This window comes from Mobula birostris, chromosome 16 (assembly GCF_030028105.1).
Source record: "Mobula birostris isolate sMobBir1 chromosome 16, sMobBir1.hap1, whole genome shotgun sequence".
Taxonomy (NCBI): domain Eukaryota; kingdom Metazoa; phylum Chordata; class Chondrichthyes; order Myliobatiformes; family Myliobatidae; genus Mobula; species Mobula birostris.
The window spans coordinates 15,943,228-16,205,547 of NC_092385.1; the positions used below are offsets into that span (position 1 = coordinate 15,943,228).

The following is a 262,320-nucleotide window of genomic DNA, read 5'->3' on the forward strand; positions in this document are numbered from 1 at the left end:
GACCTGACAGGGTATTCCCTCGGACCTTGAAGGAGACTAGTGTTGAAATTGCAGGGGCCCTGGCAGATATATTTAAAATCTCGGTGTCTACGGGTGAGGTGCCGGAGGATTGGAGAAAGGCTCATGTTGTCCGTTGTTTAAAAAAGGATTGAAGAGTAATCCGGGAAATTATAGGCCAATAAGTTTGACGTCGGTAGTGGGTAAGTTATTGGAGGGAGTACTAAGAGACAGAATCTACAAGCATTTGGATAGACAGGAACTTATTAGGGAGAGTCAACATGACTTTGTGCGTGGTAGGTCATGTTTGACCAATCTATTGGAGTTTTTTGAGGAGGTTACCAGGAAAGTTGATGAAGGGAAGGCAGTGGATGTTCTCTACATGGACTTCAGTAAGGCCTTTGACAAGGTCCCTCATGGGAGGTTAGTTAGGAAAATTCAGTCGCTAGGTATACGTGGAGAGGTGGTAAATTGGATTAGACATTGGCTCAATGGAAGAAGCCAAAGAGTGGTAGTAGAGGATTGCTTCTCAGAGTGGAGGCCTGTAACTAGTTGTGTGCCACAGGGATCAATGTTGGGTCCATTGTTATTTGCCACCTATATCAATGATCTAGATGATAATGTGGTAAATTGGATCAGCAAATTTGCTAATGATACAAAGATTGGAGGTGTAGTGGACAGTGAAGAAGGTTTTCAAAGCTTGCAGAGGGATTTGGACCAGCTGGAAAAATGGGCTGAAAAATGGCAGATGGAGTTTAATGCAGACAAGTGTGAGGTATTGCACTTTGGAAGGACAAACCAAGGTAGAACATACAGGGTAAATGGTAAGGCACTGAGGAGTGCAGTAGAACAGAGAGATCTGGGAATACAGATACAAAATTCCCTAAAAGTGGCATCACAGGTAGATAGGGTCGTAAAGAGAGCTTTTGGTACATTGGTCTTTATTAATCAAAGTACTGAGTATAAGAGCTGGAATGTTATGATGAGGTTGTATAAGGCATTGGTGAGGCCGAATCTGGAGTATTGTGTTCAGTTTTGGTCACCAAATTACAGGAAGGATATAAATAAGGTTGAAAGAGTGCAGAGAAGGTTTACAAGGATGTTGCCGGGACTTGAAAAACTCAGTTACAGAGAAAGTTTAAATCGGTTAGGAGTTTATTCCCTGGAGCGTAGAAGAATGAGGGGAGATTTGATAGAGGTATATAAAATTATGATGGGTATAGATAGAGTGAATGCAAGCAGGCTTTTTCCACTGAGGCAAGGGGAGAAAAAAACCTGAAGACATGGGTTAAGGGTGAGGGGGGAAAAGTTTAAAGGGAAAATTAGGGAGGACTTCTTCACACAGAGAGTGGTGGGAGTATGGAATGAACTGCCAGACGAGGTGGTAAATGTGGGTTCTTTTTTAACATTTAAGAATAAATTGGACAGATACATGGATGGGAGGTGTATGGAGGGATTTGGTCCGTGTGCAGGTCAGTGGGACTAGGCAGAAAATGGTTCGGCACAGCCAAGAAGGGCCAAAAGACCTGTTTCTGTGCTGTAATTTTTCTATGGTTTCTGTACATCATCTTGTTACCATGTGATACGTTCGTGTCTCGCTTAAAATAAAGATGAAGTTACACTCGCATTCTCAGACTCGCTGTCTCCTTTGAATTAGTTGAATGTTTTGAAGTTACAAAATGTAACAATGTATAAGTCACCTTGAGATTCATCTTCTTGCAGGTACATATAGGAAAATAAAGAAATAACTATAGAATGCATGAAACATAGAAACATAGAAACATAGAAAATAGGTGCAGGAGTAGGCCATTCGGCCCTTCGAGCCTGCATCGCCATTCATTATGATCATGGCTGATCATCCAACTCAGAACCCCGCCCCAGCCTTCCCTCCATACCCCCTGACCCCCGTAGCCACAAGGGCCATATCTAACTCCCTCTTAAATATAGCCAATTAACTGGCCTCAACTGTTTCCTGTGGCAGAGAATTCCACAGATTCACCACTCTCTGTGTGAAGAAGTTTTTCTTAATCTCGGTCCTAAAAGGCTTCTCCTCTATCCTCAAACTGTGGCCCCTCGTTCTGGACTTCCCCAACATCGGGAATAATCTTCCTGCATCTAGCCTGTCCAATCCCTTTAGGATCTTAATACGTTTCAATCAGATCCCCCCTCAATCTTCTAAATTCCAACGAGTACAAGCCCAGTTCATCCAGTCTCTCTTCATATGAAAGTCCTGCCATCCCAGGAATCAATCTGGTGAACCTTCTTTGTACTCCCTCTATGGCAAGAATGTCTTTCCTCAGATTAGGGGACCAAAACTGCACACAATACTCCAGGTGTGGTCTCACCAAGGCCTTGTACAACTGCAGTAGTACCTCCCTGTTCCTGTACTCGAATCCTCTCGCTATAAATGCCAGCATACCATTCGCCTTTTTCACCACCTGCTGTACCTGCATGCCCACTTTCAATGACTGTTGTATAATGACACCCAGGTCTCATTGCACCTCCCCTTTTCCTAATCGGCCACCATTCAGATAATAATCTGTTTTCCTATTTTTGCCACCAAAGTGGATAACTTCACATTTATCCACATTAAATTGCATCTGCCATGAACTTGCCCACTCACCCAACCTATCCAAGTCACCCTGCATCCTCTTAGCATCCTCCTCACAGCTAACACTGCCACCCAGCTTCGTGTCATCCGCAAACTTGGAGATGCTGCATTTAATTCCCTCATCCAAGTCATTAATATATATTGTAAACAACTGGGGTCCCAGCACTGAGCCTTGCGGTACCCCACTAGTCACCGCCTGCCATTCTGAAAAGGTCCCGTTTATTCCCACTCTTTGCTTCCTGTCTGCTAACCAATTCTCCACCCACACCAATACCTTACCCCCAATACCGTGTGCTTTAAGTTTGCACACTAATCTCCTGTGTAGGACCTTGTCAAAAGCCTTTTGAAAATCCAAATATACCACATCCACTGGTTCTCCCCTATCCACTCTACTAGTTACATCCTCAAAAAAATTCTATGAGATTCGTCAGACATGATTTTCCTTTCACAAATCCATGCTGACTTTGTCTGATCATTTCACCGCTTTCCAAATGTGCTGTTATCACATCCTTGATAACTGACTCCAGCAGTTTCCCCACCATCGATGTTAGGCTAACCGGTCCATAATTCCCCGGTTTCTCTCTCCCTCCTTTTTTAAAAAGTGGAGTTACATTAGCCACCCTACAATCTCAGGAACTAGTCCAGAATCTAACGAGTTTTGAAAAATTATCACTAATGCATCCACTATTTCTTGGGCTACTTCCTTAAGCACTCTAGGATGCAGAGCATCTGGCCCTGGGGATTTATCTGCCTTCAATCCCTTCAATTTACCTAACACCACTTCCCTACTAACATGTATTTCGCTCAGTTCCTCCATCTCACTGGGCCCTCTGTCCCCTACTATTTCTGGAAGATTATTTATGTCCTCCTTAGTGAAGACAGAACCAAAGTAATTATTCAATTGGTCTGCCACGTCCTTGCTCCCCATAATCAATTCACCCGTTTCTGTCTGCAGGGGACCTAAATTTGTCTTTACCAGTCTTTTCCTTTTTACATATCTATAAAAGCTTTTACAGCCCGTTTTTATGTTCCCTGCCAGTTTTCTCTCATAATCTTTTTTCCCCTTCCTAATTAAGCCCTTTGTCCTCCTCTGCTGAACTCTGAATTTCTTCCAGTCCTCAGGTGAGCCACTTTCTCTGGCTAATTTGTATGCTTCTTCCTTGGAATTGATACTATCCCTAATTTCTTTTGTCAGCCACGGGTGCACTACCTTCCTTGATTTATTCTTTTGCCAAACTGGGATGAACAATTGTTGTAGTTCATCCATGCAATCTTTAAATGCTTGCCATTGCACATCCACCGTCAATCCTTTAAGTGTCATGTGCCAGTCTATCTTAGCTAATTCACGTCTCATACCTTCAAAGTTACCCCTCTTTAAGTTCAGAACCTTTGTTTCTGAATTAACTATGTCACTCTCCATCTTAATGTAGAATTCCACCATATTATGGTCACTCTTACCCAAGGGGCCTCTCACGACAAGATTGCTAATTAACCCTTCCTCATTGCTCAAAACCCAGTCCAGAATAGCCTGCTCTCTAGTTGGTTCCTCGACATGTTGGTTCAAAAAACCATCCCGCATACATTCCAAGAAATCCTCTTCCTCAGCACCTTTACCAATTTGGTTCACCCAATCTACATGTAGATTGAAGTCACCCATTATAACTGCTGTTCCTTTATTGCACACATTTCTAATTTCCTGTTTAATACCATCTCCAACCTCACTACTACTGTTAGGTGGCCTGTACACAACTCCCACCAGCGTCTTCTGCCCCTTAGTGTTACGCAGCTCTACCCATATCGATTCCACATCTTCCCGGCTTATGTCCTTCCTTTCTATTGCGTTAATATCTTCTTTAACCAGCAACGCCACCCCACCTCCCCTTCCTTCATGTCTATCCCTCCTGAATGTTGAATATCCCTGAACGTTGAGCTCCCATCCCTGGTCACCCTGGAGCCATGTCTCTCTGATCCCAACTATATCATAATCATTAATAACAATCTGCACTTTCAGTTCATCCACCTTATTACGAATGCTCCTTGCATTGACACACAAAGCCTTCAGGCGCTCTTTTACAACTCTCTTAGCCCTTATACAATTATGCTGAAAAGTGGCCCTTTTTAATGCTTGCCCTGGATTTGTCGGCCTGCCACTTTTACTTTTCTCCTTAGTACTTGTTGCTTCTACCCTCACTTTACACCCCTCTGTCTCTCTGCACTGGTTCCCATCCCCCTGTTGTGAACTAACCTCCTCACGCCTAGCCTCTTTAATTTGATTCCCACCCCCCAACCATTCTAGTTTAAAGTCACCTCAGTAGCCCCCGCTAATCTCCCTGCCAGGATATTGGTCCCCCTAGGATTCAAGTGTAACCCGTCCTTTTTGTACAGGTCACGCCTGCGCCAAAAGAGGTCCCAATGATCCAAAAACTTGAATCCCTGCCCCCTGCTCCAATTCCTCAGCCACGCATTTATCCTCCACCTCATCACATTCCTACTCTCACTGTCGCGTGGCACAGGCAGTAATCCCGAGATTACTACCTTTGCGGTCCTTTTTCTCAACTCCCTTCCTAGCTCCCTATATTCTCCTTTCAGGACCTCATCCCTTTTCCTACCTATGTCATTGGTACCTATATGTACCACGACCTCTGGCTCCTCACCCTCCCACTTCAGGATATCTTGGACACGATCAGAAATATCCCGGACCCTGGCACCAGGGAGGCAAACTACCATCCGGGTCTCTGAACTGCGTCCACAGAATCGCCTATCTGACCCCCTTACTATCAAGTCCCCTATCACAACTGCCCTCCTCTTCCTTGCCCTACCCTTCTGAGCTACAGGACCAGACTCTGTGCCGGAGGCACGGCCACTGTCGCTTCCCCCGGGTAAGCTGTCCCCCCCCAACAGTACTCAAACAGGAGTACCTGTTGTTAAGGGGCACAGCCACCGGGGTACTCCCTATTACCTGACTCTTCCCCTTCCTAACCGTGACCCACTTAAAACTACACACAACAAAGACTGACAAGTCAATATGCAGAACAAGATAAATCATGCAAAAAAATTAAAAGCAAAGTAAATAAATAATACTGAGAATGAGGCATAGAGTCCTTGAAAGTGAGTCTATGGGTTGTGAAGTCAGATTAGCATTGAGGTGAGTGTAGTTATCCATGTTGATACAGGAGCCTGACGTTTGTAGGATAATAACTGTTCTTCAGTGTGGTGATGTGAAATCTAAGACTCCTGTCCCTCCTGCCTGATGGTAGCAATGAGAAGAGAGCATGGCCTGGATGGTGGGGGTCCTCGATGGTGGATGGTGCTTTCTTGTAGCAGTGCTTCTTTGCCTCACAGGTACCAGGGTCCGGGATGTTTCTGATTGCCTCCACGATATCCTGAAATGGGGAAGTGAACAGCCAGAGATCGTGGTACATATTGGTACCAACAACATAGGTAAGAAAAGGGAGGAGGTCCTGAAAACAGGCTACAGGGAGTTAGGAAGGAAGTTGAGAAGCAGAACCTCAAAGGTTGTACTCTCAGGGTTATTGCCTCTGCCACGCCACCGTGAGTATAGGAATAGAGTGAGGTGGAGGATAAATGCGTGGCTGAGGGATTGGAGCAGGGGGCAGGGATTCAGATTTATGGATCATTGGGACCTCTTTTGGGGCAGAAGTGACCTTCACAAAAAGGACGGGTTGCACTTGAATCTGAGGGAGAACAATAACCTGGCAGAGAGGTTTGCTAAGAGCTTAAATTAGAATTGCTGTGGGGTGGGAACCGAACTGAAGAGAAGGAGGAAGGGGTGGTTGGCTCACAAATCGAGAAAGCTTGTAGACAGTGTGAAAAGGAGGATAGGCAGGTGATAGAGAAGGAACACACTCAGACTGAAGGTTTGAGTTGTGTCTATTTTAATGCAAGGGGTATCATGAACAAAGTGGATGAGCTTAGAAAGTGGATCAGTACCTGGAGCTATGATGTTGTGGCCATTACAGAGACTTGGATGGCTCAGGGGCAGGAATGGTTACTTCGGGTGCCAGGCTTTAGATGTTTCAGAAAGGACAGGGAGGGAGGCAAAAGAGGTGGGGGAGTGGCACTGTTGATCAGAGATAGTGTCACGGCTGCAGAAAAGGAGGAAGTCATGGAGGGATTGTTTACTGAGTCTGTGGGTGGAAGTTAGGAACAGGAAGAGGTCAATAATCCTACTGGGTATTTTTTATAGACCACCCAATAGTAACAGGGACATCAAGGAGTAGACAGGGAGACAGATTCTGGAAAGATGCAATAATAGCAGGGTTGTCGTAGTGGGAGATTTCAATTTCCCCTTTCTTGATTGGCATCTCCTTAGAGCGAAGAGTTTAGATGGGGTGGAGTTTGTTAGGTGTGCTCAGGAAGGTTTCCTGACTCAATATGTAGAGAAGCCTACAAGAGGAGAGGTGGTACTTGATCTGGTATTGGGAAATGAACCTGATCTCTCAGTGGGAGAGCATTTTGGAGATAGTGATAACAATTCTATCTCCTTTACCATAGCATTGGAGAGGGGTAGGAACAGACAAGTTAGGAAATATGAGTAAGGGGAAATTAGGAGGGAAAAGTTAGGAAATTGGAGTAAGGGGAAATATGAAGCTTTCAGGCAGAAACTTGGAAGCATAAATTGGGAGGGAAAAAGGCTAAGTTCACTCAACCTATTCTCATAAGGCATGCTCCCCAGTCCAGGTAATGTCCTTGTAAATTCCCTCTGCACCCTTTCTTTAGTTTCCACATCCTTCCTGTAGTAAGGCAACCAGAACTGAGCGCAGTACTCCAAGTGGGGTCTGACCAGGGTTCTATATAGCTGCAACATTACCTCTCGGCTCCTAAACTCAATCCCACGATTGATGAAGGCCAATGCACCGTATGCCTTCTTAACCACAGAGTCAACCTGCGTAGCAGCTTTGAGTGTCCTATGAACTCAGACCCCAAGATCCATCTGATCCACCACACTGTCAAGAGTCTTACCATTAATACTATATTCTGTCATCATATTTGACCTACCAAAATGAACCAGTTCACACTTATCTGGGTTGAACTCCATCTGCCACTTCTCAGCTCAGTTTTGCATCCTATCAATGTCCCACTGTAAACTCTGACAGCCCTCCACACTATCCACAACACACCCACCTTTGTGTCATCAGCAAATTTACTAACCCATCCCTCCACTTCCTCATCCAGGTCATTTATAAAAATCACGAAGAGAGGGGGTCCCAGAACAGATCCCTCAGGCACACCACTGGTGACTGACCTCCATGCAAAATATGACCCATCTACAACCACTCTTTGTCTTCTGTGGGCAAGCCAGTTCTGGATCCACAAAGCAATATCCCCTTGGATCCCATGCCTCCTTACTTTCCCAATAAGCCTTGCATGGGGTACCTTATCAAATGCCTTGCTAAAATTCATATACACTACATCTACTGCTCTACCTTCATCAATGTGTTCAGTCACATCCTCAAAAAATCCAATCAGGCTCGTAAGGCACGACCTGCCTTTGACAAAGCCATGCTGACTATTCCTAATCATAATATGCCTCTCCAAATGTTCATAAATCTGGCCTCTCAGGATCTTCTCCATCAATTTACCAACCACTGAAGTCAGACTCACTGGTCTATAATTTCCTGGGCTATCTCTACTCACTTTCTTGAATAAGGGAACAGCATCCGTAACCCTCCAATCATCCGGAACCTCTCCCATCCCCATTGATGATGCAAAGATCATCGCCAGAAGCTCAGCAATCTCCTCCCTCACCTCCCACAGTAGCCTGGGGTACATCTCATCCGGTCCCGGTGACTTATCCAACTTGACGCTTTCCAAAAGATCATGCACATCCTCTTTTTTAATATCTACATGATCAAGCTTTTCAGTCCACTGTAAGTCATCCCTACAATCGCCAAGGTCCTTTCGCGTAGTGAATACTGAAGCAAAGTACTCATTAAGTACCTCTGCTATTTCCTCTGGTTCCATACACACTTTTCCACTGTCACACGTGATTGGTCCTATTCTCTCATGTCTTATCCCCTTGCTCTTCACATACTTGTAGCATGCCTTGGGGTTTTCCTTAATCCTGTCCGCCAGGGCCTTCTCATGGCCCCTTCTGGCTCTCCTAATTTTCTTCTTAAGCTCCTTCTCACTAGCCTTATAATCTTCTAGCTCTCTATCATTACCTAGCTTTTGAACCTTTCATAAGCTCTTCTCTTCTTCTTGACTAGATTTATAGCAGCCTTTGTACACCACGGTTCCTGTACCCTACCATCCTTTCCCTGTCTCATTGGAACATACTCATGCAGAACTCCATGCAAATATCCCTTGAACATTTGCCACATTTCTTCCGTACATTTCCATGAGAACATCTGTTCCCAATTTATGCTTCCAAGTTCTTGCCTGATAGTCTCAGATTTCCCCTTACTCCAATTAAATGTTTTCCTAACTTGTCTGTTCGTATCCCTCTCCAATGCTATGGTAAAGGAGATAGAATTGTGATCACCATGTCTAAAATGCTCTTCCACTGAGATATCTGACATCTGACCAGGTTCATTTCCCAATACCAGTACAGCCTCTCCTCTTGTAGCTTATCTACATATTGTGTCAAGAAACCTTCTTGAACACACCTAACACCACCCCACCTAAACTCCTCGCTCTAGGGACATGCCAATAGATATTGGGAAATTAAAATCTCCCACCACGACAACCCTATTATTATTACACCTTTCCAGAACCTGTTTCACTATCTGCTCCTTGATGTCCCTGTTACTATTGGGTGGTCTATAAAAAACACGCAGTAGAGTTATTGACCCCTTCCTGGTCCTAACTTCCACCCACAGAGACTCTGTAGACAATCCCTCCATGCCTTCCTCCTTTTCTGCAGCTGTGACACTCTCTCTGATCAACAGTGCCACTCCCCCACCTCTTTTGTCTCCCTCCCTGTCCTTTCTGAAACATCTAAAGCCTGGCACTCAAAGCAGCAATTCCTGCCCCTGAGCCATCCAAGTCCCTGTAATGGCCACAACATTATAGCTTCAAGTACTGATTCATGCTCTAAGCTCATCCGTTTTGTTCATAATACTCCTTGCGTTAAAATAGACACATCTCAAACCATCAGTCTGAGCATGTCCCTTCTCTATCACCTATCTAGCTTCCCTCTCGCACTGTCTCCAAGCGTTCTCTATTTATGAGCCAACCACCTCTTCATTACTCTCTTCAATTCGGTTCCCAGCCTCTAGCAATCCTAATTTAAACTCTCCCCAATAGCCTTAGCAAACCTCCCCACCAGGATATTTGTACAGGTCACTCCTGCCCCAAAAGAGGTCATAATGATCCAGCAATCTGAATCCCTGCCCCCTGTTCCAATCCCGCAGCCACTCATTTATTCTCCACCTCACTCTATATAGCTATATAGGACCCTGGTCAGACCCCACTTGAAGTATTGTGCTAAGTTCTGGTCACCTCACTACAGGAAGGATGTGGAAACTATAGAAAGGGTGCAGAGGAGACTTACAAGGATGTTGCCTGGATTGGGGAGCATATCTTACAAGAATAGAATTAGTGAACTTGGCCTTTTCTCCTTGGAGCAACAGAGGAAGAGAAGTGACCTGATAGGGGTGTTTAAGATGACAAGAGTCATCGTTCATGTGGATAGTCAGGGGCTTTTTCCCAGGGCTGAAACGGCTAACACGAGACAGCACAGTTTTAAGGTGCTTGGAAGTAGGTACAGAGGGGATGTCAGGGGTAAGTTTTTTTACACAGAGAGTGGTGAGTGCGTGGAATGGGCTGCCAGCAATGGTGGTGGAGGCAGATACGATAGGGTTTTTTAAGAGACTCCTGGATAGGTACATGGAGCTTAGAAAAATAGAGGGCTATGGGTAACCCTAGGTAATTTCTAAAGTAAGTACGTGTTCAGCACAGAATTGTGGGCCGAAGGGCCTATATTGTGCTGTAGGTTTTCTATGTTTCTATGTCTCTAAATATGCTCAATGATGAGGAGGGTTTTGCCTGTGATGGATAGAGCTGTATTCATCACTTTCTGTAGACTATTATCCATTGCCAGGCACTGGTATTTCCACACTAGGCTGTGATGAAATCAGTCGAGCTGCTCGCCACTGTGCATCTATAGAAGTCATCAAATTTTTAGATGACAAGTTTTAGGATCTATGCGAACATCGAAGGAAGTAGAGGTACTGGCAGGTTCTCATTGTGATGGCTCTTAAGCTCTGGTCCCATGAAGTACCCTCTGATCAAAGTTCAAAGTAATTTTTATTATCAGAGTACATATATGTCGCCACATCCAACCCTGAGATTCATTTTCCTGTGGGCATACTCAGCAAACCTATAGAAAAGTAACTATAACAGGATCAATGAAAGATCAAGCAGAGTGCAGACGAAAACAAATTGTGCAAATGCAGATCTAAGTAAATAGCGATAAATAATGAGAACACGAAATAACAAAATTAAGAGTTCCTGAAGTGAAATCATTGGCTGTGGATGGCCAAGTGGCTGTAGTTATCCCCTTTTGTTCAAGAGCTTGATGGTTGAGGGGTAGTAACTTGGTTGTAACACCAAAGGAATTTAAAGTTGCTGTTCCTCTCCACCTCTGAACTCCAAAGCACCTCTGGCTTCTTCCTCCTGTAGTCGTAATCAGATCTTTGGTTTTGCTAACGTTGAGTGAGAGGTTGTTGTTAAGGCACCATTCAGCCAGATGTTCAGTCTCCCTTGACTTGGAGCTCAGTGCTCATCTAACCCACACAGCATCACGTTTTCATCAAGTCGGTTTAGGTTTGTTAAAGCCATGCCGGGTGAGGAATGATTTTGTTTATTACTCATTACCGGTGTCCTTGAAAGCTTGGGGTGCCTTCATTTTAAAGCTGCTCTTTATATCAATACAGCTTATGAAGGTACCACATGAGTCATTTACAGTTTTGTGTGTAAACTTGGTGCCATGCTAGAATATTTAAAAATACCAGATGTATCCTGAAGCTGACAAGGGTTGAAAGAGGTTACACAGATTGGAGTGTGAGACCAAGGCATAAAGTATCAATACAAACATTTTAAAATCAAACCCAAAATTAAAATTGGGATGGCATGGTAGCATATTGGTTAGCATAATGTCGTTAGAGCGTCAGTGACCCGGGTTCAATTCAGCCATTTTCTGTAAGGACTTTGTATGTTCTCCCCATGTCTGCGTAGGTTTCCCCGGGGTGCCCCAGTTCCCTCCCATATTCCAAAGGCGTACTGGTTAGTGGGTTAGTTGGTTACATGGGTGTAAATTGGTGGAGTGGGCTTGTTAGGCCAAGAGGGCTGTATCTCTAAATTTAAAAAAAAGTGGAAGAAATCATTGGAAGTTTTTGTCCTTCATATGCCAGCAGTATTCAGGAAAATAGATCTTAATTGGGCATTAGGCTCTTCACACAGAGAACTTTATGCAACTTTCAGTTGTGTACCCTGACACCTACCTTTTGCCTACTCTAGTGCAGAGGTTGAATATCTAAGTTATAACTGAACAGCATGAAATCAACCTTGTTAGATTCTTTGAGGAACCAAGTTCGATAAATGTTTTCTCTTTAACCTGGGTATGTGACTAGGTTAATCATTCATTGAAGTATAGAGAAGTAGATGCCCATCAAAATCGTCAATAGATGTTTAATGAAAATTTTCACCAGAGCACAGAATCAGAATCAGTTTTAATATCACTGGCATAAGTCGTGAAATTTGTTAACTTTATGGCAGCAGTATAATACATGATAATAGAAAGAAAAAATGTGAATTAACTGTAAGTATGTATATTAAATAGTTAAATTAAATAAGTAGTGCAAAAATATAGGAAATAAAAAGCACTTATTCCACATTTCCACATTTCAATATCGTGTTCACAAACATGTTCCGATTGGTTCTGAAATTAAAAAGGAAATTACTTGAAAAACTAGGATGCATGGGAAACAGAAAATGCTAGAAATTCTCAGTAGCATCAAACAGACAAAGCAGTTAATAATGGGAAAAGTTAGAAATTGAGTAAAGGTATATAGCTAGAGAGAAAGAGGCACAGAGATTAGGCAGCAATAAGTTGAGAAGTGGTGCAAGCTCAGTTTCTCTCCCCATAGTTGCTGCTTTTGGATAACCAGCCTTGCTTCTCAAATCATGAGTGTTCATGTTGCATTTTGTCCTTTTTTACTGAATCCAAAATAGAGAACTCTTATTGCCTTACTGTGAGGTTGAGTAGTAAACTTCTGATCGCAGGCAGTGTGTTCAGAAAAAAAAATCCTCAGTTTGATCATCCTGTCATCCTGTATGTATCCACTGATACAGACATTATCAGACCTGACAGTGCCAAGAAATAGATGAAGAGCATTTTAGCTATGATACTGGTTAATGCAAATCATTTATGATATTAAGTTGATTCCTATGGGAGAGACATGCAGAAAAGCTAGGTTTCTGCACAGAAAACAGTACAACACAGACAAAATACTGGAGGAACTCAGCAGGCCAGGCAGCATCTATGGAAAAGAGTACAGTTGATGTTTTAGGCTGAGAACCTTCAGCAGGACAGTTGTGTTGATACACTATAGTGGAAGGAGATGGAATTTTGCATGTTTTAATTGCAGCATAAGTGTATTAAATACTTTTGACTGACAGTTCATCTAAAGTTTAGTTGTCAATTAGTTAAATTTCCTTTATTGACTTCTTTATCTTCAAGTATTATTCCTCAGTTGAGTTCATCAAATTGAATGTATTATATGTAGTCGCCAGAGAGACAGAACTCCATTTACAGTAACAAACTCTCACAAGGATTTGATTCAGGGACTTTGACCCTGGACATTGTTATTTGGCTGAGTAGATGTATGCTTTGTAAAAACTGAAACTGCTGGAAACGGCTCCGATGTAGGGCCTTTGATCCAAAGAATTAATTCTGTTCATCTTTCAACAGATGCGGCCTGACCACCATTTTCTGTGTATATCGGATTTCCAGCATCCGTATTTCTTTTGATTTTCATTTCCTGGTGTATGGCGTGTTATTTTTCTGTCGTCTAACTAAACACAGAGCTAATGATCTACAGCATGTTAAAATTCTCAGTCATTTACTGTTTAACAGTTTTGTTTGGTAGTTTATAGTGGGTGCCAAGTGAAATCTTTATTTTACAGCCTTCCAAAATTAGGTAAGGTTATCCAAGTTCTTGTGTCACAACCATAAAACACTTAGGAGATTTCAGGTTAGTGTTCAGTTCCTTTACTAAATCTAAAATAAAATGGATTGAAACTGTTAGAAGATCTGCTAATACTGTTATGGAGCGCAAGTCTAAAGATAACAGCTAGCGATTCTCAAAGTGAATGTATACCTGGGTCAGATCTAAAAGATGTAGGGGCCGGATGAGGCCACACAGCCTATTGAAACCCTTGCCATGTCAGGGTAAAATAAACAGAGGTACAATTTTCCACAGATTTGTCCATCTGGCTTTGATACAAATTTTCATTGTTGATTTTGCTATTAAACAGATTGTGCAAATTCACTTTGTTTTAAAACAAAACACTCAGAGATAACTCCATTCCAAAATCATTTCTTTTGAAGTAAAAATATGAAAATATTCCCAACCTAATAGATGTTTGCCTCTCCCAGTGTCTACAGGAGGAGTCGGAGAGACTGAGCCCAAAAAAAACATGGAGTGAAATGCCACAAATTGAGCAACACCTTCCCAGTACAATTTCTTTGTACTCACAATGCGCCAATGCTTGAAACCACGAGAAAGCAATCTGAGCACCAAAATAGCGTTTGAAGGAGGTGGCTGTCATTCTCAAGGCTTCTAAAGGCATTCTCAAGCATTCTAAAGGCTGTCCAAGTAAGAATTGGCAGCTGATTGGATTCTGAATTGAGTCATATGAAATTCCAGGAAACCCAAATGCCAGCTCTTGGAACAAAGGTGAATAACTATCCTGTTATTTCAAAGGAAACAGCATTCTTTGAAATAAGGGTCTAGTGTAAGTGACAAGGGGAACAGAACACCTCCCAAACAATCTACACATCCAGCTAATCAGGCACATCCAGAGGCACCATCTCTGGGTCCAAATGGTCCTACCAGCCACTTCAGATGTCACAGAACTGGAGAGGAAGCACTTTATCCCAAGGCACTTCCTAAGAGTTGTTTTGGTAACCGGAAAACAAAACCGATTATACACTTTCTAAGACAAAACTCACTATTTAGAGGGGCATTAAGCTTCTGCAATATTACTTGTTCTATTGACGATCATAATACGTGTTTTAGGCCGATGAAAGAATATGGTGCATGGACTGCACTGAGAACTTGGGGTGAATTGCACTGATACACTTATTAGTATTGGTTTATCTTCACACAATAAATATAAAAATACACTGATTTAGGTGTTTTCTGTGATCATATATTCATATGAGCATTGGTAGTTGAACAATATCCATTGTTCATCTACAGCTAGACTGAAGGGTTGAAAGGGCATCAGGTCTGTTGTATGTGACTAGTGATCTAACTGAGTCCTCATTAAAGGTTTTGCTCTTTGATATTCAAAACCTTAAATAGCCCAGGAAGCTCTAGATTCATTTAGGCCTTCAGATAACTAACTTGTGTTGTCATTTAATATCACTATAGAGTACGAGTTAACTTCAGTTCCTGCCACTTAAAAGCAGGAGCTCTTGAAAGAAATACAACTAGTTCTTGCCATGTAGCGAGAGTGTGGGCAGTGGGGCTGGGCAGCATTTTGCCAATCTCTGCTCTTTGTTACTGGAGAATATTTAAAATTATCCCCAGAAAGTGTGCAACTCTGATAGGCTTAGGGTTGAAATGTCTAATACTAGAGGGCATGCATTGAAGGTGAGAGGGGTAAGTTTTTTTACTCAGAGTTGTGGATGCCTAGAATGCGCTGCCTGGTATGGTGGCAGAGGCAAATACATTAAAGGCTTTTAAGAAATATTTGGATAGGCACATGGATAGAAGGAAGATGGAGGGATATGGACATTGTGTAGGTTGGAGGGATTAGTGTTTAGGTGTTTTTGATTTGTTTTGAGCTGATTTGGCACATTGTGGGTCAAATAGCCCGTTCCTGTGCTGTTCTCTTCTACGTATCATCCAGTCCAAATGCAAGTTGTTTAGTTGAACTGCTGCGTGCGCTCCACACACCTTTGCAGAAGGAAGTTGAACATCAGCCACAAATTTGTGAGTCTTGTGTCACACTGAGTAAAGGCAGCAAATTCTTTGCATTAAAAAAAATCACTAGAGTAGCTGGAGTAATTTTTAACAACCTCAAACAAGATGATCTCTATGACTTTGGGAAATTAGAAAGAACCGATTTATTTCATCAAAAAAGGATCCCTCTTCTTCTGATTTTTTTTTAAACTGGTGGCTGCGGTATAGTGTATGAAAACTGATATTACATTTCCTTTTACATTCTGCAATCCTTGCCCAAGATAACCTGTTTTTTTCCTACTACTTTTTCTCATTCACCTCTTTCAAGTTTTATGCAAGGCTGAAGTTTCAGCCTTTTAAACCAATTTATCCCATACTTCAAATAATATTTTCCTCAAAGCTAAGAAAGCTTGGAAGGATGAAAATAAATGTGTTTGCTTACAATAGCAGCGGCAGGATACTTGTTTATCATCCCAATAAGATAGCATGCACTGGATTTAATAGGTATGGTATTTACATTAATCAACCACATATTTTTGTGTTCGCACCATTTTCCAATTTAACCGAGGGGATGGTTATTCAACAGATAATTTTTAAATGGTAAAAAAGTAGATCTTTGTGACAAAATTGAAATCATCTGGTGTAAGTCTAATGGTATATATCTTGCATTTAGAATCTGGTTACTGTATTTCAGTGAGAACAAAGTAAGAGTTAATTACTGTGGCCTTGAGCAGGATCTTCATGTCCTCTACGTTTGGGTGAGGTTCCAGAGGTCTGGTGAGTAGCTAATGTTACTTCATTATTCAAGAAAGGAAGTGGAGGTAATCCTGGAAACTATATAAATTTCAAGTCATTGGTAGGAAAGCTATTGGAAAGGATTCTCAGGGACTGGACTCATGAGCATTTGGAAAACCATGTCCTTATTTGGACCAGTCAATGTGTCATTATGCAGGGGATGTCTTAACATCAGAATTTTTCAAGGTAATGGAGGTGATTGATGGATGTAGAACTTTGGCTTTTGTCTACATGCCTTGTTCTCATTGCTACCATCAGGAAGGAGGTACAGGAGCCTGAAAGCACACACTCAATGATTCAGGAACAGCTTCTTCCCCTCGGCCTGCTGATTTCTGAATGGACATTGAACCCATGAACACTACCTCACCACTTTTTTTAATTTCTATTTTTCCATTTTAGTTTTATTCTATTTAGTTTTGCAGTGTACTGCTGCAGCAAAGTCAACAAACTTCACAGCATATGCTGATGATATTAAACCTGATTCTGATGGATTTTATCAAGCTGTTTGACAAGGTCCTTTATTGTAGGTTCTTCCAAAAGTTTTAAGATGTTCGAGATTAATGGCCCATGGTAATTTGGCCATTTGGATTCAGAGTTGGCTTGCCCATAGAAGACAAAGGGTAGTGGTCAAAGGGACTTATTCTGTCGAGAAGTCTATGCAAGTGGTAGTCTGCAGGCATCTAGTACTGGGACCTCTACTATTTTTAATGCTCATCGATGACCTGGATGAAAATGTGTATGGGTGGGTTGGCAATTTTGCAGATGTTTGTGTTCTGGATTGTGCAGGGGATTGCCAAAAGATACAGTGGGGTAGAGATCAGTTGCAGATGTGGGTGGAGGACTGGCAATGGAGTTTAACCCAACTAAATGTGAAGTGTTGGACTTTGAGAGCTCAAGTGTATACTATTAAAAGCAAGATCATTAAGTGATGTGTTAAGAGATCTGGGATCCAAGTTCATAGCTCCCTAAAAGTATGAAAGTAGCAGTACAGTTTGACAGAGCAGTAAAGAAGGTATTACAGTACATTTGACCTTGTTATTGGAGGAATTGAGTTGAGAGTCAAGATGTTAGGTTGCAGCTTCATAAAACTCTAATTAGGCTGCATCTGGAGCATTTCATTCAGTTCTTGTCACTCCATTATAGGAACGATGTCAAGGCTTTGGACAGTGTGGAGGTCTACCAGGATGCTGCCTGGATTTCAGGTCATTTGCTTCAAGGCAGAGGTTCCTAACCTGAAGTCCATGGATTCCTCAGTTAATGGTAAGGCTCCATGGCATTAAAAAAAACATAGTTGGGAACCCCAGCTTTAAGGGGACATTGTACATACATTGGTTGTTTTCACTGGAATGCCTGAAGCTTTGGAGAGAACTGAGAGGTTTGTAAGATTATGAGAGACATAGCTAGAGAGCCAGTATCTTTTTCCCAGGCTCAAAATGCCAAATACCAGAGGGCATGCATTTAATGCCAGAGGGGGCAAGTTCAAGAGAGATGATCAGGCAAATGTTTTTAAAAAGTGGTGTGTGCCTGGAATGCACTGGCAGGGGTGGGAGTGGAATTAAATAGGAGATATTTAAGAGCTCCTGGATAGGCACGTAGATGTGCAGAAAATGTAGGGATATGAATATCATGTAGACAGAAGGAATTAATTTAGTCAGATATTTAATTATTAGTTTAATTAGCTCAGTACACCATCATGGAAAGAAGAACCGGCTCCTGTCACAAACCACCTTCTGCTCCCCAACAACAGTTTTGTTCTGGAAATTATGCTTTCCTTTTTTAAAATTCCCATCCAAGTGGTACTGAAGCACTTTCTGTCCAGGCCAATAAAGAACTGACATCATATCAAGAGTTTACAGAAAAGGTTGACTGGGATACCAGAAGGATGTGAGCCAACGTCAAATGATCTCTTCGCTGATTGAGATCAAATTCTTAAGGCAGTACAAAGTTCATGTCAAAATGCAACTCATCAGAATTATCATCATCGACTTAAATTGTGAAATTTGTGCCAGCTGTACAGTGCAAAGGCATCAAATTACAATAGTGCAAAAAATGTCAAAATTAAACTGAATTCTGCAATTTAATTTTGGATTGTTATCAAAGTTTTAAATCCTTCCTTAGTATTAAATATCATGAAATAATTTCCTGATGTCATTAGTCTAGACAACCTGCATTTTGCAGAGCTGATGAGGACATTATTGGTAAAATATGAAACCATACTCACAAAATCCTTTAAATAACTTTAGGTATATTTTGCTTCCTTCTGTAGGTCAAAATTATGTTCACCCTTGTGCGTTACTGATTATCATCATTTGGTTACATTACTCATTTTTTGATTACTTTGATATGGCTATGAATCCATCTGAACAGAATGCATTTCCTTAGGTCTAAAAGGACATCAAGTTCTTTACAACAACCATTGAGTTATCAGTCAGAATAATTCAGTGGAAGAATCATTTTTGCTGTCATAACTTCAGCTGGATTATGTTCCATACACACAGATCTAAAAATAGGTAAGTAAGGACAAAGAAGTTGCAAAAATCAAATGATTTAAGAGCACTTTATTGTTCTTTGAGGCTACTTTAAGTACAAAAAGTGGCCTGTCAAAAGCTATTTTTTTTTCCATTTTGGGTGAAACAAGGCCGCAAACAAGAGGGATAGAATTCAAATTTACAAACTGAAACTAACAGCAAGTACACTGTAGACATTTCACTCTCCGTAATAATGAAAACTGTAGATAAACCTGGTCTATGCATTTCAGAACAGTTTGCAGTCTCCACAATGTTTATAATTAGTCCACAATCCCTGGATTGTTGTTTGTATTCTTGTTCAGTTGTCTCATATTTTATATAAAAAACAGCCAAGTGACCAGACGTATAGAGTTCACAGACAGCATCTACAGCCTTCTACCATTGTAATGCTCAGTAGCCTGTAGCAGTAATGAACTAGTGGCTATTAATGCTAACGCAGTGTTTCCATAGATAACTGTGTTCCTGCACTTTTACCTTATAACAGACAAATCTACACCAAACAAAAAAGATCAACTTTTTTCTCCAAACAAAAAAAAACTGCATGATTACAACAAAAAGGATAGGGAAAATTAAATAGCTACACATCATTAACAAATTAATTGTTCCTCAAAAAATACCTACGAATTTTTTTTGTACATTCTTTACGCACAGCGTAATGATGGTCTTATAGTTACCTATATAAAAAGTGTTCATTTAGTGATTAACCTACAGAGTAGGACACTGAATGCCAAAGCAGACAAGCGGTGACTACCCAGTAAGGTGGCGATGAAATGTGTATGGTTTTTTACTGGGATGACGGAATGTATGGGCATGTGTGACTTTGTCAAAGGCAAAAGCTAAATCGGGAAGCTATAAAGCATTACACAGCTTCTTTCTGTACCTCTGCCCCTAGTGGCTATTGAAACAACAAATAAAACAGCGTTACACTATCGGAGGAATGTACACCTTGGCACAGGACTAGAGTAAGCATCAAAATTAAATTGTATTCTGCAAGCAATGACAATCTGCATTACCACATTAAAGCCAAGTACTTTTGTTTCATATAAAGTAATGACTTGTTTAACTGTAAAACTGCCTGATTTCACAGACATGATGGGAGCTAGTTTATTAGTTTATTAAGCAAGTTGTATTCACTATGCAATAATTCTTCAGTCATGCACAAAGCTATTGCCACCTGTACCATGGAATTTATAATCTACTGAATATTATATGCAGGCCTTTCCTGAGGCTACCCTCCTTTGCTGGCTTCTCTACCAGTGTGAATACATGCTTAAATGTCATTGAGTAAAACTGTACCAGCAGTAAATATCTAGGACTGTTATTGATGAAAATAAACTGCAATTTTGAAGAAAGAGCTCTAGTATTAATTTTCAGTATGCCTATACAATATAGATACCAGCTATTTTTAAAAATCATGCAGCTACTTGTATAGAAGCACTATTGACCTTCATATCTCAAATCTATTTTAACAAGCTGACAAATACAGATGAAGGGTGTAGGGGAAAATGCCCGTGTTCTTTGAAAGAAAAAAAATGCAGTCCAGTCGTGAGCACCAAGCACAAGATGTAATCTGAAGACAGAGAAAGGCTTATACCTGTATGAGACTTTCCCTTCCTAAGTTGCTTTGCCTCTAAAGCACAATATACAATATACTAAGCCCTCATTGTCAGCAGTCTGCCATCTAACAAAACAAGAAAATCTGATGTAAAGTTGACAAGCAACCTCACCACTCCCCAATAGTGCAAATCAGACATACAATTCTTTTCAAGTATATAAACATATAAAATTACATAACAGAAAAGCAATGTAAGCAAACCACACAAACTCTAGTCAAAAGAAACTAGCAGAGGCCAAAGCGTTTGGGTCAACCAATCTTAACATGGCTTTTTGGGGCAGCAGAATTGCATCAGAGGTTTCTTTGGTAACTGAGGCAGGAGATTAGGACGCTACATCATACAACTCATATGTATAGCTCCTGCTATTTCCTTTTAGGGCACCCTTTTGCAAATGCTAAGCAAATACACAAAAGTGTCTGGTTTTTTAAAAAAAAAATCCCCCTCCCCACTTATTTTGCAGTGTTCAAGCTCAGTCAAAACCATGCAGTTCATTCAGCACAGAATGCAACGTGGTCCACTCTTCATGAAACAACTGAAGGGGAGTGATTGTGATTGACCATGTGGGACGAGGGTGAGGACTGTCCCCTTCTTGAACCAGAATCAGGGCTGCTAGAAACTCCGTCTTTGGCAGCCTTGATTTGAAGCCATGTTTCTCCAAGAGCTTTGGCAAAGTGATCATCCACCGATCCTGTGATGGAAACAGAATTCGTCACAGGCTCTGGCTGCTTGTATTTCTCCCCAAGGCTCCGGCGAAAGTGTTCTTCTACAACAGGATCACAAGTCGTAGCAGTAGGTACGGAGGCTGTAAAACAAGACCATTGGAAGGGGTTATCAGGGAACGAGGGGACATCCAAATCATACCAGATCTTTTTCTATTAACAGAAACAAAATTACAGCTTTTTAAATTTAAACACTATGGCCATGAGAGATGATTACATTTTAACCACTCAAGTGAGAGATACTTAATGTGTCTACTATGCATGCAACGACTTTATTCATAATAAATTACATTCATCATTATAAAATGGCAACCGCTATACAAAACATCTTACAACTGCAGGTTGTTCAGAATCTACATCAATTTTCTTAGTTATAGCCACATCTGCTTTAACTTATCTGGAAAAAGCATGAATCAAAGGATGGAATATAAAGTACAGAAAGTGCTTTGCTTCATATTGTTATCTACTTTAAAATAGCTCTTACTAAACTGCACTTAGGGTCAATGCATTTTCTGGCTCTGAACAATGAACCTCATTGGAGCGGGAAAGGATACACTGTATTTCAAATGCAGTAGGTCTTTACAAACTAGATGAGGGAATCTACTAAAATACTAAATACAATGTACACAGAATTATAAACACAAGGAAATCTGCAGATGCTGGAAATCCAGAGGAGAACACACACAAAATTCTGCAGGAACTCAGCAGGTCGGGCAGTATGTATGGAAAGGTGTTGATCTTTTGGACCAAGACTTCTTCAGGACTGAGAGGAAAGGGGGAGATATGTGAATTAAAAGGTGGGGGTGGAGGGGAGAAAAGGGGCTAACTGGAGGTGACAGATGAGGCAATGAGGCAGGTGGGTGAGAAAGGTCAAGGGCTGGAGAAGAAAGAATCTGAGAGGAGCAGAGTGGACAACAGGAGAAAAGGAAGGAGGAGGGGAGCAATAGGCAGATGAGGTAGTAAAAGGTGAGAGTTGGGAATTATGGGGGGGGGGGGGTGGAAAGAGAAGAGGAGTTTTGTTCACCAAAAGGAGAAATGGATATTCACACCATTAGGTTGGAGGGTACTCAGATGGAATATGAGGTGCTGCTCCTCCAACCTGAGAGTGGCCTCGTCTGGGGAGGCCATGGATCAATGCATCAGAATGGGAATAGGAATCGGAATAAAAATGTTTGGCCACCGGGAAGTCCTGCTTGTGGCAGGGGTGCTTGACAAGATGGTCCCCCAATTTACTACGGGTCTCACCTATGTAGAGGAGGCTGCATTGGGAGCGCACGACACAAAAGACGACCCCAGCAGATTTGCAGAAGGAGTGTCGTGTATAGATAGGAGATATACAAGATTAAGAGGGGTATAGATAGAAATGCAAGCAGGCTGAAGCTGCACAAGACTAAAACTATTTAAAGTGAACCTGAGGGGAAGAAGGGGAAACTTCTTCACTCAGTGCGCAGAGAATGTGGAACAAGCTACCAGCGAAAGTGGTGAATGAAGGCTTCATTGCAATACTTGAGAGAAATTTGGATAAGTACATGGATGAGATGGGTATGGAGGGCTCTTATTCCAGTGCGGATCGACGGGACCAGGTAGAACAACTATTCAGCGTGGTCTAGGATTGACCGAAGATTGTGTTTCTGTGCTGAAATTAAAGTGCTCTTTGACTGAATCTGAAATTAAATATAAATTGCCATTAGAAAACAAAACTCCTGTTTCAAGGACACACCTCAATACTACACCATTTTATACAACTGTAGTTCTCCCATGGCAGTATTCAATCAGCCAAAGATAATCCCCTTGTAACCATGTAATGTCACTGGAAAGCAGATCAACTTAAGATCACTATAGTCACAAACAACAGGAATTCTGCAGATGCTGGAAATTCAAGCAACACACATCAAAGTTGCTGGTAAACGCAGCAGGCCAAGCAGCATCTGTAGGAAGAGGTGCAGTCGACGTTTCAGGCAGAGACCCTTCGTCAGGACACAGCCTGAAACGTCGACTGCACCTCTTCCTACAGATGCTGCTTGGCCTGCTGCGTTCACCAGCAACTTTGATGTGTATCACTATAGTCACATTGCATTTCTTCGGCCCTCAGGAAGTACTCTGGAATTTGAGATCAAGCTCTCCAGCTATCCATTGCATATGATAAAGAGAGCATAATTGTACCCTAACACCTTAACAGCAGTGCTGGAAGGCACAGCTATCCACTGCCTTTGTAATAACAGCATGAGGGAGAGGATCGCATTGAAACCCATCAGATATTGGAAGGCCTAGATAAAGTGGATGTTTCTACAGTGGGGGAGTCCAGGACCAGAGGGCACAACCTCAGAATGAGAGGATACCCCACTTGATCAGAAATGAGGAAGAATTTCTTTAGTTAGGAGATGCTGAATCTGTGGAATTCTTTGCCACAGACAGCTGTGGAGGCCAAGTCAATGAGTATACTTAAAACGGAGGTCAACAGGTTCTCAATTAGTATGGGCGTCAAAAGTTATGGGGAGAAGGTGGATGAATGGGGTTGAGAGATAATAAATCAGCCATGATAGAACAATAGAGCAGACTTGATGGTTTGAATGGCCTAATTCTGCTCTTAGGTTTTATGGTCTTGTGCCTGAACTGTGGGGTTAATGCTCCTGGGACACAAGAGCTGCAGCAGTGGGTGGGCATATACTTGTGTTTATTCTTGGCAGTTCTTGGCGTCAGCAGCTCTCTGACCACTGGAGTCTCAGAATAAAGAATTCAAGTCCTTAATTTTTACAGCACTTGATAGAGATCCCAAGATTCCCTAGGAAAGAGTATATGGGGAGAATCACAAACAAGACAGAATTTGCCGATGCTGGAAATCCAAGCGACACACAAAATGCTGGAGGAACTCAGCTGGCCAGGCAGTATTTAAGGAAAATATCAGGACTGATGCAGAGTTTCAGCCCAAATGTCAACTGTACTCTTTTCCATAGATACTGCCTGGCCTGCTGAGTTCCTCTGGCATTTTGTGTGTGTTGTATGGGGAGAATGTTGGCAAGTGGCACTGGGGGCAGAAGGAAAACCTTCACCCAAGTACTACAAGACTGTGTCAGGATGACAAGTGTTGAACTAAGTGAACAGTGGTAAATAACAGTCAATACTCAGCTGCCCATTCTCCAGACAGAAGATATTTATTGACGTTCATGGGGAGAACTCACATGTTTTCTTACTATTATGGATACATACAAGAAAATGCAGCTACGCACCCTTTATCAGTGTCAATTAGACCCAGTGTTGGCGCGTGGTCAAATGGTTAAGGCGTTCGTCTAGTGATCTGAAGGTCGCTAGTTTGAGCCTTGTGTGTGTCCTTGAGCAAGGCACTTAACCACATTGCTCTGCGACGACACCGGTCCCAAGCTGTACAGGTCCTAATACCCTTCCCTTGGACGACATCGGTGGCGTGGAGAGGGGAGACTTGCAGCATGGGCAACTGCCGGTCTTCCATACAACCTTGTCCAGGTCTGCGCCCTGGAAACCTTCCAAGGCGCAAATCTATGGTCTCACGAGACTAACGGATGTCTATTATTAAAACCTGATACATAATTTGCTGCTTATTCACATTGATTGCCTCTTAATGGGCTGAGATATTGTACAGCAGTTCAATTGCCCCTCACGTGGCCAAGTGGTTAAGGCATTCATCTAGTTATCTCAAGGTTGTTAGTTCGAGCCTCAGCTGTGGCAGGGTGTTTGTGCCCTTGAGCAAGGCACTTAATCACACATTGCTCTAGTCTGTGCAAGGAGTGGCACCCCAGATAGACTTCCAATCTTCGCCTTGTAAGGCATGAAAATGCCCGACACAGGCCTCTCATGGTCTGAGTCGATGTCCCCTCTCTTCGTAAACAGGTTTAAAGGAGTATATTTATTCCACATCCTGTCTTTTGTATCCAGTCCTGAGCCTGGATTAAGATGGTGGAATGCTGATCAAGTGGGACCAAAGAGGAAGGTGGAAATCTCGGAGTTAGTGAGCAGGGTCACGAGCCTGTGAATCCAATAGAGCATCAAGAGTCATTTGATCTTCTTGGTTATGTCTTAATGGGAATGGGAGCTGAGTGTCATCTAGGATTAGAAAGTGGAAGGGTTGAATAAAATTGGAAACTTGAAGGTAGAAGAGAAAGTAAGGGGTGAATAAATTGAAAGTATTACAAAGATAACCTGGTCAGGATGGGACGGGACAGTCATGTCTAGCAACACCAAGAAAGAGAGGGACAGAGTGATTTGAGCTCAGAACTCCTCATCATCTCTAATTACACAACACACACACACACTACTCAAATTCACAAGATACTGATTGTAACAGGAACTACGTGGTCTTGAGTCCTTGGACACTACACAACATGAAAGATAAGCCTCTTTTTACTGTTGGTGATCCACATTTGATGGCACTGGTGGGTTTGATTTTTGATTTTTTCCCCTTTATATTATGTGTTTTTTTAAAAAAAATATTGTTAATATTTTACTTGCTACTTCACAGGAGGAAAGCAAGTTCCAATTTTATTCAACCATTCTCCTTTCTAATCCTAGACCCTCAGCGCCCATTGCCAGCAAGACATGACCCAAAATATCAAATGGCTCTTGATCCACTGCCACCCTCTGAATTCACAACCTCCTGACCCCACTCGCTAACCTTTACTGTTGTCTATCACAGTTAGCTTTTGAAATGTTAGCCACTGCTGCTCACCTGGAAGGAGAGACAAAGGGCTCATTGTCTACTGCAATTCCTTAGAAGTTGCGAAGATTTGCACGGCATCTAAAACTTTGACAAACTTCTATAGATGTGTGGTGGAGAATATACTGACTGGTTGAATCACGGCCTGGTATGGATACACCAATGCGCTTGAACGAAAAATTCAACAAAAACTAGTGAACATGGCCCAGTGCATTGTGGGTGAATCCATTCCCACCACTGACCACATCTGCACAGAGCACTGTTGCAGGAAAGCAGCATCTTTCATCAAGGACCCCCACCATCCAGACAGCCCTTGCTACTGACTGCTGCATCAGGAAGGTGGTGCAGCAGCCTCAGGACCTGCACCACTAGGTTCTCCAACAGTTATTACCCCTCTTGAACCAGAGGGGACAACTTCACTCAACCCATCACCGAACTGTTCCCGTAACCTATGGACTCACTTTCAAGGACTCTCCATCTCAAGTTCTCAATATTTATTTATTATTTTCTTTTGTATTTGCAGTTTATTGTCTTTTGCACACTGATTGCTTGTCCATCCTGCTGAGCGTGGTCTTTCACTGATTCTATTGTGTTTCTTGGAATAACTGTATGCCCGCAAGAAAATCTCAGGGTTGTATATGGTGACATATGTATTTTGACAATATATTTGTTTTGAACTATACCCAATGGTACAAATTTCCCTCAGCAGGAACTGGAAAATCTAATGCTGCTAACAATGAACGTGCTGATGCCGGAAAACTGAAATCAAAATATTCTAAATACTTGACAGGTCACGCAGAAAGGGAAAGGGTTACCATTTCATACCGATGATCATCAGAAATATTCAGATGACAAGTCATCATGTCATGCTGTCTCTCCCAAATCCAACACAATCAGAAAAAAGGATCAGCTATGATTGAATAGTGGAGCAGACTCAATGGGCCAAATGGCCTAATTCTGCTCCCATGTCTTATGGGGACAAGGATTAAACCATAGGTACAACCTGACATGCTGAGGATATCCAACATTTCCTGTTCTTAATTTAAAGTAAATGCAAAGTTGGTTTACTGCTCATCAGAAGAGTTTGATACAAAGGTCAACACTACAGGATTTTTTAAAAACAATTAATCTTTATTTTGTAAAAACTTCCCATAGAAATAAATTCACACTCCATTCCAAACCCTGTTCATTCATGAGCTTTTCCCCGCAATTCTGCTCTACTCAGAACGCTCACAGCGACCATTCTCTGTCCACTAGGCAGCTCAGTTCAGTAGCAGACTCCCTTCTGTCCTGCTTCACCAATCTATCAAAACCCAACTTGGCTTTGGATTCAACCCTCCTAAAATTGGGTTGGAGTGGTGCTCCAGGGACTCTGGGTCGATCTCATCCTCGGAGGCTACATGTGTGGATTTCTCCATGAGGGGGTTCCCTAGATCTCAAAAAGAGATCAATTGATCACTGCGATCTACTGTGTAGGTGGGCGATAACAGAACGGGAGTCATGTGGAAGTAAATAGCTTACTGGGAGATTTGGGGAAATGGGATTGACCTGAAAGTCGAACAGTCAACATGCCAAATGGCCCTTGACATTGCAGGAAAGTTTGAGAAAATAAATCTCAATCCTGACTCGGTGTCTGTTTCGATATGTTCACTTCTGCATCCTTCCCCCTGCCCCCACCCCCGCCTGTTTCACATTCATTTGCAAACACTAAATGTGGCAAGAACCAATTAACAGTTCTCGATACCATTCCTTCTTTCCACGCTACTCATGCCAACCCGTGAGGTTGGGATCAAGAGGGGGGAAAAAAAAAATCAGAAACCAGCACAGGAAAAAGACAACAAAATATACAGAGATGGAGTGAGTCAGAGAGCATGAACAAAAGCACAGAAGTTACAGAATTGTGGCAAAGGTAGAAGGCGGCAGCTGTAGACAACTGCAAAGTGTTTAGTATGTCCAATATGTCTACAATCTAACAATGCCCTCCACTTACTACAATTACTTTCTTTACTTTTACAGCCATAATGCATGTATTTTTACAGAAAAGTGGCTATTGTAAGCTTACTTTGCTGCTGTTGCACACTTCTACTAACGGAGCAACTGAAGGGCTCGCTCGGAGAGAGTACAGGAACATCCCGACAGCAAGCTCTCAGCATTGTCCATAACACTTGAGTACAACGGATTCAGGTTAACTGGGACAATATTTGGTTAACTGAGGCAAGTATATTTTGGCCCATTTAAGCGGCTGCCCCCAATTAGCCAAAGTTTTACCACTTAACTGAGTAACAAATTATAAGACATGAGCAGAATTTGGCCATTCAGCCCACTGATTCTGTTCTGCCATTCCATTGTGGCTGATCCCACTCAACCCATACACCTGCCTTCTCACATATGTTTTGATGGCCTGACCAGTCAGGAAACTATCAACTTCCGCTTTAAACATACCCACGGACTTTGTCTCCACCACAGTCTGTGGCAGAGAATTCCACAGATTCACTACTCTGGCTAAAAAAAAATCCTCCTTTCCTCTGTTCTGAAAGGTCACCCCTCAATTTTGAGGCTGTGCCCTCTAGTTCTGGATACCCCCACCACAGGAAACATCCTCTCCACATCCACCCAATATAGTCCTTTCAACATTCAGTACGTTTCAATGAGATTCACCGCATTCCTCTAAGTTCTAGTGAATATAGGCCCAAAGCTGCCAAACACTCCTCATATGTTAACCCCACATTCCCAAAATAATCCTCATGAACCTCTTCTGGACTCTCAATGACAACACATCCTTTGAGATAAGGGGCCCCAAAATTACAGACAATACTCTAAATGCGGCCTTACCAGTGTCTTATAAGGACTAAAATGTATTGAAATGAAATTAACTAGAACACACTACCACTAGATATATAAAATTACAATAGCTATGATGGAAGAATTCATCAAGTTGACACTGCGTATGTTTTTTTTTGATTGACTAAACGAGCATTTCCTAGCATGCAAAGCCAACTCTGGCAGGCTGGATGGATAAGATCTACAGAGAGATACAATGGCCAGCGAGGCAGTTCTGCAATGCTCCACGGAAACCAAAGGGCCTGACGAGACACAGGAATGGTCATGGTCATCCACTGCATGAAGATCCCAGTTGTGATGACCGCTGGTACCATTGGACCTGGGCTTCTGAGCTCAAGAATGGAGCTGGCCCAGCTTTTCCACTTTAAACAACCCTCCTGCACAGGTCTCCTGTCCTCACTGGATACCACGGACAACCACCAAATGAACAAAATCAATGCAGACACCTAGTGCAGATAATGGACTGCCTTCATTCAATGTTTTCGATGATTACATCCTCCAAATCTTCATTTTCATTGTAATATTCAAGATTGTAACTTCAAATCCTTCATAGTTCTTAACTTACTTTACTTTATTGTCGCCAAACAATTGATACTAGAGCATACTTGAAGTAGTGAAATAGTTTCATTTTCACTCCCTGCTACTTTTGGCACTCCAAGCCTGAATATTTGAACCACAGTGAGCTGAACTGTCTTACTGTTAATTTCTCGCCAACCATCAGTGATAATAATCACTGTTTTGAACACAAGCACACACGACAGACTAGGTGGAAACTGATCGGCAAATAGTCTCTCATCCCAATTAAGTGGCAAAGTATCTCAAATACACAAAGTGAATGCCAGCTACATTCTTGATTAGATTTTGTTCTTTAAAGTTGTCCCAAATGGCCCATTTAACCGGAATCCACTGTATATGAGCTTTCAGTTTTATGTTTCAAAACATGGATATTTATAAATTGTCAAAATTACAACTGCATAACCTGATTCTCTTACTACACATTTTGTCTGGAGACTACACCGGCATTCATTTGATGTACCAATGAACATCAAAATAGATTAACTATATATCTACACTTAAATATCTGCACTCTTAAAAAAATACTAAGGGTCATAATTCAGAATCTACTAACTGCATTTATATGCTGATTATTAAACAAAGTATGCAGGCAAAAGTAAATTGAAAAGAACTTTAAATCCCGTTCTACAAGAAAAGATGTACTGATACTGACACAAGCAACCTGAAACATTTAACACAGTGAAGGAAGTAACTGTAAAAGCCATTTGTTGGCTTTAATTCGCAAGGACTATCATTTAATGATATTTATGTTAAGAATAGCTGATCGATCTGGACTGTGCTGTGTGAAAGTTTAAAAACCTACACATGGGATACAATTGAGAACAAGCAAGATCGAGATTCCCTGATTGATCCAGATTTTCTGGTTGAAACTGAAATAAACTGCTGATGTAACTAGAACCAAGTTTGTTTTGGATCCAACCAACATGTTTTATTTATACGGCACTGTCAACACTGTAACATTTTCCAAGGCAGTCCATAGTAAACTTTTATTAAAAAACTATTTAATAACAAGGATATATTCATGCAGCTGATGAAAATCTCAGTCAAAAGGAGGAAGCACAAATGGTGATATCTAGGGTGGTTCACTTCCGCAGCTTAGGGCCTTAATAGCTAAAAGAAACAACAGTGACAGTGGAACAGTTATGGCTGGGGATTTTTGTGCAGCCAGAAGAAAAGGAAGTGAGATATTGGGAGTGGAAGGATCTCTGATCTGAGGACTGAAGATCCTAGGGGAGTTTGATAACCTGAACAAGGATGAGAACATGCAAAAAAAAAAAAGCTGATTAAATAAGGTCAATGCAAGTTCAAGGTGGCTAGTGAATCCGAGGCCAACTTTGGATAAGCGATTTATATTAATATTATTGTCACATATTGAATAGAAAGAAAAAATTGTCTTGTAGACTGTTCAAACAGATCAGTTCATTACAATGGTGCACCGAAATGGTACAATGCAAACTAAAAGAGTACAGAATAAAATGTTACATTTCAGGAGACAGTAAGGTGCAAGCTCACAATGAGATTAATTGTAAGGTTAAGGGTCCAGGCAAACATACAATAGTCTTCCAACAGTGGACCTTAACAAGGATAGAACGTAACAGGCATGTTGAGTTTAGGAAATTAAAGAGACATGGATGATCCTTTCAGAAGCAGATAGCCAGAGAAACAACAAGTGCAAACGGGGGGAAAAAAGGTAGTCCCAGCAAGGGTTGAGCTTTGTAGTCTGAAGCTCACAATGGGGTCAAATATTACATCAAGATTCCAACAATGTGATTCATCCTCAAACTATTGCCAGTAGAAGGATGGACCTAGTGGCTGAGCAATAAATGTCAAAGACATCAGCTTGATCATTCCACTTATAGAAACAGGGAATTTTTGCTCATCTTCTATTGGGTGCATGGTGTGGACAATGACATCCTATTAACAACTCCATCAAAATCTGCTTTGTAAAGTGATTTAAGGCCTGCTACACTTAGAATTACCCCATTTATGTTTCTGTTATGGATTAACAGACGGCTTTCTTATGTGTTCATTGTAATATAGGCAACCTCCAGATTACAGTGGGGGAAAGGGAAAGGGACGGGAGGTGGGGGTTTAGTTCATAGAAAATGGTCTACATTGTGATTTTGTTTTTGGAATACAAAGTTATGTCATCTGCGCACGAGTTGAAAACAATATTATTTATTTTTCCCACAAATTCCTGTAACCCAATTGGTTGTACCAAGGTGGGGGGGGGGGAGAGAGAGAAGAGGGGGCTTGCCTGTAAATATAGACACAAGAGGTAGTACAGATGCTGGAAATTTAGAGCAACGCACGCACACACATACACACACACACACAATGTGCTGGAGGAGTTCAGCAGGTCAGGCAGCATCGATGGTTGGCAATAAACAGTCAATGTTTCAGGTCAAGACGCTTCATCAGTGTCTCGGCCTAAAACCTCGACAGTTAATTCCTATCCAACGATGTTGCCTGACCTGCCAAGCTGCTCCAGCACATTGTGTGTGTTGCCTGTGACTATTTACTATTATTATTTCATGTTAATAATTTAATGTTCTTCTAGTAACTGATCAGAGGTCATCTTAATCAAATCTCACAAAATTGTTACTTTAATAGACAGCAAGCACTCCGCATTTTATGCTTGGACCAGAATTACCTCGTGTCACCTGACAGGTCTTACTTTTCTTGAATGCAAAAATCAGCAAGATAAATCTAAAATGTATAAACAAGCTCAGAGGAGCCCATGGTAAAAGAAGAGAACATTGATTTTCCTGTCCACATATCCGCAATTCAGACTCAGGATAGGAGAAAGACGTGACGTGAGTTAACAGCTAGTAGCCCTTACAGGTTAAAAAAAACACAATAAAGGGAGAGATTGGAGGCTCTAAAAAGTATGCAATTCCAGTTGGGAAATGAAGACACCCACAATATTCATAGAGAAATGGTGAAATGGGGGTAGGGGAGCAAGTGGTTATCATATTGGTGGTTTACGATCCATTTAATGATTGTGCAATCAGATATTGTTCCAGGTATCAATATAAGGGGTGACATAACTTTGGTTCTGTAATTAAAAGCCGTACAATTGAAGCTATCCTCTAAGCAACTTGCTGATTTGAAATACTATCTAACCTCAAAGAGTTAACTTCTTTTTCAATGCAAGGACGAAAGCACTTAGTTGGGGGAAAAAAATGGATTTCCTGCTAATGTTTTAAATTCTACTTTAATTTTGATGAGAATACCATTTTATTTCTTCAGTGGGTGTGTTGAAACAACAGTGCAAACTGAAAGCCACTGAGGAAATGTGAAAGATCTTTTCTCATGACCTATATTGGCTGCAGCTGAAGCCCAGATGCAATGGGTCTGCTTTGTTAATTCACATTCACTTGGCATTACTGGACCATATTGTTGCCAGTTTCTGGGACAATCCAAAACCAAAGATTGCCCAAGTAAAAGCTACTTTCTCTACATACAGTCACCACTATATTTTAAGAGACAGAAATGCTTTGTCAACCCCATTAAAATATTTGATAAGAAACCCATACTAACTTAATAATGCAAACTTAGTGATTTGAACCCAATATGAAACTCCTTGGAAGAGAAAGTGTTGAAATAACCAAGAGAAAGCTACACAGATGGCAAGTACTGTGTTTAAAAAACAAACAGGACCCAAAGGCAAGACTGGATTGAGTTAAATTGCTTGCATAAACATCACTCAAAATGCAACTTACAATTTGAGGGTCTCCTGTAGCTTTGGGGTATTGCTGGAACACAACCACTGTGAGCAACAGGGCAATGGGAAAGGTTGCAGTTACGATTGTTACCAGATGCACATGTAATTACTGACGGGCGATTCTGAACGGACAAAAAACAAAGCATTAGTATAGTTCGAATCAGCAATACTTAATAGCATGATTCCCCTCTCCCTGCCCCCTTCCCACTCTCAATCTGCAGAGACTCGGACCAGAATCAGATTTATCACTACGTGTCACAAAATTTGTTTTTTGTGGCAGCAGTACAGTTTTACACATAAAATTACTGCAGTACAAAAGTCTTAGGCACATATAGTTAGTAAAGAGTGGTAATCTGTGGAATTTGTTGCTACAGGCAGCCGTGGAGGCCAAGTCTTGATGTGTATTTAAGGCAGGGGCACATAGGTTCTTGACTGGTCAGGGTATGAAGGGATATGGAGAGAAGGCAGGAAATTGGGTTGAGAGGAAAATTGGATAAGCTATGATGAAATATGGAGCAGACTCGATGGGCCAAATGGCCTAATTCTGCTCCTATATCTTATAGTCTTAATGTGCCTAAGACTTTTGCCCAGTTGTGTACCAGAAATTCTGAATGCATGGCACTGTAGCCAAAGTTTATCATAAAATATTGACTATGTTTTTTTTTTAAATTAAATAAATCTATTTGCTACTTAGTGACTATTATTAGCATATCTGCTTTACACAATCCAACATTCATCCATTCCATTTTGGTGAAAGATAGGAGTGATCTTAGATGAAAATGTATATGTGTGGGTTAGTAAGATTGTAGATGATACCAAGATTGGTGGAGTTGTGGATAGTGAAGGTGACGGGCAAAGAATACAGCGCAATCTATACCAGCTGCGGATATGGGCAGAGAAATGGCAGATGGAATTTAACCCAGATAAACTTAAGGCGTTGCACCTTGGTAGGGCAAATGCAAGGAGATAGTACACTGTTAAGAGCAAGATCCTGAGTGGAGAGATCCTGGGATCCAAGTTCATAGCTCCTTGAAAGTGGCTACACAGGTCGTTAAGATGGTTAAGAATGCTTGCTTTTATTAATCGAGGCATTGATTTCAGAAGTCACAAGATTATGTTGTAACTTTATAAAACTCTGGTTAGGCCATTTCCAAAGTATTGCATACATTTCTGGTTGACCCACTATAGGGAGGATGTTGGGACTTTGGAGAGGATGCAATAGACACTGCCAGATTTAGAGGGCATGTACTATTGTGAGAGGTTGGATAAACTTGGGCTGTTTTCTCTGGAACAGCGAAGGCAAAAGGGAGATCTGGTAGAGTTTTATAAGATTATGAGAGGCACAGATGAAGTGAACAGAGAGTATCTGTTTTCCCAGGATTGAACTGTCTAATACCAGAGAGCATGCATTGAAGGTGAGACGGAGTAGGTTCAGGGGGATAAGAGGGGAAAGTTATTTATTTTTTTTTTTAAACTCTCAGAGTGGCGGATGCCTGAAATTTGCTGCCTGGTATGGTGGTAGAGGCAAATACATTGAAGGCTTTTGAGAAACGTTTGGATAGGCACATGGATACAAGGAAGATGGGGGGTGGGGGGGACATATACATAGTGTAGGTAGATGGCATTAGTCTACCGGTGTTTTTGATTTGCTCTTCAGCTGGTTCGGCACAACATTATGGGCCGAATGGCCTGTACCTGTACTGTACTGTTCTACCTTCTCATGGGACCCACAAGTAGCTCAACACTGGCTCGGCAAACAAGACCAAAGTGTTGTCAAGGTCAGAGTTATTTCTGCCTACACTGTGCATTCTCAACTGGAATGCTCTATCCTTATAACATTTTAATTTACAACTCAGCTCCTAATTATGAGTCACTGTGTATTTAAAGTATGAACTAGCTTTAAGCTATGCTGCTCTGCTGAAGGTACCATGTTTCAGATGAAACAGCAGTCCCCATTATAACAGAATCCAAAAAAAAATCCACTTTCCTAACTTTCAATTAACAGCACAGGAGTTATTTGTATGTGAATCGCTGTCATGTGCAAAATTATCCACAGTATTGACCAACCAAACAATGGCTGCACTCAAAGTAATCAGTACTTGTAAAAGTACTCTTGAACATACAGAGGATGGACATAAATGCAAGATTTTTCTTCTCAAGAAACGCCCCATATACCAAGTCCAGTTACATTCTTCCTCCCCCACTTCAGGTAAGAGACCATCTTGGAGGCTCGGAAAGAAGAAATTCAGGAAACCCCCAAACTGAACACCTTCAAGTACCTTCAAGCAGCATTTTATCAGTCTGAACTAGATCCGTGTAGATTCTTTTCTTCACAAACACTAAGCAAATGGAATTCCAGAACATAGCAAGTGATCTAATTAGCTTCATAAAATTCCCCAAATTTCCAGCTGGAGCATTTAAGGCACTTACTCTGGCCCTTCATCCCTACACTCTCTTTGTAGTTTATACATTTTGTTTTAAGTCCTTGGAAAGACAGAATGTGAACATATCAAGCTTGCATTTAAATTGCACCTTTCATGACCTCAGAATAATTCTCAGCACAAAGTATTACCACTGCTGCAATACTGGGAAGTTTACCTTGTATGCATGTAGGTGAGTGAAGTATGGCATACACCTTACGAGTGCAAAGTGTAACAATTTACAAAGGTGCATCCGGTTTATCCGGGCACTGATCCCACTGAGTGACTGAGGGGGCTTGGGCAGTTACTTGAAAAAAAGCCCCTAATGCCTGTTGAAGGATTCCAGCCCAGAAATATCAGCAAAGAGCCTACCTCACTTGGGAATCTTCAGCTCTGCTAATCACTAACATGGCAACAGTAGGTAGTAAGACTATCCTTGCATTCTTGAAAGAGCTCTCCTGTGAAGGAAGAGTAGAGGGACGGGGCAGGCATCTTCCACTTCATGACTTACGACCAATCCCTTAAAAAAAACTGAGTTACTACCTAGCATAACTAATGGCAGGATCAGAAAGTAACGTTGCTGAATCCGAGGTGAGAAGCAAGTTTCAATTGATGTTCTTGATTCAAGCAACCCCATCATAAGTTGGGCACATAGTGGAGTAGACTCCTGGTTTGGAACAACATTTCATTCGCAGCCAGTGGGATAAGTGACACTGGCCGAGATAAGTGCTAACTACCTCCTTTCTATCGACTGCCATTGGATCATTTAGGTCCTCTGGAGACCACAGGCCTATTTCGACGACAGCCCTGATCTTGCTGCATTCCCTTAATCTTCAATGCATTTTGGAAAACTAATCAAGTATTGTCCCCTAGTTCAGCTGTGCTCAGAAAATTATTTTGCTTAGGGGAGGAACTGCATTAGTGGCCAATTTAAATACAATTTGTCATGTACTTTATGTAGTTGAATATAATGGTGAATAGCGCTCAGAGCAGGCAGTGTTTATACTAGAGCTCCAATGAACTCAAATACAGCAAGTCTTTGCTTATAAACAGGTAAACACTGACATTTCCGACAGATAACAGGAATGAAAATTTGAATTGAAATGGGTGCCACTGTGAAATCCCACCTTTTGTGGTTGATGCAGCAATGGTGCTCAACAAAGCAACTCCCCCTAATCTAAGTCTATAAACCTCTCTTCCTCCTCTTTTCTATTCCCCATCCTGGTTTTCTTCTCACCCTTTCTCTTCTCCTTCCCTGCCCATCACCTCCCTCCGATGCCCATCCTTCTTCCCCTTCTTCCATGGTCCTCCAAACTCTCCAATCAGATTCCTTCACCTCTTCAGCCTATCACCTCCCAGCTTTTTACATCATCCTCTCTCCCTCACCCATCCACCTTCCCCCTCACCTGGGTTCACCCATCACCTGCCAGCTGGTATTACTTACCACCCTCCCCCCACCTTCTTATTCTGGCTTCTTCCCCCTTCTGTTCCAATCCTGATGAATTGTCTAGGCCCAAAATGTCAACTGTTCATTCCCCTTCATATATGCTGCCTGATTTAGAGAGTTCGTCCAGCATTTTGTGTGTTGTTCATAGTATTGTACTTGTCCTTGTCAGAATAAGGTTGAATAGGATAGGACAATTTCCTAGAGCTTGGGTTCCTGACCTTTTTATTGCATTGGACCAATACCATCAGGTTGGGGACCTTGCTCTAGATAATCCCATATCAAGTCAATACAAATTCCAATATACTTGTAACATTTTGCAGGTGCTGAAGCAGTGCCAAACTTATTCCACTTTTTAATATTTTAGTGCCATTTCCCTTGGTGTAAAGTATGCACTGATTGCAGAAACTAAGAATTAATCTGAATTTATCTAACTTTCACAGAATGCGATGTTACTAAAGAGCAACTTAAAGCAGTTATAGGTGATTTTAGAGGGAATTTTAAACAGCTAACAGTTCACAATGAACAGAATAAAGACACCAAGTTCCATCCAAGAGTGAATAATCAGGTTTTTAAAAATTCATATTAACAGAATTGCAGCATACCTCAGCTTAAAATCCCATTCAACCGAAGGCACCTCTGCCTACAAACACCCCCGAAAGCATCAGCTTTGCTCATGCCCTGGCAATGTGACTTGAATGCACAGTTCACTCAACAAGGAGGTGAGACTGCTGCCAACAAAACCAACACTTAGGTACTGCTGATGTCTCCAGACCTGGCAGGTTTCTTTTTGGCTGTGCTGCAACACGAGGGCCAAATGATGGAATGTACACTACTGTTGAAAAACTTTGATGGGCACAGAAGTAGTTAAAAAGGTGAGTATTATTAATACCAGTTAATTAATTTTACATCACATCACCCATGCACGTACAATGGATAGATCAGTGAACAGCAGCTCAGTTTTCAGATTCTCCCACAAAAGCCACCTTCACCAGTGGCGAAAATGTGCCAATTTTTACAAGAGGGGAAAAAAACATTCTAAAGCACAAGCTTCAAAACAGTAGTGAAAGATTTTGCTAAGTACAAAAACCAGTGTTTATACCTGCTGTCGTTCCACACCAATGCTGACTGTCCTAGTTGTATCCATGCTATTTTTGGTCAGTGCTAGAGGCTGTTCCATTGACATACTTGGTAGTCCTATGCCAGCATAGGCATGATTGCTGAGATGGTTCATGGCTGAGATTGCAACACGTTCTATAGGGCTTCGGCTTCTCTCTCTGTGTTGATCTTTACGCAAATCCCCATTGACAGGTTTGGCCCTGCAAAATGGTTTCTGTTAGTATTCACCACACACACCACCATCAGAAAACAAGCTATAACCATCTTGTTTGCATTGAGTGAACTGGCAATACTCAAAATGAAATGGAACCGTAGACTTTTCTATCATTAGCAATTTGGATCAGTGTGTTTAAAGATACAAACGATGTGGGTAAGGGGAGAAAGCAGGGGAGAGATGACTGGAAGAAACAGGAAAAACTACTTCACTATACAATTAAGGCATCAGCAGGAAAATAATAATAGAAATACACGAGTAGATTACATACAAATAATTTAACAGCCCATCCCAAAATGTTATTCAATCTAGTTCTGTAATTGCACAATTTAGAGAAACATTTATCACAATTATACCAAGGCACTTAATGGCTTGGAAAATTTGAAATCATACTTCAATTTGCCCATTCAGATTCTTAATATACATTGTTAATGGGGAAGTTCTTATAAATATCTGAAAGCAGCAATTTCTGGATCCCAATTATAATCTCGGAATGTCACAGTATTGCATACTAGCAATAATTTTTCTGAATTACTGCCAAACAAGTGATCTTACATAACATAAATGAGAACAAATATATTGATAACAACTACAATTCATGGGTCACTGTCACCTATTTAAAAACACTAGTTGGCTTACTCCAAGCTGCATCAATCAGTTTTGGCAACATGAACGCAAAGGTTGCAAAAGCAATTAGAATTGACTCCCAATCTTTTCATCTGCTGGAGTGCACTTTTATCAGTAACAAAGCACATTCCCAAATCATTCCTCCCCATTTATTACGCCCTCATATTGGACTCCAGCCACAATGCTCCTAAGCTTCACAATGAAGAGATGGACTGAACCCGTTAATGCTAAATACCAAACCCTCTGTTATAGCTTTCTCAGTGGAGGGGATGATAAAGGTGAGAGATGGAAAACAGGGGGAAAAAAATCCCTCCAACTCCACCCTCCCCCCCCCCCCCCCCGCAATTCCCCACTCTGGCCTTTAACCAGATCTCACTTGCCTTTTACTTCTCCCTGGGTCCTCTCCTTCCCTTATGGTCCATTCTCCTCTCCCATCAGATTCCTTCATCTCCAGCCCCTGGCCTTTCCCACCCACCTGGCTTCAGCCATCACTTTCCAGTTAGCCTCCTTCTCCACACACCCCCCCCACTTTTTTATCCAAGTATCTTTCCCCTTCCTTTCCAGTCCTGAAGAATGGTCGCGGCCCAAAACGCAGACTGTTTATTCATTTCCATAGATGCTGCCTGATCTGCCGAGTTCCTCCAGTATTTTGAGTATGCAGTGATTGAGAGAATCAAATATATGTGATCGCAACGTTATTAATCAGCTGGACTGCAAGTTTAATAAAAGGGGTAAACTACTATTTATTCATTACCACGTGCATTCTATCCATAAGTTACAATCATGTACTGAATTTAACATTGCAATCTCTCTTGATAAATGGGCTCTTGCTAAATAAAGCAGGCATTCATAGTGTTAAACTTGTAAAGCTGCTGGCACTGATAAACAATTATTAGAACACTAGCATTGTTTATTAAACTGAAATGTGCCATTTCAACAGCCATATGCTTTTACTTAACAGCAAACAAATCAGTTTCTTCTTTTTCTGTTGTCCAAGGTTTTTTTTTTCCACTTTTTTTTGTTACAAGTAGTCAATACAAGTATGGTACAGGAACACAAGATGTGTGGTTTACAGACAAATATGAATGCGAAGAAAGCCCAGCTCTTAACCCTTAAGCACGGCAGAAAACTACCTAACTTGCTGGGGCAATATCTACTCAATTGAATTGAGGTGCATTTAAATTGTAGTACAAATCAAACCCGTACCTTCCTACTCAATAAGATGTAGTAATGTGCTACAACTGTCTTAAACTCTATTTTCTTGGGGGAAAATTGCTGTTAACTAGAGAGCATAGAATTTAATAAGCTGAGAGAAATGACAGGCAGAAAAATGGCATATGTTATTACTGAAGGGCGTGAAGCATTGATCATGGTACTCTTCCTCGGTAAAATCCTTCCTTCCTTTTAGCGGACCTTAATATTTCCCAATGTAAAAATTACCTGCATTCAAATGATTCCTCCTCCTCTCATGCTTTTAAGAAGCCAGAGAGAAATGTTTTAACACCGCCCCCCCCCCCCCCCATATCCAGCAGTAGTGGCAAACAGTCTCCACGGTGAACCAGAAAAATCAGAAAGTACTAAAAAGGTAACAATATTAAAGAACTTAGGTGGCGGTTGAGAATCATCTTCAAAGCAGTAATAAAGAGGTTACAACTCAAATTTTCAAGCCTTACTTTTGCAATTTATGATGTAACAGAGTCTCCAAGCAGCTGTGATTTATTTTACATGTAAAAATATAGATACTAATATCTGTTAATCTGTATTTCCTGAAAATTACACCCACCAATTTTGTTCCCTTCCTGCAGGATGCCCCTCCTGCTTTAATGGTATTCCAGAGCAGAAGTTTTCCCATTTCCTTCCACTCATCATCTTAGTTCTCACAAGCAGAAGAAATAAAGAGTCAAATTGCATGTTCTACAAGGATTATTAATAGCACTAAGCCAGCTCACAAATTTATAGGGGGTTTGGCAGAATGGGAGTCATCTATTTACATACTGGACAAGCACCTTTGACCACTTTAACAATCACATTATCTCCCAAATCACACTGCCCTTCACAAATGTGAACAATACTAAGATGAAAATGCAATATAAATTACCTTGGGCAAGGTTGCTGAGAAACCAGCTTCATTTATAAGCATAAACCTAGGATACTCCATAGTATACAACGTTATTAAATCATGATCTGGCACAGATTAGATGGGCCAAAGGGCCTGTTTCTCTGCTGTACTTTTCTATGACTCTGCAATGATGCTCTTTAATACTGGAAAAGCAATAGTACTAATTGAATTTCAAATTGACTACAACAATCCTAAAACAAGCTTCCTAATGCCATTCCTTGATCTACCTCTTGCTGTTGCCTCTCTACACTGACTATCTCCATTTTATTCTCAAGTCCAGATGAAAGGTCTCAAACCAAAACATCAACTGTCCATTTTTCTCCATCGATGCTGCTTTAAATGCTGCATTCCTCCAGCAATTGGCTTTCTTTGCTTCATTCTTTCATCTTAAGGCATTAAGATGTAGGAGCAGAATTGGGCCATTTGGCCCATTGAGCCTGCTTCGCCATTTCACCGTGGTTGATCCATTTTCCCCTTTTGGCCCCGATCTCCTGCCTTCTCCCCATACCCCTTCATGTCCTAACTAATCAAAAGTCTATCAACCTCTGTTTTAATCATATTCAATGATTTGACCTCCACAAAAGCCCATGCCAATGAATTCCACAGATTCACCACTCTCCGGCTAAAGAAACTTCTTGACCTCAACGTCTCAACCTCCACCTCCTAATTTACACTTACAGCTCCTCCCTGACCGTACAAAAAAAGTCACAAAAATATTTCACAGCCAATGAATTATGGGAATATCAACCTGTACAATTCAAACTTCAAATCTTTTAATCTACAGCTTTGTGGCAGGTAGTGCAGCTGCCTCATCTTCTGTAACCCAAGTCCAGGTTCAGTTCTGGCTTCTGCTGTTGTGTGGAGAGTAGGCACCCTCTCCTTGTGACCATAGCGGTTTCCTCCCACAGTCCAAACACTTGTCATTGCTGAGTTAACTGGCAACACAGCAGGTGGGTGCAGAGAGAATTAGGAAGTCATTAACAAGTATTTGAGATAAAATAAATTGCAGTGAAATGAGTGGAGGAATGAGATAGATTGTTAAAACTGGTCCATATACTCGAGGCCAAATGACCTCCTGCAAAAATATATGGAAAAAAAAAGGAGAAAGCAGCTATACAAATACCATGGGTGGCAGGGTGGAGATATGTCTCTACTAAAGGAGGTGTAAGGCGCTTCTTTCCTCCACTAGCCTGCAGGTCCCCCTTGGGCAAGGTGTAGCACCTGGTTGGCCCTCTGATCAGGATCACTTGAAGCCATGGGAGCAGGTGGCGGATGTTCGCCTGAGCAGCTGGTGCACATCACAAGTCCTGGCTCTGCCACCACTGACGCCAGGCAGATAATCTCTGAAGAGTATTGATAATGCCTGGGGTCACCCGTCTTGTAAAGACACTGTCCAGAAGGCAACGACACTTCTGTAGGAAAATTTGCCAAGAACAATCATGGTCATAAAACGACCACGACTGCCTACATTATACAACACAGCACATAATGATATAGATGTTGATACAATATACCAATTAGAAATTTATCACGATAGTTATGGAGAGAAAAAAAATACAGGTCCATCTTAAAGCTCCTTGATTACTCTTTCACACTCAATCTGGTTGGAAACTCTCAATGTAACATTTTAATGTCCTTGGAGAGGAGAGACAAGTTTTTGTTTTGGATGTTGTCTCTACAACAACTCAAACTGACAGAATAAATTAATCTCTTGGCATAGAATATCTACGTACACCAAATTTTAATTTTTGCACATTAGTTAAGATGTACATCACAGCATATGTGCCCAAAGTTGCACTTTATGCCAATCCCATGTGGTATTGTCCAAGAAGTATGATCGTATTATCCATATAATGAAAATGTAGTGGTTTTCTCTTTAAATGAAATACTCCAATTTGCAAAAACAAACACCATTAAAATAAAACCCTGCTATTAAAGTTGTGACTCGTTTCTGAAAATGCGAGATATATAAATAGTGCTGCATCTGCTAGTTTTTGCTTTGTACAGTATTCTCTCACACAGCAGTCCGATAAATCTGCCAGACTCTAAAAGGGGCCCAGTTAGGGATCGTGCTCTGCACCATTACAGAGGCTATGCATACAAAGGAAAGAGCCTTCGTCAGCAATTTCTGTACTAGGACTTCAAAGTGTTAATTTGTTAATTACCAATTAAACTATCAGATCTAAAATGCACATTTTCTAACTGCCCACAACTTACTAAAAATGTTAACTAGGTGGTTACATATCAGATTGCTTTCTTCTTTAATGAAAGAAATAAATATATTGACTTTGCATCTGTGCATATAGTGTGCGTATACACACACACTCTTCTAAATTAGTGCACTATCCTAAGATTCTTTGATGATGCTTAATTGGTATCTTTCTACAAAAGAAAATTGTGGTTCCAGGTGAAATGCAGCTTCCAGTTAGTCAAACTTAGTGTTTTAGTATCTGAAGCCAGAACAGCATCTTCACCAATCACTAGTGCTTGTAATCTAATGATATAGCAGAGATTGGTGTTCACAGCTGAACAAATAATTTTTTTTAACTTATATAGAACACACTGACTCAAACTTCAAAATTAATTGCAGCTGAACATGGAACTACCATCTGTTTTTTTAAAAAAAAATAGAATGGAAGGTTTTGGTACTAACCTCACTTTAATCATTGTCAAAAAGTATGAAGGCAGCCAATGTCCTCCCACAAGAAAGTCCTGGGCCCCTGGATCTTGGCAGGCTGTCTTATGAAAAGCTGAGTAGGCTAAAGCCATTTCAACATAAAAGTCCCTTGCGACTGCACAGGGAATCTATGCAGAACACATTTTCCTAATTTCCTCTGAACTACACTAAATTCAAATAAAGTAATTCACAACACAATATTGTGATATCTAGTCAGAAAAGTCTATGCTAGTGAAAATGAATTTAATGAAAGAAAACCAAGACATTTTAGGGGGTCGGATGCATGTTAATAATTTTCAACATTGTCAACAATTATTGCCCGGCATTTTATAACAGGAATATGAAACAAATGATCAATAAAATGTCATGAGAGAAGATTTCTGTCAAGTTTGCCAACTCTCATATAGACTTTTAATGCAGAATGCTTGCCTGCTGGGGAAGGCTGATGTCAGTGCTTGTACTCAGTGAAAGGATAAGGGAGTCTTTGTTTTCAGCTGAACTGTGAAAATGAGAAAATGGCCCCAGCCAACAAACAAGAAATCCACACTGCATGGGTCATCTTAAACACCTTGCTAATGTTTTTAAAAAGCACAATTCAAGTCCCAGATACATCCTCATTCACCAAAGTGTTTTCCTTTTGTCAAGGGATCTGGAAAATGCGATTGAAAGCATTCTGCTAACAGCACAAAATTCTCAGAATCTGCTGGGGATGGGCAAAATGAGGAAGAGCAGGGAAACTTTCTTAAGTAAAGACCTGCCAGAAAGAGTCAAATTCTCATGTTACCCAGTTAGTTGTGACACATGGAATCTTTCATGCATGCATTGAATTAAAAGTTGGCTTACATAGAAGAGTACAGCACAGAAACTGGCCCTTTGGCCCATCTACTCTGTGCCAAACCATTTAAACTGCAAACTTCCATTGACCTGCACAGGTTTCCATGCCTCAACCATCTCTTAAACGTTAACATCGAGCTTGTTCCACACTCTCACAACCCTCTGAGTGAAGTTTCCCATGTTCCCCTTGATTTTTTAAAAATATCATTTTACTATGGCTCCAAATGTTAAAGGGAATTGAAAAGTATAACTTGGGAAGGGGTGGGGGGGGGGGTTTAAATCTCATTCGTGCTTGTGATAGGGAAGATTGTTCCAGCCCCAAATGGGTATAATGCTCGTGAGGAGTAACAACTAAACTGAACTTTTATTTGTGCAGTGCCAAGGTAGCTAGGACTTCCAGGAGAATTGTTGTGCTGCATTGTACAGTGGGGACATGTTGGCAAAATACCACCATTTGCAGATGTGAAACAAGTCTCCTCTCTCCCACGCTTCAGTAAACTAGATCATGACTTGTATTGTGTCTCTCCCCCGCCCCCCCCCCCCCACAAAAAGTATGCATGTGCATCTGCATAATGCGGTTTGAGGACTTGAGACCAGGGTGACCTTGATTCTATACTGGCAGTGGCACAGGTTGGACGGCAACACCTCCGAGTAGCTCTGCGTCCCACGAGCTACCTCTCAATGAAGGTAGAAATTCATTATTGAACAGCACACCCTTCCGTCATTTGAGGACTTCAATCCTAACACTACCACTAACTCTGCCCTGCAAAAGTGATCCCTGCCTCCCTGGACAATGGACCACGCACAGCAAGCACAAGGAGATACGACTGGCATCACCTCGGTTCAATCCTCCATGTCTCCTAGCAGGATATGTAAACAGCCGTCAACCTCTCTTCCCAGGCCAGCATGTCAGCACTAAGCACCGATTACGCATGGTCAACTACAGTGGGCCAGCCACGTTATGAGCAAGCCTGATTCCAATTCCCCAAATAGCCACTACATCATGGCAAAAAATTACCAGGTGCACAGAGGAAATAATACAGGAGCGTTTTCAAAATTTAAAAAAACATACATTCTACACCAGGTCATGGGAATCCTTAACCCTGGCCCACAGCCACTCAAAATGAAGAACAAGAATTCAGAATGTTGGGAATCTTGATATTCTTAAGTGCACTAAAGAATAGTGTAAAATGGTCCAAAAAATTTGGTCACCTTTTTAACCACCCACCTGCCCCATTGCCAGTGTAAGCTTGCAGAACCCATATTGTCTGCAGCAGCTACCCAGAAACCACAAAACTGGAATAGAACCAATTCATCCCTTGAGCCTGAAGATCTGTCCAAGTTCCTGTCCTTGACGCATTTCTTGCGGGGCAGTCTGAATGACCACTGGGTACCATTTAATAAAATATATCAACTTAAGTGACCACAAAAAAAGGGAGATAAGAGCAGATCACTAAATTAATGATTTGAAAAATTAGATCAAAGTGGTTTCCTCCCCTTTGTCCTCCTCGAATTCCCAAACAGCTCATAAGTATATGACGTGATAGTCTACCACAGAAACTCTCACCTGCAATGTGCCAACTGCTCTGTTTCAGAAGGCAGCTGCATCAGACAGGATTTGGTAGCTTCAATTACATTAGTGTGATCTGTACTCCAAAGAGAACATTTTAAACTTCAGGTGATTCGATAAGGTATGCTTTCTTTGCCTTATCTGTCACTGCCAGGATTCATGTGAAATACAGTGAATTCACATAGCTGAAGTTACTAGCAATTCAGATACTTCACTCATGAAAAGGGACAAGCAGAAAAGTGGGGGAACTGGGAAAGATCGATGTCGGGTTGTCTCTCTGCATTCTGAGAGATCGGCTTAGAAAGTTAACTCAGCCACTTGTATAATGGTAGAACAATACAGGCCATTCAGCTACAATATGGTGCTGATCTTTCAACCTACTCCACATTCAAAAACACTCCCCTCCCACAGCCTTCCATTATTCTTTCATCCAGGTGCCCTGCTAAGCATCTCTTAAATGTCCCCAGTGTATCTTATTCTATCACCACCCCTGGCAGTGTATTCCATGCATTTATCACCCTCTCTGTACTTACTTCTAACATTCCCCCTGAACGTTCCTCCAGTCACCCTAGAATTATGCTCTCTGGTATTGCCCACTACTGCGCTGGGAAAAAGGTACCGACCGCCCATTCTATCAACATCTCTCATCATTCTATATTTATCTATAGAGTCTCCGAACAGTAAGCAAAGAACTTGAGTTTCATTTGTACAAAATTGCTCAATTTTGCTGAGCTGCACTTAATGGACCATTGATATCCTTTTAGTAACCGTCTGTTTTCACTTGCAGAGTGCAACATGTTCTTCTTTGTGCCACCAACTGCAGAGAGTTGAAATCATGCCAAATTGGTAATGCAAGTCAAGTTTTCTTTCTACTGCACTTACAAAAGTTCATATAATATCAGAGAGTGTATACAGTATACAACCTGAAATTCGTACTCCTCACAGACATCCACAAAACAAGAAATCCCACAGAATGAATGATATAAACAAAGCCCCGAAGACCCCTCCCTTCGCACAAGCAGCAGAAAAAACACCAATCCCCCTCCCCACTTTTGAAATAAACTCATACCAGTAGGTATGCATTTTAAACAAAAAACATGACTTCAGAGCAGTAATGAAGCTAAATTTACAGTAATCATAAAGCCTGAAGGGACCCAAAGACTAAATTACAAATAGATTTGGCTTATCAGCAGATACTCCATTATGCAACTAAACTGCATACTCTGAAATGAAAGTAACTTGGAGTTTTTAAAAAAAGAGAAATCTTTCTAATACTTCACTTTTTTCCCACAACTATTACAAAGGAGTTCAAATCAAACAAAAAAAATGCTGCAGTTGTTATTATTATTGCCACTAGAGACTCTGCCGCCACAAGGGCAAGAATGGATGTTCCAGGGGTCTGATGTTTCAAAAGGGTCAGGAGAGGAAGGTAAAACAGGTAGGAGTGTAGCATTGCTAATCAGGGATTGTACAAGACCATAAGATACAGGAGACAAAATATGGTCCACCAGGTTTGCTCCAGCATTTCATCATGTCAGATCCATTACCCTCTCAAGCACAATCTCCTACCCTCTCCCTGTAACCCTTCATGCCCAGACTAAACAAGAATCTATCCACCCCTGCCTTAAATATACCAAATAACTTGGCCTCCAAACCTGTTGGGGACAACGGGTTTCACAGATTCACCACTCTCTGGCTAAAGTAATTCTCCTCATCTCCATTTCAAAAGGACATCTCTCTATTCCGAGGCTGTGCCCTCTGGTCCTAGATTCCCCCACAGCTACAAAGCTGAAGGATGTCATGGACAGACGGTCTACTGAGTCAAGTGTGAGTGGAAGTCAGAAAACAAGGGAGATAAATCGCTATTGGGAGCATTCTACATGCACCCCCTCCCTCCAACTCCCCCCCCCCATAGCACAAAGGCACTAAGAAGCAGATCAAAAGGGAAAGTTTAGAAAGGTGCAAAATCAAAGTATTATCGTGGGTGACATCAACTTCCCTAATATTAATTAGTACCTCGGTCTGCCAGATTTATATGGGGCAGAAATTGGTGTGTCCAGGAAGGAGTGTTGACATGTGATCAGTTTTATTGCCTATTACCAGATACAGGGTCTAGTCTGACCTCCTGGTGGGTGAACATTTTGGAGACAGTGAACAACAACACTGATCTTTACCATAGCCTTGGACAGGGATAGGAGCAGATGGTATGGGAAAGTTTAATTTAGGGATGGCAAATTATGAATGCTATTTGATAAAATATTGAGTTCGAAGAACAGCTTCTTTTCCTCCGCCAGATTTCTGAATAGTCCCCGAACACTACCTCGGTAGTCAGCTTTTGGTATTATACCTTAAAGCAATTCTCATATTTTGCACTGTCCTACTGCTGTAAAGTAACACATTTCATGACATAGGACAATGATAGAATCCTGATTCTGATTTAGTTCTCGTGATGGGTTGGAACCATCTGGTCTCAAAAGGCAGCAAAAGAAACACAACTAGGTCAAACATAAGTAATGACCAATGGAAATACACTTTTCACAACTAAAAAGAGCAACATCTCAGAGGATTTCCCATCATTGGGTAAATTATGCTGGAAAATATTGAAACAGGCATTTATAGAGCAGCAACAAGCACAGAGAAATAACCCAAATGACACAGCAGGAATTCAGGATTTAAGAGCAGCTTGGAACATCTATAATTTTCTTTAAAAGAAAGATAATGAATCTTTCTTGAAAAGAAAGCTTCCTCCCTTGGCTTTCCATTTGTAAACAAGACAATTCCGAACAGGTAACTACAGCAGTATGGAGATGGCATTCAGGAAGGGGAAGATCAAATGAACTGAAGCATCTCTTTAACCTTGTTACGTGTGTAATAAACTGAAGTGGGTCAAGTGCAACAAGGACAAAACAAGGACAATTCTTACCAGCAATTAATTGCACAAAAGCAGTGTTTTGAGAGCTACGTTTTTACTTTCTTTCCTTCATCTGAATCAAGACGACAGTATGAGCTTTCTGCAGGTTTTGGATAACATCCACAAATTTACATTTAGCTTACACAAACCAGTTTCATTACATGGCCAAGATATCTTACAAAAGCCAGAACTTTCTCTGAAAGCTGTTCTCTGCAGAAGCTTCCCAGGCCTCGAGTCATGAAAGAACTCTGGAGGTAATTATATACCATCCGTCTTACTGGCATTAAATTGCCAAGAGCTGTTCCTGCTTCCTTTTATCTTAAATACAGAAATTTGAACGTGACTGTCACCCTGATGCAAGACATCGTTTTAGCTGACACTGTGAAGAAGCATACCTCACAAACCACACTAAACAAGATTCAGCTTCCTTCTGAAATAATGATAGTTTGTTTATACTCCTTTGATAAACAAGCTCCGATTCTTCACAATGACCCAGGTTTGTGAAGAAACTTGGTTAGGTTGAATTCCAATTAGCTGATTCCACAAAATATTATCCCACAAGTCCATGTGCAATTTCTGCTGTTAAGAGTGCTTATCAAGTGATAAATAGTCAGACACAAAAGCAGCACATATTGGAAAAAAAACTTTTCATAACGTTGAAGTCTGTGGCTCATACTTTAACCAATGAATGGTAGGACCCCAGGGAGTGTAAAGGAACAAGGGACGGTTGTACAAGTTTAAGGATTCCTGAAGATGGCAGCACAGGTAAATAGGTCGCAAAAGCAGCAAAGATGTCTGCCTTCAATAGCCAGGCACAGAATCCAAAGGCAGGGAGATTACAACTATATGAAACACTGTTTAGGCTACAGCTGGCATTCTGCATGCAGTTCTAGTTGCACAGTTGAGGAAATACATGACAACACTACAAAAAGCAGAGATTCAACCAGGATGTTACCTGGAGCATTTCAACTTTGAGGAGATAATGGTTAGGAGGTGGCCAAGGTGTACGAAGGATGCAAGTTGAATACAGAGCAAGAATCATTTCCCCAAAGCTGAGATTTCTAAAACTAGAGGGTACAGGTTTAAGGGTAGCATATTGAAAAGGATACGGAAGATACTTTCCCCACCCAGTCAAATGGATTCAACTGCTCATCCCAATACTATTAAAATATTGATATCTTAATAGCTTCTGGATGAGCAACTGATATGACAAGGCCTAGAAGGCTACGGACTAAGTATTAGTTAATGGGATCAGTATTGCTGGTTGGTGTGAACATTGTGGGCCAGAGGATTTAATCATGTGCTGGATGACTACCACTCAAATGGAAATTCTGACCCTGAAGAACACTTCAAGTTGCCACAAATTCATCTTTTAAAAATCTATTTTACTTACTAACACCAACAGTCAGCCATTTCACCATGAGGTTTCTACTTATTTGGATGGTGTGGTGGGAGGAGTGGTTATGCAGCAGGGTGGGACACAAGAACGTTCTCCTTCACGCCATTATTTACCACAATTTTTTGTTGGTCAACCTTTCTAGCAAAACCATTTTGAAAGGTTGCCAGTAGCTCAGAGTTAAATGACCTAGTGGGAAAGAGTGGATTACAAACAGCTTTTGTGGCTCTGTGTACACTGGCACTGGACATTTCCAATGTTTAATATCACTCCTACCACCATGCATTTCTGGATGAAAAATGGAAATTGCAAATGCCAAAAATGAATTGGGAGAGTCAATAAATCAAGTTAGCTACTCACATACAACTAATACAGTCCTCCACAAGAGTAATCTTAGGCACGTACTGCATATATCTGTATAGCTAGGGTGCCTAAGACTTTTGCAGTCCTGTAGTAATTTTATGTATTGCATGGTACTGCTGCAAAGAAAAAATCAAATTTTCCTGACATACGTTGGTGATGATAAATCCAATTCTGATACGGGTCTTTATATTGTGGACTGAGAGTGAGAAAGAGAGTGGAAAGGAGGCAGGGAGAGGGGAATCATGTTTGGGAAAAGGGGAAGGAAGAAGGGAGGGAGTGTGAAATGCCAGAAAGATATTCTCTAATGACCAATAAACCAAGTTTGGAATCAAATGACCTTGCCTTGTGTCTCTGGCCTCTGTGTGTCTGCATCTACACCACTACCTCCCCATCCCTCTGCTCCCTGTCCCACATCCCTCGCATGACACTCTACCCTCGCCATTCCCAACATCCTTCACTTTCGCCAGATTTACAAACTCTCTCTCCACATTGACAAATATAGTACACATATTTACATAAACATACACATCCATGTTAGGGTGTCTACAACAGCTGCACAGTGCTTGCTGCATCTACCAAGTCTGTAAATTAATAATCATTCAATAGGATATTTCAGGAACTGGGCACGTGACTGACCAAAATCTTACATGTATAATCTGCATTGTTAACTACACTTTAAACAGCATGGAGTCGTCATCCTGTCTGTGAACAAGTCAATTGTGAACTTCCATTGTTGTTCTCCATTTCAGTGCCAGCAAACGTTTTGCATTATGTCACCATCCGCTTTAATGAATAAAAATTGTAGTGTTACTATACAACATGTAATGTAAAAGGAAACAAATTGCTGTGAATGGAATTTTTAAATTTACACAATTGCTATGTTGTCTACATCCTTCAAAACAATTTCAAATATACACACCTTTCTCTTTCAGTTTGCTGCTTTAATTTGGATCAAACAAATGAAAAAAAAATTGATTCCCAGACAGAAAAGTCAATCACTAACTAGCTGATTACAGACACCAACCATCATCACCCCATTCCACCAAATGCAACACCCATCTCCATTTTCCTAGTTTCCTCCTTAACATTGACCAATGTCTCTACACAGACAGACACAAATAGGCAAGTCATTGTCGCAATCACAACAGCATACAGAGCATTGGGTCATCACAAATGGTTAAGGGAAGAGGGCTGGAATATACAAGGGTTAAAGTCTGAGCATAAATGAACAAAGGTATCAGGGACCTCAGGGATCCAGATATCCTTCAGATCACATCAGAAATCATCTGGCACAGCTTCCAAAATCTCCAAGTAGCAGCAGAACCCTTGGACGGTTTAACAACACATCTTTGGAACCTGGCCAAATTATTACATCGCTAAACATTCATCAGGTCTGAAGTTCTGCTTCACCAGTTACCAACCTATTTCTTTTTTTTTTCCAAAAAAAAAAACACCAATCACGCACTGTCAATTAAGCCATTTAAACCAAAATACAGCTTGTAAACCCACAAGTTACGATCTTTTCATCCAGCCCAAGTGAACATTAGAGATCTGTATTTGCTCCGAGACTATACGCCACATTCTAACTGGAATTGGAATGCATGGAATGAACTGAGTAGAGATCAGGAATGCAAACTGCCTCTGCTGACAATGTGTTGTGATCAATTTGTCTAGTCAGGAATAAGTGAGGTCTGTTTCAGCTTTACGCTGCTCTGCATGGGAGGGGAGAAAGCAAAATGCACATATCCACTTCAATTTAATAAATTTAGAACAAAGAAAAACTGTCACAATGCCCTTAGTAACTTACTGTATATCAATGATCATCTCAAAAGATGACGGCAAATTTTGGATGCTAAAATTTTTCACTAATCAAAATTTGCGTAACACAAGTCAGGAATATTAATTCTTTAGCATTTTTGTTGCTTTTTCAAGTGTTCAATAACTAAACATTCTAACTCAATTTCCAAACCCTTCATCAACCTCTTCTGTCAAAAAATTCATATATCCTTTGTATTTTGGCCAAATACAATTTCCCATGCTCAGCAGACAGAGGAATACCACCTTCGAGAGATGGAACAACAGAAGTGCACAAATGTAATTCTAGTACTTGCAAATGCATGGTCAAAGCCCAAGAAACTAGAATCCAGAAGCAGGGACCATGGCCACAGGGGGAGGGGGGAGGTTTCAAACAAAGATCGCAAATGTTAAATTGGGGCATGGCTAAGTTTAGTGAGCAAAATGTGATTAGAGGAATTTGACATTGGTTAGAAAGTCAGCAGCAATATTTGAATATCTGGTTTTTGTAGAAGTGCAAATGTCTTAGGTGTATATATAGCTAGGGTGCTTAAGGCTTTTACTATAGGAATTTTATATACTGCATGGTACTGCTGCCGCAAAAAGAAACAAATTTCGTGATACATACGAGGTGATAAACTTGATTTTGATACGGGTCTCTATATACACACACACACACACACAGCACTATAAGAGGAGAGACATGGAATGGAAAGTACAGAAGAATCAAGCCTGGAGGAATGAAAAGTATGCATCAATATTTCAGCAGCGTAGAAAGTATGATGATGCAACATTACACATGGGATAACTATGAAGAGATTACTAGCTGTAATTTCAACAGCATTCGATTGGACATATCTTCACAACATCAGGGTCAGTCTCAGTTAACAGCCCAAAGCTGAAGGAAATTGGCAACAAGAGAACATGATTTATGTACTGATAGCTTGAAATGGCAGAGGAAACTTCTGTTCTGAAAAGATTCATAAACATCATCAGATGTTCTAGAATAAATTTATCCCACATCAGATTAATGTGTAGATTCCTAGAACTGATGTAAACTTCTTTCCTCAGTCGTTTCCCCTGTACTGGTATTGGGAAGACCTGACACTAATGCAATTGCGTTGGGTCGTCTTAACATTTTAAGAGGAAAAGCTACAGCTCTTAGAATACTTACACTTGAGAAACGAATGCACAGGAAGAGCGTACGCATATTAATTAGAATGGGGTTCCTACCAAAGAATGCTAGGCCAGACGCATTTCAGACCTACAGCCTTTGGCAATTTATAAATTGTCAAATAAGTTACCAGTTACTTGTACTGCAATGATTGCTAATGCAGAAAATACAACCCAAGGCGTAGCTTTATGGAACTTCAAATTTTACTTTTGAGCATCATTGGCCAAGTTTGAACACAGCAAGCATCTGAACAGGCAAGCTGAAAACTCGTCAACAGTCTGACACAGACCTGCTGGCACCATGATGTGGACCGAGGCGGTCCAGGAAAAAAGTGTGGTTGAAGTTTTTACCATTGATTCTCCAGCCTCCCACTTACAGATTTAATACTGCGAACCATGTTCACATGGCACACAACAGATATGGCTATTTATTAAACAAAATGGAGCATCACAAGACTCTCCAGGTCATGTACCCAATGAGGCACAAGCAAGAAATCGCATTACAAACTGGTGCTCTGAACTTATTTCATGGAGGGACTGAAGCAATCCATTCAGCTGACCCAGAAGTCAATGTTACATAACCAGATCCTGCTTGGCTTTTGCCTACCACTGTCAATGAAATACGTTGAAAAACTTGGTTATATGAACAGCGAGAGAGGGTTTGTAAAGACTGGTGAAGATCTAAGATTATCAGGAAAGTCCCAGGTTTCAAGAAAGTAAAATAAAACTAATCAACTTTCAAGAAAAGCGTTGCCAAGTCATCCTGCAGGATTACTTCTTCCCAAGGAGACGCTGTTCTGATAACATTTTCTCTATTGAAAATAAAACACACATAGTACACTGATCAGTATGAACTAAAGCAGAGATTTCACTGCATAATCTACTTCAATAAAAAGCACATGGTAATGTTCTTTAATTGGCACACCTTATAGATATTTTTATTAAGAGATATAGTGCAGAGTAGGACCTTCTGGCCTTTGAGCTGCCCCACTCATCAACCCCCAACAAACCCAATTTAATCCTAACTTAATCATGAAGCAGTTTACAATGACCCATTAACCTACCCCGTAAGCCTTTGGACCGTGGACGGCAATTGGAGGACCTGAAGAAATTCTGTTCATTCCACGGAGAGGCTGTACAAAGACTCATCACGGAGGATCTCGCAACTGAACCCAGACGCACCGAGCTGTAATAGCGTCTTGCTAACTGCTACGCCACTGTGATTGGTGTGGACTCAAAGACAAATTCAATTTCATTACAGCCACCAAGTCATTAGTGAGCTTCTCTCTCTCTCTCTAACATGCAAAGCAATACCATCGGACACTACTTCATTTTTGAGGGAAAATTCTGAATTTCAGAGTATGGCACATTTTGAAATCTTCATTGTGGAAATACTAGATAGATACTTCATTGACCCCAAAGGAAATTACAGTATCACAGTAGCATTACAAGTGCACAGATATACAAATATTAGAAGAGAAGTAAGAAAGAATTAAAAAAATAAGTTACCTCAAACAGTGTAACAGGAGGGGATCATCACTTTCCCAGCTATAGGTTGACTCATTAAATAGCCTAACAGCATAGGATAAAAATGCCCTCATATAGTGCCCTTCGGAGCAGCACAGATCTCTTAGCCCTTTACTGAAAGTGCTCCTCTGTTCGGCCAACGTGGCATGCAGAAGGTGAGAAACATTGTCCACAATGGACGGTCCCTTTGTCCTACCACAGCCTCCAGTGTCCAGTTTGACTCCCATAACAGAGCCAGCTTTTCTAAGTTTATTCAGCCTGTTGGCATCATACGTGATATCCAGATAGGATTAAGGTTATTTATAGCTAGTTAACCTCAGGTTTTATTATAATTAACAATTCATTGGTATTTAAAACCACAAACACTAGGGTTGAGAATGTTTACATCTAAAGAATGAGGTGCTTCTGTATTATATCATCTTCAGCAGGAGACTGGCCCAGATACCCACAGATGTTGACAATCCCACACACAAGAGCACACAAGTGAACTGTTCTGACTGCAATGGTCTCCCAAATCTGCTCTGGAAGAAGATACAACAGACTGCACTGTCAATGCAGTAAACACATTTCAGAATGTTAATATAATTCCATCATGAAACCAAACTGCATCATAAGAGACTGGAATGGCTCCGCATCTGTTCCCGCCACCAGTGTTGTAAAATAAAATTCCACATGCAATTACAAGAGTATCATTCTCCAGCAACTCCGCCAAGAAATGTACAGAGCAGCAGACAGAATTTGCGACATTCCCAGTTCCGAATGGCTTAGCTAATTTGTTCCGGCAAACCTCCCGAGACTGCAATTTGCATTCCATTTCCATCTCTTCCTCCGCTGACAGAAGTCCTCTGGAGGTTATGAGAGTGACACCCTCACACACTGTTTACGTTCTCTGGGAATGATGATGATTTAAGACAAAGCAAAGCCAGATAGAAGTCCACATAATTCAATCTACAAATACCTAGTTGCATCCTTACCCCCCGAATGGGGAAGTAGAACACTTACAGTACTTTTAACAAATTATGAACTCTTATTTCTTAATACTCACTTCACTAACATGTGAAGAGGCATTGGTAAAAACAAATTGACAATCCAGGAGCACCGCAAAAAAGCCCTTTCCCCAACCAACATGCACACCTGCACCTTCCAGCAACTCACTGGAAAGAACCAAATCTAATACTTGAGAATAATGAATTCCACCCCAACCCCACTCAGCTTTGGGAGCCAGAGAGTTATTCTGCTCCGAAACTGACCTTCAGCTCACTACGATCATCATATACATTGAAATGCATTAATCTGATTGAGCAGCACTCAGCGGGGCAGTAGGTTACAAAGCAAGTCCATGTCCAGATTGTTCTTAAATGTTGCGAGGGTATCTTCCTTCGCCACCTTTTCGGATGCTACTTTCCCCAACTGCAACAAATCACAGGGCGGGAAGAAAAAAAAATCTCTCAGATCCCCCACTAAACCACTAATCAAGCTCATGTTGGTAACTGCCACATACCTAGTGATACAAAATTCTCAGCGCACATTGGGAAACGAGCACAAGATTCTCCAGATCCTCAGTGCAGAGTTCTACCAACAGCCTGCGGCAGAACTTACAACAGGAGTTCTATAAACCAAACTTAAAATATTTTGGAACCTTGGTAGACACGGCAACAGCAAGCAAAGAGTAGAAGACATCTGTATTAAGTTCCATATTTATTTTGCAAATAGTATAGTGCACAGAGAGGGAGCAAGTACTTTACACAGTGTACGACATGATGCAAATCTAGATGAGCAAAGACATTCATACTACTCCATCCAGTCGAATTCTTTTCTCTTATTAAAAAAAAGTTGTTCTTTTATCAATCACAAGACAACACCACCAACAGGGCAAGGTGTCAGAAGCTTCTATCAACCACTTCTAATGCACTAGTTGTCATTTATGTGAACCATCTGCTGCCATGATCTCACCACTGGTGATACCCAGTAAAAAAAGTGCTTAATTTTTCCCTTTATTTAGCTCCTAATTGTTCAAGCTAATTACATAATGCAATCTGACTAGCATTCAACTAGCGTTGAATGCATACCACAGTATGTGCTAGCCCAATGAGCCACCAGCAGCTCTAACCAAATAATCTACATACCCTTGTCTATTTGTCTCTCCCCACTAGTCTCCTTCCTGGCACTGCAAGCTGAAGAGGTACTACATCTGCACATCCACCTCCTCCCTCACCTCCATCCAGGGGCCCAAACAGTCCTTCCAGGTGAGGCGACACTTCATCTGCACATCTGATCGGGTCATCTACTCGATCTGGCCTGCGGTACACTGGTAAAACTCAAAGTACAATAGGAGCACCTACGCAAAATCTGCAAAAAGTAGGATGTCCTGGTGGCCAACCATCTGAATTCCAACCCTTATTTCTATTACGACATACTGGTCCATTATGTCCTGTACCACCACAATGAGGCCACTTTCAGGTTAGAGAAGCAGCACCTCATATTCCATTTGGGTAGCCTCCAACCTGATGACATTGATTTCTCTACTTACGGTAATTTCCCTCCTCCCTTCAATTCCCCACTCTGCACCCCCTTACTTCTCTTCACCTGCCTATCACCTCCCCCCGTACCCCTCCTCCTTCCCTTTCTCCCATGGTCTGTTCTCCTATCAGGTTCCTTCTTTTCTACCCATCATTGATCAGCTTCTTTCTTCATTCTCCCCCACCCATCTGGCCTCGCCTATCATCTTCTAGCTTGCCCTCCTTCCACCTAATTCTGGCTTCTTCTCCCCATCCCTGACCCCTCCAGTCCTGATGTAGAGTCTCAGCCTGAATTGTCGACTATTTATTCCTTTCCAAACACCTCCAGCATTCTGCCTGTGTCACGCTGGACCTCCTGCATCTGCAGAACCTATATATATCTCTTGTCTCAATAAACCACGATGAGACTCACTGATAAAACTTCCCGATCTCCCAAAGAACCAAAAAGCTCCATATACTAACCAGATACACGAAGGAAGTTCATAAAGGAAACATCAGCAAATGACCACAAAATGTACTGAAGAATAAATGAGTGAGAGACAGCACGAGCTTAAAAATAATTAAAATTACGTTAAAAGGCTTTTATTGACAATATCACTATTTTATTTAGAGATACAGTGCAGAATAGGCCCCAACTGCCCATCAAGCCGCATCGCCCAGCAACCCACCTATTTAACCGCAGCCCATTCACAGGATAATTTACAATGACCAATTAACCTGCTAACTTTGGACTGTAGTGGGAAAACAGAGCACCCGGAGGAAACCCACACTCACGGGAAGGACGTTAAAACTTCTCACAGAGAACTCCAGTACTGAACTCCAAACTCCAACAACCCAAGCTATAATAGCGTGGCGCTAACTGCTACATTACTGTAGTGCCCTTAAGCCACAGATTCATACTCTGAGTAATTCTCTCTGCACACATATAAAACATGTAGAAGATTCTGCACAAAAAACAGGGAAGAAAAGCAACCATACTGCCTCAGTTTCCAGATTATGAGTTTTATCAAACAAATCTCAACAACGAATGTTTTGCTTTGGTTAGTGTAAAATGAAATATTTCCAGCTTTAAAAATCAGTTGCATTTTTGTTCTGAAGATACATTTGCCCCATTATTAACCACAACCCAGAAGCGATTTTCTTTTAAAAGCTAAAACTCTACCATAACCACATCTTCTAGAATTGAGGAGGGTGGGACAAACAAGGATAGGTTGCACTTGACTACTACACAAAACAACACAATGTTGTAGTGGCCACACATTTTAATTCCACGTCCCATTTCGATACGTCAATCCATGGCCTCCTCTACTGTCGAGATGAAGCCACACTTAGGTTGGAGGAATAACACCTTATATTCCGTCTGGGTAGCCTCCAACCTGATGGCATGAACATTGATTTCTCTAACTTCCATTAATGCCCCTCCTCCCCTTCTTACCTCATCCCTAATTTATTTATTTTTTCTCTTTCACAATAACTACTTGCCTGTTCTCCATCTTCCTCCAGTGCTCCCCTCCCCTTTCTTCCAAGGCCTTCCGTCCCATGATACACCCCCTTCTCCAGCCTTGTATCCCCTTTGCCAATCAACTGTCCAGCTCTTGGCTCCATCCCTCCCCTACCTGTCTTCTCCTATCATTTCAGGTCTCCTCCTCCCCCTCTCAAATCTCTTACTATCTCTTTTTTCCGTTAGTCCTGATGAAGGGTCTCGAACTGAAACATCGACTGTACTTCCTATAGATGCTGCCTGGCCTGCTGCATTCCACTAGCATTTTGTGTCTGTTGCTTGAACTTCCAGCATCTGCAGATTTTCTTATGTTTGCAATGTTGTACAGCAGGGGTTCTCTATTCCATTGATCCCAGATTGGGAATTAGGGGGAAAGCATGTGAATTTTTTTGCTTGATTTTATTTTCCTGATATAGGTAGCATCAAAAGTTCACATTTACTGCCTGACCTCCCATTTGCCCACAGAACAAAGTGACTTTCTCAGAACAGAATCAATCGTCTGGCATTGCTTCTACATGACCACAAAAGGAAAGAATAGAGCTTTGCAACTATCAAGGACAGCGAAATGGCCTTGCATATAGAAGTCCCAAAGAATATTCCGCTAATGTAATGTTCCTGCTAATTCTCTTTAGGGAGAAGTCGTAGGGCTAGGATGTGCTGTTGAACTGTGTGGGTAATCCAGCCTCCAATTATAAATAATCCAGACACAGTGGTGAAAATGTTGGATATTAAGTACAATGGGATGAATCAGAACATAGAACAGTTCAGGCCCTTCGGCCAAAATGTTGTACTTCAAGATCAATCTAACCCCTTCCTCCCACACAGCCTTCCATTTTTCTTTTATCCATGTACCCATCTTAAGAGTCTCTAAAATATCCTAAAGTCTCTGCCTTTGCCACCACCCGTCAGGGTGTTCCACTCATTCACCATTCTTCATGTAAAAAAAAACTTACATCTGGCAACCCCCCTATACTTTCCTCTCATCACCTTAAAATTGAGCTATTGTCACCCTGGGGAAGGACTCAGGCTGTCCACTTGATCTATGCCTCTTTTCATCACGTGCACCCCCACGAAGTCACCTCTCACACTCCTTCTCTGCAAAGTGAAAAGCCCTAGATCGCTCAGCCTTTCCTCATGGGACATGCTCTCCAATCCAGGCAGCATCCTGGTAAACCTCCTCTGCACCCTCTCTAAAGCTTCCACGTCCTTCCAACAGCTGTACACCAAATGGCAATCTCATGCTGTTGAGGAGGGAAAATATAAAGTTCCACAGTAAAAACTGTAAAGGGATTCAAGGACTCTCAAAGCAATGGCATCTGACAGGCTGGAAGGTCAGAGTTAAAGTAGTATATTTAACGTATCAACAAATGACAAGACGAGAAAGAAGCCAGACCACGTAAAGCCTCAATAGAAACTGGGAAAGGCGAAATATGGGCTAAGTTTCAGCAATGAACAAGCAGAAGGCTTATCAGTGAGCATACGGTGCTAGTGTTTAAACGAAATAACTAAGTTACTGGTTATGGCAGACAAACATATAAGATGCTTGCACATTTCATATTCTTAATCCCACCTCCTCCCCCGATGCCTAAAAAAAAGACTGGTTTATTTTATAGGCAGGTGAGGACTGTGACAGACTGAGAATTTGATAGTCATTTTGTTTTGAACATGACTGACAGGAGTATATGCACAGACAGTGTTTACATAGACATACTATTTAGTGAAGATTTTTCTTTGGACCCAGCAGACACTCCCGCAAATTTTTACTTCAGTAAAAACCAGTCGGCAGACCCAATTGAAAAGAAAAGTAAACTGATAGTGGAACTCAAGTACAGGCATTACAACGTGAGTAGAGCCCAGCTATCTTAGAATTTGCCCGAGGTATGGGACAGCCCAATCACTTCCACCTTTCGTAACCAATGTAGCCTAAAAGTTCAGAGTCTCCAGACAAGGCAAACTTACACTTGAACATATAACCTGCTTGTCTTGGGGAACTGTTCACTCTCATTTTCCACATCGTCGTCGGCCTGGTCTCCACTGAACTTCCTCTTGTTGGGGCTAATAGGTGGAGGTCCTGTACGATGGTTGGTGAGGGCAGAGGACACTGGGATCGACTGCATCCTACTGTCACTCCTTAATGCAGCTTCACCTGTAGATTAAATAGAAAAAAAAATTACAGGATGTAAGCACAATGTAACAGCTCAACATACTTCGTGCTAAGATATTTTTCCCTTCTAAAATTGTGTCACACCTATCATTACAATGATATGTTAAATTTATAATAGTTTATTTAATCTTTTACTAGTCTTACTCAAGTGACACAGAAGGGCAACAACTGTTTTTACTTTGGATAAAATCTGCAATTTTGGTTTAATGCAGTGAGAAATTCAACTCAGTACAAGTCACCTAGCACTGTGGGAAACTGTTTCTCTTCCCGCACAATCAGGACTGCAGCAGAGGAAAAAGCAGCTTGCCAAACTAAACTTTGCTAGCTTATTGGAGACTGTCAATGTTTTACAGTGCAACTATCGACAAGGGCACAAAAAAAAAACCCACGCAGATTCGTACACCCTGAATGGGTGGGAGAAATAAGTGCATATACCCAAGTCTGATACGAGGCCCACACCTCTTCCTCAAACTACAAAATAAAAAGGCAACGAGCTGAAATTTCAAGAGATTTATTGTTGGTCGTTTTCCCTACAGCATTCAGCCAGTGAAGGGAAACCACACTACAGTTCACCAAACAAATGTCCTATTTTGCTGGCTGGGTTGTCTCCTCCAGTCTAACCACGCACCATAGCAACCAAAAATGACATCATGATCCTGGCAAGAAACCCTATGATAAAGCAAGACTTTAAAATAAAAGCTTCAACTGCAGTTTGAATATACTTAATTTAGTTTTTGTCTAGTAGAACCAGATAATATGCATTCCACAAACACAATATTCATGTGACTTCTTTTAAAAAAAAGTCACCAGTCTCATTACCAGGCAACTTTTTGATACATTTCCATTTTTACTTTCCTGACAGCTTGTTCATTTGAGACAGCTAGAGAACATTTTGCATGTATTTTCTTGCCCAGCTAAGCTGCTATGTATAGAATTTCCACCCTCTTTCCCCATGGAATTTTAACCTGATGTTTGCCAAGTTGCTTATACTCCCCAGGAAGGAAGTTCTCAACCCGCCAACAGATGTGAAAAAGCTACAAAAAAAAAAAAAAAAGTGCCTCGGCAGGGCCCATCAAAGAGGTAAATGAAATGCAAAATAGGACTTGGTGAAAGTTTAGCAATAAATGAGGTTAAGAATTAATTGAAAATAAAATGGTTGTCAAAAGTTATGATTAACCCCCAAATTAGAAGCAAAAATTGCTTAAGGCACAAGTAACACAGAGTACATTAAACAAAATCTCAGGGCATACTGCTGAGCCTCAAAAAGCCATATACAAGCTAAAACCACACCCTCGTTAATTATAGCTGTAATTTAGGGCGGCATGGCAGTGCGGTAAGCAACCTGGGTTCAATTCCCACTGCTACCTGCAAGGACTGCATATGATCTCTCCACGACCACGTGGTTTCCTCCAGGTGCTCCAGTTTCCTCCCACAGTCCAAAGACGTACCAGTTGGGACATTAATTGGTCATTGTAAATTGTCCTATGATTAAGCTAGGGTTAAATCGGGGGGAAAATCGCTGGGCGGTGTGGCTCCAAGGGCCTATTCCACACTATATCCCAATAAATAACCCATCTCGAGCAGTACACAGTAGAAAATCTTAAACATTCCAGTTTATGAATTTTCCACCAATGGTATTAAACAGCCACCATATACGAACATCCCAGTCTACAAAGCCAAAACACAGTCAGTACAAATAGGTTTCAAAAGCAAGACCTCCACATTTGATGCTAGGGGTGCAGAAGGCATCCCTGCCTCTGCAGGTCAACTATGCTAACAAATCAAAACACCTGTACAATAAATTCTCAACCCAATACAAGTTAACCCTCAATCACCTTGCAGGGCAAAGTGTTCCGCACATCTGCATCCCCTCAGCACATAGTTGTAGCCATGTCTGCCTCTTCCACAACACCAGAAATGATGAAACCCACACCCCATTCTCAGCTGGGCCAGTAATTATGCTGCATTTGTCAGAAAATGGAAATAAAAAAGACTAAAGTTCTAAGTCAGCTCCAAACAATTGAAGTTGAGCAGATTGCAGTTCCTGTGACAGCCCTCCAATAGATACTGCAGAAAGCAATGGAAAATTGTATAGCTGCTATGCACAACAGCTGCCCTAGGAGTACATTTCATGATCAATGCAAAAGTAAGGCATGTATAAAACTCACTTAATGCCAGAATATGAAGTCCTTTAATATTTCAATTGAAACGAACATAGAATTTATGGAATAATTGGTCTCAGAACTATTTAGAAGAGCAGCTGTATCGTGACCCATTTTTTCTGTGCAAGACTTACCACATAAAGGAATTAAGGAACAAGTCTCTGAGCAGACTGAACAGAACCGAATCATTAATCTAATCTCAAAATACATTGATATTATACAGAGGATTTTGCATATTCAAAAAGGAAATTCAGAAATGACTTTCTGAAATATTTGACTTAGCATTAAAACAAGAGATACCTGAATCTTCAGATTAGAGTGCACAGATTTAAGGAATTAGAATCAGGTTTAATATATCACGGACATGTGTCGTGAAATTTGTTGTTTTGCAGCAGCGGTGCGTTGCAATGCACAGTAATAAAAACTATAAATGATAATGAAATACAAATAAAAATATATTAAGTAGGGCAAAAGGGGAGCAAAAAAAGTGAGGTAGTGCACATTGGTTCACTGTCCATTTAGAAATCTGATGGTGGAGCGAAGAAGCTGTTCCTGAATCGTCAAGTGTGCGTCTTCAGGTTTCTAACTCCTGCTTGATGGTAGCAATGGCCTAGGTGATGGGGATCCTTAATGACGACTACCACCCTCTTGAGGTATTGTCTTATTGGTGTCTTCCATGCTAGGGCGGCCATAATGGAGCCGGACAAGATTAAAACTTGCTGCAGTTTTTTTCTGATCCCACGTTATTGTGGGGGGCGGGGGGGGAAGGAATCTGGAAAATGGACCATCTCCCGATGTTCCATAAAGTCATGCCATCTATAAACACATCAAGAAATGTGAGTTAAAAGAAAATAAATGTTGTGTTTATTTACTCCCCTCCCACACACGCACAAGTTGTGGAAGAGCAAGTGTTATGCTATGTTTCGAACTTCCGGGTAGTGAATTGTTAATTCCCTCCGTGACCGTGTAGGGTTCCTCCAGGTGCTCCGGTTTCCTCCCACGGTCCAAAGTAATAGCAGTTGGTAGGTTAATTGGAACCGTAAGATTTCCCGTGATTAGACGGGGATTAAATCAGTGGTTGCTGGGCAGTGCGGTTTGAAGGGCAGGAAGGGCCTATTCCATGCTGTATCCCAACAAGTAAATAAATAAACAAACAGGAGTGAATTTTTGTTGCATGAATAGCCATAACATGGGGGGGGGGGGCCTGAAATTGGTAGAAGCATTAGAGAAGTTATTTCTCCAGCCAAAGTGGCAAAGGTCTAGCACTCACTACCTGGGAAAGGTGATGGTTACAGAGACCCTCCTGACATTTAAAGTACCTGGTTGAAACCACAAGTCTTTGTCAAGGACCTGACAGTACTCACAGCCTCTTTTCTAGATTGTAACGTTTTATGACTCAAAGCAACTCAGAGAGAAAAAAAATCCAGATTTAAGGATGTCTGCTTCAAAAGTTAATTATGAACAAATGGCAACAAAATGAAGGAAGATTGATGTTTTGAACACAAAGACATACAAACACAATTCACTGAGATATTGTTATCATCATGACCTCTTATGACACCTGCTAGGAAAATTTAAGGATTTAGAAGTAGCCAGATGGTTACCATTTCCCTGCCCGTTGCAAAAACTAGGATGCTGAATTTGGATTTAAATCCAGTTGTTAGATGAGAAAGCCCATTTAAATTATGAGTTCCAGCTTAGCTGCCAAAGAACAACGTAATATTTGCAGTTGGTTGCAAATCAAAATACAATGAGGAATTGTTTACATGGAAGACGCATGGAATTCTAGAGGCTTTATGCATATGCATGAGTAAATTTTCAGTCTTAATTTTAGTCACAATTTAACAAAGCATACCATTGTTTCCACCACTGATCTGTTCCCCCCTCCCTTCTGTTTTGCCAGTGTCTGCTCCATTTAAATCCAATCCAGCTTTGTGGAATATAAAAAACACAGCTCAGATCACAGCCGATAATACTGAAAATAACCTCCTCTTTTATCCTTCCACAAGGAGATGAAGTCATGAACATAAAAGTTGTCAAGTCAGTCAGCATAATGCTGCAGATCAGGTTTTACTGGACCGGATTCCTTAAGCTTAAATGGGGTTTGCTTCCCGCCAAAAACGATGCACCGTAAACAAAGAAAAATAAGGGTAAAAGGACAGAACAGGAAAGCAAACAGTTATACAACCAACAATGGAATTCCATACTTCAAGCAATTACAAATTTGAAAGCTCAAGTACATTTTTAAAATGAAGAAAAAACACTTGCAGATATATTTGACTAACTTATTACCAAAATACTTAACAGCTAAGCAGTTTAACCGTCGGCATTAATGCAATCCAGGAAAAGAGCCAAATCAATTTGTGCTTAGCAAGGTCCAGAAAACAGCACTGAATGAAGATCAGATAAGCTGCTTTAAGAGGCAATATGATCAGACAGTCAAAGACACCGGTTCTGTTTACATGATTTATTAATGATCCTCAAGGAAACTTTTCAAATGCAAGTTATATTATAAATTTAATGGATGGGAAGATCGCAGCAGCACATTAACAAAAATGCCAGAATAATGTCAAGAAACATTATTAACTGCTTAACCCTGACAGGGAAACAAAGTTCAGCCGTTAGCTTTTTCCCCCAAAACCAACGCAAGTACTCAAAACTTCCTCACATTTTATCTGTGTAGAACCAAGGTGTCACACCACCAAACAAAATAGTCAAATCAGTTGAATTGCTACCTACTTCGCAAATATGATTGTGTTCCCACGAAAAAGCTGGAAGTTCTGACAAAGGATTAAATGCAATTCAGTTTGCAGCTGAGGGAAAAGTGTTGCAGTACAGAACATTCAAATAAAGGTAATTTATCTCCCGTCTCCAAAAGAAAACTGTTTAAGGCCTTCCAACGTAGTTCACAACTCCACTTGCAGACTATATTTTTGGACCATCTTTAAATTGAGTTTCTCACACCCCTTTTCAGCAGTTCTTCAACTATCCAAGGTTCACCATTTCCTCAGACCCTCACTGTATACTTCTATTCAAGCCAAACTCCTTTTCCTCTCAAATCATGAAATCTTGTTATGTGAATCAAAATATAATCTAATCAACGATCATACAGTGGTGTACTTGCCAACATTCAAGTTCCAGCTTGATGGTAAAGTTAAGAAAGACCTTAAAGCCAGTTTCTGAGTTCAATCTATCCTTCTGCAAAAACATTCTAGTTATCACAGTTCAAGGCCGGGAGCCGGGGGGGGGGGGGGGGCAGGGGAGAAAAAGAGGGAGAGAGAGAGATAGAGAGAGAGAGAGAGAGAGAAAGAAAGAGAAAGAGAAAGAGAAAAAGAGAGAACTTGAGAGACAGAAGGAGCAGATGATCACAAAAAGATGCCTGCTGTAGTTTCAGCCATCTGGACACAAATAGAGAACCACTAGCTAAAGATGTTGCCCTCACCAATGGGATTACATCTCTGCATTATTTTCACAAACAGAATCAGCTGAAGAGCTAAAGAATGACAAACCTGTTACCCTACACATTATGTGTCATTTTATAAATTCTATTTCCACTGCAATGAAGGAGCTCAAAAAAACTGCTATTTCAAGGGGGGGGGGGCAGGAAGAAGAAACAAGATGCAGATGTTACTGAAAATTCACTGAGTATCAAGTGCCTGTCATTTGACACGGTGCAGCAGTACAGGCAGCTGGTACAGAACAGTTCTGGTACATAGCCTTTTCACCCCTGAGCTACTAGCTCAGCTTTGGTAATGGGCTTTTGAATGCTCGCATTCTCAACACACACACACAAAACACCGACACCTGGATACCCAAATTAAGACAGACATGACCACTGAGAAAGGCTAGAGTTTCATTAATTTGACTTGTTTTATGAGTTTATTAATCTGGGATTTAAACATCTCAAAACATTAATTAACACTAATATGTTTAGTTTAGGCCCCAAAACATGTCAAGTATTTTTCCTCGAAGTTCAATAGTAAAAACATCACCTGAATATCTCAAGTACAAAATGCCTACAGTGCCTTACTCTTAATCTCTTTTTCTATCAATATGTATATAAAACTGTACATTATCAAAATGTTTAAATAATTGACAATATATTAACTCTATTAACACATTTCAACATTGTATTTTATTTCAATTTATTTTTGGAAGAATTTTTACTTCAATGAGACAGAATGCTGGAATGATAACTTCTACAAAAGGACATGTTTATGTAAAGCTTTGAGATCAGTAAAGAAGCTTGAAAATCACAATGGATATAGCTGATTAATGAAAATCCTTTTTAAAAAAATACACACTGAAAATATGTTGTGTCCAAAACAACAATTAAATTTCTAAGTGCTGTGTAGAGAAATGATCAAGAGTTTAACCAAAAATTCTCAGCAAAGGAAACAAGCAGAAGAGACCAACATATGGAAGATCATTTGTGCCAATTATGTGGACCAAACCAAAGTGACCTCTGGCATTGGCATTAATGTTACTGAGTTAACGTTTGCTGAAAGAGATTGCTTCCAGGTCACAACAGCTGCTAAGTCAGTACTAGAAAATAATAACAAAAAAAAACGTGAACCCCAAAATGACAAGACTAAAATCTGATTATGAATGCTTTTATTCCTCCCATTAAAATTTATTTCCATATTTATTACTCAAATATGACAGCAACGATTCCCAAATAATTTCCAAAATTACCTTTTGTTTGGTACCAGTAAACTAACCACAGAATACAAGGCTCAATACGGTAAAAGGGGATGCCAGTTGTAGCAAAGGAATTAAAAATAATCATATAGGCTGCAGTGCAACTGGCTGACATCTTCTATTATGTCGAATCACACTAACATTTTAACCAATGTTCTAACTTTAGCAACCAATATGGGTTTCTAATGGAAACTGATCATGACAGATTTACAGCATACCTTTGTGTTCATAATGAATGCTGAGAGAACTATGGGTACATGATTTGTGCGTGGAAATTCGTAAAAAAAAAATTACCACGGCGTTTACAGTGAGATCAACGCTGCAAAGTTCAAAGAAAATCCTTGAGAAAGTTATTAAAAATCATTCGCTCTGCTAAAGATCACCCGACTTTACCCACAGCAAACCTGCATGTAAAGCGAATAAAATGCAGCCAAAGCAGGAATCAAACAGTGAACATTAAGTTCCGCCAGAAGTTAATCATTTAAAAACAGAAATGCTGATTTCCTTTGTTCCTCGCTCGTCTCAAGTTTTTTTTTTAAACGCGTTTAGGCCGTTATACAAGTAATTAATTAACAGGGGCAGCTTTAAAATAGGACCAGGCTTGTTCAGGATTTGCAACGCTATCTGAATCTGCAGGTCAAATGCACAGGCATGCTTTAGCAATTAAGCTTGCTTTATATTTTTAATGAATGAAGTCCAAAAATACGCAGCTTGAATTGATTTACTAACGTAAGCGTGGATAGTACGGTACCAAATGTGGTTTGTGCAAGTACAGTACTTGTGCCAAACAGCTTTAGACCGGTACTGCTTTAGACTGCAAAATCAAGCCATTACCACGACTTTAAACAGCACGTAGGGGCAGCTTAACTACACAAGTAGCCCGGCAGTTACATCTTCAATCGTAGCTGGACTCCCAGGAGAAAGGCAAAAACGCTGTGTGCAAGATCTTTTACCCCCAAACAAAAGAGAGAACTACGCTACAATCCGTCTGGGCGAACAGATTATTTTTTTGGCTCGACCATCGCTTCTTCCAGCGCAGGAGGAAAAAAAAGCAGCACATCCTTCAATGTCAGAACTTTCTCAGAACTACACAGGAAATGAGAAGCTAAACAAGTCAGACGGTGGAAGCACAACATGGCTCCTGAGACAAGCAGCAAGCCCTTTGTTACATGGCTGCAACCTCCCGGGGCCCGGGCACAGCTTTATATCACCGGTTTTCAAAACAAAAACGAACACAAACTCAAGCAACAAAAAATCACCAGCAAGCTGATACTACATCTGAAAACCAAACGTACTCGGAATAATTTATATCCTAGACCCGGGGAGCATTCAACACTCAACACAAAAAGAAACTGACAATGCGTTCGAGACAGCAAAGACTTGAAAACAAGGCGGAGTTCTTGTTTTGTTACCTTCAAAGCAAAGGATGCCAATATTGTTGCTCATCTTGTCCAAGTACTGATAGTTCAACAGGTCCATTTTCTTAAGTAGCATTTACTGGATAGCAAAAAGGCCAGCTGTTTGCTTAACCAGATAGCGCGCTTTAGGCTAGCTTCTAGCTGTCTCTCTCTTTCTCTCCAAAGCTGAAGGCCCCAGCCTTTCAGATGTATGTTTTTTAAAAAAAATAAAAAGTTGTACCCTTCTAGAATACTGAGAGGGGAGAGGTGGGTTTAAAACACACACACACACACACACAAACACTAAAAAAAAAGGACTGGTTTCTATTCCCCTCCCCTCACTGGGAAGAAACTCTTGAGTTCATGGTTAGAAGGCTCTCCAATTGTGACAGAGACAAAAACACGCCAGCTCTCCTCACAGCCCGCTGCAAGTTAACTGCACAGACATGCAGGATATGCTTGGTATGACTCGAATGCGAACCAGCTCCTTCTATGCGAGCGGGCAGCCGACCGGGCATGCTCAGTGCACCCCTCCGACACCCTCCTCCCCTCTCTGCACAAGAACAGGCTCCAAATGCACCAACTGCTGGAAGTGGGAGGGAGCCGGGGTGGGGGCAGAGAAAAGGAACAGTGTTAGCCCTGCCTTCCATCTCAAACACTGCTGGCTTTGCAAGGGGAAAAAAAATATACGCAGCAGAGATTTTTTTTTGCGAGCTCAACCTCTTTTTTTTGCATTTTGGCGCGCCTTCGTTATAGTATTAAAACTCACATTAATAAGTTCAACCCCCCCCCCTCCCGTTCAATGTGTACAATAAGAGCCGTGGCGGGACAACACCTGTTTGGAAATGTTCTCAGATGCAGACAGGCTTGATCCAGTTTTCTCCACCACACTCTGCGTTTCTTACCAAGTTATTTATTATTTTGTTCCTCCGCCCCGCTTCAGGTTTTCCCATTAAACGCACCAGTGAGTGACTAATAGGTTACACTCAATGAAAGTTGATTCCAGATTATTCAGCCATCTCCTAAAAGGCCAGGAATCGGACTCTACCAAATTTTCACCGTAAAGCGGAATTGACTGAAATGCAATTGCTGGCTGTAAGGGAAATAGTTTTTTTTAAGTGCGTCGTGTCCAATGGGCGAAGAAACATTCTCAAAACTAATCGGAGCGAGGAAAAAAATGTGGACACAAAGTAAAAAAAACACATCCAATCTAATGTGAAACATGTTAACAACTACTTCTGGTATGCTTTGTACCACTCCAAAAAAAAATTAAACGAGGAGTTCTTGTCCCAAGCAATCCATATGATTCTAATGCATTTTCTGTCTGTGCTACAAGGCAGGGCGTGCAGTACTCCTTTTGAAAAACTGCAGAGGGAGTCAAATCACATCGGAAACCCCTGATTTCACGCAGTTCCCCAATCCTGCAATTCCAATTAGCCATTCCACTCCGGCTAACCACACCAGGTTTTGTACTCTCGCTTCAGTTCCCAGCCTTGTTTGTATTAAGTTGATTTGTATGGACCATATCCTCACCAGCTCCATATCTTTCTGGTTTATATTTTTTTTTCTAAAAATAGTTTCCAAGCCAGTTCTATTACATTATCCAAAAAATTATAGTTTTGTAATGAACTTTCTCTAGCTTGTTCATTATGTGCCATGTCACATGACATGGGCGATCATAGTATTTCCATGACCATGATTGTTCTTGGCAAATTTTTCTACAAATTTGGTTTGCCACTGACAATGCCATTACAAGACAGGTGTAAGGACACTGGCAAAAATAATCTCTTCAGAGATGGTCTGCCTGACGTCAGTGATCTTTTGAGGTCAAAAACTTTGACAAACTTCTATAGATGTGTAGTGGCAAGTGCATTAGTCATAGTCATACTTTATTGATCCCGGGGGAAATTGGTTATAGTTGCACCATAATAATAAATAGTAATAACACCATAAATAGTTAAATAGTAATATGTAAATTAAGTCCAGGACCAGCCTATTGGCTCAGGGTGTCTGACCCTCCAAGGGAGGAGTTGTAAAGTTTGATGGCCACAGGCAGGAATGACTTCTTCTGACGCTGTGAGTTGCATCTCGGTGGAATGAGTCTCTGGCTGAATGTACTCCTGTGCCCACCCAGTACATTATGTAGTGGATGGGAGACATTGTCCAAGATGGCATGCAACTTGGACAGCATCCTCTTTTCAGACACCACCATCAGAGAATCCAGTTCCATCCCACAGCCAGGTATGGAAACACCAATGCCTTTGAGTGGAAAATCCCACAAAAAGTAAAGCCCTCCTGGTTGATTGAGCACATTCATATGAAATGCCGTTGTAGGAAAGCAGCATGCACCATCAGAGATCCTCACCACCCGGCTATGCTCTTTTCTTGCTGCTATCTTCAGGTAGAAGGTACAAGAGCCTCAGGACTCGCACCCCTCAACATCAGGCTCTTGAACAAAAGAGGATAACTACACTCGTCTATTAAGATGTCCCCACAACAAAAGATCTCACTTTAAGGACTCTTTATCTTGTCATTTCATGCCCTTGTTGTTTATTGCTATTTATTTACATTTGCACATTTTGTTGTTTTCTATGCTCTACTTGATCTCTCATTGATCCTGTTTATAGTTACCACTCCATAGATTTGCTGAGTATGCCTGCAAGAAAAGGAATCTCAGGTTTGTACGCGGTGACACACACGTACAGGCATAATAAAATTTACTTTGAACTTTGACTTGCACCAACTGCTCATCCGACCACCCACTCCCATGGCTTCACGTGACTCTGATCAGGGGTGGGGGTGGGGGTGGGGCGTAAGCAGGTGCTAATCCTTGCCCAAGGGTGACCTGCAGGCTAGCAGGGGGAAGGAGCGCCACACACCTCCTTTGGTAGAGACCTAACTCCACCCCGCCATCTCCCGTACAAGCATTTAATGCTATCAGTTTGTGGATTCTAGGCTAAGCACATACAGTTCTCGAAACCACTGTGGGGGTTAATCACAATGATATTTTTAAAAAAATAAATCTCTTTAACACAAAGACTTGTGAAGTCTTGAAGGGGTAGGAAAGAAACAATTTTCTGGATTTATATAAAAATTACATTGCTATACTATGATAAGGAATGTCTACTGTTCCATGCCCTGACTGCATTTTGGGAAATCTGATCACTTGGCTGTCCTTCCTGTCCTACCTGCATACAGGCAGAGGCTAAAGAGCAAGGCTCCAGGGGTTGGGATGGGTCACGGGAGGCAGAAGGGCGTCAACAGAATTGCTTCGAGTTGGTGGACTGGACCATGTTCAAAGACGCAGCTGAGGATCTGAATCAATACATTATGGTTGTCAAGGAATTAATGAAAACAATCATAGATGAGTGTCTCCCCACAAAATCATTCAGAGTCTTTCCCAACCAGAAGTCCTGGATGAATCATGAGATCCGTAATCTGCTGAGGGTCAGATCAGTGGCGTTCAGGTCTGGTGACCAAGTAAGAGACATGAGGTCCTGGTACAATCTCCAGAAAGCCATTTCACAGGCAATGTGGCAATTCCAGACCAAACCTGAATCACTGAAGGGTGCTGGACAGTTGTGGTGGGGCTTGAGTGCTATTACCTCTTACAAAGTGAAAACGAAGGAGACAACAAGGCTTCACTTCCAGATGAGCCCTATGCCGTCTATGCTTGCTTTGAGCGTGAAAACATGGGGGAAAATTCACAAGCTCCCACAGCCTCCCGATAACCCTGTGATATCATTCTCTGAAGCTGACATGACAGCATCCTTCAGGAGGGAGAACCTACCAGCCCAGATGGCTGAGTACTAAAGACCAATGCTGATCAACTAGTGTTGGGGTGCTCACCAAAATCTTCAACATCTTGCTTCAGCAATCAGAGCTACCCACCTGCTTCAAGCAAACTTCAATTATACTGATGCCTAAGAATGTGATAACCTGCCTCAATGACTATTGTCCAGTAGCACACACAGTACATCGACTGTGATGAAGTGCTTTGAGAGATTGGTGATGAACATACCAATTCCTGCTTGAGAAGTGATTTGGATCCACTCCAATTTGCCTACTAGCACATCAGGTCAACAGCAGATGGCATTTCATTGGCTCTTTACTCAATCCCGGAACATCTGGCCATGAGAGATGCATACATCAGGGTACGCTTTATCGTCTACAGCTCTGCGTGCAATACTATCATCAGTTCAAAACTAATCAATAATCTTCAAGACTTTGGCTTCAATACCTCCTTGTGCAATTGCATCCTGATTTCCTCACTTGCAGACCCTAGTCAGTTCGGATTGGCAACAACATCTCCACAATCTCCATCAGCAGAGGTGCACCACAAGACTGTGTGCTTTGCCTCCTGCTCTATGTTTTATACTAATGACCACGAGGCCAATCACAGCTCCATTGCTTTATTTAAACTTGCTGATGACACCACTGTTTCTGGCCATCTCAAAGATGGTGACAAATCAGCATCTAGGAAAGAGATTGAAAATCTGGCTGAATGGTGCCACAACAACCACCCAATGTCAGCAAAACCAAGGAGCTGATTATTGACTTCAGGAGGAAGAAACCGGAAGTCCACAAGCCAGTCCTTATTAGAGGTGGAGAGGGTCAGCGTCATGTCAGGGGATCTGTCCTGGGGCCGGCATGTAAGAGCAATTACGAAGAAAGTAAGACAGCGCCAGAAGTTTGCGAAGATTCTGCATGATATCTCAAACTTTGACATACTTCTATAGATGTATGGTGGAGAGTGTATTGGCTCACTGCATCATGGCCTGGTATGGAAATACCAATCCCCTTGAATGGAAATTCCTGCCAAAAGTAGTTGATGTGGTCCAGTCCATCATGGGTAAAGTTCTCCCCACCATTGAGCACATTGACCAGTGAGCATTGTTACAGGAAAGCAACATCCATCATCAGGGATCCCCATCACCCAGATCATGTTCTCTTCTCACTGCTGCCACCAGGAAGGTGGTACAGGAGCCGCAAGACCCGCACCACTAGGTTCAGGAACCGTTATTACTCCTCAACCATCAGGCTCCTGAACCAGAGGGGATAACTTCACTTGTCCAATCACTGGACTCTTCATCTTATTTTCTCGATATTTATTGCTTATCCATTTATAATCATTGTTTTGTTTTTTTGTATTTGCACAGATTGTTGTCTTTTGCACATTGCTTGTTTGCCCGTCCCATTGATTCTTTTATGTTTCTTGGATTTATTGTGTATGCCTGCAAGAAAATGAATCAGAGTTGTACATAGTAAAATATATGTACTTTGATAATAAATTTACTTTGAACTTTGCCATTTCCAACAGGGGCCCTTGAAAATTGTCCCTAGTAGCATAACCCAGAGGGAAGGTGGTAGAATTACAACAAACTGGATCTTTGATCTGAGAGGTAAAAAGGTAAAAACAATATATCAATAACCAGTTGAGTCAAAAGTTCTGTGATATCAAAATTGGTGTTGTTTTCAGTCTTCCTTATCCTTCAATACATTTTTATGAATTATTTCAAAATATGAACTAGTATGTGGATATCATTTAAATATCATTCCAATGCAGGCAATGCTGTCATAGTTGACAAATGTTAAAATATCAATACAAAGACTATCAAGATTCTTTTTGCAGGAAATATATTGTCCAACTTTGGAGACAAAACCATTTCCATACTTTTACTTAAGATTTAAGTTTATTTCTTGCTTAGTTGCAGGGTAGGTTGTATGTCAGATAGTAAGTTACACTATATTTCTAACAATACTGCCCTGATTAATGCTGCTCCATACAGGAAAAAAAAGCTGTTAGAATTTTAATGATGGTGTCACAGATGTCTCAATCTAACTTTCACCATAATATATCTGGCTCAGAGCAGTCCTTGTAAACTTCATGTTTCTATTCCCAAATATTAAAAATAGGCTTTCAGCTGCAGTCCAGCAGTGAATCCTGTAGAATGGAGAATTAATTGAAATATCACTGCTGTGTGATTGCAATGTGAATATGAATGTGTGAAAGAAAATGATTTTTTTTTGTTTTTCAGAAAGCTCTTTTTCCCCAATAAAGACTCTGCCACCATAATCTTCTGTACAAGAGCCCTGTATGCTTCTAATTTACATCATATCTTTGATGTTAAATGACCAGCACTACACTATTGTAGAAGTAGGTAAATCACATGCTTTCTATATCTCATTTTGCATGTGGGTAACTCATTTGACATTGAATTTCCTTAGGAGCAAAATTAAGAATTTTTAAAGAGAAGTTTGCTCCATTCATGAGCCATTTTATTGCTGCCTATTTCCTAAGCAGAAGTCATAAAGTGGCATCAAACAAGCAAATTCAGCTGAAATCGATCATGCTTTGAAGAACGAAACAAATACTTATACAAATCATACTTTTTATATATAAAAATTTCCACCCATCTAATATTAATCTTAAACATCCGGTTGAAACATCATCCAAGTTGGTGCGGTCTTTCATTGATTCTATTATAGTTATTATTCTATAGATTTATTGAGTATTGCTACAAGAAAATTAATCCCAGGGTTGTATATGGTGACATATATGTACAACGACAATAAATTTACTTGAACTTTGAACTTAAAAGTTTTTTTGTTATTTTTAAAATGTGTTATTTGGATGTTAACTAAATACATTTTAAAGAAGCCAGCTTCAGTATAGGTGCTTAAACCTACTTCGGGCCTGCGTAGGAAATGCTTCAATTCCTGGACCATGTTGAATTTATCAAGCTTGATCAAGGCCCACGGAAACGTGACCATGTGGGTGATTTGATTATTTGGTTATTTGGCCCTCGTCTAGGGATTCATACAAATGTTTGAAGGTGCTCATTGCTAAGATCCAAGTAAGTATGGTCAGTTAGGCAAGATACTAAAAGGAAAAAAAGTCACATGCTGAGAAACATATTCTAGTAAGGGTCTACTTCTTCAAAAGAAGAGGAAGATGGGTGGGGGAGGGGGGAACATTGTCTGAAAGAAAAGGAAGAATACATTTACATTGTTTTCAAATTCTTCATTTGAAACCAATGTTGGAATTCTGAGAAATCCAACAATGATCTTAATTTCACAACTCAATAGAAAATTAAAGCTATTTGTTTTGTTTATTACCGTGAAATCACCTACCACAAATGCTCAGAACTAAAGTATTGAGGTATTTTATTACTTCCTGCAGATAAGTTTTCAGAATGGGTTCAGTTTCCTCCACCACCCGCACCCATCCCCCTTCTAAACCAATAACAAATTAGTTCAGACAGACTTTGGAGTCAACTTCGGCAATTGTTAGAGAGAAAAAATAATACAGAAAGACACAAGAATCAAAATGTGACAAAAGTGTACATATAATTGACTTGCAGGAAAATAAATGACAATGACAAAAGATGTGAACTCAGAGATAGAAGCTTATGGTTGTGAGATAGTATTCTAGTTGATTGAAACATGGCCATAAATTTAAATGACTACATTTCAAAGTCCTCCAAGGCTTTTAATGTATTTAGTTGTTTTCATTTTCAAACCTTCAACTGGTCGACCAGTAGTTCATCAGACATAAACTCAGTGCCTTGTGATAAACCACAATAAACTTCCCATACCTGCAGAGACAGGAACATTGTCTGGAGCTATGGTAACAACAATAAAAAGGCTGTGGTCAGCAATGAAATTATGTTTATTCATTAGTCATGTAACCATTCCATAATTACATTTATCAACATAAAAGATTTAAATCAGAATGAACACAAAATCTTTGAAAAAGCACCTTGAGAATGTTTTTCTCTAGGATTCTTGAAATAATATGAAAATCAGTCGTTTATCTGACTAACATGTTATTGTTAGCATTGGGAAGGGGAATATACTCAATTCAGTGTAAGGGGTTTCTTCTTTTATGTTACTGCTAAGGCTAATAAAATGGCTTCTTTGTTATGTTATAATAAGATGGCTTCTCTGTAATGTTAACTGCTGAATTAACGGTAGCAGCTTGTTTGGGTTATAATTACTGATAACAAGAATTGTATTCATTTGATAACCAATTGGGAGAGATGTTATTCTTACTTGTGTGTCTGTAAGCTATTGTTTTCGCGGACTTTGGGCAGAAGGCGGATGGGGACAGAGAGAGGAGACGCGATGCTGTAAGCCGGGCGACGGAACGGACCCCAAGCGGGAGTCCGAGGCCCAGGGCTTTTCGGAAGGAAAACTGAAGAGGAAGGACGTGCTGGACACACTCTGGTCGACCACCGTAGTTGGTCCCAGGCATTGGGTCGAAAAGGTCAGAGGAGATCGAATGGTGGAACAAAGACCCTGGTAATTGAGCTCCAACGGTTGTGCACGAAGTGGTTGAACTTTGATAAGTCTGGTGCCTTTTACTTTCCTTTTATATTGTATCTCTATTAATCACATAGTTCCAGTAAGATCTATAAAGTGTAATTATTTAATCGCATATGGTGTACTGTCTGTTATTTGACGTGGTGGGGTACATCACACAGCACCTACACAACCTTGATTACCCAGTTTGGCGGGGCCGAAGGCTGCTCCCCCCTAGAAGAAAGTGAGCTGAGTGAGCCTGAGCTTACCAGGAGGCTACATCAGTTATTGGTGACATGGTTGCATTTACAACAAAGTTGATTTTTATAACTAGTAAATAATTCATGATGATTATTAACTTGACTAAGCAAGCGATTTCTATAATTTAATTCCACTAACGTTTGGGTTTGTATCTCTGCACATATAGATTGATTATTTTGTATTCTTCCAAATATTTAAATAAAATTATATTGACTGCAGCATTGACTGAAGTTAACACAGTCAAACAGCAGCACGGCACACAATGGGTTACCATTGGATTTACTGTTAATATTTTGTTATACTGGAGGATAAAATTTGCCTTTTCAATATACAGTCTGAAACAGCACAATAAAGATGCATTTTATTAAGTGGATAATGCAACACCATGTTGTGATATTGAGCAAGGTGGATCTGGAAGATCCTACAGTTAAGCAACTTCTATTGAATTACGTACTCAGCTGGGATATTGTTGAAGCCAATTCAATGTTTTTTAAAGAGGGGGAGAGAGTCTAAAGAGACAGCTTTATTTGTCACATGTACATTGAAACACAGTGGAATGTGTCAACACAGTCCAAGTATTATGCCGGGGGGCAGCTCTACTTCCCACACTAACATAGCATGCCCACAACTTACCAATCCTAAACTATACATCTTTGGAATGTGGGAGGAAACATAAGACCTTGCCCTGACCCCACTGTGTTCAGTTTTGGTCACCTCACTACAGGAAGGATGTAGATACTATAGAAAGGGTGCAGAGGAGATTTACAAGGATGTTGCCTGGATTGGAGAGCATGGTTTATGAGAATAGGTTGAGTGAACTTGGCCTTTTCTGTTTGGAGCGACGAAGGATGAGCAGTGACCTGATAGAGGTGTATAAGATGATGAGAGGCATTGGTCGTGTGGATAGCCAGAGGCTCTTCCTCTGGGCTGAAATGGTTAACATGAGCGGACATAGTTTTAAGGTGCTTGGAGGTAGGTATAGAGGGGAGGTGAGGGGCAAGTTTTCCACACAGAGGATGGTGGGTGTGTGGAATGCAGAGGTGGAGGCGGATACAACGGGGTCGTTTAAGAAACTCTTAGATAGGTTCATGGAGCTTAGAAATGTAGAGGGCTATGCGGTAGTGTAATTCTAAGCAATTTCATTGTCGGCTTAAGGGCCTGTAATCTGCTGTAGATTTCTATGTTATATGTTCTATGAAGCCAGAGCACCGGGAGCAAACCCACATTGTCACGGGGAGGATGTACAGACTCCTTACAGACAACAGTAAGAATCAATTCAATTCTTTCAACTTATTTTGTACCATATCCCCAATCAACCAATTGAAAACCAAGCAAAGCATTTTGAGATGGAACCACAATACGGATTGGCTTGATGGCCTCAACATTCTCCAGTGTAGAGCTTCACAAGCAGAATCAGAATCAGGTTTATTATCACTGGCATGTGACGTGAAATTTGTTAACTTAGCAGCGGCAGTTCAATGCAATACATAAAAGACAATAGACAATAGGTGCAGGAGTAGGCCATTTGGCCCTTCGAGCAGAGAGAGAGAAAAAAATAAATTAAATAAAACATAATAATAAACAAGTAAATCAATTACGTATATTGAACGGTGGTGGTGGTGGTGGCATCCGTTAGTCTCACGAGACCATGGATCTGCGCCTGGAAAGTCTCGCTTCAGTCTGTGTTGGTAGAGCAGTGTCTGTTGTGGCTGTAGAGTCCCACATGGGAGTGACAGTCTTGGCTGCAGCGACTACACTTGAAGGCACTGTCCTCCAGTGCTGTCTTGGTGTTGTTTTTCCCGACGAGTGTGTTTTTCTTCAGCAGCAAGCCTCAGCTTCTCCTCTTTTTAGACCTCCGCGTAGTTCCAGCCTCCAGCGAGAGCGATCGCTTGCAATATCCTCCCATATATTGAATAGATTATTTAAAAAATGTGCAAAAACAGAAATACTGTATATTAAAAAAAAAGTGAGGTAGTGTCCAAAGCTTCAAAGTCCACTTAGGAATCAGATGGCAGAGGGGAAGAAGCTGTTCCTGAATCGCTGATTGGTCACTTGGAAGTATCAGAGCCATGGGTCAATAACTGTCCATGCTTGTGTTAACCGCTATTCCTTCAAATATAGTGAGTTTGGTTAACTATGACCTGATTTTACTGATAAAGATTCTATGTAATCATCACCTATCTGTGTCACTCCATTCAACCTCCCATGCTACTGTTCCATTCTGTTACATCATTTGCTCGTTCGTTATGGGCTGTGTCGTAAGGTGCGGCGATCATGATCTTTTCATTACCATGATTGTTCGTGGCAAATTTTTCTACATTGCCTTCTTCTGGACAGTGTCTTTACAAAACAGGTGACCCCTGCCATTATCAATACTCTTCAGAGATTGTCTGCCAGTGGTCGCAGAACCAGGACTTATGATATGCACCAGATGCTCATACGACCATTCACCATCTGGTCCTTAAGACCATAAGACATAGGAGCAGATTTTAGGCCATTCAGCCCATCGAGGATGCTCCGCCATTCCATCATGTCTGATCCCGGAATCCACTCAACCCCATATACCTGCCTTCTCACCATATCCTTTGATGCCCTGACTGACCAGGAAACTATCAACTTCTGCCATAAATATACCCACGGACTTGGCCTCCACCGCAGTCTGTGGCAGAGCATTCCACAGATTCACTACTCCCTGGCTAAAAAAAATTCTTCCTTCCCCCTGTTCTAAAAGGTTGCCCCTCAATTTTGAGGTTGTGCCCTCTAGTTCTGGACACCCCCACTATGGGAAACATCCTTTTCCACATCCATCCTATCTAATCCTTTCAACATTCGGTAGGTTTCAATGAGATCTCCCCGCACTCTTTAAATTCCAGTAAGCTGCCAAACACTCCTCATATGTTAACACTTCATTCCAGAACTAAGGAGATGTCCTACTTCTTCACCGAAAGGGGCTTTCCTTCCTCCACCATCAATGCTGTCCTCAGCTGCATCTCTTCCATTTGGTGCACATCTGCCCTCACCACATTCTCCCGCCACCCCACCAGGGATAGGATTCCTCTTGTCCTCACCTACCATCCCACCAGCTTCCGCATCCAGCACATAATTTTCCATAACTTCCACCATCTCCAACAGGATCCCACCACCAAGCATATCATTCCCTTCTCCCCACTTTCCGCTTTCCGCACAGATTGCTCCCTAAGTGACTCCCTTGTCCGTTCTCCCTCCTGATACTTATCCTTGGAAGCAGAACAAGTGCCCCATCTGCCCCTATGCCTCCTCCCAAAACAGTCCTTCCAGATGAGGCGACACTTCACCTGTGAGTCTGTTGGGGTCATCTGCCATGGCCTCCTGTACATTGGTGAGACCCAACGTAGATTGGGAGAGCACTCAATCACCATCTACACTTCATCTGCCAGAAAAAGCAGGATCTCCTAGTGGTCACCCATTTCAATTCCACTTCCCATTCCCATTCCAACATGTCGGTCCATGGCCTCCTCTACTGCCACGATGAGGCAAAACTCAGGTTGGAGGAGCAACACCTCATATTCCAACTGGGTAGCCTCCAATGTGATGGCATGAACATTGATTTCTCAAACTTCTGGTAATTGCGCCCCCCCCCCCCATTCTCCTTCACCATTCCCCATTTCTGTTTTCCTCTTTTACCTGCCCATCACCTCCCTCTGGTGCTCCTCATTCTTCCCTTTCCTCCATGATCTTCAATGCTCTCCTATCAGATTCCCCCTTCTCCAGGCCCTTATCTCTTTCACCAATCAACTTCCCAGCTCTTCACTTCATCCCATCTCCTGCTCCCGGTTTCACCTAACATCTACCACCTACAACTTTGTACTTCTTCCTCCCTTCCCCTCACCTTCTTCGTCTGACTTATCGTCTTTTGTTTTCCAGTCCTGATGAAGGGTCTCAGCCTGAAATATCAACTGTTTACACTTTTCCATAGATGCTGCCTGGTCTGCTGAGATCCCTTAGCATTTTGTGTGTATTACTTTGATTTCCAGCATCTGCAGATGTTCTCTTGTTTTTGTCCTTCCTGTTGACACTGCTTTGACAAAACTGGGTCCTATATTGATTTTATTAGTTTAAGAAATCAGAATCCAAAACCCCAAATCAGGAAGTCAAACAGCAGAGTACATGGAAGATTAGTCAATCTGGTGCAAAGTGTAATTTTTCAAATAACACCTACTCCTAGTGTACTGATTTTAACTAATATCGTCCTTCACAAACTGTTCAAGGGAGAAACTTTATCTCTGCTGTCTAGATGCAAGAGACCAAAGGATCAAAGTGGAGCAAACATGGTGGTAATTTTGCATTATAAACACCTACACAATGTGAAACTGAAAGTAAATTAGGTTGTAACTCGCAAAGGTTTCAAGTCCAAAACTGTCAAATAATCAATTCTTGTATCATTTGTCTCTGCCATGCGATTTCTGAATGGACATTGATCCTATGAACTCTGCCTCACTACTTTTTATTTCTATTTTTGCAGTACTTATTTAATTTAAGTATTTAACACATACGTACTAACTTAAATTCACCGTTTTGGTTTCTATTATCATGTATCGCAATGTACCACTGCCTCAAAGACAACAAATTTCACAACATCTGCCAGTGATATTAAACCTGATTCATGACCCTTGCTGAGAACAAGGCGCCCAGATAATGTAAATACAGGAATGTTCCTCCCTCCTTCTGCAAAAATCCATTGGGGGGGGAAAGTCCACCAGCTGTCATATTACATGAGATTGAATGTTAGTTTTCAACAGAGTTAATCTGAGACAAAGAGAGAAGCAGCGGCTGTGGCATTCACACTTAAATAACAGCACCTGAGGGATAGTGAAATTTCAACTGGAGCAGAAAATAAAGTTCAGGTGGACTTTTCAAAAGATAGGTACTTTCATGCATGGCAAACAATCGTAAAGGGTTGATGTCACTGGCTTTCTGTGCTGTAGGTTAACTTTGTCAAAAACAACCCAAAATTACCATACAGATTTGGTGTGGAAAAAGTACTTTCCACTTGGTGAAAATCTATTCTCAATTGACTCCTCACGTCCCTGGAGGCTCAGCCTGTTCCCAGAACAGAAGGCATTGGATGAATAAGAGTTTCCTGCAAATTAACAATTCTTCCAACAAAAGCCCATTGTTATAATGCCATAAAAAAAGAAATTGTACAGTTTGAGAAGAATAACAGCTCCAGATGTGGTATAGAGCGAGCCAGTACTGAACATCTGTTCTCCAACTCTTAGTGGCTCACGAATATTTATTTCTTCGAAGATCATGTATGGGGAAAGTGGATGAAAATTTTAGACCTGGGACAAAGAACGGTATAATTACATTGACAGTGGGTCACACAAATCTCTCATATTTTGGATTACATTTTAAAGCAAATACATCTGTCCATAAAATTATGTCACGATAGGCTGATCCTGCAGGTGTTGAAGAATAATATGAAAGAAAAATGTTGTCTTCATTTAAATAGACAATAGACAATAGGTGCAGGGGTAGGCCATTCGGCCCTTCGAGCCAGCACCGCCATTCACTGTGATCATGGCTGATCATCCACAATCAGTATCCAGTTCCTGCCTTATCCCCATAACCTTTGATTCGGCTATCTTTAAGAGCTCTATCCATCTCTTTCTTGAAAGCATCCAGAGACTTGGCCTCCACAGCCTTCTGGGGCACAGCATTCCATACATCCACCACTCTCTGGGTGAAAAAGTTTTTCCTCAACTCGGTTCTAAATGGCCTACCCCTAATTCCTAAACTGTGGCCTCTGGTTCTGGACTCACCCTTCAACGGGAACATGCTTCCTGCCTCCAGTGTGTCCAATCCCTTAATATTCTTAAATGTTTCAATCAGATCCCCTCTCATCCTTCTGAATTCCAGAGTATACAACCCCAGTCGCTCCAATCTTTCAACATATGACAGTCCTGCCATCCTGGGAATTAACCTTGTGAACCTACGCTGCACTCCCTCAATAGCAAGAATGTCCTTTCTCAAATTTGGAGACCAAAACTGCACACAGTACTCCAGGTGCGGTCTCACCAGGGCCCTGTACAGCTGCAGAAGGGCCTCTTTGCTCCTATACTCAATTCCCCTTGTTATGAAGGCTATTACATGACACCTATCCATTTTCTTATCCAGTTTAAACATAATACATCAGAGCATCATATAACTGGATTTGAATTCTAAATCATTTCAGCAGAACTTGAGTCGGATACCTAGTTCACTGGAGCAGCAGCCAGGGGCAGAAAGAACTCAGCAGCTCAGGCTACGTCTATGGAGAGGAATTAAAAAGCTGACATGTCAGGCCGAGATGTGCCCTAATGAAAAAGTCTCAACCTGAAACATTGACAGTTTATTCCTCTCCAGCCTGGCCAGTTAAACAGCACAATGTAATTTTATACTTGCATTTAAAAAATTATTGTGGTATTTGGGGGGGGGGGGGTGGAGTTGGTGAATGGAAGCAGCATCCTTGGTCAAAAATGTGATCTAATTTGACATTTCCTTTTCTCTATTTTGAAGGACTTTGAGTTGAATATAAACCGTTATGAGACAGAGTGTTATGATTTGTGTTTGGATTTCATCATCGTTCTGCACTGGAGAGGACAATGTGTTCAAGGCCACCTACTACTGACCAACTTTACACTACTAAGCAGATGAACACAAACACAGTGTGATTTCCCCACTGTCTCAACCCCAGCCCTAGCAAGCCACGGCTACAAAGATAAAAATGCAAATACACAAGTTAAAAATCTACAACAAATGGATCTTTCTTGCAAATGGGATTGGTTGAACCTTTAGACACACTGATGTGCACTAACTGCCTGAAATAATCAAAATTAAAATCATTTGCCAACTTCCTCTTCTCGAGATACAAGGAATTTGTGTTCCACTGATCAGGAGTTCGCCCTCTTGTGGTGTGAAGTAAAAATGTTCCTATTAATGAGCACAGCTCTGAGCAAATATATAATAAAACAACAGATTACTATTTCAGGGACAGTGAAAAACAATGATCTGGGGGCACGGAGGAAATGATAAAGATTATTTCAATGATATGAAATTCATCTGCTCAATGCTAAACTTTGAAATTTTGATTCAGGACAAACAAAAACTTCTTTACCATTATGTTATCCAATATTTTAATTTTTTGCCCAAGTAACCACTAGTTATTCATGGACAGCTGGGTGAACCTGTAAGAATCTTATGTTGCCTTTCTGGTATCTAAGTACTGTGGGCAGTTTTGATCTCCTTATTTAAGAAAGGATGTGCTGACGTTGGAGAGGGTACAGAGAAGATTCACTAGAATGATTCCGGGAATGAGAGGGTTAACATATGAGGAACGTTTGTCCGCTCTTGGACTGTATTCCTTGGAGTTTAGAAGAATGAGGGGAGACCTCATAGAAACATTTCGAATTTTGAAAGGCATGGACAGAGTGGATGTGGCAAAGTTGTTTCCCATGATGGGGGAGTCTAGTACGAGAGGGCACGATTTAAGGATTGAAGGGCGCCCTTTCAGAACGGAAATGCGAATAAGTTTGTTTAGTCAGAGGGTGGTGAATCTATGGAATTTGTTGCCACGGACAGCAGTGGAGGCCAAGTCATTGGGTGTATTTAAGGCAGAGATTGATAGGTATCTGAGTAGCCAGGGCATCAAAGGTTATGGTGAGAAGGCGGGGGAGTGGGACTAAATGGGAGAATGGATCAGCTCATGATAGAATGGCGGAGCAGACTTGATAGGCCGAATGGCTGACTTTTGCTCCTTTGTCTTGGTCTTATTGTGATGCTGTGGGGAATAGACCCTTCTGGCTCTTTGAGCCACGTCACCCAGCAATCCCCCAATTTAATCCTAGCTCAATCACAGGATAATTTATAAAGACTAATTAATCTACCAACTGGTACGTCTTTGGACTGTGGGAGGAAACCATAACACCCATAGGAAACTTGCGCGGTCACGGGGAGAACGTACAAACTCCTTAAAGGCAGTGGTGGGAAACGCCCCCGGGTTGCTTGTACTGTAAGGCGTTATGCTAACCACTACGCTACCGTGCCTTAACTAGACCAAGTTGTTGAGTGGCGGGGTGGAGATACGCTTCCACCAAAGGAGGTGTAAGACTCTCTGTCCCTCCGGTAGCCCGCAGGTCACCCTTGGGCAAGGTGTAGCACCTGCTCAGAACATTCCCCCAACCCCTGCTCAGGGTCACGTGAAGCCACAGGAGCAGGCAGTGGATGGTCTTATGGGCAGCTGGTGCGTATCACAAGCCCTGGTTTTGTGACCAGCGATGCCAGGCAGCCAGTCTCTGAAGAATACTAATAATGGCTGGGGTCACCTGTCTTGTAAAGCCACTGCTCAGAAGAAAGCAATGGAAAATCACTGCTGTAGAATAATTTGTCCCGAACATGAGACCATGATTGCCTACATCACATGACACCACACATAATGATGATGAGACCACGTTGGAATCCCAGCCACTACAACTCCCAGTGAGCTTCAACAGGTTCCCTTCAAAATTCAGTGGCCGGGACAATACCTGTAACTGGAGAAGGGACTCAATGTTCATCATATGAGAAACAGGTAAAATCTTGAGGGAAGGATGTGACACTTAGAACAGATGGCCATCAGGGTGTTTGCACTGTAGCCAAATGGTCCTTCAGGATATGAATGGAAAAGGTGTATTTACAGTACATAGTACGTCATCACATTTTCCCAGTAGTTATTCTTAACTTCTGGATCACTGCAGTGAGAAACAGTGTCATAAACGACACAGTCTGCAGACAGCGACAGCCTGCAATGGTCCACAGTGCAAGGTAACCTTGACTGCGAGAGAGCAGGTAAATGCATTCATTTGCTGGACAAACCTCTTGCATTGGGGTTCTCAGCCTGGGGTTCACAGACCCCTCAGGAATTTGGTCTGTGAACATGGATAGGAACAAAATTTACATCCTTATTTTCACTAACATTTAACTGAAATTTAGCATTGGCTTCAATTCTGAATGTAGGCACCAAACCACAGTAGTATTAGCAATACCTGTGACTTTGTCACCAATAGAAATCACAAATATTTTCATGTCACATTACAGATGTTACAAATATCTAAAAATATCATTTTACAACATGCTCATCACTACTTAGAAATTACGGTAGTTAGTTAATGCATTAATAAGGAAGCACATAGATTACTATATGATAAATTTGTTTTTTAAATATTTTGATAACTGTATTTCAATATAATTGGTTTCTTTTGTAATCCTATGTATTTGATTTGATGGCCAAGTGGTTAAGGCAGTCGCCTAGTGATCTGAAGGTTGCTAGTTTGAGCCTTGGCTGAGGCAGCGTGTTGTGTCCTTGAGCAAGGCACTTAACCACACGTTGCTCTGCGACGACACCGGTGCCAAGCTGTACGGGTCCTAATGCCCTTCCCTTGGACAACATCGGTGGCATGGAGAGGGGAGACTTGCAGCATGCTGCTGGTCTTCCATACAACCTTGCCCAGGCCTGCGTCCTGGAAACCTTCCAAGGCGCAAATCCATGGTCTCATGAGATTAACGGATGCCTATATATTTAAATACATGATACACGAGGGGTCCATAGGCTTCACTAGACTGTCATGGCATAAAGGTTTGTCTGTGCTCCTGGGAGGATGCAGCCACCAACCCTACTGTCTCCCGAATCATAGCAGCTGGTACACACTCTCTGCTAAGATTGCATAGTAACCAATATGGAGCAGGATGCATTTTGGTGTCATGGAGTAGAGAAGTACAGCACAGAAACAGGCTCTTCAGGACATCTAGCCTATGCTGAACTTTTACTCTGTCTACTCCCACCGACCTGCACCAGGACCATACCCCTACCATCCATATACCGATCCACATTCCTTTTAAGTGTTGAATCAAACCCACATCCACCGCTGGCAGCTCGTTCCACACTCTCATCACCCTCTGAGTGAAAAAGTTCCTCCTCATGTTCCCTTAAACATTTTGCCTTTCACCCTTAACCCACGACCTCTAGATGCAGTATCACACAACCTCAGTGGAAAAAGCCTGCTTGCATCTACCCTATCAATATTTCACATAATTTTGCATACATCGATCAAATCTCCCCTTATTCTCCTGCGCTCTTGTCGAAAAAGTCATAACCTATTCAAACTTTGCCTATCACTCAGGTCCTCAAATCTTGATAACATCCTTGTTAACTGTTATTTATCTACAAACGTTTGTATTTATTGAGATACCACATGGAATAGGCCCTTCTGGCCCTTCAAGCCACGCTGCCCAACAATCCCCCAACTTTAATCCTAGCCTATCTATGAGAAACTTACAATGGCCAATTAACCTACCAGCTGTATGTCTTTGGAATGTGGGAGGAAACCAGAGCACCCGGAGGAAACCCACGCAGGCATGGGGAGACCGTACAAACCCCTTACAGGCTGCAGTGGGAATTGAAACAGATCACCTGCCTGTACTGTAAAACGTTGTGCTAACCACTACATTACAGTGCTTTCTCTATCCTTCATGGACTACTTGTGAGGTCCAAACTGTTAAGCAAGGTGCTGCTAACATAGGAAAATTAATCCCTTTTTATCTGTTGTTTCTAAAGAAGTAGAAGTTGGATTCAAAAATTTCACTCAAAAGAAGTTTCTTTCTTTCTTTTGAAAGGTCTTTGAAACAGCATTACCAAGATTATCAATGCCATCTTAATGCTGGAAAAAGTAGTGTAGTTAAATCTTGTTTCGAATATTTTAATTGCAACTGCTGCTCGACTATCTTTAGCCAGAAAATTAATCAAAGGTTTTAGATTTAAATCTATTTTTATCTGGCAGGAATTGTTAATCCATTGTTTCAACCAACCACAAGCACATTGTGAGCTCTTCACTGATGGGCCATTAAATAACCTTTCTACACTCACCACAGCAAAATGTGCAAGAAAAGCAACCTTATCACTCTGAAAATGAGGGTCTAAAGCAGTGGTTCCCAACCTTTTCTATGCCATGAACCCCAACCATTAACCGAGGAGGTCTGCAGCCCACAGGTTGGGAATGCCTCTCCTGGGGACAGGGTTTTTAACAGCTTATTTTGCAAACAAAGCAGAGCTAGCATTAATACAAAACCAAAGTACTGCATTCTGATGGAACTTTAAAATGTGGACAAAAAATTGCTGGAAATATTCAATGGGTCAGGTGACATGTGAAAAGGGAAAAGCTCAAAAGCCTTCCAATCACACAGAGTGATAGTACTGTTCCTTGCTCGATGTTCACTTTATAGAGCCATAAAAAGCTCTAATGGCCCTTCAGCTCATCTAGTCTGTGCCAAACCATTTAAACTGCCTACTCCCATTGACCTGCACAGGGAGCATTGCCCTCAATGTACCTCTCCAAACTTCACATAGAGCTTGGATCCACTTTGTAAATGGATCCCCCCACCCCAAGAGCTCTACTACTTCTTCCATGCATAATTTCCATCAGTAGAATAAAGAAAAATTGCCATTTTTTTTCCTGTTGAGCTTCTTCACTTTCAGAAAATATGCACAGAAATATAGGCCATCCCCGGGCATGAATGGGTTCGAGTTTTACGGACATCCTTAAGTCTATATTGACCACAAGTCAGAAAATACACCAAAATTACTTGCTTTAGTGATCATACTTCTGCAATATTGTGATGAATTGCATCAAAAATGACATCTGACTGATAAGAAAGAATGGGTATTAAAAGTGGAGAGAGAGGAGAAACTAGTTTTGCTGTTCATTCAGGTATATATATCCGAACTTTGGTATTTAATAACATTGTGGAAGTTCATGTGTACATAGCAGAGTTAATATGTTAGGTGCTTGTTACCCATGAGCCCATGTATTCTGCAGGTGCTTCAAAATGCATCAGAACTCTTTGGGATGCATGAGCGAATAAATATTACCCTAATTATCCTAAAATGTCCCAGGTATGTACTGGTGATATGTATTACCTACTGTAGATTGTGGACAAACTCAATGCGTAACCTCACACTGCACTTCAGAGTAGACAACCATGTGTTGCTACTGATACATTCATCAGAGTGCCGTTTAGTGATTGCAGCCCAGTGTTCAACACCAACATCCCTCACTACTAACCAACAAGCTTCAAAATCTGTATCACTGTTCCTCCCTCTGCAAATGGATCCTTGACTTCCCAGAGAGCACAGTCAGTGTGGATCTTGATAACATCTTCAGATTGACCATCCAGACAGGTGGACCTCAAGAATCCATACTTAGCCCACTGCTCAACTCTTTCTACGTTCATGACTGTGTGGCCAAGCACAGCTCAAACTCCCATCTATAGTTTGCCGATGACCCCGTCGTTGTTGGCAGAGAATGAGCAAGTTCAAGTTCTTGGCTGCCAAAATCTCAAAGGATCTATCCTGGGCTCTTCATCAAGAAGGCATGGCAGTGGCTTCACCTTCATTAGGCATTGAAGGAGATTTGGTACGTCACCAAAGACTGACAAATTCCACAGATGTATATTTGGGGAGCATTCTGACAGGTTACATCACCGCCCGGTGAGGTGGCTCTAATATTCAAGATCAAGAGAGGTTGCAGACGGTTGTAGACTCAGTCTGTTCCATCACGGGCACAAACCTGCCCACCAGAGGACATCTCAGAAAGGCCATGCCTCATGATGTCATCATTAAGAACCCTCAGCATCCAGCACACGCACTCCTCTCAGACAGTACAGGAGCTTGAAGCAGGGGTGGCGCTAAGGTGGTGCTAACTGGTGCTATAGCCCCAGCAAAAATTACAATAGCACCACCACAGCACCACCAAGAAATTAACTGAAATTTCACATACAAATTGCAGCTGCTTTGCTTTCTCTGTATAGTTTTGAATACAGCTTGTTTCTCCAGTTGATCTAGTGAAACAGCGCCCCCAATTACCATAGCACCCACGCAGCAATAAGGTTATAAACTCTGTGCTGGTCTAAGGTCAGATCCACTCTACACTTCTGCTTATTCTTTCATTGTCAATGTCTTGCCGTTGCTGTCCTCAGATCAGTTAAGCTGATCTAAGATCACTTAAGGTGGTGATGTCACTTACTCTCACTCACGCGAGAGGTTGATAGTATACATCCAGGTGCAGATCCATGGTCACGGATGCTCCACACACACCCACACACATATTGTGCTTTTACAAGCCAGCATGGGCCTGGCACATGCATTATTTTGGCCGGCGTGAAAAATGGACCGATTTTTCGTGAGAAAATGACCTCATCCAGAGTAATCAGTGGTGTTTCAGCCTGAGCCTATCTTAATTGAAAGTGACATGCAGAAAGAAGTAAGTGGGGATGAGGACGACAGCAGTTTATCGAAGGAGTGTGAGGGCGAAGTCGAGGAACAAGAAATGGAATGAGATTCGAAACAGAACGGGGGTGAAGCTGCTCTTAGTGTTAGTGGGAATACTGCTAGCGATGTTAGCCAGCAGCCTGAGGAAGGACCCCATCGGCCAGCATTGAAAAAGTACCCTTTGCTGCTCGCAACAGTTTGGCAATCAGCAAAGGAGTTTTATTCGTGGCTGGTTTGACCTGTACTCCTGAATGGAATATTCAATCACGAAAAATACTACATTCTGCTTCACATGCGGGCATTTCCTGTGTGGAGGACATGGGTTCCATTCTGAGTCGACCTTCACTGTCACCGGTTACCGCAACTGGCGGAAAGCTACAACAGCTTTCAAAACCCACCATGTAAGTGCAGCTCATAAGTTTGCGCTGGAGGCATGGGCCGAATTCAGATTGAGAAAACAAGATGGTTCAAGATTGGGAAATATGCTTGACAAAGGACATGCAAAGATTGTCCAAGAAAATCGTGAGCATATGAGAGCAGTGGTTGAGTCTCTAGCAAGGACGGACAGTGAATGACACAGTGGGATTTCTAGCTCTAATGAGACCCTACCGTGATGCATTTATAGATTTATACAAACTAATCTGCATATCACTGACTCTACCTGTGGCATCTGCCTCATGCAAACGGAGTTTCTCTTGCCTCAGACGCCTCAAAAATTACCTAAGGAATAGCAGTGGCGATGTTCGGAACAGCAACTTGGCCTTGTTGGCCATAAACAGCTGGAGGACCAAAGCACTTGGCATCCAGAGAATCATTGGTACTTTCGCCACCAATCACAACAACAGACGGATTGGGCTTCTCTGAAAACATCAATGGTCAGTGCAGTTGATTCTTTTAAAAATTTGGGCCAAGATTAATGCTGATTTTTACTATTGTTTTGTGACAGATACCCCATAGTCCTTATGTTTCCTGCAAATCCTAAAATATTACATTTACTGCTATTAAGCCTACTGGTTTTGCTTAGACTTCCAGTGGTGATTCTGTTGATTTTTGTTTTAAATTCAGTAGCCAAATAAATTGTGGTATTGCATGGTCAGAGTACGATTTGTCCAACTCCTGGTAAAGCCTTGCATCTGTTGTTTGCCTTATTTGACTTTAATAATGGTGTATCTTTTGGCATTGTCTGTCTATGTAATGCGAATAGCAGTGGACATTGTGGGTTAGTGTTGTGTTTTTCAGTTGAAAAGCACGCATTTGACACTGATTGCGGGATTGGTGCGTGATTCATGTTGTGCGCTGTGGGTCGGATGCTCTGTTGGTATGTTTGTTTGGCAGAGATTGATAGGTATCTGAGTAGCCAGGGCATCAAAGGTTATGGTGAGAAGGCGGAGGAGTGGGACTAAATGGAAGAATGGATCAGTTCATGATAAAATGGCGGAGCAGACTTGATGGGCCCAATGGCCAACTTCTGCTCCTTTGTCTTATGGTCTTTATGCTCTATGTAGCCCGGGTTGTTTCCAATGCTGTTGACACTGTCACAGTTCACTTCTATATTCTATCTATCAATTGCTGTTGCTTGTGAATCAACAGAGGCATTTATAGTAGGTACATAATGCTTGAAACTGACTTTTGAACGTCACGCGTCTGGCCTTGCGAATACATATTACCATACAGTACATTCCTCAGCACCATCACTGAATAATTCAGCCCTACTGTAGCACCAGCAAGAAAAAATCTCTGGCACTGCCACCGGCCTGAAGAACTATAACGTTTTAGGAACAGCTTCTCCCCATCCACCATAGGATTTCTGAATGGTCCATGAAGCCATGAACACCACCTCACAGTTCCTCTTTTGCGCTCAGCTGGAGTCTGGAGCCCCCACTGTGGCCAAGGTTGAGATTGGAAGTAAAAAAACCTAGAATGATTTTACTAACATCATGATCTTAATAACAGGAAAGAAAAATTAACTCCAATAACAAAACAAAAATATCCTCTAGATGACAGACGTTCCAAATAGTTCCAGTAAAGTCCATAGTGTATTTGTGGTCACATTATTTGCAATTGCCTGACCTTTCAGTTGTTTTCAATCAACATTCAATTCACCACCACAAATCTGCTTCGATGGAACTAAAGTGAAATTCTAAAGAGAGGAACATATAAAATATAAATCCATTTGCAATTGATCCCAACTATCTCAAAAAAAAAAGGAATTGTGGAACAAGGGAGAAGGTCATTAATCTTCACATCCCACTAAATCTCACATCCTTAGTGTCTGCTGTAAACTCCCAGCATTGAGCACTCTTCTGTGGATGAATACTTAACGCTTGAATCTGCTAAACAACCATCGCTTTCACGGCATTCTTGCCCAAGTTTGAATTGCTATACATGTGTAGCAACACACACAAAATGCTGGAGGAACTCAGCAGGTCAGGCAGCACGTATGGAAATGAATAGATAGTCGATGATTTGTACCGGGACCATTCCTCAGGACTGAGAAGGAAGGCGGAAGATGCCGGATTGAAATGGAGGGGGTGGGGGGGGAGGGCAATGTGGCTAGCTGGAAGATGATAGGTGAAGCCAGGTGGATCGGAAAGGTCAAAGGCTGGAGAAGAAGGAACCTGATAGGAGAAGAGTGGGGAATAAAGGAAAGGTGTGGGGGCGGGGGGGTTGGAAATCTGTTTACCAGAAGGAGAAATCAATATTCATGCCATTAGGTATATCACCAAAGTAGAGGAGGCTGCACTGGGAGCACCAGACACAATAGACAACCCCAGCAGATTCACAGGGAGGTGTTGCCTCACCTGGAAGGACTGTGTGGGATGAGATGCAAGCTACATTTGGGGCTCTAAATGGTTAATTTTGCATAACGTTCTACTGTAAACAGGGGACTTCTCCCAATAAATTAATCACTATTAGTTCTGCTGCAGATAAAACCCACAGACTTTGTTGAAGGCAACCTGGACTCATGCAACGAATATACAAAGATAGTGGGCTGCAGATGGCCCCAGTAAACAGGAAAAACAATTGCGGATATCTTTCTAAAAGATGGGAAAGGAACTAGTACAATCAGAAGCAGGAAGCATTTAGAACTGGAGCTTTCCCTCTTGTATTACTTTAATAAATTGCTTTAATAGGGATTTAGACACACAATTTGATTTAAAAAAAATAAAAGCCTCTTATGCAAATTATAGCAAGTAGAAACAAACACCACTGAGAGGTGACATTGATAAGTCATCAAGACTGCAGGTAGAAGCCAGGTGAGTTTCTTGCAGGTGGGAACAGTGTGCTACAGAATGCATTTCAGGTTTCCTCAGTCGGCCTTATTAGCCTTTGGGAATATTTAGCTTAAGAAAGCGCTGAAGATAGCAACAGAAATGGGTAGAGAAGCATGATACCGAAGAGGGATGAATTCGAATAGCTTTATCATGCAAAGGTTTAAGGTGAAATTCTGACCAACGCATCTGTAAACAAGCTTCAGTGGCTTTTAAACAGAACTGTATCTAACACCCATGTTTTGCAACCATGGGTTAATATTTTTTTCAAATTCCATGCAATGACTTCTCTAGAAATCTGGCTGATCATATCTGAAAGGGTTTTTGAAAACAGTGATTACAAATAGAATGGGATTTTTTTTTTTGTTTGGAAAATTTTCCCCACTGGGTATGGAGGAAAATTTCCACTGAAAGTTTTTCAGTTAGATGTTTACCATAACAGCACAAAATCCTGTCACAAAACATACACACACACACACACACACACACAAGTTTGGGTGAAAATGTTCATTTCCTTATTAAACTCCAGAAAACATCAGTTGTTCTTAAGAATTTATTTTCTTTCTGCAAGAGTTGGATGTAATAAAACCAAATCCTTTGGGCTGTGAGAAGAACCTAACATTTCCTAACTCTTACTGTTGCAGTGAACATAGGTATTAAGTACAGTAGTAGCCTCTCAATTATTTTATAACTTGCATCTGAAGGCATTACAAGTGCCTGTTGAAATTCAGAAACACTAGAATGTTATTCCCATCAAAACAAAAGTTTCAAAAGTAGTTGATATGGAACCAAATAAAAACAGGATCAGCCATGATTTAATGGCTAACCAGACTCAATGGGCCAAGTGGCCTAATTACACTCCTATGCCTTATGGTCTACAAAATAGTATAGATGGACCCATCCTAAGAAGATTGAGTATGTATGTACTATATTCATTTATTGAGGTCCAACACAAAATGAGGAGAAAAATCGGGAGGAGAGGAGAAGCAGCGCGCCGTGCGTGCGCAGCCCTCCGGTGAAAATGATATCATATCTGATAAATAGGGGCCGTGGACAATTTCTGATTTGATGGAGATGGACGTGAAAGCACAGAGGAACAACTGGAAAAAATTCTGAAACGCTCGTTCGCTGCTGTCGTTACCGCGCGGTCGGGAATCTTTCGGAGGGTAGGCCTCAAAATCCCCGGCTTTGCCTGTGTTGGCGACCGAGATGGAGGTCGAATCGCTCAGATAGAGATGGCGCTCAGTACTTGGTGTCGGAGAGCTGATCAGAGCTCGAAGTTTCCGGATGACTCAGAGTCAGACCGTGGTTAGGTATGGTAGGGAGAGTTTTTCTTCCTTCTCCTGTCTGCGTGAGATGTGGGACATTTGAGAGACTTTGAACTTTTACTGTGCTCATGGACTTCTTCATCAAGTTATGGTATTGTTGCACTGTTGTAACTATATGTTGTAATTATGTGGTTTTGTTAGTTTTTTTCAGTCTTGGTCTGTCCTGTGTTTTGTGATATCACACTGGAGGAAATATTGTATCATTTCTTAATGCATGCATTACTAAATGACAATAAAAGAGGACTGCAGGTCTTCATAATCTAATCTAAAAAAAATGCAAAATGGGCTCTTCCAGCCCTTCAAGCCACGTCGATCAGCAATCTCCCAATTTAATCCAAGTCTAGTCATGGAAAATCTTACAATGACCAATTAACTTACTAACCAGGAAGGTCTTTGGACTGTGGGAGGAAACCAGAGTACCCGGAGGAGAATGTACAAACTCTTTACAGGCAGTAGCGGTGGGAATTGAACGTGGGTCGCCAGAACTGTAAAGAATTGTGCTCACCACTATCCTACCCTGTTGCCCCAACCTTGGGAATAAAAAAAAGAGAAAGAAACGAAACAGAAATGCAATTCATATCTGCATGAACAAATACTATCAACACCTCTGAACCATCACCCTAAACATTATGGTCATATGAACGTAAGAAATAGGAGTAGGAGTCAGCCATCTGACCTGATGAGCCTGTCCCACCATTCAATGAGATCATGGTTGATCTGACCATGGACTCATCTCCACCTACCTGTCTTTTCCCCCCAACTTTTAATTCCCCCACTATGCAAAAATCTATCCAACCTTGTCTTAAATATATTTACTGAGGTAGCCTCCACTGCTTCACTGGGCAGACAATTCTACAGATTCACCACCCTCTGGAAAAAGCAATTTCTCCTCATCTCCATCCTAAATCTACTCCCCTGAATCTTGAGGCTATGCCCCCAAGTTCCAGTCTCACCTACCAGCAGAAAAAAAACTTTCCTGCCTCTATCTTATCTATCCCTTTCATAATTTTATATGTTTCTATAAGATCTCCTCTCACCCTTCTGAATTCCAGTGAGTACAGCCCCAGGCGACTCAATGGTCATGTAGAATCATTAGAATTTACATCAAAAGAATCTGTCTGGCCCCAGCCATTCAAAGATAAATTGCTACTTGGGGCAAGCTCCTCCTCATCTCACTCCACAGTTCTGTAATTTACAAAGCTTGAACTTTTGATCCAAGTACATGATTATCAATCTGAACTACATTCAGGAGAGTAGTGAATCTGTGGAATGCTCTGCCACAGACTGCAGTAGAGGGGCTGAATGGCCTAATTCTGCCCCTAGGTCATATGGTCTTTGGACTGTGGGAAGAAACTAAAGCACCCAGAGGAAACCCACATGATCTCAGGGAGAATGTACAAACTCTTAAGAGTCTTACAAAGCAGTCAAGAAAAATGGTGGCTTGAAAATAAAACAGGAGATTTTTAGGAACTAGTATATGCCCAGAAATCTGACCCCAAAAACAAGAGAAAAAACTTAATGAAAGTAAACCAATAAAATTATATTGCAGAGCATTTTAATGGCAGGTAAAAGAAACATCGATGGCAAAAGTAAATAGAGCTTCTTAACTGGCGATAAGAAATTTAGAAACGGAATGCAAAAGCGGCTGTCAGAATCAGATTTAATATCACCAGTGTATGTTGTGAAATTTGTTGTTATGTGACAGAAATACATTGTAATATATCATACAAAACTGTAAATTACAGTACATGTATATGTGTGTTAAATGAGATAAATATTGCAAAAAAAAAAAGCAATAGTGAGGTAGTGTGCATGGGTTCAATGTCCATTCGGAAACCTAGTGGCAGAGGAAAATAAGCTACCCCTGAATGATTTAGTGTGTGACTTCAGGCTCCTGTTCCTCCATCCTGATGGTAGCAATGAGAAGAGGGCATGTCCTGGGTGATAGGGGTCTTTAATGATGGATTCGGCCTTTTTGAGGTACCACTCCTTGAAAATGTCCTGGGTGCCTGGGAGGCTAGTGCCCATGATGGAGCTGACTGAGTTCACAACTTTCTGCAGCGTATTTCAATCCTGTGCTGTGCCCCCCTCCCTCGTACCAGAGAGTGATGCAGCCAGTTGGAATGCTCTCCACAGTGCATCTGTAGAAATTTGCGAGACATGTTTTTGGTGACATCCAAAATCGCCTCAGAGTCCTAATGAAATATAGCGGCTGCCGTGCCTTCTTTGAAACCGCATTGATAAGTTGGGTCCTCACAATAAATGTACTAAGAATGGATAACCACAGTTCCAACAAGAATGAAGAAAAAAAAGCACTTAGCGTTTGTGAACAAATTGTACTGGAAAACTTAATGGACCTAAAAGCTGTTAAAATTTTCAAAAATAGTGGTATACCTGTAGTTTTAGAAAAATATCCTCGGGGATGCTTTCAGGAAGAGCAAACAATTTCTATGGGCTGTAATTCACTGCGGAAAGATAGGAAAACAGCGATACCCAAGAAAAATAACAGAACAAATAATTCAATTGGGCTGTCAGTCATCAGTTATTGGAAAATGTGGAAGCTCATTTTGAACAGAAAATTTACAAACTCAATGGCTGAGCAGTGTTAACTTCACTGTATTGCAAGACAATGGTTTTGGATAAATCTGGATATAAAAAGTCAAGTAGGTAAGAAGGAAACCAAAGGATGTTGTTTACTTTGATTTTACCAAACCATGCAATAATTAACCAGATCTTTCGTTTGTTTGTACACAATATATTGGAGGGAAATGTACAGCCAACGTTGCAGGTCGAGACCCTTCATCTTGACTGAAGGACAGAGAGGTGGTGGCTAATACAGGTTGAGTGCCTCTTATCCAAAATGCTTGGGGCAGGATGTGTTTCAGATTTTGGAAAATATAATAAAACAGCTTGGGATTGCCAGCATTTCTGACTCTGAATGTATGTGCTACCAGCAAGCAGTCTTTGTTTTAAACTTGTTCATCACATATATCAAAGTTCAAAGTAAATTTTATTATCAAGGTACATAAACGTCATCATTTATAACCCTGTGATACATTTTCCTGCAGGCATATCTATGGAATAGTAGATATAACAAGATCAATGAAAGATCAACCAGAGTGCAGAAGACAACAAACTGTGCAAATGCAAATATAAATAAACAGCAATAGATAACGAGAACACGAGATAACAAGTCTTTCAAGTGAGATCATTGGTTGTAGGAACATCTCAATGATGGGCAAGTGAGTGCAGTTATCCCCTTTGGTTCAAGAGCCTAAAGGTTGAGGGGTAGTAACTGTTCTTGAACCTGGTGGTGCGAGTCCTGAGGCTCTTGTACCTTCTACCTGATGGTAGCAGCGAGAAAAGAGCTTGGCCTGGGAGGTGGGGATCTCTGATGATGGATGCTGCTTTCCTATGACAGCATTTCATGTAGATGTGCTCAATGGTTGGGAGGGTTTTAACCATGATGTACTGGGCCAAATCCACTACCTTCTGTAGGATTTTCTGTTTGAAGCCATTGGTGTATCCATACCAGGCTGTGATGCAGCCAATCAATACACTCTCCACTTTATATCTCTAGAAGTTAGTCAAAGTTTTGGATGGTCACGTCGAATTTTCACGATCTCCTAAGGAAACAGAAATGCTGCTGTGCTTTCGTCACTATTGTACTTACATGTTGGGTCCAGGACAGGTCCTCTGAAATAGTAACACCCAGGATTTTAAAGTTACTAACCTTCTCCACTTCTGATCCTCTGATAAGGACAGGCATTTGTACTTAACAGTCAAAATTGTGACACAAAATTAATATGATGCAAATATAATGTGCGCAGGGTAACAAAAGCAGCACGGCAGCATCGGGAGAATACCTGAACCAGCGGTTCAAAGTACATCTATTTTCAAAGTATGTATACTATATACAACCTTGAGATTTGTCTCCTTACAGGCAACCATTAAACAAAGAAACCCAATAGAACCCATTTAAAAAAACACCATCAAACACCCAATGAGCAGGGTATAAAATCGTACAAACAATAAAAGTAAGCAAATCAGCTGTTGAACAACAACAAACAATGGCAGGCTTTCAGACTCCACCTACGATGCCGTTTTCATTAAAAGGTTACTGCACACACTGTATTTGTATTTTAACTTTTTTTTTACGTCTTATGTAAGGTATAAAAATAATCAGCATTGTAGACTTATTCTGGTGTTAGATTTTCATCAACGATACTTTCAAAATTTAATGCCATTATGTAAGGTATGAAGAAAACTAGTATCATAGATGTCCTGTTGCCAGATTTTCATGAACAGCAGATGCTTTAAAAGTTTAATGCCATGCCTTTTCTTAAATTTCTGCAAACAGCCTGCTGAATATTTTCAATTTGTCATGGTAGAACTTTGCTTGCTTCTTGATCGGCGTACCGTTCAGCGGCAAATGTTCACTCCGACGCTGACGACACACAATCGAGATCTTCATTTTTTGCTTTATGCAATGATTTTCTATTTTTCATTACCTTTTGTTCATTGCATATGTGATGTCACTTCTCAGAACTGTCTGTGGTGCACAGAGACCCTGGAACCTTCCCAGCGTCTTGTAGAATTTTCCACTTGTGACGTCATGTTAACTCCCCAAAATATTTCCCATTTTGGAGGTTTTCGGATTTTGTTATTTCAGATAACAGGTGCTCAACCTGTAGAAAAAAATGGAGTAAAGAGATGGAGCTCTTGCTCCGGGGAAGATCAACGGAGAAAAATTCCTCCGGCTGAGGAGTCAAAGTCCCAAAATAAGGGGTTGACCAGGTTGAATGAAAATGAAGAGACCTTCCTTCATTCAGAGAGTGACGAATCCTTGGAATTCTCCACCTTGGGGAGCTACGGTGGTGCAACAAAACTGATATCAGTGGATTGCTGGATAGTAAAGAAGTTGAAGGATAAGAGACAGGCACAAAAATGCTCCAGAACAGGTACATGGATGGTTGGAGCATGGAGGGCTACAGCCCCAATACAGATCAATGGGAGTAGGCAGCTTAAATGGTTCACCACAGACTAGATGGGCTGAAGGGCCTGTTTATGAACTGGACTTTTCTATGACTCTAGTAGAAAAGCAAATCTTTTCTCTGATTTAGGTCTGGTAATAGTCTGCTTCAATGTTTCCTCTAACGTGGTACTCCCAAGAATCAAAGGGTGTGATGCTAGTTCACTTAAAGTGGAATGGTTTAATGAAACAAAAGAAACTGCTACTCTGAAAGCGCATAAGGTCAGGAATGTGCAGCTACGAGAAATATTTATATACGATACAGAAACGGGTATTACCTCTGAGGATTGTGTGTATTCCACTTCAAAATTCAGTGAGCACACATTGTTGTCGAGAGGCAAAAATTGCACAGCACAAGATTTTTGTGCACATTGGTCATTACAAATTAGAGGGAACATTGGTCTGCTCTTGGTTTGGGTAACAAGACACTGACCTAAGTATTTTATATACAGACCTAAAATATATCAAGAATATACAGAAATATGTTTTAGAACTGCCAACTTTGGATTAGGTTTGAGCAATAGAGGGAAAGGGGTTTGCACACAGCTGGAAAAGGCTGAAAAATGAATGTATAGCCTTGGAATTTTATGAGGGGGAAGACAAAATGGATACAGCAAAGAGGTGGCAGACATTCCTTTTCAGAGGAGTGGAGAAGAGGTTCCTTCACTTGGTGCTGGAATCAGTGGTTGCCGTGAATAGCAGCATCTTAAAAAAATTAGCTATGACCTCATGTGAAATAGGTAAGCGAAGAAGTCAGGTCATTTTGGTTTCACTGATCCATAAACATATCCTAAAGTACCTAGTGTCCCAGGTGTGTCTCCTGCTTTGCATGTTTAAAACCCTTGAATTGGCACTTACAATATGAAGGGCAGCCTTTGCACCTCAAAACTATTCTCGATTAAAGAGGGAAGGGTTGTTTAATGTGCAAATGTATTCAGGCTTCAAAAACAGAAATGGGGATTAATTCTGATGCCAAGATCTAATGCAAGATTACATTCAAATATCATTTGTCAATTGTAGACAGGATTTGGCCACAAGCTCCCATTACTTGATAATCTCACACAGCTATTAAATATGGCGCACAAAGCGAAAATAAAGAAAGACATGATTCTTTGTGGTGTTTCTACGGTATCTAGAAACTTGGCCTCAATTGAATTTGTGAATTTCTCTGGTAATGCCTTTAAGCCACTGTAAACTTGTCAAAGTTGAATACATACTTGTAGAAGAACAAAGGCTTCTGAAGTCTTAATCTGGCACTGTCCTTTGCAGATGGAACCACAAGATTGTTACACTGAGCAACTTAACTAAACAAAGTTAAACTTCTTGCTGACGTGTTCTAACTGAATGCAATATACTATACATACATATGATTGTTGTAATTAAACTTATTAGACAATCCAAATTTGAAATGAATTAAATAAAACAAATTGTCCAGTTGGACATTCACAAGCCACATCTCATTTTGAAGAGGCAAAATTAATATGGCCGATCACCTCAATCGACAGCCACTCCAAGAGCACCTTCCAGATCAAAACAAGGCGTCAACTTACATTCAAGTAGTAGCATACTATATATTTATAATATTATTGGTTTAATTTATAGTATTTATTCATTTCTCCCACTAGCATTAAGGAGAACAGAGGGTTAGGATAGGAACTTCAGAAGCCAGAGGCAAATTTGTGGAAAGCACAGCCAATATGGGGTAAAGGTTGTGAGACCAGGCTGGATTTGAAGGAATGCAGAATTCTTGCCACAGGGCAAAAAAAGGTCACAGAAGTACAAGGGCAAAGTCAAAAGGGAGTTGAATATGAACTTCATAGCTTTAAATACAAGCCTTTCCCAGGTTATGAAGACCCAATTTACATTTTAGTAAAATCCAATGATATTGTTAAGTTCAGCGTATCTACAGATGGTCATTCCTCAAATGGCAGATCTAGTTTCCTAAACACAAGAGATTTTGCAGATGCTATAATTCTGAAGCAACACACACAGAATGCTGGAGGATCTTGTAAACAGCAAAGAAAGACATTGTAATTTCACAAGGAGAGTTGCTTGCTGCAGGACATGCAGAAGATAAATGTTAGGATATCACATTACATCATGACAAAGTGCTGGCCAGGCGACACTTGGGAATATTGTGTGCAGTTCAGATCACCTCAACAGAGGAATAATGATATTGTGCTGGAGGGACTGCAAAAGAGATTCACAAGGACGTGTTCTGAATTGGAGCACTTTAGTTATGGTGAGAATGGTTAGGCTGTTTGTTTTAGGAACAAAGGGGGCTGCAAAGTGACCTGATGAAACTATACAAGATTATGAGAGGCATAGATATGAGAGATAGTCAGAATCTTTTTCCCCCTTGGTAGAGATATCAAAAAAAGAGGCCATAGGCTTTTATTGAGAGGAATCTGAGGGCGATCTTTTTTTATCCCAGAGTTATTGATGTCTGGAATGCACTGCCAGAGGATATAGTATTATCAGATACAATTTCTGTGTTGAAGAGACTTTTAGGCTAACACTTAAATAGGTAACACATAGCAGAATACAGTCCCAACCAAATCCAATTTATTTTTTTACACAGCTGTGCAGAGCAACCATTGCTCTGAGCAGGAAATTTTTACATGGCCTGAAAACTGTGTGGCACGTGAAATTAACATTATATAACAGAAAATTCCAGCTGCGTGACAGAAAGCCTACGTGCTTGGGAGCACCTCAGTTACTGCCCGAACATGCGCCTGCACAGCTTAGAGGGAACAGTGAGTAAAGTGAATTAGTTTATATGACCAAAAAGGGTCTGCGTGGACACAGTAAACTGCAAAGCCAATTTCTGTGTTATATAACTCTATAACTCTGACTCTGACTTGCTTCTCTAGCCATAAGATTTATTCAGCTGGTCTGGATGAGTCCCTGCTTAACAGTTTCCCTAGGATATCAATTATGGAGAACAAAAAGCAACGGGAATGTAGGTGAATTTACATCTCCTCTTGCAGATGGTTGTTATTTGGTGCTCTTGCGATGCTGCAGCAGTATAGCTGACGGCACAGTAGCGGTTAGCACAACGCTTTATAGTGGCAGAGATCACCAGCTGGAGTTCAATTCCCAGCGCTGTCTGTCAGGAAGTTGCACTTTCTCCCCACGACCAGATGGGTTTCCTCTCACATTCCAAAGGCATTCCAAGAGGGTTAGGGTTAGCGAGATGTGGGCATGCTGTGTTGGTGCCCAAAGCAAGGCAACACTTGTGAGCTGCTCCCCCAGCACAACCCTGGGACTGTGTTGGTCACTGACACAGAACAACACATCTCATTGTATGTTTTGATGGTTCGTCATACATGGGACAAATAAAGCTAATCTTTACAAGAATGTTACTTGCCAATGTATCAGTGTGCAGTCCCATGTTGCAACACGTGAATGTAGTGTTGAACAGCATTGGTCTTTTATTTGAGAATGGTTGTAAACTTATATTGATAAGGCATGGAAACACTAGTTACGTCAATTCAGGGTTAATGAGTTTGTGTATAATATGAGCCATTAATGTGCTCTTGCTGCTGCAACCCTGATAGGGATCTATTGTTTTGCAATCACCACCAGATACTGCAGAATTAAAACAATAGATATGTACTTATGTTCGAGTGTCCCTTGAACAGGAAATCCTACAAAAAGTAGTGGACACTGCCCAGTCCATCAGGGGTAAATGCCTCCCCACCATTGAACACATCTACATGGAGTATTGGTGCAGGAAAGCAGCATCCATCATCAAGTACCCCCAACACCCAGGACATGCTCCCTCCTCACTGCTGCCTTCAGGAAAAAGATACAGGAGCCTCAGGACTTGCACCACCAGGTTCAGGAGTAGTTATTATCCCTCAACCATCAGGCTCTTGAATCAAAGAGGATAACTTCACTCAACTTCACTTGGCCCATCACTGAAAGGATCTGGTTGTGGACTACAGGAGGAATGGAGACAGGCTAACCCCTATAGACATCAATCGATCTGGGGTTGAGAGGCATAAACATCACCAAGGATCTCACATGGTCTGAACCTACTGGTTGTGTGGTGAAAAAGGCACAACAGCACCTCTTTCACCTCAGATGGTTGAGGAAGTTTGGTATGGGTCCCCAAATCCTAAGAACTTTCTATGGCAGCACAATTGAGAGCATCCTGACTGGCTGCATCACCGCCTGGTACGCGAACCGTACTTCCCTCAATTGTAGGACTCTGCAGAGAGTGGTGCGGACAGCCCAGCACATCTGTAGATGTGAGCTTCCCACTAATTAGGACATTTACAAAGACAGGTGTGTAAAAAGGGCCTGAAGGATCATTGGGGACCTGAGTCACCCCAACCACAAACTGTTCCAGCTGCTACCATCTGGGAAACGGTACCGCAGCATAAAAGCCAGGACCAGCAGGCTCCGGGACAGTTTCTTCCACCAGGCCATCAGACTGATTAATTCATGCTGACACGACTGTATTTCTATGTTATATTGACTGACATGTTGTACATACCATTTATTATAAATTACTATAAATTGCACAATGCACATTTGGACGGAGGTGTAACGTAAAGATCTTTACTCTTCATGTATGTGAAGGATGTAAGTAATAAAGTCAATTCAACCAATGGACTCACTTTTAACGACACCATCTTATGTTCTCAATAATTTATTGCTAAGTTATTTATTTATTTATTTATTTATTTCTGTATTTGCATAGTTCGGTGTCTCTTGCACGCCCAAGTTGGTGTGGTCATTCATTGATTCTATTATGTATTTATTTAGTTTAGCCAGCAGAAGGTGGATCTCAGGGTTGTATATGGTGACATACTGTATATGTACTTGATAATAAATTTACTTTGAACTTTCTATGCAACAGCTGTTAACTCAGCTGACTGAGATTTTGGTAAGCTCTATTTACATGCCTGACCGAAACTACATGGTCATTCAGCAGGCAGACTCAAGGGCAGCTTTTCAGACAAGATCAGAGGATGACAGGAAGAGTTGGATGGGAATGGGTTTCAATTTCACTATTGGAAAGTAGAAGCGTTCAACAAAAAAAATCAGAAAATTCCAGATCAAAGTGATTATGAGTTTTACATAAGAACTTCATGATGGAATTGGGGCATGCTAGTTATATTTGGGAAGCAAGAATGGAGAGAGGTGGAGATCTGAAGGATTTTGAGAGCACAAATACCAGTGTTGATCTTCATCTGATATTCCCAGCAACATCACTAAATATTTTCTTTATATTTATTAGAGCAGGGGGTTCCCAACTTTTTTTCTTTTAAACGCCATTGAGCCTTACCATTAACCAAGGGATCCCAGGTTGGGAACCCCTGTGAGGAATGTTAGCAGAAGGCAATCCAACACTTTGTATCTATTAAGCATAGGTTGACAAGAATCCACTCACTTTCATGGGAGAAGATTGATTCATTCACTGAAGCATTTCAAATTGAAATCAAACATCGCCACTTCCAACATTATGATGGAAGGAAGGTCCTTATAAAGCAGATGATACTGCCTTGAGGGCCTCCTGCACTAATGTCAGGGGCTGGAATGACCAATCTTCAAGAGCCAGGAATGTCCTTCTTTGTTGTTATTGAGTCTCCAGCCATCATAATTTTTCATGTTATTATATACTGTAGAGGCAAGAGTTGCAACTGTAGTGGAAAACCCTTGGCTAGAGGCACAGCCAGCTCTGGGATGCAACGACCTGCAATATTATCTGGGATCAGTAACATATCTCTCAAGAATTTCTTGATATCACAAGGAATGAATCAAATTGGGTGAGGACTGTTTTCTGAAATGGTAGGGAGCGCAGGAAAAAGCTGATAGATATTATCCACTCAATAATACTGGCTAAACATGGTTGAGTATGTTTATACCCAGGACAGGGATGGGGACGGGAAATTGTACATGAAGAGGTTCCAGGGTTTGCAAAGAAACACTTACTATAGTTCTTGAGAAGGACTTTTTTACTATTATACGTCAGAGTAAATTAAGTGCCAGATGTGGGAACTATATTGTTGACCCAGAGCCCAGAATGCTACCACAGAACCATAGAGCGATACGTTGCAATCAAATAGCTGCTTTGAAGCAGTTCCTTTGATTCATTCAATCGGTAGAACCTTGTCCAAAAGTTAATACCATACAAGCTATGCAAGCTTCTTCAGATGGCTATTAGCTGAAATTAATAAGGAGTGGAAGTTGTGGTGCATGCAATCACTTTTACCTGTTCCTCTATTCATTGTCTACCTTCTCGACACAATTTCATATTCTCCAATCCTCCTACTGTTCAAATTTCTAGCTCAGTTTTGAATATACTCAATGACAGCATTCACAGCCCTTACACACAGAAAAGTGGTTAAACTATTTGCATTGCTGCCACTTAATATTGTAGGTTGTTGACGGTTATTCAAATTCTTATCACAATAAATAAGGCACAGGTTGATTAAGTACTTACAAGTTCTCATTTTACTTTGAGTATAATTTACATAGGTTATGAACACAATGTCTTAAGTATGAGAGTAGGGCACTGCTGTGGATAGTCTAGAGAGACAGCAAGCAAAGTTGGTGAAGCCGAGGCACAGGCACACCCCTGTTGATATGTGGTCTTCTCTCCTAGAAATGATTTGGTGTGAGTGTGGAAGCTGCTGTCAGAAAGACGTTATGGTGTCAACAGCGGAAAGGCCCAGATGGTGGGTCAGCATGGGGGGTGGGTTTGAAGCTTCTTTTGGGATCTTCTGGCTACTGGGTAAAGGCAAGGACCAGACTAGAGGGTGCAAGGCTCCCACCAAGATTAAAGGTAAGCAATGAACTCACATTCAGGTGGGATGTCAGGGTCAGCACTGTCCAATGAAAACATGGTTGATCTGGGACTGCCAATGCCTTGGTGTCAAAGTTCCCCCAACTATCTATCAAAACCAATGTGGTCTGAAATAATGCGAATACACTTCAAAATAATCATATCAAGTTTCAGACCAGAAAGTGACCATTTTAAATCCCATCATATTGAGAAAAAAACTAATCAAACACATTTCTGGGATATTATCTTTTAAACCTAGACTGGTGATATTATCAATTAATTCAATTAAATACTGCACTTTATAAGTAGCTCATTACTATTACTAAATTATTTTGGTTAGAGGCTTAAATTGGGGCAAAAATAATGCAATTCATAATCAGTTGCACAGTTAAATCACTAATATCAACACATGGACAGACATTATAGTTGCCAGTTTATTTGAATTTTCTTCTTCTGTGTGATTCCCAAGGTTACAGTCTATTGTATTTTGTGTCAATCATACACTGAAATTACCCTTTCACAAATTTAATTTATGCCATGAAGTCTTCTACATGTCTTGATCAGATCCTGGCTAAGTATCAAAGAGATCTGAAGAGCTTGAGTGCAGCTTCGAGCTGTGCAGCAAAATCCAGGCCAGGAGTGAATTACTGCATGGCGTGGTCTAGGCCCCAAGCCCTTCGCAGTAGTCGGGTCCTGGTGTGAGGTACAATCAGCTGTTTAGATAAATTAGCTGTAGCCGGGTCCTGGTGTGAGGTACAATCAGCTGTTCAGATCGGAGGCATGGGTTAATTTGGCTTGCTTGCTGTAATGGTCACTCTTCTCTCTGTGGTGCTGAGGCTATGAAGATCGCTAATAAGATGAACTGATAAGCAAGGCTTTGGGCCTGCTCCAGGGCTATTCTGGGTTCAGATCTGAGCACTCAATTTGGTTCAGAATATTGTTGTTTGCTTCAATTGTTTGCATGATCTGTGTTTTTCTCCCTGCTTTCTTTTGTGCATTGGGTGTTGGTCTTTTTTTTTACTTTAATTAGGGTTTTTTCAGGATTCTTTCGCTATGGCTACCTGTAAGCAAACAAATCTCATGGTTGTATAATTTATACATTCCTTGATAATAGATGTACTTTGACTTGACTTGACTAGTTCTTTGAAAATACTTATTTAAATTTCAATCAGCTGCATATCCTGGGTAAAGTTAACACACATTGCAATTCGTGTAATGCATCCCACTCACAGGGCCACACATATCATCTCCATGCACCAACAGCATAATTTGACCCAGTTGTGCCCCACCTGCTGTTTGCGATTCCCAGACACAATCGTAGAGTGTGCAAAAGAAGTCTGTAACCTCCCTGGGCCTCTGCAACTGGATACCTCACCTCCTCATCACAAACCTCAAATCAGTGAGGATTGCTAACATCACCTCCTCCTCACTGACCACATACCTACTTCAAAGCAAAAGGGCTGATTGTTGACTTCCATATGGGGTATACTGCTCCGGGCTTCACGCTTGGGGACTCCCTTTCGTTTTAAATGCTATTTGCTTACTTCTATTGTTTGCATGAGTTTTTTTTCCCCTCTCTGCACATTGGGTGTTTGACAGTCTTTTTTATGGGTTCTTTTGGGTTTCTTGTTTTGTGGCTGCCTGTTAGCAGACAAATCAAATGTGCACCAGCCTACACGAGGAATCTGTTTTAACTCACCTCAGATCTTTGCCCTCTGGATCCAGATTCCCGTGCCCTGCGGACTGGGGTGGGGGGGGGGGGAGGGGAGATTCTCCACATCAGGCCTATCAATGTCGCTTGTGTTTTTATAAAGCTCCATAAGGTAATCCTTTAGCCTCCTATGTTTGAATGAGAATAAACCCAGCCTATACAATCTCTTCTTATAACTACAGCCCCCATTCCAGATACCAACCCAATGAATCACTTCTGCATTCTCCTTTACTACCACATGCTTGTTTCAGTATAGTGACACAATTTTCTGAGACCATTCTGACCAATGTTACACATGCAATTTGGTGCATTAATTGGGCACTTTAGATGACAGAATCTAAAAGAGAGTTGGAGAATGTGGGGAGTACAAAAAATGGGATTGGTGTAGGATTAGAGTAAACAGGAGCTCAATAATAAACACAAACCCAGGGGCCAGGCAGCCGATATCTGTGTTGTATGATTCTACTAAACAAAGAGGAATTTCTTTATTCAAAGGACAGTGAACCTTATGAATTCCCTACTTCAGGATTGGTGGACCTTTTTTTGAAAGCGTGTCCCAAGTTTGGTGCTAATCTTTTAAAAAATTCTCTCGCATGCCATGGTAATTTTGAGCAGAGATTTTCCACGATTAATAAGTTAGTAACAAAATATATGGATGTTTTAAGCAAGAAGAATGAGTCTTGTTTCTTGCTCATGTGTATTCATTGTTTTACTATTAATAAACATATGATGGATTGAAATAAATGAAACATCATGGAAGACCTGATCAAAAATTATTAAAATTAATCTTTTAAAAAAGATAATTGAAAAATACCATTATTTCTAAATGTGTTGATATTGTACCTCATAGGGCATAAGAAATGTGAACGTGAAATTGTAAGCTTTGGTGCATAGTCATAAAAGATCAAGGAGAGGAAAATAAACACACTTTACTCTCAGTGAGTTTTCTTTTGCTGCACTAACCATGACAAATATTTTAATATCTGTAGCACCAACTGATCGATGATCAACCACTTTGGACACCATGCTGTGTTTGTTATTGAGGGATGGTGCAGAGCACACCGGCGTGCCAGGATGCAGGATATTCAACTGAACTTTATTGATAACCCTGTATGTGAACGCCTCCCATATGGGAGGGGCTAATTGAATGGCAGGGGAATAACATTATTAACTACCCCTACAAACATGATTTCAAAACGTATCATCCAATGCTACATTTTCTAGCAACCATCTAGCCGGCAGGTGACATTTCTGAGGAATCATCGCACTGCTCTTGGGTTGTAGAAAAAAAAACTTTTGCTGGTTCATTTGGCAATAAAGATAAACATTATGTATCTTTTTATTATGGATTGGTTTTAAAGAATTGAGGGGCACCACTGTATGGCATGTGCCTCAGGTGCTGAGGTGCTGAATCCCTAGGGCTGAGTGGATTCAGTATTGTGTTCAATAGGTCAGTGGAGTTCCAAATATTAGATTAGATTAGATTAGATTATGAGGACACGCAGTCCTCTTTTATTGTCATTTAGTAATGCATGCATTAAGAAATGATACAATATTCCTCCGGTGCGATATCACAGAAACACAGGACAGATCAAGACTGAAAAACTGACAAAATCTACATAATTATAACATATAGTTACAACAGTGCAAACAATACCGTAACTTGATGAAGAACAGGCCATGGGCACGGTAAAAAAAGTTCAAAGTCTCTCGAAAGCCCCACATCTCACGCAGACGGGAGAAGGAAGAAAACTCTTCCTGTCATGCCCGACCACAGTCTGACTCTGATTCGTCCGAAAACTTTGAGCCTCCGACCAGCCCTACGACACCAAATACCGAGCACCATCTCTGCCGAGCGCTTTGACCCCAGCCCCGGCCGCCAGCAGCAGGCAAAGCCAAGGACTTTGGGCCTACCCTCCGGAGATTCTCAATTGCACAGTAGCAGCGGCAGCAAACCGGGCATTTCAGAAATTTCTCCAGATGTTCCTCCGTGCTTCTCATGGCAGTCTCCATCAAATCAGGATTGTGCACGGTACCCTATTTAACAAATACGATATCGTTTCACCGGAGAGGCTGCACGCGCTGCGTCGCGCCGCCATCTTCTCCTCCCGCCATAATTAAAGGATTCAAGGGATATGCAGTTAGACAGAATGGAAACAGAATAGACAGAATGGAAACAGAATAACAGTCATGACCTCGTTGAAAGCCACAGCAGAGCTTTTGGGCCAAATGTTCTATGTCCACTGCAATCTGGTGCTCCAAGGTCCTGACTGAAGGAAATCTACAGTGCCATTGTGGGTTATACATTGACCATACCACATACATCCCTAAATCATCACTACCTCAAAAATGGCTGAGGAAATCCCTTGGTTCAGGAGAATTTAGGGAAATAATATGAGCAACACTCTTTTCCTATGAAGGATTTTTTGAAAATCATGGGAATTAAGAAGGGAAAGGTGAATATACTCTTGAAAGTACTACAAGTTTAAAACACTGTTGACGGGAGTCATTGTAGGCAGTTCAGGACTTATGTACAATATAAGGTTATATATCCTTTACCAGAAGTACTAATATTCTCCCTTACTGTGTTATTCCACTTACATTAGAACTTTACTCAAGATGCTACAGATTCGCAGTTGGAAGCCAGAACGATTAACAGCACTTTTTTAGAAAGTGCATAAATGTGACTGAGCCCATATTCCCTCTGCAGAGAGCATGGAACATCATAAAACATTTGCCTGCACATAGAATAGTTGGAAGTGAACACATAGCTTCTCACAGTGATTATGCAATACATCAGAGACATACGGTTGCATATTTTGCATTGTCTGCCAGATAATGACTCATTGTGCAAGGTCTAATTATTTAAAATTTTTGTTTGTTACGTAAGTGGTCAAAGTTGAGGAACTCCCAGTGTCAACCCTAAGCCATCTGCTCTCTCACATCGGTGACACCATTTATCAAAATTCACAGATGGCAGCAATTGTTTTGCAATGCTTGGAACTAATTTCAAAATAGTCCAAAAGTTTAACGAAATCTTTCATCACTTAACGTTGGTCAATTCATTGTTATAGCAGCAGCTAATGCTACAATCACCTGTAAGGTACAGAGGAAGAAAGCCAATTAAACCTTACGTACCACTAAAAAAAAACTTTCCACTAGTGAGGAAATCTGCCTCTCCTTCACATGAAGCTTTACTTTGTCAGGAGACTTCAAAGTTGAAAGGCAAATGAATGAATTCTGCTTAGCTAGCTTAACATTTGTTGTTTGAAAACGTGTCCCAACAATGGAAAGTATAATTCATTCTGAAGCCAGACTTCAAATCAGAAATAAAATGCAGCACTTTCAACCTGGGACACACAAGTGGAAAAATCTGATGCAAAGTAAAAACCAGCTATGGCCACAGTTCTGCAACAGGACCCAAAAGAGTCCCTTACTCAAATTCAAATAAAAGGCAGATTAAACTGTAAGAAGAGTAGCAATGTGTACATAATGTTTAAAGTAACCATGTAAAGAATTTAAAATTATACAAATCCACCGGTTGAAATACTTCAGCAAGGTGCTAAAGAACAAACACGTAACCAGTAGGCGAGGAAGAGGATGGTTAGCTTTTATTGTCAAGTCTCTATGCAAAAGAAAGACATTCGACTCTGAGTTTGCTGTTTATTAAATCATCGACCTTGGCAACAAGATCTCTTGTGGAAAGAACACAGCCCTAAAGGTAGATTCCTTTTTCAGTAACCTGACAGAAATCATTATTTTAAGTTGCATACACAAAACGCTGGAGGAACTCTGCAGGCCAGGCAACATCTATGGCAGTGAATAAAGAGAATAGACTTAATATTCTAAGTTGAATGACAAAATCTTTTAAAATGATAACAGTGTAAAAATGACTGCACAACCCCCCCCCAACTCCAATTTTGCCTTCTGTTCAAAAGTAATTTGCATCACTTGTTACACAGTGCAAATTAATAATGAACCAAAGTCAACAGTGCCATCTGGAACTCCAGTGAACAATGGAATCCCAACTTTTCGTCATTTGTCATCAGAGTCAAAGGGATCTCAAGTGTCGTCCAACAACAAAGTCTATATCAGGTTTAGATAAAGTGTGTGGTTTTTACATTTCATTTCGATTAGATCATGGTTTTACAGTTTTAGTCCCAAATGCAAATGATCTAGCTACATAGATATTCAACAAGCAAGTCAATCTTACAAGGTATCTTAATTCCACACAGACAGATTTAATGCAGAATCAGCCAGTCCAAGTAAAGCAGTGGGTAATTTGTCATTTTAGTTATGCTCACACTGTGACATTGCAGTATTAGTTATTGCCCACATTGACCTTTGAACAGAATAAACAGAATAAGAAGCAGGTTTAATGTTGCTGGCATGTGTTCTGAAACATGTTGTTCTGCAGCAGCACGGCATTGCAATACATAAGAGAAAAAATGAGAAATTACAATAGGAAATATAAGTAGTGCAAAAAGAGAACAAAAAAAAGAGAAAAAATTGTAGTGTGGGTTTATTGTCCATTGAGAAATTGGATGGCAGCGGCGAAGAAGCAAGCCTGAATGGTTGAGCGTGTGGCTCCAGGCTGCTGTACCTCCTCCCTGATAGAGCAGGTCCTGTCCTGGGTGACGGGGTCCTTAATGGCTGATGCCGTTTCTCCGAGGCAACCCTTTTTGAAGGTGTCCTTGATGCTGGGGAAGCTAGTGCCCAGGACAGAGCTGGCTGAATTTGCAACGTCCTGCAGCTTTTTCTGATCCCGTGCAGTGCCCCCCCCCACACCAGACAGTGATGAAACCAGTTGGAATGCTCTCCATGATCCATCTGTAGAAATTTGCGAGAGTCTTTGGTGATAAACCAAGTATCCTCAAGCTCTTAACAAAATGTAGCCACTGTCATGCCTTCCTTGAAATTGCATCAATACGTTGGTCCCCAGAGATGTTGACACCCAGTAACTTGAAACTGCTCACCTCTTCCACTGCTGATCCCTCAATGAAGACTGGAGTGTTTCTCCTTGACTTCCGTTTCCTGAAGTTCACAATCAATTCCTGGTTCTTACTGATGTTGAATGCAAGGTTGCTGTTGTGGCACCACTCAACAATCCGATCTACCTCACTCCCGTATGCTTCCTTGTCACCACCTGAAACTCTGCCAACAGTGGTTGTGTCATTGGCAAATTTATAGATGATATTTGAGCTATGCAAAGAGGAAATATCATTTCTGATTTGCACTGACTGTGATCTGCTGATGAGGAAGTCAAGGATCCAGTTGCAGAGGAAGGTACAGAGGCCCAGGTTTTGGAGCCTGTTGATTAGTACTGAGGGTATGATGGTGTTGAACACTGGGCTGTGATCAATAAACTGCAGCTTGATGTTGATATTGCTGTTGTGCAGCTGATCGAGGGCAGAGTGGACAGCCAGTGAGCCTATATCCACTGTAGACCTATTATACCAATTGCAGCCAGTGCAGGTCCTTCCTTTGGCAGGAGTTGATTCTGGCCATGACCAGCCCCTCAAAGCACTTTATCCCAAAACAACTGGGAGATAGTCATTGAAACACAGAAGCCTTAGACCTCCACTCCCGACTATCTAGACTAAAACATAGCCCATTGTATGCACAGAAGTGTCACCGTTAGCATAACTCTGTTGCCGCCCCAGTGACCTGGGTTCAATTCTGTCAATGTCTGAAAGGACATTCTTCCCATGACCATGTGGGTTTCCTCTTGGTACTCAAGTACTGTATCCTCCCACATTCCAAAGACATACAAGTTAGTAGGTTACTAGGTCACATGGGTGTAACTGGGTGGTGCGGGCTCATTGGTTTGGAAAAATATGAAAGCTACCAGTGCTTGTTATCACCGTTAGTGAAACCTGGTTCAGTTGAGGTCAAATTCTTACCCCACTGTCAAAGCCTAATCTACTCGCAATGTCGCCGTTCTGTGCAACGTGACCTTCTGATGTGAGTCATGGATTGAACTGTTTGTGCTTTCATGGAACAATGTAATGTGATTTTAGAGAATTATCTGCTTCTATCGGGTCTGCGTGGGAATACTCCCAGCTCAGTGCTGCCCTCCTTTCCCTGATCAATTAGCCACAAATACTGGCTGCTTCCCCCTACAGATGAAGCAGTAACGTGCTCATAAGACACAAGACATAGGAGCAGAATTAGGCCATTCAGCCCATCAAGTCTGCTCCACTTGTACTCCCAATTTTTAAAAAATCCTTTTTGCGCCTTGTTTGGCACATCGGACAGCAACCTTGCTGTTTTTTTTTTAATGAGGACGAGTTGCTAGCTCGACACTCAACCTAGCGTGGATGGAAAGCATGCAGGGGCTCAGCTCAGGGCTAATGACCCTGACTGGGCAAACAAAACTGTGACGGGAAAAACAATGAAGAATCCTTCTACATCGCCGTGTGATGGTATTCCTGAGTCTCCACCCGAGACTTGCATGACAAACACTAGACCCTGAAGAAGCTACTGACAGGATGAAGGAAGCCCAACTCTGCCCGAGGCGGAGGACCTTCATTGCTGCCCTAAATGCCAGCGGTGTAGCGGGAAAAAGAAAAAGGATTTGAAATTCTACTCATCTTCTCCTAATACACCTCTACCAAACACACCTTTTCTTCATGATTAACCTTACCATAACCTTTCACCCCATAGTCTCCACCCCATTCCCTTTCTTATCCATATCAGCACCTCTGCTCCCCCATTCCTACAGTAACCCAGAATTTGCTCTCCCTAGTGACCTGAGGGCACACACTCAACATCTTAGGAGCAGCTTCAACCCCTCTGCCTTGAGATTTCTGCAAGTATCAGGAACACCACCTGAATTTTTGCTCTCTTTTTGCACACTATCTTTCTCTTACATTGCTTATTGTAACTCATAGTAACTTTGATGTCTTGCCCTGTTTGGCTGCCGCAAAATAATGAATTTCACAACGTATGTCAGTGGTAATAAACCTGATTCTGGTCATACATGTCACCTGAAACATTGTTTCTCTCTCCACATAGAGTATTTCTAATCATTTCCAATATTTTTCTTTACTAATAAATTGTTAACCAGCAGAAGTGTCATAATGCTGCCCATGAGGCCCATTTACTGAGTGCAGGGAATTCCCTTTGCCAACTTTTGCTGCTTTATTTTGATGCCAGGAGAATCAAGCTCTTGTGTAACGCACAAAGGCCACGATTGTTGGGAACAATAGATGGCCCAAAACCAGAACATAAAAGTCATGCTCTTCACATCAAAACATCTGCATAATATATCTCCCAGGACCAACTGTGGATGAATTCAACAGAACACTAATTATTTTATTGTGAATTTGGGCTACAAATGTAATTTTACAAGGGTTTATCTCCTAAACAACAACATGCTGGTGCTTACTAAACAGCTCAGCATGCATCCCCTGCAGTGCAATTCCCACCTGTTCCAAACATAGAAAGTTGAAGTGTTTTATCTATGTGATTCTTTAATTAAAAATCTTCTTCACTTGTGGCTTAATGTACTGACTTGAGTGGGTGAAGGTTCCTTAAGGTTGTTATAGCCAACAGTAACAGTGGAGACTACCTACCAAATGCTCCCAATGGCATGCGTCTCAAATAGCCTCTGACAACCAAGTCCAGCTCCTGGCCTTCATACGTGGTAGGCCAGGGGAACTGTTTCTACTGACAGGAGAAGAGGCAAAGTCAGGTTACTGGTGCCTTAAAACCAGTCACTTCGGGCAGATGGGCCTCGTCAGCGATGGTTGGCAACTCATCCAGGAGAAGGAAAATTCTGATTTCAAACCTCCGCTGGCTTGCGGCTAAATCCACTGATGGGGAAAGCTTCGGGAGTAAACTGTGAGGAAAAATCCAGAGCTAGAGTCCCTCAGGCTGTCCTACGTTGAGTTCAACACTGACAGGCAGCTCCTGCAATGCCGCATGGCGCCAACTGTATCGGTCTCCGCTGTTCCTTTGGATTCATCAGCTGCATGGAGAGGAGAAGCTTGCTGCATGGGCAACCACATGCTCTCCACGTTGTACTGGCTTGTGTATCATCTAGACAAGTGGGACACAACATCCATTGGGTATCACTGAGACAGGTTGGCCCCAACCAAAGCCGGGCCTCTTTAGGGTAGGTGAATGACGAGAGAACGGTGTACACAGGAGATTAAAATGGAAACACAGAAGGTGGCAGATGCTGGAGTCAGAAGGAACAAGCGATCAAATGGTAGAACTCAACAGACCAAGGACGACTCTCTGACGGTGGTGTCTGAAAAGAGGATGTTGTCCAAGTTGCATGCCTTCTTGGACAATGTCTCCCATCCACTACATAATGTACTGGTTGGGCACAGGAGTACATTCAGCCAGAGACTCATTCCACCGAGGTGCAACACAGAGCGTCATAGGAAGTCATTACTGCCTGTGGCCATCAAACTTTACAACTCCTCCCTTGGAGGGTCAGACACCCTGAGCCGATAGGCTGTCCCTGGACTTATTTCCTGACATAATTTACATATTATTATTTAATTATGTATGGCTTTATTACCATTTAATTACTTATGGTGCAACTGTAACGAAAACCAATTTCCCTCGGGATCAATATAGTATGACTATGACTATGAAGGAAAGGAACTGCCAACATTTGCCGAGTTTGCAGGCAGTCCCGAGCACAATCCTCGGACTGCATTAGACATTGGCACAAGACAGCACACTTGTTTGATGTTTCAATGCAACGAGAAAAAAACTGACCGCTAATCCAATTTCAGATCAAAGCCCTGTATCAGGACTGAGTGGAGAGAGGAGATGGTCAGCGGAAAGAGGAGGTGGGGGTGGTCTTGAAGGAGAGAAAGGAGCCCGAAGTGATCAGTGGACTGAGAAGGGGTGAAAATGAGAAAGGGGAGGAAGGTGTGGGGTTGGAAGGCAGTGGTAGTTAGTTACTTGGTGCAGGATTCCTAGCTTCTGACCTGCACCTGAAGCTACATTGCCACTCTCATTCAGTTTCTGGTCAATAATAACCCTCAGGATATAGATAATGAGGAATACAGAGAGGGCAGTGCCATTGAATGGTTGGGGTGATAACCAGAATTTTTTTTATTAGACATTATCATTGCTTAGTGCTTGCATGACATGAATGTTACTATCCACCAATCAGCTCAGGCCTCGATCTCTTAAGTTATTAAGCCTACCTCCTAGACCAAGCCTTTGGTCACATGTCTCAATGGTTACTTCCTTGAATCTATACTGATTGCCGCACCTTCACTAGGAAGCACCAATGAGTATTTACTGTCAGAGGTGACATGCAAACACAAGTCATTGAGGCTGCTAGTAAAAACCATTTAATTTTGTTTTAATATATAAAGTTTTCCTCCTGCTGAATTATTCACCAGCCACTAAAGGGGCATATTTCTACTGACACTACAATTTAATGTTCCAGCCATTGCATGCTTGAATATGCAATTGCATCATATCAGAAAGAGAGATTATATTAATTGGAGAGCTTTCTTAGCCAAATGCAAGCACATCCATTTTTTTTCCAACAAACACACATGTTCTTTCTAGAAACAAGAAATTAGAAGCTAGAACCTCAACCAATATTACAACATCCTTCTAAAAATTAAGGAGAACTATAAATGCTGAAGTATACCTGTTTTATAAGCTAACATTAGTACTTCACATGGCACACAGGATTTACGGCTTTGGATTACTATCCAACAAAGAAAATAACATCATACTTTCTGAATAGCTTTTTCCACAAGTGTTGTCATAGTTACAAAGAAACTCGTTACAGTTTAACAACAAACTAGACAGTCAGAATGAACCACACCTATTGGATTTCATATCGTCTTTTGCAGAAATTACTTTTTTTGCATAATTATTTTCACTGCAATCAAAGGTTGACCAATACTTGAACCGAGTTATTTAGAACATAGAACAGTACAGCACAGTACAGGCTCTTCAGCCCACAATGTTGTGCCGACCCTTAAACCCTGCCTCCCATATAACCCCCCACCTTAAATTCCTCCATATACCTGTCTAGTAGTCTCTTAAATTTCACTAGTGTATCTGCCTCCACCACTGACTCAGGCAGTGTATTCCACACACCAACCACTCTCTGAGTAAAAAACCTTCCTCTAATATCCCCCTTGAACTTCCCACCCCTTACCTTAAAGCCATGTCCTCTTGTATTGAGCAGTGGTGCCCTGGGGAAGAGGTGCTGGCTGTCCACTCTATCTATTCCTCTTAATGTCTTGTATACCTCTATCATGTGTCCTCTCATTCTCCTCTCCAAAGAGAAAAGCCCTTTCATTTTTCATGTTTTCATTTAAATCTTAGATTACAAATTGGTGATGTGCCTCGTTTTGTTTTCACAAGAACAAGAGCCATTTCCTGCATGGAAGGCTTGTCATTAAAGGATTAGGACATATTTCTCCTTGGCTAATTGATGAAACAATTGAGACGATGATAACTGAGGACACGACCCAAAACCATTAAGGACAAGAAAATGATTGTTAAATACGGGATATAGTATCAGAATTGGAAACAGGTTTACTGTCACTGACATATGTGTTGAAATTTGTTATCTTTGCAGCAGCAATACATAATAATAGAGGAAAAAGAAATGTGAACTACAGTAAATATATATATATATATATATATATATATATATAATTAAATTAAATAAGTAGTGCAAAAATAGAAATAAAAAGTAGTGAGATAGGTTCATGGGTCCAATGTATGTGGTACTTTACACTTTTTCAACAAAACCCACAACACAATAACAATACCATAATTTAAAATATAGAAAAGACAGTATTAAGAACACAGAATAACACTTACAAACTTCTACTTCCAAAGCTGTATAAGCTACTAAACTGTAACAAAGCAAACTATTCCATCTTATAATGGAAATTTAGTAGAGACGTGTCTGTACTAGATGTTGCTAAAATAATTAAAAACGATTCAATTACCTCACTCTCTCCCTTAACCTTACAACTTTATAGGTATCAGAGTTTTATTAAATCTGCTCTGAAAGATATCTCAGGAACAAAGCACTTCAGTCCTCCCATAATCATGCACATAAATACATTTCTGGTGACTTTTCTTCTTGATAATATTGGGAGGATGATCATTACCACCTTTCCTGTCCTTTCTATCAACCTATTCCATAATTCTAAAAAGTTTTGTTAAACCATCTCACATTCTTGACTCTGGAGGGGGAGAAAATCTCGGTTCTTCCTTTGACTACACTCTCCATTCCCCAGAGTCAATCTAATACATGCTCTGGCAATGCTAATCTCCTTTGTAATGGTATACTATACTAAAAACTACACATTGTGCTCTGTGGTCTAAGCAATAATTTTCTGGGTTTTTTTTTCCAAAGTTCAAAATACATTTATTATCAAAGTATGTATACATTATTCCACCTTCAGATTAATCACCCTACAGAGAGCCACACAACAAGAAGCCTAAAAGAACCCATAAAAATGGACCAACAAACAACTAATGAGCAGAGTGAGAGAAAAAAAAATCATGCAAGCAATAAAAGTAAGCAAATTGCATTTAGAACGACATGAGGCACGCTCCAGCCGGAGAAGGCCGCAGCCTCAGTCTAGCACAGAGCAGAGTAAACGTCACGGAGCCTGGAGCTGCCGGAGCAGGCCTAAAGCCTCAACCTCAGTGCAGCAAAATTGATTTCTATTTATATAGCGCTTCCTTTTTGTGAAAAAAAGGGCTTATTTGTGTATTTCTATCAAGATTAGGTACATACCAGATTCAAATTTCTGGGGCATTGGAACCAGTTCTGGAGGAGATGGGACCGGTACAAACAGGATGGTCTGCACCTGGGCTGGACTGGAACCAATGTCCTAGGGGGCGCGTTTGCTACTGTTGTTCAGGAGGATTTAAACTAATGTGGCAGGGGGATGGGAACAAGTGCAGAGAGACAGAGGGGTGTAAAATGAGGGTAGAAGCAAAAAGTAGTAAGGTGATAAGTAAAAGTGGCAGGCAGGCAAATACAGGGCAAAAATCAAAAGGGGCCACTTTTCAACATAATTGTATAAGGGCTAAGAGTGTTGTAAAAGCGAGCCTAAAGGCTTTGTGTGTCAATGCAAGGAGCATTTGTAACAAGGTGGATGAAATGAATGTGCAGATGGTTATTAATGAATATGATATAGTTGGGATCACAGAGACATGGCTCCAGGGTGACCAAGGATGGGAGCTCAACATTCAGGGATATTCAATATTCAGGAGGGATAGACATGAAAGAAAAGGAGGTGGGGTAGCATTGCTGGTTAGAGAGGAGATTAACACAATAGAAAGGAAGGACATTAGCCGGGAGGATGTGGAATCGATATGGGTAGAGCTGCATAACACTAAGGGGCAGAAAACGCTGGTGGGAGTTGTGTACAGGCTACCTAACAGTAGTAGTGAGGTTGGAGATGGCATTAAACAGGAAATTAGAAATGCGTGCAATAAAGGAACAGTAGTTATAATGGGTGACTTCAATCTACATATAGATTGGGTGAACCAAATTGGTAAGGGTGCTGAGGAAGAGGATTTCCTGGAATGTATGGGGGATGGTTTCCTGAACCAACTAGAGAGCAGACCATTCTAGACTGGGTATTGAGCAATGAGGAAGGGTTAGTTAGCAATCTTGTCGTGAGAGGCCCCTTGGGTAAGAGTGACCATAATATGGTGGAATTCTTCATTAAGATGGAGAGTGACATAGTTAATTCAGAAACAAAGGTTCTGAACTTAAAGAAGGGTAACTTTGAAGGTATGAGGCGTGAATTAGCTAAGATAGACTGGCAAATAATACTTAAAGGGTTGACGGTGGACATGCAATGGCAAACATTTAAAGATCGCATGGATGAGCTACAACAATCGTTCATCCTAGTTTGGCAAAAGAATAAACCAGGGAAGGTAGTGCACCCGTGGCTGACAAGGGAAATTAGGGATAGTATCAATTCCAAAGAAGAAACATACAAATTAGCCAGAAAAAGCGACACACCTGAGGACTGGGAGAAATTCAGAGTCCAGCAGAGGAGGACAAAGGGCTTAATTAGGAAAGGGGAAAAAAGTTTATGAGAGAAAGCTGGCAGGAACATAAAAACTAACTGTAAAAGCTTTTATAGATATGTGAAAAGAAAAAGATTGGTTAAGACAAAGCAGGCCAGGCAGCATCTCTAGGAAGAGGTACAGTCAACGTTTTTGGGCCAAGACCTTTTGACGAAGGGTCTCGGCCCGATACGTCGACTGTACCTCTTCCTAGAGATGCTGCCTGGCCTGCTGTGTTCACCAGCAACTTTGATGTGTGTGCTTGAATTTCCAGCACCTGCAGAATTTCTCGTGTTTGGTTAAGACAAATGTAGGTCCCGTACAGTCAGAAACAGGTGAATTGATCATGGGGAACAAGGACATGGCAGACCAATTGAATACCTACTTTGGTTCCGTCTTCACTAAAGAGGACATAAATAATCTTCGGGAAATAGTAGGGGACCGAGGGTCTAGTGAGATGGAGGAACTGAGGGAAATACATGTTAGTAGGGAAGTCGTGTTAGGTAAATTGAAGGAATTAAAGGCAGATACATCCCCAGGGCCAGATGGTCTGCATCCCAGAGTGCTTAAGCAAGTACCCCAAGAAATAGTGGATGCATTAGTGATAATTTTTCAAAACTCTTTAGATTCTGGACTAGTTCCTGAGTATTGGAGGGTGGCTAATGTAACCCTGCTTTTTAAAAAAGGAGGGAGAGAGAAACTGGGGAATTATAGACCGGTTAGCCTAACATTGGTGGTGGGGAAAATGCCACAGTCAGTTATCAAAGATGTGATAACAGCACATTTGGAAAGCGGTGAAATCATCGGACAAAGTCAGCATGGATTTATGAAAGGAAAATCATGTCTGACGAATCTCATAGGATTTTTTGAGGATGTTACTAGTAGAGTGGATAGGGGAGAACCAGTGGATGTGGTATATTTGGATTTTCAAAAGGCTTTTGACAAGGTCCCACACAGGAGATTAGTATGAAAATTTAAAGCACACGGTATTGGGGGTATGGTATTGATGTGGATAGAGAATTGGTTGGCAGACAGGAAGCAAAGAGTGGGAATAAACCAGACCTTTTCAGAATGGCAGGCAGTGATTAGTGGGGTACTGCAAGGCTCAGTGCTGGGACTCCAGCTGTTTACAATATATATTAATGACTTAGACGAGGGAATTAAATGCAGCATCTCCAAGTTTGCGGGTGACACGAAGCTGGGCGGCAGTGTTAGCTGTGAGGAGGATGCTAAGAGGATGCAGGGTAACTTGGATAGGTTAGATGAGTGGGCAAATTCATGACAGATGCAATTTAATGTGGATAAATGTGAGGTTATCCACTTTGGTGGCAAGAACAGGAAAACAGATTATTATCTGAATGGTGGCCGATTAGGAAAAGGGGAGGTGCAACGAGACCTGGTTGTCATTGCACACCAGTCATTGAAAGTGGGCATGCAGGTACAGCAGGCGGTGAAAAAGGCGAATGGTATGCTGGCATTTATAGCAAGAGTATTCAAATACAGAAGCAGGGAGGTACTACTGCAGTTGTACAAGGCCTTGGTGAGACCACACCTGGAGTATTGTGTGCAGTTTTGGTCCCCTAATCGGAGGAAAGACATTCTTGCCATAGAGGGAGTACAAAGAAGGTTCACCAGATTGATTCCTGCGATGGCAGGACTTTCATATGATGAAAGACTAGATCGACTAGGCTTATACTGGCTGGAATTTAGAAGATTGAGGGGGGATCTTATTGAAAAGTATAAAATTCTAAAGGGATTGCACAGGTTAGATGCAGGAAGGTTGTTCCTGGTGTTGGGGAAGTCCAGAACGAGGGGTCACAGTCTGAGGATAAAGGGGAAGCCTTTTAGGACCAAGATGAGGAAAAACTTCTTCACACACAGGGTGGTGAATCTGTGGAATTCTCTGCCACAGGAAACAGTTGAGGCCAGTTCATTGGCTATATTTAAGAGGGAGTTAGATATGGCCCTTGTGGCTAAAGGGATCAGGGGGTATGGAGGGAAGGCTGGTGCAGGGTCCTGAGTTGGATGATCAGCCATGATCATACTGAATGGCGGTGCAGGCTCGAAGGGCCGAATGGCCTACTCCTGCACCTATTTTCTATGTTTCTATGTTTCTATACCCCTTGCATTTCAACATAGAATGAATCAGCCACCCTTCCTCCCAATACCCTCTCCCCACTTCTAGAATGTCCATGAATCAATAATCCACACCTTTGAGATTGTTACACGATTCACCCACAGAGTGCTTGAACATTTTATTAAAACACTGATGCTTTATGAACTTCCTGTGGTAATGTGAAGTATTCAGTTAAAGGGTTACTTTGTGGGTCACCGTTCTTCAATATGCTACTAATGCAATGTCTTATTTTTAAATACTTCCAAAAATTCTCTTTATCTACAAAGTTATATTTCCTCTGCAAATCCACAAATGACATTAAAATCCCATTCTCATAGAGATCACCTACTGTATTTACACCTTTAATCTTCCATTCTTTCCAGCACACCATTCTTTTCCCAATGCATATCTCAGGGTTATTCCAGAGCGAGGAGTATAACTGGTTTAAATGTGACATTCTACAAGCCTTATGAATTGTACTCCACACACTCCTTGAGTGAAATAGTATAGGATTTAGATTAGTCTTGTTTTCCACATGTTGTGAGCAGTATGGCAGAACGATCTTGGAAGCGATATTGGAGATAATGAGTGGTCAAATATCTTATCAGATGTGGGTAGACATATTAGGGAAGCGAGAGGGAAATTTATTCAGTATAAGATAGTATACAGATATTATTGGACACCAACTAGACTCTACAAAATGGGGATTGTTGATAATTTATGTTGGAATGTAAAAATGAGGTGGGCACATATTTTCACATGATTTGGGAGTGTTCCATGGTTCGTCCATTTTGGTGTAAAGTTCTTGATTTGTTGGGGAATTGGTCGGGTTCCACACTGCCCTTGTGCCCACGGCTTTGACTCTTGGGTGATAGGACAATGATACCTAACGTAAACAATGACAAATTTACTATTTTAAAGGTGGGTCTCATCACAGTTGCGAGAATTATATTGCAAAACTAGAAAGAACACAGATGTCCAACTGTGAAGGAATGGACTGAGAAAATCATTATGATTTCATCATATGAACACACGTGGGGAAGAATTAACAGTGAGGGAAAAGTGCAAGACGCGTGGGATCAATTTTGGTTGTATGTTAATTAAAATTTAAATTAGAACTTCTTTCTGTTTCTAAGTTTTACTTGTTTCCCTGTCATGGGATGGCTGTGTAAATATGTTGTACTCTATCTGCTCTATGATATGCTGTGCTGCTTTGTTAAATAAGAATAAATAATAAAAATTTGAATTACAAAAAAAATCCACACGTTTAAACATTTATCTGGTAACCAAACTATGCAATCTGTAGGGGGAATAGGATCAATGTTTCAGGCCATTGCTCTTTCATTTGAATTTAATTTCCTGCTTATAATTTATCTCTTTGCAACATGCCTCAAAATTTGTAAGAATATTGAGATACTTCATCCAGCAACCTTTTATGTCCTTACTCAGTTTACCAACTATTTTGAATAACTTGCAATCTTATAGAAGAAGATTCCGACAAATCTATGAAGGTGGTTCTTGATCAAACCACTTAATTCTCAACATATTAGAGTTCCCATCTTGGGGTCCACGGAACTCTTGCTTAATGGTCCATGGCATAAAAAAAGTTGGAAACCCCTGTAATATATACTACTGCAAAATCAGCTGGTTTGGTAGACCCAAAATCATTCCTTTGGGAATGAGGCCCAAACTATCTTTCAATTTACAGAAGAATAGTATCTCAGCATATCTACCTAATCCTGCTGCTCTCAGTGTTCACATTTGATCCACTTTAACTCCAATAAAATAGGAGGCAGTGCACTGATCCCCAAAGGTCAGTCCAGTAAAGGTTAAAAGCAAAAATAATGCAAGCAGAAGACTTCTAAAAAAATAAAACCCAGACAAAATGGAGTCCACAGATGCAGAAAATCTGAATCAACACACACACAAAATATGCAGGTCGATTGGTGGCTGGATCCCAACAGATGGAATTTGTAGAATTTCTATGAGATGACTCTTTCAGAATCTCCTGTGGTTGAGCCCACGAGGGCAATGGGAATTCTGGATTGTGTGTTGTCCAGAATTGTCCCATATTTGATTGGGAAGCTTAAGGTAAAAGAACCCTCAGGAGAAAATGATCATAATATGAACAAATTCATATTATGCAATTTGAGAGAGATACTAAAGTCAGACGTATCAGTATTACAGTGCAGTAAAGGGAATTGTAAAGGCATGAGGGAGGAGCTGGCCAAAGTTGATTGAAAGGGGACAGACCCTAGCCAGGATGACAGCAGAACAGCAATGGCTGGAGTGTCTGGGAGCAATTCAGAATGCACAAGATAAATAAATTCCAAAGATGAAGTAGTATTCTAAAGGGAGGATGAGGCAACCGTGGCTAACAAGGAAAATTAAAGACAGCATAAAAGCAAAAAAGGAGGGCATTTAATATAGCAAAAAATAATGGAAGTTAGAAGATTGGGAAGCTTTCAAAAACAGCAGAAAGCAACTAAAAAGTCATAAGGAAAGAAAAGTTGAAATATGAAGATAAGCTAGCCAATAACACAAAAGAGGATACCAAAGATTTTTTTCCAATATAGTAAGAGTAAAAGAGAGGTGAAAATGGATATCAGATGGCTGGAAAATGGCAATGGAGAGATATCAATGGAGGACAAAGAAATGGCAGAGGAACTTAATAAGTATTTGCTGTCAGTCTTCAATGTGGAAGTGTTGTCTGATAAATCTGTTGGAAGTCTTTGAGGAAATAACGATCAGGATAGACAAAGGAGAGTCAATAGATGTTGCTTACTTGGATTTTCAGTAGGCCTTTGACAGGGTGCTGCACATGAAGCTGCTTAACAAGTTAAGAGCCTATGTTATTACACGAAAGATACGAGCATATACAGAAGATTGGCTGACTGCCAGGAGGCAAAGAATAGGAACAAAGGGGCCTTTTCTTGCTGACTGCTGGTGACTAGTGGTGTTCTGCAGGGGTCATTGTTGGCATTGCTTTTTCTTTCATGCTATATGTCAATGATTTGGATGGTGGAATTGATGGCTTTGTGGCCAACCTTTCAGACTATATGAAGGTAGGTGGAGGGGCAGGTAGTTTTCAGGAAGCAGGGAGTCTGCAGAAGGAACTAAGACAGATTGGGAAAATGGGCAAAGATGTGGCAAGTGGAATATGGTGTAGGGAAGAGTATGGTCATGCACATTCATAGAAGTAATAAAGGTGCAGACTATTTTCTAAGCAGGGAGAAATATCAAAAATCTTAACTGCAAGGAGACTTGGGAATCCTCATGCAGGATTCCTTGAAGGTTACCTTTCATTTTCAGAGGCAAAGAATATAAGAGCAAGGTTGCAATGCTGCAATTTATAAGGTACTGGTCAGACCGCACTTGGAGTATTGTGAGCAGTTCTGAGCTCCTTATCTAAGAAAAGATGTGCTGGTATTGGAGAGGGTCCAGGGGAGGTTCAGGAGAATGATTCCGGGAGTGAAGGGATTTAAGTATGAGGAGTATTTGATGGCTCTATATTTGCTGGAGTTTTGAAGAATGAGGGAGGATCTCATTGAAACCTATTGAATTTTGAAAGATCTGGACAGAGTAGACGTGGAAAGGATGTTTCCTATAGTGCGGGAAGTACAGCACCAGAGGATCCAGCCTCAGAGTAGAGGGACATCCATTTAGAATAGAGATGGGGAGGAATTTCTTTAGCCAGGGGCTATTGAATCCGTGGAATTTATTCCCATAGGCAGCTCTGGTGGCCAAGTCATTGGGTATATTGAAAGCAATGTTGATAGGTTCCTGATTAGTCAGGGCATCAACAGTATTGGGAAAAAGGCAGGAGACTGCAGTTAAGAGGGATAATAAATCAGCCATGATAGAATGGTGGGAGCAGACTCAATAGCCTGAATGGCCTTATTCTGCTCCTATGTCTTATGATCTAAATGCTGGAAGAACCCAATGGGTCAAACAGCGTCAATGGAGGAAAATGAACAGTTAACCTTTTTGGCTGACTCCCTTCATCAAGACTTGATGGTTCAGGCATTTTTTCTGTAGCAGGGTGATCAAAACTCAGCATAATATTCTTAATGCAGCCTCACAAACATCTTGTACAATTTATCTCATATAATTTGTTTCAATACGGGGTGGAGATATGTCTCTACCATGTGGCCAATGGCCTTAGCAAAAAGGAGTCCATTAGATGCAAACTAATGAGGGTATGATTTGACAATGGCTACCGTAGGTGGTGGGGTGGAGATACATCTCTACCGAAGGAGACATAAGGTGCTCCTTTCCTGTGCTAGCCTGCAGGTCACCCTTGGGCAAGGTGTAACACCTGCTTAGCCCCCCGCCCACAATCAGAGTCATGTGAAGCCATGGGAGCAGGTGGTGGATGGTCTTATGAGCAACCAGTGCACATCACAAGTCCTGGTTATGTGACTAATGACATCAGGCAGACAATCTCTGAAGAGTATCGATATTGTCTAGGGGTAACCCATTTTGTAAAGACACTGCCCAGAAGGCGGCAATAGCACTTCTGCAGAAAAAAATTTGCCACGAACAATTATAGTCACAGGACCACGAGCACCTACGTCATATGACATAGCATATAATGATGATACCACATAAGTTATTATATTAGACTTAATAATTTACTGAAAACAGAGTATATCTTTTTCCTTTAGTCTCCCACCTTGTCACTCCTCTGTTGACTACACCTCTTACAATAAATTATATTATTTTATTATTCAATTTGAACATTCACATACAAATGGATTTGGACCCAACACACCCAAGCAGGTTTTCAGTGCAGTTACCAGTGTCTAACTGATGGTTAATGTGAAAAGAAGAAAATTAATACCATTTCTAAAAGAACAAGTCACCTGCTTTTGGGTCGGATAAATTGCACATTATAAACAAGTGTTATTCCGTATCTCTGTGTGCTGTGATTTCCATGCTGGTGCTAGGGTCCAAGATGCTTCGCACCCTGTTTTCACACCACGAACTTTATATAATTGGATCTCTCCTACAGCCTGCTTCTTTCAGATGGAGAGTTGGTCAACACTTCGAAAAAAGAAAACTTGGGATCTTGAGCTCTCAGAGAAAATTATAAACAGCAGGGAGCTGAGGCTAGCAGAAAACCCAGTTCAACTTCTGCTCATTGGGTGCTTGAATGATGCAAAAAGAAAGCAAAAATACTAAAGAGTTATTTGAAGAGGTAGCCAAAGGATTAGGTGGATAGATAGGAGGGATTTAAATGAATCAAGGTTTGAAGTGGAGGTTTAGGATGGAAATTTCAGAGAATGGGACCCAGCTACCTTAATCAGACGTATAATCAATAGATACAAGAAATGGGAAATGTACAAAAATCTGAAATCAGATAAAAAGCAACACCCACAAAATACTGGAGGAACTCAGCAGGCCAGGAAGCATCTATGGAAAAAAGTACAGTCAACGTTTTGGCCCGAAATGTCGAATGTACCTTTTTCCATGGATACCGCCTGGCCTGCTGAGTTCCTCCAGCATTTTATGTGTGTTGCTCGGATTTCTAGCATCTGCAGGTGTTCTCTTGTTTGTAATCAAATAATAAGTTTACTTCACTTCATTTAATGCAAGAAGCTTAGGATTTCACTTTAGCAAGGCCATTGACAAGGTCCTGCATGGGAGGTTGGCCAAGAAGCTTAAGCTGCTTGGCATTCAAACTTTATTAGACATTGGCTTCACAAAAGAAGTCAGGGAATGGTATTAGATGGTTGTCTCTTTGGCCGGAGGCCGCTGACTACTGCTGTGCCATGGATTTTGGTGTTATATCCATTGATGTTTGTCATCTACAACAACAATCTGGATGATTGGATGATAATGCAGTAAAATGGTTCAGCAAAATTTGTAGATGACACCAAGATTGGAGGCACAGTGGACAGTGAGGAAGGTTATCAAAACTTGCAGTGGGATCTGGACCAGCTGGGGAAGTGGGCTGAAAAATGGCAAATAGAATTTAATCCAGACAAGTGTGAGGTGTTGTGCCATGGGAGGACAAACCAGAATAGTGAGCTGTAGGGTACTGAGGAGTGTAGTAGAACAGAAGGATCTGAGAATACAGATCAATAATTCCTTGAAAGTGGTATCACGGGTAGATAGGGTTATTACGAAAGCTTTTGGCATATTGGCCTTCATGAATCTTCAAGTATTGATTACAGGAGTTGGGATGTTATATTGAAATTGCACAAGAAGTTGGTGAGGCCTATTTTGGAGTATTGTATGCAATTTTGGTCACTAACTAGGAAAGATATCAATAAGATTGAAAGAGTGCAGAGAAAACTGACAAGAGTGTTTCCAGGACTTGAGGACCCGAGGTATAGGGAAAGCTTGAAGAGGTTAGGACTATTTCATGCTGTATCTCAATAAATAATAGACAATATATTTTTTAAAAACTCAAACTTCGTAACATATGTGAGTGATGATAAATCTGATTCTGATATGGGTCTCTACTGAGGACTGAGAGTGGGAAGGGAGCAGGGAGAGGAGAATCATGGTTGTGAAAAGGAGAAGGGAGAGGGGAGGAAGCGGGAAACACCAGAGAGACATTCTGTAAGTCAGTTGTTTCGATTCAAATGAGCTTGTCTGGTGTCTCAGGGATGGGTGTGTCTGCACCTCACCAACCCCCGCCCCAGCAGTCCTTCTCTGCCACCTGTCCCACACCCCTCCTGCAGTGCTCCGCCCTCACCATTCCCATCATCCTTTGCTCCTGCCAGACTTACAAACCCGCTCTCCACTCCACGTTGACAAATACATAACTGTGCAAGAGTCTTGGGCACCCTAGTTATATATATGTGCCGAAAACTTTTACACAGTACTGTTTGCACTTGTAATGTTGAAACCAGAATGGAGAGCTGTTGTAGGTTGGAAAGGAAGGGAAGGCAATGTAAATGGGTGGCCAGTGTGGATTTCCACACTAATTCGATGTCTTCCGTTCCCACTCCACCAATTATATCTGCTGTATATTACATGAAATGACTTTCATGGAAGCTACAATTCAAAATGTAAACAATTATTTGTAATGTTAACCAAATATAAATAAATCTAAAACCGCATGCACTAATCCAAGCAAAGGCAAGAAAATGATGCGCCCTTGGAGATGTTGCGAGGTAAATATGTAACTTGATTAATTATCACAACTTTAGATTATTATAACTTGTCCCACATACTGAGGCAGAGTGAAAAGCTTTTTACTGCATGCCGTCCGTATGGATCACATAATTACAACAGCACATTGAGATAGAACAAGGCTAAACAATAACAAGTGCCACAGTTATAGAGGAAGCACAACGCATGCAGACAATGTTGTGTGAGGCCAGGACAAGATAGACTGTGCAGTCAAGATCCATTTTATTATTCCAGAGGGCTGTTCAATAGCTGTGCAACAGCAGGATACAGGCTGTCCTTTAGTCTATGGTACATGCTTTTAAGCTTTTATATCTTCTGCCTGACGGGAAGGGGCAGAGAATATCTGAACTGACTGAATCTTTGATTACGTTGGCTGCTTCACTGAGGCAGAGAGCAGAGTCCATAGAGGGGAAGCCAGTTTCCTTGTTGTGTTGAGCTGGGTCCACACCTCTTTGCAGTGTCTTGTGGTCTTGGGCACAGCAGTTACCAAACCAAGCTAACATGCACATGGGTAGAATACTTTCTATAGGGCATCAATAAAAATTAGTGAGGATCAAAAGGGACATGCAAATTTTCTGTAGCTTCCTGAGGAAGTAGAGGCACCAAGGGACTTACTTAGCTGTGTCAACTATGTGGATGGAATAGGACAAAATTTTGGTGATATTCACTCCTAGGAATTTGAATCTTTCAACCCTCTCAACCTCAGCGGATTTGAAATAAACCAGGGGTTCCCAACCTTTTTTAATGCATGGACCCCTACCTTTTAACCATGGGGTCTGTGGACGTCAGGTTGGGAGTACCTGGTGCAGACATCTCACCTCTCCCGGAAGATCCGGGAGTCTCCCGCATATCGATAGTGGCTCCCTGACGCCCGGAAATTATATACAATATCCCGGAAATAGATTTTTTTTGAGAGGGAGAGGGAGAGCGAGCATCCTGATTGATCTCTCTTCGTGCTAAGAGTGGTCCCCAACCACTGGGCCACGAGGAAACAATATGATTTGGCGATATGAAACGATATGAGTCATTTGCACCTTTCCTCATTCCCTGTCACACCCACTGTTGAACTTGAACGCACGCGAGGTCATTACCCGCGCATCATCCATGTCAGCGCGGGAAAAAGATCAACTCCCCGAGCCTGTAAATAACGGCGGGTGAAAAGTATGTTTGACATAACATCTCTGCCGGCATTCTGGATCAAAGTCAAGGCTAAATATCTTGAGATAGCCACGAAAGCACTGAAAACGTTGCTTCCATTTGCAACATCATATCGCTGCGAAGTGGAGTTTTCTGCAATGAATGCAACAAAACCAAATTGCGGAATAGACTGGAACCCCCTTCAAGTATCGCTGTCTCCAATCACCCCTCGATGGGACCGTGTTGTTGCAGGAAAACAAGCCCAGGGCTCGCACTGATTCAGCGATATTGGTGTGTTGCAATGATTTTATATGTTCACACGGGGAAAATATGCGCTGTGTGTTTAATATCCAAACATTACTTAAAATGTTATGATGCTTATCACCTATATTCTGGTAGTGATTAACACCACCACCCCCCCCCCCCACCCCGGTCGGCCAGTCCGCAAGAATATTGTCAATATTAAACCGGTCTGCGGTGCAACAAATGTTGGGGCGGGCTTCTCTGTGGGCGGGCTTTACAGTCGACCTCAAAAATAATGACAGTGTTGCTCGCTGCACTGTTTGCAACGGTGACTTTTCTATTGCCCAGGGTGGGTGAAAATGTAAAAGACATGTTGAGGTGAGTTTATCAGGTGTCATTACAGCATAGCTAACGTTATTTAAACCAGCTGGCTGGCTGCTAAGGAGCTACGCTATTGATGTCCTACGTGATGAGGCCAAACTCCCTGTAGACTTGCTTAAAGTTGTAATAGAATAAACATGATAATATAATATAAGCACATATTTTAATGTCATATTTGCTGCATATACCCAACTTGTTTTACAGATTAGACAAAATCACTAAACAAAGTATTACATACATCCTTGGAGGTCGGGGGAGGGGGGAGAATATGGTGTTGCGGGGGGCGGGGCTGCTACCTCCCTGAAATGGTGGTGATACCTCCCTGAAATGAGTTTTTGCCGGGTGGGATGTCTGCTGATGTAAACAGATGCAAGGGACAGAGTAGTGTTATTAGATGAGCCCTGGTCATGTGTGGTTGGGGTCGTGCCAGCCAGGAGTAAGAATCGTTGAGGTATGAGGCATTGCCACAAATTTCATTGCAATAATGCCTTTGTGAAGATAAACCATGAACTACCAGGAGGACTGCACTATTATGCACAGACATTACTCAATCCACAAGTCTCACACGAGTATACACCAGGATTTTTTATATATGACGCAGAATTTGCATAAAAAGGAAAAAGATTCACCACTGTGGGAGCTTGCTCAGCACATATCGTCAATGTGCACTCAGTGGCAACTTAATTTGGTACCTCTCATACCTAATAAAGTGACGACAAAGTGTATGTTCATGGTCTTCAGCTGCTGTAGCTCATCCACTTCAAGGTTCAACACGTCGTGCATTCAGAGAAAGTCCTCTGCACACTATTGTTGTAATGCATGGATACTTCAGTTAATGTCACTGTCTGGTATGGAGGGGCTACTGCACAGGACCGAAAGAAGCTGCAGAAGGTTGTAAATCTAGTCAGCTCCATCTTGGGCACTAGCCTTCAAAGTACCCAGGATATCTTTGGGAGGGGTGTCTCAGAAATGGAACGTCCATTATTAAGGACCTCCAGCACCGAGGGCATGCCCTTTTCTCACTGTTACCATCAGGCAGGAGGTACAGAAGCCTGAAGGCACACACTCAGTTATTCAGGATCAGCTTCTTCCCCTCTGCCATCCAATTCCTAAATGGACATTGAAGCTTTGGACACTACCTCACTTTCTTTTTAATATACAGTATTTCTGTTTTTGTATGTTTTTAAAAAATCTATTCAATATACATAACTGATTTACTTATTTATTACTATGTTTTATTTTTTTTATCTGCTAGATTATGTATTGCATTGATCTGCTGCTGCTAAGTTAACAAATTTCACGTCACATGTCGGTAATAACAAACCTGATTCTGATGCTGTCAGCTTGAACCAGTCTGGCCATTCTCCTCTGACCTCCCTCATTAACAAGATGTTTGTGTCCACAGAACTGCCACTCACTGGATTTTTCTTTGTTGATCACACCATTCTCTGTAAATTCTCGAGACAGCTGTGTGTGAAAATCCCAGGAGATCAGCAGTTTCTGAGATACTCAAGCCACCCCATCTGGCACCAACAATCGTTCCACTGAGAAAGTCAGTTAGATCCCATTTCTTCCTCATTCTGATGGTTGGTCTGAACAATAACTGAACCATGTCTGCGTGCTTTTATGCATTATGTTGCTGCCACATGATTGGCTGATTAGATATTTGCATTAACAAATGTACAGGTGTTCCTAATAAAATGGCCACTGGGTGCATTTTTACATTGGAATAACAGCTTGTTTCAAAAATTGCCCATAAGATGGTCTGTTTACCTGAAAAGTGGAATGAAATGCACAATACAAATGCAAATCTTTTGTGCACAATTTAACCCTCTCATTAGAAGGAGCGAGCATGTGTAATTTTAGACAGGGGAAAATTTTATAATTGTGTTTACAATGGAATGAATCACAAAGACACCAAATCCCAATCAACTCAACAGAAACAAACTAGAATGTGAAAACCTCTTCCCCACACATTGTGCTCCATCTGACATGAATATAACTTGTATTTATATTACTTCTCTTAAACTTTCTTCATCTGGGAGCAGTTCAGAATAGAATCTTTGTAATCCAATACTTTAATGAAAATAATGACAATTTTGTCATACTGTGGGAAAATGCACACTGCAAACACAGAACGCTAAAGCGATTGTTAGGTAATGCCGTGTTAAATTCCTACCGCACAGCAAGCTCACAATTCAAAAGGAAATGAACTGTAAGCTGCCTCAGGTTTGCATCCCCACCCTGAATGGGGTGGGTAGAACAATTTCCATTACTGTCTTCACCTGCATAAAATTATTGCCTCATCAACTCTTACAACTACAGCCTACAGGAGAATCTACAAATTCACCCAGGAGGATTTTCTTAATGGTTTGCTTCAACTGTAGTGCAGGTTTACATTAACTTTCATATATTTGATGAGTATTAGAGTATGAGAGCACTTGAGAGTTGATAAGGGCCAAAGAAACCAGTTTCTTCTTTGTAGGTATCATACTACAGTTATCAACTGTTTCTTCAACATGTTGGGAAACTTCGAGGTTGAGAAAGAGCCCAGAACATCCTCCGTCGAACCATAGATTATTGGTGGCTTTTTATCAAGGATCTAAGTTGCTGGTGAACACAGCAGGCCAGGCAGCATCTCTAGGAAGAGGTACAGTCGACGTTTCAGGACCGACGAAGGGTCTCGGCCCGAAACGTCGACTGTACCTCTTCCTAGAGATGCTGCCTGGCCTACTGCATTCACCAGCAACTTTGATGTGTGTTGCCTGAATTTCCAGCATCTGCAGAATTCCTCGTGTTCACGTTTATCAAGGAACTTTTTGTTTTCCTAGGAAAGACTAGGGCCTCGTAAAAGATGGCTGATGAAATGTATTTGTAACTGTGTTGTAACTAACTGCCAAGAAATAAATTGTGCAGTTCTATTGTTGACGTCAATTCCAACCAGAAGTAGAAATGGGGCCGCTACACACTTCCTGATGAAGGTCTCAGGGCCAGGAGTGATGATAGGACTGTTTATTCGCATCCATAGATGTTGCTTGACCTGCTGAGCTTCTCCAGCACGTCATGTATTGAGGTTTTGACTGCCGGCTGTACTACTGGCTACAGAGCAGTGTTTCCCAGAGGAGGGACCGGATGTTCCACAACAGGCCCTGAGCTTTTTCCCCAGAAACTATTGTGTTGATGGCCTCATCCAAGTGAACACGATGTGTGTGGTTCAGTACATACCACGTTGCCAGTAGAGAATGATAATGACGCAGGTTAATAGTCACAAAATTATCATGCATCCAGCTCTTTACCCAACGTCAAGTAGCTACAGTGAGGTGGCCAGAAAAAAATTCACCAAGGCAACAACAGTAAAACTTAAAATAGACTGACAAATATATCCATTCTAAATTATTCAATTAGGACAGGAAACATCGACCATTGACGTAGAAAATTAACTTATTTTAATTATTTGTAATTTTTTTCAAAATGTATATTTTTATTTATTGAAACCAGTTTGAGTAATTTATCACAGACTGGAGGCATTTTAAAGCACTTCAAAAGCCTTGACAATCTGTAAGTACTATCAGGATATTCCAGGGGCAGGGCCTAAAGATGTGCTGCCTGAGGCCTACTTGTAGCTCAAAGCCTGCTTCACTTTGCTAAGCAGCTGTTGGGTGTGAAGGGTGAGCTCTTCTCATCTTCTGCTTCTGTCAAAAAATGTTATGACTGGGTGGGGTCTGGTGACGAATCCCAGCAGCAGGCTGGGTTCTCAGTAAACTGCATTGCTACTCTGTCATTCTAAGCAACTGTCTCAGACATCCCACCTCTCCCGGAAGTTCCGGGAGTCTCCCACATATTGATAGTGGCTCCCTGATGCCCACAAATTATATACAATATCCCGGAAATTGATATCTTTGAGAGCAAGCAAGAGAGCGTGAGAGCGAGTGCGAGAGCGAATAAGAGAGTGAGAAAGCAAGCGAGAGAGAGAGAGAGATAACACGTGTGTGTGCACGCCATGGCAGAGTGTTCTAAAAAAAGAAAATATAAAACGTATGTCACCCCAGACTACCCTAAAGTGTACCCCTGCCTAATAGGGGTCAAAAATAATGACGGTGTTGCTCGCTGCACTGTTTGCAACAGTGACTTTTCTATTGCCCATGGTGGGTTAAGACTGTAAAAGACATGTTGAGGTGAGTTTAACAGGTGTCATTCGTTCATTAGCATAGCTAACATTATTTAAACTAGCCGGCTAGCTGCTAAGGAGCTACTCTGTTGCAGACATCCCACCTCTCCCAGAAGTTCCGGGAGTCTCCCGCAAATTGATGGTGCTACCTCCCTGAAATGAGTTTTTGCAGGGTGGGATGTCTGCTGTCTGAGGCTAAACCACATTGTTTACCTTCTCAGTGATACGTTTCATCATGCTAGAGACGCTTCAGATTACATATCCACATGAGGTTTCTTTATTTCTAGCTCTGTATCATTGACTGGGCCTATCCAAGATGAATCAATTGATATTTTTGTTATATCTAGTCTACATCACTTCTATGGCCTATGTCCCAAATTACAGCTCTCATTACTTTGAACTACATACTCATTTTCAAGTATGAGGACTCAGACAGAGCTTTAAATTTTACAAGCAAAGTCCTTAACAGTGTCATCCTGCAAAAATTGGCGCTGATAAGAGAGGGTTCGTTATGTGCAGCTCCGATGGGAAACATCAACTATTCCCATTGAGGACTACTACAGCTGAAATCCACAGTCACAGCCATGGGTACTTCAGTAAGCAACATTGTTTTAATACCTTTAAAAAATCTGTAGATACTCAAAAATTGATGGATTCCAGGCTGCAGATACAAGTCACAAGTGCAGTTTCCCTTTAAGAAAAAGGAAGGCGGGAAAGCATGTCTGGCTACAAGTAAGATTGAAAGGCTGAAGCTTTAGATCCCTCTCTAAGTCCTGACTATCCTGCTGATGCATGTACGATACCTGGAAAATAAAATTAAAGACTTCTAAGCAATATTGCTGTAGCAGAGGGATATCAGAGACTGCTGTGTACTTTGCTTTGTGGAAAAATGGCTGTGCCCCACATTTCAGATGCAGTGCTGCAGCTTGATGGCTTCTCCATTCTCCATAAAGGCTGAACAGCTGAGTCTTTTAAAGGCAGAGGAGGTGGAATTTGCTTTATAATTAACTCATCGTGCTGTACAGATGTGGCAGTTCTTTCTCAGTCAAGTCGTCTTTTTTATCTGCCGAGGGAGTTTTTCACCATCATCCCAGCAGCAGTGTACATTCCACCTCAGGACAAACATCAGGCAGGCACTGGAGGAGCTAAGCTCTAATCAGCAAGCATGAAACAATACAATCCTGATGCCTTCCCTATCATTGTGGGGTGATTTCAATCAGGCCAGCTTGAAGAAGTCTCTGAACAACTACCACCAACACATCACCTGTGGAACCAGAGAAGCCAACACACTTGACCATTGGTACACCACCATCAAGAACACTTACCATGCCAGCCGCACACACTTTGGAAAGTCCGATGATCTGGCTGTACTTCTACACCCAGCAAACAGGCAGAGACTAAAGACCACAGCATCAGTGGTGAGACCAAGAAGATAGAGTCAACAGATAATAATCAGGGATTCATCTTTGAATCTGAATGAATACGCCTCTGTTGTCACTGAATTCATCAGGACCTGTGTGGATGAGTGTGTGCCTTTGAGAACTAGACATACCCAAACCAGAAGAGGTTGATGAACCAGGAGATTTGTAGTCACCTGAGGGGTAGATATGTGGTGTTTAAGACCAGTGATTCAAGCTATATAAAAAGTCCATATAGGACCTTTGAAAGGCTATTTTAAGATCAAAGAAACAATTACGTTTGAGGCTAGAGGCGGAACTGAATGTACATCAACTCTGGCAGGGTTTGCAGGCCATTATTTCCTCCAAAGTGAAACCCAACATCATGAATGGCTGTGATGTTTCACTCCCAGATGAGCTCAAAGCCCTTTATGCACACTCTGAAAGGGAGAATAAAACTGCACTTGTGCAGATTCCTGCAGAATCTGGTGACGCTGTGATCTCTCTTGGAAACTGACAGCAGAACATCTTTCAAGAGGGTGAAACTTCACAAGCATCAGGCCCAGATGATATATTTGTAAGGCTCTGAAAATCTGTGCAATCAACTGGTGGGAAGCTTCAAGGACATCTTCAATCTCCCACTTTTGCAGTTAAAGGTTCCCCACCTACTACAAAAGGGTGACAATCATACCGGTGCCCAAGAAGAGCTGGGTGAGTTGTCTCAATAATTATCATTCAGTCACACTCACATCTACTGTGATGAAGTGCTTTGAGAGGATGCTCGTGGCTAGAATCAACTCCTGCCTAAGCAGGCACCTGCACCCACTGCAATTTGCCTGTCACAATAGATCTACAGCAGATGCAATCTCACTGGCTCTCCATTCAGTCTTGGATCACCTGGGTAATAGGCTGCTCTTTATTGATTACAGCTTAGCATTCTACACAATCATACCCTCAGTTCTAATCAACAAGCACAAAACAAGGCCTCTGTATTTCCCTCTGCAACTGGATCCTTGATTTCCTCACCAGGAGAGCACAGTGTGTGGGTCGGAAATGACACCTCCTCAACACCAGTACACCTAAAGGATGTGTGCTTAGTCCACTGAACTTCTGAACTTCTTTCTATACAGCCACAACTCAAATGGCATCTATAAATTTGCCAGTGACACAACCATTGTTGGTAGAATTTCAGATGGTGGCGAGGAGGCATACAGGAGCGAGATAAATCAGCTGGTTGAGAGTTGTCACAACACAACTTTGCACTCAACGTCAGTAAGACCAAAGAGTAGATTGTGGACTTCATGAAGGGGAAGTTGAGGGAAAACACACCCGTCCTTATCAAGAGATTAGAAGTGGAAAGGGTGAGCAATTTCAAGTTCCTGTGTGTCAATATCTTTGAAGATCTATCCTGGGCCCGACATATTGATGCAATTACAAAAAAGGCATGACAGTGCCTCTATTTCATTAGGAGTTTGAGGAGGATTGGAATGTTACCAATGACACTCACAGATTTCTATAGATGTACTGTGGGGAGCTTTCTAACTGGCTGCATCCTGGGCCCAATACGCAAGTGCAATTACAAACAAAGCATGACAGCGCTTCTACTTCCTTATGAGTTTGCAAAGATTTGGCATGACATCTAAAACTCTGACAAACTTCTATAGATGTGTGGTGCAGTGTACCTTGACTGGCTGCTTCGCAGTCTGGTATGGAAACGCCAATGCCCTTAAACAGCATATCCCAAAAAGGACAGTAGATATGGCCCAGTCCAACATAGTTAAATCCTTCCCCTCCACTTAACACATCTACACAAAGAATTGTTTCCGGAAAGCAGCATCCATCATCAGGGACCACCTCCACCCAGGATATGCTCTCTTCTTGGTTCAGCCATCAGGAAGAAGTTACAGAAGCCTCAGGACTCACACCACCAGGTTCAGGGACAGTTATTACCCCTCAACCATCAGGCTATTGAACCAATGGGGATAACTTCGGTCAACTTCAGTTGCTCCGTCACTGAAATGTTCCCTCAACCTATAAACTCACTTAAAAGAATTCTTCATCTCGTGTTCTCAATATTTATTACTTATTTATTATTATTATTTCTTCCTTTTTGTATTTACACAGTTGGTTGTCTTTTGCTCATTGGTTGAATGCCCAAGTTGGTGCGATCTTCCATTGATTCTGTTATAATTATTACTCTATTATGGATTTATTGAGTATGCCCACTAGTAAATAAATCTCAGGGGACATATGTATAAAGGAACATATGAGTGCTTTGATAAAAAAAATTTACATTGAATGTTTTGAACTTTGATATTAAATCTGATCCTGATTCTGATCCAAATAAAGAGATAAAAATGATCCTGAACTTTGCATAAGACCTTAAGCGATATTTTACCCAAATAGGCACAAAAGACACACAAGACACAGGAGCAGAATTAGGCCATTCATCTCAGAGTCTGCTCTGCCATTCCATCACGGCTGATTTAATATCCCTCTCAACCACCACTCTCCTGCTTTCTCCCCATAACTAACCTTTGATTAATCAAGAACCTATCGAAATCTGCTTTAAATATGCACAATGACAATGGACCGCAGATTCACCACAGTCTGGCTAAAGGAACTTTTCCTCATCTCTGTTCTAACTGGATGTTCATCTATTCTGAGGCTGTGCCCTCTGGTCCTAGGCTCACCCACGATAGGAAATATACTCTCCACATCCACTCTATCTAAGCCTTTCAATATTAAATAGGTTTCAATGAAATACCTCCTCATTCTTCTAAACTCCAACAGGTGCAAGCCCAGAGCCAACATCGCTCCTCATATGTTAACCCTTTCCTTCCCAGGATCATGTTCATGAACCTCCTCTGGAAACCTCTATCCAATTCCAGCACGTCTTTACTTCGACAAGGGGCCCAAAACTGTTCATAATACCCCAAGTGGAGTCTGACCAATGCCTTATAAAGCCTCACCGTTGCATCCTTGCCTTTGTATTCTAGTCCTTTCAAAATGAATGCTAGCATTGTATTTGCCTTCCTTAACACTGACTCAACCTGCAAGTTAACCTTTAGAGAATCCTGCATGACTCTCAAGTCCCTTTGCATCTCTGAGTTTTGAATTTTCTGTCCATTTAGAAAATAATCCGTGCTTTTATACCTTCTACCAGAGTTCATGACCATGCACTTCCTACAGTATATTCCATCTGCCATTTCACTGCCCATTCTTATAATCTGTCTAAATCTTCTGCAGACACCCTGCTTCCTCAACCACCTATCTTCATCTTGTCTGCACACTTGGCCACAAAGCCATCAATTCCTTCTTCCAAATCATTTACATATCTGAAAAGAAGCACTTCCAACACTGACCCCTGCGACACACTAGTCACTGGCAGCCAACCAGAAAAGGCCCCCTTCATCCCCTCTCTTTGTCTTCTGGCAGTCTGCCAGTCTTCTATCCATGTGAGAATATTTCCTGTAATACCATGAGCTCTTGATAAGCAGACTCACGTGCAGCACTTTGACAAAAGCTTTCTGAAAATCCTAAGAAAAGCACCCATTGATTCTCCTTTGTATAACCTGCCTGTTATTTCCTCAAAGAATTCCAACAGGTAAGTTAGGCAAGGTTTGCCTATTAGAAAATCATACCGATATTGTCATGTGCCTCCAAGTACCCCAAAAGCTCATCCTTAATAACAGACTCCAACATCTTTCTAAAAACAGGCTAACTGGCCTATAATTTCCTTTCTTTCACCTCCTTCCCTTTCTTGAAGAGTAGAGTGTCATTTGTAATTTTCTAGTTCTTCTGAACCATTCCAGAACCTAGTAATTCTTGAAAGATCATTATTTTATACCTCCACAATCACCTTAGCTACTCCTTTCAAAACCCTGTGGTGCAGTCCATCTGCTCCAGGTGTCTTAACTACCTCCGGGCCTTTCAGCTTTCCAAACACCTTCTCCTCAGTAATAGCAGTGACACTTACTTCTGCCCCCTAACACTTTCACACTTCTGGCATTCAGCTAGTGTCTTCCACCATGAAGACTGAAGCAAAATACTTAGTAAATTCATCCTCCATCACTTTGTCCCCCCCATTACTACCCCTCCAGCATCATTTTCCAGCACTCTGATATCCACTGTCATCTCTCTTTCACTCTTTGTATATCTGAAAAAACTTTGTGTATCCTCTTTTTTGTTATTGGCCAGCTTACATTTATATTATATTTATATTATATTATATTTCATCTTTTCTCTCTTTATGACTTTTTCTAGTTACCTTCTGATGGTTTTTGCTTTTGTTTTTATGCTGTCTTTGGTTACCTTTGTCAATCATGCTTGAATCCTCCTCCTTTTAGTGCACTTCTTCATCTTTGGGATGCACCCTTCCTGCGTCTTCTGAATTGCTCCCAGAAACTCCAACCGTTGTTTCCTGCCATCATCCCTGCTAGCTGACCAATCAGCTTTGGTCAGCTCCTCTCTCATAACTCTGTAATTCCTCTCACTCCACTAGAATACTGATACATCTGATTTTAGCTTCACCTTCTCAAACTGCAGGGTGAATTTTAATCATACAGTATTATGGACACTGCTTCCCAAGGGTTTCTTTACCTTAAGCTCCCTAATCAAATCTTGGTCATTATGTAACACCTGGTCCGGAATTTCCATTCCCCTAGTGGGCTCTAAGAAGTTTTGCTGTAGGCATTCTACAGATTTCCCCTCTTGGGATCCAGCATCAACCTGATTTTCCCAATCTACTTGCACATCGAAATCTCGCATTACTATTGTAACATTGCCCTATTTGCATGTCTTTTCCATCTCCCATTATAATTTGTAGCCCAGCTACTATTTGGAGGACTGTATGTAACTCCCACTAGCATCTTTTTACCCTTGTGGTTTATTAACTAGCCACAAGGATTCTACATTTTTTTTAGATTAGATTTTTTTTTAAGATTATGAGGACACGCAGTCCTCTTTTATTGTCATTTAGTAATGCATGCATTAAGAAATGATACAATATTCCTCCGGCGTGATATCAACACAGGACAGACCAAGACTGAAAAACTAACAAAAACCACATAATTATAACATATAGTTACAACAGTGCAACAATACCATAACTTGATGAAGAACAGGCCAAGGGCACAGTAAAAAAGTTCAAAGTCTCTTGAAAATTTTCCACCTCTTTCTAAGGGTTTGATTCCAATTTTTACCAAAAAAGCCACCCCAACCCCTCTGTTTACTTGCTTGTCCTTTCAATACAATGTGTATCCTTGGATGTTAAGCTCCCAACTATAATCTTCTTTCAGTCTCCACTCAGTGACGTCCATAATGTCATGCCTACCAATCTCTAACTGCACTACAAGATCATCTTTCTTATTCCATATACTGTGTGCCTACAAATATAACACCTTGAGTCTGTATTCATCACCCTTTTCAATTTTGCCCCCATGTTACATTTCAACTCATCCCGCTGACTGCAGTTTTGCCCTATCATCTACCTGTCCTTCCTCGCAGTTTCACTACACACTGCCTCTGCTTGTATACCACCTGCCCCTTCCTCAGCCTATCACTCCAGTTCCTATCTTTCTGCCAAATTAGTTTAAGCCCTCCCCAAAAGCTCTAGCAAACCTGCCTGCCAGGATATTGTTTACCCTTGGGCTCACATGTAACCCATTCTTTTCGTTCGGGGTCATACCGTCCTCCGAAAAGATCCCAATAATGCAGAGATCTGAAACCCTGCCCCCTGCACCAGTTCTTCAGCCACGCATTCACCCTTACCATCATTCTATTCCTGCCCTGACTGGCGTGTAGCACAGGCTGCAATCCAGAGATTATTACTCTGGACGTACTGCTTTCAGCTTTCTGCCTGATTCCTTATATTCTCTCTTCAGGACCTCCTCACTTTTCCTACCCATGTTGTTGGTACCAATATATACCATGACTTCTGGCAGTTCATCCTCCCTTTTGGAATGCTGTGGACCCACCCTGACACCTGGGAGACAACATACCAACTAACCATGGAATCCACTATCACCACTTCACTCCTTTTCTCCCCACCCCTTCCCTTCGGAGCCACAGTGACAGACTCAGTGCCAGAGATGAGGTAGCTGCGGCTTCCCCTGGTAGGCTGCCCACACCCCACACCAACAGTATCCAAAGCATGACAGTTATTATTGAGGGGAAAGGCCACAGGGGTACTCTGCACTGTCCACCTCTTCCCTTTTCCTCTCCTGACAGCCACCCAGGTATCTGCCTCCTGTAACTTTGAAGTTATTTCATCCCTGCAGCTCCTATCTATCACCTCCTCATTCTGTATTAGACCTGATAAGATAAAGCATACCTCTCAGAAAAAAACAACAGCAGTGACAAAAAGTTAAAGCTTCTGTTGAAATGATACACATTAGACAGAAATGTAACAGTGAAATATTATACATTAAGCCAATTGATGTTCAATTTCTTTATAGTTAAATACAATAAAACATTGATTGAAATATGAAATTAATTTAACACTAAAATGCATTCTTAAAACCTCAGTTTAATCATGTTGATATATTTTAAGACACAAAGCTGCAGCCAGTTTCACAGATCATTTCCTGCAGTATCCTTCAAAGTTCATTTATTATCAAAGTATGTATACTATATACAACCTTGAAATTTCTCTTCATACAGGCAACCACAAAAGCAAAGAAACACAACAGAACCCATTTAAAAAGACGGTCAAACACCCATTGTGCGAAAGAAAAGAATAAATCTTGCTAACAATAAAACACAAGTAAATAATACTCAGCCAAGGGAAGGGAAAGTAGCAAAGGTGAATGGGAAGTTGAATGATTGGGAAGCTTTTAAAGTCCAACAAAAGACATGTAAAAAAGCTGTGAGGGAAAAGATAACAAACCAGAAATATAAAGCAGGATACTAAGAGTTTTTTCAGTTATATAAAGAGTAATAGGGGGTGGGTGGGATTTGATATTGGAACACTGGAAAGTGATGCTGGTGAGGTAGTAGTGGGGGACAAAGAAATGGCAGATGAACTTAATGGGTACCTTGCATTAGTCTTCACTGTGGAAGACACTAGCAATGTGCCAGTGGTCCGTGAGTATCAGGGAGCAGGAGTGAGTGCCATTGCTATTACAAAGGAAAAAGTGCTAGGCAAACCCAAAGATCTTAAGGTGGATAAGTTACCTGGACAAGATGGACTTCATCCCAGAATCCTTTGAGGTGTTGCTTAAGAGATAATGGATGTATTAGTCATGATCTTTCAAGAACCACTTCATTCTGGCAAGGTCCCAGAGGAATGGAAGATTAAAAATGTCCCTCCACTCTTAAGAAGGGAGGAAGGCAAAAGAAAGGAAATTATAGGCCATTTAGCCTAACCTCTGTGGATTGGAAAGTGTTGGAATCTATTATTAAGGATGAGATTTCAGGGTACTTGGAGTCTAATGATAAAATAGGTCAAAATCAATATGGTTTCTATAAAGAGAGATCTTGCCTGACAAATCTGTTAGAGTTCTTCGAGGAAGTAACAGGCAAGGTGGACAAAGGAGAGGCAGTAGATATCATTTACTTGGACTCTCAGAAGATACTTGATAAGGTGCCACACATGAGGCTGCTTAACAAGATAAAATCCTATGGCATTACAGGAAAGATACTGACATGGATAGAGAATGGCTGACAGGCAGGAGGCAGCAAGTGGGAATAAAGGAGACCTTTACTGGTTGGCTGCCACTGACTAGTGGTGTTCCTCAGGGATCAGTATTGGGACCACTGATTTTCACATTGTTTGTCAATAATTTGGATAATGGACTTGGTGGCTTTGTGGCAAAGTTTGTAAATGATACGAAGCTAGGTGGAAAGGTAGATAGTGCTGGGGAAGCAATGCGATTGCAGCAGAACTTAAACAAATTGGAAGAATGGGAAAAAAGAGGCAGGTGGAATACAGTGTTGGGAAATGTATGATAGGGCTTTTTGGTAAAAGGATCAATAGTATAGACTATTATCTAAATGGGGAGAAGGTTCAAACATCAGGGGTGCAGAAGAGGGACTTGGGAGTCCTCATGCAAAACTACCAGAAAGTTAATTTACAGCTTGAGTCTGTGGTAAAGGCGGCAAATAAAATGTTGACATTTATTTCAAGGGAATAGGATATAAAAGCAAGGAGATAATGCTGAGGCTTTATAAGACACTAGTCAAGCTACACTTGAAGTATTGTCAACAGATTTGGGCACCGTATCTCAGAAAGGATGTGTTGTCATTGGAGAGAGTCCAGAGGAGGTTCATGCCGATAATTCCAAGAATGAAAGGGTTAATATATGAGGACTGTTCAGCAGCTTAGGGCCTGTACTTGCTGGAATTTAGAAGAATGCAGGGAGTGGGGTATGGCATTGAAGCCTACCGAATGTTGAAAGGGCTAGACAAGATGGATGTGGAGAGGTTGTTTTCTATGGTGGGGGTATCCAGAACTAGAGGGCACAATCTCAAAATTGAGGGGCAACTTTTTGGAACAGGGGTAAGGAGGAATTTTTTAATGTCAGAGAGTGGTAAATCTGTGGAATGCTCTACCACAGACTGTGGTGGAGGCTAAGTCCATGGGTACATTCAAGGTGGAAGTTGATAGTTTCCTGATCGGTCAGGGCATCAAAGGATATGGCAAGAAAGCAGGTGTATGGGGTTGAGCTGGATCTGGGATCAACCATGATGGAATGGTGGAGCAGACTCAATGGGCTGAATGGCCTAATTCTGCTCCCATGTCTTATGGTCTAAGTGAAGTTCACGAAAGTGAGTTCACAGCCACAAAGTCAGTTCAGTGAGGCCAGAACTAGCTCTGGTTTCACAGGTCTTTCCAAATATCCATTGGCAGTACAAACTAAACTTCCAATAAAACACCATGCCAAACACAGGATTACAGAACTAACTTGTCTTTTCTATCTCTTCAGAACTCTGTCGACGCACAGGAAATGGGAGAAATGTCTTATAGTTCATCTATTACTCACTAACCTTCCAGGTGAGTAATGTCTGGATGATAATTGTGTTGAACATGATATGAACAAACTGTATTGTTTACTTTGTTTCTTTGCAATCTGCTACTGAAAAGAAATTGTTCTAGTCATCATACTATGGTTGTGAGGCAAATTATTACCATGCTCCTCAAAGGGATCAGCTTACAATGAACAAGATATGTTTAAAATCTCCATAAAAAATTGAGTTTGATGTTGGTTGCTTTTTGGTTGGGGACCCCTGCTGTAGAGGAATGTTGTACAAGATGCTCTACTGCAAATATAAAACTGTAAGATAGTGGAGCAGAATAAAGCCATTTAGTCCATTGAGTCTGCTCCACCATTTCATCATGGCTGATGCATTGTTCCTATCAGCCCCAATCTTCTACCCCTCCCTGCCCCTTGGTGTCCCTTCATGTCCTGACCCGTCAACAATCTATCTTAAATATACGTAAAGGTTTGGCATCCACAGCTACCTGTGGCAACAAATTCAACAGATTCACCACTTTCTGTCTAAAGAAATTCCACCTTGGCTGCATTCTGAAAGGATGCCCCTCTGTTCTGAGGCTGTGTCCACTGGTCCTAGACTCTCCCACCATAGGAAACATCTTCCCCACATCCACGCTATTGAAGCCCTTCAACATTCGACAGGTTTCATCAGGTCACCCCTCATTCTTCTGAGTTCTAGTGAATACAGGCCCAGAACCATCAAACCCTCTTCGTATGACAAGCCACTCAACCCCGGAATAATTTTTGTGAACCTCCTTTGAACCCTTTCCAGTGTCAGGATGACCTTTCTAAGATAAGGGGCCAAACCTGTCTTACCACTGCTTTATAAAGTCTCACCATTACATCCTTGCTTTTATATTCTAGTCCTCTTGAAATGAATGCTGACTTTGCATTTGTCCTCACCACTGAGGAGGTGAGCAAATGCAATATCAAAGTTACAAAGCATGTTTGTGTGTGCTTTGTTCATAGTATATGGATATTGTTAGCAAGGTCATGATTTACTGACATCCCTAATTGCCCCTTAGCTTCATGGTTTAACTCTCCCCTCCCGCCCCTCCATGGTATGGCCAAGTATGAATGTACCTCATTGCTGAGGGTATAAATTTACATCCTGGATAACAGTAGTAGAACTTCTTCCTACAAAGACATGAAACACAATGGTTTTCAAATCCAGTATTGATATTGGCTTTTTATTGTCACATGTACCATTATACAGTGAAAAACTCATCTTGCAAACTATTTATACAGATCAAATCATTACTCAGTGCATTGAGCTAAAATAAGGCAACACAATAGCAATGCAGAATAAAGTTTAAAAATCACAGAAAAAGTGCATTGAAGGGAAATGATGAAATGCAAGATCATAACAGCATAGATTAGGAGGCCAATAGTTCATCTTAACCTGCAAGAGGTCTGTTCAAGAGCCTGAGAAGTATGGAATCAAAGCTGAGTAACACATAAAAATTGCTTCAAGAACTCAGCAGGTCAGGCAGCATCTAATGAAGAGTCGATGTTTCAGGCTGAGACCCTTCATGCTACCTGACCTGCTGCGTTCCTCTAGCACTTTGTACCTGTTATTCTGGACTTCCAGCGTCTGCAGAATCTCTTGTGTTTGGGATCCTGGTGGTACGTGCTTTCAAGCTTTTGTATCTCCTGCCCGATGGGAGAGGGGAAAAGACAGAATGCCTGGGGTGGGTGGGATCCTTGATTTCAGTCATTTTGCAGGCATACAACAATACACTGGCAGAACTCAGCATCCATGGAGGCAGAGGGGTGGTCAATCTTTTGGGGTGAGACCCTGTATCAGGACTGAGAGCATAGAGCAGGGTTCCCAACCTGATGACAACAGGCCCCTTAGTTAATGGTAGGATTCCAGGGCAAAAAAAAAGGTTGGGAACCCCTGTTGTGGAGGGAAGATGGCCTGCAGCTAGGAGTAAGAATGGTGGGGTGAATCAGAGGCTGGTAAGAGACGTTGAACTGTATGGGGAAAGAGGATAATGAGTAAGTGGAAGGTGTGTGGAGTGTTCAATTAAAAGGCTACTCAGATAGGTGGAAATGGAAGAGGGGAAAATATAAGGTGGATGGAGCCATGAGTGGATATCATTAATACCTTTGCTTTTAAGCCCATTTATTTCATTACTTCAGTTTAAATTTCCCAGCTACCGCAAACTGTCTATTGCTCCTTTACGTTTCTGAGAGGAACACATTTCAGAGATTCACAATCTTTGACACTAAGCTCATAAATGTAGAAGATGCTTTACTAGGAAGGCTGTCTCATCAAATACAACCTTCCCGTTAATCTCAGTCCTGTCTGGTGCCTGCATACCTCATTCCACTCCTGGTGACTCACCATAGTGACAATTATCTTTCTTTCTTCAATTTTGATGAGTAAGTCTGCGATAGTTGTTTTGCTAAGAACTGTCACTAGGATACCACACTGATGTATGTTCAACTAAAGAAGTGATAGACGATGCAGGAAATGGCTTGTAAAGACATAATTTTAATTACAGCACTGAAGTAATGCTGCTAAATTGTCAACAGTCGTACACCTATTATTTCAAATTGTGTTGTAACAGCAGCTCAGTTTATTTTATTTTGCGATATGGTGTGGAGTAGGCCCTTTGAGCCACACTGCCCAGCAATCCCACAACCCTAATTAACCCTAACCTGATCACGGGACAATTTGCAAAGACCAAGTAACCTACCCCATGCATCTTTGGTCAGTGGGAGGAAACCGGAGCACCCGGGCATTTACTTCCGTTCCAGTCCCAAGGCCAACATAGGAACGGCAGTCTCTTCTATACATGGGGGAGAAGGTCAGTGATGGAGGAGGTATTTTACGAAGTGGTGTGATCCCTCATTTATACTGGGCTTCTGTGCACTTCCACAACAAGGGCTTAAGGGCCTTGGGGCCACCCAAATATTCCCCCTCCAAGTTAAGTGATAATGACCAGAGATTCACAGGACACTTAGAATACACTTGAATCTTTTCCTGAATCTGCCTATTTCCCTAAAAGAGCTCCGAACAGACTGTCTGCTTTGAGCATGGCAACAGCGCTGCCTGGCAAATGGGAGATAGTTGCAATTGGGAATTAGTTGCATCGTAGCTTTTTGTGACGTGGATCCTGGTCTGAGAGAGTACCCAAAATCAGTTTGCTTATTCTTCCAATATTTATTTTTGACATTTGAGAAACTCCGAATTTAACTTTACTGTGCTCATGGACTTCTTCATCAAGTTATGGTATTGTTGCACTGTTTGTAACTATATGTTATAATTATGTGGTTTTGTCAGTTTTTTCAGTCTTGGTCTGTCCTGTGTTTTGTGATATCACACCAGAGGAAATAATGTATCATTTCTTAATGCGTGCATTACTAAATGACAATAAAAGAGGACTACATGTCTTCATAATCATAACTTTGATCCTTAAACTCTTTTCCACGGGCAACCCAAGGCTACACTGCTGCACAAAAGACAATGGCAAATCGTATTGATTTATCTATTTACAGATAGTGAAGACCAGGCCCTTCTAGCCCAATAAGCCTCACCAACCAGCAAACCACCTATTTAGCATTAGCCCAATCACGTTTCAATTTACAATTACCAATTAACCTACTAAACGGGTATGTATTTGGACTGCAGGAGGAAACCAGAGTACCTGGAGAAACGCATGCAGTTCCTGGGGAGAACGTGTAAGCCCATTCCAGATGGTGCTGGAATTTAACTCTGAACTCCGGAGCTGTAATAGCATCACGCTAATCGCTATGCTTACCACGGTGCCCGTAATGCTTCTGTTTAACAGTGATACGCGAAACATGGGAAGCGTGCTACATTTTCTCAAATCACATGATGAATCTTCATTGTCACAGGGAGTTGAAAATGGAATTGGTGTCATTTGTACAAAAAGTTGGTCTTGCACACAGTTCATACAGATTGAACACATTGAAGGAGAACATGACAAAACAAAGCCACTACAGCATAAAGCTACAGAGAAAGTAAAGTGCAGGTAAACAGTAAGGTGCAAGATCATAACAAGGCACCACCCACAAGATGCCTGAGGAACTGAGCCATGGAAATGAATATACAGTTGACGCTTCAGGCTGAGATCCTTCTTCAGGACTGTGAAGGAAGGGGGAAGACACCAGAATAAAAAGGTGGGGGGGGGGGAGGGGAAGGAGGGGAAGGAGGCTAGCTGGAAGGTGATAGGTGAAGCCAGGTGGGTGGGAAAGGTCAAGGTCTGGAGAAGGAATCTGATAGGAGAGGAGTGTGGACAATAGGATAAAGGGAAGGAGGGGGAAACCCTGCAGGAAGTAACAGGTAGGTGAGAACAAGTAAAAGGTCAGAGAGGGGAACAGAGGAGGGGGGGGCAAAATTTGTTTACAGGAAGGAGAAATCGATATTCATGTCATCAGGTTGGAGGCTACCCAGACAAGGTAGATTGTAAGGTCAAGAGTCCATCTTATCAAACATCTTATATCAGTGTGCTTTCAGGCTTTTGTATCTTCTGTCTGATGGGAGAAGGCTAGCAAGCAACAGGTACCAAGAGTGTGTAGCAAAGCAGGTCAGTACAGGACCTCCGTTTTCTTGACATTGCTTTAAAGAGTGGTAGTAGATGGTTGTCTCTCTGCCTGAAGGCCTGTGACGAACAGGGATCTGTGCTCCCCATTGTTGCTTTTTTTAAAAATCTATATTAATTATTTAATTGTAAATGTGGTAAACATGATCAACAAATTTGTGGATGATATCAAGACTGGGTCATACAGAGTAACAAGGAAGGCTATCAAAGCTTGCAGAGTGTTTGGACCAGCTGAGAGAATGGGCTGCAAAATGGCAGATGGAATACAAAGCTAACATGTGTGAGGTATTTCATTTTAACATTGAAAAATCCAACACAGTACATGCCCTTTGCCCTACAATGCTGTGCTGACCTTTTAACCTACTCTAAGATCAACTTAACCCTTCTCTCCCACATAATCCTACATCTTTTCTAACATCCATGTGCTACCCCTTGCTTCTAATATGGTTCCTGCTAGACTAGAGTTCATCTACACAATTATGAAGGACAGACAAGGGTAAGGCTTACACAGTGAATGGTATGGCGCTGAGATGTGCAGTAGAACAAAGGGGCTCAGGAACACAGATCCAAATTCTTAAAAGTGGCATCATACCCTGATAGGGTCTATTTGTGATAGATAAGTAGCAAAGGGAGCTTTTGCTACATTGGCTTTTATAAGAACATGCCGGACGATGCTGAGGATGTTCTACGAGTCTGTGGTGGCCAGTGCTATCATGTTTGTTGTTGTGTGCTGGGGCAGCAGGCTGAGGGTAGCAGACACCAACAGAATCAACAAACTCATTCGTAAGGCCGGTGATGTTGTGGGGATGGAACTGGACTCTCGGACGGTGGTGTCTGAAAAGAGGATGCTGTCTAAGTTGCATGCCACCTTGGTCAATGTCTCCCATCCACTACATAATGTACTGGGTGGGCACAGGAGTACGTTCAGCCAGAGACTCATTCCACCGAGATGCAGCACAGAGCGTCATAGGAAGTCAATCCTGCCTGTGGCCATCAAACTTTACGACTCCTCCCTTGGAGGGTCAGACACCCTGAACTAATAGGCTGGTCCTGGACTTATTTCATAATTTACTGGCATAATTTACATATTACTATTTAACTATTTATGGTTCTATTATTATTTATTATTTATGGTGCAACTGTAACAAAAACCAATTTCCCCTGGGATCAATAAAGTATGACTATGACTATAAGTTAAGCCATTAAGAAAAGGAGCTAGGATTTTAAGAAGAAGTTGTACAAGATGCTGGTGAGACCAAGTTTGGATTATTGGTAGCGGTTATGGTCCCCTACCTATAGAAAAGATATCAATAAGCTTGAAAGAGTGCACAGAAACAGGATGTTGCTGTGACTGGAGGACCTGAGTTGTAGAGGAAGTTTGAACTAGGACTTTATTTTCTGGAGTGCAGGATAATTGAGGAAGATCTTATAGAGGTATATAAAATTGTGGGGGATTATAGATAGGATGAATGGTTGCAGATTTTTTTCTCCCCATGTTGGGTGAGACTAGAGCTTACAGGATTGGGATGAAAAGTGGAATCTGAAGGAGAAATTTTTCACTCAGAAGGTGGTGTGAATGTGGAATGGGCTTCCAGAAGAATTGGTGGATGCTATGTCAATTTTAAATTTTAATAGAAGTTTGGATAGATAGAAGTTTGGATAGCATGGAGAGGGGAGACTTGCAGCATGGGCAACTGCTGGTCTTCCATACAGCCTTGCCCAGGCCTGCACCCTGGAAACCTTCCAAGGCGCAAATCCATGGTCTCACGAGACTAACGGATGCCTATGATGGATAGATACATGGATGAGAGAGGTATGGAGGGCGATGATCCAGGGGCAGGTAGATGGGATTAGGCAGAAGACAAGGCTGGCATGGAGTAGATGGGCCAAAGAACCTGATTCTGTGCTGTAGCGCTCTATGAATCTATAGAGACTACAATGATTCCCAATTTAAGAGTGTAGGATGAATAGTTGTGCAGATGGCCTCTAGTCCAACAGGAAGGTTAATGGAAGCAAAGTGCAGCACGTCTGCAAAATAGATTGAAAACGGTGTTAGAGCTATGCATGAGTCTTGCTTGACACTAATCTTGACAGATTAGCTTTATTGTTGAACTGTTAATTAGAGTCATGCCTTGCATGCCAGATTGATGTAAACATGCAAGAAATGAATTTCATCCCTCAGCTGAATTTGAGACATCAAGGCAACTCATCTGGACCGCACCATGGCATTTGTTCAATTACATCTTTGCCTGAGTGAAGAACCGCAACGATATCTGCATCACAATATACCTGGTTGTTTGAGCAGTGATCTTTCTAATTGTCCACAAGACACCAGCCACAGTAGGAATGTTGCTACAATTAAATCAGCGTTAAAGCCCTCAAAATGCCCTGATAAGGGTAGGTCTTCTTAGGCAATATTTCATAGATAACCTGTTAGCCCCCAGTCAATAGCAATCACACAGTGTGGGCACGTGGCCAAATGGTTAATGCATTGGACTAGCGATCTGAAGGTCGTGAGTTCAGGCCCCAGCCGAGGCAGTGTGTTGTGTCCTTGAGCAAGGCACTTAACCACACAGTGCTCTGCGACGACACTGGTGCCAAGCTGTATGGGTCCTAATGCCCTTCCCTCGGACCACATCAGTGTCGTGGAGAGGGGAGACTTGCAGCATGGGCAACTGCTGGTCTTCCATACAACCTTGCCCTGGAGAGTGAAGACTTTCCAGGCACAGATCCATGGTCTCGCAAGACTAACGGACGCCTTTAACTTTAAAAGTGTCTGCGGCATCTGGGCTGATCTGAAGTCCACCATAATGGGCCCCTCTGAGGAGAGTCTTACTTTTTCTCAAAACACCAGAGCAGGTTTGATGAGAATGATGAGGACCATAAAAGAGGCTCTTCTGGACTGGAAGATCTATCCTCACCAATAGAAAAAGAAACAGGCATGCACGCCAAGACTAAAATCGAACAAAACATCCCTGAAGCTGAATAATAAATGGCAGAAGAATGTCTAGCAACTGATGATAGCCATGCATAGATTGTACAACCTGGCCAAGGCCAATTGTAGCAAAAACACTCTTAGCCCCTAACATAACACTCATACCTCATACTGGAAGAATGGCAACCTAAATTAGAATTGTCTGTGAAATTAAGAATTTTCACATTTGTGTTTTAAGATAACTACAGCCTAAAAGGAATTTGGAAGATTGCCGGTTGAATTGAATCCCTGATCAATAATCTTTCCAAAATAGCTTGTAACTCGCAAAGCAAAATCTCGCTGGAGTTTTCAGAGCCTAATTGTTATAACCTCAACCGGAGAGAAATGCCGTACTGTATTATCAAAACAAAGCAAGTTCCTGATGGTATCAGACATTTCCATCCAGGAACACCGCCCAAGAGAAAAACAAAAAGGGAAGAGATTGTGGACATACAGAAGCACATCACACAGCAAAGTAAAACAGAACATTTATTGAAATGATGCATTCAAATCAGTCACTTCACTGGCCTGATTAGTACTCCCAAGGGCCATGTAATAACAGAGGAGGTGAAGAGCCCAACAAGACCACAGGTGTGCAGGCTATGCCAGTTTACTGTATATGGTTGACTGATGACCCAGTGGACAAAGCCCACACACCCATTGCCAGATCTCAGTTGCTTAAGAAAACAGGGCCAATTGCCTCTAATAGTTAAGACAATAATGACAAAGCTAAAGGGCAAAATGTTTCTTATAAGTTCCTAATGTCAACCTATATGAACAAGTTAAAAGATTAACATCTATAATTGAAACATAAACCAATACTTTGTGTTACATGTAGCCTTAAGATTTGAAATGTCCAATGTTTTCCAGATTGCATTTCATCTATCCATATCACTCTTGTTGATGCACAAATAAGCCAACATATTTAAAGGTCTTAGTTATTCAATGAACTTACTTGACCTATTTGTATAGGCCCAAGCATTTTCATCCACAGAACTACCCAATCTCTATGTTTCTACTGTGTCTTTGCCTTTAGACCTCTGCAGTGGAAATGCCTGGGCTCCATTTTCTGAGTAGGAAGCTGAATAGTTATACAAGTCATGGCCATGCATCTGAGAAGCAGGCCTTTTGGCTCAACCCATCTGTGCTGCCAGCGAGCTAGTCCAATCCAGTCACATTTGGCTCTTAGTCCACTAAATATCTCCCATCCATGCACCCACTTACATGGCTTTTAGAGATGTTGCTAAGTACTCACCTCAACCACCATTTCTGGCAGCTTATTCTAAATATGCACCACCCTTTAGATGAAGCAGCTGCCTCTGATGTCTCTTTTATATCTCTCACCTCTAATCTCAAAAACCTGCGCCATCTTGTTGTAGGAGTGAGGCAAGTGATAATTGAAATGGGCAGACATCCTCATGGAGGTCATTTAAGCACCACTTTCTAAATGGTCCAATATACATAACAAGGGTAATGTTTGTTCATCTTAATCCAGACAAAACTTCAGTTGGCATCGCTTCCTCCTCCTTTCTCTCTCAAGTAATTTTACATCCACTGTTTAAGGCAAATTAAATTAATGTACTTAATTTCTTAACTTCAGACATCCCACCTCTCCCGAAAGTTCCGGGAGTGTCCCGCAAATTGATGGTGCTACCTCCCTGAAATGAGTTTTTGCAGGGTGGGAAGTCTGTAACTTCCATATCCTTTTTCTATTTTAGTAAGTTCTTGATAAAAAGTGTAGAAACTGCCAAGATTAAACAGGAAGTTAATTTGTTGAAATCACAACTCAAAAGTTTATATATAAACTTTTATACAGGGATGAGCTATTCAGCCCAGCAGATGCAGGCTTGCTCTCCTTCATAGAATCATTGAACACTACAGCACAGAAAGAGGCCCTTCAGCCCATCTAGTCTATGCCGAACTGTTACTCTGTCTAGTCCCATCGCCCTACAATTGGACCATAGTTCTCCATACCTCATATCAACGTACTTATCCAAACTTCTCTTAAATGTTAAAATTGAACCCACATCCACCTCTTGTGCTGGCAGCTTTTTCAACACTCTCACCAGCCTCTGTGAAGAAGCTTCCCTTCACGTTTTTCTTAAACAGTTCACTTCTCACCCTTAATCCATGACCTCTAGTTCTGGTCTCACCCAACACCACTGGAAAAAGTAGTACTTGGTTCTAGTTATTTATGCTATTCTAGTTATTGATTCCTCTCTCTTTAGTTATCTCTGCATTATTGGCTATAGTCTTTGGTCATCAGCTAGACTCTTAAGACAGGGGTTCCTAATCTGAAGTCCACAGGCCCCTTAGTTAATGGTAGATGCCCACGGCACAAAAAAAGATTGGGAATCCCTGTTCTAAGGTGCAAAGGGATGCATGTTTCTAGAATAGAATTCAACAAATACACTAATTTCAATGGAGTACATATGGAGACAAATCACAATTACTGTTTACAGCCTTCACACTACTTAGCTAAGATAAACAAGGCTGAGTAAACCTTCAGCTATTTATATACGATACAATGCTATTGAACAAAAGCCACTACAATAAGGCCTTCTCATTGTCTGGTCTCAGTGAACTTTTGGTGGTTCAACAAGAACAGATTTGCCAGCAGAATTTGTATAATTTATTTTGCAAAAGATAAACTTAACCATGCCTATGGTCCTGGCTGTTCTCCAGAGAACCTTGCTGGAATCATTCAAACACAGAGTTTGCATTTTCTGCCCCCGCAACCCACCCCCTCCCACCCTGCAGTTAAAGTACCCACTCTCAAAGAAACAGTTCACAAAAGGAGGATAGCAATCTGTAGGCAATGACTTCAGCCAATGCCGCGGACTTTTGCATACTGGTTGAACGCCCAAGTTGGTGTGGTCTTTCATTGATTCTGCTAAGGTTATTATTCACAAACTAGAGAAAATCTGCACACAAAATGCTGGAGGAACTCAGCAGACCAGGCAGTATCTATAAAAAAGAGCAAACAGTCAACGTTTCAGATTGAGACCCTTCATCAGGCCCTGGCGAAGGGTCTCAGCCTAAAACGTTAAAGGTTATTATTCTCTGGATTTATTGAGTATATTCACAAGAAAATGGATCTCAGGGTTGTATATGGTGACACTCGTCATTATCTCAATCAGAAAGAGCTTAAATATATCCATAAAAAAAAGGTAACAATCTGTGTTCAAAAATTGAAATTCACTTCTGGATGCATTTTATGAGGGATGATTGATACATTTGTGGCCTAAGGTAGAAGGAGATGTTATACAGCTCTTGGTACATGCACGTGCAGTTCAACTCTTTGACTGAAAATGCAGAAAGTTTGAAGTTAATAACTCATTCCTTCTAGTGTAGGCTATGAACCTATCAATCACCTCTGCTGTGGACCACTTTTGGAGGTCCAAGACACCAACTTCTACAAAGAAGGGATCTGTAAGCTCCGCGACCGCTGGACTAAGTGTGTAAATGTAGGAAAAATAAATGTGCTAGGTTTTCTAAAATTGACTCCTTCTACCTTAGGCCACAAACTTATCAATCACCCCTCGTACATTGTCAACAACCTTGTTACATTAACAATCTTACATTTTTCTACCTTGCTCAACCTTTCCTCATAAGAAAGGCTCTCTAATCCAGGTAATTTGATAATAAATTTACTTAGAACTTTGAAAATTGAAACTAACAAAAAGGTACAACAACCACAGCAGATCGAATTTGGCTGGCAGGGTATGCAGAAATACTGAAATTTGCTATGTATCTTATAAGTCCCCTCAAAAGATAACACTATTTCCTGAAAAATGCACTAATTATGCAATGGGTTCCAGCACCGCTCCGCCTCTCTGTCACAAAATCTTTTATAATCACTCATTTAACTCATTCCTGCAGATGAATGGATTTCAATCTCAAGTACTTGGCTCCAAGAATTGAAATTTCAATTCAATGGCTAGAATGGAATAGTTGGAACAGGAAAAGAATTCCTTACAACCTGTGATTATCTCAATTACAAAGAGCTTAAATATATCCATTCGAAAATAAGTAATGGAGAAATCTTTGTTCAAAAATTGGAATTCCAGGGTCAACCCACAGAAAGCTGTGGGGCCCAATAATACACCAGGTCAGATTCTGGAAGACTGTGAAGCCCAGCTAACTAAGGTGCTGACGAATATATTCAACATCTCTCTGGAACAGTCCAATGTCCCTTCAGTTTTCAAGGCTGCAACCATAATTCCAGAGCCAAAGAAGGCAACAGTAACCTGCCTAAATGACGATCATCCGATGGCATTAACATCAACCATTGTGAAATGGTTTGAGTGGCTGGTCATGGAGCACATTAAAACCTTCCTACTGGCTACACTGAACCCTCTCCAGTTCGCTTATCACTCGAATTGATTCATGGTCGATGCCATTTCCTCTGGCCTCCACTCTGACATGTTCCACATGGAAAATTGGGACCCATATGCCTGGCTGCTGTTTATAGACTTTAGTTCTGTGTTTAACACCATCATACCCGAGAAACTGGTGGGGGAACTGTCCTCGCTGGGTCTCAACAACTCCCATTGTAACTGGATACTGGACTTCTTAACAGTAAGGCTACAGTGTGGGCACCAATGTCTCTGGTCCCATTGCACTGAGCACTGGCGCTCCCCAGGGCTATGTGCCCAGCCCATTGCTGTTCACACTGCTGATGTACAACTGTGTCGCAGAATTCAGCTCAAACCATGTCATCAGGTTTGTAGATGACACAACAGTGATTGGCCTCATCAACAACAATGATGAGTTGGAGTTCAGGGAGGAACTGAAGTGGCTGCTGAACTGGTATGAGAACACAACACAAGTCTGACCAAGGAGATGACCAGGGAAATGACTGTAGACTTTGGGAAGGTGCAGATGAAATACTCCCTCTGCGCATACATGGCTCCTCTGTAGGGAAAGTCAAGCGCATCAAGTTCCTGGGAGCTCACATCATGGATGACCACACCTGGTCCTTCAATATCACCTCCCTGAATAAGAAGACGCAGCAGCACCTCCACTTCCCAAGGAGATTGAAGCAGACAAGGCTCTCTCTCTCTCTCTCCAGCCCCCCACCCCATCTTAACTGCATTTTACAGGAGCACCATTGAGAGTATCCTGACAAGTTACATCTCCATCTGGTATGGAAGCAGCAGAGCATCAGACTGGAAGTCCCTACAAAGGACAGTGAGAGTGGCTGACAGTAACATCGGGGTCTCTCTACCAAACAGTGGGGACATTTATCAGGAGACCTGTCTACGCAGGGCCCTTAGGATTATCAAGGATCCCATCCATCCAGTGTCCTCTGACTTTCTACCATCAGGCAGGAGACTCTGATGCATAATGACAAGAATGGTCAGGATGGGAAACTATTTCTTCCCTCTGGCCATCAGGCTTCTGAACACCCTGCTGCATCGCATTCTCAGTGTCACCAGATAATTTGTACTGTACCTGAAAATATTTAATTTATGCACTTTACTTTGTTTACTTATGCATAATTCACTTATAGATTTAATTCTTACTTTCCTAGGTTTTTGTGTGTTATATGTGCTACTGTGCTTTATACCGTGGTCCAGAGAAACTTTGTCTCCTTTGACAGTATACATATATATAGTCAAATGGGCTGCCAGCAATGGTGGTGGAGGCAGATACAATAGGGACTTTTAAGAGACTTCTGGATAGGTACATGGAGCTTAGAAAAATGGAGGGCTATGGGTAACCTTAGTCATTTCTAAGTAAGGACATGTTCGGCACAACTTTGTGGGCCGAAGGGCCTGTATTGTGCTGTAGGTTTTCTATGTTTCTAAATGACAATAAACTTGACTTGAAAGTCATTTCTTCTGGATGTATTTTACATTGTCACCAACCTTGTTACATTAACAATCCTATATTTCCCAACTTTGCTCAACATTTCCTCAAAAGACATGCCCTGTAATCCAGGCAGCATCCTGGTAAATCTCCTCTGCACCATCTCTAAAGCTTCCCTGTCCTTCTTTATAATGAAGTGACTAGAACCGAAAACAATACTCCAAGTGTGGTCTAACCGGAGTTTTATAGAGCTGCAGCTTTACCCTGGAGCTCTTCGAGTCAACCCTTCTGACTAATGAAGGCCAATACAGCACATCACCCTATCAACTTGCACAGCAACTTGGAGGTATCGATAAATGTGGACCTCAAGATCCTTCTGTTCCTCCTCACCGCTAAGAATCCTATCAATAACCTTGTATTCTGCCTTCAAGTTTGACGTTCCAAAATGATTCACCTCACGCTTCTTCAGATTGATCTCCATCTGCCACTTCCCAGCCCAGCTTTGCATCCTACCAATATCCCATTGTAACTTACGGCAACAATGACAACACCATCAAAATGCATGTCATCTACTAACCCACTTTTCCACTTTGTCATCCAAGTCATTTATACAAATCACAATGAGCAGGGAACATTCACATATTACCCTTTAGGAAATGTCTTAGCTCATTGTATAACCCAAGACATTTCCAAAGCCAACATTAAAATGTGGATCTACCACAGACTATTAAAGTGCCCTTTGCATTCTGCTGAAGTTACCAAGCAACCAAATGATTTTGGTAACCCTGCTAAAGAACGTACAGTCACTCCAAAATCAGGTCAAGCCAATGAATTAAGGACCATAAACGAATCTGACCTGTGTGACTGGATTACAAAATTATTTGAGAAAATGGTTATATCACTTTGGCAAACCAAAATTACACAAAAAGGGGCATTGCCTACAAGGCCTGTATTTATTCCCCAACTCTTGAGCTGCCTTTTTCTGCTGCAGCAGTGAACCCACTGAAAGCATTCTCACACCATGTTGGTGAGGGAGGGGTGGTGGGATGTTGGGCCAGCAATGATGTTACTTTGACACATTCCGACTGAAGTTGATGCATGGTTTGGAGGGCAAGCGGCGGACAGCGGCTTTCCCTCGCATGACTCCCCTATGACGGCCTGATGGTAGAGTTTGGGCCGAACATTTAGATTTTGGGGCATACGTTTGGAAACGTGTAAACTTGCCTAAGTGGCGGGGGTGGGAGATCAGGCAAGGGAAGTCACTTTCTCGTAAACAGGAAACACCGAATACTGGACCACCACCTAATCCAATCGCCAGTATCAATACTAAGCAATCTCCCCATCACATTCCCACCAGCCCGGCATCTGAATGCCTCCAAAACAGTGCAAGACCGAACTACCCGTCATGCAAGGGCATCGATTCATTCCGGCCGTGGTGAACAGAACACAACTTGCTCGTGGTCAAGGTGATGTACCTCCACGTGCAAGACAGTCAAATCACATTCACACATATTACGACAGCGGTGTGGTGAAGAAATCGACTAAAACTCAAATAAGAGTGATCGGGGGTGTTTAGAAATCCCACTGTGTGCCCAGGTTTCAGGCGGATAGATGCGCTGTTTACATCTCTAACGCCCTTCTCTGAAACTGACAGCCTTGCTGAAATCCAGCGAGGGGTAGCGGCGATTGGACAGAGATTACATCATTTCATTGCATCTTCTTGCAAGTCCTATAAAAAGGTCCTTGGGAAGTCGCTGATGTGCAGACAATGAAAAGGATTGGGGGCGGGGGAAGAAGAGAAATGTTTTAACACTGAGTGCTCTTTCCGTCTGCTCCAGGAACTGAAACAATGGAAGAAAGCGTCTGCCTAAAACCCAAACCACTTGGCTGAAGTTTAACTCAGGAATATATATAAAAAACATACTTCCCCTCCCCCGCTACACCGAAACAAAGGCACCAGAACTCTTTTTCTCTCGTTCCCGCAAGCTGATGCTGTGAAATGCGTGGGTGCTCTTTAACACAGTTAAAACACACACACACACAGTACGTGATATAAACAATTTGGTAATCAGGTATTACAAAACAGGTTCAAAGCTGGTCAGACTCCCACTTGAGTAAATAATGATTCGTCGAAATGACCACACACACAAAAAGGGATAGTGACGTTACACAACAGAATGTGCAATCTGGAGGAGGAAGCGAGTAAACCATTCCCGAATGGAACATGAACTCCCAGAACCACCGCAATACTACAACCTAGGGGGAGGGGAAGAGGAACAAGACTAGTCTGTTTGCAGCATACTCCAATGATCTAGCCTCAAGCATCGCATTGATTAATTTATACACTGGACAAATCCAATAATATATCAATATTTAAAGACAACGTCATTTCCTCCTCTTTCTTCCAGCATGCTAACTATGGAGTGGGGAAACATCACCCCCGGAGACTCCTTCTGTAAGAAGTTTACGTCTCTCCCCTTCACTCTCTGGCTATTAAATCCTCTCATTACCATACTCACGTTTTTCGTCATCAGCGTGTAGTAAAGATGCTGCCCGGGACAAGACATCCAGAGGGGTCTCCATTCCTTAAATGTATCTGCATATAAACCTCTGCAGCCTGAAAGAATGAACGTAAAACAGAGCACACTGCCTGTACCACATCAAATGAAGAAACTCGGCTACATCTTTTCGAGTGAACAAGAACGCGATACAGTCATTCAAAACAAGAGGCACCAAAGCCTCTAATGTAACACACAAAAAGGCAAGCTTTAAATCCAGAATCAATATCATCCCTCCTTCCCTTCATTATCAACTGCTGGCATCCACTTACATTTCTTTTTCTGAGTTTAAATGTAATGTTTAGCTTGTGACATTTGCAATGTCTGGTCGCAGTGCTATTTACCTGTGTTTGATGCCAGCGCCTCCTTGGCTGTGAAGTAGATACTCTGACGGGGGAAGAATGTGAGGAATGATGGAATTCTCTCATGGCAGGTGGTGAAAGCGGTACAACATCATTGGCTCAGAGCGACTCCAAACTCCGAATAAATTATGCTAATAAGCGCCAGGCGTCACATCCTCAGGTAGAGTCAGTGGGGACGATGCGGAAGTGTCTGAACATGACTAACCGTAACCTTAGCCTTAGCCTTGGTCTCGTCACGCCGGTGTTAGTGTTATTCAGAGCGATGGGGGGTGGTGGTGGTGGGGAATCATTCTGATTTTCCTTTCGAGATTTCCCTCTCGCTTTGCCCAGTGTTCAACATTAAATGCACATTTTAAAAAACGGGCAAGGAAACTTACATTCTTTGGAACGGGCGGCATGGACTGGAGTGTAGCTCCTGGCCATGGTTTACCCTTTTTAACTTGAGGCAGCGAGTTCTTTTTCCAAGATATTTTACGTTGCTTTGTAGTATTCTGCTCCCACAGGGGAAGAATAGAGGTCAGCGTGCAATTCATTTATAAAAGGAGAAACGCTTTCAGTTCAGGTATCAGTGATGACTTCATAAAATTTATTTCTGAACGGCTCCAAATAGGCAGATTCAATGAACACTCGCTGTCCCTATCATTAATTGGGGAGAACAGGTTACGGGGAGGGTTGGGAGCATCTATTTTTAGTTGTAAAAAAGAATAGTTTTCATAATAACCTAAAAACACAAAAGTCATTCTAAATAAAAACAGACATTCAAGAAATTCTGCAGATGCTGGAAATCTTGAGAATGCACACAAAACCTATGTGTCTTTCCACACAGTACAGAGTTCTGTTCCGTTCCTTTCCAGTCCTGATGAAGGGTCTCGACCCGAAATGTTGGCTGGGTATTTGCCCCTATAGATGCTGAGCTTCAGAAGCTGGACATTTCAAAAACAGAAGTCAGAAAAATAGTAGGTTAATCAGCGTGTGGGCGGTGAGAAACGATTAAAGATTCAATCAGCTAACTCTTCCTACCTTCTATTTCTGGTTTTCAAGAGTATGTGCACACTACAAACAGCAATGGATATTTTATTGTAGTAATGAGAGGCAACTCTTCACAGGGACAGTTTTTTTCTCTTTAGACAATGCACGGAATTAAGGGGTTCGACCCGAATAATCAGCTCTTCATGCATGCTACCCGACCAGCCGAGTTCCTCCAGCACTTTGGTTTCTTGCTCCGGTCTCCTCTATATCCTGTGTATTCCTCTATATTGAATAGTTTGGCAGGTTCTACCTGGTCTCTTACTTCTTTTCATCCGCCTGTCTCCCCCCCGCCCCCAGGTGTCTTCCTTCTTCCCTTTCTTCCTTGGTCTACTCTCCTCATCTATTATTTCCAGCCCTTTATCCTTCCTACCCATCTGGTTTCACCTGTCACCTTCTAGCCAGCCTCTTTCCCCTCTCCCAAACTTTTTTTTTATTCTGACGTCTGTCCCCTTCCTTTCCAGTCTTGAAGAAGGGTATAGGCTTGGAAACGTCGACGGTTTATTTATTTCCGTAGATGGCTGCCTGACTTACTGAGTTCCACCAGTACTTTGCGTGTTTCTTTTTTTAGGACCTCTTGTAGTGCTTATCAAACCAATAAGTTCCTTAATGCAACACTAAGTATTAGCCTGAACTCAATCCTCCAGTAGTTCAAAGATAGAAAAGTGTCAAATACAGTATCTTCTACTCCTGTCACCCCTTTTACTGTTTTCGACTATAAGATATAGGAGCAGAATTGGGCCATGCGGCCCATCAAGTCTGATCCGGCATTTCCTCATATTTCCTCTCAACCCCAATCTCCTGCTTTTTCCCCATATCCCTTTATGCCCTGACCAATCAAGAATCTTATCAACCTCTGCCTGAAATGTACATAAAGCCTTGGCTTTCACAGTTGCCTATGGCAACAAATTCCACAGATTCACCACTCTCTGGCTAAACAAATAATACCCAATAAAGATTGGAGTCAGTATTAGAGCAGATGCCCAAAAGCTTGATCAAAGTAGAGTTTCAGAAGAATCTGAGGGAAGAAATGTGATCGTGACTCAGAAATAGTATGGCAGGAATTCTCAAACTAAAGGCTAGTTTAATTAATGATCACCCATGGCAGAATGATTACATTTCAGAACAAGATTGGTGAGTTACAGTTTGGGTTATTACAGACGATAGCAGAGTCCATGGATTTAACTGAAGGGGCGAGTATTTGGAGTGCAGCTACTAAGAGTGAAGACATTGTTGCTGAACGTCTGAAGGCTGAGTTGCATTTTCCTTTGCAAATATAGGAAATGTAAATATGAGTGGTTATATCAATAGACAATAGGTGCAGGAGTAGGCCATTCGGCCCTTCGAGCCAGCACCACCATTCACTGTGATCTTGGCTGACCATCCACAATCAGTACCCCGTTCCTGCCTTCTCCCCATATCCCTTGACTCCGCTATCATTAAGAGCTCTATCTAACTCTTTCTTGTAAGCATCCAGAGAATCGGCCTCCACTGCCTTCTGAGGCAGAGCATTCCACAGATCCACGACTTTCTGGGTGAAAAAGTTTTTCCTCAACTCCGTTCTAAATGGTCTACCCTTATTCTTAAACTGTGGCCTCTGGTTCTGGACTCCCCCAACATCAGACACATAGCATGACAAGACATGTGTCAATGCAAGCATGCAGGTAGGTACCTCAGGGGACTAACTAATAGGGAGCTTGAGGTAACAGTAAGAGGTGTTTAAGTGCTGAGTTGCCTAGACTATTTCCAGTGATCTTCAGGAGTCCAATCCTCATCAGATCATTAGTTGTGACCCTGAAGATTGGAGGAGGAAAAGCATCCAGGAAGACCCTGACCATGAAGACTTGGAGGAAAAGCATCTCATGACCCCTGCTTCCAGTAAGGTTCCATCTCTTCGATTATGTAATTTTATTCCCATTCCAGAGATGGAAGGCTACACTGCTGCCTTTCTTCCATGTCTACATTAGCGAGCTAAGCGTGAACTGTATCATAAAACCTTCACTATCCAACTCCAACCCTCTCTATCTCCAAAATCTTTTCCTTCCACTATGACGCCCTTTGAAAGCCACCTCTCTCTGGTCAAGCTTTTGGCCATCTCCATTTGCTTTTGATTTGAGATTTTGTTTGGTAACAGATAAAACATGGGATTATTGTCTGTGTAAAATGGGTGGTTGACGGTCAGCGCGGATGCGATGGTCTGAAGTGCCTTTTCCACGCTGACTGTCTCCGTGACTCTCTCCAGAATCATCAATGGACCCTACTCAGCATTGTTGATAAAAGAGTTTGGTCAGGTTTACAGTTTGTTATTTTTGTCTCCTCCAGCTGCAACTATCACACTATAGATGATTAGGTTTCCGGGAAAATAACATCTTTAAATCCTGCTGCACTAAAAATATACCTGCAGACATAACGTTTGAATCAAGATGTGGATGGATCACTGTCACCAGATATTGAGAAAATAGCTATAATCTCTACAACAATACACACAAAACCCTGGAGGAACTCAGCTGGTCTGGCAGCATCTATGGAAAAGAGTAAGCAGTCAACATGTCCTGAAGAAGGGTCTTGGCCTGAAACGTCGACTGTTTACTCTTTTCCATAGATGCTGCCTGACCAGTTATTTCCCCAGAAACCTAATCATCTGTGATGCTCTCTTTCAAAGAGCATCATAGTGGAAGAAACAGACTTTGGAGATGGAGAGGGTTGGAGTTGAGCTGTGAACGCTTTATGATCCAGTTCAAGCATTTTGTGTGTGTTCCTTTGGATTTCCAGCATCTGCAGAATCTCTCGTGTTTATAATCTCAAGGAGACAATTTATATTATTTCTTAATTATTTAAAATATGGCTTGTGGTATCAATCTTTCTTTCACCTTAAGACCTGCAAGCACTTCTTCTATACAGAATTATTCTACTGAGGAACAAAAAATTGTGATAAATATTCACACAGGTTAAAGCTGCTTATAGCTGCTACTTTCACATCAGAATGTTAGTCACAGTGGTATAACCCAACAATTTTACTATGTCTCACTACTATATTGGATTTGTTATGATTCTTACTAATTCTGATTTCCTTGATGCTGTTGATTGACGAAAGGAAGGCAACTGTATCAAGGGACTGAAAAAGTACATTTGATTGTGGATAATTATTTTGCATCCCGCCTTCCCTGCTTGTAACATCCTTTTCTCTCAATGATATAGTAAAATTTGAAACCCGAGATTATACATTTGGAAATAAAAATATAACCGCCTGTTTTTCATAAAGGTAAAGTCAGCTAAGCGGTTACAGGAGCAGCACACACAAAATGCTGGAGGAACCCAGCAGTCAAGCAGCGAGGGCAATGAACTGTCAATATTTCAGATTGATACTCTTCATCAGGACTTTTCATTTCCCTCCACAGAGGCTGCCCTACCAGCTGAGTTCTTCCAGCATTTTGTGTATTAGTCAAGATTTCTATCATCAGCAGAGTCTCTTGTGGCTCCCAAGCAGTTACAGATTGTAATAGAATCAGAAAGTGATGTCCAGTTCTCATCTCTTCCTCTGAAATCCTTTCTGTATGCTTCTAAATCAAATCATCAACTTTGGGGAATTGAAAATGGTAGTACATAAATAAATGATGCGTCATTTTGTGTCAGCAGTGAAATGTTTTGGTTTGTACAACTGTGGTATGCAGCAAGTCAAATCCTTGGAGCCAATTAACAACGTATTTATCACGGCATGTACTGGAACCACTGGAAATCTGATTGAAAAATCAAGCATTCTTGAAATGCATAAGTCAGACAGCATTGGAAAAAGGGGAAACAAAGGCAATATTTCAGGCCAATAACTCCTTACAGGAATTTTCAATGACCTGCATTGTTAACACTATTTCACCTGCCGTCTATTTTAGGGAACTCTTTTCACTTTCTTCATCTTCAAGTCTTCAGAAACTGGTTTCATATTCACAAGCACTGAAATGAGTGAAGTAAGATTGTTCAAACTTAAGGAATAATATCAAAGTCAAAGTCAAAATCAAAGTAAACAGGATCAACTGGAGTGTAGAAGATTACAAACTGTGCGAGTGCAAATATAAATAAGTAGCAATAAATAATGAGAACATGAGATAACAAGATAAAGTGTCCTTAAAGTGAGATCATTGATTCCACTCATTCTACACCCATGACTGTGTGGCTAAGCACAGCTCCAGCACCATATTCAAGTTTGCTGATAACAGCACTGTTGTGGGCAGTATCAAAGGGGGTGATGAAAAATTTGGCTGAGTGGTGTAATACCAACAACCTCTCACTCAATGTCAATGAGACCAAGGAACTGATTGTAGACTTCAGGAGAAGGAAACCAGAGGCCCATGAGCCAGGCATTGATGTTTCCATACCAGGCTGTGATGCTGCGAGTCAGCACACTTTCAACTACCCATCTATAAAGTTTGTCAGAGTTTTTGATGACGTGCTGAATCTCCGTAGACTCCTAAGGACGTTGAGGTGCTGCAGTACTTTCTTTGCATTGTACTTATGCGCTGGGTCCAGCACCGATCGTCTGAAATAGTAACGCCCTGGAATTTAAAGTCGCTAACCCTCTTCACCTCTGACCCTCCATAGAGGACAGGTTCATGGACCTCCGGTTTCCCTCTTCTGACATCGACCATCAGTTCCTTGGCCTTGGTGAATGGTGAATAATCATTGTTACTGCTGTTAAAGTTGTCACCAGTATAGGAATTGTAGCTTGTGCATACCAATGTTGCCACAGCTTTTGGGGACAGAGAGCTTCTGAGAGTCTTTTGGAAAGAATGCAACTGTAAACGTGCCTCCTAGCTCGGCAGGCTGTTTCATGAATAAAGCATCTTTGTTGACAGTTCGAATTACAGCATGTTTCCAGTATCCTGTAGGTTTAGTAAAGGACGATAGTTGAGAAGTGGAAGATATCGACAAACATTGACAAAACGTGGTCTGGGACATTATCGACAATTTTAATCTAAGGCTCTGTTCTTTTCCATGGTAAGGAATGGTTGCTAAAAAGCAGTAAGGAATCAATAAGTGCAAATAGAGGTAAGATAAGAGCAACCCCATCTGCATTTTGGAAATATTATTTAAAATAATCATAAGCCTTACCAGGCTGCAGGACAAACTTACGAATGTTGTGGACAAAACAGATAACTTGCAGAAAAGTAGTACTTACTTTCATTAATTTGCAAAAGTCAGTAAGCATAATCATTTCTGAGAGGAAACGGTTGATAATACATGGGTACATCGAACTGTACAGCTCAGAAAAAGTCACTTCAGCCCAGTGTGACTATGCTGCCCTTATACCTAACCATACTAATCCCAGTTGCCTGTACTAATTCCATATCTCTCTACATCAGATGTTCCCAACCTGGAGCCCACAGACTCCCTGCTTAATCGTATTGGTCCATGGCATAAAATAGGTTAGGAACCCCTGCTTTAGATAGACCCAGTTCTAGATTCACCCTGCTCATTCAAACAGAAATCCAGGTGCCTTTTTAATGTTTTTCAGTCTGCCCCCTCCTTTGGTAGCTTAACTCATATACCGTCTGGGTAGTCTCCAGCCCCTTGGTATGAACATAGAATTCTCCAACTTCTGGTAATTCCCTCCCCCTCCCTTCCCCTATCCCTATTTCACTCTGCCCCCTCCCCCAGCTGCCTATCACCTCCCTCATGGTTCCGCCTCCTTCTACTACCCATTGTGTTTTCCCCTATTCCTTCTTCACCTTTCCTGCCTATCACCTCCCTGCCTCCCCTCCCCCACCCCTTTATCTTTCCCCTTACTGGTTTTTCACCTGGCACCTCCCAGCCTTCTCCTTCCCACCCTCCCCCCACCTTCTTTATAGGGCCTCTGCAACTTCCCTCTTCAGTCCTGACGAAGGGTTCAGGCCCGAAACATTGACTGATCATTTCCACGGATGCTGCCCGACCTGCTGAGTTCCTCCGGCGTGTTGTGAGTGTTGCTTTGACCCCAGCATCTGCAGAGTATTTTGTGTTTATCTTAAAGTTAAGCTGTCTAGTTTTACCATTACTGTAGGAAATAGGCACTGGCTATCTACTTTATCATACCCCTCTTAATTAATATACCTCTACCATGTCAACTCTCCAGACTCATTTGCTGCAGGAGAAACAGTCCCAGCCTATGCAGTCTCTCCTTAAAACCTACACCCTCCCATCCAGGCACTGTTCTTGTAAATCTTCTGTAGACCACTCTAGCTTAATCATATCCTGCCTGTACACAGTACAATACTCCCTCTCAATACTCCAAATGCAGCCTAACCAGCACTTTGTACATCTCATTATACTCAATGCCTTGTCCAATTAAGGTAAGAATGACACAAGCCTGCTCACATCCTATCTGTATTCTTTTTCATGGAAGTAAGTATTATACCCCTAGGTCTCTCTGTTCAACAACATTCTGCCATTCATTGTATATGTGCTGGCCTGGGTTAACTATCCAAAATGCATCACTTGACACTCTTCTGAGTTGAATTTGATCTGCCATTCCCTTGCTAACTTTCCAAGCTTACTGCATCCTATTGTAATCTTGGACAATCTTCTGTCCGCTACACCCAACAATTTTAGTGTCATTAGCAAACTTACTAAGCATGGCACCTCCACATTCCCACCCAAGCGAGATAGAGAGAGTTCAAGGTCAGCAGGTTAGGGCGAAGGATAAGGCTGGCAGGATTAGGGAATTCTGGCTGATGAGGAATATTGGGATTACAATCAGGCAAAAAAAGATGTATCGTCAGATGAAAAGAGTTGGGATCAATCAAATCCCTCGATGAGTATTAGGGATGTAGGATTACACTTAATCAGAAGAGCCAAGAGGGGATATGAGATAAGATATGGCGGAGCAGACTGAATGGCCTAAATGGCCTAATTATTCTCCTTTATCTTGTGGTCATCAGAATCGGGTTTATTATCACCGGCATGTGTCCTGGAACTTGTTAACTTAGCAGCAACAGTTCAATGCAATACATCATATAGAAGAAGAAGAAGAAGAAATAATAATAATAATAAATAAATAAGTAAATGGTATGCTGGCATTTATAGCGAGAGGATTCAAGTACAAGAGCAGGGAGGTACTACTGCAGTTGTACAAGGCCTTGGTAAGACCACACCTGGAGTATTGTGTGCAGTTTTACTCCCCTAATCTGAGGAAAGACATCCTTGCCATAGAGGGAGTACAAAGAAGGTTCACCAGATTGATTCCTGGGATGGCAGGACTTTCATATGAAGAAAGACTGGATGAACTAGGCTTGTACTCGTTGGAATTTAGAAGATTGAGGGGGGATCTGATTGAAACGTATAAAATCCTAAAGGGATTGGACAGGCTAGATGCAGGAAGATTGTTCCCGATGTTGGGGAAGTCCAGAACGAGGGGTCACAGTTTGAGGATAAGGGGGAAGCCTTTTAGGACTGAGATTAGGAAAAACTTCTTCACACAGAGAGTGGTGAATCTGTGGAATTCTCTGCCACAGGAAACAGTTGAGGCCAGTTCATTGGCTATATTTAAGAGGGAGTTAGATATGGCCCTTGTGGCTACAGGGATCAGGGGGTATGGAGGGAAGGCTGGTGCAGGGTTCTGAGTTGGATGATCAGCCATGATCATAATAAATGGCGGTGCAGGCTCGAAGGGCTGAATGGCCTACTCCTGCACCTATTTTCTATGTTTCTATGTTTCTAAATCAATTACAGTATATGTATATTGAATAGATTAAAAACCAGAAATTATATATATTAAAAAAGTGAGGTAGTGTTCATGGGTTCAATGTCCATTTAGGAATCGGACGGCAGAGGGAAAGAAGCTACTCCTGAATGGCTGAGTGTGTTATGTGCTCCTATGGTAAAGGAGAACACTACAAGATCTACAGGTATAATTACAAGCGAAAATGTAAATAGGGAGAGCATAAGTCCCATTAAGGAACAAGTGGAAAGATGGGTGAGGTCTAAAATGAATACTTCTCATGTGTACACTACTGTGCAAAAGTCATAGGCACATACAGTGCCTATAAAAAGGATTCACCCCCCTTTGGAAGTATTTATGGTTTATTGTTTTAACATTAAATCACAGTGGATTTAATTTGGCACTGATCAACTGACTCTTTTGTGTCAAAGTGAAAACAGATCTTTACAAAGTGATTTAAATTAATTACAGATATAAAGCACAAGATAATTGATTGCATAAGTATTCACCCCTTTCCAGTCAGTATTTAGCGGATGCACCTTTGGCAGCAATTACAGCCTTGAGTCTGTGTGGATAGGTGTCTATCAGTTTTGTACATCTGGACACTGCAATTTTTCTCCATTCTTTACAAAACTGCTCAAGCTCTGTCAAATTGCATGAGGATCATGAGTGAACAGCCCTTTGCAAGTCCGGCCACAAATTCTCAATTGCATTGAGGTCTGGACTCTGACTTGGCCACTCTAGGACATTAACTTTGTTGTTTTTAAGCCAATCCTGTGTAGCTTTGACTTTGTGCTTGTGGTCATTGTCTTGCAGAAAAATTCTCCCAAGTCACGGTTCTCTTGCAGACTGCATCAGGTTTTCTTCCAGGATTTCCCTGTATTTTGCTGCATTCATTTTACCCTCTACATTTACAAGCCTTCCAGGGCCTGCTGCAGTGAAGCACCCCAACAGCATGATGCAGCCACCACCATGCTTCACGGTAGGGATGGTGTGTTTTTGATGACGTGCGGTGTTTGGTTTACGCCAAACATAGCGTTTAGTCTGATGGCCAGAAAGCTCAATTTTGGTTTCATCAAACTATAGAACCTTCTTCCAGCTGACTTCAAAGTCTCCCATATGCCTTCTGGCAAACTTTAGCTGAGATTTCATGTGAGTTTTTATAACAGTGGCTTTCTCTTTGCTACTGTCCCATAAAGCACATGTTTGAACATGTAAGTACATGCTCAGCATAGCATTGTGGGCCAAAGGGCCTGTATTGTGCTGTAGGTTTTCTACGTTTCTATGTTTCTAAAGCTGCGACTGGTGAAGCATCTGTGAATCAGCTGTGTGTGCAGTCTCTCCCATCTCAGCCACTGAAGCTTGTAACTCTTCCAGTATTGTCATAGGACTCTTGGTCACCTCCCTCACCAGTTCCCTTCTTGCATGGTCTCTTCGTTTTTGAGGATGGCCTGCTCTAGGCAGATTTACAGCTGTACCATTTTTGTTCCATTTCTTGATGAATAACGTAACTGCATTCCATGGGATACTCAGTGATGTGGACATTTTCTTGTATCCATCTCCTGACTTGTGCTTTTCAATAACCTTTTCGCAGAGCTGCTTTAAGTGTGTTTGTCTTCGTGGTGTAGTTTTTAGCCAGATACTGACTCACCAGCAGTTGGACCTTCCAGATACAGGTATAGTATTACTACAAATAATTGAAACACCGTGACTGCACATGGTGATCTCCAGTTAACTATGTGACTTCTAAAACCAATTGGCTACACCAGTGATAATTTGCTGTGCCCATATCAAAGGGGGAGAATACTCAGGCGATCAATTATTTTGTGTTTTATATTTGTGATTTGGATTACTTTGTAGGGATCTTCTTTCACCTTAACACAAAAGAGTCTTTTTCTGTTGATCAGTGTTAAAAAAGCCAAATTCAATCCACTGTGATTCAATGTTGTAAAACAATAGAACATGTAAGCTTCCGGGGGAAGGCGGGGTGAATACTTTATTTAGACACTGTACATATAGCTGAAGTGTCCAAGAATTTTGCAAGTACAGTGTTTGTAAACCTGGTGGGAGCAAAGGATGATGGGAATGATGAAGGCGGAGCACTGCAGGAGGGGTGTGGGATAGGTGACAGAGAAGGAGTGCCAGGGAAGCGGAGGCAATGGTTGGCATGGGTGCAGGCACGCCCAGCCCTGAGACACCAGGCAAGGTAATTTGATTCCAGACAATTGGTTTATAGATCACTACAGAATGTATCCCTGGTGCTTCCCGTTCCGTCCCTCTCTCCTTCCTTTTTCCCAACCATGACTCCCCTCTCCCTGCCCCCTTCCCATTCTCAGTCCACAATGGAGACCCAGATCAGAATCAAATTTATCATCACTCACATATATCATGAAATTTGTTTTCTTTTTGTGGCAGCAGTATAGTGCAGGGGCCCCTGGCAGAGAAATTTGGTTCACCATTAACCACAGGCAAGGTACTGGAAGACTACAAGGTGGCTAATTTTGTGCTGTAATTTGAAAAGGCCTGTGATAACAGACCAGGCAACTATAGGCCAGTGAGGTAGTTACTGGTGGGGTTTCTCAGTTGTAGGTGGTGGAGGAACAGTGGATGGACACAAGGAATAGAGGAGTATTATGAGAGTGGAGAGAGAGGGGGGAGTGAGGGAGGGAGTGCATTGGGGGGGGTGAGGAGACAGAGGAGGGGCCAGTGATAAGTTAACAAATATTTGAAAAGTTTAAATACTGGTACATTTTCCAGTTACAAGATCAAAGAAGTGTAATATTTGTTTGATATTTTAAAAATAACACAATGCATAGTTGTTGGCATTTGGTAAATAAATTTACATTCAATATATATAGTATATATTGTGTGTGAATTATTCTACCTGAACTTTCATTTCTATCAAAGTTCAAAGTAAGTTTATTATCGAAGTACATATAAGTCATCATATGCAACTGGGAGATTTATTTTCTTGTGGGCATACTCCAATGAATCAATTATAGAATAATAACCATAATAAAATCAATGAAAGACCGTATCAACATGGGCATTCAACCAGTGTGCAAAATGCAACAAACTGTGCAAATACATAAAGAAATAAATAATAATAAATAAATAAGCAATATTGAGAACATGAGATGAAGAGTCCTTGAAAGTGAGTTTGAGGGAACACTTTAATGATGGGACAAGTGAAGCTGAGTGAAGTCATCCCCTCTGGTTCAAGAGCCTAATGGTTGAGGGGTTAATAACTGTCCCTGAACCTGATGTTGTGAGTCCTGAGGCTCCTGTACTTTCTTCCTGATGGCAGCAGCAAGAAGAGAGCATGGCCTGTGTGTTGGGGGTCCTTGATGATGGATTCTGTCTGGTAACAACTGCATTGAAACCACCAATAATGATGATATCATCAAGCATGCAATGAAAACATGATATTCAACTATTTTCTGGCAGACAATTCTTATTGCACAGTACATCTTATAAATTCCAATATAAAACACAGTGCAGCATGTTTCACATCCATTGCAGAAGAATAGGATGTTTTTTTTCTCTAACATAGCTCATTCCTCAAGGCACAAGAGGTAATGAACTGCTAATTGGATCATTAATCTTCACGTTAAGGTCCAAATCTCAATGGTTTAGGGATGTCTCCAAGCAAAAATCAGATTGTGGGCCAAATGAACAGTATATTCTGCCTCGATAACTTGAACAACTCATTCATAGCACCTGAGAAACATATTCTCCAGCTGTTAATTCTTCCTTTGGTCACCATGGCTGGTGAATTGATCACACAAACACAAAATACTCTGCAGATGCTGGGGTCAAGGCAACACTCACAACACACTGGAGGAACTCAGCAGGTCGGGCAGCATCCGTGAAAACGATCAGTCAACGTTTTGGGCCGGAACCCTTCGTCAGGACACAGTGATATTTTGGGGCAAGGTCTTTCATGAGAACTGGAAATGGTCAGCAACTTCAAATTTTCCAGTGTTATCTTTTCAGAGGTCCTATTCTGAGCCCAGCATGTAAGTGTAATTATGAAGAAAGCAATCAGTACCTTTACTTCCTTGGAAGTTTAGGAAGATTTGACATGATATCTAAAATTTTGACAAACTTCTATAGATGTGTGGTGGAGAGTATATTGCTTGGTTGTATCATAGCCTTGTATGGAAACACCAATCCCTGAACAGAAAATCCTACAAAATGTAGTGCATATGGCCTAATCCATCATCTACATGGAGCGCTGGCACAGGAAAGTAGCATCCACCATCAGTGACCCCCCACCCCCCACCACCCAAGTCATGCTCGCTTCTCACTGCTGCCATCAGGAAGAAGGTACAGGAGCCCCAAGACTCACACCACCAGGCTCAGGAACAGTTATTACTCCTCAACCATCAGGCTCTTGAAACAAAGGGGATAACTTCACCCGACTTCACTTGCCCCATCACTGAACTGTTCCCCCATCCTATAGACTCACTTTCTTCATCTCATGTTTTTGATATTTATTGCATACTTATTTATTATTATTATTTCTTTCTTTTTGTATTTGCAGTTTATTGTCTTTTGCATCCTGGTTGAAAGTCCTTCACTGATTCTATTATGGTTATTGTTCTATTACGGATTGATTGATTGATTGATTTATCTATCTATCTATCTATTTATTTATTTTCCTTTAGTATTGGCAAGTTTGTTGTCTTTTGCACACTGGTTGTGTGCCCTATTGGGTGTGGTCTTTCATTGATTCTATTATGGTTATTGGATTCATTGAGTATGCCCACAAGAAAATCAAACTCAGGGCTGTATATGGCGACATAAATGTATTTTGATAATAAATTTACTTTGAACGTTGGAAAGGAAGGGGGAAGAAGGATTATGCAAAGTGTGAGAGGTAAATTGAATGGAGTGTTGTGACCTTTGATCCTGTGTGGAGTTACAGGCAGACTCAGACTGCCAGCTAAGATGTTTAGCCTGGTCCCTGACAGAATCTGGCACATGCTCGTGTGTACCCTGTATTATTGCTGCGTGGCTTTTATTTTACTGTGAAACTCCTCACCCCCTTGCTCTGCCGTGCCTCCGATATCTCTGCTTGGACGACAGCAGCTGCAGCCTCTTTTTCAAGATGCAGTGCTTCCAAATTAGCCTCTAGCAAAAACCTGGTCTACTTTAATGGCAATCTCCCAGTCTGCAAATGTAGCATGTGCTTGTGCACCCTCTGCCTGGGCTGTGGCTCGTGCTGCTGTAGCACCAGCTGATGATCTGGACGATCACAATAAAGTACATTTTCATCTAGCTCATTCATGTACATCACAGACAGCAGAGATCCCAGGAGGAACACCACTAATCACAGATCTCCAGCTAGAATAAGTCCCCTTGACCACTATCTTCTAGGGCAAGTCAGTTCTGAAACTAAACGGCTAATTCACCATGGATCCCATGTACCTTAATCTTCTTGATGAGCCTCCAATGATGTACATTGTCAAACGCCTTACTAAAATCTATGTAGAAAACATCCACAGATCCACATTCATCAACCCTCCTTATCAGCCCATCAAGAAACTAATCAAGTTCGTAAGACACTTGATATAAAAGAAGCTCGATCAAGTTAATCAGACATTAATAGGGACCTGGAAACTGCAAAGTCCTTTTCAAAGGCAAACCATCTTTTAAGGATGAAACTACTGTTAACCACCTTAGAAATGGCAGTGTTGTTTAATCACATCTAAGAGATACAAACGGATGTTAATTTAAGAGATTGTCATAGCCATGTGTTATTAGTCTATAGTAAATAGCTTCCTTATTATAGGTAATTTTTACAAAGTAAATTAATTCAATCTTTTCCTTAATCTGTCTGGAATCATATCCCTGTTGCGATAGGACAGATATGTAAGCCTCTCCCTGACTTTTGTCCACAATCACATTTGGCAAAACACCTTGCTCACTGACTGAGTTGATTATCCTGTTTGATTTTCCATAACCTGTTCTAGGAGAGAGAGAGAGCAACGTCCAATTAATACTCCTCAATCTGAAGATTGATCCAATGCCTGACCAAACTTGCATGCAGTCACACAATGATTCTGTGTCATTACCGCATGTTATAAATTCCCATAAAATGAAACAGTGCACCACGTTTCAATAAAACCATCCCACCTGTTGTAGGCTGGATGTTGTTTACCAATCAAAAACCTCACTCCTGAGGTAGTGTGCTTGTAATCAATTGGACTGTATTCCCCATATAATAAGGTTCTGATATCAATTATTTAGTGAAGACATAAAGCAGAAATGAGACTCAGCCCACAAGGAGGATGTTCTCTTTAGTATTCTGAACAATTTATGCATAGTTTCTGTTCACCATTAACAAATATGATTAACAGATGCTAGGAAATCCCTCACAGTTTCAGGCAGAGAAGACTAAAAGGAAAAGAACTAAATGAGAGGACAATAAGTCTTTTAAAATGATTCAAAGACTCAAAGATTCAAAGTACATTTATTATCAAAGTATATATGCAGTATACAACCCTGAGATTTGTCTTCCCACTGACAGCCACAAAACAACGAAACACCATGGAACCTGTTTAAAGAAAACATCAAACACCCAACATGCAAAAAAAGGAACAAATCACACAAATAGCAAAAGACAAATGAATAACACACAGAATATTGACTATCAAACCACAGAGTCCTTGATACAGTCTAGGTATGTTCAGTTTAGTTCAATTTAGTGCTCTGTCATTTGTTGATTGCAAGCCGCAGAGCCAGTTCACCCGGACCAAAATCACGCAAAATAGCAATTTACAAAAAGAGTCTCTCTCTCTCTCTCTCTCTCTCTCTCTCTCTCTCTCTCTCTCTCTCTCTCTCTCTCTCTCTTTCTCTCTCTCTCTCTCTCTCTGTCTGGCTATCCAGCTATCCATCCCATAGGATGATAATGGTTCCTTTCAGTCAGTTAGTGGGTTTTATACCCCACTCCTCAGAAAGGAACAGTGTGTGCATGAATGGATTTTAGGTGAGTAGGGGGTTGCACAGGTCCAGACCTACCCTCTCGACATCCCCACCTGGATCCAGCGGCAGGTTGGGGTTCAAGACGGCTGGGGGAGGTTCTGTTGCAGTGAATGGCCAGACCAAGCTTCGATGCAAGGGATGCCCTTTCCGTGCTTCACGGCACGTGTTTGCTAGATGGCCATTGACCTTACGAGAGGGTTCATCTGCCCTTTGACAGGTCTTTTTTGTCATCCTGCAAGGTGTCTAGCCACCCTCCTCACCAGGCAAGCCTGTTGGAGAGCCGGTTTAGTCGCCGACCACCTGACAATACGACAGGTAGTACTGGGTTACATGGTACCAGTAGCACTCAGACGAGTGACCTGAAACCAGAAGCACATATAACATGAACTGCTGAGTCCTCTAAAAATGAGTCCAATTCACAAATTGTGCCGATCAAGCCTTTCCCAAGACTCCAGCACGTTCCTCTGTCAGCAGTGAGTGAGAGGGATAGAGAGAGACCAGTCTAACACAGGCAAATGACACTGGAGACTGACTCACCTTCCCCTCTCGTCCTCGTTGAGCTCAGACTTGCTCCGTTCTTTAATCGGTGAGATCAGCGAGAAATTGAGCCAGTCGTGGGCAATCATCTCCAGGCCTTTTGGTCTCCTGGCCACACAGTCCTTACTTAATTTAATTTAATTGATGAATTTAATGAATGCACAAAACTCACTTTTTTTTGGTAATTGGCACCTTAGTTTATTATTGCCAAGTCTACCAAGATATAGTGAAAAGTGTTTGTCTGTACACATCCAGAGAAATCAATCCATCTATCAGTGCATGGGGTAGAACAAAAGGAAACCAATAACAGAATGCAGAATGTAGTGTTACAGAGAGAGTACATTGCAGGTGGACAATAAAGTGCAAGGGCCTGGGTTGTGAGGTCAAGAACTTACCTTTATCATGCAAGAGGTCCACTACACAGTCTTGTAACAGTGGGATAGAAACTGTTCCTGAGCCTGGTGGTACGTGCTTTCAAGCTTTTGTATCTTCTGCTCGATGGGATGGGGGAGAAGAGAGAATATCGAGGATGGGAGGCAGCTTTGATTATGCTGGCTGATCTTTCGAGGCAGTGAAAAGTGTAGATAGAGTGCGTGGAGGAGGGGCTGGTTTTGATGATGGATTGAGTTGTAAGCACAACTCTCTGCAATTTCTTGTAGTCACAGGCAAAGCAGTCGCCATACCAAGCTGTGACCCCTCTGGATAAGATGCTTCATATGATACATCTATAAAGATTGGTATGGCTTGCTAGAGAGATGCCATATTTCCTTAGCCTTTTGAGGGAGTAGAGGTGCTCATATACTTCCTTTGAGGTAACCTCTAGGTGGCTAGACCGAGAAAAGTTGTTGGTGATATTTACACCTGATAACTTGAAGCTCTCAACCTTCTCCACCTCAGTAATATAAACTCAGACAGGGTGTGTACTCTGCCCTAATTCCTGAAGTTAATAACCAGTTCTGTTTTGCTGACATTGAGGGAGAGGTCATGGTCTTGACACCATCCCACCAGATCGCTATCTCCTTTCTGAATGAGTAATAGTACATCTGATGACAGTAATCATGTAAAGCAAAATTTAATTAAGAATACCCACATTTGAAGAAAGTTAGAGCAGTTTTAAAAAAGCATAATTAAATACATTTCCATTTAACTAATTAATGGTAGGTCAAATGTAAATTGTCCCATGATTAGACTAGGATTAAATTGAGGGATTGCTGGACAGCATGGCTCAAAGGGCTGGAATGGCTTATGACACAAAGTAGATAGATAGATTGGATAGATGGATGGATGGATGGATGAATAGATATATAGATAGATAGATAGGATAGATGGATGGATGGATGGATGGATGGATGGATGGATGGACGGATGGATGAATAGATAGAGAGATGAATGAATGTTAGGGTGTAAAAAATGGAGTTTCTGCTGAGTGAACTAGTCAAAGTACACCATCACCTTGTAAAACATTCTTAACTTTGTCTCTTTTATGTATTTCCTCGCTGTTGTTATCACAAATTCAAAAGCTGATGTCCCTGCAGCACAAGCGATGCATTAACCATTGAACCTTTAACTTGTGGATGATTACAACTTCCCTATTATTGCTTTGGAGGATAACTTTGCTTCCTATTATTCACAGTCAGAGGACAATTATTAATTAATTTGTTTTAAACTATGTTTGTTATGAATGTATGTGCGCTTACTCTGCCACATAGTTTTCATTGAATGCAAAGCAGGTCATTCAGCCCCTCGGTCACCTGACCTACTGTAATACATTAATTTGTAATATCTGTATTTTACTGGATTATCAAATATCCCATGTTGCTGTTTAGCACAAACAAGACCATATGTTACCATAACAAATTCCGTAACGCCGTACGGAAGATAGTGTGGGTGCTACAGGGCTCAGAAGTACCATTTGCCAGAGAGGCGTGGGTCAAATCCCATTACATAGATGAACACAGAACTGTAATCTGATATCCCAGTGGAATAAGTGGGGGAGTACTGAATTTTCAGAATTCCCTCACTCGTTCCATTGGAATATCAGTTTAGAGCTGACAATGTTGCAATTATGATAATGATGAAGTTACAATTGCCTCCTTAATCTTTGGGTGAAACGTGAAATCAAAACCCCACCTGTTCTCTTAAACAGACATAAGGCATTTAAAGATGATGTTTTAAAGGGGAATAAAGGAATGATGCCCAGCATCCCAAGAAAACCCGTTCCTCAGTCTTCATCCACTGAAACTAATTTCTAAAAATATAATCACAGCAGTGTACACAACATTGAAGCTGTGTACAAATGGGTTGTCAATTTTTAGCAACACACACACAAAATTGCTGGAGAAATTCAGCAGGTCGGGTAACACCTATGGAAAAGGGTAAAACAGTTGACCTTTTGGGCTGAGACACTCCTTCAGGACTGAGAGGGAAGGGTTGGGGTGAGGGGGGAGGTAGATGCCTAAAATAAAAGATGGTGGGGAAGGGAAGGAGGCTGGCTAGAAGGTGATAGGTGAAGCCAGGTGGGCGGGAAAGGTCATAGGCTGGAGAAGAAAGAATCTGATAGGAGGGAAAGGGTGGACCACAGGAGAAAGGGAAGGAGGAGGGGACCCAAGAAGGAATAATAGGCAGATGAGAAGAGGTAAAAGGTCAGAGAAAGGATAGAGGAAGGAGGGGGAGGGAAGTTTGTTCACTGGAAGGAGAAATTGATATTCATACCATCAACTTTTACATTACTATAAGATATAATACTCTGATATACTTTGAGACATCTTGGGGTTGAAAAATTAATTATTTCTTTTGGTTTCTGAAAGTCAATTTTCAGACTCAGTTAATGTCATTTTGTGAATGTAACTTGCACATTCACTTTCGAATTGTTTAATTCAACACATCAAAAATATGAAGATGGTTGGCTAAAGGCTTGGTCATTTAGCAAGGTTTTAAAGAGGGCCTTAATTATGGGGATGAAAGGGAATGATTTAAGGAGGGAATACCAGAAGAAAGGATTTAGGTGGCTAACAGTATGGACAGATTTGATGAGACGAAAGGAGAGGGAAACGTTAAAGGAACGGAGACACTGGGGTGAGGTTTGCAAGGTTTAGTCTGTAGGACCAAGGAAGTTTAAATTGAATATAAAAAATGACTTACTAAAAATGCTGAGATGACAATCTTCCAGCAACCTGTTTTTCTATAACAACAGGTTATATACTGAGGATTAATTTGCTTATTTCTGTTGCACAATTTATTCTGGATTTGAGCCAAATTGTTAAGAACAAGAAAACGGTCATATTTTTATGAGGTAGAATTCTCATACTTGTCCTGACTTGTTTGACCTAGAATTCAAATTGAAATGAATCTAAACAACAAGCATATGTTTTCCACTGAAAGTGCTTCACAACGTTGTGATGATATTTCCCTTAAATTTAGGGTGGGTTCTTGATTCATGATTCACCCATTTAAGATTGAGATGGGAAAGAATTTCAACTCTAATTAAGTATTTTAATTTGCTGCTCTGCGCAAGGAATTAGAGAATAAGGCCTTAAAATATAGCAGCAGAATTAGGCCATTTTGTCTATCGCGTCTGCTCCACCATTTCATCATGGCTGATCCATTTTCCCTCTTTGTCCCTATTCTCTGCCTTCTCCATGTTTCCCTTCATGTGCTGACTAATCAAGAATCTATCAACTTCTGACTTAAATATACCCAATGTCTTGGCTTTCACAACCACCTGTGGCAATGACTTCCACAGATTCACCACTCTCTGGCTAAAGAAATTCCTTCTCATCTTTGTTTAAAAGGACACGCCTCTATTCTGAGGCTGGGTCCTCTGGTCTTAGACTGTCTCACCATAGGATACATCCTCTCCACATCCACTCCATTGAGGCATTTCAACATTAGACAGCTTTCAATCAAGTCCCCCTCATTCTTCTGAATTCCAGTGAATATAGGTCCAGAGCCATCTAACGTTCTTCATATGACACATAGATACTGAATACATTCAAGAGGAAGATAATTTTTGCAAAACAGAGATATAGTCCTGACGAAGGGTCTCGGCCCGAAACATTGACTATACCTCTTCCTAGAGATGCTGCCTGGCCTGTTGCATTCACCAGCAACTTTGAGGTGTGTTAGTAGCAGTTATGGTGATCAGGCAAGAGAATGGAATGGAGTCAAAGATCAATCAGCAGCCATCTTATTGATTAGGAGAGTAGCTTCAAAGGCTTGTATGACCTTTACTTTCTACCATTTCTTATGTGCTCCATGTTCCTACTTTGAATAATGGTGGCCATGAAATTTCCATTATTAAGGACCCCCATCACCCAGGGCATGCCCTCTTCTCATCGTTATGATCAGGAAGGAGGTACAGAAGCCTGAAGACACACACTCAACATTTCAGGAACAGCTTCTTCCCCTCTGCCATCCAATTTCTAAACGGACATTGAACCCATGAACACTACCTCATTTTTTTATTATTTCTTTTTTTGCACTACTATTTTTTAAGTTAGCTGTAATTCATTTATTTTTTTCTATATTTATCTTGTATTGTATTTTAATGCTGCCATGAAGTTAACAAATTTCACGACATCTGCCAGTGATATTAAACCTGATTCTGATTCTTCATTGTGGTAAAAAATCACCGGGCTCACTAATCATAAACACAACAGATTCGGCAGATCCATTTATTTATTTGTTTATTTTCATTTATTCATTTACGGGATGTGGGTGTCTCCAGTTACGCCAGCATTTATTGCCCATCCCTCGTTGCCATTGAGAAGATGGTGATGAACTGTCCTCTCGAACTGCTGCAGTTCCTGAGGTGCAGGTACACCCACAGTGCTGTTAGGGAGGGAATTCCATGACTTTGACCCAGCGACAATGAGGGAACGGTGATATGATTCCAAATGAGGATGGTGAGTGACTTGGAGGGGGATTTCCAAGTGGTGGTGTTTCCAGGTATCTGCTGTTCTCGTCCTACTAGATGGTATTGGTCGAGGTTCTGGAAGGTGCTGCCTTGGGAACTTCGGTATGTTGTTGCAGTGCATCTTGTAGATAGTACACACTGTTGCAACTGTTCATCGACGGTGGAGGGATTGGATGCTTGTGGAAGGGGTACCAATCAAGTGGGCTGCCGTGTACTGGGTGGTGTCAAGCTTCTCGAGTGTTGATGGAGCTGCACTCATCCACGCGAGTGGCGAGTATTCCATTGCACTCCTGACCTGAGCCTTGTCCATGGTGGACAGGCTCTGGGGAGTCAGGAGGTGAGTTACACGCCGCAGGATTCCTAGCCACACACACAGAGCAACCCACCAAATGCTGGAGGAACTCAGCAAGTCAATAGACAGTAGACAATAGGTGCAGGAGTAGGCCATTTGGCCCTTCGAGCCAGCTCCACCATTCACTGTGATCATGGCTGATCATCCACAATCAGTATCCAGTTCCTGCCTTATCCCCATAACCTTTGATTCCACTATCTTTAAGAGCTCTATCCATCTCTTCTTTGAAAGCATCCAGAGACTTGGCCTCCACAGCCTTCTGGGGCACAGCATTCCATATATCCACCACTCTTTGAGTGAAAAAGTTTTTCCTCAACTCTGTTCTAAATGGCCTACCCCTAATTCTCAAACTGTGGCCCCTGGTTCAGGACTCACCGATCAGCGGGAACATGCTTCCTGCCTGCAGCGTGTCCAATCCCTTAATAATCTTATATGTTTCAATAAGATCCCCTCTCAGCCTTCTAAATTCCAGAGTATACAAGCCCAGTCGCTCCAATCTTTCGACATATGATAGTCCCGCCATCCCGGGAATTAACCTTGTGAACCTACGCTGCACTCCCTCAATAGCAAGAGTGTCCTTCCTCAAATTTGGAGACCAAAACTGCACACAGTACTCCAGGTGTGGTCTCACCAGGGCCCTGTACAGCTGCAGAAGGACCTCTTTGCTCTCATACTTAATTCCCCTTGTTATGAAGGCCAGTATGCCATTAGCTTTCTTCACTGCCTGCTGTACCTGCATGCTTGCTTTCAGTGACTGATGTACGAGAACACCTAGATCTCGTTGTGCTTCCCCTTTTCCTAACTTGACTCCATTTAGATAATAATCTGCCTTCCCGTTCTTACCACCAAAGTGGATAACCTCACAGGAATCACTCCTGGAGGGGAATGAACAGTTCACGTTTTGGGCCAAGACCCTCCATGAGGACTGGAAGGGAAGGGGTTCAGAAGCCAGAATAAGAAGGTGGGGCGGGAGGGGACAGAGTACAAGCTGGAAGGTGATAAGTGAGACCAAGAGACGGGGGGGGGGGAGAGATGGGTGGGTGGATAAAGTGAGAAGCTGGGAGATGATAGGTGGAAGGGGTAAAGGGCCAAAGAAAAAGGAAGCTGATAAGATAGGACATTGGTCCATGTGAGAAAGGGAAGGAGGAAGGGCACCGGAGTGGGGAGATGGGCAGGTGAGGCACAGAGAAAACGTGGGAGGAGAGCCAGAAAGGGGAACGGAAAAAGAGCGAAGGGAGCGGGGGAAGAAATGACCAGAAGTTCGAGAAATCGATGCTTACGCCGTCAGGTTGGAGGCTACCCAGACAGAATATGAGGTGTTGCTCCTCCAACCTGAGAGAGGCCTTGTCGTGTCTGTGGAGGTGGCCGTGGACCGATGAGTCAGAATAGCAATGGGAAACAGAATTAAAACGGGTGGGCAGCTGGGCTCTCTAATCCCTTTCAGGGGAGTAAATCTACTACCTTTACTCCACACTGATAGAAACAAAGTTGCTTATTACCTGCCCTGAGGAAAGTCAAACAAACCAGCCATTTCAAGGATAATTATGGGAGGTCATTAAATCCTCAATTCACCAGCTGCAGCACAGCCCAAAATGAAATATAAACTGCTGAACAATTCCAACATTCTGTTTCTGCTTTCAGACTTTCTGTGTATGCAGTATTTGGTAATCTGTGTCTCATAAGTGAAATTCCTTGACCTATGATGCATCATGTAATCATGTAATTGCAATGAACTTTGGAGCACAGAATGGTATAACAATGTCATGTGCTGAAGAGCATAAATTGCTAATTGTTTTCTATTCTTGTATTAATCATAGGATGGTAACTGTTTGCTAGTGCACATGTGTTATGAATCACAAAATTAGAAACACATTCGCCATTAACAACATCTCTGTGAGTCTGCCTCTTTATTAGCTTTTCAGAAATCCAAACTAATTAACTTTCTCTCACATTGATTGAGACCTTAAGCGCCAGATAAGGATACTTTTTTGTGATTTTGATATTGAGAACTATCTTGGCTTTTAATATGGATAATAATTACTATGGATAGTTGGCAAGTTCGAGAGGCATCTCGACCGAAGGAGGTGCAAGGTACTCCTTCCCTCCGCTACCCTGCAGGTCACCCTTGGGCAAGCTTAGCACCTGCTTAACCACCGCCCCCCCCCCCCCCGATCAGAGTCACGTGAAGCCATGGGAGCAGGCGGTGGATGGTTGTACGAGCGGCTGGTGCGTATCACAAGTCCTGGTTATGTGACCACTGATGCCCGGCAGACAATCGCTGAAGAGTATTGATAATGGTTGGGGTCACCTCTCTTATAAATACACTGCCTAGAAGAAGGCAATGGCAAACCATTTCTGTAGGAAACATTTGCCAAGAACAATCATGGTCATGAAAGGACCATAATCACCCATGTCATACAACAAATTACTATGGAGGAGTAGAGTATTTAGTGCTTCCATTGCTTAAGATAAGGAGAGCTTACAACTCAGTAAGACTCTTCAAATCAATATTTTTTAAAATATACATATTTTTTCTTCTTTTGCACATTGGTTGTCAGTCTTAGTTTTTAATAATTTTTTCATAAATTCTATTGTATTTCTTTATATTTCCGTAAATGCCAGCAAGAAAACAGATGGTGACATGTACATACTTTGACAATAAATTTACTTTGAACTTGAAGAGTTGATTACTTGTGAAAGGACTGCAAACCAGTCAACATCCCCACTTCTGACCTTCCCACAGAAGGAAGATCATTGACGAGCTAGCTGAAGATGTTTGATCCAAGGACGCTGCTGAGGAACTCCAGCAGTGACGTCTTGGTGCTGGGATTGACTGACCTCGAATAGCCACGACTGCTAACTTTCACATGAGGTATGACTCGAAACACCAAAATGTTGTCCTTCTCATGCTCGTTGACTTCACTTTCACCATGGTGCCTTGATGCGCTATTCTGTCAAATTCTTACTTGCCATCTCATCTCACCTCTGGAATCCAGTCCATGTTCGGACGGAGGCTGTCACGAGGTCTGGGAGTTCCAGAAGAAGCCCAAATGGGGCTTTTTTAGGTAGATTATTATTGAGCGCGGTTGTCTTGATAACCGAGTTCCACCACTTTCCTGTCAATTGAGAATTGATTTATTGAGTAGTAATTAACCATAACAGGATTTTCTTGCTTTTTGTTAGCAGGAGGAAAGGGAATTCAATAACATTAACCTTCAGGAAAAGGATCTAGTGTTTTCCCGGCGTATATGGCAAATTAAACTCTTCTCAGGCTTCCAGCCAGATCCAGATATTGATTTTAACTGACGCCTGAGGTAGAAGTGTCTTGCGCCTGTCTGATGGCAGCTCATAGTTCTTCAGTAAAGCAGAGGTCTTCCTCACAGTTAGCGGGATCTCATGTTCCGGACTGCCAACAGACATATGCAAGACACTTCTACCTCAGGCATTGGTTAAAATCGATGCCTGGACCCAGCTGGAAGCCTGACAAGAATTTATGCAACATTATCCTTCTGATGATGCTGGGCCCCAGTACACGAGTGAAAATTGACAACACAAACAGGCAGCTGTGCGGACTGGATGTTCCCTCTTGACTTCCTCCTCCTCACCATAAAAGAGATCAGTTTCAAGCCAATTCCTTCCAATCTACATGGTTTCAAAAAAGCTCTTGAGAATGTTGGATTTGCAGCATTTTTATTGCTAGCTCACCTCTGTGCACAGACCGAGTTAAGACCCAATTTCTAAAGAAGTTACACTATTTGAACCTGACTCATTTCCTGTCATGTCTACCAACATCTTTGAATGATTAAAGCTGTAAAAAAAATCCAATCTGTTTCACCGAATACAGAGGCTGAAGGCTAGAAACATGTCTGTAATATGACTTTCCCTTTGTTATTCCCATCATTATGAACAGCAATTTGTGCTGGCCATAACTTAATCAGGAAAACTATCTTTTAAGATATTGCTCTTGGAACTATTTCCACATCTGGCTGAATTACTTGACCACATTTTTTTTTAATGGATTGGTACAAGACTTTAAAATCTAGCCTAAACAAAGCTCGCTGACAAAATTATATAAATTGGTTTGTTTCAAATTTTAATTAAAGAGGCACTCACTAGTGTCTAATGCCAGGTTTAGAGAATCTGACACAGTATTTAAAAGAAAAAGATCCCAGTTGGTGGCTGAGAACGCTACAATATAAAAACCTCCGCGTCATACGCCACGATAGTATAGTGATTAGTGCAGCGCTATTACAGATCGGGGGCATCGGAATCCAGTGCCAACTGTAAGGGGTTTGTATGTTCTCATCGTGACCGCGTGGGTTTCCTCCGGTTGCTCTGGTTTCCTCCCACAGTCCAAAGATGTACAAGTTCGTAGGTTAACTGGTCTTTGTCAAGTGTCCTATGATTAGGCTAATGTTAAATCGGTGGGTTGCTGGATGTCTTGTTGGGCCAGAAGGTCCAGTTCCGCGTTACATCTCTAAAAAAAAGAATAAATAAACTAACTAATTTTAAATTCACACAGTTAATCAATTTTGGTAACAATAAACACCACTATAACAGGTCCCTTTGGGAAGTGAGCTAGTGGAGGTAAACATTAACTCCAGTTTTATAATCGAATTGTCAATTTTAAACCAAAACCATGTTGTTTTTATTTATTTCACACTCACTCTGTTGTGTTTGTCTGTGCCTGGGCCCATAATGAGATTTTGCTAAACATCTGCTTGTTCCCAAAAAACTAGTAATTTGGAATATGACAAAGGACTCATGGGTTGGTATCATTTATGCCATGCAACACATTGCCATGTCAGCAAGTAAAAATATCAAAGGTAGATAACAGGTTGAGAAAAAAATTCTTTGTAGAACCTATGTTAAGGCTCTGTGCAATCATTTCATGAGTGCATTCGTTACATTTTTCACAGTCATGTGATACATATGATGTAGTTCATGGATTTGACATGTTTAATATTAAACTTAAAATGACTTATTTGCGCACCGTTGATGATTTACACTGTTTATTAAACAAATACATAACAATAGTCCCATCTGATTCTTAACTAGTCACATACTTTAAGGTGGTAGACAGATAACTGGATTTTCCAAGCACCTGTTAGAGTTTTAGATTCATAGAAACAGGTCCTTTGGCCCATCCAGTACATGCTGAACTATTGGTCTGCCTCATCCCACCAGCCTGCACATCGATCATCTCCGAGGCCGAGGTACCAAGATCATTCCAACATGTCAACAGCCTCAAGGCAGCGGGGCCACATGGCATCCCAGGGCAGGACAGCTGGCTGGTGTGATCACGGGCGTTCTTAATCTCTCCTGCTCCCAGTGCGAAGGCCCTCCTGCTTCAAATCGTCCATCATTGTCCCTATACCTAAGGAAACCAAGGTAGCATGCCTGAACGATTGGCGCCCTGTCACACGCACCTCAATTATAAGCAAATGCTTTGAGAGGCTGGTTAAAGGTTAGATCTGCAGCATGCTGCCACCCACCCTATAATTCGCCTACCCACAGAACCTGTCTACCGATGACGCCATAGACACAGCGCTACACACCGTCCTCACTCAACTGGAGAAGAAGAATGCATACGTTAGAAAGCTGTTCCTGGACTACAGTTCAGGATTCAACACCATAGTTCCCTCCAGGCTTGAGAATGCTCAGAGACCTCAGCCTGCACCCCACCTTGTGTAGCTGGATCCTGGACTTCCTATCGGATCACCGGCAGGTGGTAAGGATGGGCTCCCTCACCTCTGACCCTCAACACAGGTGCCCCCCAGGGTTGTGTTCTGGGTCCTCTTCTCTACTCCCTTTACACCCACGACTGCACTGCCACACACAGCTCCAATCTGTTGATCAAATTCACAGATGACATGACTTTGATCAACCTTATTTCTAGCGGTGATGAGACAGCCTACAGAGGAGAGGTTGACACTCTGACACAGTGGTGCCAGGATAACAACCCCTCCCTCAATGTCCAATCAACAAAAGAGCTGATTGTGGATTACAGGAGGAACGGAGACAGGCTCGGCCTAATCAGGTCTATGGGACTCCAGTTGAGAGGGTGAGTAGGTTCAAGTTGCTCGGTATACACATCAGTGATGATCTCACCTGCCTGGATTGTACACAACGGCTGTATGGCTAAAAAAAAAAGCACAACAGTGTTTCTTCCATCTCAGGCGATTGAAGAAGTTTGGCATGGGCCTCAAAATCCTCAAGACCTTCTACACGAGCACTATTGAGAGCATCCTGACTGGCTGAATCACTGTCTGATAGGGGATCTACACCAACCTTGATCACTGGACACTTCACAGAGTGGTACGGACAGCCCAGCGCATCTGTGTACGTGAACTTCCCTCCATTGAAGACATTTTATAGCAGCAGGCGCAGAAAGAAGGCCTGGAAAATCATCCGGGACACCAGTCACCCCAACCATAACTGTTTCAGCTACTTCCGTCTGACAAACGGTACCGCAGATTTAAAGCCAGGACCAACAGGCTACGGGACAGCTTCTTACTACAAGCCATTAGACTTATAAATTCCCATGTCTGTACATTGTGACAGAGTCATAACACAAAGATTTTTACTCCCTCACGTTGTGTGGTGGATGTAAGATTTTAAAAAATTCTAATTCATAGCTCTTCATACCTCTCTCATTAATGTACTTAATACAGCTTTCTTTTAAACTGTCTCATTAATTCCTTTCCCTTTTTTGTGAATGCCATCAGAAACTGTTGTTATGTTTTCTGTATTGTGCATCTTCTCTTTGTTTCTGTCATCTATTTATAAGACCATTAGAAATGGGAGCAGAATTAGGCCATTTGACCCCTTTGATCCTGTTCCACTGTTTCATTATTTGCCCCCTCAACCCCATTCTCTGGCCTTCTTCCCATATCCCCTAATGCCCTGACTAATCAAGAAGCTATCAACCTCCTCCTTATATACACCCAATGATCAGGCCTCCACAGCCGCCTGTAGCAATGAATTCCACATATTCCCCAACCCCTGGCTAAAGAAATTCCTCCTCATCTCTGTCATAGGCTCTTCCACCTGCATTTCATTTGCCTTCCTCACTACTGACTCAACTGCAAATGAACCTTTGGGGAATCCTGCAAGACTCCCAAGTTCCTTTGCACCACGGATTTTTGAATTATCTGCCTGTTTAGAAAATAGTCTACACTTCTCAATGGCTCTTCACATGGCCATAGATCACCTGGACTATACAAACACCTATGTCAGGATGCTGCTCAGCATTTAGTACCATCTTTCCCACAATCCTGATTGAGAAGTTGCAGAACCTGGACCTCTGTATCTCCCTCTGCAATTGGATCCTCAATTTCCTAACCGGAAGACCACAATCTGTGCGGATTGGTGATAATATATCCTCATTGCAGACGATCAACACTGGCGCACCTCAGGGGTGTGTGCTTAGCCCACTGCTTTACTCTCTATATAAACATGACTGTGTAGCACAGCTCAAATACCATCTATAAATTTGCTGATGATACTACCATTGTTGGTAGAATCTCAGGTGGTGACGAGAGGGCGTACAGGAGTGAGATATGCCAACTAGTGGAATGGTGCCGCAACAACAACCTGGCACTCAACGTCAGTAAGATGAAAGAGCTGGTTGCGGACTTCAGGAAGGGTAAGACGAAGGAACACATAACAATCCTCACAGAGGGATCAGAAGTGGAGAGAGTGAGCAGTTTCAAGTTCCTAGGTGTCAAGATCTCTGAGGACCTAACGTGGTCCCAACATATCGATGCAGCTATAAAGAAAGCAAGGCAGTGACCATGCTTCATTAGGAGTTTGAAGACATTTGGTATATCAACAAAAACACTCAAAAACTTCTATAGATGTACCGTGGAGAGCATTCTGACAGGCTGCATTACTCTCTGCTAATGGGGGAGGGTCTACTGCACAGGACCGAAAGAAGCTGCAGAGGGTTGTAAATTTAGTCGGCTCCATCTTGGGTACTAGCCTACAAAGTACCCAGGACATCGTCAAGGAGCGGTGTCTCAGAAAAGCACCGTCCATTATTAAGGACCTCCAGCACCCAGGGCATGCCCTTTTCTCACTGTTACCATCAGGTAGGAGGTACAGAAGCCTGAAGGCACACACTCAGCGATTCAGGAACAGCTTCTTCCCCTCTGCCGTCCGACGTCCGACGTCCGACGTCCGATTCCTAAATGGCCATTGAACCTGTGAACACTACCTCACTTTTTTAAACATGTTATTTCTGTTTTTGCAAGATTTTTAATCTATTCAATACGGATATACTATAATTTATTCTTCTATATTATGTACTGCATCGAACTGCTGCTCCTAAGTTAAATTTCACGATACATGCCGGTGACAATAAACTTTTATTCCTTCTACAATTAAAATATGCTTCTTTAATTTTCGCCTTCCCTCTTCTTTTTTCTCCTTAAAATATTTCAAGGTCCCACCGAGATTTGAACTCGGATCACTGGATTCAAAGTCCAGAGTGCTAACCATTACACCATGGGACCTTCCTGCAAACGAGCAGGGAAATACGTCATTTGTATCGTTATCTGAGGATGAGCTGGTAATTAGCGAGGTCGCGGGGACTGTAACTAGCGGCTATGCTGCCATGGCATCCGACAGAGCGTCCCCTTGTGGGGTCAAACCCCCACAGCACCTGGTATTTAATTCCAGGGCAGTCTCTCATCCAAGTCGTGACCAGTCCTGAGCCTGCCTAACTTCCAAAATGTGATCAAATCTGGCATTTAGTACAGCCATGGGAGCATATGACCCTATTATTTCCAACTTCCTCCCTGGTCCATTTCCGACACCTCCCTGCACTTTCTCGATCTCTCTGTCTCAGCTATCTACTGATGTCTATTGTAAACCCACTGCCTCTCACGACTACCTAGACTGTACCTCTTCCCACCCCGTCGCTTGTAAAACAAAACGCTATAGCCTTCTCTCAATTCCTCCGCGGCATCTGTTCTCGGGTTGAGGCTCTTCATTCCAGAACCAAGGAGGTGCTCACCTTCTTCAAAGGGGCTTTCCTTAACGCTGCCCTCAACCGCATCCCTTCCATTTCGCGCTCGTCTGCCCTCACCCCATCCTCCGCGCACCCCACCATGGATAGGGTTCCTCTTGTCTTCATCTACCCATCCCACCAGCCTCCCCGTCCAGCACATAATTCTTCATAACTTCCGTCATCTCCAACGAGATCCCACACCAAACACATCTTGCCCCCCACCCCACACTTCCTGCTTTCGGCAGGGATCACTCCCTATGTGACTCCCTTCTCCATTTGTCCCTCCCCACAGATCTCCCTCCTGGCACTTAACCTTGCAAGTAGAACAAGTGCTACACCTGCCTCTACACCTCCTCCCTCACAACCATTCAGGGCCCCAGGAGAGGCGACATTGTGGGTCTGTTGGGGTGACATACTGTGCCCGGTGCTCCCGGTGTGACCTCCTGTATATTGGTGAGACCTGACCTAGAGTAGGAGACCGCTTCGCCGAGCACCTGCGCTCCGTCCACAAGAAAAAAACGGGGTCTCCCAGTAGCCACGCATTTTAATTCCACTTCCTATTCCCATTCTGACAAGTCAGTCCATGCATGCCCTCCTCTACCGTCGTCATAAGACCACACTCAGGTTGGAGGAGCAACACCTTATATTCTCTCTGGGTAGCCTGCAACTTAATAGTATGAAAGTCGATTTCTCGAACTTCCGGTAATGTCCCCTCTCCTTCACCATTCCCCATTCCCATTTCCCTCTCTCACCTTATCTCCTTACCTCTGGTGCTCCTCCCACTTTGTCTCCTATCAAATTCCCCCTTCTCCAGTCGGTATCTCTTTCACCTAAGGACTTCCCAGCTTACTTCACCCCTACCCTCCCCTCTCCCGGTTTCACCTATCACCTCGTGGTTCTTCCATCTTCCTCCCCTGCCCCCACTTTCTTACTCCGGCTCTTCATCTTTTTTTCCAGTCCTGATCCTGGTTCTCAGCCTGAAACGTGGACTGCACTCGTTTCCATAGATGCTGCCCGACCTGTTGAGCTCCTCCAGCATTTTGTGGGTGTTGTTTAGATTTCCAGCACCTGCAGATTTTCTCTTGCTTGCTTTGTGATTATTTAACAATGTATAAATTCTGCCTGCAAGTGAAATGTAACCAGAACCTGATAGGTACTTGAAAGGCTAGTTGTACTTAGAGCGAGTTCTTCTCCCAGTCCAGATGGAATGCTTCCTATGTTGCAAAGTGGGAACGGAAATTGCACGGTGGTTGGTAATAATCTTGCAAACATTCAATGAATCATGGATAGCAGGTATACAGAATCATTGTTGGCAAAATTTCAGATGGTGACAAAAGGGCATACAGGATCGAGATAGATAGATGGATAGATAGATATTTTATTGATCCCAAAGGAAATTACAGTGTCACAGTAGCATTACAAGTACATAGATATACAAATATTAGAAGTAAGAAAGAATAAAAAATAAGTAGCTCAAACAGAAAAACAGGAGAGGGTCATCACTTCCCCAGCTATAGGTTGACTCATTACAGAGCCTAATGGCTGAGGGTAAGAATGACCTCATATAGCGCTCTTTGGAGCAGCACTGTTGTCTTAGTTCATTACTGAAAGTGCTTCTCTGTTCAACCAAGGTGGCACACAGAGGTTGAGAAGCATTGTCCAGAATTGCCAGGATTTTCCGTAGGGTCAATCACAGTCTCCAGTGTGTCCAGTTTGACTCCTATAACAGAGCCAACCTTTCTAATCATTTTATTGAGCCTGTTGGCACCATCTGTGTTGATGCCATTGCCCCAGCATACCACCGCATTGAAGATTGTACTGGTAAAACATGAGAAGGAGAGACCTGCATACTCCAAAGGACCTGTCTCCTCAGGATGTAGAGGTAACTCTGGTCCTTGTACCCAGCCTTTGTGTTGATGCTGCATTCAAGTCTGTCACCCAGGTGTACCCCCAGATATCTGTAGGTCCTCACCACATCTACATCCTCACCATCAATAGTAACAGGGAGCAGTGCAGGCCCAGCCTACCTAAAGTCCATCACTATCTCCTTTGTCTTACTGATGTTGAGCTGCAGGTGATTCAGCTTGCAGCATTAGACAGAGTTCTCCACCAGGGCCCTGTATTCATCCTCCCATCCTCCCTTTATACATCCAACTATTGCTGAGTCATCAGAGAATTTCTGCAGATGACATGACTCAGTGTTGTATCTAAAGTCCGAGGTATACATGGTAAACATATATATACACCAGTTATTTGAGTAGATTCGCAGCAACAATCTTGCACTCATGTCAGCAAGACCAAAGAGGTGACTGTGGACTTTAGAAAGGGTAGGACAAGGGAATACAAACCTTACTGAGGGATCAGAAGTGAGAGAGTGAGTAATTTCAAGTTCCTGGGTATCAATATCGCCCAGGACCTAACCTAGACGCGACATATTGATGCAGCTATAAAGAGGGCAAAATAGCGGCTATATTTCATTAGGAGTTTGAGGAGATTTGGTTTGTCAACTAAACCACTCAAAAGGTTCTATAAAGGTACGTTGGGGAGCACTTTGACTGGCTGCATCTCCATCTGGTATGGGGGGCCTACTGCACAAGATCAAAATATGTTGGAGGAATGTGTAAAATTAGTCAGCTCTACATATTAACCAAACATCTTCAAGGAGCAGTGCCTTAGGAAGGCAGCATTCATCTTTAAGGATCCCCACCATCCAGGTCATACCCTCTTCACATTGTTACCATCAGGTAGGAGGTACAGAAGCCTGAGGGCACATTCCTGAATGACTAACAGCTTCTTCCCCTCTGCCATCCGATTCCTAAATGGACATTGAATCCATGAACTACTCCTCACTACTTTTATTTTCTGTTTTTTTGCACTACATATTTTAACTTTTAATAGTTATATATATATATATATATATATATATATATATATATATATATATATATATATAATTAATGTAATTCAGTTTTTTTTCTCTAAATTTATGCTGCAGGTAGTCTGGATTTCAAAAAAATATGTGAGAGGCCAAGGATCATAGCTGTGAGTTCTGTGGCAGGTCTGAGGTCAAACTCCAAACCCCCTTTTCCTCAGTCAGTGTTGACACACTGAAGATGATCGGTTCATTGGGGTACATCATGGATCTTGCACCCTTCTCACTACTATTGTCTGTGAAGAGGTACGGAAGCATGAAGCCCCTCACAGGTTCAGGAACAGTTACTTTCCTACAGCCATCAGGTTCTTGAATTGACCCACACAACCTCAATCCTATGTCATTACTTTAACGAGGTAACACACTGGGTCAATCGGGGACGTACAGTTGACGTGGAGTTTACAGATATTCAAAAAGGCGTTAATAGCACTACATGATAGGCACGTCATCAAACATAAAATCCTTAGAACTAAAGAGGAAGTAGCAGCATAAAAAAGAAATATGACATAGTTTAAGAACAAATGGTGAAGTTACTCCTCACGTTGACTAAGCTGTAGGCCGCTGCGCCACAGATGATGGGACTAGACCCAGTGCTTCTCTTAAAATATTTGATCTTCACCAGTTTACAGACCAAGTTTCAGATTATGTACACCTTGAAAAAGAATGAGAAGAGTTCATAGTAAAATTTATTATCAGAGTACATACATGTCTCCACATACAACCTTTTTTTTCCTGCGGACATACTTTGCATATCTGTAGAACAGTAACTGTAAACAGGATCAATGAACAAACTGTACAAACTCAAATATCAATGAACAGTAATAAATAATGAGTATGAAATATCATGAATTGAAAAAGCATTAAGTATCAAGATAAAGAGTCATTAAGGCGACACCAGCAAAGAGGGAGCACTAGAAACAGAATGAACATAGTTTCCCCCTTTTGTTCCAGAGCTTGATGTTTGAGAGCCGACTTCAAGAGGCACCAATGCCACAGGAGACAAACTGACTATTTCGGAACTCCAATGACCTGTGTTCAATCCAGACCTCTAGTCTTGTGTGTGTGGAGTTTAGATGTTCTCCCTGAGTTCGCAGGTTTACCCAGGGTACCAGAATTTTCTGCTGCACCTCAAAGATGTACTGGTTGGTAGGTTAATTTGTTCCTGTAACTTACCCCTACAATCCAATGGATTGAGGATCTGGGTGAAGTTGATGGGCATGTTAGAGGGAACATGTTACAGCAAAATATACCCAGTGGTCACTTTATTAGGTACACCAGCTCTTTAATGCAAATATCTAATCAGCCAATTATGTGGCAGCAACTCAATGCATAAAAGCATGTAGGCATGGTCAAGACTTTCAGTTGTTGTTCAGGCCAAACATCAGAATGGGGAAAAATTTGATTTAAGGAACTTTGACCTGTTAGTGCCAGAAGGGGTGATTTGATCATCTCAGAAACTGCTGATCTCCTGGGATTGTTCATGCACAACACGCTCTAGAGTTTTACAGAGAATTGTGCAAAAAAAAACCCAAAATAAACATCCAGTGAGTGGTCGTTCTGTGGGCAAAACTGCCTTGTTAATGAGAGAGGTCAGAGGAGAACGGCCTGACTGGTTCAAGCTGACAGAAAGGCGACAGTAACTCAAATAACCATGCGTTACAACTGTGGTGAGCAGAAGCGCATCTCTGAACACACATCGAACTTTGAAGATTATGGGCCACAGCAGCAAAAGGCCATGAACATATACCCAGTGGCCACTTTATTAGGAACAGGAGGTACTTAACATGGCCATTGAGTGTAAGTGAGAGCTGGCATCGATTCAATGGGCCAAAAGGTCTCTTCCCACATTGTGAGAATATAGAAAAGGACAGAATGAACAGAAATATGGCGAATAACACTGAATATAAGAAAGTGAAGTATTTTATTTCCAAAGGAAAATGCAGCGAGGTAATATAAAGGGCACAATTTGTAAAGGAATACTGTTCAAGAACAGAGAGATAGGGAGTGATTTATTTATGCATCAGTCACTGAAATTTGCAGACCAGGTTAAAAAAAGGTTTTAAATAAAGCATATGGCTTCCCAGGCTTTATAAATAGAAACACAGAGTACAAAAGCTAGAACGTCATAAAATAGATGTCACAAATAGAGTATTGTGTCTTGTTCTGAGGGCTGCACATTAATAAAAATATCAAAACCTTAGCAAGGGTGCAGAAAGGATTAACTGGGTTGATTCAGTGACAATGGATAGACCAGAGAGGCTGGGGTCAATCTCCTTAGACAGAAGATCTTCAACAGAGGTATTTAAACTGACAAAAGTGTCGAAGATGGCTAAACAAAGAAAAACATTTGCAATTGATGGAGGCATAAAAACTAAAGGACTTAGAATGAAAGCGAATATTCAAAGGGATTAGAAGGGAAAGAGAAGTGGGAACAGATGAGTGTGGCTAGCAAGCTGAAAAGGACATAATCCAACATTTGGCCTCTATCCCTATTGTGACCTTTGTGTGATCTGCTACCCTACCCCTCTTCCATGCCATTTCTACTGCCACATACTCCACAGCAGCCCTGGCTAGCCTTTGAGTCCATCAGGATACATCAGTTGGTGTTTGCCCATCACTACCTCGGCCGCAGATCTACACCGATGTACCATCATGCTTGTGACAGAGCAGGTCTACCACAAGTAATTTCTTTCAACTCCCGGCCCCTCCCTCCTCCCCCCCCAGTAGCCCCATAATTCTCATTATCCCCGTCTGGCAGTGCTGATGTTATGCCTATTGGGTGCACAGGCTAGGCTGATACGCAGCAATGCCGAACAGTGATAATGAGAATTATAGGGCTACTGGTGGGGCGGGGAAGAGATTACTTGTGGCAGACTTGCTCAGTCATAACGCTTTAACTCCATTTTTAAATTCACAGCCGTGTTTATAAGTCCACAAACAACCTCATTTCTGTAGGCAGCAAGAATTCTCTGAAGTATCAGTGCTCTTTTTATTCTGTCCCTTGTTCATCCACAACTACGTTCTTGAGGCCCATCTCCCCAAACCTCCCTCATTCTCCACTGCTCTTTCCTCCTTTTAGCTGCTCCTTAAACCCTACCCACAGTTCTACTGACATTTGTCCCAATGCAGCTCGGCAACATTTGTTTTGCTGAAGTAACAAGCACAAAATGCCTGAGGTACCTCAGCAGGTCAGGCAGCATCTATGGAGAGGGATAAACAGTCGACGTTTCGGGCTGAGACCCTTCATCGGGACTGGAAAGGAAGGGGGAAGAACACAGAATAAGAAGGTGGGAGGCGGGGAAGGAGTACAAGCCAGTAGGTGAGAGGTGAAGACAGGTGGGTGGGGGAGGGGGGGATGAAGTGAGAAGCTGGGAGCTGATAGGTGGAAAAGCTAACGGGATGAAGAAGGAGGAATCTGATAGGACAGGAGCATGGATCATGGGAGAAAGGGAAGGAGGAGGGGTACCAGGCAGGTGAGGAGAAGTAGTAAGACGGGAGCATCTTCATCCGCAACAAGCAGGATTTCTTGATGGCCAACCATCGCCACTCACACTCTGACCTGTCTGTTCATGACCTCTTCTACTGCCACAATGAGACCACTCTCAGGTTGGAGAAGCAACACTTCACATTCCATCTGGGTAGCCTCCAATCTGCTGGCATTAACATTGATTTCTCTAACTTCCAGTAACTTCCTGCACCCCTTCTCTCTTGTTCCGTTCCCCATTCGAGCTCCCCATACCCCTTTTCTTCTCCTCGCCTGCCCATCACCGGCCCTTGATGCTCCTCCTTCTTCCCTTTCTCCATGGTCCACTCTCCTCTTTGAGATTCTATCTTCTTCAGCCCTTTACTATTTCCACCTATCACCTCCCAGCTTCTCATTTCATTCTGCTCCTCCCCCTACTTGACTTCACCTGTCGTCTTACAGCTTGTTCTCCTTCCTCTCTCCCCGCTTTCTTATTCTGGCTTCTTCCCCCTTCCTTTCCAGTCTTGGTGAAGGGTCTCAGCCAGAAACATCGACTGTCTATTCCTTTCTATAGATGCTGCCTGAGCTGCTGGGATCCTCCAGCATTTTGTATATTGCTATGGATTGCGGCCTCTGAAAGCCCAACCCTACGTCCCTGTCGTGAGAGGTGGAAATGGATAAGGCTGGCCAACCAGGCTCTGGTGAAGCTGTATAGGCCAATCCCCTGTGCAGTGGATTGCAGAAGCATTGATGAACTCCAACCATACCATCGACTTCAGAGGATGATGGAGACAGGAGGTCACCGATGGCCTATGCTCCACTGGGAGCTGAGGGCCCAACAATCAAAAAACAAACAAGTCTGGATTTCCAGCATCTGCAGAATCTCTTGTTTTGCTGAAGATGTTCCTGAGAAGTGCCTTGGGATGCTTTGCTACTTTTAAAGTGCTATTTAAATGGAAGTTGTTACTATACTTTGCATGTGTAAGGAATTGCCAACATTGGAGTAAGCAGGATGTGGCTTGGTGCAATGTATATTTGTTTTTGCACAAGATATGATTATACAAGGATTTCGACTTAGAATAAATTAAATCCATATATCCCCAAGAGAAACATGCTCACTAACCAAGAAGACTTCAACCCAAAATATTAACTCTTTTTATCATAGATATTTCCTGACCTGTTGAGCATTTTCAGCATTTTCTATTTTTGTAGTCTCTGATATATTGTGGTCCATTTATATGGAACTAAGCCAATTCATAAAAAAAACCTCATCTTAAAAATAGCATTGAAAACAGATAAGAAAGTAATTTCCTTGCAGACAATACTGATAACAATTTCCCAAAGTAATTTGCGTTCAGCTTGATTGTAAGCACATTGAGTTGGCTCAGTCTTTTCAGCAATTATTTCTGCAGATGTGCAGCATGTATGCTGACTAGACCACTTCCACAGTGCGGTGTTTTAGTAAACTATGACAGGACAAACAACTGCAATTACCTATTCTAATCTGACTACCTGGGGGAAATTTGTTATAGTAAATAAGCCAGGCAGTGATTCAAAGGGTAGTATTTCACTTCTTAGGAGATGGATGTAATCAAGCACACCGTTGGGCAGTCACGAATACACAGACACAAGAAATACTGCAGATGCTGGAAATCTAGAGCAATATTATTGTCCTGATGAAAGTGCTCAGCCCTGGAACATTGACTGTTAATTCCCACCCATAGATGCTGCCTGACCTGCTCTGCTCCTCCTGCACATTGTGTGTATTGTTAATGTGGTTGTATTGTGTGTTATTTTGTCTTGCATGGGACTAACATTAATATCATTGCTACCTCAACCTCATTATTCTAAGATGCATCTTTTATTTTATGCTTTTTTTTTTGCTTGTTCAGTCGCTGACAGGCTTTAAGAGAATGATTGATTGTTCATTATTTATTATCAATGAATCACGAAGAAGTACATAATACACTCCAACAGAGAACCACTTGATTTTTGCTTCAACATGGGCATAAAAACAAAACTAGCAGATAATCAGTTGAATGGATTGTAATCTTGCCTTTTCCACTCTGTGAGATAGGCAGTCGATATGTTACAACCCTATGCTTTATCATTGTATTAAAAGATGACCCAGCCACACCTTTCTGCCCAATGTTTATAAATAACAGTAGATTTAAAAAAGGCTCACCCAATGCTCTTGACAGTGCAACCTGAAAACAAAATATAGAAAGAGATTGAATATCAGCACTATTTGCACATTTTTTAAACCTTAACATGAAATTAAAGAGAGAATTACTTTACAGAGGAGTTGAGAGCATACAAGGAAAACATCAAGTTAAAAAACACGAGCAGCCATCTTGTGGACAGTCTGCACACAGGGTATAAAAATTGTGTAAGAGAATTTTTTGCATTTACAAATTTTGAATCAGATCCTTTTTCATAATCTAGTTTTTGCTTGATCTTTGTCACTGTGACCTATTACAGTGCAGGATGAAATGAAAAACTGAATGCATATAAAGTGTTATTCTACTAGTTTGCATCTCTAGATTATGAAGTTTATGTCAAATATTGCAAGTCACTAGTATATACTCAGATTTTTAAAATCTTATCTTTCAAATGTAGAGAGATTAGATTCAAAATGAAAATAATTGCAGGTATCACCTTTCTATTTGGACCAAATTAAATTCAATTTTTTAATGTGCCATTTTACTTCTTTGATCATGATTTTATTGGTATTTGGTTTCATCCAGTCTTGCTATAAGCCAGATGAGGAAAGGAAAATCAGTAAAAGCTTTCATACTTGCGTACTCTGGGAATTATTTGCTGTATTGTTTGGATTCTAAAGCTGAACTTAAAAATAAAACAAACATACTTAATCATAGTTGCTAGCATGTAAAGAATCTATTCATTGAGTCGAATTCAGTCATCCTTGTTTTAATGTCCTCAAACTTTTTTTTTCTGGGCTCTGCTGGGAACATCCACACCCATATAATTATTGTATATGTCTAAGGGTTTGTATAAATCACTTGGTGTAGAATTTCAGGGCTGTATACAGGACAGCGTGGAAGAGCCAAAACTAGTCCAACAAGGCGAATATGGCAGAACATAAACAAGCTGTCAGAACCAGCCCCATGTATTTTCTGGAACCTGTAGTGCAGCTGTTGAAATTTGAAGTTCATTCAATGTCAACTTGGTGGGGTTTTTTGAGGTTTTATGGTGTTTAGTTTTAAGGATGCTACATGGATTACATTCTGCACTCCTTTAAATAATTAAAAAACAATTGCACTCATGTTCCCATTGCTAGTGAATATGCTGTGAATATTTATAAAACATTTAAAGATTTAGTGGCAATAAATGGGTACTGCAAGAACTTTTCAGGTAAACCACAAACAAGAAAAAATCTGCAGATGCTTGAAATCCAAGCAACACACATACAATGCTGAAGGAACTCAGCAGGCCAGGCAGCGAGAATGAGAGGTGACCTAATTGAAACCTATTAAATGATGATAAGCCCTAATAGAGTGGATGTGGAGAGGATGTTTCCTGTGGTGGGAGAGTCTAAGCCCACCGGACTCAGCTTCAGCATAGAGGGGCGTCCTTTCAAAACAGAGATGAGGAGGAATTTCTTTCGCCAGAGAGTGGAGAGTCGGTGGAATTCTTTACCACGGGCAGCTGTGGAGGCTAAGTCTTTATGTATATTTAAGGCAGAGGTTGATAGATTGTTGATTGCTCATGGCATGAAGGGATATGGGGAGAAGGCAGGAGGCTGGGCTGAGAGGAAATTTTGATCAGCCATGATGAAATGGTGGAGCAGACTCCATGGACCAAATGGCCTAATTCTGCTTCTATATCTTATGGTCTTCATTTCCATTGGAAATGTTTGAAAGGGTCTTCAATATTCCATGAGTTTAACTATAAACAAAAAATAAACACAGTCCTGAAGGATTTCAGTGGAAAGCTAACATATATAAACTGGAATAACTTAAACAACGAATGTAAAAACAACGATGAGGGTACTTCAGTTATTGAGCAACATTTTCCTTCTCTCTGTGAATCTGTGTTAGTTAATCTGCCTCCACAGCAAAACATATTGATGAGGTCATTCAGCTCATCAAGCCCATATTAGATTGTTGAAAAGCCCCTTAATTATTCTTCCTTTTCATTATTTTCTTCTAAGGTCCCACACTTTGTTCCCTTTCAAGTAGATATGTATCTCATTTGAAAATTACCATTGAATCTGCGTAGGCAGCATATTCCAAATCATTACAACACATTACTTTAAGCATATTCCTAATCCTTCCTTTGCTCTTTTGAGTTTTCATGTACTTACAACATTAGCACAGAGGATAGACCAATAAATATAATTCAGTAAATTCTAACTGAGAAATTGCAGGCGAGTATCACTGAGAAAATTAGCCCAGAAACCAATTGTAATTATATATTTTTCTTATTGGATAGACTTACTTGAACCAAACTATTACTTGCATTTATCAGTGAAACATACAATAAATCTTATGTGATTGCATAAGAGGTATAAAGTGATTACTGATTAACCGAGAGGACTGTTCTAGTATGGGACTTGTCACTTGCTAGATCTCAGTAGAGCCTGGCAATTTTACTCTGCTTTTGGCCAAAATACAGCAGTAGTGGCTTTCACATCTCTTGAGAATTGTTAATGCACTCTTACATTAGCAGGCTCATAATGTGACAGGTCAAGAAAAGGCTCATACTGAGCCTGGGAAAAGTAACCAATTCTTCTAAAACTGGGATCGGAACTAAGAAAAACAGCCCCTCCCCCATACTGCCTCCTTTTCTCATCAGCCATCTTAAACCCCTTACTTCTGCCATCTCCTTACCTCTTCTGGAAAAAATGCAAACCTCAGACTTTACCGATAATATTTCCGTCCTGCTACTCTCAGACCTCCCCTTGCTCAGGAAGCCAATCGTTTCCTCTCATATCCTCTTTCAGCTTTTACCAACTCTGATATCCATTTACTGCCCCATTGATTATATTACATTACAAATTTGATCACCCAATGTCCCTCCACTGTTCCCTTGCTTACTTTGATAAATGATTCACTCTCTTTGAGTAGATCCATAATATTTGGAATAATTTCAATTGTTTTAGTTCTGATAAGAACTGGACAAACATTTGACTTTGTACAGGATTAAAGTGTAAACATAGATTATCCCATTAGGCATAGTCAAAATTATTCTGTATTAATCACATTATACTTAAGGGAACATTTTGCCTGTGCAATGCAACTGGTCAGAGTTAAACAGTTCAGGTTAACTTTGGATTCATAGACTGAGATTTGACTTACCTTAAAACCCATGGTTAATTGCGATTTTCTTTGCCAGTAGTTAAGTTAGTTCGAAGCATGCAAACCTCAAAATCATGCCAATGTTGTGGTTCTCTTAGAGGGCCCAAGGACCCTCACTGACCCAGAGGGCTATGTTGGCTGGAGTCAGGGCTTTATGCTTTAGTTCTTGGTAGGGTCAAAGGGTACAGGCCAGACTAAGACTGGTCCATTGCCAAATAGGTCAAAGGGTAGAGGCCAAAGTAAGACTGGTCTACTGGTCCCCCAGGTTTTGGGGGGGAGGCAGCTCAGGGCTAACAACCCTGACTAGTAAAACAAATTTGTTAGAGAAACAGTAATGAATATTCCTTCTACATCTGAGTGTGACAGTATTCCCAAGTCTCCACCCAGGACTTGTATGACTGAAAACAGAGAAGGAGCTACTGAAGGAAGCTCTGAGACAGAGTATCTTCATTGCTGCCCTAAACACCAACGGCAAGTAGGTTAGTTTAAAAAAAGAATGGCTTAAACTGTACATGATGTCGAGAGAGTTCCTTTGATCATTCAAATCCTGCCCACCTATTGGGGGAAAGTACCTATTTTCATGAGGTATTTTAATAACTGTAGAATTGAAGTTTCTGAAATTGCAGCTACCTTGCCACTCCATTTACACATAATGGCTTCAATGTTTGTATGTGTTCTTTTTTGCAGAGACCTGACCAAGTATTACAGAAATGATTATTTTACTTTTCCTTTACAACCTTGGAGAGGAACATCATAAAGTCATACAAATTATATACATCCAAACATTTTTTTTGCCAGCTTAATCAAGGTTACTGGTTTACCAAATCTAAGGTAAACAAATAATACACCTCATTAAATTTGACAGAGATGGGTCAATGTGCAAGGTAACGTACATGTGTTTGAATGAATCACTAGTTTCACATACCCCACTCATCTGTGGTTTTAATTCTAAAAAATTCAGGTTTAAAGTATTTATGTGGAACTGACTACTGTTGGCAATGATATTAAGCACTGAAAGGACAGCACAAATAATGGCTTTGAATTCCAGACTCGGTAAATTTGTAAGTTGGTTTATTATTGTCACATGTGAAAAGCTGTTTTGCATACCATCTATGCAGATCATTTTGTCACATCAGTACGTTAAGATAGTAAAAGGGAAGAAACAATAACAGAGGACAAAATATAACATCACAGTTACCAAGAAAGTGCAGTTCAGGCAGACAATAAGATGCAAGGGCTATGATGATGCAGATTGTGTCCCTTTGATAATCTTGTAATAGCAAGATAAGAGATGTCCTTGAATCTGGTGGTATGTACTTTCAGATGTCCTCCTTTAAAGAACGGGGCTCCCCCCCCCGCCCACTTCCACTATTGGTGCTGCCCTCATCCGCATCTCCTCCATTTCTTGTACGTGCGTGCTCACCCTATCCTCCTGCCAACTTAATAGAGACAGAGTTCCTCTTGTTTTTACCTACCACTCCATCAGCCTCTGCATCCAACACATTATTCTCCACAATTTCTGCCATCTCCCCCCCCACCCCGCTCTGCTTTCCACAGGGATCGATGGCATGAATTTCGATTTCTTCTTCTGGTAAACAAATTCCCCACCGTACTCCCTTTTTCATCTATTCCCCACTCTGGCCTTTTACTTCTTCTCACCTACCTATTACTAAACCATGAGTCCCCTCCTTCCCTTTCTCCTATGGTCCACTCTCCTCTCCTCTCAGATTCCTTCTTTTCCAGCCTTTCACCTTTCCCACCCACCTGGCATCACCTATCACCTTCCAGCTAGCCTCCTTCCCTCTTCCCCTCCTTTTTATTCTGGTATCTTCCCCCTTACTTCTCAGTCCCGAAGAAGGGTCCTGGCCAAAAATGTCAACCATCTATTCATTTCTGTAGATGCTACCTGACTTGCCAAGTTCCTCCAGCATTTTGTGTGTGTTGTTTTGTATCTTCCACTTGATTTGAAGGAGAAGAGAAAATCTCTGAGGTGTAAGGTGCAACATAGTGATACAACTTAAGTTTAGCAAGTGAACTTCAGAGAAACTGAAATAATTTGAGACTGAGTCAACCATAATCATTGTGAATGGAGGAGGGACTCAAGTGTTTGGATGACTTACTTTGACTGTTAACATTTTTCTTGAACAAAATTCCAATACATATTACTTAAAAATGACTTAAAATGTTTGATAAACTTGAAATAAATAGGTTGATAAAAAGGGAGGCTATAAAGGTATGTAAAGTGTCAGATATTTTCAAGAATGAAGATCGTTGTAACTGGTTGAATATATAGTTGATGAGAAGCTGTGAAGTACTCTGAAATATTTTTGTTAACTTTCCCAGACATTCAAGACCCACACTAAAGAACACAAATCTAGCTCACCAGCAGAATGCTGAAGGAATCCTGCTCACTCAGAGATTCAAACAACAGGAATTCTGCAGATGCTGGAAATTCAAGCAACACACATCAAAGTTGCTGGTGAACGCAGCAGGCCAGGCAGCATCTCTAGGAAGAGGTACATTCGACGTTTCAGGCCGAGACCCTTCGTCAGGACTAACTGAAGGAAGAGTGAGTAAGGGATTTGAAAGTTGGAGGGGGAGGGGGAGATCCAAAATGATAGGAGAAGACAGGAGGGGGAGGGATGGAGCCAAGAGCTGGACAGGTGATAGGCAAAAGGGGATACGACAGGATCATGGGACAGGAGGTCCGAGAAGCAAGGCAGGGGGGGGGGCAAGAGGTATATTCAGAGGGACAGAGGGAGAAAAAGGAGAGTGAGAGAAAGAATGTGTGCATAAAAATAAGTAACGGATGGGGTACGAGGGGGAGGTGGGGCATTAGCGGAAGTTAGAGAAGTCGATGTTCATGCCATCAGGTTGGAGGCTACCCAGATGGAATATAAGGTGTTGTTCCTCCAACCTGAGTGTGGCTTCATCTTTACAGTAGAGGAGGCCGTGGATAGACATGTCAGAATGGGAATGGGATGTGGAATTAAAATGTGTGGCCACTGGGAGATCCTGCTTTCTCTGGTGGACAGAGCGTAGATGTTCAGCAAAGCAGTCTCCCAGTCTGCGTCGGGTCTCGCCAATATATAAAAGGCCACATTGGGAGCACCGGACGCAGTATATCACCCCAGTCGACTCACAGGTGAAGTGTTGCCTCACCTGGAAGGACTGTTTGGGGCCCTGAATGGTGGTAAGGGAGGAAGTGTAAGGGCATGTGTAGCACTTGTTCCGCTAACACGGATAAGTGCCAGGAGGGAGATCAGTGGGGAGGGATGGGGGGGACGAATGGACAAGGGAGTTGTGTAGGGAGCGATCCCTGCGGAATGCAGGGGGGGGGGAGGGAAAGATGTGCTTAGTGGTGGGATCCCGTTGGAGGTGGCGGAAGTTACGGAGAATAATATGTTGGACCCGGAGGCTGGTGGGGTGGTAGGTGAGGACCAGGGGAACCCTATTCCTAGTGGGGTGGCGGGAGGATGGAGTGAGAGCAGATGTACGTGAAATGGGGGAGATGCGTTTAAGAGCAGAGTTGATAGTGGAGGAAGGGAAGCCCCTTTCTTTAAAAAAGGAAGACATCTCCCTCGTCCTAGAATGAAAAGCCTCATCCTGAGAGCAGATGCGGCGGAGACGGAGGAATTGCGAGAAGGGGATGGCGTTTTTGCAAGAGACAGGGTGAGAAGAGGAATAGTCCAGATAGCTGTGAGAGTCAGTACGCTTATAGTGGACATCAGTGGATAAGCTGTCTCCAGAGACAGAGACAGAAGGATCTAGAAAGGGGAGGGAGGTGTCGGAAATGGACCAGGTAAACTTGAGGGCAGGTTGAAAGTTGGAGGCAAAGTTAATAAAGTCAACGAGTTCTGCATGCGTGCAGGAAGCAGCGCCAATGCAGTCGTCGTTGTAGCGAAGGAAAAGTGGGGGACAGATACCAGAATAGGCACGGAACATAGATTGTTCCACAAACCCAACAAAAAGGCAGGCATAGCTAGGACCCATATGGGTGCCCATAGCTACACCTTTAGTTTGGAGGAAGTGGGAGGAGCCAAAGGAGAAATTATTAAGAGTAAGGACTAATTCCGCTAGACGGAGCAGAGTGGTGGTAGAACTCATTTCTGCATACCTCAACACTGTCTTTCTTCTCGGACCTCCTGTCCCATGATCCTCTCGTATCCCCTTTTGCCAATCACCTGTCCAGCTCTTGGCTCCATCCCTCCCCCTCCTGTCTCCTCCTATCATTTTGGATCTCCCCCTCCCCCTCCAACTTTCAAATCCCTTACTCACTCTTCCTTCAGTTAGTCCTGACGAAGGCCTGAAACGTCGACTGCACCTCTTCCTAGAGATGCTGCCTGGCCTGCTGTGTTCACCAGCAACTTTGATGTGTGTCACTCAGAGATTCAATTGCTTTTCTCGCTGTTAGCCTAAACTTTCTTCCACTCTCAGAAAGTTGTGAAGGATCTCACTGTAACATTTTGATAAAGAACAGAACAGTCACCCAATTATCTATTTAATATTTATTAATGAACAAGAATACAGAAAAAATATTCAATTATCATAATTCTGTGACATGAGAATTACTGACTATAATTCTTCCAAGACTATAAAGTACTTTGGAGCATCATGAGGTTGTCAAACGTGCCATATGAATGCAAGTTTCTCTTTTCAATATTTCCAATACTTACTATATGGCATTGTGCATATTAATGATGTTCAATGGTGGGTGTCTAACATCATCTTGCATACAATGGATTTTTCTGCCCTAAACTAGAACATGACATCAAATAGTTCCAAGTAAATATACTCAGAGGTCAAGAAGAGTTTAACTGATGTTGGGCAAACAAAGATCATATTCAGGAAGGTGTTATAAATTTTCAGATTTATTATATTTTATATCACACCAGGTTTTTATTACAAATCTGTTGATAATTTAATGAGCAAAGGATTATCTCAACTGATTAATGCAGACTAGATATAAATTTCCTACACACTAGGGCCATTGTAAGTTTGCCAACTTTCAAAATTGCCATTATACTAAATAAATTACTAAAATATAAACTGACTGTAAAACAAAAGTATAGCATAACAATATGACAGCACACTTAAGTGATTTCACAACCTAATTCAATTAAGCCTGCCCTTGAGGCCAAACAAATTCTCATTTTCAAAGCGATGTGTGTTGGTGTAAATGATGCAACAATTTAGAGTATGCAGTCTTAAACTGTGAATTTTTTTTTAAGTTCAAGATGAACATGTGATTTCTTTGTGATGATAAAAATCCCAGGCAAACGATTTCAACCCCTCAGCAATTCTGCCCAACTCCCTAGTACTGGTTCTCCAAAGTAGCAACAATATTTTAATTTTTAATTTGAATTTCTTGAACTTGACAGCTGACATGGATCCAGTGCAGCCATTAGTTGCCACCTTCTGCACTAATTAATAATAATAATAATATTAATTGCACTAATTACAATGGGTAAATTCACCATGCAGTGAGGCGCCTGGTACATAGGCAGGGCAATACATGGTTTAACCTTCTTTGTACCTTCTGATTTAGTTACGATAAAGTGTTCAATTATTCAATGAATTCAATTAAACCAAAATATTTAAAACTATTTCTAAGTGATTGGAAAAGAAAATCCATAAAATAAGCACAACTCACATGACTAAAACATTCATAATGATATTGCTACGTTGGTAAAGTGGTTCATTTTATATCATCTATTTCTTGTTTTCCCAATTGAATTTATCTTTACACACTCCCGGAGAGTTTGTATGATGCAGTATGCAGTATTCCACTTTCATCAATAAATACCCACTGCTGAAAATGTCTAAGCTTTTGAATAATGTGCCATTAGCATAAATAATATGCATGTATTCATAAAATTCCTTGGAAATAAAATGCATTAAATTATTGATGCTGCTAGACTTTGGAAAGATGATGCAAACAATTTTATCAAACATCCAAATAACTTATGAAAAAAACAAATAGCTCATAAGCTTCATAAAAAAATAACTTTTTAACAATTTAAGTTATAATTATCAAATACTTCAGGAAGATTTTCTTCTCCATCCCCTCCACATTTTATGCAGCTTCTTCATGCTATAGGTAATTGTTTTTTTCATGCCTAAGTGCACAAGAAACATACCATGAAATGATATCCACAACTTGAACAAACCTTCTAACATTGTCAAGAGCATTTCAATTGAATGCATTACAATATACAATTATTTGGGAAGGAGTAAATCTCTTACCAGCAGTAAGTATTCCTTTTGCACTTTGGGTTATACTTGAAGACTTTACGATACCACCTACACCTTGTAATTTGGGGAAAGAAATCAAATATCAAATATGTTATTTCAATTTTTATTTTAATTAATTGTTCCCAACTCTCTTTCTGGATAACGTTATGCTTCACCATTGGGACTGAAGTTTGAAAGCAATTTAGAAAGGATAATGGAAGTCAATTAACTACTCCTGGAATACCTGATTGAAGCCTAGAAATGTAATTCAGTCTTGGTTCAGATGGCAACTTCTTGTATCTACTTTTCAGCTATTTATGTGGGCTGAATTTCACCAGGGAATGATATGTATTTTTTTGCCTTAAGGTATGCACAAAGGCATTTTAAACAAAGTGCCAGCTTAGACCTTTGTAATTGTTGTGTTGCTTGATTCCTACTGGAGTAGAGACTCGGGGAGCCTGTTAAGTGAAAGGGGAAGGCTGAATCTTTGACAAAGCATAATGAGGCTAACATACAATAGCTAAATATAGGCTTGTGACCCTTATTTCCCATTTTGGACCCTGATCTGGTATACTTTTCTTTGTTTATTGGAAGGGACAGCCAAAGTGGGATGGACAATAGCAAGGCTTTCATCCAGTAACAAAGGGGGAAATTTTCAGGGCCCTTCAAAAATTAAAATTAGTCACAGTTGATTCCTATCACTGATAAAAACAAATAAACAATAACAAAATTGCTTCAGTATGTCACAGATAAGGAATAAAAGATAGACTGACATTTGTGATATTCTCATTGCTGAAGAGTGCATGGACCACAGGATGTCATGGTCCTTTCTATAATAAAGGTTTGGCCGTTTAGGATTCATTCACTCTTCGCTCAAAAGGTTGCAAATCATTTAATTTCTCTTCCTGGAGCAAAGTGGATGCTTAGCTGACAAGAATTTTTGACACATAGAATGAATAGATATTTAGACACTAATGTGATCAAAAACTTGGGGATGAGGTGGAGATGATGTGCAAGTTCAGTCATGGCTTACTGAAAGGTAAGGCAGTTTTGTAGGACCTACACCTGCTCTCATTTCTTAACTTCTTAATCATTTCATTGTGGACATGTCTAATTTCACAGGAAATCTAGTTCAAACATGCCAAATGAACAGGATGCATCAGGAACTTCTGAATGTGTCACAACCCGCAGCATCAATTAATCAAAGAGAAACAAATATTATCAAAGTCAGATTTCTGAATTTCAAACCCTTTCATTCTTAATCAGATATTAAGATTGATTTAAGTTATGGTCTTATATACAGCGAATTCCAGTGATTTGGACCATCATTGTTTAATTGGGACAGGCACTTATTTGAGACAACTCTTAAAGAACTAAAATTGATTGAGGAAAAAGCTGAGATTCTCTTAGTTTAGTTGGGACAGGAGACTGTTGCCAAACAGTTTTTAACTAGCGTTGTGTGGCCTTTAGACACTACACCGTGCTTAGAGCAAACAGTTTTAAATAGCATAAGTTGTATGCGTTAGTGTTCCAAAAGCAGTGATTTTTCTCACTGATAAATTGGTAAGAAACGAGCAGCAAGACAATTCAAAACTGTGTTGCTCAATGTGGTTTCACGCACTCAGGCTTGGAGATGCCAGAGACAGCTGGGATTGAAAATGAAACGATTTCACTCCTTCGATAAGTTAGATACTATGAAGATATCAACAATAATCTTGAATGTTACAATGAAAATGAAGATTTGAAGTATGCAATCGTTGAGAACAACGTACAAAGGAAGTCCATTATCTATCCTAGGAGTCTGCAGGATTTATAGTCAGAAGAGTACGGCAGAATACACTGTATGAATTCCTCTGTTGCTAACTATTAGGGACTAATACACAGCTTTATAGTACACTAGCGGAATTAATAGTATTCTAATTTGTTTTGCATTTCATTTAAATACATAATTTGTTCCTCTTCATTATACCTTTTAAATTATTTCCTCGGAACTCCAGCTGATTGGGGCAGCTGCTTAATTGAACCAAAATGTACTGATCCTGATCTTTCCCAATTAACTGGAATCCACTGTACTTACATGATAAATAAATAGCTGGAGTCTGAAATTTAATACAAGAGTGAAATTAGACCCAATATTCATTAGTCCAGTCACCTATGAATAAGAGACAAAAGTTGTCCAAGTTAACATGCCACTAGAAGTCTAAAATACTTCTGGCAACACATTTCACACAAAATGCTGGAGGAATTCAGCAGGTCATGCAGCATAAATGGAGGGAAATGAACACTCGATATTTCGGGCAAAAGTCTCTTCATCAGTATACTTGTGCTCGTTAGGTGCTAATCAGTCATCTCTTTCAGCATATATAAATAACATTAAGCCCTTAATTTGCAAAACATAGGAGCTTAAACCTGCATTAAAATGTCTTCTCTAATACTGAACAGAAAATGAGTGAAGCATGCCACAACGTGCAAATAGTTTTGCTGTTCACTCTAAAAAGGTTGCTGAAGGCTACCAAAATGAAAAGATAAGTATTTTCTTTCAAAAATTTACCTTAGGCGTGGATTCATGAAAAACAGGACTTCTGAGGTCCTCTGCCATACACATGCCACCTTGTCATCTCCCATAGTGCCCCCCCCCCGGATGTTTCTAACATTGCTTCTGACCCAAATTAATCCTAGAAAATGTTGTGCAAATCCACAGAAACTTCTGAACTATTGAATCATCAACGTTGCATATAAATGCATGTCATCCTTACAAGCATGTGGCTTACTCTTGCAAAACTAAATTGCAAAGTTAGAAATCTGGATATAATTTTAGAGAGCAACTGGGACAATTTATAGCATATGTTGAATATTCCAGGTTCAGTGATCATATAAAAATGCATTTACAATACTGTGCAAAAGTCTGCAACAATATTGCAATATGTTGCAACATTAAGATATATTGATTTTTTAAAGTATAAATGTATTAAATTTGCCCAGGGATCCCAAAGGAAATATTGTAATTCCTTGGGATGACAGACATAGCTCTAGTTTATAAGCAATATCATCGGACTGAACGGACAGTATCTTAGACTATGCATCCGTGTCTCTAGACTGGGACTTGGCTCAAATGACACACAATAAGGTAAACCAATGAGTTCTGGAATTGTGGTTAGAAAGATCCACACGTATAATTACTGATACTTGGTTCTCAGCTGTAACTGGAACAAACTTGGCTTTCCAACCTAGAGAGGTGGTGAGGGAAATAGTTAAAGGAACAGAAAAATATAAAGAAGAAAATCACTTTCTGGTATACGATAGGGGTAGGTCTATATTGTATAGAGTATGTACTATATGGAGCTGATTCAAAGTGACAGAAGACCTTTGTGAGATTTAAATTTGTCTGGATTTACAGAACTGTGCAAAGGTGTGCAATATCTGGGGTGCCCAAGACTGTAGAAATTATATGTATCATTCTGTGCAGCAGCCACAAAAAAAAACCACATTTCATGACATATATGAGTGATGATAAACCTGATTCTGATATGGGTCTCGACTGTGGACTGACAGTGAGAAGGGAGCAGGAAGCACCAGAGACATTATGTAATGATCAACAAACCAATTGTTTGGAATGGAATGACCTTGTCTGGCGTCTCAGGGCTGGGTGTGTCCGCACCTGCGTCACCCCACCGCCCCAGCACTCCTTCTCTGCCACCTGTCACACAACCCTTATACTTTTTGACAAGCCTTTGACAAGGTGCCACACATGAGGCTACTTAACAAGATAAGAGCCCATGGAATTACAGGAAAGTTACATACGTGGATAGAGTGTTGGCTGATTGGCAGGAAACAGAGAGTGGGAATAAAGGGATCCCATTCTGGTTGGCTGCCGGTTACCAGTGGTATTCTACAGGGGTCCGTGTTGGGGCCGCTTCTTTTTACATTGTACATCAACGATTTGGATTATGGAATAGATGGCTTTGTGGCTAAGTTTGCTGACGATATGAAGGTAGGTGGTGCTGAGAAAAAAGGAAAGTCTGCAGAGAGACTTGGATAGATTGGAAGAATGGGCAAAGGAGTGGCAAATGAAATACAATGTTGGAAAGTGTATGGTTACGCACTTTGGCAAAAGAAATAAATGGGCAGACTATTATTTAACTGGGGAGCGAATTCAAAGTTCTGAGATGCAACGGGACTTGGGAGTCCTCATGCAGGATACCCTTAAGGTTAACCTCCAGGTTGAGTCAGTGGTGAAGAAGGCAAATGCAATGTTGACATTCATTTCTAGAGGGATAGAGTACAGGAGCAGGGATGTGATTTTGAGGCTCTATAAGGTGCTGGTGAGACCTCACTTGGAGTACTGTGGGCAGCTTTGGTCTCCTTATTTAAGAAAGGATGTGCTGACGTTGGAGAGGGTACAGAGAAGATTCACTAGAATGATTCCGGGAATGAGAGGGTTAACATATAAGGTACGTTTGTCCGCTCTTGGACTGTATTCCTTGGAGTTTAGAAGAATGAGGGGAGACCTCATAGAAACATTTCGAATGTTAAAAGGCATGGATAGAGTGGATGTGGCAAAGTTGTTTCCCATGATGGGGGAGTCTAGTATGAGAGGGCATGACTTCAGGATTGAAGGGCGCCCATTCAGAACAGAAATGTGAAGAAATTTTTTTAGCCAGAGGGTAGTGAATCTGTGGAATTTGTTGCCACGGGCGGCAGTGGAGGCCAAGTCATTGAGTGTATTTAAGGCAGAGATTGATAGGTAACTGAGTAGCCAGGGCATCAAAGGTTATGGTGAGAAGGCGGGGGAGTGGGACTAAATGGGAGAATGGATCAGCTCATGATAAAATGGCAGAGCAGACTCGATGGGCCGAATAGCCGACTTCTGCTCCTTTGTCTTGCCTTATGGTCTAACCCTCCCGCAGCACTCCACCATCACCATTTCCAAAATCCTTTGCTCACACCAGATTTACAAGCTTGCTCTGCACTCCACATTGACAAATACAGTACTGTGCAAAAGTCTTAGGCACCCTAGCTATATATATGTGCCAAGACTTTTGCACAGTGCTGTACTTTCTTGATGTCACAGACACAAATGATGTATAAATCAACGGTGCATACACTGAGCAAAATCAATTCATTGAAATGCCTTTTACTTTATAAGTAATGTTTTTGCTCAAGACTTCAATTTACAATGATTTTTTTCCAAAATAGAGAAGAGACAAGTTACAATCCAAAATTACAGTTTAGCGTTACATCTGGGCTACAATTAGGAAGGAAAATTACATTCGACGTGGAATGAATTACACCTCTAGCTTCAGACTGGACTGTCAAGAACAATTTATGAAGTGATTTTTAGAACATTGAACAGTACAGCAGAGTACAGGTCCTTTAGCCTGCAACCTTGTTCTGACCTTTTAACCCCCCCACATAACACTCTATTTTTCCTTTATCCATGTGACTAAGAGTCTCATAAACATCCCTAATGGATCTGCTCTACCACCACACGTGGCAGTGTCTTCCATGCACTTGTCACTCTGTGTAATACATCAGCCTCAGACATCCCCCTATACTTTCACCAATCACCTTAAAATTATGCCCTCTGGTATTAGCCACCGCTGCCCTGGGAGAAAGGTGCTCAGTGTCCACTCTCTATGCCTCTTATCATCTTATAAACCTTTATCCAGTAATCTCTCTTCCTTTTGTTCCAAAGAGAAAAGCACTAGCTTGCTCAACATTAGGCATGCTCTCTAATCCAGGCAGCATCCCAGTAAATCTTCTTTCCACCCTCTCTAAAGCTTCCACATCCTTCTTCATTTTGAGACGACTAGAAATGGACATAATATTCCAAGTATGGTCTAACTGGAGTTTCATAGAACTTCAACATAGCTTCACAGCTGTTGAAATCAATCCTGAAGGCCAACACACCACATACCTTCTTAACCGCCCTATCAACTTGTGCAGCAACTTTTTTCATGGACTCCATGTACCCCCTCTGTTCCTTCACGCTGTTAAGAATCCTGCCATTAATCTTGTACTCTGCCTTCATGTTTGACCTTCCAAATTGTATCACTTCACACTTCTCCAGATGAACCCCATCTAGCACAGGGGTTCCCATCCTTTCTTATGCCATGGGCCAATACCATTAAGCTAGGGGTCTATGGACCCCAGGCTGGGAACCCCTGACATCTTATTTCTCAGCCCAACTTTTTATTCAATCAATGTCCCATTGTAACCTATGACAAACCTCTACACCATCCACACCACCACCCTTTCACTTCTTCATCTAAGTTACGTATGAAAATCAAAGAGAAGGATTCCCAGAACAGATCCCTATCTCCTGAATTTCTGAATGAGCCTACCACGGGGAACCTTACTGAATGCTTTACTAAAATCCATATAGACAACAACCACTCTACCTTCATCGATTTGTTTCGTCACTTCCTCGAAGTCAATTAGGCTCATGGGGCATGTCCTGCCCCTCACAAAGCCATGTTGACTATCCCTAATCAGACTATGCTTCTTCAAATGCTCATAAATCCTGTCTTTAAGAATCCTCCCCAATAGTTTGCCCACCACTGATGTAAAACTCACTGGATTCCCAGGATTATGATTTTTGAACAAAGGAATAACATTTGCCACCGTCCAATTTTTGGGTACTACTTCTGTGGTCAGTGAGGATGTGAAGATCATTGCCGAAGGTGCAGCAATCTCTCCCCTTACTTCCTGTAATAATTTTGAGTATATTATTCATAATCTATGCTAACCTCACATTCATCAAGACCCTTCTGGCTGGTGAATACTGAAGCAAAGTATTCATTAAGGACCTCCCCTATCTCCTCCGATTCAAGGAACATTTCCTCTTTCATCCCTGATCAGTCCTACCCTCACCTCAGTCATCCTCTGTTCTTCACGTACGTGTAGAATGCCTTGGGGCTTTCCTTATTCCTACTCACAAAGGCCTCATGTTCCCTTCTACCACTCCCAAGTCCCTTCTTACACTCCTTCCAGGCCATCTTATAACTCTCAAGTGCCCTGCCTGATCCTTCCTTCCTAAACCTTAAGTATGCTTCCATCTTCCTCTTAACTAAGTGCTCCACTTCTCTCGTCAACCTGTTCCTTCACCCTCCCATCCTTTCCCTGCATCAAGGGGATAAAACCATCGACATCTTCATGCAAGCACTCCCTAAACAATGTCCATTTTTCCATTGTACATTTCCACAAGTACCTCTGTTCCCAATTTACACTCCCAAGTTCTTCCCTTCAAGCATCATAATTTGCCATTCCCAGATAAATACGTTCTCATACTGTTTGCTCCTATCCCTGTCCAAGGCTATACTGAAGGTCAGGGAGGTATGATCACTGCCTCTGAAAGCTCACCCACTGAGAAAGCTGTTACCTGAACAGTTGATTTCCTAGTGTAGATCCAGTGTGGCTCCCCTTGAATCAGCCTGTCCACATATTGTATGAGAAATCCTTCCCGGGCACACCTAACAAATTCTGTCCCATCTAAACTTTTGGCACGGAGGAAGTACCAATCAATATCAGGGAAGCTGAAGTTACCCATAACAACAAACCTATTATTTTTACATCTTCCCAAATTCTGGCTACTGCTCTGTTCCTAAATGACTCCACTGCTATTGGGGGTTCTAGAGAATAATTTGAAGAGTGATAGCAGTCTTCCTGTTTCTGACTTCCACCCACCAAACATTGATTGGAACTTATGGAACCTCATCCACAGCACAACTTTGCACCATGTTTTTGGAGCAAACCTTTGGGAAGATTTAATTCTGGGTATAGTCTACATAATGAATTATCAGGCATTCTGCAGGATTCGTTTAAAAAATGCTCGTAGGTGAAGTTATAACTGTAATTATTATTTTTAAAATTTGTGTGAATGACAAGCTGGAATTTATTCTCAGTGACAAGAATAAGATTTTGAATACAGGGGATTAGTTCACACACAGGCATTATATGTAACATTGAAGATGAAAGCACAATAGGATAATGTAATAGCGGCAGATGGAAATTAGACTTTTCCTACTATCCTGGGAAATCTGGGGCAGGAAACTGGGGAACCTGTTGCCATCTATTTCTGAATTCTCACAATTTTTAGTGGGTGATAGCTCCATCAAAGAGAAATATCGTCTCATTAGCAGCTCTGAATATGATTGCTGGGCTAGCCATCACATGCCATGTTCTCCAAAATAAATTCAACCATGGCCTGTCACAAAACTGGCTAGGAAATGTCATATATTTAAAAATAGGGCCTAATGTAGGCAAATAAAAATATAACTAATTAGGTGACCTGAAGACCAGGAGGCTTGCTAAGGTTGGAAGTGCATTTACAGTAAGCAATCCAGAAAAAAGGATGGAAGATCTTGGAATTGCATATGGCCAAAATTAGAAACTTAAGAACGGACAAGAATTGCATATATAAGTACCATTCAAAACCAGAGCCTTAATGTCCTATTTAGAAAGAATTCAAACTCAGAATATATTGCTCAAAAGATTTAAGTGTAATCTATTAAATTTTGCTGCAAGTGTGCAATCTAACTCACACACATCTTGAATAAAACATTCAAAGATCAAATCTGCAACACTTACTTTGCTGTATGACTAATCCACAGTCCGGGTCCTGGGCTACCTGAAGCAAGATCTCCTCTACATCTCTATTTTTTCCTGGTTGATCTACCAAACGAGTGATTTCTTGCTGAAGAGTTCTGGGCAACGCCATTAATAGATTGAATTGACCTTCTGGACTTTTATCAAGCTTAAAAATGAAAACCATCAAATAGCAGTGGTCAAACCTAGGATTTATATCAACCAATGCATGCAATATTGCATAGAATCTACTTGCAACTCTGGCATCATACCTCTAATTTACCCAAATGTTGCTTGTAAACCACTTGAGGGCACTCCTGTAAAATGTTATTGTAGAGTCTTTGGAAATTTTCCATGTTTGCACTGACAATATTCATTACTTTTGATCGGTCTTCTCCAATAATCATTCTAAAATCACCTGATTAAAAAGAAATTAACAGCACAATGACCAAGGGTTCATGTCAATTCAATTTGTACATTTTCTCTACTGAAGCATTTGCATTTTGTGAGCACAATCTTAAAGTATTTTATTAAAATAAAATTCCCATGTAATTCATAGTGATTGCAAATGGGAGGACGACATTAGATGTGATTGAAAGTTTCATTGAAAAACAGTGAGTGAAGCAAAGAAGGAAATGCAAAAACCAAGCTCATTTATCAAAGGGGAGGGTGATTGAAAAACAGTGTCAAAGGACTAAATTGTCTTGGAAAGTACACATGGCTGTCCTTCAATAAGCGAAAGGCTAAAGCAAAATGCACATACATTGTAAATCTGCAATAAATAGGAATAATTGAGGCAAAAATCCAGCAGGTCAGGCAGCATATGTAGAGAGAGAAAAAGTTAACATTTCAGTTCTAATGAAAGGTCATCATTCTGAAACGTTAATTTGGTTTCTCTCCTGAAGTTGCTTTATGTACAAGTATTACAGACATTTTCTGTTTTATTTGAATGCACTGTTAAGATTCAGTTTCTACTGAGCTAATTGAAATCATCACATACCATAGTAGGAAAGTCCAGCGATGCAAACGTAGAGTTCCTCCTCAGTGAATGATTCTGGCAGCATGAGAAAGGCTGCTGTTACTGCACTTTTCAGATTTCTAGCTAATGCAGCTTGCAATTTGCCATTCTCATCTTGGATTAAAATTTTCACCTGCAATTGAACAGAAATTTCAGTTATGCTATACCGGCTTTCAGAATAGCCCAAGAATATGGAGCATTAGAACGTGGACCTACTGTTGATGGATCAAGGCAGCTGCGTATTCAGTTGACTACAGGAAATAGGAGTCCTGAACACAACTGGACCAATTGGCAGCACAGTAGCGTAGTGGTTAGCACAACACTTTCCGGTACAGGCAACCCAGGTTCAATTCCCGCCACTGCTTGTAAGGAGATTGTATATTCTCCCCGTGACCGTGTGGGTTTCCTCTCACAGTCCAAAGACGTACCAGTTTGTAGGGCAATTGGTCATTGTAAATTGTCCCGTAATTAGGTTAGCATTCAAAAAAAATTGGGCGATTGAAGGGCAGCGCGGCTCGAAGGGCTGGAAGGGCCTACCTTGCGCTGTATCTTAATAAATAAATGGATCGATAAATAAACAGTTCCTGTGTATAAACATCACTATAGAAAGGCACATATAAGAAATAAAATAGTTTAAGATTTTAGGACAAGAGTTTAGATAGATTAATTTTAAGAGATACTTTTACTATAATTGCATGCATTTCATCGACCTTTTTCCCCCATGGGTCATTAGAAAAAAAATTAACCTTAAAGGCAGCTATGTATATTCAAATTGGAAGCTGAAATTTGAATCACAGATCAATTCAACTGGTTCCAACACTCAAATTGATATACATAGAAACATAGAAAACCTACAGCACAATACAGGCCCTTCGGCCCACAAAGTTGTGAACATGTCCCTACCCTAGAAATTACTAGGGTTACCCATAGCCCTCTTTTTCTGAGCTCCATGTACCTATCCAAAAGTCTCTTAAAAGACCTTATCGTTTCTGCCTCCACCACCGTTGCCGGCAGCCCATTCCACGCACTCACCACTCTCTGTGTAAAAAACTTAACCCTGACATCTCTTCTGTACCTACTCCTCAGCACCTTAAACCTGTGCCCTCTTGTGGCAGCCATTTCAGCCCTGGGAAAAAGCCTCTGACTATCCACACGGTCAATGCCTCTCATCATCTTATACTTAGAATAACATTTTTTCTTTTTGTTTAGTAAGAGAATTGTCACTGATATTTTGGAGAAATGTTTGCAGCAAATGTTTTATGAATGATTTATTTAAACTTTTGTGATTATCATGCTACAGTTTTACAAAATACTGGTTTAGCTGCACTTGAAGAATTGTAGACAGTTTTGGTCAGCGAACCAAGGAAAAATGTGATAAAGCGAGAGAGGATGCAGGTTCACAAGAACGTTGTCTGGATTGGAGGGCTTGACATAAGGAAACACTTATGGCTGGGTCTGTTCTCCTTGAAGCAAAGGGGGCTGAGAAGTGATGTAACAGTGGGATATAAACGGCATAGATAGATAGGATACAAAGGCAGAGACCGCTTCCCATGGTAGGGGTGTCTAAAACTAGAGGGCACAGGCTTAAACTAAGAGGTTTAAAGGAGATTTGAGGGATAAAGTTTTCCACACAAAGAGCACCTAGTGTCTTGAATGAGCTGCCAGAGGGGGTGTTGGAGGCAGGAACCACTAGCAAGAGAGATCTGGACAGGTACTTCAATAAGCAAGGCAGAAAAGGGATATGGAATTAATGCAAGCAAGAGGGATTAGTACAGGTAGGCGTGACAGCAGGCATAGATATGCTGGGCCAAAGGCCTGTTTCCACTTATACAACCCTATAGCTCTGTCAAAACATACCATAGGTTTTATAACAAACACAACAGAACATGACCAAAAGTACTCATTTTATTGAAACAACCATAGTTCTGTGCATACTTTATTCCTGTTATGGTTCACAACATCATTAATGTAGGACACAATTATTTCTCTAACATCACTGTGAAAGCACAGTTGAAGGTCTGACTACTATTTTCTTGAAGCAAATTGGAAATGATAATAAATGCAACCTTTCCTGTATCCCCTTGATACAAAAAAGCTGTTAGCAATAGCAACACATCAGATCTAATGTAAAATGTGATGAAATATTATCTATCAAATGAATACATCTGTTCACAGCAGTACTCCATAGCTACCTAGGAACTTCAAATAAAGTAGGTTAATACCCATTAGAATTGCAGAATGTCAGTAAGTAAATATGGAAATTTAGCATAATACAATATTATCAAGGAATGTGTCATTTCCTTCATCCAGATACATTTATCTAATCAGGTTAGCTTGAAGGGAGCATCTCAAGTTGCAAAATCTTATTTTCTCCCCAACTCATTTTATGGAAGCTAACAACATTAAACAATCTCTATTAAACTCCAATTGCTTGGCTAAATTTAACACAATTACATTTTATTTGAGTTGCTCAGCTGAATTTGTCCCATAAAGATAGCTTTTCTAATAAATCCAACATAAAAGCACAGGCAAAATTTAAAAGAAGTATACAAAAAAGCTGGGGTGGGGGGAAGCTACTAAAAATTTTTGAATGAGACACCATAAATGAACATAGATTAAAAATACACAATGAGAATAAAGAAAATGGTCATGGACTAAGTCTGTGGACAGAGACAACGAAGTGAAGTCACACCACAAACTTAGAAGGTGCAAAAATTATGCTGATAAAGAACATGAAAACAGTGAAGTTATATGGAGCAAATGAAAAGAATATTTGGATGGGTATTATGATTCGTGAAGGATGGTCAGGCTGAATTACACACATGACAAAACTGCCAGAGGAATTAGTAATTATCAAGACATAACATTAGAAGATGAAATACAAATGATTAGGGAGTGATTATTCACAGTGGTAGATGGGAACCAAAGTCCCAGAAGGATCAGTGCTGAAATCATTATTGCCTACAGTTTACAAGGACCTTATCAGATATACAAAGTCACATATAACTTAAAAGGTATTCTTCTCATTTCAGAGTGACCCAATTAATAACTTTACATTTTGAAAAACTTTGAGTGTGCTTCCATTCAAACTGGGAACCTAGTTAGAAACCTTTTTACCCAATAGGAGTAAAAATGTGGTCTATGTTACTACACTTGTTTGAATCAAATTGTACGGGTATACTTAAGAAGCTTAGCTGCCTGCTCTACCCACTTTACACTTATGACTGTGACGCTAAGTACAGCTCCAATGCCATATTTAAGTTTGCTGACAACACCACTGTTGTGGGCTGAATAACAGGTAGTGACGAATCACCATATAGGAAAGAGATCTGGCTGAATGGTGCCACAACGACAACCTCTCACTCAATGTCAGCAAATTCAAAGAGCTGATTATTGACTGTATGAGGAGGAAACCAGAGGTCCGTGAGCCAGTCCTCATCAGCAGATCAGAGGTGGAGAGAGTCAGCAACTTTAAATTCCTTGGCATTATCATTTCAGATCTGTCCTGGGTCCAACATGTAACTGCCATTGCAAAGAAGGCACAGCAGCATCTCTACTTTCTTAGAAATTTGCGTAGATTTGACATGTCATCTAAAACTTTAACAAAATTCTATAAATGTGTGTGGAAAGTACATTGACTGGTTGCAACATAGTCTAGTATGGGAACACCAATGCCCTTGAATGAAAAAAAACTACAAAAAGTAGTGGATACAGCCTAGTCCATCACAGGTACAGCCCTCTCCACAACTGAGCATGTTTACAAGGAGCGTCGTCACAGGAAAGCAGCATCCACTATCAAGAAACCCCACCACCAGGCCATGCTCTCTTCTCACTGCTGCCATCAGAAAGAAGGAGCCTCAAGTCCCACACTACCAGGTTCAGGAACAGTATTACCCTTCAACCATCAGGCTCTTGAAATAGAGAATAGTCATAGTCATACTTTACTTCACCAACATTGAACTGATTCCAGAATCTATGATCTAACTTTTAAGGACTCTAAAATTCATGTTCTTGATACTTATTGCTTACTTATTCATTAGGTTTTTTTTCTTTGTATTTGTACAGTGTGTTGTTTTCTCACATAGATTGTCTCTCTCTGTCGTGTGCGGTTTTTCATTGAATCTGTTGTGTTTCTTTCCATTTATTATGAATGCCCGCAGGAAAATGAATCTCAGGGTTGTATATGGTGAAAAACATGCACTCTGATAATAAATTTATTTTGAACTTTGAAGCCAAACTCCTCAAATTAATTTAATTCAATAATAATTCAATGATTACTTTGAACTTTATTTGTTTCTTACATTAAAGAACAGCCGTGTGCCATAGTTCAGAATATTTATCAAGTAAAGTCGAGATCATTGTCATGAGCACAATTAATTCCATCTTTAATTCTCCCTAGTTTCTAGTACTCAATTACAAAGTATGCCACCTGCTGCATTCACCAGCACTTTTATGTGTGTTGCTTGAAATTCCAGCATCTGCAGATTTCCTCGTGTTTACAAAGTATGGGTCATTTGCAGTGGCCAATTAACCTACCAGTTTGCATATCTTCTGAACGTGTGAGGAAAGCAGAACAATAGAGAAACCCATGCAGTCAGAGAGAACATGCACACCCCACATAGGCAGCACCCAAAGTCAGGACTGAACCCAGGTCACTGAGAGCAGCTCTATCTGAACCACAGTGCCATATGTTATAATCTTGAACAGTGGCCAATCAGAGTTTGAAGGTGAAAGTAAAGGCGTCTTCACCCAGATCAAGGAGGGAGTTTTAAAAATCAATGCTTCATAGCTGTTTTTTACATTGCTTGAATAGCTGACAATCAGAGTTCTGGATTCATTAGCAAGGTCAAATAAAAATAAGGAAGGTGCAAGAAGAGCAGCCATTGTTGGAATGGGGTAGTGTTAGAGTGGGGAGACTTTTGGCTTTAGCTCAACAGGCTTGGGTGACATAAGCATCTGGTAAGCCTTTTCTTACTCATTCTTCATCTGTAAGTGAATACTCAGGGTAGTAAGAATGACTCTAGAGGCTATGTTTTGTTCTTTGTGTGAGATGTGGGAATCCTGGGGGACCTCCAGACTCCTGGATAACCACATCTGCACCAAGTACACTGAGCTGCAGCTCCTTGGAGAACGCGCTAAGGAACTGGAGTTGCAACTCCATGACCTTCGGCTCATGAGGGAATCTGAGGAGATGATATATAGGAGTTACAGGGAGGTACTCACTCCGAAGTTGCAGGAGGCAGGTGAATGGGTGACTGTCAGGCACGGAAAGGGAAATAGGCAGCTGATACAGAGTGCCTCTGAGGCCATTCCCCACAATAACAATTATATTATTTTGGACATTGTTGGGAGTGGGGAAGCTAATAAGGTGGGAACAAATGGCTTCCCAAAATCAGCACAAGCACCCATTGCAACTTCAATGTTGTTCCGACACAATCAGCATTCTAACTAGATTCTCTACTCAAACTTGCTACAACCACGAACTTACAGGTTTGTGTAGTCTTCCAGCAATGTATAAATTTTTCCAATGTAGAAGATCTTCAATCAGAGTTCCTGTACTGATAACACCATATTTGATTATCTGGAAGGAAAACAAAAAGAGTAGTTGAAAATAATACTAGTCGGTTATTACATACTGGTCTTGTTATTTATAGTTCCCTCTGTTACCATAACTTCTCACACATCTTCAGTTATTGCACTTATTAAAAATTCAGCTAAATAGATTATGTACAGCTCAGTACTAATACTTTAGATATTCAGGTATTAGGAATTTGTTGTTAAATTTTTAAATAATCTTTTAAATGGCTGTTACATTATAGCTCCTTTTTACTGCAGTTTATTTAAGGTATATATTGCTGTGACAATCTGCACAGCAACAACAAATTCCAGTTGACCATCTGAAGTAAATATATGTTTGACAGCACAGCACTTGGTTCTTTTCTGTGATCAATCATCTCTTGTATACCTTACACAGAATAATTTGATTTAGAATCATTCCATACAAATGTTCTATAGTTTTAGAAGTGAAATTAGTTTTCCATCTTGAAATGGATATTCTAAAATAAATTTATAAACTAATTATAATAGCAGCATTAAAACACAGCATGCTTGCAAAAGAGCAAACCTCCACTTACATTGTGTCTTTTACAACTTTAGAATGTCTCAAAACACTTTACAGTGAATGAAGCAATTTTGAATTATCACAGTAAAGATACAGGAAATACAACAGCCAATTTGCACAAATACAATTAGTTAAGTGGTAATGAAATAACAATCTGTTCTAGTAACAAAGAATGAAGAATGAATGTTGGCCAGGATACAGAATCTTAGAAAATTTATCACACAGAAGACATCTTCACTGCCTCTCAAAATCATTTGGTCTAGCACAGGAAGTCATGGATCTTCAAGCACTTTTTAAACGTGCGGAGGATATTTAACTCTACCACCTTTTCAGGCTGCAGATTCAAGACCACCTATCACCAGTATTCTTAAAGTTTCAGCATAACTTTCCTGTTCTTTTTCAAAACAGTGTCATGAAATCCTTATGATCATCTGAGAAATGGCCCATTCAAAAGAGGTACCTCCAATAGTGAAGCATGCCTTTAACTATTGCACTGACATGTCAATGTTGATTTTTGAGCTACAAGTCTCTAACGGCTGATATGATTACAAAAATAATGATCATTTTCCTGTTTTACCTTATTAATGCTGTGCTACCTGGTTCAATGTGGATTTGTCAGTAATTAATATCCTCTATCACACTTTTAAGTAATTTATTAAAAGGATCTCATTTGGAACTACAGTAAGTCCCTCTGAAATAGAAATGGAAGTAGGCTAAATGAAAGTCAATGTTTCCTTCTGTTAGTGGTTAATGAAACAGTACAACAGTACAATTTAAACATGAAATGCACATTTGTACTCATCCGCACTTTACACCAATACCAGATACAACACATTTCATGTTAACCTCACTTACCCTGTCATCACATGGTACTAATGTATTGTAGTATATTCCAGCTCCATAATTATTCTGTATTTTACTAATATGCCTTGGTCCAAAAAACCTCAAGAAAGAATAATGCCGTGGATTTTTCATAATATTCATTGTATGCCAAGTGACTGGATCATCAACAGCAAAAACAAAGTCCAGCACATTATTCTAAAAGAGAGAAATGCAACAACATTTTTAGAAAATAAATGTATCTATTATGTACAATTTGTATTATTTTATTCATAATTAAGGAACAGTGAAGAAATCAGTTGTCACTGGTCTATAAAAGAGCAACGGAAATTCCGGAAATAAGAATATCCAAGTGAAAATTCACAATTAATGTGTGTATACTGCCCCAGGACCCACATACTTGTTCAGTCTTACTCCTTTGTAAAAAAACTCATTATCTGTGAGCTGAATGGTTATAAATCTTCACTAAGTACTATTAAACCACATAGACATACAAATCATTGGAAAAGATACCCACTTTATATAACGATGAGAGACATTACAAATGAATCAAAGGTCATGAACATGTTCGATGAAAATATCTGTGGGCAAGAGGTCACTGCACTCACCATAAATTTTAATAATCTTTTTCCACATCTGAACATATCCTGTTTTACACTTGCAATCCACTGGACAGTGAAGGAAGCACATCAGAAAGCAAAAGAAATTTGTCATGTCACTAATGACACTTGCCAATTTTTTATAGATGTACCATAGAAAGTATGCTGTCCAAATATATTATAGCTTAGTATCATAACTGGTCTGCTCAAGATGGCAAAAAATTGCAGACTTGAGAATACAGCCCAGTCCAACACACAGACTTGTGAATACAGCCCAGTCTATCACACAGACTTGCGAATGCTGCCCTGTCCATCACACCAAATAGTTTCCATTCCAGTGACTACATCTGCACTTCCTGCAGCCTCAGGAAAGCAGCCAAAGTAATCAAGGACCCCTCCCACCATGGCCATTCTCACGTCTCCCCTCTCCTATTGAGCAGAAGCACGTATCACAAGTCTTAAGGACAGCATCTATGTAACTGTGATTGGATGTGAATATTAAGACCTCTTACATGTTGAAAGGTGAACTCTTGATCTTTCAGTTTGCCTTGTTCTGGCCTTTTGACTTTACTTGTCTACCTGCACTGCACTCTCTTCATAACTTCAATACTATGCATTGTTTTTACTTTTTACTACTTCAATGTATTTGTGTACAGCATGATCTGGCTGGCACACAAAGATACATCTTGTCACAATATCTTCGTACACGCGACAATAATAAACCAATACTAATCTTACTTACATTAAACCCTTCCAAATTGGTTACTTTCTGTTCATATACTGTAGATATTGCCTAATAACATCAATCACAGTAATAACATACTCAAGGTATTCACTGTACATAACCATGAAAACACTGCTAACTTTTCAGTGACAAGGGGGAATTCCCCAGATTAGTTATTCTAGTTGTGCTGCTTCATCAGGACACAAGGGAAACAAATATATTTGTTTACATAAAATAGCCTCTAACCTGCTCGTGGACTGTCAGGTATCATGCATTAACCTCCCATAAGTCATAAGCCTCACGCGTGACGGGGTGGAGATACATCACTACCAAAGGAGGTGTAAGGCGCTCCTTCCCTCTGCTAGCCTGCAGGTCACCCTTGGGAAAGGTGTAGCATCTGTTTAGCCCCCCTGATCAGGGTCATGTGAATTCAGGGAGCAGGTGGTGGATGGTCGTATGAGGAACTGGTGTACATCACAAGTCCTGGTTATGTGACCACTGACACCTGGCAGATATTTTCTGAAGAATATTGATAATGGCTGGGGTCACCCGTCTTATGAAGACACCGTCCAGAAGAAGGCAACAGCAAGCCACCTTGTAGAAACATTTGCCAAGAACAATAGTGGTCATGGATAGATCATGATCGCCCACATCATACAACATGGCAGAAGATGATGATGAAAAGTCTGAATTCCCTGCACTTCAACTGGAAAAAAAACTGATTTACTTTGTGAAAACAAAAAGGTGACCCAAAATACCCTACAGATGAGGGTATAGTTACCACAGCAACCATGCAAAGAAAGTACCTGATTTTCTACAAGAATATTTCACCAACACACTTCAGGGCATATTTTATATAAATGTTTTATATATAGGCATCCATTAGTCTCGTGAGACCATGGATTTGTGCCTTGGAAAGTTTCCACGGCGCAGGCCTGGGCAAGGTTGTATGGAAGACCGGCAGTTGCCCATGCTGCAAGTCTCCCCTCTCCACGCCACCGACATTGTCCAAGGGAAGGGCATTAGGACCCATACAGCTTGGTACTGGTGTCGTCGCAGATAAGCGTGTGGTTAAGTACCTTGCTCAAGGACACAACATGCTGCCTCAGCTGAGGCTCAAACTAGCGACCTTCAGATCACTAGACCGACGCCCTAACCACTTGGCCACGTGCCAGCTATATATGTGTTAAGTACAGTGAATATATGTATATCTCAAAGTATGCATCATAGTGCTACCACTTTAGTTTTACTCCATCAAACTTTGCAGATCAACTGCTCAATCAGTTATAGGTTACAGCACAACAGCTAAAAACAAGGGAACTTTAGTAACGATTAAATAAGCCATTACAATGCTCAGTAGTCACAACTTATAAAGCTGTCTTGCATTAATGCTTGTTATTGACCTTGTTATAGTCAGTCAATGATGCAGAATTCTTAGGCTTGTTAAGATCTTATCAAGCAACTGTAAGTTCACAACAATGTACTAAAACACAGTTGATCACAGTATCACATCTGTATATATATTACATAACAAATTTTGATGTTTTAGAATTTTTAAAAAGAGAATGGAGAACAATGGTGTTCAGTGGAAATTCCTGACAGGTCAATGACATGGCCATACCATTGGTTTAGCCATGGTGGCATGGTAGAGTAGTAGTTAGCACAACACTTTACAGTACCAGCAACCCAACTTCAATTCCCACCGTTGTCTGGAAAGAGTTTGTACATTCTCCCAATGACCGCATTAGTTTCCTCTGGGTGCTCCAGTTTCCTCCTACAGCCCAAAGATGTACCGGTTAGTAGATGAATTGGTCATTGTAAATTGTCCCATGATTAGGCTGGGGTTAAATCAAGGGATTGCTGGGCAGCATGGTTTGAAGGGCCAGAAGGGCCTACTCCACATTGTATATCAATAAAAAAAATGCAATTAAATTGATGGGAAGTATCTTACATCAGTTCCATTAGTGTGTTCACTTAATATTGACCCTAATCAGCAACCAAGTAAATCAAACTCACCGTGACCAGTGATCGAAACTGGAAATGATGGTGAATTTAGAAATGTTAGTATAGAGCTGATGGAACATTAGTTTAGTATTAACCTAACTAAATACAACATAAAATCAACAACTCAGTAAAAAAAATGACCAAGATTCATGGAAGGTAAATTTATAAAAAGGAAATTGTTTGTCTTTTGTTAAGCCAAAATGGTGAACACCTCTGTTGGCTCTTCAACAGGAAGTCCTTGAAACAGGGCAATATTTGTTCTCCTGAATATCTTAACCTGCTGGATATAGCCACTACCCAATTGCTTGCTAAAAAGAAAATTAGTCATAGAATCATAGAAAAGTACAGCATAGAAACAGGCCCTTTGCCCCATCTATTCCATGCTAAACCATTTAAACTGCCTACTCCCATCAAACTGCACCAGGACCATAGCCCTACCATCCATGTACCCATCTGGACTTCCCTTAAACATTGCTATTGAGCTTGCATGCACCACTTGTGCTGGCACCTTGTTCCACACTTGCAGGACCCTGAGAGAAGTTGTTTCTCCTCATGCTCCCCTTAAACTTTTAGCCTTTCACCCTTAACCCACAGCATCTAGCTGTAGTCCCACCCAGCCTCAGTGGAAAAAGCCTGCTTGCACAGAAGCTATTTATAATTTGGGTGGAGAAATCGCAAATGGAGCTTAATCCATACGATGTGTCTTGCGAGAACAAAAACAAGGGAAAGTATACAGGTAGTGGCAGTACCCACTGATGTACCGGGATCTTGAGATGCAAATCCATAACTCCCCAAAAGTGGCAACACTAGTATGGTGGTAAAGAAGGCATATGATATGCTTGCCTTAAATGAGGTGGGACATCAAGTATTAAAGTCAGGAAGTCAAGTTGCAGCTATATGAACTTTAGTTAGGCCAAACTTGGAGAAATGTGTACAGTTTTGATTACATTAGTGGAAGGGTATGGAGGCTCTGGAGAGGGTGCAGAAGAATTTGATCAGGATGCTGCCTAGTTTGTGGAGAGACTGGACAAACTAGGATTGTTTCTGCTAGGGCATTAGTCTGAGACATAAATAGGGTAGACAGTCTTTTTTTTTCTATGGTGGAAATGGCAAATACTGGAGGCGAGAGGGGGAAGTTTAAAGGATATGTGTGAGGATAAGAGAAAGGGAGGTTCCTGGAATGCACTGACAATAGAAGCAGATCTTGCACAGGCAGGTAATACAGATATGTAGACCATGTTCAGGTAGATGGTATTAACTTAAACTGCCATTATCATGTGCCAAGGAGTTTATATTCCTGTGTTGTACTGTTCTAACTAATGAGGCAAAACATTTTGATATAGCAAGAAATCCTACCAGAAACTCTTTGGGAGTTGCTCTACTCCCAGAAATTGATTTTTAAAAACTGCCAAATAATAAATGATAATTAAGTAAAGGATTAGCTGATGAGATTAAGGGACGTTGCTATCGAAAATATACTGCCAGTGTACAAGAGACACTTCTCTCTCACTCCACACAAGGTCTTACTTATGCTTGGTTTCTCAATGATCTATCATTGTAAACTTGTTGACTCCATTTTAGTAGAAGGGCCTCATTCTTATCGGATCTACATTTCCTCTGCACAGTGTCAGAAAGAGGGTGTCTCCTCCCCCCTTATCAATTTATTTATGTGACATGGCCATGACTGCCAGACCTCACTCACTGCCTTTAAAGTTTTGATGAGTTATGATCAGGAACCACTGCAGATTCCACACTGATGCTTTCACAATATTTTTGGTCAGCAAGTTTTAGGTATTAGACCTAGCAACAATGAAGAGTGATGCATTTGAAGTTAGAACAGTGTTATGGCTTGAAGTGATACGGCAAGTAATCGTGCCCTATCATCCCTTTCTTTTTAAATGACAAAGGTTATCAATTCAGTAGGTGCCGGAGAAATTGCCTTGGTGAGTTTCCAATTCATTTTGTAGATGGCTCACGTTACAGCCACAGTGCACCAGTGATGGAGAAGACAAGCATTTAGGGTAGAGGGTGAAGAGTTAACCATACGGACTCCAAGCCTGGCTGGTGTCAAGTCTCTCGGATTGCACTCTCCAAGAGTGGAGAGGAATTCATCACATTCCTGATCCATTTCAGACCACAGGCAACCACAATTTGATAGAGAAATATTAGAAGAGGTGACCAAAAAGGTAAGCAAGGAATAGCCAAGGTGAGGAAAGAGGGAGGAGTTGATAAAGGATTACAAACTTGAGTCTGCATCCATTAATCAGACCTTAATTGCAAAAATGAACAGACTTAGAGGAACACAGATATAAATTAAGAGTTGTTGAAGAGATATTTGTTAAAAAAAAGAGCACCAAAATCAAGAGATTTGAAAACAAAGATAAGCATATTAATTAATAGACCAGTTCATGTAAGTAGGCAGGGGTATGAAGAGCATAGAAACGCTTGAAGATTAATATTAACTTTTAGAGACTTCTAAGTTAGATGGGAAAGATTGGGGTTGTTCTTCAATAAAAAGTTGAAAAGAGATTAATAGAGGTATACAAGATCATGATAGGTTGAAACAGTGTAAACAGAGAAATGGGTTCAAAGGTCGGGGATGCAGGTTTGAAACTATGGGCCAAAGGTATGGAGGTGGGGAGAAGTTATCTATTATACACAGGAAGTGGTGCCCGTGCAACTCACTGCCTGCAAGGCTAGTAGAAACAGAGTCAAGCAGGCTTTTCAGAAAGGAAAAGAACTTGGTGATGATTCGGCATGGACAAGAAGGGCCGAGATGGCCTGTTTCCGTGCAGTAATTGTTATATGGTTATATAAAACTGACTTGCTTCACGCAGGTGTGGATGCGCTGAGCGGCCTCTTCTATGTCAGCAATTCAAGGGATGCACACCCATTGAGCTTAGTAAGTTTGCAAGACATGCTCCCAACTTAATGTAAAGTCAGTCTTCAATATCCCTATCTCTCAACAGAGCCTGGGGTCAACACTGGCTTGTTCTCGGAATCACTTTCTCAGCATCATTTTAGCATGTAGTACTAACATCAGTTTGATGTATATAGAGCCTCCGACAGAGCAGGGTCCCCTGGAGCCCACACTGGGGAGCCAGGACACAGGTCCCCAGCCCACCCCGCTCTCCCTCACTTACACTGGGTGCCGGCTGCCCAGCTTGCCCAAAGAGGCCGGAGCCATAGGCGAAGGCCAGACTCAGGTCCCGGGGGAAGTGTGCCAGGATCCTTCTCATCAGCCCACTGTTACTCTGCAACATTGGCAACGACATGTCTACCAGCCCACGCCGCCGCTCCTCCTCCGCCGCCACCAACGACCCGCCCCAGTTCCAAGCCCCCGGTGTAAAGTAATGAAAGTGATCCGCGGGGACGCGCTCCACCGCCGCAACCCGGAGCACCGCTCCTGCGCTCCCCTGCTGGCCGGAGGAGCGAGCTGCAGGCGGCGCAGACTAAAGGGAGCTGATTGCCATTTGATCAAAGTACGCTGTGATCTGCGTTGATCTGTTCCCCGTCTCAATGAGAAAGCGACAGAATACCCGTGTGAATGTCTGAGTGTCCGTTTAGGTACTTGCATCTGTATGGATGGGGCTGTGAATGTAACCGAATATTTGTGTATGTGTCTCCCTGCATCTACCGATGTTCAAAGTAAATTTATCATCAAAGTACATACTGTATATGTCACCATATACAACCTGAGATTCATTTTCTTTCAGGCTTGCTCATTAAATCCATAGAATAATAACCAATACAGAATCAACGAAAACTGCACCGACTTGGGCATTCAACCTTTGTGCAAAAGACAACGAACTGTGCAAATACAAAATGGAAGAAATAATAATAACAAATAAATATGCAATAGATATCAAGAACCCTTTGGTTCAACAGCCTAATGGTTGAGGGGTAATACCTGTTCCTGAACTTGGTGGTGTGAGTCCTGAGGTTCTTGTACCTAGTTCCTGATGGCAGCAGCGAGAAGAGAGCTTGGTGGTGGAGGTACCTGATGATGAATGCTGCTTTCCCGTGAATGTGCTTAGTGATTGGGATGTCATGGTCCAGTCTGTGAAGTCCGCATTCTGGTTCATGGTCTGGTCCATCGACCCTTGCTCCAGGTTTTCCTGTCTACCCTGTTTCTGTTCCTGTTGGGCACTAATTGAGGCAGCTGATTCTCGTCAGGGCTGGCTGCATAAATACCTCCAGAGACCAGGGTGTAGCTGCTGGATTGTTCTTGTCCTTATGACTTGTATCCCTTCCCCTGCCTTGTCTTGCCGGTAACTCTCGCTTCGCTTTGCCTGTAGTCTTGTCTTGGAGCCACCCTGTACCTAGCTCCCTTCCTGTCCTTTGCCTCCGCCGGGTAAGTCAGGCCGTCTTGCCGTTACCCTGTGGTTGGTTCTGTCCCTTCCTGTCCCTTGCCTCCGTTGGGTAAGCCAGGCCGTCTTGCCGTTACCTATGGTTGGTTCTGTCCCTTGCCTCCCTTGGGTAAGTCAGGCCATCTTGCTGTTACCCTGTGGTTGGTTCTGTCCCTTCCTGTCCCTTGCCTCTGTCGGGTGGAGTACCGTGCCCTGCCCAGGAGGAGCTCCAAGTCTCTGGTCTCCAGCCTCGCCTCAAGTCTGAGGACTCCAGCCTCGTCCTGCCTGCCAGCCAAGTCACGTCCTTGCCTCGTTCTGGGGTCTGAGCCAGAGGCAAGACCCAGGTTCTGGGTCCTTGTCCAGTCTCTGGCTCGGAGTCCAAGCCCGGGCTCCTAGCTCTCTTGTCCAGTCCTGTTCCGGGTTCCCGGTTTTCGTGTCCATGTCCTAGCCCTCACCCTGTATCCTTGTCCTGTCCCTAGTACCTCAGTGTCTGTGTCTTGCACTTGGGTCTGTTCCCAGCCACCTCCTTATGACATGGGAGGACTTTACCTGTGATGGACTGGGCCGTTTCCACTACTTTTTGTAGGATTTCCCATTCAAGGGCATTGGTGTTTCCATAACAGGCTGTGATGCAGCCAGTCAATAAACTCTCTACTACACATCTATAGAAGTTTGTCAAGGTTTTAAGATGTCAGGCAGAATCTTTGCAAACTGCTGAGGAAGTAGAGTGCTGCTGTGCTTGTAACTCCACAGGCATTGACAGAAAATGCTGGAATAATTCAAGCGGTCTGGACCACCCTCCCCTACACTTATATTGTGGCTTCTGCCCCCTTAATTTACAGTGCTGATGAAGGGTCTGGCCCCAAAAGGTCAACTGTTCATTTCCTTCCACAGATTCTGCTTGACATACTGAGGTCCTCCAGTCATTTATGGATATTGATCCAGATTTCCAGTAACTGCAGTCTCTTGTGCCGGCAACTGACATTGTTTCTCTATTGTAAATTTAGACAGTAATGTGGAGATAGTACTGGCGACATCTTTCCAGAACCTTCAGATGCCTGCGTTAGCAGCAGAAGGAACACAACATTGTGATGGTATTGGGATTGCTGACTGCAAATTTCTAAGCTCAGACGAAGACCTTAAGCCCTATCAGATATAAGTAGCCATGAGTACTCTCACTAAAGGGAGATTATACTGTAACTACTCAGTCTTCAAAGACTAGTTTACTTCCCTATTTATTCTCCGTGGTGAGTTTAGTTACCAATACCCACTATTCGAGTGATGTGTCTCCTACCGAGGAGAAATACTTCCAGCTAACAAAGTTGTTTAGAACACAATTATTTTATTTTCAATGATACACATTGAAATCTGAATAATATTTTTAAAGCACATTAAAAACTCACAAGGATTTTTATCTTAAATATTTTGAAATTACAAGCCATTATTAAAACACAAACACAAGTCTCTGGTCTCCAGCCTCTCCTCAAGTCTCTGGTCTCCAGCCTCGCCTCAAAGCAGTTCCATATAAAGGATTTCCAAATCAGAGATATTATTCCTACAAACTAAAAAAAAGATGCAGATGAACAGATCCTCCATTACAGAAACTAAAGACAGAGAAATGGATCTTAGTTCATCCCACTTTTCTTCCATGTTTCTTGATGTTTCTTACCCCATTTCTAATAAACCTTAGATGCTCTCTACATTAATACAATCTCTATACCATTTAGGCGACTTCACACAAATATGGTCTTTCCTTAGATACCTTTTTAACCCAAAAGATCTAAAAGGTTTTTGGAGACATAGTTCTCAGCTACTTCAGCAATAAATGCTGTAAAGCTAACTTCTCTGTGTACATATAACTTCCAGCATTAATAGATCATTCATTTGATATGCTAAGTGATATAATCCAGCTGGTCTGCAAGATTCTTTGGAGTAAGCAACTTAGTCAGCTTGCCTGTTTTGAAACAAGCCAAATTAAACAACCCATTGTCTTATATTGCACTCTTGAGCAGTAATAAACCAGTTGCAGTGAGCTACATCTTACTGACAGCCCATCTGCAAAACAGAGCTTGTTTGTAAAGCTGTGCTGTTAATTTCAATCTGATTACTGTTTGTCATTAACGTACATTTTAAGAACAGAAGACTGTCTCCCAGTTATGACCATATGTTAAACAAAGCAATTTTAGTTGGAAGTTTACTTACAATTGTTTGTAATCTTACAAGTGGCACCTGCTGTGTTTTGAAGGCAAGCTTTGCAACACAAGAGAAACTAGCCCACTGGCCTAGGAAACAAATATCTATCACACCACCCTCAAGCTAAGTGAAGATTTCTATCCCAACTTCTTCCTACAGACACATCCTTCCAGATCAAGAGTCCTGTCAAGACTCCTCTTGGGAACAGACTATCATTCATCCATCCATTCCAGTAGGTTAGCATTGTTATAAAGGCTCTCTTTTTCTAAAGCTCAAGGAACTCATCAAGTGCTCCCCAATGAAGGGATTTCTGTGTGATTTAGAGTTTTCACTTCCTCAGTCTTAGCTCCCCATATTTCCCAAACCACAAATGAATGTCACCTTTATAATTTTCCAGAACCACACAACAACAACACATTAATGTCCATGTTATAATTCCATATGAGTCTATCTTTAAAATCTTCTTCTCCACAAACAGTTCTTGCCATTTCCTTGATGCAAGTTCAAGTTACTGTCTGTCGCCATCAGTTCATCAGGTCAGCTAGCAATGTCTCTCGATAAGTTGAAAATAGTTCATCTCTTTCACAGGGGCGTTCACACTGCTTTCAATGTGGTGCACAGTTTTACTCAGGTTTTCTGATAAAGTGTCTTATAAACAAGTTATTGACTGTGTATAACTGTAATTTTTTGTCTAAGGATTGACAACCTCGCATTTTAGTTACAGAAAATTATATTCATCAGTTACACGATTTCATAAGATGATAATACACATAAAAATGAAACATTTACAAAAGTAAGGAAGAGTACAGTTCCTCTGTTGAGGATGCTCCCAGAAAAAAATGATGTCAGAACATAGAGGCTGGTTATGTCCCTCTCATGGGAGTGAACACCTGTCGGTATGCTATAACTTAACATTCTGATACCAACCATACCATCAGAAAAGCTTCAGCCCATTTTGGTGATTTCTGGGCTCTAGGTATAATTGTTCAGGTCTTCCCCATTTACTTTGTTAAGGATTGGGCCTAACTGAGAAGAATTAACACATTTTCCCAACTTCTGTGTTTTTCCACAAAACTTTAAGTGAGCAAAGGCTACTCAGTCCGTTCTGTCAAACCATCAGCCAAGTGTACAAGTTGTTCTAGTAATATTAAATATAACACGAATAGCAGTATGTTAGGTTCTTATGTTTTAATCAAGGCTCTGTCCAAAGTTAGTAAAGAAGCACAAAACCTGTTGCTTCACAATCATTTTATTAGGCATTGATAGGACAAAGGAAAATTGAAAATAGACAGAGATAGAGGTCTACAAAGTGAATGTAAGTGTAATTACAAAGAAAGCACAGCAGCGCCTCTACTTCCTTAGGAGCTGGTGGAGATTTGGGATGTCATCAAAATCTCAAACAAACTTCAAGAGGTGTGTAGGGGAGAGTGTATTGACTGGCTGCGTCATGGTCTGGTATGGAAACACCAAAGGAAAATCCTACAAAAGGTAGTGGATTTGGCCCAGTGCATCACAGGTAAAGCCCTCCCAGCCAATAAGCACATCTACATGAAATGCCGTCATAAGAAAGCAGCATCCATCATCAGAGATCCTCACCGCACAGGCCATGCTCTTTCTTGCTGCTGCCATGGGGTAGAAAGTACAAGAAACATAGAAAATAGGTGCAGGAGTAGGCCTTTCAGCCCTTCGAACCTGCACTGCCATTCATTACAATCATGGCTGATCATCCAACTCAGAACCCTATACCTGCCTTCTCTCCATACCCCCTGATCCCCGTAGCCACAAGGGCCATATCTAACTCCCTCTTAGATATAGCCAATGAACTGGCCTCAACTGTTTCCTGTGGCAGAGAATTCCACAGATTCACCACTCTCTGTGTGAAGAAGTTTTTCCTCATCTCAGTCCTAAAGGGCTTCCCCTTTATCCTCAAACTGTGACTCCTTGTTCTGGACTTCCCCAACATCGGGAACAATCTTCCTGCATCTAGCCTGTCCAATCCCTTTAGAATTTTATACGTTTCAATCCGATCCCCCTTCAATCTTCTAAATTCCAGAGAGTATAAGCCTAGTCGATCCAGTCTTTCTTCATATGAAAGTCCTGTCATCTCAGGAATCAATCTGGTGAACCTTCTTTGTACCCCCTCAATGGCAAGAATGTTCTTCCTCAGATTGGGGGACCAAAACTGCACACAATGCTCTACGTGTGGTCTCACCAAGGCCTTGTAGTAGAACCTCCCTACTCCTGTACTCGAATCCTCTTGCTATGAATGCCAGCATACCATTCGCCTTTTTCACCGCCTGCTGTACCTGCATGCCCACTTTCAATGACTGGTGTATAATGACACCCAGGTCTCGTTGCACCCCGCCTTTTCCTAATCGGCCACCATTCAGGACTCGCACCACCAGGTCCAAGGACAGCTACTACTCCTCAACCATCAGGCTCCTGAACAAAAGGGGATAACACACACTTGACCATCCATTGAGATGTTTCCACAACCAATAATCTCACATTAAGGGCCCCTTATCTTGTTAGTTCATGTTCTCATTATTTATTTGCTTTTTTTATATTTGCATTTGTACAATTTGTTGTTTTCTGGTTTATTTTTCATTAATCCTATTATAGATACTGTTCTACAGACTTGCTGAGTCTGCTTGCAGAAAAATGCATGTCAGGCCTGTATGTGCTGACATAGATGTACTCTGATAATAAAATTTACTTTGCAGGGAGAGACAAAAACTAAAATGGCACCCAGCATGGAGCAGCTATTTTTATACCCATAGATAAGGAAATATTCCATTCAAATTTGTAGATAAGGGTCAACCAATGAAAAAGCACTTAATCAATTAATGCAGTATGAAGAGAAACTTCCAGAATCATACCTTGTATAACCACTAGGGGAACCTTCTGAACTTGCATATACATAATGCTACCACTTGAAAACATACTAGCCAGTTACTTGTATATGTCTTATAAAAAGACTTGAGAGGTGACCTGATAGAGGTGTATAAAATGATGATGAGAGGTGACCTGATAGAGGTATATAAGATGATGAGAGGCATTGATCATGTGTGTAGTCAGAGGCTTTTCCCCAGGGCTGAAATGGCTGCCACAAGAGGGCACAGGTTTAAGGTGCTTGGGAGTAGGTACAGAGGAGATGTCAGGGGTAAGTTTTTTATGCAGAGAGTGGTGAGTGCATGGAATGGGCTGCTGGCAATGATGGTGGAGGCGGATACGATAGGGTCTTTTAAGAGACTTTTGGATAGGTACATGGAGCTTAGAAAAATAGAGGGCTATGGGTAACCCTTGTAATTTCTAAGGTAGGGACATGTTCGGCACAACTTTGTGGGCCAAAGGGCCTGTTTTGTGCTGCAGGTTTTCTATGTTTCTATGTTTCTAAACACAAGCAGATAATTAATTGTTAAACTGCAAAGAAAATAACATTTAGGCCATCTAATCTAAGAATTAAACAGTCAGATCCAATAGTATTAAAAGGCTTATTGGTCCTACTTGTTGCATTGTAGGGGTACCACATACGCAATATTTATACCCAAATAATAAGTAAAACATATTCAAATACTTTGACCTTGTGACAATATAATGCATTATAGACTTTCGCGATCTTAGGATTACATTGCTGTTTCTGAAGAAATCACAACAGAACAGGTAAAGAGGTTATCAGGAGTACAATATTCCTCAGGCATAGCTATCTTTCTCCTCCATGTAAGTATTTTAACATTGTAAAACATAACAGCCAAAATATAGTAAGATAGATGGTTTTAAAAGTCAATGTGTAAATTATGATTGTATAATACCATCGTTAGCAATAAATGACACATATACAAAGCACCATGTTAGAAAGTAAGTATGTAACAGCCAAACAGATAAGTGAAAAATAATGTTTGTCGACTCATCTTTCAGTAGGATTGTGTTATTAGACCAAATTATTCATGACAGACACATCCCAACCCTCTCAGGATGAGGGACGAAATATGCATACCCGTAAGCAATGCTAGTGAGCAGCACTAGGAAAAGGAGAGAAGCAAGGAAAAATGATCAGGGGAGTCCCTACTCTTACCCTTCCAGGGTTTAGGAAGTACCAGAGGAATAGGTAAGGAGGTGTGTATGAGGCAATATATAGCACCGATACCATAGTCATATGAGAGAGAACCCATAATAGAGTAGATCAGGTATGGAGATTAACGGTGCCTTGGGAGTGGAGCCATTTTACAAAGATTAAAAGTGACCAAATTTCCATCCTTGCAGGCTTCAACATCTCAACAAATTGAGCACAAGAAAGACAATGATTCCAATTGTTGGGAGAATTGTCCTTTGGAAAACTGAAAAAAGAAAATCTGTAACCCAAATTAAAGTATTGCCAATCCATTCGGACACTGTATTTGTTGATATGGAAACTATATTTGCAACAGCTGGAAAAGGAGGTGGCTCACTAATCTGATTGTGTCCTTTCAGTTACACTCATACAGAGAAATATTCCTTTAATTTGACTGACTTTCATCAAGCCATTGTTGATGAATATCAAGTCTTTTTAGAATATTCTTTGTTGCATTTATCATAAATCATCCCTTAAGCTGGATTTGCATTTGTTTTTGAGATACACAACATAGATTAAATCATCGAATTACTTCGAGTCATTTCCTCTATAAACCTTAAGAAGTGGGTGATCCTCTGAACGCAGTATGCCTGAACAATATTTCAAAAGATAAGAATATATAGTGCACATGCGCTGGTCGTGCATGCAGCCTGGTACAGCCGTTCCGATCTATTCTTTTACTTTCTTCTTCTTCCTTTTTAATTTACGTTACTTTTTGTATTTTTTTCTCACGGTAACATGTCGAAGCTGCACCCTCTCTAATATGCTGGTAGAGAGAGTTTTATTTGGGTTTTCTTTAGCGCTGGAAATGGTTACATCCCGACACGTGGGACAGAAGCAAGGTCGCATTGTGTATTCCGGTTGGCTTACCGAACTGAGCGGTAGACACCCCTGCTGAAACCCGGAGGAAAACACAGAGGGGGGATCACAAAGCCGAGGAAAGAGGATCGGGTCGAGACAACAGAGACTTTTGGAGAAGAGGAGTTCGGTGGATAATACCGTTCCGGCTGACTGGAAGTGCGCTGAGAGCTGTAAGCGTAAAGGAGTTGGGTGCTTACTGATCTGGCTAACAACGGATGGTGCAATCCGGGGTATATTACGATCGAGGAATGTGTTTGCAGACTAGATATTGAACTTTTTACTGTTGGACTTCGGCCACATTCCACCGTGATACAACACTGGGTGTCACGGGAGGTCGTTCCTGCCTGTGGCCATCAAACATGCAGCTCCTCCAGTGGAGGGTCAGACACCCTGAGCCAATAGACTGGTCCTGGACTTATTTTCCATCTGGCATAGTTTTACATCTTGTTGTTTGATTGTTGGGGTTTTTGGTATTGCTATATTTACGCTCTATTCTTGGTTGGTGTGGCTGTAACGAAACCAAATTTCAATCGGGATTAATAAAGTATATCTATCTATCTATCTATCTAACATAAGAAATAGGAGCAGGAGTAGGCCGTCTGGCCCATCGAGCCTGCTCCACCATTCAATAAGATCATGGCTGATCTGGCCATGGACTCATCTCCACCTACCTCCCTTTTCCCCATAACCCTTAATTCCCCTACTATGCAAAAATTTACCCAACCTTGTCTTAAATATATTTACTGAGGTAGCCTCCACTGCTTCATTGAGCAGAGAATTCTACAGACTCACCACTCTCTGAGAAAAGCAGTTCCTCCTCATCTCCATCTTAAATCTACTCCCCTGAATCCTGAGGCTAGGTCCCTTAGTTCTGGTCTCACCTATCAGCAGTAACAACTTTCCTGCCCCTACCTTATCTATCCCTTTCATAAATGTGTATGTTTCTATAAGATCTCCTTTCATTCTTCTGAATTCCAGCAAGTACAGTCCCAGGTGACTCAATCTCTCCTCATAGTCTAACCCCCTCATCTCTGGAATCAACCTGGTGAACCTCCTCTGCATCACCTCCAAAGCCAGTATATCCTTCCTCAAGTAAGGAGACCAGAAATGCACGCAGTACTCCAGGTGCGGCCTCACGAGTACCCTGTACAGTTGCAGCATAACCTCCCTGCTCTTAAGCTGCAGAAAGTTGTAAATCTAGTCAGCTCCATCTTGGGCACTAGCCAACAAAGTACCCAGGATATCTTTAGAGAGCAGTGTCTCAGAAAGGCAGCGTCCATTATTAAGGACCTCCAGCACCAAGGGCACGCTCTATTCTCACTGTTACCATCAGGCAGGAGGTACAGAATCCTGAAGGCACACACTCAGCGATTCAGGAACAGCTTCTTCCCCTCTGCCATCCGATTCCTAAATGGACATTGAATCTTTGGACACTACTTCACTTTTTAAAAAATATACGGTATTTTTGTTTTTGTACATTTTAAAAAATATTCAATATACATAATTGATTTACTTGTTTATTGACTATTATTTTTGTTTTAATTTTATTATTATTTTCTCTCTGCTAGATTATGTATTGCATTGAACTGCTGCTGCTAAGTTAACAAATTTCATGTCACATGCCGATGATAATAAACCTGATTCTAATTCTGATTCTGAAATTCAATCCCTCTAGCAATAAAGACCAACATTCCATTTGCCTTCTTGATAGCCTGCTGCACCTGCAAACCAGTCTTTTGTGACTCATGCACAAGCACTCCCAAGTCCCTCTGCACAGCAGCATGCTGCAATTTTCTGCCATTTAGATAATAATCCAATCTGCCAGTTTTCTTTCCAAACTGGATGACCCCACATTTACCAACATTGTACTCCATCTGCCGGACCCTTGCCCACTCACTTAACCTATCTGTATCTCTCTGAAGACTCTCCGTATCTTCTGCACAATTTGTTTTTCCACTCAATTTAGTGTCATGAGCATCCTTAGATACACTACACTCCGTCTTCTCTTCCAGATATGTCATCAGAAGTTTCTGCCTTCCAACTGAACCAAAGGATTACATGTGTGCTATTATGAGAGCAAGCACTGTCACAGCAAGGCTTTACAGGCAAGTTTATGGATCTTGGGTAGGAGGTAGAAACAGGAGGTGCAGGGTGAGGGAACTATAAGGTTGGTGGCAATGGATGGGAGATCCCCAGAGTCGATGAAGTTGGTGATGGTGTGGGAGGCAATGGCCTGGTGCTCCCTAGTGGGGTCCTGTTCAACAGGTAAGAGGAGGTGTCTGAGAGTTGCCATCTGGCCTCAGCAAGGTAGAGGTCAGTTCGCCAGATTGCTACAGCACCCCACTTATCTGCGGTTTTGATGGTGAGGTTGGGATTAGTGTGGGGAGCAGCATGTTCGGAGGGAGTGAGGCTAGACTTGGAGAGAGGAGAGTTAAAATTGAGACAGGATCTCCAACTGGATCCCAACACGAAGCTCATGTTTACCTCCCCCACTTTCAACTTTCTGCAGGGATCGCTCCCTGCACAACTCCCTTGTCCACTCATCCCTCTCGACTGATCTCCCTCCAGATTCTTATCCTTGCATGCAGAACATGTGCTCACTACCATTCAGGGCCCCAACCAGTCCTTCCGGGTGAGGCAACACTTCAACTGCAAGTCTCTTGGAGTCACCTACTGTATCTGTTACTCTCGATATGAAGAAGAAGAAGAAAACCCTTAACTCCGATTGGAGTCATCGGGACGCCATCATGACTGCGTTTCTTAAAGCAGGATTTCTTATTTTTATGAGGCCGAGTTGCTAGCTCGACGCTTAACCCAGCACGGATGGAAAGCGTGCTAGGGAGCTGGCTGGATTCGAACTCGGGAGCCTTCGCTCTGAAGTCCGGCGCTGATGCCACTACACCACCAGCCAACACTCTCGATATGGCCTCCAGTATATCAGTGAGACCCAACATAGGCTGGGAGTCTGTTTCTCCAAGCACCTTCACTCTGTCCGCCACAAAATGCAGGATCTCCCAGCGGCCACCCATTTCAATTCTAATTCCCATTGCCATTCCGACATGTCAGTCCATGGCCTCGTCTACTGCCACAACGTGGCCATACTCAGGTTGGAGAAGCAACACCTTATATTCCGTCTGGGTAGCCTCCAACCTGATGGCACGAACATCAATTTCTCAAACATCCAGTAATTGCCCCACCCCCTCTCCTTCACCATCCCCTATTCCTGTCCCACTCTCATTTTATCTCCTTACCTGTCTATCTACTCCCTCTGATGCTCATCCTCCTTCCCTTTCTTCCATGGTCTTCTGTCCTCTCCTATCAGATTCCCCCTTCTCCAGCCCTTTATCTCTTCCGACAATTAACTTCCCAGCAATTTACTTCAGTCCCTCCACCCCTCTCTTGGTTTTACCTATCACCTGAAACCTTGTACTTCTTCCTCTCCTGCGCCCCCACCTTCTTTCTCTGACTTCTCCCCTTCCTTTCCAGTCCTGAAAGAGGGTATCAGCCCGATACATTGACTGTTCATTCTATTCCATGGATTTTGCCTGGCTTACTGAGTTCCTCCAGCATTTTGTCTGATTTACTTTGGATTTCCAGCATCTGCAGGTCTTCTTGTGTTTGTGAACTAAATATGATGTTGGAAAAGCAATAAAGGACATCTTGACCTTTTTCCACATTGCAGTGTAGCTCAGATATTTATTTCTGCAACCAAAATTTTTGATATGATTTTTTTGACCCCAGCTTCTGCTCAAAGTTATTTTGTAACAAGATCAGTTCTTCCTCCTGACTTCCTGTTAACACTTAATTACAAGTGTTCAGGAATGTATTTATTACCCAGTCTGGAATTTCGACTGAGGAAGGAGCCTGAAATCTCTCTGACATGTCTTTATGCAACTCACCCAGGTGAGTACAGTATACTTGAAGATCATCATCTGGTATTCTTTCTTTTTTTCCACCTCAGAGAGGCTTGAAAATTGGAAAAGGTTGTGATGGCTAATGTTGCACTTAAATAGAGTTAACTTGGACAGGAATATGAAGACGACTGATTTGACTTTGATAAGATTCACATAATATCCTTGCAATTGAAGATCGATTTCATTGAAATTTGTAAATAATTCTAATAATAATAAACAAAGTCATGCCCAATATTGTTGATTACTGAATGAAGCACTTGAGTTTTCAAAGGATGTTATCACAGTTACAAAAAGCACATACAAGTGTCTCAGGCAGTTTCATTTTGAGAGCCATCTGACTTGTGTGTGTAACAGCAATCGTTCAAACTGTTCATCAGTCTCAATACAAAGCTCTCCAAATAGTCAGCATGGGACTTGACTTTATTTACCACTGTGATAACAGTACTTAATCGTGCAGCCGATCTCTTGTTTTTTTTTGCCTCAAGTTGTTGTCTGTGAATTACACAGTGAATGGTAAATGTGTTAGGTACAGCTTTTTTCAAGAAAGTAATAACCCCATGGTGATGTCCTGTCATTGATGGTGCCCCGTTTGTTACACCAGCAAGTATGTTACGTGACGCCAAACCAAGCTATCGGACGATTGATGGTAATGAGAGAGATAAGAGAGACAGTGGAGAAACATTCAAAATGCTAATAAGAGAGGAGAGAGGGATTAACGGAAAAGAAACACAATTCAGAATATTGACAGACCGGTTGCTTTGAACCTGAACTGTTTGAAGTTTGATGGACAGGTGATACCCCAGCAGGGGGATAAAAAGAGCAGGTTTGCTAAGGCACGGGACACCATGAGACAACGAGACCCTGGAAAGAGCGGTGTGCCCCCACAAGTGGTGGGAGTTTGGAGGTCTGGTTCGTGGGAACCGACCATAGGCTCACAGGGTGTAAAGCAGCGGTCCCCAACCACCGGGCCGCGGACCAGTACCGGGCTGCAAGGCATGCGCTACCGAGCTGCGAGGAAACGATATGATTTGGCGATAGGAGTCAGCTGCACCTTTCCTCATTCCCTGTCACGGCCACTGTTGAGCTTGAACGCATGTGAGGTCATGACCCGCGCATCATCCGTGTCAGTGCGGGAAGGAGATCAACTCCTCGAGCTTGCAAATGACAGCGAGGTGAAAAGTATGTTTGACATAACATCTCTGCCGGCATTCCGGATCAAAGTCAAGGCTAAATATCCCGAGATAGTCAGGAAAGCACTGAAAACGTTGCTTCCATTTCCAACATATCTCTGCAATGAATGCAATGAAAACTAAATCGCGGAATAGACTGGACATAAGGAACCCCCTTCGAGTATCGCTGTCTCCCATCACCCCTTGATAGGGCCGTCTTGTTGCAGGAAAACAAGTATTCAGCCCAGGGCTCCCACTGATACAGCGATATTGGTGCGTTGCAATGATTTTATATGTTCATACGAGGAAAATATGCGCTGTGTGTTTAATATCCAAATGTTACTTAAAATGTTATGATGCTATTATAAATGACTTATATAACCATATAACAATTATGGCATGGAAACAGGCCACCTCGGCCCTTCTAGTCCCTGCTGAACACTACTCTTACCTCGTCCCACCGACCTGCACTCAGCCCATAACCCTCCATTCCTTTCCTGTCCATATACCTATCCAATTTAACTTTAAGTGATAATACCGAACCTGCCTCTACCACTTCTACTGGAAGTTCGTTCAACACTTACTTCAAGCTCCCCTGTCTTCCCCTGATAATTGTCTTTTCGCTATATTCACGTGAGGAAAATATGCGCTGTGTGTTTTCGTTAGATAAACCGTTTTAGAAACGAAATTGAGTGTATGAGCCACTTACCATCTATATTCCGGTTGTGATAACACCCCCCCACCCCCAACAGAATCGGCAAAAACGATTTGTATAAAAGTCAGCTCGTAAACGCATGCTTAAGTTACGCATGCGCACTGATGCATGCACAAGGCTTCATGGTTATTGTAGTCTCTCTCGGAGTAAACACAACATATTTGACTGCTACTCTTGTACGTTGGCAACCTTACCCCCCCCCCCCAACCCCCGGCCCGGTTGGCCGGTCCGCAAGAATATTGTCAATACGAAACCGGTCCGCAGTGCGAGAAAGGTTGGAGACCCCTGGTGTAAAGGTACGATCGGTGGGAACCTAGTGTGTGTGTCCGCCCTTGCCTGGGTGCCGGGTTCACCGCGGAAGAACGATCATATCCGGAATGGAGGGGTCACAGTCGGTGACCACAGCGGGATAGAAGACATCAAAAAGGGTCTGCCTGAAACCAACTGCGAAGACATCAAAGGTCTGCCTGAACCAAATTGCATCCCCCCGCCCAACGGTACAACAGCGATTACTGCGAACTGCACTAAGCTGAAATGAACTCTGCGTCACTGTAAGACTGATCATTTTACCCCTAGACTGCGATAGAGCTTGGTTGATTCCTATCACCCTAGTTCTGTGTATAGGTGTGTATTATCATTGCTAACCTGTTACATTTATATCCTTACAATTAGAGTACTGTATTATTTGCTTCTTTAATAAAACTTTATTAGTTCCTAGTAATTCAGACTCCAACGAGTGTTCCATTTCTGCTGGTTTGGCAGCCCAGTTACGGGGTACGTAACAGTTAATGAGCAGAATGTCTTTCTGTTTGAAAATTTGCTCAACAATCCAAAATATTGACTCCCCCTTCCTATCTGTTTACAATCCCGTTGCAAATAAGAACTCTTGAACTGTGCTTTCATTTTTTATGAAGCAAATGTAATCAAGAAGCAAAGATTTTTTGCCTGGCAAAGTTAACTCATCCAACTGCAGAGCAAATTCTGTTGTCCTAAGTACGTTGTATAATGTGCCTTCCACATTCTCAGACACTTCGTCTATTCATCTTTGAACAGAGTTGTTGCTGAGTGGAATCGCTTTAGTTATTTGGACTGCAGCCCTGTACTCAGAAACTCCTTTACTGCTGGCAGAACCAGTTCTTCTCCAATTGTATAGGGCTTTCCAGATTCAACAAGGAGTCAAGAAATGTTGTATGAAGTAAACCATCACTGTTTAGTTGTGAAGTGCTGACAAACAGGTTTTGATTTTTGTTTTCAATTTCTGAAAGTTTTTACAAAGTGACTGAAAATAAGCCAAGTTCTTGTTTGCTTTATCAGAGCATATTCTCTTCAAATGTTCAAGGAGGCTGGACAGTTTCACTGTCTCACCTGAGAAACCTTTTTCAAACAACAGACATACCGGCTGCTGTTGGCCGTGAGGCACTGGTAAAGTCTCAGATACTCCATATCTATGCTGTCTACACTTCTTTTTCATTTGGTTTGCTTCTGCCATTTTGGTTATCTATTAATGACCATGGTCAATCACTTATTGTTTAAGTCCAACCTCAACCGTTGTGATCAGAACAGGATCAAGAAAACATCATCACAGCTCAGGCAAAACCTAACTCTCTGCCTGACGTTACATAAAGTGGGGCAGCGATACCTTGGTTGGGCTGTGGGCCAGAGGAATGTGGTTGAGACCTTTCGAAAGGGCAGATTCTGAACCCCATTGAACACCATGCCCTAATTCACAGGAATTGTGTCATTGTGGGCTAAGATTATGGCAATTATACTAGCTACCACTGTACTACAATAGTAAATGGCAATAATGCATGGCCCAGCAAGGAAATACTGTAACACAATTCCTTCAGTCCAGATTTCTCATGCCAAACACAAAAGTGTCACATTGCTTTTCAACGATTATAGCGCTTTGGGAAAAGTCTAAGATAACAGTGGATTAGCAAGAGATGAGGTGAATCATTGTAATCAATTATGGGACCATTCAATGACAGAACTGTGTCTAGACTTTCCTTCAAGTCAGATTCCTCTATTATTTTATTTTCCATATCTTTCAGTTTTGTTAGAGTGTTATTAATCAGATCTGCCAAGTGATTCTTTGCCTTCTCATGATTCATTTAATCTGCAATGCAGTCAGAGTGAATGTTTAAGTGGATAGGAACAATAACTTTTCCACAGGCAAGAATGGGGGGTTCCAGAGTACTCATCAACATACAGTATGGCCAAGAAGTAAGGGCTATTTAATGACACTTAAATTAGAATCTACATTGCTCACAGATCCCCTTAATTTAATATTCTCTAATCATTAAGTTTTAGGGGTGTCTGAGCCAGATGAGACAATTTCCTTAGTAAATGCGATTTTGTCTGTGAAAAAGCAAATGGCAAGTAAGGCAGTACTGAACAGTATGATTATAAACACAAATATTAAAAGTAAAGTATAACAAGAGCAACATCTCTCCCTGGAGTTCAAGTCTGACCTACTCTGAAAACAACAACACATTCTGGATGTAGCATCCCTGGTCAATTTACATGAGATCTTCCTCAAGTGAACAGGAATTTTTTCATTGCTTCTTTGGATCTTAACACATATATATGGCACTCGTGTCACCGCACTTGGAGTGTTGTGTGCAGTTTTGGGCTCTTTATTTTAGAAAGGATATGCTGACATTGGAGAGAGTTCAGAGAAGGTTCATGAGAATGATTCCAGGAATGAAAGGGTTACCGTATGAGGAACGTCTGGCAGCTCTTGGGCTGTATTCCCTGGAGTTCAGGAGAATGAGGGAGGATCTCATAGAAACATTCCAAATGTTAAAAGGCCTGAACAGATTAGATATGGCAAAGTTATTTCCCGTGGTAGAGGGATCTAGGACAAGAGGGCATGACTTCAGCATTGAAGGATGTCCTTTTAGAACTGAGATGCAGAGAAATTACTTTAGTCAGAGGGTGGTAAATCTGTGGAATTTGTTGCCATGAGTGGCTGTGGAGGCCAAGTCATTGGGTGTATGTAAGGCAGAGATAGATAGGTTCTTGATTAGCCAGGGCATCAAAGGGTATGGGGGAAAACAGGGGAGTGGGGATGACTGGAAGAATTAGATCAGCCCATGGCTGAATGGCGGACCAGACTCAATGGGCCGAATGGCCTATGTCTGCTCCTATATCTTATGGTCTTATTACCTTTTCAATACTTCTAACATTCCCTCGGGGTGGAGGGTTTCTGTGGTGGACCCATATACTGGTCTGATATTAGGGTTTCACTCATTTTGGAGGAATAAATCCTACTGAGGCAGGTTTGATGTTATCTGTGGAGATAGTTTTACTCACAGTCTCGTTTCCCCTTCCAGTCTCGATTACCACAGTCCTATCATTGATAACCTGGGCAACAAGACATAGAGGTTTCCATCTAGGACTAGAGTCAGAATTACTTTCATGGAATTTCTTTTCTTGCATCCAGTCCCCTTTCTGTGGTCACCAAATCTGTCTTTGCAGGTTTTTTTGCTTTCTCTTGAACTCCCATAAACTCTCATTTGCTTGAGGAGAGTTGCATTGAGTGAAGGTGATGGCTGGCATGAGTTAGCAATCAGAGTGTGTTTAAGTGGACATTATACTTTAAGAAATAACGTGTAATGTGTACTCCTATTTTTGCAATTGGCATTTTGTTTACAGATAGTTGCACCTCAGGGGCAAGGGTACCCTACTTTGTCTCTGGAGTAGACCAGTTTTGGCCGGCCTCCTTAATCACTCGATTCCTTCGCTCGACCATGCCCCTCAATTGCAGCTGGAATGCAGTCCTGTACTCCGTTCGAATACCTGTTTGTTCACACATGACTTGAAAGCCTTTCCCACTGAAGGAAGACATGTGCAGAAGGGGGGTGCCAGCATATAGGAATGTGGAGTTTTGGAGTGCTGCAATGGTTGTGGCCTCACTACAAGAAGTTATAGAGACTAACCATGTATATTGCGTACAAAGATCAACTATCACAAGAACATACCTATTAGGTTTCCGAACAACAGGAATTCTGCAGATGCTGGATATTCAAGCAACACACATCAAAGTTGCTGGTGAACGCAGCAGGCCAGGCAGCATCTCTGGGAAGAGGTACAGTCGACATCTCAGGCCGAGACCCTTTGTCAGGTCCTGATGGGTCTTGGCCTGAAACGTCGACTGTACCTCTTCGTAGAGATGCTGCCTGGCCTGCTGCATTCACCAGCAACTTTGATGTGTGTTGCTATTAGGTTTCCAATAAGGTGGATTGCCTTGTGATGTCAGAAATAGGCCTATATAATCAATTTGCCAGACTTGTATTGGTACACTTGGTTTTGTTTGTCTTATAGGAGGTGGTCCTAGAAGACAAACTGTTCCTTCATTATAGACCAGACATTCTTTACAATTTGAAACTAATTGCTTATAATGTAAGGCCACCTGTATAACATGGCTAATTTTCCATGAGTGGGTTGTCTGCCAGCATGATTGCGTCCGAATCCTTGGTGGGCTTCTTGAGTCAGTGATTCCCGCCTGAGGGCAGGAGGTATTTGCTTCTTATCCTTTTTAGGGATGGCATACCCAGACCTTGCCTTCACCATCAGCCTCATATTTGTACGGTGCTGGAACGAGATGAGAGACCTTGACAAGGATGGTTAGGACCCAAGTGCTGGAGTATGAAACCGAAACCAGAACTGAGCAGAAAATAAGACACTAGGTGATAATCCAAGTCAGCTATGGAGCAGTTCAGGTGCTCCTTACATACTGAAATCCTGGTGCCAGAACATGGCAGCCGATTAGTAAGATGGTCCTGTATCCTTAAAGGTGTCACACTAGCTATCCATTCTCCAGAGAGTTCAAGTGTCGGAATTCCGGAAGCTGGGGCGGCTTGGTGCGTATAGTAACAGGAAATCCTTTGGAATTGGATTTAGTAGTATCGAGGAGAATTCTTAAAAAATCATCCTAGTTATCTTTTTTATTTGTTGCTTGGTTACTACCAAAACCCCGGCCTCTGTTATCATAGTAAGGTCTATCCCGACAGCCTGTTCTACTTGTTCATTGGCCTGTCTAGTACCATTGCTGTATAAGAGGCTTGCAGTATGTCCCAGGATACAAAACACCTGCAATAATGGTCGAGTCAATAATAACTCACAAATATTCTTTCGGTTGGACAAATGTGGAAGCAGTTTACGTCTGTGTGTTCTCCATCTGGTAGTTAGCCATTTGGGAAAATCTCTCTTTACTGCATTCCTAACATAATTAGAGTCAAGACTGGTTCTGTGGTATTTATTTGCTTTAGGTTTGCTTTAGCCTCTGCAAATTGAGCTGCACAATTCCCTAAAGGATGCACTTGCAAATCATGTGGTTCAAATTTGGTATCCGATAAAAAATTTCCTTTTATAATCAGAAGCAGGGATTATAATTGAGTGGATCCATCTTTCTGGATTTTCATTACTGATATATCACAGTACCACATTTAAGAATAGTGCTCTAAATGATGTAGCACTATATTAGATAATAGAGAAGATTGTTCTGCATCTTCCGTAACAGGCAAGGATTGTAAATCATAGCTCTCAGGAATGCGTTCCCACTTTAAGGTGTTGTCTTGTAAAAGTGTTTGCCATCCCCCATATCTAGTTATGGTAGCTCCCCATTCATTTCTTGATAACTTGCTATCATTTTTGAAAGCCACAAACTCTGTATAATAATTGGGTGTCCCCCGCAATGGTCTTACTGCAATAGGCATATAGAATACCATAGTAAGACATTGTTCTAGTTCAGTAAATTTCTGTCCTGTTCAGGTAAAACTATATGCGGCATGGTGTATGGGGCTATGTTTCTTCTCTCTCATTATAGCAGAAGGCTACAGTGTTTTTTGGAGATGCGCAAATTTGCAAAACAAGAGGTTTATTAGGTCTCTTGTCTGGAGGTCTACTTGGAGAGTAATATGGAGACAGCACTGATGGCATCTTTCCAACACCTTCAGATGCCTGCATTAGCAGCAGAAGGAACACAAGCTTGTGCTGGTGTTGGATTTGGTGACCATGAAGTTCTAAACTCAAACCCTATGGATATAAATAGCCATGAGTGCTGTCACTCAAGGGAGATTATACTGTAACAACCCAATCTTCAAAGACTAGTTCACTTCCCTCTTTATTCTCCACCATGAGTGTTTAGCTGCCATTCCTCAATATTCGAGAGGTGGGTCGCCCTCCAAGGAGAAATACTTCCAGCTAACAAAGTAATTTAAAATATGGCTCATTTATTTCCAATGATACATGTTTAAATCAAAACAACATTCTTAAAACATACTTAAAACTCACAGAGAATTTCTATCTTAAACATTTCCAGATTACAAACCATTTCTTAAACACAAATCGTTTCCACATAAATCTTTTCCAACACACAAAGGATTTTCGAAACTCAGGTGTAGTTCCAATAAACTAAAATGGCATATCAATGATGCAGAAGAACAAATCCTGCATTGCAGGAACTGAAGACAGAGGAATGGATTCTAGTTCACCCTGTGCTTCTTATAGGTTTCTTGATGTTCCCTACCCCATTCCCAATAAGCCCAAACTTCTCTCTACATTAATACAGTTTCTCCACCACTTAAGTGATTCACATGTATATGTTATTTCTTTAGATACCCTTTTAACACTTTTTAAGGTCTAAATTTTTTGAAGATTAAAAGCACAGTGCAAAGGTCGTAGGCACATATATATAGCTAGGGTGTCTAAGACTTTTGCACAGTAATTTAATATTGCACTGTACCGCTGCCAGATAAAACACAAATTTCATGACATATCTGAGTAATGATAAACCTGATTTTGATATTGTGGACTGAGAGTAGGAAGGGGCAGGGAAAGGGGAGGGAGCGGGAAGTACCACAGTGACATTCTGTAATGAATCAAATGTCCTTGCCTAGTGTCTCAGGGCTGGGTGTGCCTGCACTTGTGCCATTCTCACCCCAGAATTCCTTCTCTCCCACCTCTCCCACGCCCCTCCCATGGCACGCCACCCTCACTATTACTGCATCCTTTGCTCCCACCAGAATTAAAAACTTGGTCTCTGCTACATATTCACAAATACAGTACTATGCAAAACTCTTAGGAGTCCTTACTACATATATGTGCCTAAGACCTTCACACGTACAGTAGTTCTCAGCTACCTCAGCATTAAATGTTGTAAAGGTAACTTCCTTGAGTACATTCAATTTCCTATATTAATAGATAAATTATTCAATATGCTAAGTGATGTTATCCATCTGGTCTGCAAGCTTCTTTGTAATAAGCAGCTTAGTCATCTTGTCTGTTTTGAAACAAACCATATTATTTTAGCCATTGTCTTGTACCGCACTCTTGAATAGCAATAAACCAGATGCTGTGAGCTACATCTTACTTTCCAAAGACAGATCATCTGCTATATATACAGAATTTGTTTGCAAAGGTGTTCTTTTAACTTCAAGCTGATTACTGCTTTCCATTTCCACTTCAAGGACTGAAGACTGACTCCCATTTACATCCACAAGTTAATCAAAAAAACATTAGTTGGAAGTTCACTTTAAACGGTTTCTGATCTTACAAGTGACAGCTGCTATGTTAGAAAGTGAGCTTTGCAAAACTCGAGAATGAGGCCCACTGCCCTAGGAGTTGAATATCCATCACAACCTCACAAACTATCCACCTACCTGCCCATCCAGGCATTTCTTGCCCTATCAATAAAATAGATTCTATGGTTTTGAAATTGGTATGCCAGCAATTTCTGAACCAAAAGAGTGAAAAATAAAGTTATTTTTGGCCCCAAGGAACTACCTAAGAAAAAAGAACTGCATCTCTCTGACTGGGTGTGAATGTGCCTGAGCATCTTTGTGAATGTAGGTGCCACGGTGTGCGTGGGCAGACGACTGAACCCAGGTGCAGAGGAATGACAATCTCCCATGTTGAGAAAGAAACAAGAGTTTATTCAAAGGAATTCCAACTGAACATTGGTGGTTTGACCAAATGGCATCATGAGATGAATCATTCTTGAAACACACACAAGGACCCTGTGACAAGTGCTAATCAGGAGTCTACTTTAAATAATCACAGTATGCGGAAAATCTGTGCTAGTCAAAATAAACTTGACAAGATTAAATAAAAAGCACCAGGGTTTAATGACTCTTGATAAGATGGCCTATGACAGAAGGTGTGTGTATCTGTGTAGGTGTATCTATATGGATGGTGAGTGAACATGCACGTGAAATAAAGAAAATAAATGCTAGAAACACTCAGCAGTCAGCAGCATCTGTAGAAAGACAAGTAGTTAATATTTCAGGTCAGAGACCCTTTGTCAGATGGTTACAACTACTACTATGTCGACTCAGGCCTAGGGGGCCAGTGTCGGGCACGATGACGGACTCTCCACTTCTCCCTCTCCCTCATCAGTGTGTTCAGTTCATCTACATTAGCTGTGCTGCTGTCTTCTGGGAACGTGTTGACCATAGTCTTGGGAGGGTGCCCAGGGTTCATCCTCCCGTGCTTGGGCTCCCATATGATGACTAGGCTGGCAGGTAGTTCGGGGTGGCGTAGACAGTGCCCCGCTAGTTGTGGTCTTCTCACCTCGATTTTAGTGGAGAGCATCGGTAGGTTGTTATAGAGCTCGACGTTCGTCATGTGTTGTTGCCAACTCACATCAAGAGCCATCCGGAGCATTCGTGTATAGCAACCATCTAGGGACTTTCGCATCGTCTTGGCGAGTGTCCACGTCTCACATCCGTATGTGAGAATGGACTCTATGACTGCTATGAAAATCCTCTTTTTAAGTCCTCTGGTCAGGTCCGACTTCCAGACTTCCTTCTGTCGTTCATAGCCCTCCACGCTGCTTGACTAGTTGTATGTTTCCAACATTTTTCATTTATTTCAGATCATTAAAAACATAATTATCTGTGTATGTTTGTGTTGGTTTAGTTAAAGTACTCAAGTTCATGAAATAGGAGGTTAAATGTGATCTCGTGCGGAGAAAGTGAATTGTCAGAAAGTATCATATTGCAATAAATGGTTTCTTTAAACTGCTGGCAGCCATTAATGTTCCTCTACAGTCAGTGCTTTACTTCAAAATATTTAAATGACTTGAATTTGGACTGTAGAATAGCTTTACAAAATATGCCATGATGCTGAACTTGAAAGTGTGGTAAAGTGAGGAAAATCCCAATTATATTTGAGCAGGATATAAACAGACTGGCAGTATGGTTAGAGAAGTGAAAGATGAAACTTAAGGCAATAGAAATGATACCGAGATAACGCTGAATAATTACACTCAGTAGCCACTTTACTAGGTACATCCTACACTTAATAAAGTGGTCACTACGTGTAAGTTTGCGGTCTTCTGCTGTTGTAACCCATCCACTCCACGGTTTGACATGTTGTGTGTCCACATGCAGACACCCCTCCACACGCTACAGTTGTAATGCGTGGTTATTTGAGTTACTGTCACCTTCTTGTCACCTTGAACCAGTCAGGCCATTCTCCCCTGAGCTCCCTCATTAACAAGGTGTTTTTGCTGCAGAAAAGCCTAATAAAGGATGCTTGTTTCTCTGTAAACTCCAGAACAGAGGTTCCCAACCTTTTTTATGCCATGGATCCCTACCATTAACCAAGGGGTCCATGGGCCCCAGGTTGGGAGCCCCTGCTCTAGAGACTGCTGTGCATGAAAATCCGAGGAGATCAGCTGTTTCGGAGATCCTCGAACCACCCTGTCTGTCCACCAGCGATCATTCCACAGTCAAAGTCTCTTAGATCACATTGCTTCCCCATTTTGCTGTTTGGCTCTGAACATCAGCCTAACTCCTTGAACATCTCTGTGTGCTTTTACACATTGAGTTGCTACCAAACGATTGGCGGATTAGATATTTGAATTAGTGAATAGATGACCAGGTGTATCTAATAAAGCAGCCACTGGACGTATAAATCTCCTAAAGGTAATGTTGCTGTATCTAGTTCTAGTCACCACATGGTATGATGATAATGAAGTTTCTTGAGATATGGCGTAGATGAAAGTTACAAGGATGGTTCCAGGAAATAGGGGGTTTTAGTTAAAGGATGAACTTTTGCTTTCCTTCCAGCAAAGGAGGCTGAAGGAAGTTTGATAGAAGTATCCAAGGTTATGACAGGTTCAGATGAGATAGACTCAAATAAAGCTGTTCCTACTATCCTTGCAAGCGGAACCAAGTGCTACACCTGCCCCTACACCTCCTCCCTCAGTACCATTCAGGGCCCCAAACAGTCCTTCCAGATGAGGCGACACTTCACCTATGCGTCTGTTGGGGTCATCTATTGTATCCAGTGCTCCCCGTGTAGCCTCTTGTGAGACATAACATAGATTAGGAGACTGTTTTACCAAGTGCCTATGCTCCGTCCGCCATAAAAAGCGGGATCTCCCAATGGCAGCCCATTTTAATTCCACTTCCCATTGCAATATGTGCATCCATGATCTCCTCTAATCTTGCGATGAAGCCGCACTCAGGTTGGAGGAGCAAAATCTTATATTCCGTCTGTGTAGCCTCCAACCTGATGGCATGAACGTTCATGTCTCAAACTTCCGGTATAGCCCCTCCATTTCCATCTCTATTCTCTGTCCTGCTTTCCTTCTGCCTTCTCCTGCCTTTTCCCTGTGACCTTTGAATCCATGACTAATCAAGAACCTACCAGCCTCCGCTTTGAATATACCCAATGACCTGGCTTCCACAGCCATCTGTGGCAACGAATTCCACAGATGCACTACTGTTGTGTACTTAATACTTAGGTAATATTTGAGAAATCTTGTGTGTATATAATAAGCATTCTTGTTCATTATGAGTTAAATGTATAAATATGTGAATCACATTCGTCACCACACTACCACATGATATGTGCACACCTCACTTAAAGTAAACCCGAGGATAGACTAATATTTCGTATTGACAAGTATTCATTCAAATTAGTTTAATGTTTAGACATTACAAAATATAACAACTACCCTCCGGCTAAAGAAATTCCTCCTCATCTGTTTCAAATGGATGTTCCTCTATTCTGAGGCTGTGCCCTAGATTGCTCCACTATAGGAAACACGCTCGCCACACCTACTCTGCCTAAGCCTTTCAGTATTCAATGAAATACCCCCTCATTCTTCTAAACTCCAGCGAGTACAGGCCCAGATCTATCAAATGCTCCTCATAGGTTAACCTTTTCATTCCTGGAATCACTGTCGTGAACCTCCTCTGGACCCTCTCCAATGCCAGCACATCTTCTCTTAATTAAGAGGCCTAAGACTGTTCACAATTCTCCACGTCTGATCTGACAATGCCTTATAAAGCAACAGCATGACATTCTTGCTTTCGTAATCTAGTCCTCTCCAAATGAACGCTCATATTGCATTTGTTTTCCTTACCACCTACTCAACTTGCGAGTTAACCTTTAGGGAATCCTTCACAAGGACTCCCAAGTCTCTTTGCACCACTGATTTCTGAATTTGATCGCAACTTAGAAAATAGTTCATGGTTTTATTCCTTCTTACAAAGTGTATGACCATACACTTCCCTACTCTGTATTCTATCTGCCACTTGTTTGCCCATTCTCCTACTCTCCTCCATTCCTGCTGCAGACCTCCTGCTTCCCCAATCCTACCCAACTCTTGGTCTATCTTTATCTCTTTCACAAACTCGGCCACCAAAGTTTCATCATCCAAATATATAGTACATTTATGTCTTTGCACGGTACGGCTGCCATTCCTGAGAACTGAATGCAGTGTTCAGGCTGGGCTCTAACTTGTGTTATTTAAATTTATAGCCTACACTTCCTACTCTTATATGCTGTGCTATGACAACCTCGTAAGT

The 262,320-nt window shown here is 41.6% G+C and overlaps 2 protein-coding genes and 1 non-coding gene across 6 annotated transcripts; all 3 read right to left on the reverse strand.

Moving 5' to 3' along the window:
- Nucleotides 1-19,101: 19,101 nt before the first annotated feature.
- On the reverse strand, nucleotides 19,102-165,023 carry vgll4b (vestigial-like family member 4b). 3 transcript variants are annotated; one of them, XM_072280330.1, is made up of 6 exons: nucleotides 164,804-165,023; nucleotides 164,421-164,518; nucleotides 61,422-61,608; nucleotides 38,221-38,437; nucleotides 33,253-33,376; nucleotides 19,102-21,506 (listed from the first exon to the last, which is right to left on the reverse strand). In XM_072280330.1, exons 2-6 carry the CDS (start codon nucleotides 164,482-164,484, stop codon nucleotides 21,226-21,228), a joined length of 873 nt encoding a protein of 290 aa, XP_072136431.1. In that variant the 5' UTR covers nucleotides 164,485-164,518; nucleotides 164,804-165,023; the 3' UTR covers nucleotides 19,102-21,225. The 3 variants fall into 3 exon arrangements, with proteins under 3 accessions (XP_072136431.1, XP_072136432.1, XP_072136430.1); XM_072280331.1 differs by lacking the exon at nucleotides 164,421-164,518 and having other exon boundaries at nucleotides 164,804-165,002; XM_072280329.1 differs by lacking the exons at nucleotides 164,421-164,518; nucleotides 164,804-165,023 and adding an exon at nucleotides 69,902-70,433.
- A 29,749-nt stretch (nucleotides 165,024-194,772) lies between these two features.
- trnaq-uug (transfer RNA glutamine (anticodon UUG)) lies at nucleotides 194,773-194,844 on the reverse strand. Its single transcript has one exon. It is a non-coding gene; the product is annotated as a tRNA-Gln (tRNA).
- Nucleotides 194,845-211,600: 16,756 nt separating this feature from the next.
- On the reverse strand, nucleotides 211,601-236,561 carry tamm41 (TAM41 mitochondrial translocator assembly and maintenance homolog). Of its 2 annotated transcripts, XM_072280097.1 has the most exons (8): nucleotides 236,327-236,561; nucleotides 229,872-230,054; nucleotides 228,384-228,476; nucleotides 222,878-223,028; nucleotides 222,150-222,295; nucleotides 221,881-222,046; nucleotides 213,304-213,366; nucleotides 211,601-213,176 (listed from the first exon to the last, which is right to left on the reverse strand). In XM_072280097.1, exons 1-8 carry the CDS (start codon nucleotides 236,456-236,458, stop codon nucleotides 213,100-213,102), a joined length of 1,011 nt encoding a protein of 336 aa, XP_072136198.1. In that variant the 5' UTR covers nucleotides 236,459-236,561; the 3' UTR covers nucleotides 211,601-213,099. The 2 variants fall into 2 exon arrangements, 1 of the variants encoding a protein (XP_072136198.1); XR_011889306.1 differs by lacking the exon at nucleotides 221,881-222,046 and having other exon boundaries at nucleotides 213,144-213,176.
- Nucleotides 236,562-262,320: the final 25,759 nt, after the last annotated feature.

Excerpts from the sequence above, each read along its gene's own strand:
- tamm41 (XM_072280097.1), bottom strand. The coding sequence starts at position 236,458 with ATGTCGTTGCCAATGTTGCAGAGTAACAGTGGGCTGATGAGAAGGATC. Across the intron at positions 228,477-229,871 it reads TAGTACCATGTGATGACAGG|ATAATCAAATATGGTGTTAT; the intron begins GTAAGTGAGGTT and ends TTTTCCTTCCAG. Across the intron at positions 223,029-228,383 it reads CTGGAAGACTACACAAACCT|GTGAAAATTTTAATCCAAGA; the intron begins GTAAGTTCGTGG and ends GTTCAATTGCAG.
- vgll4b (XM_072280329.1), bottom strand. The coding sequence starts at position 69,983 with ATGCTACTTAAGAAAATGGACCTGTTGAACTATCAGTACTTGGACAAG. Across the intron at positions 38,438-61,421 it reads AGCAGGTTATATGTTCAAGT|GGCCAAACCTGTCAATGGGG; the intron begins GTAAGTTTGCCT and ends ACCATTTTGCAG. Across the intron at positions 21,507-33,252 it reads CTACAGGAGACCCTCAAATT|CCTCCGTACCTACTGCTACG; the intron begins GTAAGTTGCATT and ends CTTGTTTTACAG.